The sequence below is a fragment of the Schistocerca gregaria genome, chromosome 5 (genome assembly GCF_023897955.1).
Source record: "Schistocerca gregaria isolate iqSchGreg1 chromosome 5, iqSchGreg1.2, whole genome shotgun sequence".
In the NCBI taxonomy this organism is placed as follows: domain Eukaryota; kingdom Metazoa; phylum Arthropoda; class Insecta; order Orthoptera; family Acrididae; genus Schistocerca; species Schistocerca gregaria.
Window position 1 is genome coordinate 168,245,857 of NC_064924.1, and position 288,358 is coordinate 168,534,214.

Below are 288,358 nucleotides of genomic sequence, written 5' to 3' on the forward strand. Positions count from 1 at the left end.
GTTAAATTGCCATATTTGTCATTTATTTTTAAATTTTGATGTCTGAATAGTATCCCCTGCAAAGAGAAAGAGAGAGAGAGAGAGAGAGAGAGAGAGAGAGAGAGAGACGTCAGACTGGCTAGGGTACAGCTGCCAGTCGAACAGGGTCGGTTGATTTCGTTGACGGATTGCTCTGCAATGTAGCCTCAGTTCTGGCTAAGTTCGAAAGGTTGTGAGTTGGCGAAGCCAACGAATGTAAATGCCAAATAAAAGTTGTGGTAACAGATTGACCTGTATAGTAGCCTAAAGATGGGTTTGCGCACATAACACAAGAGTCTACATAGTTAGTGGCATACTGAAGTTGTATGTGTGAACTCTCAGTTTTCAGTGGCGCAACATAAGAGATGCAAGAGACGCCACAAGAAGTTCAATTTGATTGTACTTTTTTACGCCACTTCCCTCCTTCCACTGCTCCCTGGTGGCTGTATTTCGAAGCACGAGCATTCTGACGCAGTTATTGTGGAGTAATAGTTGCTGCATTCAATACGATTTCTGTATGACAGGTGTGTGTGTGTGTGTGTGTGTGTGTGTGTGTGGCACAACAGAACACAAAATATTTTCAAACCAACGATGTAGGACTACGCCACAATGTTTATGGGTTTTTGGATGAATAAATAAATAAATGTATTATGTTGCCCAAAAGCGAGTCATACAGTATAAACTTCACAATTTGTGTGACTAAGCACTATAAATTGTGGGTTACTAACAGGAAATAGCCCCGAATGTTATGTGGCAGCTGTTGAACTAAATTTAATTACTCTAACTAAATATCTAGATCGATGAATAAAGTAAGGTTCTAAAATCTTGGAAGAGTGGTGTGTCTGCCTATGACTTTTACGTGGCAGCTGTTGAAAGATTGCCATAACAGACATCTATTGCGTCTTTGAGTGTTATTTGTTTCCCATGTAGGGTTTACTAGTCCCCCATCGAGTGCCTCCCCAGGTGGGAGACAGGGGAATGGCCTCTAGATATAGAGGGTACCGGGAAAATAAAACACTCATAGTGATCCAAAACTTGCATGGGCATGAGAGGCTCGGTCAGCTGCAGTGAAGGCAACCCTTCTAGGCCCAAGTACCCCCAAAATCAAGACTCCTGGTCCTCCAGGTTGGGGGTTGGTGTGTGGGGCTAAAAACCACACCACCACAAAACAGCATATTGTTCAGCAACCAGTTCACAGAGACAACTGAACTGTTTCAAACTTACGACAACCAAGGCACGTCAAACAGCAACGATTTTGGTATATCGGAATACGGAATGTAAGAAGTATCTTCCAGGTGGGAGCCAGCAGGAACCTCAAGGAGGAATTTCTGAGGTACCGAACTGACGTTGTGGCATTGTAAGAGATAAGATGGAAATAAACAGAGATGGTCGATCTTCAGCATTATACCATGATCAATAGTGGGAAAAAGAAAATAGACTAGGAACAGGTTTTATGGTAAAGAAGTCAATCACTCACACCATAATGGAATATGAAACAATGAATCCCAGATTGTGTCGATTGAGGATGAAGGGAAAATTCTCCAAGTTGTCGCTGTTTAGTGTGCATGCACCAACAGAGGATGCAGCTGAACAGGAGAAAAAAGAATTTAATGAAAAATTGGAGCAAGTATATGATAAGCTGCCAAAGTATGATGTCAAAATTATCCTGGGGGATTGTACTGGTAGGGTATGTAAAGATAAACAGAACCAACAGGTGGTAGGACTTCATAGTAAACAGCTGGAATCAAATAACAGTGGTTGGAAAGTGGCTGAATTTGCTTTTAGCAAAGGACTGATAATTAAAATTATGTGCTTCCCACACAAAGACATTCATAAGGAGACTTTGATATCATCAGATGGGCCGACAAGAAAACAAGAGATGCTTAAAGACCAGAGGAAAGAGGAAGAGTATAGGAACAAAGTGCAAGACAAGCTTCAAAAGATCAGCGCGATGGAGGGACAGGATATCAGCGTACTGTGGGAGAAAACTAAGTTAGCATTAAATACAACAGCCTAGGAGGTACTCAGAGAAACAGGAAAACAGAAAAGAAACGGATGGTTTGATGAGAAGATGCCAAAGGCGCTGGATGATAGAAATCAAGCTCGACAAAGAATCTTACAGAGACCACATGAGCTAATTTGGCTATGTTTAAAGAGAAGAGAAGGATAGCTAAGAATTCAGCATGGACTAAAAAGAGAGTAAAGGCAAAGGATGAATGAAATACAGAAGAACTTTGAAAATAAGCAGGGGCAGAAATTCTTTTATGGTGTGGCACAAACAGAGGATATTAGCTAAGGATGGACATGCTGGTAGTTGGAAAAGAGAAAATAATAGAAACATGAGCACAACATTTTGAAGTGTTGCTGTCAAACAGGCATATCGTAAGTGAAGAGAAAAATGAAAGGTCTAGAAAAGAAACTGAAGGAGAACAAGATGTGGATGGAGATGATGAGGTAGTAGACACAGAACCACCCTAGATAGAAGAGTTAAGAGAAATTATAAAGTAACTTAGGAATAACACAGTTCCTGGATCCAACCCCATAACAGCGGAAACGATAAAACACAGAGGTGAAATATTAGTAATGAGGATACATAAAATAATTACAATAGCCTAGGAAACAGAGAAAATGCCAGAGGACTGGACGTTAGTGACCATCTGCCCTATTCATAAGAAAGGATCACGCATGCAGTGTAAGAACTACCGAGTAATATCTCTGCTGAGCATCGTCTACAAAATCCTTTCTTCTGCTATAACAAAGAGAGTAAGTAGAAGAGCACAATGAATTCTAGGCGAGTACGAGGCAAGCTTCAGATCTAAGAGATCTACAGCTGGGCATATCTTTACAGCACGTATGATGTTGGAGAGGACCTACGTATATATTAGTGTATGATTAGAACATCTCTTTACAGATTTTAAGTCGGCCTATGACAGAGTTAAAAGACCAGAACTGTGGGAAGCAAGGCAGAAATTTCCTAAGAAGTTAATAAAATTAACTAAGATGACCCTGGAAAACAGCAGATGCCAAGTTAAAGTTCAGCCATGTCTGTCGATATTGTTTCTAATGAAAGAAGGCCTAAGACAGGAAACCCATTATCCCCAGTACTATTCAATATGGTATTAGAGAATGCAGTAAGATCAATAACCACAAACCCAGGAGGAAATATTTACAATAGGCTTCTTAAAATTTTAGCCTATGCAGATGTGTCTTAATAAGTGCTAGAAGTAAGGATGCGCTTACATCTGCTTTCAAAGAGACTGAAGCCGCTTGAAAGAACCTTGGTCTAGAAATTACTGAGACAAAATCTAAGTATATTGTAACTGAGAGAGTTAGAAGAAATATAGATGATCTCCAGTGAGAAGGGTACAGTTTCGAAAGAGTAGAAAGTTTTATATACCTTGATGCATGGGTACTGGCGGAGACTTTGGAGAAGAAATTAAATATCTGGGAAAGGAAAGTGCTGAGGAAGATTTTTGGTCCTGCAAAGGAAGGAGACGTATGAAGGATTAGGACTAATGAAGAAATAAGGTCTCTGTACAAAGAACCTGATTTGGTAACTTCAGTAAAAATGGGAAGGCTGAGGTGGTTAGGATATGTCCAGCAGATGACAGAAGAATGGCTCCCGAAGAAGCTGATGATGGAACATCCTGGTGTGGTAGAAGAAAGAAGGAACGACCACGTGTGAGATGGCTGGAAGATGTGGAAGCCGAGAGCAGTACCAGCACGTGTGCTGAAGACCGAGACGACTGGAAATCTGTGATTGAGGAGGCCAATGTCATAAGAGGACCGTAGTGCCATGGAGTAAGTAAGTGTTACTTCTCTTGTAAATGCGTTTGTGACCCCTGATTTATCCCTGTACGAAATATATTTTCGGTTCGAACATTTAGGTTTCATCTTCCTTATATTTAACTCTTGTCACACGTCTAGTATCATAACTTGCACTAATACGTAAATGCAACCCATATGATATCAGTTCACGCTATGTTGAAAGCTGTACTACTGCGCAGCAATTGTAGCGTCATGTGTGAACTCTAGCTCTCGGTACCAAAGCCACACGCTTTGACGTCTCAGTAAATGCGTGCATAGGTTGCGAGTGTGAATCCAGCGTCAAGTTCGGCGCTATATTTAATCTGTCGATTTCAGCCCAACGCCAGTTGTACCATACTCATTTTAGTTACGTCACTTACTTGATCCATAGATAAGTAAATTCAAAACAATCGAATAAATCGATGTTTGTAACTTGAGTTCGTAGGAAGCGTCTACCTGTGGCGTTGTGTGTAATAGTTTAAGTGAAAAGTGATTTGTTTCTCATAGGGATTCTTGTATTTTCAGCTAGTATTGTGTTTATATTTTCAGCTACTATTGTGTCAATAGGTTGCCGACGTCGTGCTTCGTATGAAGATTATATTAAAAATATAACATGTTTATGAATTTTCGTTTTGAACGTTTGTAGCTGCCAACTAGTGTACATCACTATTAAAGTGGAGGTAGATGACTCTACCTTTAAAGTACACTTTGTAGATATGAGCGTGTATAAGAGAGTGCAGGTTAGTTATTGTTTAACTGTTATTTCTAGTGATATACTGAAAGATATTGTAGCACTAGTAGCCTTTTTATGTCAACTTCTTCGAAAACAAAATCTATATGTAGGTATGACGGATAGTTCCGGTGGAATTCATGGTTACCTCTTGCAACAAAAGCCGATGTACAATGAGCCCTGAACAAAAACTATACAGTACGAAAGATAACTACGTTACAATAGTTGCTCTTATCTACACCAGTCATTTAATTTCTTCTACCTATCCTATGTTAAAAAGTTATCTGAGAATTCCACCACTATATAGTTGACCTTATCGTCTGCAAATAACGTGTGTGTGCCATCTATGAAGTTGTCTGTCAACCTTTGTGAACAAGGATGGTCTTGCTACAAGGCTCCAATGCTTAGTTAATGCTGAATCCCTTTCTGATGAGTTAACATTCTTCTCTTCACATACACGGTTGAATAATCTAACTCGAGCATGTAGTTCGCTAAATAAAAATTGAGAATGTGTTAAGCAGGCTTCCTTAAGATCAGAAATTGGGGGACAAACACGATTTTCTTTCCTTTTTTTAATTATCATTTTGGACTTCGTGAATCAATAGAGATTTCCAGTTGCCGTAAGAATTAGGTCTACTATTGACACCCAGGTGGATTAATCATGAGCATGTTTTATCATGTGTGCATTGCAGTTTTCAACTGGACACTTCAGCATTGTTTTATCCTGTTTCCAGTTGCCATCATTTCGTTTCCTTGTAATGCCCAACAAGGATTCCATCATCCATGGACTACTTATTAGTGGCTGCATGGCACACACATCTCCATTTCACTTTTATTGCTGTCAGAAACAAGTATTCCACTGCAATCTGTTCATAGATCATGTGTGTATCGATAGATTCACTCCACCTACGTAGCTGAAATTATGAAATGGCAATATTCACAGGTGTGAAAAAAACACAAAAGTTGATATTTATACAGACACTTAGCTTAAGTAGCTAAAATAAACACAACAAAGTTGTTAATATGAACATAGATGTGTTAACTTCAATTTGCTTATGAAGCTTAAATGAAATTCAAAATGCCCAGCAACACATGTCAGTTCACACGTTCAAAAAAAAAAAAAAAAAAAAAAAAAAAAAAAAAAAAAAAGAACTGGTCTCATCTTTGGAATTATGCTGTCATGTGTGTGACAGTTACACAGTATTTATTTATTTTGTTATGTGTTACTGACTGTTAGAAGTATCAAAACAATACTGCATATTCAATGCACAGAACATTTTTCTTGCAATAAATTGCCATCTTGTACTTTTACGTAGTTTGAATAAATGCTCTGTATAGATGTTACATGCAGGACATTTCATGAAATGCAAAATGCACATGTAAGGATTTAATGAAAAATTCTGCTCATCTTGTAATACAACATGTTTTGCGGAGAATGTGGAGTGTTTCACATATAAACAAAGTACTGCTATAATTTGTGAGTCCTGGGGGGGGGGGGAAGAAAAACAAATTCTCTCACTTATTGTACAGAGTTCTCACATGCAGGACTATGTACACATGTCTGGTAAGCCACAGCTATGTGACAGGATCAGTTTAATGAAATTAATATTAATGACGAGCTCAGACAGGCAGGTACTGGAGAAACTAAATAATGGTACTTTTTTAATTGTAGCCGTGTGTGGGTCCCCATTGGGAAATTTTCATCTATTTTTGGAAAACTTTCTTTTTTTGGTATCTGTCAGACAGAGGGAAGCAAATTATTGTTTGTGGGGATTTCAGTGTAGAATGAAAGAGTCCCATAGAAAGTTCGACCTTGAAGTATTGCTTGGTTCTTTCAATTTGATGTCAGTTATTGATTTTCCTACCTGGGTGGTACAGGAAAGAGGATCTAGATAAATTTAATCAAATAAATTCTTTTCCTGTTAAGAATGGTCTGTCTGATCCACATCTAGTTGCAGTATATGACATAGCTCCATACAATAATGCACAAAACAGTCCCCAAAAATAATGAATTCAACTAACAATTGCAAATTTTAGGGAAAGGTTGCATCAGTTAGACTGGGATGAGGTGTATAGGGAACCTCATGCTGATTTAAAATTTAACCTATTTCATGATACCTTTGTGAATATATCTGAAAACAGCTTTCCTAAGAAAACTGTGAAATATAATTGGAAAAAAAACCACACACCTAAAAAGCCATGGCTTACTAAAGGCATAAAAATACCTTGTAGGCAGAAAGGGGAAATGTATCTCCTAGCTAGGAGGAGTAATGATCCAGAAACAGTGAATCATTATAAAAGTTACTGCACTGTATTAAGAAAAGTTGTTAAAAAGTTCAGAAGTATGTGCATTATGTCTGAGTTTAGCACCTATGATAATAAAATGAAAACAATTTGGAATATTGCTAAAAGGGAAACAGGGTGGCTGAGAGCACGAGAAGATTGTATTTCTATCAAACTCAGTGAAAAGTTTGTTAACAAGGAGTCAGAAGCAGAAAACATTTTTAATAGGCCTAGTCATTTTTTAAGTGTTACAGAGAAAATAAGACCCAGAAATTTATTAGAAAATGTAAGGCTGTATATGGAAGAGGCAATACCTATGCAATTTGATTAAATTGAATTTGAACCCACCACTGCTACTGAATTTAGGAAAACAATCAGTTCGCTCAAAAGTAAAAGCTCGCATGGAATTGATGGCATTTCCAGTTGAGTACTAAAAACTTGTTCTCAACAAATAAGTAAGGCTCTGCCACATATGTAGTAGCTCATTGAAACAGGGCATTTTCCCAGAGAGACTGAAATATGCTATTGTTAACCTATTCCATAAAGAAAGGGAATAGGTCGATGCTAACAACTATTGCCCACTTTCAATTCTGACAGCTTTATCAAAAATTCTTGAAAAGGCAATGTATTCAAGAGTAGCAACACATATTTGTAAAAACGAAGTATTAAAAAAATATCAGTTTGGCCTTCAGAAAGGCTTAGAGACATCAAATATTAAATGCTCTGAATAACTGAACATCACCCATTGGGATATTTTGTGATCTGTCAAAGGCTTTTGACTGTGTGAATCACAAAATTCTTGTAGATAAGCTTAAGTATTGTGGTGTAAGTGGGGGAGTGCACAAATGTTTTAATTCATATTTAACTAGAAGAATGTAGAAGGGTGAAATCAATAGTACATATAGTCTGCAAAAATCAGCAGTCCTCTAACTGGGGAGGTATCAAGAATGGTGTCCCACAGGATTCACTCTTGGGTCCCTTTTTGTTCTTAACATATATTAATGATTTACTACTCTGTATTCATGAAGATGCAAAGCGAGTTTCTTTTTGCTGGCGATATAAGTATACGGTAGTAATCACACCCAATGAACAAAAATCAGTGGAGGAAATTGTCAATGATGTATTTAGGAATATTAACTGGTTCTCTGCAAATGGACTCTCACTAAATTTTGAGAAAACACAGTACTTGCAATTCTGTACAGTAAATGGCATAACACTATTGATAAGTATAGACTCAGAGCAGAAGTCTGTTGCTAAGGCAGAATATTCAAAATTTCTGGGTGTGTGCATTGATGAAAAATTGAATTGGAAAAAACACATTGATGATATGCTGAAATGGCTAAGTTCAGCTACGTATGCAATTAGGATTATTGCTAATTTTGGTGATAAACGTATTAGTAAATTAGTTAAATATGTCTGTTGTCATTCACTGCTTTCTTATGGCATCATATTTTGAGGTAATTCATCATTAAGAGAAAAAGTATTCATTACCCAAAAGTGTGTAATCAGAATAAAAGCTGAAGCCCATCCAAGATCACTTTGCAGACATTTATTTCAGGAACTTGGGATGTTCACACCTTTGCAACACACAAATCCAATTATGAAATTTATTATTAATAACCCAACCTAATTCAAAAATAATAGTAAAGTTTTTACTACAACACTAGAAGAAAGGATTATATTCACTATTATGGGTTACATCTGACTTTGGCACAGAAAGAGGTGAATTATGCTGCCACAAAAATCTTTGGTCATTTGCCAAATACCATTAAAAGTCTGAGTGATAGCCAACCAACATTTAAAAACAAATTAAGAGAATTTCTGACTGACAACTCCTACTCGAAGGACGAATTCTTAGAGGTGAAGTAGTAACTGATAAAAGGTATTTTGTAAAGAAAACTTACGTTAAACTGTCACGCACCACATCATTGCGAAATATCGTATTCATGATCTAAGGAACAAGTATTAATGTTATGAAATGTTAACTGTATTCCAAGACTACATATGTATTGCTTATGCAACTTGTGTGTGACATAGTGAGGAAGGAAGTTGTAGAATACAGTTTTGAAAACAATGTCACCTGTCTTAACAGATTTATTTAATAAAGATTCCAACATAAACAGAAGGCTACATTTAAAAGTAAAGTTTAATATGAAATGAAAGCAGATAATATAAAACAGTGGCAATTAAATGTATTCTGTACAACAGTAACGTCCATGGTTGTTTACAATTTGTAGCATTGTAATCTTCTTCAGAATTTCAATATCATTGTAATAAATGCTGTCAGGGAGAACTGGCCATTTGAAGGTACCTGGGCCAGCTTTGTGCATAACTGTTATCTTGATCACTCGGAGTCAGTTTTATGGATCTGTCCAAGATATTTTTGTCCATTGTATGACTCAATTACACAATCTCCAACAGACCAAGTGTCATATTGATTGTGCATGAAAGAGAAACTTGCATCATCATCTAAGGTACTATTTGTACAAAGTATTACTTCTTCATCTATTTCAGTCACATGAAACTGTGATTTTCCTGGAATTTTGGGAATGTTTCTCCAAGGTTTCTCTTGTTCAGTGTTTAGCTTAACATCTCCTGATCCATACAGAGTATGGTAGTATTTTTGAAAACTTCAGGTGCAAGTTTGTAGAAATTCTTGGCAGACTGAACAATGGTTACTTCCTCTCCTTGGGCCATGCTCTTCTGGCATACAAGATGCTTTGCATTTCCACCCACTCTATCTGCAACAGCTTCATACAAGATGCTTTGCATTGCTACCCACTCTATCTGCAACACCTTCTCCATGTGAAGTGGCAAAATATTTCCAAGTAAATTTCTTGGAATGCTTTGCAAACAAAAAATCAAGAAGTGTAACTGTGAATCAATTTTTTTAAATTCTGAGGATGGGCCCTCACCACCACCTCTTCAGAATCAGCTTCAAATTTATTTTGGCAAATTGTATTATACAGTATATTCAGAGAGACAAATATTGTTTCTTTGTCCTTCTGAGGAGTATTTGATCATACAGTAGCAAATAAGTTTTACATTTTCCCTTGTAGAATTTAACTGCAGTAATAAAAGAACATTTCTTCTAGATTACCGTGCACCTTGAATCTCATTTTGATACTCACAAGAGTATAACATAGCAGAACCTACCTTCTCACTTTGTATTCTTATATCTCTGTCAGAGTCTGTATGCTGAATGCCTTTGATGTTCACGTGCTGCAGAATTTTAGAGAATTGTTCTATGAACCATTAAGACAATTCTCCCAGATACCCATCGTTACAGAGGAGCTGAGACTTCCCAGTATCTTCTTTTCTCCTTTTTATTGCATTTCAGGCTCACTTGACGCCATAAGTTTACTCCAGAAACTGCATGTGGAAATTTGTTTTGCCTACAATTAGAATTTAAAGCAGTATCACTCAAGTGAAAATTCCAGGAGTCATCACTGAAGTGACATTGCTAACTCTTCAACTTCAAAATGAAATTCTCAGGAATCTTACACTTGCATTGGCCCAGATGAATAAACTTCAAAAGTTGAACATTCTATGATACCAAGAAGCAGAACTTGAAAAGCCTATATGTAAATCTATGTTATATTCTTCCATAAAGATCTGGAGGGCCTCTCATAAAAACATTATCAGATAATATTCCTGCAAAATTTGTTTCTTTCCAATCACACATACAGTCTATCATCCCTGGACACATGTATACAATATCATGGAGAAGAAGAACTTGGCAATTTGGAAATAATCTTTATTTTAATAAGTGGACATTTTCTTGTGCATTACATGTGCAAGAGCCTGGCCAGTTTTCTTAGCCAGTCCTTCAAGTACAGCTATCTTTTTCTAAGGGTTGTGGAAAGTGCCCGGGTAGGTTTTGGTAAAGCCTTGGCGAATGTCTGAGGACATCTGTATTCTTTTGAATGTTTTTTAACTTAATTTATGCTTTTATTTTTCTTCTTTCTAAATCTGTGGATTTTTTTCTTTGTTATGACTTCTCATTTTTCTCATTCTGGCTGCACTTGTGGACATTTGTTTTGGTTGAGATGCTGTTTCTGTCAAAACATAAACCAAATTAGACCTATGAACATCTTAAATTACATTATTTGCCTGTGGCGGAAGCTAAATATGGATAGAAAGTAGTAAATTCATACTCTTATAGCATTATTTAAGTAAAATTAGTATCCTTTCCATATGTTGATATGCATATGGTGTCACGTGTGGGACAAAAGTGAAATTAAGACTTATATAACTATAGTGAACACACAATTGAACCATATCAGTCATATGTCATTAGTTCCACTCCTATCTTATGAAAGAGAGCAACCCTCATTTTGAACATTTTTTCCGGGATGAAGATTGAACCGTAACATTATTTTTGTCAGTTGCAGGACAGCTGATTTTGTGTAATTGAACTCAAAATTATATGGTTATAAGCTATAAATGTGTTAATAAAATATGCATGCTGAGTATATTTATACTTGCTATTTTCAGAAACTAGAACCACTTTCTGTGTATCGCACCACAGGTATGCAGTTGTACTACTTGAAGATTTACTAATTCAGCATACACAAATTGAGTGATGGGTAGCCATCTTTAACCTATTGCTGCCAACTGATAAAATGGAAATTTCTGTGTAGGACACTGCTATTATATATTTCATTATGCTTTAACACAGTTTATAGCACACGCATATTTTTTTTATAAAATAAACGTATGGTTACTGCTTTTCATGGAATCACCCATCTTAATAGTACACTTAGGCTACTTAAAAAACTCAGTCATAAAAAAAGACCGTGTCTAGCAAAAAACAAAACAGGCAGTAGACAGACAGCAACATAAAAATTGAATAATCTCTGCCCCCTTAAAAACGATAAATTTTCAGACAGTGCCCAATATTCATTTTCCTACACCAAATACAAGGCAAACTGAAATTGTATAAAAAAAATTAGAAACACTCCTTTCCAAATAAACCACATCCGTTGGGAAGTACTTTGAAATATAAAATGTCCCACTCTTCCATAGCCAACCAATCAAGATGACATTTGTTTCATGGGCACAAAACAACTCAGATGTGCAATAAGAAAGAGAATAGTCAAATAAACAACATTGCTAGTACACCTGCCCTTATTTTTTCGAAGCAGATTCCCTACCGAAATGATCTTTCCAAGTTGTCCCCTTAACAGCCCCACATAAAACCATCACTGCTACGAGAAGGAGCCACTGTAGTTTTCGCATTTTTTACATTTAATATGTTCTTTCAATATACCACACTTTCCTTTGAAAGTTGCTGTGCTTAGCGTATTACGCATCTAGCCTGTCAAAATAAGGCTGTTAAACTGTAGTATTGGATCCATCATACAACTAACACAAGCAGCAACTTTTTACAAATAACAACAAGCCCAGTAACTTTCCTGATCTTGATATTTACTGCAAGAGTGTGCAACCGCAAGTGACACATCCTTCAGAGTGCTCTATACTTGCATGTCAATTTTCAAACACATCTCCAATATATGATGTCACACACCACATTGTTGTTATGTCACGGATTGAAGCATTGGTTGACCCCAAATGAAACAGTTTCTCACCACAGATCTCTTTGTGGAAGTGCATATCTAGCAACAGCTGTTTTTCATCAGTGTATGTTGATTTGAAAGAGTGACTCTTAATAATGGGGGGGCAGGGGGGGGGGGGATTGCGCAGATGATGAATACTGTGTATTGTGCTGATTAATTTGAGTTGGTTCAAAGAACGTTGTGTTATAGAAAAATTACATGGCATAACAAATCAGAAGACTTTTACTTTCAGTAGTTATGTGATGTTGGTTATAGTACAGATATTGTAATCTCCTTCTCAGCTTATAAATAAAAAGGCTTCAGACATTTTTCCATTGACATGTGTATTCGCAGTAGTTGGCATGGGTTATTCCTTTTCAGCCATGATGGATTTTTTATGTACTTCACTGGTGTTCTAAGAATACTAATATTTGATTCTCTCCCTATAGATATTTGAGAAAGATGATGTGTACAGTTTTCTTAGAAGCTGTATAACATAGTGTAATAGTAATGATAAAAGGTTTTTGTATAATGCAAGCTTTCATGGACAATGTTCACTTCTTTGTTGACTTCCAGTTTTTCGGATTTTTAACCACAGTCAAGGTGTTAACTTCTAAATTTCCTTTCCTGCTCCAGTACACATAATCAAAAGCCAATTATTAATTACCATTAACAGCTCTCTGTATCACTAACTGTAAAATGTTCAAAGTACTTATATTTTTCTAAACAGTAAATGTGGAAAATTTTAAACACATTTAAATGAACAGACTATGTAAATATCTGCCACTCCAGAGCACAGAACTTTAGGCATAACATTATTCCTTGATAATACAACCTAAATTTTAATAAGTCACCAGGGTAATGAAAACAGTACTTTTAAATACAGTCCAAATAGAAAATTAAAGGTGAATAAACTGTTTTTTTTTTCTTACATTTACAGCAGTGGGCCACATTCGCACGTGTGTGGCATGTTTTTGATGCTACATGGCAGAACCCATTTGAATCTGCCCAGATAATCAAAAAATATCTCTGTGGTCTGAATAAGCCAATATATCATCCTATGAGTAAGTAATTTTAGTGTTGTTTTGTAATGACAAGTTGTTATGTGGTACAGATATGTATACCAGAATGAAAGACCAAACTATGGGAACTACTGTTTTTGGTTTAATCTTTTATTTCATTACTTGCACACTACTCTGGATTAACGTATTCATTCAGTCACACATCATGTACTGTAAATATCATCATGAAAGAGTGCCCTCACAAGTGTGGAACAAGTGAAGTTATACATTAATCAGTTGAGGTAAAAGCTGCTGCTGAATCTCAGTCAAAATGTTTGTAAATGATATTGGGCTGCAATAGAGTTATGTGTAAGTGATAGATATAAAAATAACCAGAAGAAGGAAGCTTCCAGTTTTGCCTACTTGCTGTTGGTGTGTTGGAATGTTTGATTCTCGTAGAAAGGAACACAATGAAGGCAGAGTACAACAGTGATTTTTTTTTTTTTTTTTTTTTTTTTAAAAGGGGGTGGGGGGGTAACGGTCAGAGCTTGAAGAGCCTGGAGAGACTTGAGGGACAATGTAATCATAATGTATCAACAGTGTCTAACAAAGCAGTTAGTTCTGCTGGCTTCACATGCTTGAGGATCATGCAGATGTCAAGAACCACACAAATGTTATGTATTTTTGATGCACTATCGACTTATAACAAATTTGACTGTTAAGTCAAAACTGCTAAGAAATTTTGGTCCTCAAAGTCTGTCAGTGGATCAAAATAATCCACCAGTGAAGCAGAATATGACAGATAGAAGGCCAAAATAATGAAAGTTTCTCCAGGGAAGATGGTAATGGTTGCCTCCTTTCAATCATCTCATGAATGCCAAAATGGAAGATATTGAGATTCAAATAAAAAAGCAACTAAAATCGCTTGATAGTGGAAAGACATGTGGAGCAGGTATGTGCAGGATTCTACAGGGATCATGCAAAAGAACTTGGTTCCCTTCTAGCAGCAGTCTGTCATAGTTTCTGGAGCAACAGAGAGTGCCAAGTGGTTGGAGAGAAGTGTATGTCATTCCCATTTTGGAACAGGCCATTGGACAGATGCACTTAATTATGCAGGGTGTTTCTGAAAGAGCATGCAAAAATTTAACAGAACATAGATGATGTTCTACTGAACAGTTTGAGGTAGGAACCTGGGGTTAGAGAAGCCAGCTTAAGGAGATAATTTTAATAAAATCACATTACTGTGTACTTTTTTCTTTACATTAGTTACAGTTAAGTTCAAATAGTATCATTGACGCAATGAACATACCATGTGTACTGTATCTTACAAAATGTGCTGAAATTGGTGGCCATCAGCCTCAATGTAAGCATGACATCAGCAAACAAGATTCTGATGCACCCTGACAAATATCCCTGATGTGTTTAAAATTGCATCACAGACAGCTACAATTCTGGCAACTAATTCCATCTCCGTATCCACTGGGATCTTGTACACAAATGACTTAAGATATCCCTATAGGAAATAATTAAGAGGATTCAGTTCAGGTGACCTTGCAGGCTGTGGAATAGAGCCTCCCCTTCCAATCTAATGACGAAGAAATACAACATTGAGATGGGTGCGAACATCCACACGGAAGTGAGGCATTGCACTATTGTGTTGTATCCACATCATCGCATGCACAGTGAAGGATGCATTGTCCAACAACTCAGGTAGAACTCTTTTGAACAAACCTCAAGTACAGGTGGCCATTCAGATGGCCCAGTAGAAGATAAGGCCCAGTGAGATTGTTAACTACAATGCCAGCCCAGACGTTCACATCAAAATGTACTTGATGGTGTGGCTCTACTGCAGCATGAGGGTTTTCCTCATGCCAAACATAGCTATTCCTGCTGTTCGAAATACCACCACGATCAAATAATACCTCATCAGTAAACAGCACAATTTGGAGGAAATATGGTCGATCAGTCCATTGTTGGAGCAACCACTGCCACAATGTGACCCATGGTGCGAAGTCAGTCACATTGCATCGACTCGTTGTGGGTGATATGGGTATAATTATTGTTCTTAGAGTACTTGCCACAGGCAAGTATGTGCAGTGCCCATTTCACATGCAATACAACGAGTACTGTATGTTCCAGCACCTCCTCTTCAAAATCGAGTGTGGGTCAATCCATTTCAGATCATCCAATATAAATAAAATTTTTTGCTAACATTTTTTATTTTCCTGATTTTTTTTAAAATCATGTGTACCATATGTGTAGACAATCACAAAACACTGCTTGAAAAACTTTATAAGCCATAGTTTTTTTTCTGGCAGACATTTTATAATGGAAAATGAGGTTTGCGGAGAGTTTAATTGCTAAGTTAATTTTGAAAGATATCAGAATAATTCAAAAACCAGTGTGTTTAGCATGACATGAACTTTAGGCATACATTTTTCTAATTTTTCTATCATGTAAGAGAGTCAGGCAAACTCTTTCTGTAAAGACTCGGAAAAAATTTATTAGTTCTTACTTTTCAAGACCATAAATTTTTACGAAGGAAGAGAGACTCACTAATAATACATTGTTTCTTTGTTGATTGCTTACATAATAGCTCCAGTACAAGTTTTAGTCCTGAGAAAGCACTCCTGTTTTTCTAGAGCTTTTCAAAAATGTCCAAAAACCTTTTAACGTAAATTTTCACAGTTCAGTTTCTAAAAAGGGACTGAATGAAAACAAGTGGAAATTGTACAGAATGTTCTTTATACTAATAGGAAAATCTTGCAAAAACTTCTGTTCGAAGCACAATCAACTGGTTTTTAGCAGTTAAGGTGCGGTAAACATTAATGATAGGTTGTGTTAACCTGTCTATATGTTGTTGCTTAGTGATTAAACAGTTGTGGGAGAGGATAAGAAGAGGTAGAACAGTTTACGATATGTTTTTACAAAATTGTGTTGTGGAACAATGGCCACATCACCAAATACATCTGTCAACTTCCTTTGTACACAGATGTCTTGCAATAACATGCTGAAAGTTTTAGATATATATCATTATGGTCTACTTATGCAGTGTGTGAAATTTGGCTTGGATACTACTTGTCCCTTTTGTGCTACCACCCTTCGAAAATCCATGTTTTTCAGGTAATTTTTGAATTTTTTTTATTTTTGTGTGCATGTAACTCTGTTTGTGTAACTGACATGGGCATGATGAGTTCTGTGTGTGATTAGGCCACATTAAGCTTACCACAAAAAAATTTATACCCTTTTTGAGTGAATTATATTTGGCATAGAGGGCTCCTACAATATGTACCTTTCAACATATTACATTTTTTAAATCACATTTTGGAATTTTTTTATTTTCCCTCAGAATTATGTTGTTGGTGTTTTGATTCATGGAGTGTGTTCTCTAAATGGATGTTACTGGGTTGTAAAAATTTCACTGGACTTTGTAGAAAAGTTCCAAAGTTATTAAGACCAGACGTTGGGTCTAAAGATAGATTGCCAGATGCGAGTTGCAATTTCCGGGTCACACCACCTTCTTTCACAAATCATATTTCTGGAACTAATTGGCAGGGGAAACTAATACTGTGTACACGAGTGTTCCACACATGGTAGAATTAGTGTGCTGAATTTCAGTCAAATCTGAGACTATGAGCTGGAGCCCCTGGTTGAACTGACATGGAATGACCCAACTGACCTGTGAAAATTCAAGTTAAAAGGTTTTTGGCCATTTTTGAAAAGATCTAGAAAAACAGGAGTGCATTCTTAGGTCTAAAACTTATACTGCAGCTAATTAAGTAAGTAATATACACAGAAATAACATATTATTAGTGATCCTCTCTTCCTTCATAAAAATTTATGGTCTTAAAAAGTAACAATTAATCATTTTTTGCGAGTCTTTGCAGAAATAGGTTGACTGATTCTCGTGCAAGATGGAAATTTTTTAAAAAATGTATACCTGAAATTCATTTTGTACCAAACCCACTGGTTTTTTCAATTATTCAGATATCTTTTAAAATAACTTGTCAATTAAACTTTCTGCAAACTTCATTTTCCATTAAAATATGCCCAACTGCCAGTTTAAAAATGTCTGCCATAAAAAAAGTATGGCTTATGATTTTTTTCAAGCAGTATTTTGTGACAATCTATAGGAAACACCCGATAAAAAATTTCAGAAAAATAAAAAATGTTGAGCTACATTGTCTGGGTGATTTGAAATGCACTGACCCAAGTGCAAACGGTCCTCATGTTGTCAGGTCCCTCTTTTCTTCTTTTCAATGAACCAGTCTCACCATCGATCAAGAGAAATAAACACTTATCAAGATGAATAAACACTTATCAAGATGAATAATGCCTGTTAGGAAATCATTCCCTGTACAGCCTTTCAGCAGCAAGAGTGTTGCAACATACTTCCCCACGCGCAAGGTGCATGTCAGTGAGTTCTGTGAAACTGTACCGGTAATCCTCCATTGTACGGTATTGTATGTTTTCTGTGAGTAGCAAAGAGTAATGAATGGATCTGTCATTGAGTCATAGTTGTTCTGTCATGGAACAACATAAACATGATACAACAGAGTAAAGTAAAGTAAACAAAACCTGCCTCATGATTTCCTAGTAATTAGGCTCATCCTCATTGTCTCCTTGTAGGAACTAAAGAATGCACATGCAAATAAACAGCACAGTAGATGTAAACTTGTATGCATGTTAGTTGTAAATAAGCTGGAAAACAGTAATGCTAGACAAAATGGTAGACAAGTTTCCTTCCATATTTCCCTAACGTGGTTTCTCCAGTCCCACATTCCCTACCTTAAATTATTCAGCAGACCATTCTCTATATCCTGTTACATTTTTGCATGCTCTTACCGAAAGACCCTGTGTAGCTCTGTATGTGTCATAGCATTATGGAATATATTATGTGCTCTCACATTATGACATTTTTGACCAATGAGAAAATCTTCTCTATAAAAATAAACATCAATCCAACAAACGCAGGTCCTGGGAAACTCAGCTTAACAGATGTAATGAATTTAAGGAATACCCAAAACAAGCATGATAGTGTTCTTTTGGTTTACAATATACAGGTTCTTTCACAGTTAATGTTACACACTTCCAAGAGGTTGCAGAGGGGACTTAATAGATCAAGTTTCGCTTAGGAAACCATGTCTGGAAACAGTTAGTTTCCATGTTACAAGGAAAAAAAGATGTTTAGATTTCACTCCTATTCACTGTGATTCTACACCAGCTGTTTGATAGGACAACCGCCAGGTTCAGAGCGCACAGTGTATCTGCGCAATATGTTCACATAAACTCTGCCCAACATGCATAGTGTATGGTTAATCACTTCTGCCACAGCCATAATCTGTACAACCAGTTCTTCCTCAGATTAGACAGGGGTCGCATAAACAAAACTCTTCATGTGACCCCACAAGAAAAAGTACCGAGGGATTAAATCTGGGAGTCTTGGTGGCCAAACATATGGTCCACCTCAATCATTCCACCTGTCCCCGTGGAAAATGTTCAGGTGTTTTTGGATGTGAACCGAAAAATGTACTGCCATGCCCATCATGCAGGAACTACAGTTCATGCTGAAATGTCCAATAGAACGTCTTCCAAAAATTCTGCGAGCACTTTTTGCAGGAATATCAAGTACATGACACTTGTTAGGTTGGGAGGCCCAGTCACATGACCATTGCAGATACCTGCCCAGACATTGATGCTGAAGGTGTGCTGAAATCTTCATATACATGTGGGTATGGGTTTTTCTTAATCCCAAATGTGGCTATTTCGAGTGTTCAGAACACTTTCCCTGTTGAAATGTGCTTTATCGGTGTACAAACTTTGCCTTGGAAACTGAGGAAACTCCACACAGTAGTGTGAAAACCAAGTACAGAAAATGACATGTGGCACAAAATCCACTGGGAGCACGGCATGTACCTTGTAGAGATGATAAGTGTGGAGTTGCTGTTCTTGCAAAACATGCCAGCAGATGATTAAGACACATGCAAGTCACAAACAGTGGCTTAAGTGCTTGTTGATGGGTTCTCTTCCACTTGATGAAGCACTTCCTCTTCCATTACTACAGTGCACTGCTTTCTTGGAGCACCACAGTTCTTCTGTCGCTTGTTAAATTTCCACTTTCCTGCAGCCATTGTTATACTCTGGCTAACTTGGGATGAGATGGAGTCATACAATTTGGATTCTACTCATGGTACAGATGAGCTTATATTCCATTGCGGCAAGCTTCACCATAAATTAACAGCATATCAGTGTACTCTGCGAACATTTACTCAGGCATCCTGTTACTGCAGTGAAAGTCACCTAATGTCAGCTGAAACATCACCAGCAAGCATGAAAACAAGGCAGATGGAAAAGGTGGACATTGTGTCTTAATGCCATTTGTGAATGTGGGTATCCTACGATAACAGGCGAACTATGTAACAAACATCTAGTGTTCGACTGAGTAGCTCTTGTTTTTCTTGTATCATGGAAACGAACTGTTTCTGAACATGGGTTTCTGTGTAAAATGAGCTACTAAGTCCCATCTCGAACATCTAGAATTGTGTAACATGAATTGTGAAACACCCTGTATATATATATATATATATATATATATATATATATATATATATATATGAATGAGTAAATGGATAACATTAGAAACTCCATGATGCTAATCACAGACAGTGCAGGTGTTTGCAGGAAAGAAAAAATGCCAGAAGACTATAGTAAGTTACAGGAACACCTGCAGGGCGGCAGTTGACCCTGGACGTAAATGAAAATAACATGTTCAGCCTAAATAAGCAAAGAAATACAACTGTTGGTGACAAATCACTGAAAATAGTAACTGCTGTAAAGTATCTAGGAGTAACCTAAAATGGAATGACCACATCAGATTAATTTTAGGAAAAGCATACGCTTGGCTGAGATTGTTTGGAAGACTCTTGAGGAAATGTAATCCATCCAAAAACGTGGGGGTTTACAAAACACTTCTCTAATTGATTACTGAGTATTGCTCACCAGTCTGGGACCCTTACCAAGTTTTATTAATAGGAAGTGGGGAGAGAGAGAGAGAGAGAGAGAGAGAGAGAGAGAGAGAGAGAGAGAGAGAGAGAGAGAGAGAGCATATATCCACGAAGAGTGGTGTCTTTTGTCACGGTGTTGTATAGTTTGGATGAGAGTGTTATAGAAGCACTCCATGACCTCTATTGATTGATGTTACAGGAGAAACTTAATGCACCATAAAGTCATTTACTGTTGAAATTTCAAGACCATGTGTTCTGGGAAAAGTAGTGTTACACATTACTTTCTCCAACTTGCAGCTTGCAAAACGACTACAGAGATAAAATCATAGATGGAGGTTTACTGACAATCATTCATTGGATTGCAGAGTATTGTATTCTTCCCTCTTGGAGATGCTAATAGCGTGACATGCTCTACAAGCACTTACTTTCTCGCTGAATTGTAATAAACCTCTTTCTTAAAGAAGACAGTTAACTTTCAAACCCCTCCTGTCTCGAATGCACACTAGGGTGATTGTCCGCTTCCTTCTCTGCACTGTATCAACTGCAATGCTGATGATGCTGCCGCCTCTTGAGATTGTCCCATATATCTACACTCCTGGAAATGGAAAAAAGAACACATTGACACCGGTGTGTCAGACCCGCCATACTTGCTACGGACACTGCGAGAGGGCTGTATAAGCAATGATCACACGCACGGCACAGCGGACACACCAGGAACCGCGGTGTTGGCCGTCGAATGGCGCTAGCTGCGCAGCATTTGTGCACCGCCGCCGTCAGTGTCAGCCAGTTTGCCGTGGCATACGGAGCTCCACCGCAGTCTTTAACACTGGTAGCATGCCGCGACAGCGTGGACGTGAACCGTATGTGCAGCTGACGGACTTTGAGCGAGGGCGTATAGTGGGCATGCGGGAGGCCGGGTGTACGTACAGCCGAATTGCACAACACGTTGGGCGTGAGGTCTCCACAGTACATCGATGTTGTCGCCAGTGGTCGGTGAAAGGTGCACGTGCCCGTCGACCTGGGACCGGACCGCAGCGACGCACGGATGCACGCCAAGACCGTAGGATCCTACGCAGTGCCATAGGGGACCGCACCGCCACTTCCCAGCAAATTAGGGACACTATTGCTCCTGGGGTATCGGCGAGGACCATTCGCAACCGTCTCCATGAAGCTGGGCTACGGTCCCGCACACCGTTAGGCCGTCTTCCGCTCATGCCCCAACATCGTGCAGCCCGCCTCCAGTGGTGTCGCGACAGGCGTGAATGGAGGGACGAATGGAGGCGTGTCGTCTTCAGCGATGAGACTCGCTTCTGCCTTGGTGCCAATGATGGTCGTATGCGTGTTTGGCGCCGTGCAGGTGAGCGCCACAATCAGGACTGCATACGACCGAGGCACACATGGCCAACACCCGGCATCATGATGTGGGGAGCGATCTCCTACACTGGCCGTACACCTCTGGTGATCGTCGAGGGGACACTGAATAGTGCACGGTACATCCAAACCGTCATCGAACCCATCGTTCTACCATTCCTAGACCGGCGAGGGAACTTGCTGTTCCAACAGGACAATGCACGTCCGCATTTATCCCGTGCCACCCAACGTGCTCTAGAAGGTGTAAGTCAACTACCCTGGCCAGCAAGATCTCCAGATCTGTCCCCCATTGAGCATGTTTGGGACTGGATGAAAGCGCGTCTCACGCGGTCTGCACGTCCAGCACGAACGCTGGTCCAGCTGAGGCGCCAGGTGGAAATGGCATGGCAAGCCATTCCACAGGACTACATCCAGCATCTCTACGTTCGTCTCCATGGGAGAATAGCAGCCTGCATTGCTGCGAAAGGTGGATATACACTGTACCAGTGCCGACATAGTGCATGCACTGTTGCCTGTGTCTATGTGCCTGTGGTTCTGTCAGTGTGATCATGTGATGTATCTGACCCCAGGAATGTGTCAATAAAGTTTCCCCTTCCTGGGACAATGAATTCACGGTGTTCTTATTTCAATTTCCAGGAGTGTATATGAGCAAACTGTCCAGGAGATCTAGGTAAAGGAAAAAGTTCCTTACAGGGTCACTCGCTAGTTATTGGCTAGTCACAAACCTTGCATACTACCATTTGCACTTACAGTGCTGTTGTTGCTATGTATTGCTCCATGAAGCTTCGAGGTTGTGAAATCGTTCAGTGTCATGGTAGCATTGCCATCCCCTCGTCCAGCTGTGCAACAAGCCATCAAACTCTCGCCTCACCAGCTACACAACTGACAGGCCAGAAAGAACAGAAGGAATACTCCCGTGAAGACTTCCTGCGTCCCTCCAGCCAACCAACATGTGAGTCTTCCTCTGCTAACCAGAAAGGCTCAAAGAAGCCCAACAAAGGCAAACGGTCTTCTTCATAGACTCAAAGCTCCTCTTCGGTGGTGTCGCCACGTGATACCTTTGCCTGGCTGGCCTCCATGTCACCAGTGCACACCACCGACCATTTTTCTGCGTTGGGCTCCACAGGCCAACTGCACAAGAAAGTCGATGCTTTTGTGGACCTCATGGAGCAGGATCCTCCTGCCTCTGTGCCCTGTAGCAGTGAGTCTTTGCCGGCTGGCTCTCATCAGCTGCCGAGATGACACCCCTTCATTTTTTCCTCATCATGACTCTCCTCCAATATAATGTTTGTGGCCTTCGATCCAACAAATAGGATTTATGGTTGCTTTTAGAGTCAGTGTCCATTTGTATTGTACCTTCAGGAAACAAAATTGTGTCCTCATGAGCAATTTGGGCTTTTCCATTTCTTCCCGAACCATTTTGACCTTCCCCCCGAGGTCGGCATTCCATCTCGTGGGGGAATCATGCTGCTCATACGGGATTACATTCATAGTCAACCCATCTTCCTGACTACCCGTCTTGAAGCTGTTGCAGTTCGCTTTTTCCTTCCTCTCTTGACCTTTTCCCAGTGTACCATTTGTATCTCCCCATCATTTGATGTCACCAGGGTAGACTTCCTCCAGCTTACTAGGCAGCTACCTCCTCCATTTCTGCTGCTCATTGAGTTGAATATGCACCATCCCCTTTGGGGTTCTACCAGAGCCTGTCAGAACCTCTTGGCTGACTTCTTAATCAACTTAACGTGCTCTGCCTTAACGTAGGAGCACTCACTTTCCTTTCAGACTCTTTGTACACCAATTTCCTTTTGGACGTATCCTGCACTGCCCACCTTGACCATCGTCTCGCTTGCCCATCGTTTTGAGTGTTCCGTTCTTTCTGACACCTACTAAAGCGACCATTTCCCGTGTGCTATTCTTTTGTTGACTCCTACCCCACCTGTGTCCACACCCAAATGTCAGCTTACTAAGGCCAACTGGCAGTTTCACTCCTCTCCAGTTGTGATGACCAGGTGCAATATCTAACAAACGTTATCCTTACCCCTGCAGGATATTCTGTTCCTTGCACTTCCTTTTTACCACTCCGTATCCCGTCGCTCGGCGGACTGAGGCATGCTGTGATGCAATTCGTGCACGGAGATGTGCTCTCTACATTTTTAACCATCATCCTAGGATGACAAACTGCTTTCATTATAAAAAGATGCATGCACCATGTCATTGTGTTCCTCGGGATAGCAAAAAAGTTAGCTGGATTTCATTCACTAGTTCTTTTAACAGTTCCACCCCCTCCTCTGTAATGTGGGCCAAGCTCCAACGGCTCACTGGGACGAGGCTCAATTCCCCGATTTCTGGCCTAACAGTAGCAGACAATGTCATTGTGGACCCTATTGCTATCCCCAACACCTTGGGCTGCCATTTTGCGGAAATTTCGAGCTCTTCCCACTATCACCCTGCCTTCCTCCATCAGAAATAAGTGGAGGCGGCTCAGCCGATACCCTTGTTTTCTCAGAATCATGAGTGCTATAATGCTGCCTGTACTATGAGGGAGCTAGATTGTGCTCTCACTTCATCCTGATCCTCTACTTCAGGGCCAGATGCTGTTCACATTCAGATTTTGCAGCACCTTTCACTGGTGGGTGAGCACTTTCTGCTTAACACATACAACTGCATCTGGGCAGAGGGCACGTTTCCCAGATGCTGGCATGAAGCCACTGTCATACCCATACCTAAGCCCGGTAAGGACAAACAACTTCCCTCTAGCTACTGCCCCATTTCTTTTACCAACTGTGTTTGCAAGGTGATGAAAAGTATGATTCGTACCTGGCTGGTATGGTGGCTTGATTCTCGCAATTTACCAGCAACATTGTAAAGTGTGGCTTCAGGCGCACTGTTCTGCAGTTGACCATCTCGTAAGTTTTTCCACCCATATCATGAATGGTTTTCTGCGGATATCCCAGACGGTGGCTGTGTTTTCTGATTTGAAGAAAGTGTACAAGACATGTTGGAGGACTGGTATCCTCTGTACTCTCTACATTTGGGGCTTCCATGGCTACCTGCCTTGAGGAATTTTTAAAAGACAGTATTTTCAAGGTCCATGTGGGTTCTGCCTTGTTGGACACCAGGCAAAATGCTGTGCTTCAGGGTTCCACGCTGAGCGTCATCCTCTTTGCTATTGCCATTAACCATATAATGGCCTGTCTCCTGTTGGGCATCTCTGGCTCCCTTTTTGTTGATGATTTAGCCCTCTACTGCAGTTCTCGATGGACCTTTCTTATTGAGAAGTGTCTTCAGGAGCATTGACAGTGGCTTTCATTTTTCCATTGACAAAACCATTTGTTTTTTTGGGAGCGCAATTGGTTTCTCCCACCATCTTCACATCTTGAGCCTGTTGCTCTTCCGTTCATTGAAACTACGAAATTCCTGAGGCTCATGCTTGATAGGAAACTCACTCAGTCCTTCCACATGTCTTACCTGGCAGCTACTGTACACGTCCCTCAATGTTCTAAATGTCCTCAATGGTACTTCGTGGGGTGCAGATCGAACTACCCTCCTCCGTCTGTTTGAAACTAGGCTATGGGTGCTTTGTTTATGAATCTGCATGTCTGTCCCTCTTAAGCCATCTCAATTCTATCCATCATCGTGGCATCCTTTTGGCCACTGGCACCTTTTACACTAGCCCAGTTGAGAGTCTGTATGCAGAAGCTGCTGAACTACCATTGTCCTACCACCGTGACTTTCTCCTCAGCAGGTATGCATGCCATTTATTTGCCATGTGTGGCCACTCACTCTATGCCTCTTCCTTTGATGACTCCTCTGGTTGCCAGTATGGGGCACGTCCCTCTTCTCTGTTACTTCCTGGAGTTCGCTTTCAGCTCTTGCTCCAGCAGCTTAACTTCACGCTGCCTGCAACTTTCCTGGTGGGTGTGAACCCTGCACCACCTAGTCTTTGCGTGGCGGCCCGTGTTCACCTTGGCCTTCACTCACTTCCTAAGGACTCGCTCTGTCACCTTTGGTTTCACGATCTTCACATGGAACTTTGCTGTAGTACCTTCGTGTACACTGATGGCTCTCAGACTGACCATGGTGTGGCTTCATCATTGGCACTGACATTTTTCGGTATTAGCTTCTGGCACACTGCTCAGTATTTACAGCAGAGCTCTTTGCCCCGTATCAGGCCACGGATTACATCCGGCGACACAGGCTTTTCAGTTGTGTCCTCTGCTCAGAATCTCTTAGTGCCCTTCAAAGCCTCTGTACACTGTACACTGCCCAATCCTTAGTGCAACGTGTCCAGGAAAACTGTCACTTGTTCACTTGTGATGGAGCCACTGTGATGTTTATCTGAGTTTCTGGTCATGTTAGTCTGCCAGGAAACAAGGCTGCCGACACTGCTGCCAAGGTTGCAGTCTCGTACCTCAGCCCAGTAGTTCCTATTATCCCTCCGTTGATATCTGCATTGCCGTCTGTCAGGAGGTGGTGTCATCTTGGCATCACTGTTGGTCCTCCATTCATGGGAATAAGGTGCAGATTATTAATCCTCTCGCAATGATTTGGATGTGACCTCCTCTTGGCTTTGCCTCTGTGAGGAGATGATTTTAATTAGGTTGCATATTGGGCACTGCCGTTTTAGCCATCGCCATTTGTTAAGTGGTGCTCCCCCACCACTTTGTGCACGTTGCGCCCAACTTTTTCCTGAAGGAATGCCCATTTTTTAACTGTTTACGTTCCTGCTTGGGTTTGTCGTGTGGGCTGTCAACTGTGTTTTTCTTTTTATCCGTTGTAGCAATATGGTGAAAGCCATTTAATTTTTATTTCTGGACCTCTGTTTCTCTATGGTGTATTTTATAGACCTTTCTCGACGTTCCTGTTTTTAGCTGTCTTCTCCTTCGTCGATTGGCATTGACTTGTGGTCATTTTTAACTCCTGTCTGTCTTCATGCTCTATAGTTTTGATGTGGGCACATATGACCCTAGTTGTTTTTGCACCCCCCCCCCCCCCCCCCCCAAAAAAAAAATCACTTTCATTGGTTGATGTCCAACAAGAAGTTGTTAATGTCTACATTACTTTTTTGTGTGGATTTGTCATTTGCAAATAGAAATGGCCTTAAGAGGGTTCTTGGATGGATACATGTTTCATAAATTCTGTTACTCAATTCAAGTGGAAGCCAGAATAATTCTTTCAAAATGGTATGGTCAAAATCGTACTCATATTGACCAATATGAGCTTATTCTCTGTGTCTAAAGACATTGTTGTTAACACTTAATGTTCTTGGATAAGATTTTCTGATTTGTTTTAAAGAAATTCAGTTGTTATTAAGCCCCTCATCCGGGCAGTTAAAGTTTCTCTGTCCAATATGAGGTGTGTCCATGACGGAAGTTCAGCAGTCTGCAAATCTCATGTGAAATCCAAAAACAAACAGTTTTCTTAATCTATAGGGTATTGCGCACATAATAATAGCACACTTTTTTGAAATTTGACAAAATAAAATGTCAGACATTTGGAACAAAGATGTAGTTTTGTTGTGTTTTTTCTCTCTTTTGCAATAACTAAAAAATAAATTAAAATAAAAAATAGATCATCACTGCTTGTGGACATGCCTGAGGAATAATTCAGCCAAATTTCAGAAAGCCATCTTATTAGTGTGGCTGCAATCCATTTTATCAGCTTGAGATACAGTTTATCTCAAGCTGACAGAATGGACTACAGACACACTAATGAAGACAGCGTTCTGAAATTTGGCTGAATTACTCCTTAGGCATGTCCACAAGTAGTAATAGGCTGGTTTTTTTTATTTTAATTTATTCATTAGTTATTACAAGAAAATGCCCAAAAAACACAACGAAACATCTTTGTTTCAACATCCATTGTTTTATTATTTTGTCAAATTACAAAGAACTGTGCAATACCCTACAGATTAAGAAAATTGATTGTTTTTTTTTTTTCTCCCCCCCCCCCCCCCCAGAATGGATTTGCAGACCACAGGACTTCCATCACGGACATGCGTCGTTCTGAATAGAGCAACTTTAGCTCCCCAGGTAGGGGGCTTAGTGATGACTGATTTTTTTTTCTTTTTCTTTTTTTTTTAAGTTTCCCTGAATCAATATACAATATGCAAAGAGATTTACATTGATTGCTTCATTACTTTTTTCCAAAAAAAGATCACTTATATTATAGACTGACTGAGGAGAACAGACCCTTAATACAGTCACATTTATTCTTGAAACTTCCTGGCATGCAGAGTAAAAAGTTAATTCTGGATATTTACTCTTGATTGGGAAGTTATTGATTTTACCTAAATATTAGGAACAATTCAGAATGGTTAGGGATTCTTGTGTACTGCAAAGTTTGAACTGAAGGATCCAAATGTAGTAAAATTTCCAGCAAATCCACATCACAAATTGGCTTCTGTTAATACTTACATGTGTGTGCTTACTGTTGTTTCATGGCCAAGAGAGCCACACTAATTAATGCGCCCCAGGTAGCAAGAATAAATGAGCTTCAGTTATACTCAAAAACCAAATACAATAAAACAAGTCATTTGGACTTGCATATGCACCACTAAGTTCTGTTGCAACAATAGTCACTGAGATTGTATTGTGGGAGGTCTTGCAAATGCAATGTTGGTGTGACCGTATTTGTGGATAGCGGTATGGCTTGAGGATGGTCATGGAGAAGGTCCTAGTGAGGCGGAAGCTTGTAGCCGCTCGGAGGCAACATGGCTGCTGCGGACAGTCTGCAGAGGTGGCTCCTTTGGACAGGTCGTGACAATGTCTGGCATAATCCGAGAGTGACAGTGATTTGCACACAGCTGTGACTGGCTTTAGGTCCAGTGTGGAAAACTCAGACAAAAAATGCAGAGTGAAGACTTGTACATGGCCTGGAGTGACCCCAGATGCGAATCGGGTCCTATCGGCTGGGTGGCATCGTTAATAGTCACCCAGCAGAAGAGTTCTGCCACAGTGATCAGTGGGCATATGACCTATGTATAGATAATTGGTGTCCACAGTGGCAACACTAATTGCAGCAACTATCACACTGTTAGTGGTGAAGCTGGCACCATGTGTTACTGTGGTGGCTGCAGGAGGCCCAGTTGACAACATTGCGGTGTGCTTATGTTGTTATTGAATTGTTTGCCTGCATCTCCCGCATGATGTTACCAGTGTCCTGAAGAGGCAGCAGGCCACAATCAAACACCTGCCTTGCTTAACAGAGGATGCCAGACACTCATCAATGAACTGCAATGGTTAGGTTATCAATTTATTATGAAACTGTTTTGGAACCAAAACCTGCCTCCTCATGACGAATGAAATGAGGTGCAAAAAGTTATGTAAATTGAAGAGATGATTTTTTACCAGAAGTGGACAATTTACCTGAACTCTATGGAACCAAAAGCTGCTTTGGTACAAGAACTTAATTAATGTAACAATTTTAAGCTACAAAATTAAATTTTAATCAAATCCATTTCTGATCATAAGAGAAACATTGAATCAAATGTGAGTTTTAAAGAAACAGAATGTATCCACAAGCTGCAGTCGTATTCTAAATGTGAAATGGATTGGAGCTCTAGTTGCCGTGAGCTCACCTTTCACGTTTCTCATTTTTTAAAAGACATTTAGTGTGACAGTAATATGTCAGTGTAGGAATTGAAGAGGGAGGACGGAGGAGGAAATGAGGGCATCTTATGTAGACTATGTATGTAAGAATAAGTCCTCAGTCTGTTTAACACAAATAATTATGTCAGGGACACTATGCTATTATCATTTACAATAACAAACTCTATATTTGCATCTTCCCACCTGCGGAATGAGGGAAAAGGAGTGGGCAGGTTTTGATGCTTACCCACTAAACCCTGATTTGGTCAGTTTTATTATTAATAATTGTTCTTATATAATTACAATTTTGTTAGAATTAATGTTAAAGGAAGTATCTTCTTTTAAAGTTGATATGTACATAAATTAGATTCCACCTTCCACAGACTTTTCATTGGAACAGAATTTATGCTTGTGTCTTCCCTTTCAGATGACTGTGGTGATCATGTTGTTGTTATAAATAGCAAAGATATTGCACTGCCAGGAAATGAGTGGCAGAAGAGAGCTTATTTTCATCATACAGGGTATCCAGGTGGAGCTTCATGGACACTGGCATGGGAACTTCATAACAAGGATCCAACGATGGTAATTAACTTTGTGCTTTGTTTTTAGTGGATACATAATTTAAATTATGAGACTGGAAGAATGTGGCACATAGTTTTTCACAGTCCCTTTCGTTACGTTCTTGAATATGGAAAGAAGATTTCTGGGTTTTTCATCAGCATTTATAAACATAAAGTAGAGAAGTTTACAAGCTTAAGACGGTCATCTGTGCTCTAGTTTCGAATGTTTTGACATTACAGTTGTCTACTTATATGTTATTATCCAGAAGTATGACACTTTGCATTATGTATATTTTTGTGATGTCTAAAGTTATTTAGTTTTAGAATCTGAAGGTTGATGCCTGGGTCAGTGGTGCTTTTAGGATAGTTTCTCTCTCTTATTGTGGCTTGCACTTTAGCCTTTGGCAGTGCTTCAGGGACTGAAAAAATTGGAGGTGTGTTGTGATTTGGATTGTAGGTTGCATTGGTGGTCATCTTACAATTAGCTGGCTGAATTGCTGCTCAGATCAGAGGAAGGCAATGACATACCAGCTATTATAGGACAAAATAACAAATTGGTTGATCATTAATGAAGAGGCATACATCACCCAGGGTAGAAAATGGAATTATGCTCTATTGAAGAGGCAGTAGGTACATACAGAAATAAAAAAGGCAACAATTGTTGGCTTTCAAAATCATGCTCTCCTTTATCCAGCAAAAGAGATGGGAAGGTACAAGTAAGTGTGACTGCTGAAGGATTAAGGATGGATGCTCTCCAGGATCAAGAACATGGGGTCAGTGTTAAGGTGAGAGAAAGTAAACAGAATATTATAAACAATGTTTTGAAAATAGTAACATTTTTATAATTTTTTTATTAGATTGCATAGTCAGACTAAAAAAAAAAAATTAAGTTTATAAAACCGAACTGATCTTTAAAATCCCTGAAAATCATCATCCAAACTTTCCTCTTCCTCGCCATTGTTATCCTCTTCATATATGAGATGGTCTTCAGTGCCAGCTAGAGCATTACTTATGCTGCACTTCTTGAATGATTTAACAACAATATCTTATCTCACTCTAGACCATGACTGTTTTATCCACTGACACACTCGATTGATTGTAGGTCGTTTTAAAGCTCCCTTCAGAGTCAATTCATCACCCATTTGTTCCATTCCTCTCTCATATACACTTTAAATGATTTATTTATCGAGACATCAAGAGGTTGCAGTTGTGAAGTAAGTCCTCTTGGAATAACGGCAAAATCTATATTTCTCTGTTTCAGTTTCTCTTTCACAGGTCCCCCCCTCCCCCCCAAATGACTACTAAACTGATCTAACAGAAGAAGAGAACTCTTCTTCAATAAAGCACATTCACTTCTTTCCTACACTCTGTTAATCCGTACCTTTGTAACAGTCTCATCCATCCAACCCTTGTCATGTATGTGAACGACGACACTTGGCAGTATTTCAGAAGGTTTTGTCACTGTTTTGCGCTTGAAAATGAACATAGGATTAAGTTTAATGCCATCAGCACAACATGAAATGACAACAGTGTAGTGCATTTGTTCAGGTCCACTTGTTTTTATAGTTACAGTTTTAGCATCTTTCATGAGAACAATTATGTTACTCAGCACATCAAATGTCAAATGAGTTGCATCCATATTAGCGGTTTGGTTTAGTTCCACACTGATTTTGTTTCGATGTTGAATAATAAAGCGATGATAAGATAATATTTTCTCTTCGTACTCTTGTGGCATTTTCTGAGATATTTTAATTTTGGTTTGCGTGCTCCGTCCATGGCACTTCATAAACCTATAGCACCAACCAACCTCACCCTTAAAGTCTGTTATGTTCCACTGTAGCGCTGTTTTGCAAGTGTGTATTTGAATAATTTTGAATCCATTTCAGTACTTCATCTTCTAGTTTTAGCCATTTTGCATTCAGTCCTCTATTGGTTACTTACGTGCCCCATTGATCAATCTCACGGTAACCATTATGATGTGGAACGTGTTGAGTGCATGAGAAATGCACACATGAATGAAGGGTTCTTCTTCTTCTCCTTCTCCTTTTTTTTTTTTTTTTTAAAAAAGCTTAAAATTTTTGTTACCTATCCCAAGCCCTTAAATGGCATAAAATATTATACCTATAGATTTATACCTGTCTATCAGACTTTCTATTTCATCTGGTAATTTATCGAAAAGTTTTACAGCAGCATATTTTACTCCTTTCTGTGCCAAAGATAGGTTAAGTAGAGGATAGTGTAAGTCTTTCTTTCTTCTGGTGTTATAATCATGAATGTTTAAACTGATCCATGTTGTTGAGAACAAATTTCATTATTGATTAAATGTACTGTGGGGCTGTTGTAAGAATTCCTATCCTTTTAAAGAGATGCCTACAAGATGTGTGACTATGAGCCCCACACATTATTCTAACCACTGTCTTTTGAGCAGCGAATACTTTTTGCCCAAGTCTTGAGTTACCCCAAAATATTATTCCGTATGACTTCAAGTAATAATTTATAATATTCCGTATGACTTCAGAGCCCCCCCATGACCATGGGCCTTGCCGTTGGTGGGGAGGCTTGCGCGCCTCAGCGATACAGATGGCCGTACCGTAGGTGCAACCACAACGGAGGGGTATCTGTTGAGAGGCCAGACAAACGTGTGGTTCCTGAAGAGGGGCAGCAGCCTTTTCAGTAGCTGCAGGGGCAACAGTCTGGATGATTGACTGATCTGGCCTTGTAACAATAACCAAAACAGCCTTGCTGTGCTGGTACTGCAAACGGCTGAAAGCAAGGGGAAACTGCAGCCGTAATTTTTCCCGAGGGCATGCAGCTTTACTGTATGATTAAATGATGATGGCGTCCTCTTGGATAAAATATTTCGGTGGTAAAATAGTCCCCCATTCGGATCTCCGGGCGGGGACTACTCAAGAGGATGTCATTATCAGGAGAAAGAAAACTGGCATTCTATGGATCGGAGCGTGGAATGTCAGATCCCTTAATTGGGCAGGTAGGTTAGAAAATTTAAAAAGGGAAATGGATAGGTTAAAGTTAGATATAGTGGGAAATAGTGAAGTTTGGTGGCAGGAGGAACAAGACTTCTGGTCAGGTGACTACAGGGTTATAAACACAAAATCAAATAGGGGTAATGCAGGAGTAGGTTTAATAATGAATAAGAAAATTGGAATGCGGGTAAGCACGAAGCCCACACCTATTACAGTAGTACAAGTTTATATGCCAACTAGCTCTGCAGATGACGAAGAAATTGAAGAAATGTATGATCAAATAAAAGAAATTATTCAGATAGTGAAGGGTGATGAAAATTTAATAGTCATGGGTGACTGGAATTCGGTAGTAGGAAAAGGGAGAGAAGGAAACATAGTAGGTGAATATGGACTGGGGCAAAGAAATGAAAGAGGAAGCCGCCTGGTAAAATTTTGCACAGAGCAAAACTTAATCATAGCTAACACTTGGTTCAAGAATCATAAAAGAAGGCTGTGTACATGGAAGGAGCCTGGAGATACTGACAGGTTTCAGATAGATTATATAATGGTAAGACAGAGATTTAGGAACCAGGTTTTAAATTGTAAGACATTTCCAGGGGCAGATGTGGACTCTGACCACAATCTATTAGTTATGAACTGTAGATTAAAACTGAAGAAACTGCAAAAAGGTGGGAATTTAAGGAGATGGGACCTGGCTAAACTAAAAGAACCAGAGGTTGTACAGAGTTTCAAGGAGAGCATAAGGGAGCAATTGACAGGATTAGGGGAAAGAAATACAATAGAAGAAGAATGGGTAGCTTTGAGGGATGAAGTAGTGAAGGCAGCAGAGGATCAAGTTGGTAAAAAGACGAGGGCTAGTAGAAATCCTTAGGTAACAGAAGAAATATTGAATTTAATTGATGAAAGGAGAAAATATAAAAATGCAGTAAATGAAGCAGGCAAAAAGGAATACAAACGTCTCAAAAATGAGATCGACAGGAAGTGCAAAATGGCTAAGTAGGGATGGCTAGAGGACAAATGTAAGGATGTAGAGGCTTATCTCACTAGGGGTTAGATAGATATTGCCTAAAGGAAAATTAAAGAGACCTTTGGAGAAAAGAGGACCACATGTATGAGTATCAAGTGCTCAGATGGAAACCCAGTCCTAAGCAAAGAAGGGAAAGCAGAAAGGTGGAAGGAGTATATAAAGGGTCTATACAAGGGTGATGTACTTGAAGACAATATTATTGAAAGGGAAGAGGATGTAGATGAAGACAAAATGGGAGACAAGATACTGCGTGAAGAGTTTGACAGAGCACTGAAAGACCTGAGTCTAAACAAGGCCCCGGGAGTAGACAACATTCCATTAGAACTACTGACGGCCTTGGGAGAGCCAGTCATGACAAAACTCTACCAGCTGGTGAGCAAGATGTACGAGACAGGCGAAATACCCTCAGACTTCCAGAAGAATATAGTAATTCCAATCCTAAAGAAAGCAGGTGCGGACAGATGTGAAAATTACCGAACTATCAGTTTAATAAGTCACAGCTGCAAAATACTAACGCGAATTCTTTACAGACAAATGGAAAAACTAGTAGAAGCCGACCTCGGGGAAGATCAGTTTGGATCCCGTAGAAATGTTGGAACATGTGAGGCAATACTGACCTTGCGACTTATCTTAGAAGCTAGATTAAGGAAGGGCAAACCTACGTTTCTATAATTTGTAGACTTAGAGAAAGCTTTTGACATTGTTGACTGGAATACTCTGTTTCAAATTCTGAAGGTGGCAGGGGTAAAATACAGAGAGCGAAAGGCTATTTACAATTTGTACAGAAACCAGATGGCAGTTATAAGAGTCGAGGGGAATGAAAGGGAAGCAGTGGTTGGGAAAGGAGTGAGACAGGGTTGTAGCCTCTCCCCGATGTTATTCAATCTGTATATTGAGCAAGCAGTAAAGGAAACAAAAGAAAAATTCGGAGTAGGTTTTAAAGTCCATGGAGAAGAAATAAAAACTTTGAGGTTTCGCCGATGACATCGTAATTGTGTCAGAGACAGCAAAGGACTTGGAAGAGCAGTTGAACGGAATGGATAGAGTCTTGAAAGGAAGATATAAGATGATCATCAACGAAAGCAAAATGAGGATAATAGAATGTAGTCGAATTAACTCGGGTGATGCTGAGGGTATTAGATTAGGAAGTGAGACACTTAAAGTAGTAAGGGAGTTTTGCTATTTGGGGAGCAAAATAACTGATGATGGTCGAAGTAGAGAGGATATAAAATGTAGACTGGCAATGGGAAGGAAAGCGTTTCTGAAGAAGAGAAATTTGTTAACATCGGGTTTACATTTAAGTGTCAGGAAGTCATTTCTGAAAGTATTTGTATGGAGTGTAGCCATGTATGGAAGTGAATCATGGACGATAAATAGTTTGGACAAGAAGAGAATAGAAGCTTTCAAAATGTGGTGCTACAGAAGAATGCTGAAGATTAGATGGGTAGATCACATAACTAATGAGGAAGTATTGAATCGGATTGGGGATAAGAGAAGTTTGTGGCACAACTTGACCAGAAGAAGGGATCGGTTGGTAGGAAATGTTCTGAGGCACCAAGGGATCACCAATTTAGTATTGGAGGGCATTGTGGAGGGTAAAAATCGTAGAGGGAGACCTAGAGATCACTATACTAAGCAGATTCAGAAGGATGTAGGTTGCAGTAGGTACTGGGAGATGAAGAAGCACAGGATAGAGTAGCATGGAGAGCTGCATCAAACCAGTCTCAGGACTGAAGACCACAACAACAACAACAACAACAACAACAATGACTTCAGAGAATGAAAGTATGCAAAGTAAGTTAGCTTGCTAATTTCTATACCCTCAAAATTAGCAATTATTCTGATTGCAAAATTTGCTGAACCTAGTCACTTCAGGAGATCCAAAATATGAATTTTCCATTTAAGATAATTATCTACATGTACACCCGAAAACTTGGTATGCTGTATCCTGGCTACTGACTTCTGTTGATGTGTTATATTTATCGAAGGAACTGTACTCCTTGCAGTAGAAAATTGGATGTACTGAGTATTTTTAAAGTTCCGAGCAAGCCCATTTGCCCCTATTTGCACATTTAGCCTTCCTCATTTTATTCAGTTCTTTTTTACTAGCCTGCCACTTGTTAATGGTTTTTTTTCTGTTGGTGGAGGTTTGAAATGCCACTCAGCTTGCTTTGTTTCCATGTTCTTCTGCATATGCTGTTACTTTCAATTTATAGTCTGCATCATATGAATACCATTAATTTTTTTATATTACAAAACTAGCTACTAACAAAAATATTGTACTGTTACCAATAACACAAATCACTTTCAAATCAAGTTCACTGGCACTGTAGAATGGAATGATGAATCATAGGCTAGACAGTGTTCTGGGTTTTGGTGACGGGGTGGGAGGAAGACATGTTAGCAAGCTTGTGAATCCCTGCAACTCATGTTAGTTGCATCGGTGCACTGCTGCTGCCAGTTGAAGCCATTGTTGCCAGTTAGGTAGGTTTGCCATGGCATTGAACATATGACTATTTTTAAGACTGGCAGGAATTTTAAATCAAACCCTGGACTTTTTATATTAATTTCGAGTACAAGATGCACTTGAATTTTGAAGACAATTTTTCGTAGAAAAAAGTGCATTTTAATAGTCCATAAAATAGGTTAATTATGGTTCTCAGAATTATTCTGTATATGGATTTGCACCTTTGTACTTGTAGGGAACATGCATTTGTAAAATAAGATGGAGTATGTGATTTAAGTGAAGTTAGTGCTTCATAAATTAATATGTAATGTCTTGCAAGGGAGTGTATATTATGAGAGTTCTTGAAAACATGATTTAACCATTGAACCATTAGGTTGTAGTTATGGTGGCAGGTCCCAACTTTAGGATTGTCTCACAGCTGCACCACTGGGCTGCCATTATGGCATGATGGAAGCGTTCATTTTAAGGGAATAAAGAGTGTATAATTCAACAATGCTGAAGCTAGGGGTATGAGGATACATTTTAGAACATGTGACGAAATTACACTAGATGTCATAACATGTTGGAGCACCTTGTCACGGGCCAATGGGGCACTAGTGTGTGAAGTTGGCATCCTGACCAGAATTGTTGCTATTGGGTCCAACACTGTTGTATTTGTGGTTTTGAAAGCTTAACATTTGCCTTATCTCATGTTTGCGCCTGTATTCATTGCTGCCAGATAACTCTTCCTGTTATTTCATTGCAGTTGTAGGAAACTTAATTATTAATTGAGCAGTATTACCACAGATCTGATTAAATTACTTGCATTTTCCAATAAATTTCTTAAACATTGGCTATTTGGTTATGATTTTTGGTATTTGTTGAAGGGTCTGCTTTTGTTCGACTTGTTCATCAATTGTAACTTCCTTTTAATTTAAAGAAAGTTCCAATGAGAACTATAAATGTTATGTTCACATAATTCACTGATGGTGATGGTGATTTTGAAATATGCAATATTGGAGGAGAAGGAGTGAGTTAGAACAAAATTCAATGGCCAAAGAGTTAATAACTGCCCAAAACTTAAGCTGTTTTGTTGTGCACTGCAACAGCACTTCAGCAGGAGGATTGAGTAACACCAATAGTTTCTATTACATTTAATGTATTAAACACCAGTGTTGCATACAGTGAGCTTCATATTTCCTGGTCTCGTTTCTTTCTTTTGACTGTCTGGAGGAAGGTGTTTCATTCTGCAAAGGAGTGAATACCCACTGTAATCAGAAATGGTGTTAGGTTCATATACAGAGTGTCTGAGAGATGTCAGGTTGTCATGGTACCTTGGTTGCCTTATGGCAACCATCTTGTCTTCTCCAAAGGTAATCCAGTAGCTTCAAATGTATTTAATTCATTTCCCAAGTGATTATGGGTGTGTGGGCTATTAGGTCCACAGCCTATTCAAATCAATGCCCTGCATAATTTTACCATGGCTTATAGAGTGAGTACGGGTTCAGATATTCCAAATGGTTTATTTGGAACCTGTGAGATCCATGTCAGCAATATTAAGTTACTTTCTGTGTATCACACTGGAAAGGAGATTAAATATGGGGAAGATATTATAAAAATAATTTGGGACTGCAGTGTTTGCAAAGGGTATGGGAATAAAACTTCAAATGGTAGTAATACAGTGTATGAAATAGTAATAAAATAATAAATATACCTTGATGTTTATTTTTCCTTTGTAGATTCACACAAAATATATGTATATGCAGGGTGTAAAGCCTTTATACTATTAATTCTTGATTATGTTTGTAAGGATCACTTCTTCAATAAATTGCTATAATGGTGGCCTTCAACCTTTTGCTTAATGTTGGAACAGAACTCACATTATATGCTCGCTGTCCACTGACTGTGGCTAATTCATACTGTCTTCCCATACAGGAAGTGAGAAACATGAGAAAGTAGGTAGAGATGTACAGTCTACCTTATCTGTAATTTACTATTATCACAGGCCATTATTTGCTGAATTACTACATTGACCTTTTATTAAATACTTTACAAATGTACAAGAATGTGCTGAAAGTAATGCCTCCATTTTTTTTAACTCTTAAAGCTTTTTAAATAACACAAATTTTGTTAATGTTGTAAATCTTTATTCTTCCTGTCTATGTATTTGCAACTGTCTGTCACTAGAGGGCTCCAAATCATAGCATGTAACATGGTGGTGTGTAATGTAACTATGTTGATGTGTGAGAAACAGCATGCTGTGATTGAGTTTTGAATGTAGAAAGTTCCTCCACACACATCCTTCAGCATGAGAACATGAAACACTCCTGATTGAATTTCATTGATTGTTAATAAGTGAATAGTGGCCTAACGTTTAATTTTGATGTGATGTGACAGTGACTTAATAGATAAATGGTAATTGGGTTTAGTTGCTTTGAGAGTAATTTCTAATCAGAATACAGGTGCTCAGCGATGTTAAACACATTGTAGAGGGGTTTTTGCAATAATCTGTGCCAACTTTGCACTGTTTGATCAATGTATTCTGTTTACACACAGTTTGAGGCAGACACTAGTTTTGTCCTACAGTAGCGATTACTGTTGATCTCTACACAGGTCAATACTTAGACATTTCATCCCACACTGTAACACTAATTAGCGTGTAGAATGCTCACTGCAATCCAATGTGTGGTTAACTTGAAAATAGGTTTACAACACTCCATAAACCTTTTGAACGGTTGTCAGTAATATGACTTGTCACTATTCAGTATAATATTTCCCTGCAGCAGTGGGGACACTCTCAGCTGGTACTAAATCACGAGTTGCTCACTGGCTCATGGCTTCACCCACATTATCACATGCACTCACCTAGCGCTTGAGGGCTTGACAATTGATTCTGCCTACTGTTGACCTGTGTGATGACAAACTGTGTTTTGTCTGTGTGATGACAAACTGTGTTTTGTCTCTGAGTGAGGTTTGTGAACACCTTACAAATGTCAGACCACAAATTGGTGCTGTGACATTTGCTACAATACAATGCCTTGGTTCGCTGTCATTGACCATCGTCCATACAGTGATGACTTGGTCACATTAGATTTTCATCTGTTTCCAAAACTTAAAAGAACACCTTTGAGAACTTAACTTTGTTAGTGATAAAGTGACGAAAACAGAGATGCGGTTCTGGCTCCATCAACAGTCAAATGTTCTACAGTGATGGTATCAACGAACTGGTCCTTTGTTGGGAGAAATGTTTTTGTCGCAAGGATTACAATTAAGAAATAAATTAGTAGACATGACGAAGATTTTTCTTAATAACACTGATTGTATTTAAAAAGCTTTTAAGAGTTCTCACAATAATAATTCTGAGTCGATTACTTTTCAGCACACCCACGAAGGAATGTGGAAAGCATACAGGATTTTCTTGCCATGCACAAGTTAACCATGGGTTTAAGGTTGAGTACAAGGTCAGATATTGTAAATCGGTTATATGGAATCAAGATAATCATATGGACTATGTGACTGTACAACAATATTTAAATTTATCTCTCAGTAACATAGTCCTAACTTTATCTGGCAACAGTTTGAACAGAAATGTGAAGAAATTATTTGAGCCTGTTAGCCCAAACATCTTTAGTTTCAATTGCTATTCTTAGGTTCATGTTGGAATAGTCACACCTACATTGCTACACAAAGTCAGTTGCTAAGATTGAAACATGATTATAGTCATCTACAAATAATGTAATGTAGAAAAAAATGTTTTGAGGTTTGTTAAGTTCCCTATTGAGCAATGTGTGTTAAATATGCAAGACAAATATACACTCCTGGAAATTGAAATAAGAACACCGTGAATTCATTGTCCCAGGAAGGGGAAACTTTATTGACACATTCCTGGGGTCAGATACATCACATGATCACACTGACAGAATCACAGGCACATAGACACAGGCAACAGAGCATGCACAATGTCGGCACTAGTACAGTGTATATCCACCTTTCGCAGCAATGCAGGCTGCTATTCTCCCATGGAGAAGATCGTAGAGATGCTGGATGTAGTCCTGTGGAACGGCTTGCCATGCCATTTCCACCTGGCACCTCAGTTGGACCAGCGTTCGTGCTGGACGTGCAGACCGCGTGAGACGACGCTTCATCCAGTCCCAAACATGCTCAATGGGGGACAGATCCGGAGATCTTGCTGGCCAGGGTAGTTGACTTACACCTTCTAGAGCACGTTGGGTGGCACGGGATACATGCGGACGTGCATTGTCCTGTTGGAACACCAAGTTCCCTTGCCGGTCTAGGAATGGTAGAACGATTACGGTTTGGATGTACCGTGCACTATTCAGTGTCCCCTCGACGATCACCAGAGGTGTACGGCCAGTGTAGGAGATCGCTCCCCACACCTTGATGCCGGGTGTTGGCCTCGGTCGTATGCAGTCCTGATTGTGGCGCTCACCTGCACGGCGCCAAACACGCATACGACCATCATTGGCACCAAGGCAGAAGCGACTCTCATCGCTGAAGACGACACGTCTCCATTCGTCCCTCCATTCTCGCCTGTCGCGACACCACTGGAGGCGGGCTGCACGATGTTGGGGTGTGAGCGGAAGACGGCCTAACGGTGTGCGGGACCGTAGCCCAGCTTCATGGAGACGGTTGCGAATGGTCCTCGCCGATACCCCAGGAGCAACAGTGTCCCTAATTTGCTGGGAAGTGGCGGTGCGGTCCCCTACGGCACTGCGTAGGATCCTACGGTCTTGGCGTGCATCCGTGTGTCGCTGCGGTCCGGTCCCAGGTCGACAGGCACGTACACCTTCCGCCGACCACTGGCGACAACATCGATGTACTGTGGAGACCTCACGCCCCACGTGTTGAGCAATTCGGCGGTACGTCCACCCGGCCTCCCGCATGCCCACTATACGCCCTCGCTCAAAGTCCGTCAACTGCACATACGGTTCACGTCCATGCTGTCGCGGCATGCTACCAGTGTTAAAGACTGCGATGGAGCTCTGTGTGCCACGGCAAACTGGCTGACACTGACGGCGGCGGTGCACAAATGCTGCGCAGCTAGCGCCATTCGACGGCCAACACCGCGGTTCCTGGTGTGTCCGCTGTGCCGTGCGTGTGATCATTGCTTATACAGCCCACTCGCAGTGTCCGGAGCAAGTATGGTGGGTCTGACACACCGGTGTCAATGTGTTCTTTTTTCCATTTCCAGGAGTGTATAAGCCAGGTTTGTGAATTGTAATGCTTATCTCTGTTTCCCTAATTTCAGAATTGTTATCTATAATATTCAAATAGATTTATTGCTTATTTAATGGCATTTGGTCTTTTTCAGATAATGCATAAGGCTGTCTATCATAGTATGAGGGGAAACCTTCAGCGTAGATATACAATGCAGCGTTTACACATATTCCCAGATGACAATGTCCCAGATGAAATCATGGGAAATGTTACCAACCAGATAAGACAGATAAGGCCTGTACCAAAGCGTTTGGACAAGTATTCTGAAGAGGAAGTGCAGCAATTTCCAAAAGTAATGGACTGGCCAGAAGATCATGTTTTGAGATAACAAAGGCTACAGTCAATTAGTTCTATGTAATGTTTATATTTGGCAATGTGTGCATTATTGTACCAAAAGTTATAATACATACATTTTGTTACAGAAAATCTGTGTCATAATACTACTAGTGCCCTTTCCTGCAAAGGCTTTTTCCGGCAGTTAGGGTTTTCTTTTTAATGCAAGAGAATATTAGTTTCTTATAAGTGATTATACAAGAGTGCTGTCACAGCAGGTGGATTTTTTTCATATATGAAACTTATGTGTAATAATGTAGTATAGAGCAGGTGTCAGCAATTTATGCATATTTCCAGTATTTTAAAATTTAACAAGGGAAAGTGCAGAATGAGATAACAATATTACAAAGGGGATGGATTGCTACTCAGCATATAGAGAAGATGATGAGTCATTGCGTGACCACTATTGCTGGCTGTATGTGGGAGGTGGTAGATGACTGGAGGGACAAGGCACGGGAGGTCTATTTCTGTACAAGGTTATTTATTTTATTTATTTACGCATCAAGTTACGTAGGACCAAATTGAGGAGCAAATCTCCAAGGTCATGGAACGTGTCAGTACATGAAATTACAACATAAAAGTAATGAGAGATAAAAATAAAATGTTTATGAACCTAAAAAAGTCAACAATACAAGAAGAATAAGCTTAATTTTTCAAGGAACTACTCGACAGAATAGAAGGAATGACCCATGAGGAAACTGTTCAGTTTCAATTTGAAAGCATGTGGGTTGCTGCTAAGATTTTTGAATTCGATTGGTAGATTATTGAAGATGGCTGCAACAGTATACTGCACACCTTTTTGCCCAAGATTTAAGGAAGTCCGATCCAAGACGCAGGTTTGATTCCTGCCGAGTATTAACAGAGTGAAAGCTGCTTATTATTGAGAATAAGCTAATATTGCTACCAAGAAATGGCAGTAAGGAAAATATATAATAGAAAGAAACATTCCACATAGGAAAAATATATTAAAAAACAAAGATGCTGTGACTTACCAAACGAGAAAGTGCTGGTAGATAGACACAATAAAAAACACACACACACAAATTTCAAGCTTTCGCAACCCAAGGTTGCTTTATCAGGAAAAAGGGAAGGAGAGGGAAAGACGAAAGGATGTGGGTTTTAAGGGAGACACACACACACACACACACACACACACACACACACACACAGGCAGACATATCTGTGTCTGTGGGTGGTGGTTTGCCTCCTCATTGCCTCTTTTTTTTTTTTTTTTTTTTTTTTTTTAAAATGTCAAAATACCCAGACTCATGAACAGGGGTAGACAAGAGGTTCGTGAGCTTACACCATTTATTGCCCAAACTGCCCGTTTCTGAGCCAAAAATATCCTTTTAGAATGGGAAGAGTTATCCCAAAATATAATATCATACAACATAAGTGAATGGAAAATAAGCAAAGAAGACTAATTTTCGTGTTGAACACTCACTCACTTCAGACACCGTTCGAATAGTAAGAATTGCACCATTAAGTCTTTTAACAAGATACTGAATGTGGGCTTTCCACGACAGTTTACCATCTACCTGAACACCTAGAAATTTGAACTGTTCAGTTTCACTAATCATATGCCCGTTCTGTGAAATTAAAACATCAGGTTTTGTTGATTTTGTGTTAGAAACTGTAAAAGTGAGTCTTACTGTAATTTAGCGTTAGTTTATTTTCTATGAGCCATGAAGTTATGTCATGAACTGCACTATTTGAAGCCAAGCCAATGTTGCACACATCCTTTACTACCAAGCTAGTGTCATCAGCAAACAGAAATATTTGAGGGTTACTTGTAATACTAGAGGGCATATCATTTATATAAATAAGGAACAGGAATGTCCCAAACACTGATCCCTGGGGCACCCCCCACTTGACCATACCCCACTCAGACCCACATCATAGCCATTCTCAACATAGTGTATAACGACCTTTTGCCGTCTGTTGCTAAAGTAAGAGGTGAACCAAATGTAAGCTACTCCCCGTATTCTGTAATGGTCCAACTTCTGGAGCAATATTTTGTGATCAACACAATAAAATGCCTTAGTTAAATAAAAAAAATATGCCTATCGTTTGAAACCTTTTGTTTAATCCATTCAGTACCTCACAGAGAAAAGAGAATATAGCATTTTCAGTTGCTAAACAATTTCAAAAACGGAACTGTTCATTTGACAGCAAATCGTGTGGTATAAAATGATATTGTCCTTACATACACAGCCTTTTCAATAGCTTAAGCAAACACTGATGGCATAGAAATAGGTCTAAAATTATCTACATTATTCCTTTCTCCCTTTTTATAAAACAGCTTTACAAATGAGTACTTTAATCGTTCAGGAAACTGACCATTCCTAAAGGAAAAATTACAAATATGGCTAAATGCAGGGCTAACATGTGCAGCACAGTATTTTAATATTCTGGTAGGCACTCCATCGTATCCATGAAGTCCTTCAGTGATTTAATTATTGACTCAATCTCTCCCTTGTCTGTATCACAGAGGAATTTGCCAAGAAAGTTATATGATTCCCTGTAACATGTGCAGCACAGTATTTTAATATTCTGGTAGGCACTCCATCGTATCTATGAGAGTCCTTCAGTGATTTAATTATTGACTCAATCTCTCCCTTGTCTGTATCACAGAGGAATTTGCCAAGGAAGTTATATGATTCCCTGTAAAAAGTCAATTTTCATTTAATTCACCACAAATGCTCAGAAAATGATTGTTAAATACTGTTCATATATCTGATATATCAGTAACGTAAATACCACGACCTTGTGCTGCTGACTAGACACTTACTTCACAACTGGCCATATGGTTTTAATTTTATCCTGTGAATTAGCTATTCTATGTGCATACCGCATACTCTTTGCCTTATACCAAGTGAGGTGGCACAGTGGCACTCGCATTCAGGAGGACAGTAGTTCAATCCCACATCCACCCATCCTGATTTAGGTTTTCCGTGATTTCCCTAAATTGCTCCAGGCAAATGCTGGGACGGTTTCTTTGAAAGGGCATGGCCAACTTCCTTCTCCGTCCTTCCCTAATTCGATGAGACCGATGACCTCACTGTCTGGTCTCCTCCTCCAAACAACCCAACCCAAACCTTTGCCTTCCTAATAACATTTTAAAGCACCTTACAGTACTGTTTGTAATGGGCTACTGTAGCTTGATTGTGACTACTCCTAACATTTTGATATAATTCCCGCTTTGTTCTACATGACATTCTTATCCCATTAGTCATCCACCCGGGCTGCCTACTACTGCTAGTGCCCCTTTTCGAACGTTCCAATGGAAAGCAACTCTCAAAGAACATGAGAAATGTGTGAAGGAAAACATTATATTTATCATCTATGTCATTGGCACTACACACATTCTGCCACTCTTCTTCCTTGACAAGGTTTAAAAAACTCTCTATTGCTGTTGGATTAACTTTCCTACATAGTTTGTAATTATATGTGACATTTGTTTGACTACAAAAGCCTTTTAGTGTTAAAATTTGTGCATCATGGTCTGAAAGGCCATTCACCCTTTTACTAACAGAATGCCCATCTAGTAATGAAGAATGAATAAAAATGTTGTCTATGACTGTGCTACTGTTCCCCTGCACCCTAAATGGAATGTATATTGAAGTCGCCACATATAACTAATTTTTGGCACTTCCTACAAAGTGAATCAAGAACCCTCTCTTGCTTGAGCAGAAATGCTCTGAAGTCAGAGTTAGGGGACTCTTAAACAACAATTAGAAGTTTAGTTTCACTAAATTCAAGTGCCCCTGCACAATATTCAAATATCTGTTCAGTGTCTCCGGACTCAAATGGAATACTGTTTGTTTGTTACGTACATGGCCACTCCCCAACCCCACAAGGGACTCCTTGAAAAACAGCCACCTAATCTGTATCCTGGTAAAGGAAGTCTCGATTTGTCAAATTATTTAAGTGGTGCTCCAACATATCAATAATTTCCGAGTCAACATCTATAAGCAGTTCACTAACTTTATCTCTAATACCTCTTATATTTTGATGAAATATGCTAATTCCTTCTCTGCTTGGAAACATGACATCCTCTGAAGGTGAGCCCTTAGAGGGACTTCCTTTAAGCAGGTATACCTATCAACTGACTTCAATCTAAAAAATGTGCGGCTCTAAAACCAACTACTACAGAAATTTTTCCATGAGTGATCACACCACCACCCACCACACTGTCACCTATAAGCTTTGCCAGCCTCCCCTTTCCATACCTATTGAGGTGCAGGCCATCCCTATTGAAACCAGACCTACTGATAGACCCAACTGGCACCACTGAACTGTGTCCCATGTCCTCAGCCATCAGCACCTTCCCCAAACCCCATGTTAACGTGCCTAACAGCAGCATTAAGATGAGGCCGATCATGACGCTGAAACAGTTGCACGAAATGCACATTAGTGCCACCAGTTTGAGTAGCTATCTTTACTAGGTCACCACCTACATCATGTTCAGCATGCCTATCAAGACTGTTCCCTGGTGCACCCACTATCACTACCTGATCCTTCTTCGTGAAATTCCTACATAACTCCCCTGTGCTGTCAGTCACCTGAGCCAACCTTGCACTAGGCTTCACAATGCTTGTGGCCTGGTACTCACTCCCCAACACTTCCTGCAACTGCTGGCCCACACCTCTACCATGTGAATTACGTAGCAGCAGAACCTCCTTCTTTCTGTTAGACTTATCAACTGACCTAGGCCTCCTAACTGCTGAGGACTGGTGCATGTTACCTACATCTACAGCTACAAGAGGCTCCTCTCCACTCAACTCTTACAGTTGGTCAAATTTATTGCATATACATAAAGTATAACTGTCTGAATACCTCCTCCTCCTAGCTGCCTTCTTGCCAATTGCCAGTTTCCATTCCCCATCACCCTTCACGCTCCTCAACCTATCTAGTTCCTCCTTTGGGCATTGTAACTGCACCTGAAGGGCACAAATCTTATGCTCCTGCTCGCTCCTCTATCAACTTATTTCTACTACAGATTCTGCATTCCCAGGAGAGGATCTCGCTAGAATGCCCACTGGCTTCCCCACTGTATTCCCCCCCCCCCCCCCCCCCCCCCATGAAAAGATTTTGAACAAATCCCACACCGTAACCCATTACTTACAAACCTATGACAGAGCCCACACTTCCCACTCATGGTAAAATTTTACATTTACTTAAAAAAGCTCTACATCTATGTTACCTTCTACTACACCACAGCTAATACCAATACCAACAAAACTTCACAAAATTACTAGCTAAAACCAAAAATTCAAGCAGCCACTATAACACTCAATGAAGTTAAAACACTGAATGAAAATTTTACTGAAATATTTCACTAGAAACAATAAGAAACGTCAGCTGAAAACTAGTGCATGAAGTTTAATAAATGACTTCAATGCACAGAAAACTCAGGAAGATAACATTTCCAAAATTTTATTAAATAGTTATTTCACCACAAATAGCACGAAACACCGCTGAAAACTATTACATTTAATAACTGTATTATAGTGCGCAAATAACTTTGTCAGCTTTATAACCACTACAGCTGCAGCTTCATGCCGCAAAATGTAAACACACTACTGAGGCGTGAGGCTTGGACGAATGGCGTAAGCACAGTCACAAATTACAGACCACTCAAGTCCATAACACAGGAAGAAAGATTGAGATTAATGAAAATCCACTAATAAGTTACTTTTACAGCAAATATTAACACAAGTAAACTTTAAAATAAGTAACTGAAGACTAAAACTTTATAAAATATGGACTTGCAATTTGTTTGAGGTGGTCACATTGAGGAAAGTGGCCTGTTTAGTTGAGCAGGACCAGGTGAAACAAATGGTGAAGTTGTTCTGGTTCTGAAGGAATGCAGATAGGGTTTCCCCACCCTCGGTCAAGGTCACTAAGATTTCGTAAGTGAATTCTAGGATAAACTGTTCCAGGTGGAATTATTAAAAATCTTGTGGAATTGTAATAAGGTTTATCTGAACACTTCTATCATACATCATTATTTCACATTAACTGGACATATTATTAGTTGGAAATAAATTCACCCATGACAGATTGGGATTTTGGATTGTTAGGAAGGATTCCTCTAGATGGCCCATGAATAGTTTGGCATAGATTAGGGCTATTGCTGTACCATGGATTTGTTTGTAGTTTAAGCCTTCAAAGGTAAAGTAATTGTGGGTGAGAATGTACACTAATTGTGTGTGGGGAGGGGGGGGGGGGGGAGAGATCACAACACCAACAAGTAGTTGTTTGACATATACGACTTTTGGTAGGCATGTTCCTACATCTGAAAGACAATATGTCTTCAGATTTTGCACCAGTCAAATAAGATGGTGTTAGTAACGCCACTATTAGGAACTATTAGGGTGCAAATCAGGTTTGCTTTAAATACATATTATAACAGTCATAACCTTTGAGATTGGACATGGTGAGCTGACAGTGGTAGCGTGTGATCATTGCTTGTACAGCCCTCTCGCAGTGTCCGGAGCAAGTATGGTGGGTCTGACACACCGGTGTCAATGTGTTCTTTTTTCTATTTCCAGGAGTGTAGTTCACATCTGTTTTTTTGTTGTTTTCATTTCTTTGAGATGTCTGTGTGGTATTTCACCTGTTCTCGCTATTCATCACATTTACTTGTGGCAGTAATATGTTCTCACCACATGACTCACATTCTATAACCAATGTGCATTATGATGACTGCCAAGACTACAGAAAGAGAACAGACATTTCTATGACACGATGGACAGTTCACCATGTTGTGTAATAAGAGAGGATGGGGAGAAAAAAAAAAAAAAAAAAAACATGAGGGAGATCGAGATTTGAACCCAACTCGTCCACATTGTAGGTCAACACCGTGATCCCTTAACCATTCACCATCACTATTCCAGCTTCCTTAATGTTTCACTTGTTAAGCTTGGACCATTCACTGTTTCGATTTTGCTATTTTTTTCTCAGTTCAGTACACATTCTTCATGTTTTCATTCTTCATCTGTGTTCAGTTTTTGACAGGTTATCTGCTGGGTCATCTTACCACTAAATGTGACGGGAGTGCAATGGGAAGTTTCTCTTGAGCGCCTCCAATGGATTACTATATGATAAAATTCTTAACTTAATATACTATAACTCATTCAGAAACCCAAAAAATAGGTTTAGTGTCAATACAGCTTTAACATATACTGATGTCCGATCTAATTTTACTACAGTATATAATGAGTGAATTAGCATATTTTAGGAATGTGCTATCATCTAGCGGGATTTATGCCGAGCAAACAGGGATAAAAGTCCACCACAGTATGCTACCACCTGGTGGCACTGACGTAAACTTCTAGTTGAATGACAGGGACTAGCTATGCACATTGTGAACTGTGCACATTCCTTATCAAATCTGTATGTATTTGGCCAGTAAGGCAATTACGTCACACGAGTTGCAGAATGCGCAAAAGAACCTTAAAATAAAATAGAAAGAAACTTCCACATGGGAAAATATATTAAAAACAAAGATTCCAAGACTTACCAAGCGGGGAAAGCGCCGGTAGACAGGCACAATAAAATAACACACAAACACACACACAGAATTTCTAGCTTTCGCAACCGACGATTGCTTCTTCAGGAAAGAGGGAAGGAGAGGGAAAGACGAAAGGATGTGGGTTTTAAGGGAGAGGGTAAGGAGTCATTCCAATCCTGAGAGTGGAAAGACTTACCTTAGGGAGAAAAAAGGACAGGTGTGCACTCGCGCACACACACACATATCCATCCGCACATACACAGACACAAGCTTGCTTTGACATACAGTGTGGAGTGTTTCCTCTTTTATAGAATATTTATGGGTAGGGGATGTGCTTGGTGGGCACCTGCATGTTCTTTTGGAAAAAAAATGAAATTCATAGTACACACATACACAGTGAAAGAGAGTGCACTCAATAGATCTCCTGGATGCGGAGAGGGATCTGCGTGCATGGTGCAAGTACGAGAGAGAGAGAGAGACCTTCGACATATGGGAAAAATATATTAAAAAGTCTTGTGTCTGTGTATGTATGGATGTGTGTGTGTGTGTGTGTGTGTGTGTGTGTGTGTGTGTGTGTGTGTGTGTGTGTGTGTGTGTGTGTGTGTGCACGCGCGCGAGTATATACCTATCATTTTTTCCCCCTAAGGTAAGTCTTTCCTCTCCCGGGATTGGAATGACTCCTTACCCTCTCCCTTAAAACCCACATCCTTTCATCTTTCCTGACGAAGCAGCCGCCGGTTGCGAAACCTCGAAATTCTTTGTGTGTGTTTGTGTGTTTTCTTCATTGTGCCTATCTACCGGCGCTTTCCCGCTTGGTAAGTCTTGGAATCTTTAATATATTTTTCCCATGTGGAAGTTTCTTTCTATTTTATTTATATATATATACAAATCAGTTGGGTCTACTGAGAAATCTATCAATGGAGTAGATGGAGTTGGCCACCAATAAATCCTTTAGGCTTCTCTTAAACTGAATTTCACTTGTTGTTAAGCTTTTTATTGCTGCTGGCAAGTTATTGAATATGTGTGTTCCTGAATAATGTACACCTTTTTGTACAAGAGTAAATGACTTTAAATCCTACAGGGCTTATCTTTAGATGACAAGAAAATGGAGGGATGATATGTAACATGGTGCGAGACTAGTTGAAGATTGTTGGAAACAGAATACAGGCTTTTCACTTAACAAAAGGAAATATTGGTGCTGAATTCTTTCTGGGGCATCTCACACAGGTTCAGGATCTGACAGCAAAAAACACCACAAACCTGGTTACAATTCTTGTCGGCATGACTCACAACTTCGAGTAATGTTATGAATAAATCTTTTAAGGCTCATCAATGACAGCTTAACAGTGACAGCCTTCTTCGAAAAGGCCATTCCTATTCTCCAGGAAAAGGGGGGGGGGGGGAGTTACAGAATAGTCAGCAAGTCAGCATCCGAGCTTGGCCAGTGGATTAGTACTAACTGGGACAGAATCTCAAGTGAATCTGCCGGGTGGTAATAATTAAAGATGAGCTACATGTGGAGGTCCAGTATGGGCTATAATTCTCATATTGTTGTGGTCTTCAGTCCAAAGACTGGTTTGATGCAGCTCTCCGTGCTACTCTTATCTTGTGCAAGCTACTTCATCTCCAGGTAACTACTGCATCCTTCTTAATCTGCTTAGTGTATTCATATCTTGGTCTCCCTCTATGATTTTTACCCTCTACTCTGCCCTCCAATACTAACTTGGTGATCCCTTGATGCCTCAGAACATGCCATACCAACCGATCACTTCTTCTAGTCAAGTTGTGCCACAAATTCCTCTTCTCCCCAATTCTCTTGAGTATGTTCTCATTAGTTGCATGATCTACCCATCTAATTTTCAGCATGTTTCTCTAGCACCACATTTTGAAAGCTTCTATTAACTTCTTGTCTGAACTACTTATTGTCCATGTTTCACATCCGTACATGGCTACATTCCATCCAAATACTTTAAGATTTCCTGACTCTTAAATCTATACTCGATGTTAATAAATTTCTCTTCTTCAGTAACACTTTTCTTGCCCATTGCCAGACTACATTTTATATCCTCTCTACATGGACCATCATCAGTTATTTTGCCCCCTAAATAGCAAAACTAACCTACTACTTTGAGTGCCTCATTTAATAATCTAATTCCCTCAGCATCACCTGATTTAATTTGACTACATTCCATTAGTCTTGTTTTGCTTTTGTTGATGTTCATCTTATACCCTCTTTTGAAGACACTGTCCATTCCGTTCAACTGCTCCAGGTCCTTTGCTGTCTCTTGAGAGAATTACAATGTCGTCAGCAAAGCTCAAAGATTTTATTTATTCTCCATGCATTTTAATTCCTACTCCAAATTTTTCTTTTGCTTCCTTTACTGCTGCTTGCTCAATATATAGATTGAATAACATTGGGGATAGGCTACAACCCTGTCTCGCTCCCTTCCCAACCACTGCTTCACTTTCATGTCCCTCGACTCTTATAACTGCCATCTGGTTTCTGAACAAATTGTAAGTAGCCTTTTGCTCCCTGTATTTGACCCTTGCCACCCTTAGAATTTGAAAGAGAGTATTCCAGTCAACACTGTCAAAAGCTTTCTCTAAGTCTACTCAATACTGCTCATGTGTTCAAACATTTCTACGGAATCCAAACTGCTCTTCCCCAAGGTCGGCTTCTACCAGTTTTTCCATTCGTCTGTAAAGAATTCGTGTCAGTATATTGCAGCCATGAAACTTGATAGTTCGGTAATTTTCACACCTGTCAACACCTGCTTTCTTTGGGATTGGAATTATTATATTCTTCTTGAAGTCTAGGGGTATTTCGCCTGTCTCATACATCTTGCTCACCAGATGGTAGAGTTTTGTCAGGGCTGGCTCTCCCAAGGCTATCAGTAGTTCTAATGGAATGTTGTCTACTCCCAGGGACCTTGTTTTGACTTAGGTCTTTCAGTGCTCCGTCAAATTCTTCATGCAGTATCATATCTCCAATTTCATCTTCACCTACGTCCTCTTCCATGCCTAGAATATTGCCCTCGAGTACATCGCCCTTGTGCAGGCCCTCCATATACTGCTTCCACCTTTCTGCTTTCTGTTCTTTGCTTAGAACTGGTTTTCCATCTGAGCTCTTGATATTCATACAAGTGGTACTCTTTTCTCAAAAGGTCTCTTTAATTTTCCTGTAGGCAGTACCTATCTTACCCCTTGTAAAATATGCCTTTACATCCTTATATTCGTCCTCCAGCTATCCCTGCGTAGCCATTTTGCACTTCGTGTCAATGCCTGCTTCATTCACTGCATTTTTGTATTTTCTTCTTTCATCAGTTAAATTCATTACCTCTTCTGTTACCCAAGGAATTTTACTAGTCTTAGTTTTTTTACCTACTTGAACCTCCGTTGCCTTCACTATTTCATTTCTCAAAGCTGCACATTCTTCTTCTACTCTATTTCTTTCCCCCGTTCTCATCAATCGTTCCCTAATGCTCTCCCTGAAACTCTCTACAACCTGTGGTTCTTTCAGTTTATCCCAACCCCATCTTCTTAAATTCGCACCTTTTTGCAGTTTTAATCTACAGTTCATAACCAATATATTGTGGTCAGAGTCCACATCTGTCTGTGGAAATTTCGTACAATTTAAAACCTAGTTCCTAAATCTCTGCCTTACCATTATATAATCTATCTTAAACCTTCCAGTGTCTCCAGACCTTGTCCATATATATATCATAAAGCAGCGAATCTTGTTAGATATGCTAATGCATTAATGTCGAATTTGTTTATGCTGGGAAAAAAAAAATAATTCCAATTTTGGATACCAGATGCAAATGTGGCACTGTGAATGCAACAAAGGCATACAGAAATGTTTCTAGCGTAGTGGATTAGAAACAGGACTTGGGCAGAAAAGACCAAACAAGTAAGAAAGGCATAATGTTGATTTTATTATTAGCTATTGTTTACACGATTTGTTGAAAATGAATGCTGGAGACATTGACAATGTGCTGCAATCTTAAAACAATGATCAACAATTGCTCGCCACAGTTCTGGTGGAACCTGAGTAACCTGTTTATGTATACTGGCCATCAAATATGGTAGAGACCGAATGCGTCCTCAGTAAATGCATACATTTAGATACCACCAGAGTCAAGAGTTACTTGGATTCAGATCAGGTGATCTTGCAGGCGATGCATCTGGAAAACCTATAGAGAGAACACGTTCATGGAAGGGTGCATGCAAGCGGCATGAGGTGTTGCCCCATCTTTCATGAAAATAGTGGTTTTCCACATAGTTTGACTCTTTCAAAGCAGATATCACATGCCTTACAAGGAGGTCTCGATAAGATGCAGACGTTGTGGCACACCTGACTTGCTATATGGGTGTATTCTCTTTAAAGAAGAACACACCGAGAATAAAGGTACTTGTGAGTCCACATCACACAGGCGCACACGACGAGCACGGTCACTCTTCGTGCACAACACATGATTTAACAGTACACCGGATTCTGCAGTTCTGTGCATTCATTGCAGACTGTAGCGTAAAATGTTCCTTATCACTCCATAGAATATTTCTTGGTCCATGTCATCAACTTTGATCTGTGCCAGAAACCGAAGAGCAAATTCATAATGTTGCTGCAGATCGTGAGGTTTCAATTGCTGCACTGTCTGGATCTTCTATGTGTACCAGTGTAAAACAGACTCCAAAAGTTTTCATACCATGGGAAGACAATTCTCATGACACTGCAAGAGCACTAGCATTACCTGGTGCATATGCTGCATGACCAGTTACAGGAACAGCAACCTCGTCAATAACTACATCTGGTATAGGACACCTTCCTCTTCCAGGTGCCATATCAAGCTCATTGGTGTTTTTGAATTTCATTGTTATCTTCTTTAAACCATTTAATGACATTGGGTCTCTCCTCGAACTTTTCAGTTGGCGATACTCTTTTATTGGAACTCTTTAATTGCTGCCGTTCATATAAATCAGTTTCACTAATAGTGCATGGTCTCTCCTCTTGATAACCATACTTTTCACTCATGTCACGGCTTGTAAAATGACAGCGTGGGTGTCATACTGTCATAGAAACAGTGTACAGTGACAAAACTGAAACTAATTTGTGTGCGGCGTAAATTGGTTCCACATTAACACATTAGCATATCTACCAAGTTTCACTGCCATACGATAATTACATCCCACATTGGACCTCAATGAGTGGCTGCGCTTCAATTATAACCACCCAGTATTATGAAAGGATTCAAAGAGTGCTGCTTATCCCTTGGGAAATACATACTGTCAGAGGAGTGTCAGGAAGGAAGAAATGCCAGTAGGCTTACAAATGAAATAATGATACTGATGATGATGATGATGATGATTAAAAATAGTGATACCATAGATGACTGGCTTAGATAGTATGCAAGGATAAAAACTGAGGTAAACTATTTCTTTTTGTTTATTTTATTCATTCCTTTATTACCAAAAAGTAGACAATGGAATAAATTTGGAATAAGTATAATTAACTATTTCTAAGCAGACACTTTATACCAATAAAAAAAATTTAATTTTGACTGCCCAGAATATGTTAAAAATAAAAGTTTTACATGGAAAAAGTGGACTGACTTGTATTCAGAATCATCTTACACTTGGTTGAATTGGTATATCTGTCATCGTAGTGCAAAGCTCGTGATGAGAGTTGGTCCTCTGAACTCATTAAAACTCTGTTCCGGGAATAAAATACTTTGATCTTAGCCACCATTCCCATTTGTTATTGCATTATGTAGTCAAACTCTTGTTGGGAACGTTATCGAGGGGAACAAATGAAAGACATATCAGCAACTTTAGGTATCCTTCATAGTACTATCCAAAACAAAGTCAATACTGAAATAGCTACATACAATCACTTCACTGTTGCTTCAACTACTATTACTCCTGATTATTTGTGCATTAAAAAAAAAAAAGATGTGCAATAGTTTTCTCTGGCAAACAGCACTAAACAACCCACCACGTGACAATAATTGCCCTTTCCATTGTTTACACGACGGCCACATAATGACAGAGCACCATTTCCATGGTTATCAGCCAGCCTGTTCTGTGTAAATCGAAAACACGCTCAGTTTTCTGATGTTAATTGGAATGTGTCAACAAAGCAATTTAAAAGAAACATGTGTTGACATTAAAAATTGCAATTATTTGAAAGGTCTGAGAACGGGAAAACTACTGCAAAACTAAGTCCTGGTTTTGGTACAGGAATGCAGACTATTTGGGGCACTAAAAGTATAAGAAGAAAATACAGGATTTTGTTAGGAAATGCAATTCTAGTTCTGGACTACCTGCATAAAAATGCACGAAGAGATCTACATTTGATGAATTAGATGCCGTTCTCTGCAATGGCTTCAGGAATAATAAGCAGAAGGTGTCATTGATTCAGGCACAATGTTTGCCAAAAAAGTTAATTTTTTTCATGCCATTCAAGAGCTAGAAGGAGAATTTAATACCTCATCTGGACGGCTAATCAGATTCGCAAACTTACTGTGCAAGGACAGCAGCTTAGTTCAAATGTTGTGGCAGTTGATTCTGGAAAGAGTTCCACAAATTTCTAGAAGAAAATTCCACAGCAGACCAAACTTATAACAGAGACAAAAGTTGTTTGTATTGGAAATGTGCACCAACCAGAACACTCGCTTGCAAGAGCGAAGTTCTTGCTCCTGGATATAAGTCATTTAAAGAAAGCATTACAATTTTGTGCACCACCAATGCTACTGGGAACCAAAAAGTGAAACTACTAGTGATTGGAGAGTCAAGAAAACCAAGAGCATTCAAGGATATTATAGCTAAGAATCTGCCTGCGTATTACTACATCCAAAAAGGAGCATAAATGGATAGTGAAATTTTAAAAACTGGTTCCTCTCACATTTTGTATTACAAGTTCAGTTGTTTCCAGAAGAGAAAGGATTGCCACAGAGTGCTTTTCTATTGTTGATAATATCCCTTCACATCCCATTGAGAAGATTCTCATCTCTGATAATGGTCTCATCATAACTATGTTGTTACCTCCTAATGTGACTGCCATTATACAGCCAGTGGAACAAAGCACAATTGCATCACTAAACCACTACTGCCAGGCTCATTTAGAGAGAATGCTGGCTAATGAGGATGATTTAGTGGTATTCTGGAAAAAGTTGACAGTTCTAGATGTCATATTCAAGATTTCTGATGCCTGGCAGGAAGTCAACACTCGTTCAATCATGTAAAAAATTTCTTCCAGATATAGAAGAAAGTGATTTTTCAGGTTTCTGTGATGAAGAAATAACAGCTGCACGAACTATTAATCTGGCAAAGGTTCTGAATGATTTCGAAGATGAGTGGCTGAAGATTGACACGTGAACCTTCCCAGTACACGAGTGATGCCGAAATTGTGACTGCTGCTTCTTGACAAAACAAATAAGAAGACAGTGACCTTGTCAGTCATAAACTGCATTGCAATGTGTTGACACTCTTATAGATTATATGGCTCAGAGGGAGTTTCAGAACAGTGACATTATTGCTGCAAGCAAAATTAATGCTGTGCAAAATAAATGTTAACTTCTCTGAGAAGCAGACCAACATCACAGACTATCTTAAGAAATAAACCAGTCTGCAGTACCTATGTGCAAAACTTCATAAACTTTTGAACAAAGAATATACATGTAAGAAAATATCTTGACGATTTATGTTTATCAATTATTTGTGTATCTTCCGCCCTACATTACCCTGAATAATTGGTAGTATACTGTAAATCTTAATATTATGGTATCAAATCACCTGACTAGGTTTAAAACAATTCTTACTGGAAGTCTGTATACTTCTATCCTGTATGTTTCAAAGCTCATTACTGAAGTACAACACTTAAAGAATTGTTCAGTGCATTATGGTACTATTTTCGATTTAGGGTATACTACTTGTATCCATCTAGGTGAATCAGTGTAATTTCTGTGACTTCCAAATAATGTTCTATGATGGAATGAACATCCATAGAAATACCTTTATATTTTTCAGTTTCCTGTAACAATATCAGAAGCTTATCCTCCTCATTTAAAAGGTTTCTTATGTTTTAAGTCCAAATGCATCACAATTGTTACCTTTGTGCATTCCAAGCTGTTGTTTCTTTGTTTCTCCACTGAGTTTCTTCCATTGCATTATTGCTATGCAAAAGCTCTCTTTTTCTTAAGCTGTTAGGCTCAAGAAGTCTTGGAATCATTAGAAATGGCAGGAATTAAACACCTAGTGCTCTTATTATATGGAAATTACTTGTGCAAAAACCTCTTACTGCAAACACTGAGGTGCAGGTCTTGCCGTATGTGGTATGGTAACTCTTGAAGCTCTAGATTTACATGTTCAACAGAACACTTCATTTTAGGCTTGTCTTATTGTCCTAAGAGTGGTACAATTTCTTCACATACCAAGCAAGGTAGCACAGGGGTTAGCACACTAACCTCGAATTTGGGAGGACGACGGTTAAACCCATGTCCAGCCATCCAGATTTAAGTTTTCCATAATTCCCTAAATTGCTCTAGGCAAATCCCAGAATGGTTCCTTTGAAATGGCATGACCCAATTCATTCCCCATTCTTGACACAATCCGAGCTTGTGCTCCATTTCTAATGACCTCAATGGAGATGGGTCGTTAAACCCAGTCTTCCTTTCCTTTAATTTCTTCTCATTACTGTGAATAGCAATTCACAGTAATGTTAATACAATGTGAGCTTTCACGACTGGATGTCATGGTTCTGTGTGGCTTCTGGGTTGTACAGCTGTGGTTGAAAAAACTTTATGGTTCTTGATGTTTTGTCCAGGGCTGCACTGGACATCTTTGAAAGTGCTCCCTGTGACATTGAGTCTTGCTGAATGATTAAAAAAGCACCTCTTAGTGATGTGCTCCTTTTCCCTTTTCTTCTACAGATTACTACATGATCTTCTTAACTAAGGTCTTTTGCCAGAGAATCTAAATCATGGGAGACATTGCTGAGCCCTGCACTTCACTTAAGCATATGTGGTACTTCTTTACTAGTTCTGACATACCCCTCTATCGGCTTCTTGCTAGCAAGAAGACCTTCATTATCTTTTTAATGTTCTGACTACTATTAGCCTTGACTTGCACTTTTTTGTTTTGTTTCCTGAACTCCTTGTTGCCTACATAATTTTGGCAGTATCTCTAAACATCTTTCTGGATTTGACAGCCTTGACCCACAGTTCATTCACCTACCTTGTTCCTAAACTCACTGTCACATCTTGGTTATTTTAATTCTTTCTGTGCTGCTGCCAGATTAGCTTTGACTTTCAGGAAGGACAATAGGAAACTGTGCAGGCTCATTTCTGATTATTATAAGTTATGTACACATTTTCACTGAAAAAAGCTTTCTGAAATGGCATGTAATGATTATAAAGAATTTGAGCACAAAATTATGTTTATAGGTGGCCTATATCAAATATGTGAAACACTATAATGAAGAATCAGTATTCACTTGACTTACATTTATTAGAGATATATTCTTGCTCTGGGATGCTTGTAAATGCAAAGTGTGGCTGCAGCTCAAAACATTCAGTGCATTTTCTTCTGTCACATAAAAATATCTTCCCAGATTAATGCTCTTCTCCTTTTCATACTGTCAGAATACTGATGAGGTTCATTCTTTTCCAAAACTTGCCTTCAAAATTATTTTACTGGTCACAGATGCTGTGTCTGATGAATCAGTGCACCAGCTACTTTAGATCATCATCATTTTTAAAAATAATTTTATATCTCTCTAAGTGACAAACAACCTTATTTTGCTTTATAATGTGGACATGAAAGATTTTTGTTGTTACTTTTTTTAAATTTATTATATGTAATCAAATCCACTGGCAGAGTGGTTTACAGATTTTAATATACTGAACAGGTATTAAAATGCTCCAAAGTAGTACCCAAACATTTTGTTATTAGTTCAGTTGAGATGGAGATCTTTGCCAACTGTATAAGCAGACACATACATCATGCTGGAAGCATGTGCTTTATATGATGAGATGGCTGCTTCCCTGGCTTCATCCCATGCATATAACTCCCTGAAACAAATTTTTTACATTAGTCACTAAAAATTGCTGTTGAATAAGGGAAATATTACTACTTGCATTGTCATTCAATCAGTGGTGGATACAGAAAAACCTCAAGGAGTGGGCACTAAAGATATCTTGAGCTACCTGTACTTTTACTGTAATAAAAAATAATCAAGTAACATGCAAAGTTTAAGAAATTTTATTTAAAGTGACTATATACATATACAAGACAATGCCATCTTATGATATAAAAAAGTTGCAGTTGCGGTTCTCTTCCTTAAATGATGAGTTCTGTGTGCCTATTCTTCAGTCTTAATATTTCTGCTTCTGAATGTAAACTACCTTCCTATTCAGCGAATAGTCCGTATTTATAATGTTATGTATATAAGGTTCTCTGTACAAGAAAACGGTAGAATATTTGTGACTTTTCTCGAACAAATGCCACACACAATAACATATCGAGATCACTAGAATGGCTGTGACTTTTCCCAAAGATATTTGTTAGCTGTCTATGGGCCAGACACAAACATATAAAATACAATGACGCAAACGCGCATTGCTACATAGGGAAGTACAACTACTTGATAACTCGATTCAGTCAAGTCAACTGACAAAAGAAACGAACAAATAGCGTGCAGGCTGACTGGTCGAGGCGGCTTGTATGGCAATGTGGATCAGAAAAATAAGTGCAAGGAGGGATGACTTCTCAAACAAGCTCCTGCGCAGTTCTTTCGTCAAATCAGTAGAACGAGAGGCGTGATATCGTGCAGCAGCAACAGTTGATGCAATTTTCTTGGTAGTTTTTCTTAGACCATGACTGAAAGGCATCTCAGTTACTGGCAACAAATGCCAACTGCAATGAATAGCAATTCAGAGTACACAATATCCTTTTTGTGCCACTAGATGCAGCATATTTTCTGTTCGTACTGCCCTAAGCTTGAGGCGAGATCTTTTGTTAGGGCTCTGCTGTTAATTTCTCCTTATGAAGTTAACATAAAGGCATCACAAATTGTCATCAGCATCTGTTGCTATGAATTATACTATGCAGTACTCCTGCACCCAACTTCTGAATATTGTCCAATGAATAAAAATGTTGAACAAAGGTTAAATGATTGCAGTTCATCACATTTGTTTTATAGTGGGACTTCCTGAATGTGGAAAACCATTAACATCTGAACACTCGTCGCTGAAATGAGAAAATGATTTTCTGATGTGACATCTGTGATAACAATCAATCCAACTATGGCACACATTTTAACTACCTCTGCTGCCTTTATCCCTATATTACATCCAAAGTGCACACTGCATTATAAAATTTAGCCCTCTTGCACTTGAGACTCTATTTTATGATGCTTAAACAACATTCATAAGATTCAAATATGCAAAATTCAATATGTAACTGCAAGACAAGTACTAGACCTTCAAGTAAGAAATGACAATTTATAAATACACTCACGGTGAGCTATGAACTAACACGCCAAAAATAAAAATCACGAACTTATACATCAACCCAATTCTGTTTCAGGTAACTTTTAACGGTGATGGTAGTTTACAGACTTAAGTATTCTTCACAACATATGCTGCATGAGCAAACTCCACACCGATGTGCTGCTGCACAGTGTCCACTCTGTATATCAAAGTTACTTAGTGCAGAAAATCAAATAGCAATAATAAAAAAATTTAGTGCCCAAAGTGTGATGTGATGTGATGTGATAATATGGGTGGATGCTGGCTGGAGTCTGGTGGTCATTGGGCAGTGGTCTGTGATTGCTGCATTAAAAGGAAGTTCTTCAGCCTATTCAGTTCTGATCTCAAACTCTTTTGCAGAAATGTTTCTGGAAGCTTTTGCTATGCTGGTGGATTAAAAAGTGAAGCAAATTATGTTTGAGGTCCCATCGTCTAACAGACAACGAGTTAACACAGTTTAAAAACCAAAGGTTGAAGTGGACTCAAACTTGCAACTTTGCATAGTCTGTCAGTAAACTCATGAGCGAGGAGTGCTCTTGGTCAGGGAAGTGGCTTTCCTGGAAGAACCCTGCAAATGTGCTACAGACACACCCAAAATCAGTTGCTCATCTCTTGGCCAGAAGAGTAGTGCAGCTTGTGGTCATTTATGTTGTTCTGTTATCAGTGTTAATTCAGTTTGTATATTTTGTGATATACTTATTCAGAAATGATAGATAAGCATACTACATCATACGAAAATGGGCACAATACAAAGAAGAGGTATTTTCAGAGTAAAAAGCTTTCACTTGTCTCTATAATAAGAGCTTGTGCTAAAGAGTTAACACAAAAAGAACTATTGGCTAATATTAACAGTCTCAATCAGAAGGCTGCAATTCATACAAAAGTCAGTCTTGCCAAGATAGGACACATAAGAAACAAGCATGAAAATTATCCATATGGTTTAATGGCATTGCCAAGAACTAAGAATTTTGGAATTTTATAGTCACCTTAAGTGAATGACTCAGCCTCATCTCTGTGGTAGCTTGTCAGTAAGTTATGAATAAAAAAACTGTCCTTTCCTAATACTTGTTCCTTCAACAGCTAACCCAACATATGAAAAAGGTTTTGAGTTATTCAGAATGCTATCAAATTATACACATAATAGCAATACTAACTTAACAATGCTCAGGAGAAGGCACTAATTACTTTTGAGACAAAGCATTGAGTATGAAAGGTATGTAAATTATATATAACTATTTGCTTATATTATCAAACTGTGGCCTCTGAGAACTAGGTGGTCACACTGCAGAATGCAGTAACTAAATATTATACTGGTGTCCCTTCTAATGTAAATAACAAGTCAAGTCCTGGAGGAATGATTGGAGGGATGGACATCCTTGAGCAGTTAATAAGCATAACAGACAAAAAATTAGTAATTCTCAGGAAACATCATGCTAACACCACATAACACTGCCTTAGTCCAGCAAACAAGATTGTCTGCAAGTTTATTCAGGTACACAATATCCAGCTGAAGACACTGGTGATTAGATCCCACAGAGGTACTAAATTGTGAGGATGACTACTGTGTTCCACCTGCTATTCCAAATAGTCCCACACCTTTCTATGTGATTAAGAGTAGGTGATTAAATAGGCCACTCAAGCTCCGTTAGGCTGCCTGAGTGTCTGTCAAAGCAGAAATATATGAGTGTGGCCCTGTGAACATGGCTGTTGTCATCTTTGAATATGATAGTGTCCACAGCATACTCATCGTGGAGATGTAGAAGAAAGTGCAACACCTGATCACCAAGAATGTTGAAATAAGCAATCGGGTTCATGTTCACTTGAATGAGTAAAGCCAAGTCATAATACGAACAACAAATTCAAAACATCACATCACCACCTCTGGCCTAAACTACATGCTTCACACACTGCAAGTTAAATACCTCGCAGGGCCTTTGGTGCACTCATCCTTTCGTGAGGTACTCGATTCCAAATGACAGCTGCATGCAGCTCCTTTTTCAATGTTCCCTTGGACATTGATCGAGATGAACTTGTGTTCGCTAACAAGAGTAATTCATGTCGGGTTTGAAACTGATTGTCATTTAAGAGCCACGGCATTCATCTTCAACCATGTTGGTTAGCATCATTGTACAATCACTGTTGCCCTGCCACATTCCATTGCTGAGTTGTACAACATACATCATAGGCACATAGGACACCCTGTGTTGATACACCGACAAATTGGGCATGTTCATTCTCAATGTGGTATGGGAGGTCCAAAGGCAATAGCACTTCTCTATCATTCTGGGGTGCCTCCATGTCAGCCTAATTTGCTGTGCTGACTCTACACATCAGCTGGGACATACACACTACTTCACTGACATGACTTACATCAACAATGGAAGTCATGTGATTGCCCAACATATGATGACACATCCCTCTGTTTCTGCACATGCACAGTCTTACACATACCCACAATTTTAGAATTCTACACTTGGCATAATCAGGTGATCACTAAGGTCTTTAACCCATTCAAGATACAGTTAGCTGTGGATTTTCATGCTGACATGTGACATGCACCCACCCCAAGTACTCGATTTTGACCGGAAGGTTTTGCGTGTAATACAGTATAAAGCCGTGAAGGGTTGTCGGTATAGGAAGTGCCTGAATTGTTGCACATCACAGCAATTTCATTCAAGCATTCCAGCAATATCATGAGATTAAAAACATTGAATATCTTTCTCATAGTGGTCACCCCTAGCAAACAACAACAACAACAACAACAACAATCAATGACTGCTACATACAAATTAATCTTGATATATAGGCAGAGAATCCACCAGAATTGTGTGCTGTTGGCGTTGACAGGATATGCACACGTCTCCACACAATTAATATAGTCTGAAGAAGTCAATTACAAACATTATAGTAGGATGTGAATAAGGGCACAAAGGAACACCTCAAATGGAACCTGGGTTAATGGCAATGGGTTCTCTTCATTGAAGAGTACAGGATTTGTATGACACCTGACAATCATTATAGAAGATTGTGGAGGCAGCAGTGTATCAGTTCACATCTGAGGCATGCAATCCTGTGGATCCAGCAGAGGGAAGGGTGAATTCATCATCTTTTAAGACAATAATGCACAGTGCTCCCTGCCGCTGTTGAATAAGCAGCTGTCAGCAGAAAGTCGTATACTCCTAGCTCACTCATTTGTTACATAATTTAATTCTTAATTTCTTTGCGTGTTTTTGGTACTTGCAATGTTTAATTCATAAATTTCGGGCATATTATAGTATTTGAGAGTTGTAGCATCGAGCTTTAGTACCTGAATAGAGCAAAATCGCGTAGTCTCCTTCCGCTGCCAAGCAGTGTGTCAGCAGTGCGCAAGAAACAGCATTACTGCATTTACTAGGCAATCTTGTATTTTAATAACCGTTTAAATTTTGTGTCGATTTGTTTGTGCTCCCTGTAGATTAATTCAGACGTGCTTTGCACAACAGTTTTTAGCATGGATAGGGATTGCAACTGCTGTGTTCGGATGCAGGCTGAGTTGGCATCCCTTCGCTCCGAGCTTCAGGCAGACTTGGCTTTGGTCACACAACTTGAGACTGTTGCCAATGGACATCACTGTGGGGGGTCTGGATGGGGGTTTGTCGGGGATGGCCAGCTCATCCCACGCATCCCCCAATCGCCAGCTCATCCCACGCATCCCCCGATCGGACTACGACTGTGGCTGCCCGGGATACTGCCCACATTGAGGCTGATCCCTCACCTGTGGTAGAGTGGGAGGTCATCTCGAGGTGTGGCCGGGGGTGAAAGGCATTCCGGAGTGCTGAACGGAAGGCCTCGCCAGTTTGTCTGACGAACCGGTTTCAGGCTCTGTCTCCGGCTGATGCTGATCTTCGGCAGGAGATGGCTGCTTGTCCTGTTCCAGAGGTTTCCCCTCAGTCTGCAAGATCTGGGCAGTCGCAGAGAGTGGGCTTACTGGTAGCTGGGAGCTCCAATGTCAGGTGTGTAATGGGGCCCCTTAGGGATATGGCAGCAAGAGAGGGGAAGAAAACCAATGTGCACTCTGTGTGCATACCGGGGGGAGTCATTCCAGATGTGGAAAGGGTCCTCCCAGATGCCATGAAGGGTACAGGGTGCACCCATCTGCAGGTGGTTGCTCATGTCGGCACCAATGATGTGTGTCGCTATGGATTGGAGGAAATCCTCTCTGGCTTCCAGCGGCTATCTGATTTGGTGAAGAGTGCCAGTCTCGCTAGCGGGATGAAAGCAGAGCTCACCATCTGCAGCATCGTCGACATGACTGACTGCGGACCTTTGGTACACAGCCGAGGGGAGGGTCTGAATCAGAGGCTGAGACGGTTCTGTGACCGTGTGGGCTGCAGATTCCTCGACTTGCACCATAGGGTGGTGGAGTTTCGGGTTTCGCTGGATAGGTCAGGAGTCCACTACACGCAGCAAGCGGCTACACGGGTAGCAGGGGTTGTGTGGCATGGACTGGGTAGTTTTTTAGGTTAGATGGCCTCGGACAAGTACAGAAAGGGGAACAGCCTCAAAGGGTGCGGGGCAATGTCAGGACATGCGGGGACCAAGCAGCAATTGGTATTGTAATTGTAAACTGTCGCAGCTGCATTGGTAAAGTACCGGAACTTCAAGCGCTGATAGAAAATACCGAAGCTGAAATCGTTATAGGTACAGAAATCTGGCTGAAGTCAGAGATAAATTCAGCCGAAATTTTTACAAAAGCACAGACGGTGTTCAGAAAGGATAGACTGTATACAACCGGTGGTGGCGTGTTTGTCGCTGTTAGTAGTAGTTTATCCTGTAGTGAAGTAGAAGTGGATAGTTCCTGTGAAATATTATGGGTGGAGGTTACACTCAACAACCGAGCTAGGTTAATAATTGGCTCCTTTTACCGACCTCCCAACTCAGCAGCATGAGTGGCAGAACAACTGAGAGAAAATTTGGAATACATTTCACATCAATTTTCTCAGCATATTATAGTCTTAGGTGGAGATTTCAATTTACCAGATATAGACTGGGACACTCAGATGTTTAGGATGGGTGGTAGGGACAGAGGATCGAGTGACATTATACTGCGTGCACTATCCGAAAATTACCTCGAGCAATTAAACAGAGAACCGACTCGTGGAGATAACATCTTGGACCTACTGATAACAAACAGACCCGAACTTTTCGACTCCTTAAGTGCAGAACAGGGAATCAGTGATCATAAGGCTGTTGCAGCATCCCTGAATATGGAAGTTAATAGGAATATAAAAAAAAAGGGAGGAAGGTTCATCTGTTTAGCAAGAGTAATAGAAGGCAGATTTCAGACAACCTAACAGATCAAAACAAAAATTTCTGTTCCAACGCTGACAATGTTGAGTGTTTATGGAAAAAGTTTAACACAATTGTAAAATGTGTTTTAGACAGGTATGTGCCGAGTAAAACTGTGAGGGATGGGTTCAACAACAAAGTTAGGAAACTACTGTGAAAGCAAAGAGAGCTTAACTGCAAGTTTAAACGCAGCTAAAACCTCTCAGACAAACATAAGCTAAACAATGTCAAAGTTAGTGTAAGGAGGGCTATGTGTGAAGCGTTCAGTGAATTCGAAAGTAAAATTCTATGTACCGACTTGACAGAAAATCATTGAAACAGATGATGACACGCTTAAAGCTGAAATACTAAACACCTTTTTCCAAAGCTGTTTCACAGAGGAAGACCGCACTGCAGTTCCTTCTCTAAATCCTCGCACAAACGAAAAAATGGCTGATATCAAAATAAGTGTCCAAGGAATGGAAAAGCAACTGGAATCACTCAACAGAGGAAAGTTCACTGGACCTGATGGGATACCAATTTGTTTCTACACAGAGTACGCGAAAGAACTTGGCCCCCCTTCTAACAGCCGTGTACCTCAAGCCTCTAGAGGAACGGAAGGTTCCAAATGATTGGAAAAGAGCACAGGTAGCCCCAGTCTTCAAGAAGGGTCGTCGATCAGATGCGCAAAACTATAGACCTATATCTCTGACATCGATCTGTTGTAGAATTTTAGAACATGTTTTTTGCTCGCGTATCATGTCGTTTTTGGAAACCCAGAAACTACTCTGTAGGAATCAACATGGATTCCGGAAACAGTGATCGTGTGAGACCCAACTTGCTTTATTTGTTCATGAGACCCAGAAAATATTAGATACAGGCTCCCAGGTAGATGCTATTTTCCTTGACTTTTGGAAGGCGTTCGATACAGTTCCGCACTGTCGCCTGATAAACAAAGTAAGAGCCTACGGAATATCAGAACAGCTGTGTGGCTGGATATAAGAGTTTTTAGCAAACAGAACACAGCATGTTGTTATCAATGGAGAGACATCTACAGACGTTAAAGCAACCTCTGGCATGCCACAGGGGAGTGTTATGGGACCATTGCTTTTCACAATATATATAAATGACCTAGCAGATAGTGTCAGAAGTTCCATCCGGCTATTCGTGGATGATGCTGTTGTATACAGAGAAGTTGCAGCATTAGAAAATTGTAGCGAAATGCAGGAAGATCTGCAGCGGATAGGCACTTGGTGCAGGGAGTGGCAACTGACCCTTAACATAGACAAATGTAATGTAATGTATTGCGAATACATAGAAAGAAGGATCCTATATTGTATGATAGCGGAACAAACATTGGTAGCAGTTACTTCTGTAAAATATCTGGGAGTATGCGTGCGGAACAATTTGAAGTGGAATGATCATATAAAATTAATTGTTGGTAAGGTGGGTACCAGGTTGAAATTCATTGGGAGAGTCCTTAGGAAATGTAGTCCATCAACAAAGGAGGTGGCTTACAAAACACTCGTTCGACCTATACTTGAGTATTGCTCATCAGTGTGGGATCCGTACCAGGTTGGGTTGACAGACGAGATAGAGAAGATCCAAAGAAGAGCGGCGCGTTTTGTCACAGGGTTATTTGGTAACCGTGATAGCGTTACAGAGATGTTTAGCAAACTAAAGTGGCAGACTCTGCAAGAGAGGCGCTCTGCATCGTGGTGTAGCTTGCTCGCCAGGTTTCGAGAGGGTGCATTTCTGGATGAGGTATCGAATATATTGCTTCCCCCTACTTATACCTCCCAAGGAGATCACGAATGTAAAATGAGAGATGAGAGAGATTCGAGCGCGCACGGAGGCTTTCCGGCAGTCGTTCTTCCTGCGAACCATACGCGACTGGAACAGAAAAGGGAGGTAATGACAGTGGCACGTAAAGTGCCCTCCGCCACACACCGTTGGGTGACTTGCGGAGTATAAATGTAGATGTAGATGTAGTCCCACCAAGTGCACCTTCTGAACACCTTCCTTCAGGAGACAAGAATCAACTAAATGGAAAAGCCTGTGCAGTGTCTACTGAGGTGTAGTTGGTACAAAATGAAACTTGCTATTGCATTGTCACAGAAACTTTCCCCATACAGTGGCTGGCCACAGGGAGGCTTCCGTAGAAGAGTGCAATAGGGCTGAGCAGCATCTTAACCACCTTTTGGACAGTAAGCCATGAAGGATGCTTGAGATTGAAAAACACTGTACTGAATGTTACCCATCAGTAGATTTTGATTTCAGTCATTTGCATTTTCTACATGACTGGATTTGTGTGTGTGTTTGTGTGTTTTGTTCATGTGCCTGTCTGCCGGCGCTTTCCCGCTTGGTAAGTCTTGGAATCTTTGTTTTTAATAAAATTATTGTTTGTTTCATTCTATTTCCTTTGAATCCATGGCCAGGTGTCTTTGCAGATATGCAAGTGGTGCAAAATTAATCGAACAACTGTGGATCTCTTAACCTATTTATGCGAAATGTATTACATTTATTTATGTTCAAGGTCATCTGCCAATACCTGTTGCAATCATCAACAGCCTTCAAGTCTTCCTACAATTCACTAGAGTCTTCTGGTGTTTCTTCCTTCCTACAGACAAATGCATTGTCTGTGAACAGCCTTACGGAGTTTTTGTTGTTATCCACTAGATCATATAGACAGGGTGATTCAAAAAGAATACCACAACTTTGAAAATTGGAAAAGGAGAGCTATGCTCTTCCTGCTGTTGATTGAAGTAAGCTCTGAAGTTTCATTTGGTCACTAGGAGCACTGTTGACCACGTAACTTTAATATCTGCTGTCAGCACAAAGAGTATGGCAGAAGTGAATCGATGAGAGTTGTTCTGCGTGCATTTCGAACCAAGTACAGAGTTCAACCTCCCGATAAGTGGTGTACCACACATTGGTATAAACAATTCACAAAGAAAGGATGTTTGTGCAAAGGGAAAAGTTCCAGACGAATGTGCAAGAGTGAAGAAAATGTTGGCCGCACTCAGGAAGCATTTGTTCGCAGTCCAAGAAAATCAACCTGCTCAGCCAGCAGAGAGCTGCAAATTCTGCAACCGACTATTTGGAGAGTTCCAAGGAAAAGGTTAGTAAGAAACCTTATCAACCACAATTGGTTCAAGCCCTTTCCAAAGCTGATAAGTGAAAAGAATTGAGTTCCGCAAATTTGTACTTGAGCAAATGCAAACAGGTGACCAGTTTATTTCAAAGCTAGTGTTTAGCTATGAAGCAACATTTCACACAACAGAGAAAGTCAATCGGGACAGTGTCTGTATATATGGCACTGGCCATTTCAGCCAATAAAGCTTTTGCTCCTTCTTTTTTGAAGGTGCATCTGTAATTGGACAAACCTATCTGGAAATGTTGCAGAACTGGCTGTTCCTCAACTCGAAGAAGAAGCACGTCAATTAGTATTCCAGCAGGATGGGGCACCACCCCACTGGCACTTATCTGTCCATGCCTGTCTGAATGAAAGGTACCCACAGCCATGGATCAGCCACCAGCCACCAGGCAGCTTGTGACAGAGCATTCATCACTGGCCTCCAAGAAACCCTGACCTCATCCCCCATAACTTTTTGCTATGGGGGTACGTTAAAGATATGATGTTTCAACCATCTCTACCAGTTAACATTAAGAAACAGAAAGAAGGAATAACTGCAGCTATCCAAACTGTTACGCCGGGGTACAGAATGTGTGGAATGAGTTCGGGTATCGGGCTGATGTCACTAGAGTGTCTTGAGAGGGTCATACTAAACATTTATGAACTTGTTTTCTACTGAAAGAAACTCTGTTAAGTACTTATCATATTGGTTAGTTAGCCAAGATTTCATCATGTTTCTTTGATTAAATGCAGATTTTCAAAGTTTTGGTATTCTTTTTCAGTCAACCCAGTATAAATCCCTCAGGTTACTTCTGAAATTACCTTTATATTTGCTGACTGTCTTGTTAAGAGTGTGTACAGTTCCACCTGCTAGGAAGGCAAAAATCTAGCCACAAATCTGATCTGATCTGATAGTTGGTAAGCCCTTATTTTGTTCACTTAACAACAGTGTGAAAGTGCATAAAATGCTTCCCAGAAGTGAAGAAACATGACATCCACATGGAAGCTCTTGTCTAGTCTCTTGGGATTTCACGGATGAATTGAGTGAGCTGTGTACCACAAGATCTCTTTTTACAGCAACCATGTTGATTTCTATAGAGCAGCTTCCTATTCTTAAAAAATGTCACACTGTAAAAGTTAAACGTGTTCCATAATTCTACAACAGACTGACATCAGTGACAGACCTATAATTAAATGCATGTCTGAGAACCCTCCTTGGAAACAACAATGACCATCACTTTTTCCAATTGCTTGGTATCCTTCTTTGCTATGACAACATGCTGTTAGAAGGGGGGCAATGTCTTCCATGCCATCTCTGTAAAAATTTCACAGGTATCTCATCCAGTCCACTATTGAGCAAATTTAATTGATTTTCTATTCCGCAATCATTTACCTCAATATCTGCCACTTCGGCACTTGTAGGATGAGTGAGAGGTAAAATCATATTACTATCTTCAGAAGTGAAATAATTTTGGAAGTCTGAATTCAGTATTTTGGTCTTTTCTCTGTCATCTTCTGTTTTGGTACCTGTATGGCCACTGAGCAACAGAATAGATTTCAAACAGGTACTGACTTTACGTGCAAAGAAATCTTCTTGGGATATCTAGTTACATTGGTTTCAAAAATTTTACTTTCAAAGTCACCAAATGCTTCATAAATCGCTAATTTTAGACTTTACACTCATCTAGGCGTCTTTCATCTTTTGTCAACTAGACTTTGACTTTGATTAAATCTGTGATGAAGATCTCTTTGCTTACAGAGCAATTTTATAACCTGGCTATTGGATCTTGGTGTTTCTTTCCCACCCCTCACAACACTGGTTGGCACATATTGCTGTAAGGCACATTGTACAAGGTTTTTGAATTTTAGCCATTTATGCTCCAAATCTTCATATTAATCATATTTGATTGTGGCTATTTAGACACACTGCAGTTTGTTTCCTGTCACTCTTGCTAAACAAGCTTTTGATAAAACAGTACAAGGCGTTAAATTTCAGAGGGCATGATGGGTCAGTTGAAGGTAAGAAGTGGCAAGAACCCCTTGAGTACACACTTCAGCCAAGATAACTTTCCAATGGCTATGTACTGACTGCACTATTTGCTTTCAGCTAGAAACAGTTTCAAGTACTGCCAGGCTCCATTTTATCCTAAAATTGGCACATTTTTCTGTGTATCGACACTGTTGGAACGACAAAAACGTTAATGACAACAATAATTATATTATTTTCCCAACAAATAATAAGATATGTAGGTTGCTTGGGAAACATGACTAACATGAGAGGAGAATAAGAGCTCATACCTGTAAATTGGTCGCACAAATTTCATACGTCCTTGCTCCGTCACGAAGTCCAAGGCATGCTGAATTTGTTCCTTCCACTTTCCTCTAATGCACAAACGTAGCCATCTTTAAAACAAGAACACATGCAGATCAGATGCAATCTCTCTTTACTAATGACTTCTTGTTACAGAATACTGCACATTTAGTAAATATAACTGATCCTCAAAGTGTACTAATCATGCAAAATATATCATTTATAAATCTGTGTGTATTTTATTATGACAATGGAAATTATAGAATGGAAAAAAAAACTTACAAAAATGTTGCAAACAGTCACATAGTTCAGATGAATTGCAAGTAGCACAAAGGTACAAAGAAGAATCAGCAGACAGTTGTGTCGGTGGTTTTTTTTTATTTATTTTTTATACATTTATATTAAAAGAAAGAATATACAGTTACAATATCAAAATTAAATATCATGACATTTGTTTGTCTTTCAGTGATGTATGCTATTAGATGTCAATGGATGTACAGCATCACTTTGAAATGGCTAGAATGTAGCACAACAGAGTCAAAATAAAAAAAGATCTTTTGGTTTTCTGATAGTTTTTCATAGAGTATTGCCTCAGTGGCTAGCAGCAGCAGGGCAGAAATGGTCAAACAGAGTTACATTAGAAACTATCATTAGTAACATGCCAAAGAAACTCTATGTATGCTCAGTATAGAGGAAACTTTAATATTGCATTTAAGAGCACCTCCCCCCTCCTGAAAAGGGGGAGGAAAGTGAGAGTAAGTGAGTGGGATGGTGATGGTGGGAGGAAGGAGACAAAGGTGACATCATTATAGATGGAACTTGAGCTTTGGTTGAGGAAGGAAATAAGCCCATGTCACTTACAAAGGATCCACCCTACCATTTAGTTTAAACTTTAAGCACTTCAGGCAAACTACCAAAAACTTAAATGTAGATAGCTGGACTGGGCTTTGATTTGCTGTCATGCTGAATGTGAGTCCAATGTCTTATCATTGTGCTACCCCCATTATCCTCCTCTCTTCTCCTCATCCTGCGGTGAGAACTAAGAGCAAAGGAAAGCAATATATGTTAAGAGGAAATAAACTCACTGATAGCTGTTATGGGGCAGTATATTCTTTGTGCTTGAAAATCATTATAGTGAATCATGTCATATGACTGATACAATGCCAACAAAAGTGCTCTTAATAGGGATTGTGGAATGACAAATATCTTGCCACAAGTTGTCATAAATTGAAAAAGTTCTTGTTGTTTTGTTTTAGAAAATAATGAAAGTGAAACTGTCAATGAAGGTGTGAATCATTACATTAAATTTTTTAAGGAGGAGCAAGCAAAATTTAATAAAGTATCTCTTGCTTACTATAAAACAAACTTACTGACTTGCATTTAGAATGGAGGCAATCACAGAACAATGTTCTTGCATGATATGAGAAGGAGCTGACAAACAACATGAATAATTTATTTCAAATCACATAAGCCAATTCTCTACAAAATATCAAACATACAGGACAGTCTTCTTACTGTGACAAATAATATCAGGAAGAATAGGCTTTATTTTCCATGTGGATAGGAGGCTCAGCAAAAATAAGAATAATAAAGCAGAGAGAAGATATGAGAAATAATAAATGTGAGCATCTAGTTCTTCAGCTGCATTGCATAAGTCAAGTTGGTATCTAACAATCCAGACACAGGACTTTTCAGTTCAGATGAATGCAGTAGGATAGAACTTTTGTCTAAATTTGCTGATTCATGTCAGGTAGCTGGGAAACAAGGTATTGAAGATTTTATGACTGCGGAACTAGTATCTATGTTAGAGAGATAGCTGATTTACATTAGGCTCTGCTTATATCCTTTAGGCTGGGCAGAAGTGTAAGGTTACAAATTTGATCATCTCCTTTCAATAGCAGTATCATCAGATTTGAAAGAGGACATGAAATAAGCATGCTGAAACTATTAAATCAACTTTTAATAACAATACTCTTACCTTTTTGACCATTCATTGGTACAATTAATTATTGCATTACACATTAGGAAATCAAGGAAAAAAGTCTTTCCAATAATTGTTTCATTCAGAGACAGAAAGCAGCTCGCTGATGCTCAAAAATTTGCTTTTGTAAACAGCAAGCACAAGTTGTTTGGATTGCGTTTACAAGGTAGGGAAAGCAGAAAAAGGTAAGGAATTAATGAACACAGGTAAAAGTATGAGCATTCTTAATAGCATGAAAAATCAGTTATGAAGCAAAGAAATGCCCCTACAAAGTGAGAGGGTGATACACCAAACACATTGCATTGCAATATTGATGAATGAAGTATGAAGCAGAGAAGTGAGTAATGAAGAAAGGACAACAGTAAAATATAAGCGAGTTAAATGAAATTTCTGAGAAACAGCATAGAAATCGCAAACAGGGCAATAAGAAACACACAGATCATAGAAACATTAAACCTTTGCTGTAAAAGTTTAGTATGCAATACTGACATGTGACAGGAATGTTTAGACAATGGGCACACAAAGACTGCAGAACATAACATGTGAATTGACAATATAATACAGATAGCCTGAAGAAAGATAAAAAAAATAAGGGGCTGAAGTAAGAAAGATTAGGGGGTTAACACCCTGCTGATGACTATGTTATTGGAGAGGATTACAGGCTCAAAATTTGGGGAAGGATAGCAGATATTCCCTTTCCAATTTTGCCTTAAGGGATTTCAGAAAATTACAGAATACCTAAATCTGGACGACCAGACAGCTATTTGAGTTGATGTTCTCTTGAATGTATGTCCAGTTTTTTATCATTTACAAATTGGATTTACAAAGTGTATCTGAAAGCAAAATATTCCAGATCATTAATAGTCCTAACAGCTGAAAGAAATACAGAAAACAGTGCCAATGTTGTTCAGTGTAGAAGGAAGCACTAGGAAAAGCATTTTAATGCTTCTGAAATTGAAAACATGCTTGAATTTTATTTTAATGAACTATGAAAATAACTTTCATGAAGTCTGTTATATTTCTTGGACCAAAGATGAGAAAAAATTAAAAATTACATCTTGGTGCAAAGCATCAGAGGAAGCTAATGGCAAGAGCAACTTACTGCCTAAAAATAGTCTCTATTACAGATCCTTTATGAAAATAGGAATGACTGATCCAATTTCAAAGCAGGATTCACATTTCATTACAATGACATGTATTAAATATGGGGCAAATGGTGCCAACAAAAAATGTACACAACAGACTATGATATAAGTCAATCTGTTACCACAATCTTTATTTCATATGCACATTCATTGGCTCACAACCACACTGTCACCTTGTGCTAAGTCTGTCCCCAAAAACAAACATTTTAGTGTGGCAGGGGATTGTGTGGTGGAGTGGGGAAGATGAGAACATTAAGAAACAAGGTCTCTTGGGTAATGCAGCTATCAAAGCATGTAAGCAGGATCTGATGTTTTTAAAATTTTTGTTATTGTATGAAGTGAAAGATGTAGCGTTATGTACAACACTAGATTTGAATAACAAAATACACTATAAAGGAGCAAAAATAAATAACAGTTTAATGGCATTAACAGCAGCCTCGTACATTAAGAACTTCAGTTTTACAGGAGAGTGAAAAAAAATCCTCTTTATCTTGATATCAAACAAATGTAAAATTATTATTGTCTTAAAACACTTAATTAATAACATATTAGATGAAACAATGGGAAAATTAATTTCAAGCCAGACGTTAAATAAAAATTGCCATAAGATGTTGCTGTATGAACAAACTGACATACAAGGTTGCAGTTCAAGACTACTGACTTAATATTTAAATACTACACTGATGAGCACAGATCAGTGTTATCCAAACAGGATGAATTTTCATTTCAGAGTATTTATGACTTAATGCCTTTTTTCTGTTCAGTTTGCTCATATATTCCAAATTTCCAATACTGCAAGCACAGTCATTCGTAATTTATGCAAAATGTAGGACAGGTAGCTTCCTGGGTAAAGTGGGAATCTCTTGCAATGTTCAGCAGCCAACAAGCAGTTGTCGCCCTGTGTGTTTTGCTATGTACTGTGTTGTGGTTATGCTTTAAGATGACGTATGTGCAAATGATGTCTGTTGAGTCCAATGAAAATACAGTGAAATGCATAGATGATTACAGACAAAGAGGGGCACATGCCTCGCCTTCCCCTCCTACCCCTTGCATCTGAAGTACAGTGTTTTCATTAATATATTGAGTGGATAGCCCTCAGTTCTCTGGTATATAATAAGTTTTTTGTGTTATCTACAAAATTTAGTAGTTGCAGTGTAAGATTTCTTGAGACTGACCAACTCGTTTACATAAAAAATGGGGATTTTAAAATCTTGCAGCCTCCTGGAAAAAAATTCTGTGCACCCCCACAGGAGGCACTAAAAGTAAGATCAAAATTCTATACAGAATAAGATAATTTTTACACTGGTAAACAGAGAAGCAGGGGGGTTTGAGTAAAAAATTCCATGACAGGAGTGGGAGTATGACATGGGGTATCAACATGATGCAGCATCCACTTGTTTGGAATGTACCATTTCACTCGATTCAGCCTTTTCCTGAGCTTTTCAAGGACATCTTTGTAAAACACTTGCTTGACAGTTTGCCCTGGAGGAACAATTTTTTTTATGTGCAATACCGCTACTGTCAAAAAAGCAAATTGGCTTTGTTTTGATCTTTGCTCATTTGAGCTTTTTTCAGTTGAGTAGATGTCTCAGTGTGCCACTCCTCACTTTGCCACTTTGTCTCAGAATCATACTCAAAAATCCAGGGCTTATCACCAGTGATCACACAATTGAACCATTTGTGGTCACTGGCAGTCTTCTCAAGAAGATCAACACACGTTTCTTCAACTGTCATTCTGCTCAGTTGTGAGGTTTTTCGCCATTATTTTGGCACAAACGTTTCTCAAGTGCAAAACTTCAGTCATAATTTGATGTACAGTATAAGTATTTATGTTTAACAGGTCACCTGCCATCCTTATTGTTAAATGTTGGTCTGATCTCATAAGACCATGCACATGTTCGACACTTTCATTGGTTTTTGAAGTTGACTGCCTCCATGAGCAAGATTCATCTTCAACGCATTGTCAGCCTTCCAAAAATGATTTGTGCCAGAAAAAAATTGTGCCCTTGATAAGGAATGTTCCCACTGGGCTGTTTCCACTTTTCGAAAATCACACTCGTAGATTCCCCAAGTTTAGCACAAAATTTGGTGGCATAGTGTTGTTCTAAATCCTGCTGTTCCATTTCTGTACCACACAACAAAAACACAACTTCACTAACGGCACTCTCAAAAATCAAGTGATGGCTATACAGAGCTGACTCGGACTGAGCATCTGGAAGGCATGAACACACCGGTCTACACAAGTAGAACAACACAGCATTGCCCAGCTGCTCACAGTACTGCCAGTCTCATTACTTTTCTGTCATACCTTGTATTGCCAAGCAAAAATACAAAATCCTTCTAAAATTTGCAAACACAGTGCTTCTACCACTTTGTATTTGTAAAATATAATACCTTTAGGTGAGACTTGTAGACTCTGAGGAAGAGCAGCCACAAAATATTATATAATAAATTATGTTTATCAGTAATGGATTACAGAATTTAAATTTTCAGGATGCATTTTCAATACTTTGAAGCGGATTAAAATGACGACAGTCTGTTGATTGCACCTTGAAATACCACTTATAGTCGAGATAGTTTAAGAGGATCCCTAACAGCTCGCAGCACTGTTGCCAGTTTTCAGCTGTGAAGCAGTAATGGCTGCAGGCAGAAACAGTAGCCATCTTTAGAGCTGTGACAACAGAGAGACAATACCATAGAGATGTTTACAAAATTACATTATTCTATTGCTTGAGGTGGGCCTGCAAAGCTGCCACTCCCTGCCCATTGCTGCTGTCAGGGATCAATGTGTGTTGACTCAACTACAGCTCCACACAGCGGACGTTAGGAATCGTGGCTTCTGCAGGGTACAGACCTCTTATGGTTCTCCTGTAGGCAGTTCATTCAGCCTAAGAGTGCCTAAACAACCTTTTACATTTTGTTGTTTACAATGAAATGGAATCCACAGAGTGAGTGAACGTCAGTTATCTAATCCCTCGGTATCTCTATTATGCTTTCATGCTTCACTGAGTAATGTTTAATATTAATATTTAGATTGTGTGAAGACAGTTTTTCATTGCCAGCATTGGCAACTTTATCCACTTTAGGAATCGAATGCTAAGTTTGTAATTCTCTCGCTAGAGTGACTAGAACACAGTAACATAAGTGGGACTGTCTACCAAGAGTTTCACAGCTGATTAGAGGAAATAAGCATCTGAAACATTTCCCATTACCTTTAGATGCTAATAATTTCCTTGGTTGTTGATAACATTTGAGGGATAAAGTGTTTTATTTTTCCTTGTTTGTTGACAAGGTTTGAGAGGTAAAGTGTGTTATTTGCAAGGTTTTTTTTTGGTGTATTGTGCCTGAGTTCTTGCGTGTTGTATTTTATTTTCTTACAAATGCCTGTAGCATTCCACAAGTCTGGAAACAACACAACACGAATTCAGAGTGGAATTTATTAGGCAAAAATTCGGAACATGAACTTAAGGCGGAAGCGAAGGAACTTGGTGCACCGTGACCTGATCTGAACGTCAATCAAGAACAGACACAGTAAAAATACAGGGAAGAACAAGTACATAATTTCAACAGAGCAGTGTAGTTGTATGATAACACATTTAGGCATAGTTATCATGTTTCCTGACATTTTAATGCAACAAACCGTAATAAAAATGACTAGCTAGATGAGATCTTTAATGCAATGTAGCACTTGAGGTACTTAATTACATAATATACAAGTATGAATAAACCAAAAAACATGGCAGGTTAGCTTTGTAAATGCTTAAAACAGTTTGTCGGCTTCTGGGTTTGCTTCTGTCAGCCTATTAGAAAATCACTATCTCATTGCACAAACTAATAAATGCTATGGATTGAACTCACACAAAAAATATTAAATGTCTCAAGCACAGGATCAAAAACAGTAAAGATGGCTAAGAAATGCATAATTTTTTAGCACAGTTTGTTGTGATAAAGTGTTGGAAAATGTGACGTTGGCAGCTAAATGTGACATTGGCAGCTAAATATGTCACCTACAGATCTTACCTTGGAGATCACTTTTGGTGTTATTTGTAGCCGATTATGAAAAGGAAATGAGATATGGATTGTAAAATTTTTAGAAAGTCCTGGCACCATACTTCCAATCGAAAAATGGTACAGCCTTCTCCAGTACAGAAACTACAAGCTGCAACTGACCTCTGTTACTTAAATACTGTTTTACTTGTAGTAACCTTTGTTTTTTCTAATTGTCACCTTTCATCACACTAAACACAGCACAAATTGTCAAACAAAGAAGTGGATCCATAGCATTCTGCTTGAAGAATGAGGCAATTGATGTACACATGAGTGAGTATAAGTACAGTACACTCTTGGCCCAAAATTTGTACAGGCACTTTTATTTCCGAGCACCTAAGCTGGATACAAGGAAAGAGGCATCATGTGGACATACATAGATTTCATGGCTATGTAGTGTGTTCTGTCACGGACATGTTGTCTTCTTTTCTACATACAGCTGTTCTATTCCATGAATGAAATGTAATGCTTCTGATTCAATGCTATTTAAAAATTGTTATTGCTACATTTTTAGATTTCAGTGTGCATAAGAGTATTTCATACATAGTAAAAGTAAATAATAAAAAAATTAAAAATGTAAAACTACATTTAGAAGAAGTTGTTCTTAGTGTTGACAGATCCACAGAACACCATTTTGCAAACTGCTCATGTCTGATGACAATAGCATATAAGATGTCCATATACAATACAATACCTAAGCCCTGAAAACTGAAGAGAAACTGAAAAGCAGTCAACTGAGTAATGAGTCAAATAGATAAGACTTTAACTTGAAGTGTCATCTCTTTTCTCACACCTTACACCAGACAAGGAATCTTGTAAATTGCAGATAGAGAGAAGAAGAACATGAAAGTGGGGAATCAATGTAATGACTACAGTAACAGTAGTAACAAAACCCAACGTATGAAGAAAAATGAAATGAAATCAGAAAAGTGTGGTTCAAACCAATTTTTATGTGTACATCTTCACTGAAACTTACCTAAATCGAATCTCTGAATTTTTTACTGAATTAAGCTTATAAATTTTTTCCATAGTCTTCAGTTTTTCAAGAGATAATGGTTTCTCTTCTAACAGCTGAGCCAGAAATTCTTTCACCTGCAGGGAACTCAGATTTTTAAGGTCTGTAGCAGTGAATGGACAAGATTCAGTTTCTGACCACTTCACCCATTTCTTGCAAAGGTCAGTACATGTTTCCTCCAGTGAAGTTTTGTAACTGCAAAAACAGAAACACCAGAGTTGTGACTGGACTTAACATACCACCAGCTCGTGTAAAAAATAAACACCATTTATAAATAGAAAGTATATACATATTTTGTTTGGTACTTTCTCTGTACTTACTCGGGTATGACTGGAGGCATTCCTGGCTTCTTTAACCATGTGTCCCAATCAACTTTCTTCAGATCCTCATTTTGAGCAAAGTATTCATACAAAAATTCCTTGAAATCATCTGTTCCAATTGACTTGTATTTGAATTTCTCAAGGTATGCTCTTAGAAATGGATCAAATTTCTCTGTAACATGCAGTTGTTTGAAGATACTAATAGTACCCAATAAATCCACCATAACAGAAACATAAATATTGCAAGTTGCTGGCTTCTCAATATTTATATGCCAAAGGCCTCATTCTCAGGAAACAGAGGAAAAGAAAGGACTACTAATGCAAAACTCTGAACTGAGACAGCCCCAGTTCTTGATCCTACTTGTTATGACCATAACTTGGGTTCTTTGGTTGCTCTGGGAGATGGTTAATTGGAACTACAACATATGAGATATTAGTTCACTTTATTATATGAATGATAAAAAGATTTACTTAATTTGATGCAATCCTTTCCCTCACCTGACTCATATAATTACAATTCTCTTAAGTACAATTTTCATCATTTTACAAAATTACATTTCTTTCTGAGACTCGACTAACTCTTTAGTCCTACTTGATAACGTTGACTGCTTCAGCTGAGGTAATGAACTGGGACAGAGTGCTTCCAAGCTTGGCTCTTTATTGACTTTGAGGCATGGTGTCTTATATCGCTCCTGTGTATTGGGAAAATGACTCATACGTGCAGAGTGACAAGTGGTGCAAAGTGGGTTCAGTCAAGTACATAGTTCTAATTTTCATCTGCTAGAAGTCAGTAGTGGAGAGGACTAAACAGAAAGAACCAATGTATATGTAGTTAAGAATTTTGAACACCAGAGTCCAGGAGTGCACAGAGACATTCAAGAAACAGGTCAAGAGAATTTTTTTGTTAATTGTTCTGTTTATTTCTTGAAGGCTTTTTTGTTTATTTATGTTTGTACACTTTTGTATGTGCTTTTAGTAGTGTGAACGATGTGTGAATGTGGTCTAAAGTAAATATGTATATCATTGTTCTACTGATGAACACTGTACGAACTAGTGTGAGAAAGTTTTAAGATAGTGTGAATGCAGACGACAGGGAATTTTGTATTATAGTATGCTAAGTAAGTCTATGGTAAAAGGAAAGCTTATTCGAGTGCAAATGAAAATAGTTAACAATATAACAAAATATCAGAATGTTAAATACTTATTTCGGTAAAAAGTACAGTTCAAAACTGTGTTATTTGTTGATTTGTTAGGCATGAAAAGCACGGACAAACACTGGAGAATAATGTTTCTCTATTGGCCATAAAGAATACTGACCAAGAACGGAGTATTCTTTGTACATCTTTTCTCTTGGAGAAAGAGAATGCTTACAGCAGTCTAAGGGGGTTGGAGCTCAGCCTTTCAATGGTAGGGTTGTATGTAGTATTGAGCTCCAAAGAAAGTTATAATTTGCCGGTCTTAGTTGTGCAACATGTTTCAAAAGTGCTTTAAAGTGAAGGCATATTTATTCCAGTGTTTCTTTTTTTTAGACAGTACAGATATTTTTAAATAATTTTGTGTATGAGAAAAGACAGTAATTCTGCTTGGCGTATAGAGCAGATCGGTGACTACAAACTTGAGTGCGTTAGACACCGATGAATGTAATAGTATGGCAAGCATTTTCATTTAAGAACAATCTGTGCTTAGTAGCTGCTCAGATTTGGGAAATACGCTACCATAAACTTGCTAACATGAATGAAAGAGTTTGTGCATGACTGTGTTAAGATTAGCATGGGCTTGGCAGTGAACGTGTACATCTCTAGGTTCAGAATATACCAAAGTTTTGGAAGTATTTCCACCTTTCATTCAAAATTAAGACCTTTTCCCGATTCTTAGAATAGTTATGTTGTATGCAGCCTGGTGTGAGGTGCAGTATGGTAGGTTTGTGCTTGGCTTTCCTACCAGCGATCTGCTGCAACGAGTTCACAGGTAGGTGCAGGTAATGGACGAACGAAACCGCACAGCTGTTACCTTTGCATGAGGGTGCTGCAGCACTGAGAGAGAGGATAGCCTCTCCCATTTGTCACTATGGATTGCAGTGTGATATTGCTCATGTCTGTAGTATCAATGCGTGTTGCTGACTGTGGTGTGGCACCGCAATTTTTGGATGATACCACAATTACGGCCACTAGCATAATTGTTGTGCTTTGTTTCTCTGTACTGATATTTTACTTTTTGTTTGCCTTGACTGAGTACTTGATGCTATCAGTGGAAGGGAGCAATAAAGTGATCAAGTCACTACAATCTCGCAAAGCAAAATCTGCACTGCATTTTAATTGAAAAAGTGTGAACATGTTCAATACTGGATTGCACATCTGTCTGCATTGTAGCCATGAACCAACCTGATTACCATTTTCCACACCTAATTGACAATCATGTTTTTTTATTCTGAACCAGGTATAAGAAACTGAATCAGAATAATAGAGAGGGGTGAGGTTTTGTAAGGCAGGTGGAAGCTGTACACCAACTGCGTGAATTGTAGCAGAATCTCTGTCTGCTAAAACATTGCCTGCAAAAGACAAGATCTAGTTACATCTTTGAGTCCCACTTCAGAACACAGTTTCAACTTGTCAAAAGAGTTAATATTTTCCATATAGAAAGAGTCTCACATGGGAAGTGCATGCATTTTGCAAATTGATGCATACACTTACAAAAGGAACAGGTCAGAACAAATTGTAATTTGAGAACTGAAATCTGCAAGAAAATTCATGTAGAAACTAAGAAAAATTGCCTGGCAGTCAATAGTGACTGGATAAAAAGCTGGTTAAGATATCAGATTATGACAATGCCAAACTCTTCATCTCATTAAACAGAAACTTATGCTAGGCTGACATGCCTTTTCAAGAGCTAAGACAGCACAAGAACTATCAACACTGAGAATATCGTTCAGACACTATATGATCTCTTTAAATGTTTTTGTAATTCAAAAGATGAGTCAGAAATACAGGCATTTACTAATAAAAATGATCACTGCCCAGAAGTACTGCAAGATTATGTTCACCAGTATGTAGCCTTTCAAGATATGAAGAAATGAATGACACTTGGAGACTGTCTTTCTGTAGAAATGATTACAGCATGTTGAAAAGCAATACAAAAGAAACTTGCAAAACTGTTTGGAGAATGCCAGTGGAGGAAGACAGTTCACCATAACTGGAACAGTCCTACAATTATTCTTCCTCACAAGACAAGCAACATACAAGACACATACAACTGCAGACCTTTTTAATTCCTACTCTGTTCATCTTTCATGTCAGCTGCCTGTCCTATGTGCAAGTTGTACACATTTTCTGGCTGCTCAATTTTTGTTCTGTTGTATTAGTGTGTGTCTTACTACATTTCACCAAGCCTGAGGTACAAAACGTTGATCGGACTATAGGACACAATCAGAGGCATACTTTGCCACCTACAAAATAACAGCTATAGTGCACAATGCATACTTTTTATCCACCATGGTTCTTGACATGTATTACCTCTACGTCAAATTATGTGCCGAAATTGTTCCCTAGGAAGTCAAATACAGGGCGACAATTATTGAACTACACGGAAAAAAATGTTTATTATTTACAAACTACGGTGTGTACACACTTTATTCAACAAGTAAACATCACTACAGATATTCAGATATATTAAATGTTTGACATGGCTCCCATCATTGGCTATGATGTGGCATAGATGAATAGTGAAATTCTGCAGGACCCACCAAAGCACCGGAACATCGATGCCATAGATGAGCTCCTGAATGGCTGTTTTCAGCTCAGCAATGGTCTTGGGGTTATTGTTGTCTTTAATATAGCCCCTCAGAAAGGAGTCACATGTGTTCAGATCCAGAGAATATTGCGGCCAATTGAGGCCTGTACCAGTGGCCTCGGGGTACTCCAGAGTCAGAATGCGTCCCCAAAGGGATCTTCCAGGACATCAAACAATCTCCTGCCTCGATGGTGTTGAGATCCATCTCGTATGAAACACATCTTGTTGAACTCAGGGTCACTTTGGAAAATGAGGATGAAAGTATCTTCCACGCACCATTCGGTAGTCACTGTGGCATCACAGAATATCGCATTGATTATTCCATGACTGGACATTGCACACTACATTCATCCGTTGAGGGTGAAGAGACTTCTCGGACACAAAATGCAAATTCTCAGTCCTCCAAACACTCTCATTTTGCTTATTGACAAAACCATCCAAATGAAAGTGGGCTTCATTGCTAAACCAAACAATGCATGAGCATACCAATTCGCATCATGCCCCACAGCCAGCCGTGCAGTTTGAACATCCTAACACAAACTGTCCAGAAGATTTGATGATTTTATTTCATATAATTCAATAATTGTCACCCTGTACAATGACCTTGTGAAATTGCTGGACGATCATTTTGATAGTCAAATCCACGTAGCAGCTGAATGGTTTAAATTCTTTTGTCAGGAGTAGCATCCTCTTCAGTCAGTCAGTGGATAGCAGAACTGAGCAGTCTCAACAGGCTTTGTAAGTTTGATTGTTCATTTGGAATTAACTACAGTTAAGTCATGTTGTATGATGTTATCACTCAAGATGTATCAGATAAATGCATGCGTACTGCAATTCTAATATGGCCTGACCCCGATTTAAAGAAAGTTCTGCATACAGCAGAGTTTCAGACAGCTGTGGGCTAGACAGAGATTGATTTTGAGTCTCCATGTGTTTCTTTTGTTCGTAGTGCATCAGACACTCAGTATTGTGTACAGAATACCATTCAAATAATTAAATAGAGCTCAGACAAATAATAAGAACAGCAGACATAAAAACATTCAGTCTCATGGCACACAGTGTGTGTTACAACACTTTTTGAGGCCTGATCGGAAAGATTGTCCTTGTTGTAAAGGTAACTGCTTTCAGTGTCGATGTGAAGGTCACATTCAGTCATCGTGCTTATGCAGCAAGCAAGGGCAGGGCGATAGCCACTGTTGTGCTAGTGTACGATGACAGCAACAACACTGTTAAGAAGTGTACACAATATGGACCACCCCACTCACTCAGGTGCAAGCCAAACCAAGTACTTCCACATTTCGGAAATCTTCCATTGTGATACCCCAACAGTCGAATGAACTTTTTGTTCATTTAAGAGTGGAACAAAATAAAATTAACTTACAGCTGGACACTGGTGCTTCTGTTTCTATGATAAATAAAGACACTTATGACAGAATCGGCAGCCCATCGCTACAGCAGCCTACTTCAGTCCTTGGCATGTGAAGTTTGCCGGCAACTTTTCAAGGTGTGACGAAGTGTGTATCATTTCCTGCACTCAATTCTAAAAGCAAGCAAACATTTTTGCATCAGATTTATTTGATTTATTCAATTTGTGTATTCAAAACAATGTGTTTACAACCGAAGCACATGTAACTGTGAAGGACAACCCACAGCTGCAATTTTTTCGTGCACAACAGCCCCAATGAATTATGTGTGTAAGTTGCTCAGGAATTGTGAAGATGGCAAGATATCAGTGTTATCCAACCCATTCCTACAAGCCAATGGGCATCACCCTTGATCATTCTGAAGAAGCCTTCAGCTGTTTATGTTTGTGTGTTGACTTGAAGGCACCAGTAAAGCCACAAAGAGTAGTGGATTCTTTTCCTCTCTTATGTCCAGAGGAATTGATGTACAGACTGGGACAGGGCAGATAGTTTTCAAAAATAGAATTGTGAGAGGCATATGTACAATTACCACTGCACGAACAGCCCAAGCAATATATTGTGATAAACATTCACTTATGTTTGTTCCAGTATTAAAGACTACCGTTTGGAAGTCTTCACCTCCTGTAACTTTTCAATGCTTCCTAGAACAGTTAACACCAATCATTTGTTCTTGTGCTAACTATTTAGACAATATTATCATTTCAGGTCATGCACATGCTGAACATTTAGCAAATTTAGACAGCCTGTTTCAAGTCCTTTCTTATGCTTAAATGCAATACAGAATAAAGTGTCTTCTTCCAGGAATAATGGAACTACTTATGTTACGTAATAAATGTACAGGGTACATATCCTACTACTTTGCACTTGACTGTAACTAGAGATCTGCTGGCAACACTAGGGAGTTCCAATCAGTCATGGGAAGCCTACCTATTATATCAAATTTATTCCAAATGCCACACAAATTGCTGCTCCACTTAACCAAATACGCAGGAAAAAAGTTTCTTTTGTGTGGTCCAAAAAACACCAGTACGTATTTCAGCAACTGAATAATGCCTTGTTAAGTCATTGATGTTTGACTGATTTTGACACAGCTGTTGCTGTTGTGTTAGCTGTGGATGCATCTTCTTATAGGATCATGGCTGTGCTCTCCTATAGGATTGGTTCTTCTGACAGACCTATTGCTTTTGCCTTGAAAACTCTTAACAAAGCACAATGTAACTACAGTCAGCTTGAAAAAGAGGCTCTCACCATTATCTACGGCATTATCAAATTCTACCAGTATTTGTATGGTCGGAAGTTTTATTTGCTGACAGATCACTGGCCTATGACAGCCTTGTTCACTGCTGCCATCCTGTCCCACATCGGACAGTGCAACATTGGGCTCTGATATGTCTGATTATTGCTATGAGTTGTACAAGCCCATTGTCCTACATTTGAAAAATGACATGTTGTCTCGGTTGCAAGTCCATCCCAACACATTATTTGACTAATATAAGGAATCATGTTTTCAAATCAATTGGATTTTGAATGTCTTCAAAAATCTTCTCTCGATTTTCAGTGTGCTGCCACAGCAACTTCTGACAGCTTTGCAGGTTTTTGCAATATGAGGGCTGTGGGTGACCACACAGTTTGAAAGAATTTCCCACCCAGTAGCACAGCACTACTTTTCGCATTGACATGCACTTTCTGCATGATCAAGTGCTCTGCTGTCGCACACAGAGAACGATGATGTACATGTTGTGATTTGTCAATTCCTACAGCGGGAAGTCTTGTCTTCATTGCATCGGGGTCATTGAGGCACAGTTTGCGTAAAGCAACTCACCCACTATCACTGCACTTGGCAGGGAATGGATGGCCAGAATGAACATGACCTTTCGTTGCAAAGTTTGTGCAGAAAATCTTTCAGCTCCACTCCAACGATTTTTGAATGGCCACATCCTTCTGAACTATGGCTACACATTCATATAGACTTCACAGGTCCATGCTGGAACACATGAGTGTTGTTAGTGGTAGATGTTTACAGTAAGTTTCTTTTTGTTGTCCCATCACATCCATCACTACTGCAAGTACGGTACTGGCTTTTTATTCTATTTTTTGTCTTGGAGGTCTTCCTGAAGTCATTGTATCTGACAATAAACCACAATTCACATCAGCTGATTTCTAACAGTTTTGTGCCACCAGTGGTATATTCCATGAGAGCACAGCATCTTTTCACCCACAGTCAACTGAAGCTCAACAGTTCATTCGAATGTTCAAAAGTCACAGAAGAGTTGCTACATGGTCAAAGGCACCATACCCTGTTGCATCTGTGGCCGCCACAGAAACAAATCATTGCCCAAAGTCGGACAAAGTTTCAGCCGCAAGATGAAGTCTTTTGCAAAGTCTGTGGAAAGAAACAGCTCATCTTATATCATCCACGGTTTTGGTGGGCTACTGTCATGGCACTAAAACCAGCTGCACCACATATACAAATATGTCACTGCTTCTGCCGCAGAATGTCCACACACTCAGCATATCACTGAGGTCCTCATCTGCTGTTTCACTCATCCATTTGACAGAGCCTTCCACTGCAATGCCCAAGGAGATCGATGCCTCGTTGCCAACACAGTCCTGCCGATGACATCACTAGCACCGGCAGCCCCCCAGCTGCCCAAACCGATGTCTGTGGACAAGCCACCTCCAGAAGGTCTTCACACCACTCCAGAAGATCCTCTTGCTGTCAAGCCAAAGACAGCATCTGCATCTCCAGATGCAGGTAGGCACCCTGTGACATGTTTTTCGGCCAGTGTTTCCAGTCACTCATGCAGTAGATACTGGGGTGGAAGCAGAAAGGTGCCACTGACTGCAATTACCCTCCCTGTCTCCTCATCTGTGCCTGCATTAAGTCCTCCACCTGCAGTCATCACATGTGGATGCCCTACAAGATGACAATGCAGAGGTTTTCAAGGAAGAAATGTGGTATCATCCAAAAATGTGCCACAGCACTGTTGGCAATGTGCATCAACACCACAGACATTAACAATGTCTTCCTGCAATATCCAATGACAAATGGGAGAGGCTAACGAAGATACACCTCCTCTCTCACCACAGCAGCATCCTCTTGTGGAGGTCAATATAGGCAGAACTTGGATGCGGTATACCCCTGTTGATGACAGCTGAAGCAGTCAGCATCATGGAGTACGACTGAAGCATTATTCAAGTCCCAGATGTAAATGACTTTTGTGAATGTTGAATGTTGTACTTCAAGAGAGTAGTTGTAATTGTATGCATCAAGTGATGCTTTAATAATCCATAACAGTAGTAAATTATCAAACACACCTGTGGCAATAGATCTTATCAAGTTAAATAAATCATTTTATCCTTCATGTAATAAGTTACTTAGTTCTAATATTTCATATGTTGTAATTTTGATGAGCCATCTCCCACAGCAATCGAAGTATCTACAGTTACGGCCAGACAACTGTAGTTTCGTCGGATCATATCAGTAGCTCTCATCCAGAACTGCGTATGGTAGCCAGGATCTGAGGTAGCACTAAAATGACTAAGGTGAATGGAACAGAATGGGCAACCAAGCTCATTCCCTGGTTTGTTGTTGTAATTGTTGCTGCCCTATAAACAACTTCCTGTCAATCACTTTATTACTCTGAAACAAGTGTACCTCGGGATGCTGCACAAATAAGGAAAACAAATGAAACTTATTTCACACCAATGGGTAAGTTTTTTCCTTCATCTGAAATAGTTACATTTTTGCCAAAGCCAGGAATGATATGGAATGCTAATCCACAACTAATTATTTCTCAATGTGTGTTTGTGACTAACTTAAATTAGCATTTTTGGTGTGCTGAATAATACATAACAGATGCCTTCACAATACTTGCAATATTTAATGTCCAAAAAATTCAGAAACATTACCGTACAGTCATTTGATTTATACTTCGACTCACCAGGGCCACCAGCTAGTTCCTCCAAGTAGTATAAAAACGTATGACCTTTCTCATAAGGAACAACTGAGAATGAGTCATCAGGGCTCACAGATCTTAAATCTGGCACGAGACAAGTCATCGGGTCGTTCTGGCCTCGGGTATTTATCTGTTGGTTAATGAATGGTATTACAAATTTTAAACAGACAAGGTAGCCGTATAAATGCACATAATAGCAAGTGCTGCCAGCAGAGATAGAAGGATAAACCATTTAAAAAAATAGCAGACAACACTGTTGCTTAAATACGAGTGCCACATTTTAAGTTTTTACAAACAACCACTAGATGGTGCTATTGAGAAGACATCATTATTGTTTTAAAATTTGAGATTTGTTGTTATTAAAAATGGACGTTTGGAAATTAGCCAAGCAGTTTGTTTACAGCGAGTGTTTAAAGAAACAGTTTTATGAAAAATTCAGTTTTTATTTATACTTTCATTGGATGATCTTTTACAATTTTTGCACAGGCCTAACAAGACAACAATCCTCCATTCCTTTTGTTCAACGTTTTGTAATAAATTACGTCAGGAAAGAAAATTTTTTTTATTGGTTTGCATAATTTTGTCACCGTGGTGCCACCATAACCAATGAATTTCAAAAAGTTCGACCAAAACTGGTTATTAAAAAAGTACTTGTGTGTGTGTGTGTGTGTGTGTGTGTGTGTCCACACTGTAGATTTTTCTTGGAAATGTCAGGATAAAGTCATAACAAGTGTTTAGTATTACCATGTAATTTAATTATCAATCTCTTGAACATAGTGCTTACACAGAGTAATATTAAGGTTACAAAACAGATAAACCCCAAGTTTATCACATGTAGCAAGGGTTTGTGGTCACTAAGTAACACCTGTACACTTCACACTGCATCGAATACAAGTAACTGTCTAGTGAAAGTCATATTGATTTTGATTTGCTGAGTGGCGTAGGGGCAGGAATCACCATGGCCTCGCCGATGTGACTATGTGCCACTCTTCAATGATTATCTATCTATGTATCTCTGGTGGGTTGCTCAATAACATCACAGTCTTCCATAGAACCCTCCATCGATGTTGATGCACGATGTGTCAGCCGATGACAGGACAATATTAGGTGGTTACAATGCACACCTGTCTGGTGCTGTCATGTTGCCATCTACAACTGTAATACCATGATTTTTTGTTTTGTTTTCTAATGATTGCTTGTACATAATCTGTGGACTTTTGGATTTTCCACAGCCTCCTTATGCCTGATGGGCCAGCAATGTAATTGCTCTGTGCCATATTTTCATTTTCTTTTTTTTTGCCATAGCTGTCACACTCACTTGGCACTGCAATTCATAGGCCCTTCAGATTGCTTTTGATGCAAGTTTTCCTTTGACTTGGGTTTCCTATAACTGCTAGCATATTTATGATCATAAGGGATAACACATTTAATTATTTTATAATTTTTAATTTAATACCTATTTTCACCTATTTATAGTGAATATTTTTACTGCCCCACTTTGGGTTCTCATTGCACTCTGCAGCTCTTCACAATGACACCCCAAACAGTGCCCTAGTTAGGCGCATTTCCATACTACATCACTTTACAACTTTATACAAAGTTTGTTAACAATTGTATGCAAGTGCCTATGATATCACAGGCAATACAAATACTGCACAACAAAACTGGTACAGGCACATCCTATCCATTGCTGGCTCAATTACTGCTTATGCAGTATTCGTCCTGTTGTTATTAATAAATTTGAATCTAATGTTTTTTTTTGTCACACAAGAAAGTTTAACCGACGAACAGATGTTTTCGTGTCTAAACATGAGAAGAGGATTGTCACGGGACTTACTGTGAGACAGAGGCATCTTCGGCAAAGCAAAGACTGTAATACATTCAACATCACATGAACATTTAGCTGTGAAAAGGACCTGTCCCCGCTGGATTCTGGACAAATTGACCCAAGCTCTAAAGCAAACTCATGTCAATCACTGTAAGGAAACAATCAAAAAATTGGAGTGAGGAAATGCAAAATCTGTACATCAAACCACGGGACAAAATGGGACTATATCTGTACAAGTCAGAACCTGAGCAACAGTTAACTGGGCATTCCAAGACGAACTGAAATTGACCAAAGTGATTCATTTGCTAAGCACTGTTGAGAAAATGAGCAATCATTTCTTTGGTTAATCTGGGTAAGTCAGAACCATTGCTTTAGGAGATTTAAGAAGTTATTGTTGTTGTGGTCTTAAATCCTGAGACTGGTTTGACGCAGCTCTCCATGCTAATCTATCCTGTGCAAGCTCCTTCATCTCCCAGTACCTACTGCAACCTACATCCTTCTGAATCTGTTTAGTGTATTCATCTCTTGGTCTCCCTCTACGATTTTTACCCTCCACACTGCCCTCCAATGCTAAATTTGTGATCCCTTGATGCCTCAGGACATGTCTTACCAGCCGATCCCTTCTTCTAGTCAAGTTGTGCCACAAACTCCTCTTCTCCCCAACCCTATTCAATGCCTCCTCATTAGTTACGTGATCTAACCACCTAATCTTCAACATTCTTCTGTAGCACCACATTTCAAAAGCTTCTATTCTCTTCTTGTTCAAACTAGTTATCGTCCATGTTTCACTTCCATACATGGCTACATTCCAAACAAATACTTTCAGAAACGACTTCCTGATACATAAATCTATGTTCGATGTTAACAAATTTCTCTTCTTCAGAAACGCTTTCCTGGCCATTGCCAGTCTACATTTTATATCCTCTCTACTTCGACCATCATCAGTTATTTTACTTCCCAAATAGCAAAACTCCTTTACTACTTCAAGTGTCTCATTTCCTAATCTAATTCTCTCAGCATCACCCAACTTAATTCGACAACATTCCATTATCCTCGTTTTGCTTTTGTTGATGTTCATCTTATATCCTCCTTTCAAGACACTGTCTATTCCGTTCAACTGATCTTCCAGGTCCTTTGCTGTCTCTGACAGAATTACAATGTCTTCGGCGAACCTCAAAGTTTTTATTTCTTTTTCCTGGATTTTAATACCTACTCCAAATTTTTCTTTTGTTTCCTGCTTGCTCAATATACAGATTGAATAACATCGGGGAGAGGCTACAACCCTGTCTCACTCCCTTCCCAACCACTGCTTCCCTTTCATTCCCCTCGACTCTTATAACTGCCATCTGGTTTCTGTACAAATTGTAAATACCCTTTCGCTCCCTGTATTTTAGCCCTGCCACCTTTAAAATTTGAAAGAGAGTATTCCAGTCAACATTGTAAAAAGCTTTCTCTAAGTCTACAAATGCTAGAAACATTGGCTTGCCTTTCCTTAATCTTCCTTCTAAGATAAGTCTTAAGGTCAGTATTGCCTCACGTGTTCCAACATTTCTATGGAATCCAAACTGATCCTCCCCGAGGTCGACTTCTACCAGTTTTTCCAATCGTCTGTAAATAATTCGCGTTAGTATTTTGCAGCTGTGACTTATTAAACTGATAGTCCAGTAATTTTCACATCTGTCAACACCTGCTTTCTTTGGGATTGGAATTATTATATTCTTCTTGAAGTCTGAGGGTATTTCGCCTGTCTCGTACATCTTGCTCACCAGATGGTAGAGTTTTGTCAGGACTAGCTCTCCCAAGGCAGTCAGTAGTTCTAATGGAATGTTGTCTACTCCCGGGGTCTTGTTTTGACTCAGGTCTTTCAGTGCTGTGTCAAACCTTTCACGCAGTATCATATCTCCCATTTCATCATCATCTACATCCTCTTCCATTTCCATAATATTGTCCTCAAATACATCGCCTTTGTACAGACCATCTATATACTTCTTCCACCTTTCTGCTTTCTCCTCTTTGCTTAGAACTGGGTTTCCATCTGAGCTCTTGATATTCATACAAGTGATTCTCTTTTCTCTAAAGGTCTCTTTAATTTTCCTGTAGGCTGTATCTATCTTACCCCTAGTGAGATAACCCTCTACATCCTTACATTTGTCCTCTAGCCATGCCTGCTTAGCCATTTTGCACTTCCTGTCGATCTCATTTTTGAGACGCTTGTATTCCTTTTTGGCTGCTTCATTTACTGCAATTTTATATTTTCTCCTTTCATCAATTAAATTCAATATTTCTTCTGTTACCCAAGGATTTCTACTAGCCCTCGTCTTTTAACCTACTTGTTTGTCTGCTGCCTTCACTTCTTCATCCCTCAGAGCTACCCATTCTTCTTCTACTGTATTTCTTTCCGCCATTCCTGTCAATTTAAGAAGTGTTACTACTGAAAATTGGATACAATTTGTTTACTACAAATTCATCAGTGAAATAAGGGAAAACAACCAAAACTCTCACATCATTCCTCATTGTTAACACTGCCAACTGTCACATAGCATGTGCAACAATTGATAATTCAATAGAGAGAAACACTAAATTAATGTCTCACTGCCCAGATTCTCTGTATTTACTGCCTAACAAATTCATTTTTATTCTTTCCATAAAAAAAACATCTATGGAGTTTTTCCTCACCTCAAGAAATTGCTGAGTCCCAAAACCACACTTCTGAGGTACCACCACCACCACCGTGGAAAATGTGTTCCAAGGACAAGCTCAAATGAGTGCATAAGTGTATAAATTTTAAAGGTGAATATTTTGAGAAATAATAAAACTTTTTGTGCCAAAAACTTTTTTGTGAACTGGTTTTGTAAATGCTTAGATGGTGGTCCTCATACAAAGAATCAATGCCAAATTCTATTCACCTTATACAGAAGTCTTGGACTTCATTAATGGATAATAAAGTAGACAATAAACGTAAATTGGACAATGTAATATTGGACAATAAATGTAATTTTTTATGAGGTTATTTCTCAAAAATTCTGACACGAAATCAAAAAAAGTAGGGGCAGCTTTTTGAACAGTTACTTTCAGTGGAAGAAAGAACAACAGGTGGCTTTCTGCCCACAGTCAAGCATTTGGAAATGGCTAGAGAGGTTACACAGATTTAGAAGCCTTACCTTGGTAGGAATCACCACCCAAATTACAAAAACTTTGCATGCACTTGTGTGAATGTAAATCTTTTCAGAGAGATGAATAGCTTACACAAGTATGAGATATTCGTACACCAGCTCTGGAACAATAAGTTCTACACAATATTGAGACTGACCCCAATACCTTAGCACATGGCCTGCCAGAATGGAGTGAATCAAAGGATGAAAACTGATACTATCCCTGTGACTTGCACTACATTAGTGATTATCGACAATGGATTTTCCTCTATGGGATAGGTTTTGTTGCTGGTTGTTGCAACAGATCATTATCACTGTTGCAACAGGTCATTGTCATTATGGGACAACTGTTGACAGTACCCTTCCCTGATGTAACAGTCTCTGGTAAACATGGTGTAACAAAGTTACACAATAGCATATTTGGGCTACAGAAAATTCTCAGGAAATAAATGAAGCAATTAACAATGTGATTCGTGAATGTGTGCTTTGCAGCCTATGATGGCCACTTTGAACATCTTTTGTAACGTGGAACAAATTAATATCATATAATGTAATGTTACAATACTAAATGCTTTATTGGAGATACACCATCAATTTCTGGACATATGTTGATATGAATGGTTTTTGTTCATGTTCCTCCAGGAATCACCTCCTGAAGTTTGTTCCCTATGGTTGCCAGAAGAATGGAAACACCACAATGAATATGACCAATAGTGTATTGCACTATCTTCAGCATGTCATTCACTAGCATTTTATAGCACAACAAATGGATAAAGTTTGTGACCAGTTTTCTGAGGAATTTGATACCACTCATGATACAATCAGCTAATGAAGCAAAATGAATCTATACTGGATTCTCTGCCCTAAAATCAATCACGCTTGATATGCATCCTTACAATTAGTCAGGTGTTGAAATCATCTGCCATTCATCAAACCAAATGTTAAAAGAGCTACCAGTGTGAACTTGGGACTTGACAACTTGGAAGATAGTTTCTTTGTTAAGAAACATCATCAGTGCAGGAAGTCGCACTAGACTATCTAAAATGTGGCGTAAGTCCTAACTGCAGTTTACCCATTTAGAGTAAGAATAAATAAATGGAAAATCATAAAAAGTATCTAGGGATGCAAGTCCTGCTGATATGTGTTGTTCAGATCACAGTAAACAGTGTTGCAGTTGCCAGAACCCACTTCTGTCTGCGTGGTCATGCGTCCACATGACACTGACCTGTATCCGTTCATTGATGGGTACTTACGTCGCTGCTCAGCCCCTCGACGCCCAGTTCAGCACCAGGCTCCAGACCAACTGCCAGCTGCCCTTGAGCCAGCATTGTGAATCACAACGCTTGCTCCTTCGACTACCCATGAGACAGTGCGATCTCATACCTTCACCCGGATCACACCCACTGGACGCTTGTCAGTCATTCCGGAAGGCCCCACTCCACTGCACCTGCTCCTTGGCTGCTTATGGGTTGTGACCTCATTGGACTGTATTACTACACATCCCTAGCATCTCCCAGCTCATAATCACTACCAACAATTGCGGACTTCGTCATAGCGAGCACTTGCGCTTCATCATAACAGATGGACATTTCTGTTCTTATTGCAACATGTGCATATTAATCACAGCCTCGATACACCACTTGGTCAAGGTTACTTCAATAAAATGAACACTGACAAAAATAAAATACCGGTAATGGTACACAGTTAAATTAAATCAGGCAAAATTGCAGGAATTGGGTTCAGAAATGAGACACTACTATTAGTTGATGAGTTTCACTATTTGGACAACAAAATAACTGATGATGGCCAAAACAAAGAGAATATAAAATAATACGGGCTGGCTACAGTAAGAAAAGCATTTCTGAAAAAGAAATTTAAGTGTATGGAATGTAGCCTTGCATGAAAGTGAAATAAGGACAATAAGTATTTCAGATAAGAAGAGAATAGAAGCTTTTAAAATGTGGTGGTGCAGGAGAATGCTGGTGATTAAATGGGTACATCAAATAACTTATGAGGAGATATTGAAATGCATTGGGGAAAAAAGAAATTTATGGCAGATCTTGACTAAAAGCAGGGATCAGCTGATGGGACACATCCTTAGGCATTAAGCAATCACCAGTCTGGCAATGGTGCGGACTGCAGGGGGTAAAAATATTAAAGAATTACGATGGGATGAATATAGCTAGGAGTTATGGATGTAAGTTGCAGTAGATATTCAGAGACGAAGAGGCTTGCTCAGGATAGATTAGGATGAAGAACTGCATCAATGATCACGACAACTACAGTAATCTTAAGGCTGTGCGTTGAAATTCCAGTTAACTCCATGTAGGACAAGTTTGGGGTCACGGCTTCTACAGAATACAGCTCTCATGGGCTTGTAAGAGGCTCAGATAGTTGAGCCTAAGAGAAGTGTTCCAACCTCTACATGATTTTCACATTCCATTAATTACAAGGAAGAGAAATTGACAAAGTGGCCGAACCTACACTCTTGAAATCCTGTTTCCGTAGTTCTCTATTCTGCTTTGATGCGTCATTATCTCCACCTTTTGAAAATACTTCAATCCAGTCATGCACTTAATGTTTTAAAATTTTGAAAAAAATATTGTGTTTAATGAATTAGACTATGACATTTAATAACTGTTTTACATTTTTCAGTTAAACGTAACCCAAAAACTTAAGTCTTCACAACCCCTGTCCGCCACCTACCATCCCTTTCCTTACTCCCATAACAGCACTACAAACACCTTCTATCCCACCAACTCTCCTACCAGTCTTTTCCCCTTCCCCAGTTCTCTCCCCTTCCCCTCCATTTCCTCCCTTGCACCTCCCCCCCTTCTCACCCAGCAAAGCCTCCCAATACTGCACCTAGAAGCCCTATGCTGTTTTCACCAGGTTCCTGTATGCTCCCACTGGCAGTGCAGCATCATCCCCCACCAATACCCCACTATCCCTCCCCTTCCCTGCCCCATGCCTTCTTCTTACCCCCACCACCCATTGCTACTCACATCAGATGCAGTCCCAATTGAGCTCTAATTCACAGAGTCAGTGGCCATGTGTATGGTAGCTGTGTGTTTTCCCTATTTCGGAGAAAGCTTAAACGTTTAGCAGTCTCCTTCATTGTGCCTGTCTACGACTTACCTCCTCTACGTTCATTGTGCCTGTCTACGACTTACCTCCTCTACGTTGAGAGCAGCAATCTGTACTTCTCATACTGTTGTTTTCCATCTTGGACTCTCCAATTTTTTAATAAGCAAAGATAAGTTAGTTATATAGGTGCCCATACCATAGCAACTTGACTGAAAGAATGGATGACTGCACATCAGAAAGGGACTGGGTGACAATTTTGACGGAATGGAAGCCAGAATTGTGGGGTACTGGAGATTGTTTATGGTTGTGGTTGGGCTTGAATGGGAATGCTGCAACTGGGATGTTAAACAGAAGAGACAGAATATGTTTCCTCACTAGAAGACGTGGGGCTTGGGAGGGTTGTTGGGGCTACTGTTTTGGATCATTGTTGTGGAAGCAGATGAGAGGACTACGTTTGGAGGTATTCGAGCAATAGGTTGTTTGATGTATTTCATTCAAGTTTGCAGCTGTTTTCTAGAAAATTATTCAGTGTGCTAACAGATTTAAGAAAAGAAAGATGGAGGATTTTTGAATAGCGACATCTGCTGTTTGGCAGTGGTGGGTGGTAAAAGCAATGTATGTGGAAAGATAGATTGGTGCCAGAGATGGGAAGTCTTAAGACTTTTAGGACCAATACCACAGATTAAGCAAGTGTAAAGAAAAGTTTGTGGGACTGTTATATGGCTATGGCAATTACACATTAATAGAAATAATGTTAGTACTGAGATATCTGGTTAGGGAACATGAGATAAATGAGGGGGGGGGGGGGGGGGGGGGGGGGGAAGCAGTAACACTGTGAAGAGGCAAAGGAGTAGACCAAATTTAAGAGCAGTGCTGTACCTGAGCAAAACTCAAGAAGTTTGAGCAGTTGACTTATCAGCTTACAAAATCTAGCAACTTCTGTTGGTACTATTTCCAAGATAAGTCATAGCATTGTTAATATATTATGGATTCTAATAACAAAAATAACTGTGAAAGACTTAGTACAGTATCTCGTATTGTGTAGGTCATATGTAAACAATGCCACTAATAAATAATCACAATCATGATTCAACCTAATTCAAGGTTTAGCTCATTTTGCAATGTAGTGATGCTTGTTGATACTATATCCACAATGGGTCTTGCCACTGTTATTTTTTTCTCAGATCGCAGTTACTGTCTATGTAATATGATGTATTTTGTTTATTAGGAAGTTAATTTCCAATTAATTTTCTTCATTGTTTCATCTCAATGCTATCATCTTGTTTTAAAGCTCATTAAACACCGGTTTCTTTTTTTACTCATTACTCTAATATGTGAAATACTTGTCTGCAACTCATTTGATAAATTATTACAATTTCTAATAATCAAACAAAACACTGTACTGAGTTTAGTTTCAAGTAATATTTTTGCCTTTGACTGATAGCTTGCCATAAAAAATCACCACATATGATTACTTACAGTACCCGTAAATACTGTATGAGGACCCTTACTGTAAAATGGTTCAGACAGAACATTAGATTGTGTGGAGGGGAGAATTTATTGCCATTTCCACCTGTGTTTCACTAAACTGTCAAATTTCCAGCAGAGCTATAACTTGTTCTTGAGACAATTTTTTTAGTTTCTCACAATCATTTACTCTAGAAATGCAGGAGTCTAATTTCACTGATTGTTTGAGCAGTACTGAAGACTACTGAGATCCGTGACATATCGGGAAATCTCAAGCTCATTTGAACACAAGTGTCGTTTGCCTAGCACTGTGTAAGAGTCCCTGAACCTACGTGACTTGGTCACTGGGAGACATGAAAAACATAAAGGCCAGTAAAATAATTTCACAAAACATATAGTCATTGAATACCCTGTAACCTATCTTCCCCCCCAACCCATCCTTAAACTCTAAACTGATCACTCCTCAAGCCCTTACTGATCTTGTATTTGACCTATAAGTTGTCTCTACAAACCCCCATGCCTGACGTCTCCTGTCACTATTCAATATCCTGCCTCTTTCTTCTCCTGAATCTGCTAGTATGTTCAATGTTATTCTCTTTGAGAGAAATGATGACATCCAGCTTCTCCATTTCACAGAAGATATATAACGTATTTAATAGGATTGATGCTTCATATATAAATGAGTTTCATGCAAAGTAGCAGCACAAAACTTGTGCTGAGGCAATGATACTACTTCGGCATGTTGGCCACAATCACTTGTAATATTTTTACGCAAATCTGAAATTACACTTGGACAGACTGGAAACTTCACAAGAACATGCCGCCTATCACACGTAAACAAAATAGAAAAGCTAAAAAATACATCTGTGCAAAATAAATCAGTCATCTACAAGATGCTGAATACTCTAAGTAAGTGATTCCAGAACCACATTCCTATAGCATTCGCATGCTATGATCACTATTACTCATAATATCCTAACCCGAATTAAAAATTTAAATTGTGACTTTCAACAATAAGTGCATTATTACTTTATCACACATTAAAAATAAAATATGACAGGAAATTTTATAAAACTTGTAGAAATGGTGGGTACATTTCCAGACTTACCGCATCTCTGAGATCTTTAAGTCCACAGAAAGCAGAAAACTTCCGTTGGTCTGGATGAATCAAACGTGCAAGTATTTTGCGCTCAACAAACATAGTAAATCCTTCATTTAACCAAAAATGTTCAAAATTTTTGTTTGTGACAAGATTTCCTGTCCAGCTATGACTAATTTCATGTGCTACAACATCAGCTAGTGATCGATCTCCTGCCTGGGAACAAACAAGGTAACACATAAGAAATCTCAGTGCCCAAACATATAAATTACACATATTTCATAATAATGTTAGGCAGACTCTCAATCAGGAAAAGGTTCAAGGGACACTGAAGAAAGCCACAAGAAATATGGAAAACACCAAGTAAACCCTATCAACAGTAAAACATAAAAGACATCAACTGCAAAGAGTGATTTATAGAATCCATTACATTTCATCCCATCCTGGGTTTTTAATTAAATTGACAGGTTTCATAAGGATCTCCACGTAAATCTTGCTTGTCCGTTATTAATAATTTTGACAAATCTTTGATGCTATGTTCAGTACCTGTGAACGTTGCCCTTCTGAGACACACAAGAAAAAATGTAGAAAACCTACATACAACAGAATATGAAATACTGAAATCCACATAAAGAGTACCATTCTCGCGTCCACAATCATAATAGATTACACAGTGTTCCAAAATCTTTCACAGTAAAGAAATGCGTATTAAAATCATGATATCAGCCAATACATAATCAAGCACAGCTATTAGTAGAATTCAGATATTAAATATTCCCAACCTTGAATTGTTTGCTTATAGTGTAATTTCATCCGTCATTCCTTGCACTCTGTATGGGCCATGGAAAACAGTTCACTAATTGATATATTCATTCACACATCACGTTCCGCAAATCCCATCATGAAGGAAAGCCTTCAGGAAAACGCAATGAGTCAGTAATATGATGAAGCAACCATTGCTGGCTACTTTTGCAAACTACACCAACAACAAATTACGAAGAGTGTTAATCTAGTCACTGTGATAATTACAGAAACTATTTCTACATTATTTCATGTGTGTTTATGTACACTCAGAGAAAAGAACAGCTACTTCTTTTCCTCAAAAAAAGCACAGAGACAAACACAGTGCTGCTCCTCTTATAATGCTCCTCTCCTGCTTTTATCCAATACTTCACACAAACCATGTATGTTACTTTACACAAACCACTAGCAGATGACTGTATACTGCCACAGTGAAGATCCGCTTAACAGAAACATTTGAATTATGAGGAATTTATGTCCCTGAATCCAAAAATACTTATAAATTCTAGGACTTGCTAATGAGGTATTCTTTTGATTGGTTTCTGAATAACTATGGATTTTCAGTTTCCTATCGGATGTGTATCAGCTCCCCTTCTAGACTTTTGCACTGGATTTTTAAACTAAATTCTTAACCCTAGAACCTTAAGAATGATGTCACTTGTTCATCTCTGCTAATGTGAAACACATCTGATGATTCTAGGAATATACTACAATCCCCTACATACTGCTCACATAAGGATGGTGAGGATATGATTGTCGCAAGCACAGAGGCATTCAAACAATCATTCTTCCCAAGCTCCTTACGTGAATGGAACAGGAAGAAAGCCTAATGTTGCATGTTGGTTGAACTTATCAGTAACAAATGCCTATGTCTGAATTGTTTCGATGTGTTCCTTTAATCTGATCTGGTACAGATCCAAAACAATCAAGCAGTAGTCAAGAATAGGTCACACCAGCATCTTATATGCAGTCCAGATGAACCATACTTCCCTATAAATCTCCCAATAAACTGAAGATGACCATTCAGCTTTCCTATCACTATCCTCACATGCTCGTTCTATTTCATATCACTTTGCAATGTTATGCCCAGATATCTAAATGTTTCAAGCAGGACACTAGTAATGCTGCATCTGAACATTACAGGTTTGTTTTTCCTACTCATCTGCATTAACTTACATTTCTCTACATTTAGAGCTATCTGCCATTCATCACACCAACTAAAAATTTTTCTAAGTCATCTTGTTTTCTCCTGAAGTCACGCAACTTCGACACTTTACCGTACACCACAGGAACATCAGCAAACAACCGCAGATTGCTGCCCACCCTGTCCGCCAGATCATTTATGTATATACAGAACAACAGTGGTTCTATTACATTTCCCTGGAGCTCTCCAGACAATACCCTTTTCTCTGATGAACTCTCACTGGCCTCCCTTTCTTAAGGAGTCTTCAAGCCACTCACATGCTAGTGCTTGTATACTTTGAGCATAGATCTTTTCACAGATGTGTGAATTTCTACTAACCTTTGCTTGTCATCAATTGTGTGTTCTCTTTTGAACCGAGAGTGGAACTCCCTCTGCGTCCTCATCAGTTTCTGAATATTGTTATTAAACCATGGTGGGTCTTTTCTGTCCTTAATCCACTTACTAGGCACATAATTCTGCAGGCCATGATTTACAATCTGCTTAAACGATGCCCATAATTCCTCTATGTCCATCTTATTGGAACTAAGTGATGTCATTTCACTGTTTAAGTGAGATGTTAACAACTGTTTATCTGCTCTTTCCAGCAGAAACACTCTTAACTGATTTATTAACCTTTGTGTTGCAATCACAAAATCATGATCGCTAATCCCTGTTTCCATACTGGTGTTGTCAATAGGGTCCAGTCTGTTTGTAGCTACAAGGTCTAAGATATTTCCACTGCACGTAGGCTGTAGAACTAGCTCCTTAAGAATGTTTTCAAAAAATGTGTTCAAAAGCACTTCGTATGATTGTCTGTCCTACCCTCTGCAATGAATCCATAGACATCCCAGTCTATACTTGGTAGATTAAAGTTGCTTCCAACTAGTAATGCATCATCAAGATACACAATACTGATCATAGACATTCTTTGAATGATTCTAGAACTGTCATAGCAGAATTGGGTGGCTGGTGAAAGCATCCAACAAACTTGGTTTCATCTAGACCTGTTATACGCAACCAGATAGTTTTACTGTCACATTCAGCTTCATCCTCAACAGTGACAATATTTTTGTCCACTGCAGTGAACGCTCCCTCTCCTACAGCCTCTAACCTGTCTTTCTGATTATGTCCCATGGCTCACTAAATATCTCAGAGCTTTCCATTAATAACTGGTACAATGGAATGTACCCTCTGCCATGCACCTTAAGGTGGTTTGCAGAGTATAGATGTAGATGTAGATCTCTTCTACTGAACAAGTGCCCATAGCTCTTAAGATATGCATTTTAGAGTCCTTGTTCAATAGACATATTTTTCTTGTTTTGGTCCATACTACCACCTCTTGAAAGTTTGCAGGCATTTCTGGTTCACCCTTTATACCGGCACATAGCTTTTTGAGCCACTAGGTCCCCGAAGAGGCTTCTGCAAGGTGTTCAGTTACAAACATGTGAAGATTAAATGCATTTTAGAGCTGCATTGGCTCGACAGATGTTACCATGGTATTAAAGTATCAAGAATTGTGATTAGCAGTACATGATGAATATGGTAGACAACAGCATGACATAAACCACTTAGGATAAGTTTCTTTTATTTCTGTCAATGATCACAAAACTAATGGTCCTTGTCTACTAGCTTTGGTCAGCAATGACCATCTTCAGATCTGAGCAAAACATGGGAAATCAAATACAACTAGCACTCAGTTTATATCTTAAAGCAATAAAATATGCCATAATGATTAGATATGACAACATGTGCTTAAATTATGAGAATCAATGCCTGTTTCACAACATTTCCTCATATAATTAAGCCATAGTGACACCGTCATATTTAAAATATTGTGTGCACTACACCACAGAGCCAGCAGAATCATCCTGTTAACAATGCTCTAAACAAAGTAAGGTACAATTACCACAAAATATGTTTGTGTTAGAGGCGCACTATAAATTGCTATTCTAAGATTATTAAGATTCATTAATTTTATAATTTGCATAATGCAATAAAATGAAAAATACAACACGTGAAATATGTAGTGGATATGTACAGTGTATTATTACAGTGATAACATATAACAAATTAAAAGAGGAAGAAAATTAAATTTTAAAACTGTTAAAAAGGAAAAGTGACAATATGAGATGCTAACACACTTTTGTGGTGATTTTAGATGAAAAATATAACAACATAGACAAGAATAAACTTACGGAGCTCTTAATAATATGATTGATAAAGTAACTAGGGAAAGGAGCCAAATGGATGAAACAAAAGACTGAAGTAAGTAATTAGTACCCTCTGTTGGTGAGGCCACCAGAAAAAAGCATAGGCAAGAAACGGTCAGAGGAACTTAACCATCAGATGGCCTCTCATAACTCCCCAACATGCTGTGCCAAGATAAGGACAATAAAACATGGTACCTTACATAAACAGAGAAGGAACCATCAACGAAAGAGTAATGCGATCAGTGCAAGAAGACGAAACAATTTTTTGTGCATTCTATACTAGGTAATGGCGGGGCAAGGTACATATACTACAGGTGTTCAATAATTAATGTAAAACATTATCAAATAAAGCAAAGTAGGTGCTGGGTACAAAATCAGCTCAGCTTCATCGGACATATTTAAAATACAGAATACTGGGTTGCAGTGTCAGGAGAATCCTCCCAACTCCTGTACAAAAGGGCTCGATGGACAATGTGATTTTGTACCAATTGCCTACTTTGCTTTATTTGACAATGTTTTAGATAATGTTTTACATTAATTACTGAACACCTCTCATATGTATATTGTTGTGACAGTGCCACGACATTTAAAAGTGCCGCCACAACAGTACACACAAACAGCGATAGAGGTGCTCCACAACTCGGCTGAGCGCGGGAGCGCCACCTAGCTACGAACGGTGCCGGCCGTATGTCACAGAACGGAAGTCGAATACGAGATACTGAGTTGTTATCATGTAACCAGCTATTGTTTCTAAGTGAGAGTGTTTGAATATCCATGCAATTATTGGTGATGAAAGGTTATAACACTTTTAGGTGACAAGGTCAGATATTTTCACTGCATTGTGGATTTGTGTGTTCGTGACGGGGCAGACATGGAACAACTTATGCAAGCGCTCATTGAACAACAAACACAGCTGACGGCTGCTATTCAGGCACAACAAACACAGCTGACGGCTGCAATTCAGGCATTGTCGATGTCGCTTACTCATTGTCTGTCTTCCTCTTCTCTGCCTCCATTCCATCCTTAGGACGAGGCCGCTGAAGACTGGGAGGATTATGAGAAGCGTTTGCGGCAACACTTCTTGGCTTTCGACGTTGTCGACGCTCCTATGTATAAGTCGTTATTTCTATCTTCGATTTCCCCACGGATCTATCAGCTGCTATCTCAGTTAGCCCCTCTGCGGGAACCTGCCTCTCTGTCCTTCCAAGAAATGTGTGACTTATTGTCTAACTATTATCGAAAAAACACCCACGTCTTTGCCGCCCGCGTCGCGTTCTACCAGTGTCGTAAACAGCCCCATCAATCTTACCGGGCTTGGGCAGCGGAACTACACGGTCTGAGTAGGAAATGTCAGTTTGTCACAGACACTCATCATGAGTCTTATGCTGATTCAATGGTTAGGGATGCTATTCTATGGCTTGCTCCTGATAAAGAAGTTCGGCAACGTGCCCTACAACTGCCAAACCTGTCATTGTCGGAAGTTCTAAGCATCGCCCAATCCTTCGAGGTGTCTCATGCTGCTGATGCGCAAATAGACGCATGGTGTGATGTAGGTGCTGTACAGTCAACTTTCGACACGGACAATTTGCCTGTTTCACAGGAGAACGAAGATGTGGCGGTGGTTCACTCGCGTAAACAACGTCGCGTTGGGCCGCAACACTTGCAGCGAAAACAGAAACCACGGAAGCAGGTTCGTTCCGCACTTCCTTCTTGTCCACGTTGTTTCATACAGCATGACAGGGCCGTGTGTCTAAAACGTTGGGCCATGTGTAGGAAAAAAGGACACATTGCTTCTGTGTGTGTCAGTCCCCTAAAGTTCCTGTCAACGAGGACGAGGCATTGGACATGGATGTTCACTGTGTGCTTTCTCAAACAAATAAGTTGTTTGTTACTGTTCGGGTTCTGGATAAAAACACCCGCATGCAAGTGGACACTGGCTCTGCAGTAACTCTCATTAATTCTCGCACGTATTTGGAGTTGGGCTCCCCTCCTTTGTCTCCAGTTGCGCGAAATCTGAGAACTTATAATAAACAGAAAATTCCTATCATTGGCCAGTTTGATGATTCCACTGCCTACAAGTCTGTTGTTAGGCCCCTCACGTTTTATGTGGTGGATCATGCGGGCACTGAAAACCTGTTCAGTTATGATGCTTTCCAGTTGTTTGGGTTCTCCATTGATGATGATGTGCACCTCATATCTGAGGATATTCCGTATCAACAGCTGGATGGATTGTGTTCTGATTTACGTCCGTGTTCTCTGCTGGTCTGGGTCGTGCCAAGGATTTTGAAGCCTACATTACTCTTAAACCTACAGCTCGCCCTAAGTTTTTCCGGGCACGCCCTATTCCGGTGGCGTTGCGTGCACCTGTCAAGGCTGAGCTAGACAGGTTAACAGCTTCAGGGATTCTCCTTCCGGTGACCTCCAGCGAATGGGCATCACCAATCGTGGTGGTTTCTAAACCAAACGGGAGTCTGCGATTGTGTGGTGATTTTAAAGCCACTGTCAACGCTCAGAGCCTCATTGACACTTATCCTCTTCCCCGTCCTGAGGAGTTATTTACTAAGCTTGCTGGGGGCCAGTTCTTTTCCAAACCTGACTTATCGGAGGCGTACCATCAGTTGCCGTTGGATGCTTCTTCCAAGGAATTTCTCGTCATCAACACTCCTTGTGGGTTGTATCAGTACCAGCGGTTACCATTTGGCGTCGCTAGCGCGCCGGCCATTTTTCAGCGGTTTTTGGAACAGCTCACGGCTTCCATTCCCAGCTGCATAAACTATCTGGATGACATTGTTGTCACGGGGGCCTCCACTGAGGAGCACCTTCGCAATTTGCGTTCACTGTTTCGGGTTTTGCATTCGGCTGGGTTGAGGTGCAATCTGGACAAGTCACAGTTCTTCCAACCCTCCATTGTGTATCTTGGTTTCCACTTGTCCCGTGAGGGTATACGTCCTCTACGTCAGCACCTTGCAGCCATTAACGTTCTACCCCGGCCGTCTACGGTCAAAGAACTTCAGGCGTTTCTAGGCAAGATTGCTTATTATCACAAATTCATTCCATCCGCAGCGGTGGTAGCTCATCCTCTGCATCAGCTGTTACGCAAAAACGTCCCTTTCTGTTGGTCCAACGAGTGTGAGCAGTCTTTTGTCCGCCTGAAGGCTCATTTCCAGTTGGCGCTTTGTCTTGCCACATTCCATCCGGGTCAGCACTTGGTTCAAACGACTGACACGTCACAGTATGGCCTAGGAGCTGTTCTCGCCTATCGGTATGAGGATGGGTCAGAACGACCCCTCACCTATGCTTCCAAGACCCTCAACGATGCGCAACAGCGTTACTCTCAAATTGAAAAGGAGGCGTTCGCTATCATTTATGCTCTAAAAAAGTTCAGTGTTTTTTTGTATGGTTCTAAGTTTCACCTCATCACCGACCACAAGCCGCTGGTCTCTCTGTTCAGCCCATCGGCGTTGCTTCCGGATAAGGCAGCTCACCGCTTGCAACGTTGGGCCTTATACTTGTCTTGTTTTCACTATCGCCCCAAGCCCCAGCACACCAACGCTGATGCATTGTCGTGATTGCCGATGGCCCCTACCCGGTTTTCGATCATAATGAACTACTCTGTTTCCACATTGATGAGGAAGAACGTCGTGCGGTCGAGGGTTTTCCACTTACAGGTTCACAGGTCGCATTGGGTACTGCGCTCGACCCGGTCCTGCGTCGGGTGATCGGTTTTATTCAACGGGGTTGGCCGGACAGGACCAAGGGCCGGGCATCGGATCCCCTTCCCAACTACCATGCCTTGCGCCTTTGTCTGTTTGTTCGTGATGGTATCGTTCTTCTCGTCACGGATGGCGCAACTCCACGGGTTGTGGTGCCAGCCTCTCTTCGCAAAGATGTTCTCAAACTGTTGCATGAAGGTCATTGGGGTATTTCTCGGCTTAAGTCCCTGGCCCGCAGGCATGTTTAGTGGCCCGGTATTGATTCGGACGTCACCCACATAGTTGCTGGATGTGGTCAGTGTGCTCAACAACTGGCTGCACCTCGTACAATGCCCTCTCCGTGGCCTGATCCGGCGCAGCCATGGGAACGGGTGCACGCTGACTTTGCTGGCCCCTTCCTCGGTACTTATTGGCTACTGTTGATTGATGCCTTCTTGAAGTTTCCGTTTGTTGTTCGATGTCCGTCGCCCACCACTGCAGTGACGACGCTGGCTTTGTCCAAAATCTTTGCGCTAGAAGGTCTTCTATCCACGATCCGCACAGACAATGGCCCTCAGTTCTGTTCGCAGGCCTTCTGTGATTTTTGTACTGGACAAGGGATTCATCATGTTACAGCACCACCCTTCCATCCGCAATCGAATGGGGAGGTCGACCGTCTTGTCCGCACTTTCAAAAGCCAGATGAAAAAAATTCCTTTGTGATTTTTCCACAGATGACGCCCTGCAGCAATTTCTGAGTTCTTACCGCTTCATGCCTCTGGGCGATCGCAGCCCTGCTGAACTCTTGCATGGCCACCAACCACGCACTCTACTGCACCTGCTTCACCTTGTCAGGCCTTGTGCTGTGTCCCCTAGTGCGGGAAAATACTCCGTGGGTGCCGTCGTGTCGGCACGAGGGTATGGATCTCGCCCTAAATGCATTCCAGGGGTGGTCAAGGCTCTTCGCGGCCGCCGGCTTTGTGAAATACGTACGGACGACGGCATGGTTGTTCGCCATTATGACCAGATGCGCCCACGAGTGGTAGCCACGCCGGTGCCACCGCCCCTTCCTTCCCTTCCACCAGCCCGAGAAGCCAGTCCTGTTACTGCTGCCAATCTACCGTACGTGTTGATGCAGCCAACGTCGCTACCGCTTCTGAGTACGCCGGAACCGGCCCCAGTCGCAATGCCGCCTTCTCCGGGACCCATCTCGCTGGAACACACCCCCAGGTCCACGACACCTATGGATGCTGCTCTGCAGTTTTCACCAATCATCTCATCCAGGATGCAGGATGCACGTTCCACGCATGAGCTTCCGTCCTGGACATTTTTGACCATACTCTCGTGTCTCTCCGAGGGATCTTCTCGGGGCCTCACAAGAGGCCATGGATGTCTCCGCATTGTCCATGTCTCCAAGGAAGTGAGTGGTTTTTTTTTTTTTTTCAAGGGGGTGGAAAAGTGTTGTGACAGTGCCGCGCCATTTAACAGTGCCGCCACAACAGTACGCACAAATGGCGATAGAGGAGCTCCGCAACTCAGCTGAGCGCGGGAGCGCCAACTAGCTACGAACGGTGCCGGCCGCATGTCACGGCACGGCAGTCGAATACGAGATACTGAAGTGTTATCATGTAATCAGCTATTGTTTCTAAGTGAGAGTGTTTGAATATCCACGCAATTATTTGCGATTAAAGGTTATAACATATATCTTGTCCTGTTGTTACCTAGAATGCATCACATATTTGTTTCATCTTTTTGCGCTGATTGCATTACTCTCATGTCTGATGGTCCCTTTTCTGTTTATGTACTGTATTTTACTGACTATTTAATCTTATTAATTGACTGGTTCAATCTTTTTCTTGGTACGGCATGTCAGGGGGTACTAGAGACCCTCTGGCAGTTAACATCCTCTGATATTTCTTACATATACTGTAGTCTGGCAGCTATGCCAATGCCAATTACTTGCTTCAGTCTTTTGTTTCATCCATTTGGTGCCTTTCCCTAGTTATTGTATCAATCATATTATTATATTCGCTCCAAAAGCTAGTTCTTGTCTATGTTGTAATATTTTTTAGCAAACTCACTGCTAAAGTGTTTCAGAACCACATTTTGTCACTTTTCCCTTTTAACAGCTTTAAAATTTAACTTTATGCGTCTTTTAATTTGTTACATTTTATGCACCTTACAAACCCACTATATATTTAAAGTACTGTATTTTTCAGTTTATTGCATTTTGCACACTTATAAAATTAACAAATACAAATAAGCTTACAATAGAAACATCTAACATGGCTATGACACAAACATATTCTGTGGCTACTGTATCTCACTTTGTTCTGAACAGTAGCACTATTAACAGAATGACTATGCCAGCACTGTGGCCTACTTTACACCATAGTTTAAATATGTGCAATTAAGCTAAGCTGATTTTATGTATATTTATTGACAATGCCACTATGGCTTCATTATTTAGAATACTTTGTACAATAGGTATGCCTAATCATATTTTAAGCATGTCTCCACATCTATGAAAGTAGTACTTTTAATTATGGCATATTTTATTCCTTTAATGTGTAAACTAGTTGTATCTGATTTCCCATGTTTTGCACAGATCTGAATATGGTTATTGCTGACTGAAACCAGTAGTCTAAGAACCAAACATTTTAGGATGGAAATAAAAGAAATTTATTCTACATTTCCTGGATCACTGTTTTAAGCCATGACTATGTCGCAGCTTGTGAGACATGACATTTTTGGCATTGAGGCACAAACAGGGACTTACCGTGCACAGACAGTGGGAAATGGCATGTAGTTGGCAGATGTCGAGTCCTGAACTAACATTACACAGTATAACAGAGGTTTCCTGGAAGATGTTTCTCTTTACATTTGTTTAACTTAGAGTGATGACAATGCCCAATTGTATTCAAGAATTTATGAATTTGGGTAATCAGTTGGGAATTTACATGTGCAATTTGGGTTAGTTTTAAGTCTGATTTCAAGTCGATTAAATAACTTATGTAAAACTGGATAGGGACTAGAAGATTTTTTTTTCTTTATTTTCCAGCTTCACTGAATACTGATCACGCTAACTACATCTCAAAAGTATGCCACAATACAAAAACTAATAACTTAAATGAAATTTGTATATTTTAGACAGTTCTGAGGTAATATTGATTTATATTCTACTTTGTAGGTTTGGTGAAACCTATGTGGTAGTTAACAACAACAGTAGAACCCACATTACAAATGCCTAATACAAATATGCTAAAAAAAAGTTCTGGCATAATAATTTAGCAGTAAAGTAGACATCTCACCGAGTAGTGAAAACACTGATTTGTCAACATGCACACAAAAAAGGATGAAAAAATGAATGAAATGAATATGTTCAGCCAGCACTATGTAGCTGGACAAGTGTATACAAGGATGTGCGCATATGTATTGCGCCCTAGGTTGTTAAAGCATTATTAGTTCCAAAAGCTAGGAAGTATATCACTTTTATATTTGTCTATCAGCAGTACTACATACTTTACCTACCAAATGTAAGCACTGACCAGTAATACTGTCTCATAATTTATTAATTTCCTCAATTAAAATTTCCTTTGATACTATCATGAATAACAACATTTTAGCAGACATCATATGGGAAATTGCGGGGACTGAGAGTTTATATTAATGGAGGCAAGTTCAGGTGGGTGATTGGATGAAAGGGGAAGTTGTAAAGCAAGTTCCATCGCTGCAGTTTGGTACAACTCAGCACCAACTTCACACAGCTTCTAAGATTGTGCTATCAGTAACACTCAGAGTGGTGCCTACCAAAGGTAAAAAGTGTTGAGTACTTTCATTTCTCTGTAAGCTTTTTAATGCATTCTGATCAGCTGAGGAATTTATATGTCCTTTCTAATATCTGTATACTGATTTGCTCTATTTCTTATTCCATTCTCCTGACCATACTGTATCTCATCCAGTGGATGTCTCAGCACATTTGTGATTGTTAACTATGATTATGAATTTTGTTCAATCTTGGAAAGATTTCCTTTAGATCTTCAGAAATTTCTGTTGAGTCACTTCTTGTCAGATCTTCACTGATAAAGCTCAGTTCAAAATTTTCTTTCTACACAAGTGACCATAAAATTGTAATTCCTATTTCCTGATTTCATCAGTGATTTTTTCTTCAACTTGACTGAATTCCTTTGACACTTCTTAATTATTTTGGTCAAAGCATTTTCCTCAGAATTTTATTTTTTGATTTGAGATTTGCCACCTGTTATCATAGTTTCTGATGTTACAGTGCTATCGTTTTGCCAACTGCTATAACGTAAATCTGTCTTCTGTTGTACAGATGTTTTATTACATCTATTCCAAGAGGAATTGTATGCTCTTATTTTTTTCCATTCTTTCTTTGTAAGCTTCCCAATTTAGACCTGACAGTTCAATAATCTTAATTATAAGAGATTTTGTCAGCATTTCTTTTCATTTGTATGCTGATGCATTATTGAGCTCTAATGGTATCTAGCTGGTCGAAAGTCACATAGGTCAAGCGAAAAATTAATAACAATGATAAAGAGGCAGGGGTATTTGTGGAACATAGGCAAGATGATGATAATGATGATAATCAATGTTCTGGTAAATATAGTGGAGACAAAAAAGTGTAAAAAAATGACTTAACAGGAGCAAGGGTAAGCTAAAATAAGAGTAGTTTAATAATTCAAAGCTCATTTATTTTGTAACAAATACTATTACTCCCACAATGGCAATTTAAAACTGTCACTTTGGAGGCAACTAGCCTACCGCTGTGGCCAAGCAGTTCTAGGCGCTTCAGTATGGAACTGCGGTGCTACTGCAGTCGCAGGTTTGAATCCTGCCTCGGGCATGGATGTGTGTGATGTCCTTAGGTTAGTTAGGTTTAAGTAGTTCTAAGTCTTGGAGACTGATGATCTTAGATGTTAAGTCCCATAGTGCTTAAGAGCCATATGAACCATCTGGAGGCAACTAATTGTTGGCACTGTGTATAATCTGCTTGTACCAGGAAAAGGGAGTTTGCTATTATTTGAATTGATTATAAGAAGCTATATCACATGTCATCGATTGAGGTTACACTATAATCTGACAAATTCAGTTACCTCACTCATTGTAGTCATGATTCACTTCTACAAAACTGTTTTTACATTATGTAAGAGATAGGAAGTCTTTCATGACTAGTACCAGTGATCCGCTTTGAGGTACTTCTTTCTATTCATATTGTCAGCTTCACTTATTTCAGCTTGTGCATCATAGATCATACCCAGGTTATACTGCATCAGTCCTACTTTCAATGGTTTCAAGGTTAGGGCAGATACAGACTGTCCAGTAAAGGCATCCCTGATTTCACAATCTAATATCTGGAAAACTAAGGTCAAAAGAAAAGTACAATGAAAGGTACATTATTGTGAAAACTAAAAATGTTATACAGAAGTTTCAAAAAAGTTCAAAAAGCTGCCAAAAGATGGCACTGTACACTGTGCAGTTTGTACAGTATCGGCATGCATAATCAAACTCATCCTCTGCAAACAGTTTTTGCAGTAATTATCACAATCCTTTCTAAATGTCCACCATTCACAGTATGGAGATAGTGCAAACCAACAATGTAATTTGTCATCACATCCTATCGTATCTCAATGGAAATGGATTCAGATGCCACACAGATTGCTGATTCACACTCGTATGGCACTACAAGATGACTCCTATAGATAGTGCCTTCAAGGAGTCCCATTAAAAAAGACAGATCAGCCAACTACAGAGGGCACTCCATGCCTGCATCAGTAAATTTGCAATAATCCAATGCAATGATGATATTCTCCGAGTATTCATCAAGAAAATGAAACACCTGTACAGTGCAATGTGGTCTGGCCCATCTTCCATGAAACGCTCAGTGGGTTGTCAATCCTCCTACACTAGTTGTGAGGCAATAAACTGTTCCAAAACTGCGACATAATGTCCACTAGTGATTGCTTCTCATATGAAAAAATAGTCAATACTGCAGCCCAAACAGTAACTTTGGGAGGATGAAGTGGTTTTGCTTCAAATAAATGGGGATTTTTGGATCCCAAAATTGCCAGTTTTGTTCATTCATGACTCCATTCACGTGGAAGTATGCTTGATTCTTGACCGGATACAGACAACATCAAATCCTTCATTATAAATCGTTGTGACAATCTGGTTTGCAAAGTCCACCCTCTGTCACACAACTAGTGCTGATATGACCTGGTGGCTTAGTATTCTGAATGGAAATGTGTAGGCTGTGTCTCAGTTTTTTCTGCATGCTGGAATGCTTCAAACTAGTCTGCTGCAATTCTTCAGAAGAATTCCATAAATGGTGGTAACATTTTCAGGCTTAAGTACAGTTTGCCTGGAGCTAACATTTCCCACTAGATCATTAGCCACACTGCCTATCTATTGGAATTTGGTGAGGAGTTTGCAAATGGTTTTCACACTGAACACTTTTGGAATATTAAATTGTGTTTGAAAATTGTGCCTTCCTGTCATACGACTGTGTTCTAACATATGGTATTCCAGTACCAGAAAAGCACATTGTTCAATGGAATATATGATTTCAACCTCTTCCTTTGGTATGCTAACCTCCTTTGACATTCAACAGCGAAACTGATAGTTCTCAGCAGCTATCTGTAGACATTACAGACTTCAATTACAGTGCCATCTGTTACCAGCTTTTTGAACTATTTTGAAACTCCTGTATAAAATTTGTATAGCTTTCACAATAAACATACCATTGTTGAGCTCATCTTTTAATCTTAGTTTTAGAGATATTTAATTTTGAAACCAGGGACTCCTTCACTGGGCACCCTGTATATGACCCCTCAAGACAGCCCAGCATTGCACAGTTGCAGAAAAGAACTCATAATTTTTTTCACAAAACAAAGGAGTGAAGTTGAGTATTCTGACACCTTAACAGCAACATTCACACTTAGATTTAGGGAATGACTCCTAAGGGAACACAAAATGCTTCAGGATTTATATCTAAAATCTGATTTTGCATTGGAACTGTTATCGTAGTCTTGCCCTTAATGTACTCAAAAGGCACATTCATTTTTTCTAACTGTTTCAAGACAGCCTCTGTAAGCCCAGTACCAAATGTATCTCTTCCATACACAAAATATAGAAAATTATTATAGAAAATTTTTGTACCACAAATGACAGCAACAGTAGAGTTCATATGCTCAACACAGAGATATCTCATTTACAGTCCAAAATTATACTACAATATTTAGCACTTTTCAATAAAGGCAATATTTTGTTTTCAATTTTTTCCCCAGGTAATGATGAGATTTTTCACCACATGCCATTCTCCATATACGTTTGCCTAGAACCGAATCAAATTTTCTGACTAATTCGACCAACTTTAAGAAATTCCTATTGTTGTGAGCAAACAGTTTGTTCCTCTTAAAGGAAGACACAAATGTAGCTAAAAATGATAACTGACAAACGATGTTTAATTACACCTTTCCAAGGCTAGGTATCACATTCAATATCTGCAGAGTTCCTGCATAGACAGCATTGCAAGATTTTAATCTTCTGGAGAGCTCCACCCATTTTTGCCACAATTCTGGGTGCACTTGGGACCAACCCTGGCTAGCTAATGTCTCAGAAATATGCCAGCAGCTGCTGTAACCACCTGAATTAAGTACAGTAATAATTTAGTGTTTGAAAATAGCTTACAGTAGAAACAAAAAAGTCTGTACTTTTGTAATAAACTAACCATTTTCTCTGACAATTTCACCATTGCACAAACTGTAATTGTAATTTTTAGATTAGGTCAGCTGCCAAATTCAGTTATTTGTTCTGGAGGAGATCTTTTGACTAAAGTTGTTCTAATAAAATTGTCTACTTCTTTGGGCCATTGTGCGGGACCTGAATCAACTACTTCCTAGACTGAGCTGGAACAGTTTCTCATTCATTAGAGAGCTTGAACACATCTCATTTACCCTAAGACACTGAGGGTACATCTTCACCTACCAAATGATTATGCTGCATTCATGCATGGATCATCTTGGTCAGCACCTTTTTTAAAGTGAAAAAACTTATCTAATGAAAATATCATTTTTTTATCTTCTTTTCTCCTTCAGCTCATCTTTTCCTACACTGACAGCCTGAGGGGAGCTTCCTAACATCAAACATCGTAAGAATTTATGACATGCACAATATAGCCTAATGAAAACATGTCACGTCACAGTGAGAAAGGCTTTTCACATTAAAGCATTAACCCCTGACCACCTTCAGGTAAACTACAAGTATTAACTTTCAACACAATAATTTCTGTCATCTTTACCAAACAACATACAAGGGAATGATAAGACCAACAACAGAATCTTCTGCATGTACATCATAGTTGTTCAAAGTTAATACACAAAAATAAATTGTTTATGGTAAATGAAATATGTTTCTAACAGGCATAGCACATACAGACCTACATCAGCTACAAAACAACAGTTCAACCACTTTATCACACTTCACTAACTACTTAGCAAAAAAACTGAACACTGTACAAGGGAACTGCCAACCACAGAGCTTCATAACCACTGTCCACACAGCAATGTTAGGTTCTTTCTCACACGTACTGGATACCAATTTGCAGGCACCTTCGTGCGACAGAGCTACTACTATAAGTGTTTAAGTTTGCTATATGCTGGCATTTATCTTTATTTTAAAGTTTTTTGCTTCTGTGGGGGCTGTCAATCTGATGCAGGTGCATTTCAAGTGTTCTGCTGGCACATGCCAGAAACTGAGTTGGTAACACTGCTACTAGGAAGGTTTGCTATCTTGGAATACACATCCAAAGGGAACAGCTCCAGAACTTCATTTGTCATTTGTTTCACACTACTGTAGATAATTTCCAGAAAGACACTTGATTTTATGAATGATTTATATTTCCAACTCATTATCACCCTTCTTCATTTATGGAAAACATTCATTGTCTTGTTTACTTCATCCTTTTGGAATCATATTAAAATTAAAGATTTTGCTGCCCCCTCAAAACCTTGCCACCCTGGGTGACAGCACAGTCTTCACCCCAACCCCCCCCCCCCCCCCCCACTCGCCTCTTCCTGGAGCCAGCCCAGACAAAGGTGACAGCAATGTCCTCTCTCTCCAACATGGAAGCTACACATTATTCAACTACTGAACAATATACACATTTCATGTTGCTTGGCACTAGCCATTTCCAGATAGTGTTCTTATGCTTGTGATTTTTACTACATTTACATTTTTATTTCACTGCCTTTTTCATTTTCTTGTTCCAACCAGAAAGTAATTTTAAAGAATCTGCACTTGTCAGTCCTCCAATCAAAAGCAAAGTTACATACATAGTTTTTTACTGAAAACTTGAGATAAGCAGTTTCTTGTTACCACAAACAGTACCATTAAGAACTCATTGAATAGTGATAGTATGTTCCTATTATTATCTTACAATACGTTTTACCATTACAGTTAGACATAAAAATTGTTTCTACAAATTACCAGCACTGTTGGTGTTACAAATGTGAGGCAAGGGTTCTCCATACCTCCAAAGGGAAAGGATGGAGGTAGCACAAGAAGATCATAAACTCCCCATACATACTCCCCACAGATATCTTCTGCAATGGACAGCATTTTCTCAGTCTGAAAATAAAAACTAGGAATTATTTAAGAAAACAAAACTCTCTTAATCATAAGCAAGCATAGAATTAGCAAATATATTTGCATCTGATTTCCCTGATGATGTTGATAAATATGGTACGTACAAAAATGATCAAGAAGTAACACCAGATTGCATCCGTAACCTTAAATCTTTTGTAACATGAAAGTGAATGATTTTAATTCAGCTTTTGCTCCACATTCACAACTCCTCTTTTTGGAGCTAGTTTTTATGATGGTGCGCCCATGCAATCCACTACCGCAGCATTTGCATCTGGTGCCAGCAGCAGCTGGGAGAAGCAAGAGCACCACTGTCACTCTCAGCCAGTGTCCCAGCCGGTAAATACAAACAAGTCAGGCTGTTGCCAATGGGGCCTTGTCCGCTTGTACCTTCTCCACCGCTGTGCCAGTGCGCATTCAGTTGTCAGCGATAGTACTCTGTACACGGACAGTTAATAGTTGTATTAATTTTTTGCTAACTTTGTCATTATTCGGCGTGCAGTTACCAGGTGACATAATTTTTGGGTATGTGATGGTTGTCAGAAAAGAGCGTAGATTTAGCAGTTTTGGTGGCGAGGTAGCTCGTTCTGTGCATGTCTTTTGCAAGTGATATGGATCTGGTGTTGGTTCAGTTTCTACAACAGCAGCAACAACCTGAGAAACAACAGCAGCAGTTAGATTTGTTTTGTCAATAATTTACAAATTTTCTGGGAGCAACTGCCCCTGCCCCCACCCACTGCCACCTGCATGCTTCACCCCCCAACCTTCTGCACTGCTCCAAAAACCAAAGGAAGATTGGGACACATACATATGACGTCTGCAACTGCATTTCAGGTACAGGATCTATTTTTTTTTTTTTTTTTTTTTTTTTGAAACTTGCTCCATTGAAAGACTGACCCACAATGTGTGATTTACTTAGTGCTTATCACATAATGTAAATCCATGTGGTGGTTTCCCACATGGATTTCGACCAGTGGCAAAAGAAACCAGACCAGTCTAACTAAGCATGGGTTTCAGTCTCTGTGGGCTAAGTAGGAAATGTATGTTCTGATTGTTTCCGAGTACTCTCCTGGCACTGCTGCCCACATAGGTGCACCATTTGTGCTGCTTCCCATAAGCAAGGCCATGTCATCACAGTCTATCACCCTCCCTGTGTAGCCAGGCCTCAGATTTGGTTGTGCAGGTCACAGAAATGCAAAATGCATACTATTATGCCAGTCCATGGTTGCAAGCTCAACATCCCCAAAAACATTACGCAGTTGATTCAACAACAAATGTTACATTTCCAGATCAACAATGGGTCCTCTGTGTCCCTTGTGAACCTGGACACATATCATCATCTGGGTTGACCTGCTCTCTCCTTCACAAATTGTCATTTTGTTGGTTATGGAAACCAGCCTATCCCTGTTCAAGGAGAGTTCATGATCAACATCGAATATCACCTCGTGATGAGGGAGATCAAGTTTTTAGCAGTAGACAGTGTAAGGTCTTTGGGTTTCAGATTCAAAATAAGGTACATCTTGTTTTCAACTCTCTTCCACTCAAGGAATTCTAACTCCTCTGCCATGAGTTTGGTCCCATTTTTGTCAGGTTTGGAGACTGTAAAAGATTTTGAGGCACACATCATCCTCAAATTGAAAGCCATACGTAAATTTTGTTGTGCGTAGCCTCTTCCCTTCACCCTGAGATCGGCATTCAAGGAGGAGAGGAACTTGACAGGTTGCAGTGTCTGGGTATCATTGAACCGGTCACCTTTAGCCAATGGGAGACACCACTTGTCATTTGCAAACATTCAGGGGCACTTCATTTGTGTGGAGATTTCAAAGCCAACATTAACACTTAGTTGGTAGCAGATTCTTATACAATTCTGTGGCCTGATGAAGTTCTCACGAAATTGGAGGGTAGTGAATGTTTCTCAAAAATTGATTACATGGAGGTATATCTATAGCTTTGTCTGGATTGCACTTCTGAACAGATTATGTTTATTGACACCTGGTTCAGGTTATACTGTTGGATGCCCCCCCCCCCCCTTTTTTCAGAGGTTCTTAGAACAGTTAAAACACAATGTCTCCTGTTGTACAAACTATCTAGAGGACATCATCATCACAGGGTCCTCATGACAGGAACATCTCAACAACCTTTAGACTCTATTCACTAAATTGCAAGAAGCAAGCCTTAAGTGCATCCTGTGGAAGTCAAAGTTTTTCCAGACACAAGTAGAATATGTGGGCCATCTTATTTCAAAGGATAGCATCCATCTTACACTGCATCATCAAGCCGCTATTCCCAACCTTCCTAAGCTGCACAATCTGAAAGAACTCCAAACATTTTTGGGAAAAGTCAGTTACCATTCAAAATTTATTCCCATTGCAGCAAATGTCATTCATCCCTTAAACAACTTGCGGAAAACAAGGCGTTCCTTTTGTTTAGTCAGTGGACTGAGACAAGGCATTTGCCCATGTCCAATCTTTGCTAATGTCTTCCCCATGTCTTGGAATCTTTACACCACGCAAATAGCTGGTTCTTGCCACCGACGCTTCCCAGTATGGACGTGGGGCAGTTTCGTCACACAGGGAAGCTGATGGGTCTGAACAAACTCTGGCATATGCCTCAAAGACACTGACAGCTGCTCAGTGCAATTATTAACTAACAGAAAATGAAGTGACAATGATCGTCTAAGCAGCCCACAAGTTTCACATTTTCCTCTATGTAAATGAATTCTACCTCATTAGCAACCATAAACCACTTGTGGTGCTTTTTGGCCACTGTCCTCCAGACAGGCCAGCACAAAGAATTTTGATGTGAGCCTTATTTTTGAGTGCATATCAGTATAAGATTCATTATCATCCTACTGCTCATCACACCAATGGAGATGCGATCTTGCTTTTACCCATTGGTCCTGACCCAGAATTTCACAAAAGAGAAGGTGTGTGTTTCCAAATCAATGACCATGTGCAGTAGACACTGGACAGTCCCCCAGTCACAGTGTAAGGAAAGCCTCTCAGCAAGATCCATTTCTCTGTCAGATGTCTCATTTCGTGTCAAAAGTTGGCCCAAACAGCTACCTGCTAAGGAGTCAGGCCCACTGCATGACTGTTTCGTTCTTTGTAATTGGCTAGCAGTGATTTATGAAACACTCCTCCTTAGTATGGATTTGGATGAAGTCTGCATTGTCACCCTGTTGTTCCTCTGGTCTCAGTTTCTTGCACTTCTCCACTGAGGCCACTTGAGCATAACCAGCATGAAAATGCTAGCTAAGTGTTTTGCCCACTGGCTCTGCATTGATTCAGCAGCTGAGAAGCTTGTTTGCAGGTGCAGTGTGCTGAGGCAGCCCCTCTCCTCCCTCCCATGAACTTTTGCTGCAGGGCCCACCCCCCATCAGCTGTGGCACCATGTCCACATAAATTTTGTGTGTGCTTTCAGTTATTCAATGTGGTTAGTGATGGCGGATGCCCTGCCAAATGACCCACTTGTCATGCACATCCCATCAAAAGCTACTGCGCAGACTCTAAAGTGATTTTTACGATCGAAGGATTGCCACATATGATCATCTCCGATAAAGACCCACAGTTTGACTCAGTGTTGTTCTGCAGTTTCTGCATCCAGAACTGTATTACTCACCTTACGTCTGCACCATTTCACCCCAATCAAATGGTGAGGTTTAATGTATGGTGCTTACATTTAAGATGCAACTAGCAAAATGCTTGTCACACTTACCTTCAGATGTGGCAGTGCCTATGATTCTAGGCAGACACAGGACCACCCAGATGATAGTCCATAGCCCAGTGGAGCTCCTCCATGGCTGACAACCCCAGACACCCCTATATGTTCCCTGTCCTGCACCACAGCCTTACCCTTCACAATATATTGGGGGCAATCCAGTCTGGGCGTGCACCTTCAGTTGGTGGCCGGGATGGGCACTGGCTACCGTTTGGGAGAAGTAAGGCCAGTTGAATATTCACTGTGAATATCAGTGGGGCATCACACCCCTACTATCAGAATTAACTATGCCCTCAATGGGGCAATGACCTGCTGCAGCTGTAGCAGCAGCAGACCTGTCAGAGGGCCTCCTGCACACATTGCCCCCTTCCAGGGGCCAGACACCACGGAGGCCTCCCTCCTTCGCTGGATGTAGACCCTCAATCCATGTCAGACGGTGACTGCCTGGATGCCACCCACTCGTCAAAGCAACAGCCAGGCATCTCCCTGTTGTTACTACCTGTCTCTTGTGCCACAGGATCCACAGAGCCCCCACGTGCTGGGTCATCACTGCGGCCAGTCCACCATCCTCCAGTACACCCCACTCGGCCGGAGCCAGCTGACGACCAATCCATGTGAAGGTGACAGATCTTTGGATGCTGACGAGCCAATGGAAGCCAATGCTGTCAGTGTACAATAGCAAATGTGATGCTGCCACCATTGCTGTCAGGTCACCTGGGTGGATCGAGTGGCTTCCTCACCGATAATGACCTTCCACCTGCACAATCTGGCCGGCACGGTTGTCCTTTTTCACGCGCCATCGCCCCCCCCCCCCCCCCCCCCCATGAACCATGGACCTTGCCGTTGGTGGGAAGGCTTGCGTGCCTCAGAGATACAGATGGCCGTACCGTAGGTGCAACCACAACGGAGGGGTATCTGTTGAGAGGCCAGACAAACATGTGGTTCCTGAAGAGGGACAGCAGCCTTTTCAGTAGTTGCAGGGGCAACAGTCTGGATGATTGACTGATCTGGCCTTGCAACATTAACCAAAACGGCCTTGCTGTGCTGGTACTGCGAACGGCTGAAAGCAAGGGGAAACTAAAGCCGTAATTTTTCCCTAGGACATGCAGCTTTACTGTATGATTAAATGATGATGGCATCCTCTTGGGTAAAATATTCCGGAGGTAAAATAGTCCCCCATTCGGATCTCCGGGCGGGGACTACTCAGGAGGATGTCGTTATCAGGAGAAAGAAAACTGGCGTTCTACGGATCGGAGTGTGGAATGTCAGATCCCTTAATCGGGCAGGTAGCTTAGAAAATTTAAAAAGGGAAATGGATAGGTTAAAGTTAGATATAGTGGGAATTAGTGAAGTTCGGTGGCAGGAGGAACAAGGCTTCTGGTCAGGTGACTACAGGGTTATAAACACAAAATCAAATAGGGGTAATGCAGGAGTAGGTTTAATCATGAATAGGAAAATAGGAATGCGGGTAAGCTACTACAAACAGCATAGTGAACGCATTATTGTGGCCAAGATAGATACGAAGCCCACACCTACTACAGTAGTACAAGTTTATATGCCAACTAGCTCTGCAGATGATGAAGAAATTGAAGAAATGTACGATGAAATAAAAGAAATTATTCAGATAGTGAAGGGAGACGAAAATTTAATAGTAATGGGTGACTGGAATTCGAGTGTAGGAAAAGGGAGAGAAGGAAACATAGTAGGTGAATATGGATTGGGGCTAAGAAATGAAAGAGGAAGCCGCCTAGTAGAATTTTGTACAGAGCACAACTTAATCATAGCTAACACTTGGTTTAAGAATCATGAAAGAAGGTTGTATACGTGGAAGAACCCTGGAGATACTAAAAGGTATCAGATAGATTATATAATGGTAAGACAGAGATTTAGGAACCAGGTTTTAAGTTGTAAGACATTTCCAGGGGCAGATGTGGACTCTGACCACAATCTATTGGTTATGACCTGTAGATTAAAACTGAAGAAACTGCAAAAATGTGGGAAATTAAGGAGATGGGACCTGGATAAACTGAAAGAACCAGGGGTTGTACAGAGTTTCAGAGAGAGCATAAGGGAACAATTGACAGGAATAGGGGAAAGAAATACAGTAGAAGAAGAATGGGTAGCTCTGAGGGATGTAGTAGTGAAGGCAGCAGAGGATAAAGTAGGTACAAAGACGAGGGCTGCTAGAAATCCTTGGGTAACAGAAGAAATATTGAATTTAATTGATGAAAGGAGAAAATATAAAAATGCAGTAAATGAAGCAGACAAATGCTAGAGGACAAATGTAAGGATGTAGAAGCTTATCTCACTAGGGGTAAGATAGATACTGCCTACAGGAAAATTAAAGAGACCTTTGGAGAGAAGAGAACCACGTGTATGAATATCGAGAGCTCAGATGGCAGCCCAGTTCTAAGCAAAGAAGGGAAGGCAGAAAGGTGGAAGGAGTATATAGAAGGTTTATACAAGGGCGATGTACTTGAGGACAATATTATGGAAATAGAAGAGGATGTAGATGAAGACGAAATGGGAGATACGATACTGCGTGAAGAGTTTGACAGAGCACTGCAAGACCTGAGTCGAAACAAGGCCCCCGGAGTAGACAACATTCCATTAGAACTACTGACGGCCTTGGGAGAGCCAGTCATGACAAAACTCTACCAGCTGGTGAGCAAGATGCATGAGACAGGCGAAATACCCTCAGACTTCAAGAAGAATATAATAATTCCAATCCCAAAGAAAGCAGGTGCTGACAGATGTGAAAATTACCGAACTATCAGTTTAATAAGCCACGGCTGCAAAATACTAACGCGAATTCTTTACAGACGAATGGAAAAACTGGTAGATGCAGACCTCGGGGAAGATCAGTTTGGATTCCGTCGAAATGTTGGAACACGTGAGGCAATACTGACCTTACGACTTATCTTAGAAGAAAGATTAAGAAAAGGCAAACCTACGTTTCTAGCATTTGTAGACTTAGAGAAAGCTTTTGACAATGTTGACTGGAATACTCTTTTTCAAATTCTAAAGGTGGCAGGGGTAAAATACAGGGAGCGAAAGGCTATTTACAATTTGTACAGAAACCAGATGGCAGTAATAAGAGTCGAGGGGCATGAAAGGGAAGCAGTGGTTGGGAAAGGAGTGAGACAGGGTTGTAGCCTCTCCCCAATGTTATTCAATCTGTATATTGAGCAAGCAGTAAAGGAAACAAAAGAAAAATTTGGAGTAGGTATTAAAATTCATGGAGACGAAGTAAAAACTTTGAGGTTCGCCGATGACATTGTAATTCTGTCAGAGACGGCAAAGGACTTGGAAGAGCAGTTGAACGGAATGGACAGTGTCTTGAAAGGAGGATATAAGATGAACATTAACAAAAGCAAAACAAGGATAATGGAATGTAGTCAAATTAAATCGGGTGATGCTGAGAGAATTAGATTAGGAAATGAGACACTTAAAGTAGTAAAGGAGTTTTGCTATTTAGGAAGTAAAATAACTGATGATGGTCGAAGTAGAGAGGATATAAAATGTAGACTGGCAATGGCAAGGAAAGCGTTTCTGAAGAAGAGAAATTTGTTAACATCGAATATAGATTTATGTATCAGGAAGTCGTTTCTGAAAGTATTTGTTTGGAGTGTAGCCATGTATGGAAGTGAAACATGGACGATAACTAGTTTGGACAAGAAGAGAATAGAAGCTTTCGAAATGTGGTGCTACAGAAGAATACTGAAGATAAGGTGGATAGATCACGTAACTAATGAGGAGGTATTGAATAGGATTGGGGAGAAGATAAGTTTGTGGCACAACTTGACTAGAAGAAGGGATCGGTTGGTAGGACATGTTTTGAGGCATCAAGGGATCACAAATTTAGCATTGGAGGGCAGCATGAAGGGTAAAAATCGTAGAGGGAGACCGAGAGATGAGTACACTAAGCAGATTCAGAAGGATGTAGGTTGCAGTAGGTAATGGGAGATGAAGCAGCTTGCACAGGATAGAGTAGCATGGAGAGCTGCATCAAACCAGTCTCAGGACTGAAGACAACAACAACAACAACAACAACAACAACAACATCGCCAAAGGCACTGGCTCTGCAGAAGAGGTGAGGGACGTAGCAGCAAGCTGCATAATGCCACTGCAGCATTTGTATCTAGTGCCAGTGGTGGCCTAGCAAAGCAAGTGCGCTACAGTTGCCTGCAGCCAGCCCACCAGCTGGCAAATATAAATACATCATGCCGCTGCCAGCAGGGCCTCAACCACTTGCATCTTCTCCGATGTATGCAAGAATTCTTCAGTCAGGCCAGGTCTAGTCTATGCTGGTGTGCATTCAGCTGCCAGTGATAGGAGTCTGAACTTGGACAGTTAACAGTCATGTTAGTATTTTGCTAACATTGTCAACATCTGGCGTGCATTTATCATCTGTCATAATTTTTGTGTATGTAGTGATTGTCAACAATGAGTGTAGATATAACAGTGTTGTACACTAAATTGCAAATCACACACGTACACCCTACAGTATTTCTGTGCTGTGAATAAAGAATAACTCTGCAATTTCACAAATATACCTCAGCAAATTCGTAGGCTGCTTGGTCTACAAACTCTTTCTCACTCCACACTTGGCACCTGGGACTCAGTCGATGGGACGCCAGTGCTCCGACAGCAATAGCGAACAGGTATGAAGGTATAGGCACATTCTGACGAAATTTATGAAGTTTTAATCCTTTACCAACAAGAGATGGTTCACCTTCTCTCACAGCACTCATCAACACAACCAAGTCTTCAGGAGCACGTATCTGTGAAGTAAAGAATATATACATATATTGGCATGGAAAAATCACAGATGTTTTAAGGCATGTAACATTAATTTCAGAAGACTCTACAAATGAATATTGTGCCTTCAGTCAAAGCGTGAATGCAAACTTCACAAGGGTGCATTAGAACCTACTAAGTTTGCTGACAAGGAGGTCCCAATTGTAGTTTTCTACACATTATTATGGATATGAAAATTGCCCTCAATATTACAGTTGCAATACATGTCTGCAACAAAGTAGTCAAGCTTGAACTTATATTAACTTCAATCAGGAACTGTTATTGTTTGGTTCTGTGGACTAATGGATAATTTAATCTGTTGTTAGAGAATGCTAATTTTACGTTCAATAAATGTACGCTGTCGCTAAAGTGAGGGTCACAATATTTTAATTTTCCTCAATATCAATGATGATGGTATATTTAACTGAGTACACAACAGTCAGATCTTTAGAGCTCATACATTGATCGTTTGAAAGAAATGTGGTTAACAAAGACACAATGATGAAAATTTCAACAAAAATTAAAATACACCTCACTACAAAATAGAACATATATAGACACACACACACACACACACACACACACACACACACACACACACACACACACACACGAGAGAGAGAGAGAGAGAGAGAGAGAGAGAGAGAGAGTATTTTTACCTGAGCAGAATATGTAACTTTAACTGCTGGAGAGTCCTGGCATGGAATCACTGAACGGCAGTGAATTGCCTGAAATTTAAAGAAAAGTCAGTACTTTTAGCTGCTTCACAAAATACAGATTAAGACTGATTAGAGCAGAAGAGCTGATCAGTAGGAGAAAATGCTAACAGTATTTTCAAATGTACCTACTAAAGCATTAAAAGCTGGAGCTACTGCCTTTGAAACACACATTTTCAGTCCACTTTCAGTTAATATTTTACTAATATTACAACTTAATCTAATGTGAATTAATATACAGTGTGCTCAGAACAGTCTCAAAAGCTTGTAAGGGAGTTGCAGGGTAGATTGTGCTGAGAAATAATTGTTAAGAAAAAAATTCGATACATTGTACCATTTCCGTTTTAACTAGCATTAAAGTTAGGCAATCAGGTCACTGTATATACAAATTCAAGCAATTGCATGTGCTGAAATGGAGTAATGCACAGACAACTGTAAGTCCGTGAGTTACCATTTGTTGAGAGGCTTATTACCATTTAAAATGTGTCTTTTTCAGATGTGTCAAATTTAAGCTGGTTCAACGATACCAAACGAAGAACACAATTAGTGACACTTGTCTCTGGCAGCCTGCTTGAATTTGCACCTGCAATGATATGATTCGCTAACTTCAATGCTAATTAAATCACAAAAGGTGCAATGCATCAAATTTTTTTCTCAACAATTATTTCTCAGCACAACCCACCCCGCAACATCCTTATAAGCTTTTCAGACTGTTTTTACCACACTGTAGTTAAAAATTATCTATTTTTTAATACTGGACAGTATGTTTTGCATATACACGTTAATCAAAGGTTTACTTGTAAAACTAATTTCTTTGTACATAATTTATTTAATTTTGTGCTTTAAAATTATTATCTTATCCAGTCCTTTCTCACTATTTACCATGTTTGCTATACTGTTTATCACATCTGCATTTTAAGTTAAATCTTCACAAATTCACTCTGCCATATACTGTCCTTAATACTTTCTGTAACCCCAGATCACAATTCCATAGCAAAACATTGTACATCACCATTCACCATTCCATGTATTTCATTTTGCATCAGATTGGAAGTTTTCACCTCCACAGAACAAATCTCGTGAAGATGTGAAGTGGTTTTTTTCTTTAATCTAGGGTAATTTTTCTTTTGCTTCTGTTAAAGGATAATTATCTTACTTTAAGTACACAAAATTAATAAGATAAAAACTACATAATTTTTCTGGCTTTTTGAACACACTATCATGATGTGTGTGTTCATACTGGTGTTGTCATTACCTGGCACTGACTGAAAAGATATGGGTGCTTTCCACCTGCTGTCTGTTGAGGTGAGAGCCATTGGAGTGCACTAGCACTTGGAGATGTTTCATACTCTATTTTCACTATCACACTGAAACAGAAAAAGATAATCTCTGACCAGAACTAATGCAGCATTTTTCTCAAATGTGTGAAAATAATACAATAATAATACTGAAATTATTGAATAAAAAAATGCACTTTCAAGAAAATGCACAAATAATTCTTCTAAAATCATTAAATAACACATTCACAGTTGCAAATACCATTTACAGCTATTGAAATACACCAATGGTATAAAACAGCCTTAATTTTCCTGCAAACAAGCAAACATGCAACATGGTAAGTACAAACCAGTTAATTCTTCTACCCCCACCTCCTATTCAAACAAACTCAAACATAAATTTCACAAGAACCTCTTTGTATTGCATTGATTTGGTTTCGAGAAAAGCTGTGACTGTCCTGGGCAATGTACTGGATAATTTCAGGCTAGAATATAATATTATTTTCATATCATACTGTTCTATGACAAAATGGTGTCTTCATTCTGTTTATGGTACTATACCACAGTTTAATTTTTGCTGTGACCAGCTGTTCTACTAACCAACATAACTTTCAGAATACACACATATATAAAGGAACTCCCAGAGATTGGAACAAGTTTAGTATGATTGTATGGATTTAGATCCATAACTAATACAAGATGTTTGTAGTGCATACATTGATTAAAAGTCAATTTATTGGACAAGAAATAAAGAGATATATCACATTTCATATTGTCCTTAACTGAGATTTCCACAAATTTACAGTGTTTTCCTTTAACTCAAAATGAACAAACTTATTGCAGACTCAGGTTGCTGTTTCATTTGAGCTCTATTAATGCAGTTTTCTGGAAGTTCAATGGCATTCATTGATGCGCAGACTACAAGGACATTCTTAAAGATGTCTCACTTGCAAAACCACTTTTGTTAAGAGTGCAAAGAACAGTATTTTATGGCATTATCATGAATGAAAAAGACAAAAGGATCTTAAAACTCTATTCCCCCTGTTGCCAATTGCTTTATGCTGCTACTAGTATGTGTATGTGTGAAAAGTGCCAAGTGTAATGTTGCATACATGTGTACTCAAATTGCCCGCCAACAGTATCAGTGTGGACCAGCCAATAGAGACAACCAGTAGGAAGCATACACACAGCGCAGTCTTTTCTGCACTATCTACTAGCAGCACTATCTACTGCATGGAGCAGTGCTGACTGAATCTCTTGTTGTTATTCTAGTTTGTATCAAGCACATCAGTGCCCTGGGTCTCGTGAAGTCCCAGGAGGCTTATTGTTCAGACATTATGAATAAAGCCATACTTGTGTGACTTGGATCAGCTTTGAGTATTACATAGTTACTACACAATTGGCGACGAGGATGGGATGGTTTCTGCAAGTGCAATCTTTACATCTATATCTACATGGATACTCTGCAAATCACGTTTAAGTGCCTGGCAGAGGGTTCATCGAACCATCTTCACAATTCTCTATTATTCCAATCTCGCATAGCGCGTGGGAAGAGCAAACACCTATATCTTTCCATACGAGCTCTGATTTCCCTTATTTTATCATAGTGATGGTTTCTCCCTATGTGGGTCGGAATCAACAAAATATTTTCACATTCGGAGGAGAAAGTTGTTGATTGGAATTTTGTGAGAAGATTCCATTGCAACGAAAAATGCCTTTCTTTTAATGATATCCAGCCCAAATCCTGTATCATTTCAGTGACACTCTCTCCCATATACCACGATAATACAAAACGTGCTGCCCTTCTTTGAACTTTTTCTATGTACTCCATCAGTCCTATCTGGTAAGGATCCCACACCACACAGCAGTAGATCTGTTACATTTTCTAAATGTCCTGCCAATAAAACGCAGTCTTTGGTTTCATCAGATTTATTCATTACAGATGTGGTGCTGCTGGCCCTGATTGAACAGTTTACTTCGGCTGTGACCACTCTGTTGGCTTCCATAAACAAACAGGGTACCGCTCTACCAGTCCATCCACCCACTTTTTCTCCATATGAAGGTACAGTGAGAATTGAGAAGCTTGAGAAAAAAAGACTCAAGACAGCATTTATGGGCTTTCAGTGTAAGACTCGAATTTTTACCAAGCCTTCTTCCTCTCATGGATTCCACCTGAGGCTTATCAATTACTGTGTCAGCTTGCTCATTTTGTTAGAACCGCCAGCTCTTATTTTTGATCACGTGCACAGTTTATTGTCCAACTACTATCGCAAATGAACCCATGTCATAGTGGCATGAGCTGAATTCTACTGATGCTGCAAGAAACCAAACCGGTCATACAGGGGCTGGGCAGCTGAACTTCACAGCCTTAGCCATAAGTGCCAGGTCATTACTGATGCCCATAATGACTCTTATGGAGACTCTATGGCACGCAATGCAGTTATCATTTAGCTCCAGACAAGGAGGTGCACCAGCAGGATTTACTCCGTAAAAACACACTGTTAGCAGAAGTTTTGCAAATATCACAATCTTTTGAAGTTTCTCAGGCAGCAGGTGACCAAATTACAGTTTAGGACAATGTGGCAGTAGTGTCACAGGATGTGCCCCCTAGGATGATGGGTAGCTTACACAAGAAAGCAGCAGTGGTGGTGGTAAACTAGCTGGGCTGGCATCAAGATGACCAAGGCTGGGCCAAGCAACTGCAACTCCTGCAGTGCCAGTGTCAGCATTTTCTGTTTCTGTTTTGTCTTTTTATTTTGTCCACCATGAATGTTCGGCATGCCCTAAGCACTGGGCTACTTGTAATGCTTGCCAGAAGAAAGGCCACATGGCCTTCATGTGTCGTTCACCGATGTTTGCCAAGGGTTTGGACATGGATATAAATTGTGTGACTCCAATGTTTGCGACTTCTCCCAAGCTGTTTATTGAGTTAAATGTTTTACGCCATGTGCTCCAGCTATAGGTCAACACAGATGCTGCAGAGATGTTTTGAATTCTCAAACCTACATGAGTTTAGGCTCGCTGCTGTTGACACTGGTCAGTTATAATTAAAGAACATGGGGCTGTTGGGACAATTTATGGTAGCTGCCTCTTACAAGTCAGTGATTCATTCCATTACATTTTTGATGGTCTCTGATGCCAGTGTTGAGAACTTGTTCAGGATGGACGCATTTCCAGCACTGGGATTTTACATAACTCATGCAGTTCACCTTGTGTCTGATCAGGTACCATATTCTAAATTGGAAACAATGTGTGAGAAGTTTTCAGACTTGTTTTCGGAAGGTACAGTGTGTGCTATGAATTCTTCTGATCATATTTCTTTGAAATCCACAGCTTGGCCTCATTTTTGTCATGTGCATCCTACTCCTGTCGCCCTGAAAGGTCAAGTGAAACCAGAATTGGATTGACGTCAATCTCTAGGGGTGGTGCAACCTGTTATGACTAGTGAATGGTCCTCTCCACTGGTTGTAGTTCAAAAGCCATCAGGGGAACTTTGCCTCTGTGGCAGCTTCACTACTACTGTCAACAAGCAGTAGAGCGTGGATACCTATCCTCTCCCACACAAGAAGGAGCTGTTGGTGAAATTATCATGTGGCCAGAACTTTTCTAAAACTGATTTGTCTGAAGTGTACCTGCAGGTTTCTGTGGACAGAGTGTCTCGGCAAGTTCTGGTTCTGAATACTACTTTTGGTCCCTATCAATATTTGTGCCTTCCTTTTGGTGTGGATAGTGCCCCTCCTATTTGCCAAAAATTTTTAGAGCAACTGACTATGCACATCCCGCACTGCATTAATTATCTGGATGATAATGTCATGGGCGCCAAACACTGCTGATCCTTGAGAAGTTTGAACGCTTTTTTTCCATCTTACACTCCACAAGCTTACAGTATAACCTCATGAAATCTCAATATTTTGTAATCTTCTGTTGTTTATCTGTGGTTCGAGGTTTTGTAGGATGGGATTCATCCTCCGCCAGAACCACATCTCTGCTGTCACATCTATGCCTCGCACTCATCCACGAAGGCGCTTCAGGCCTTCCTACGGAAGATTGCCTATGCCATAAATTCTTGCTGGGGGTAGCAACATTGACCCACTATTTGTGTGTCTTGTTACGCAAGCATGTTCCTTTTTGCTGGAACCCAGATTGCTAATGTATTTTTCAAATGTTGAAATCCATACTACTCTCAGCACCTCGTTTAGCTATGTTCTGTCTGGACCAGCAAATAATTTTGGTGACTGATGCCTCACAGTATAGCCTTGGAGTGGTCCAAGCACATCAATATGCCGACAGCTCTGAACAACCTGTTGCTTTCGTCTCTAAATCTGTTTTTGACAGTGTTTTGCTGTTGTCCACAGAAGACCTATTTCCCAAAGTAGTCATTCCTTGCACTATATGGCACAAGGTTCTATGCCTTCTCCATTTTGTGTACTGAACTGCTAGCTAGGAGACATGTTTTCTGGCCAGGGATTGATGGCAAAATTGTCCTTTTTGTCACAGCTTGTGAGCAGTGTCTGACAACAGGCAGCTCCCATGGTGTCCGTGTCCCCCTGGCCTGCTTCACACCTGCCATGAGAATGCATTCACATAGATTTCGCAAGTCCCTTCTTGAATTCCCATTGGCTCTTGGTTGTGGATGCATTTTCCTGGTTTCCTTACATCTCTGGTGGGTGTTGACGTCAGCTGAGGCCACAATTCATACGCTTTTGAGGGTATTTTCTATTGGGGGTTGCCTTGTACCTTAGTTTCCAATAACCGGCCCCAATTCATTTCTCACACCTTCAAATCGTTTTGTTCCCGTCACGGCATTCATATTATGGCTCTGCCATTCCACCCACAATTAAATGGTGAGGTGGAACGAGTAGTGTGTATGTTCAAGCCCCAAATAAAAAAGTTTCTTGTGGATTCACCGCAAAACAATGTCCTCTGTTTTCTGAATGCCTATCACATCACGCCTATCGGGGAATGGAGCCTGGTGGATTTGCTTCACAGCTGGCAGCCACCCACTCTCCTCCACCTTTCGTAGCCAGTGCCGCACCTGCTGTGGTTGGGTTGGTCTGGCCACTTCATGTGATGACTGACAGCATTGGCACCAGGGTTTGGTCGCTGGCCAAAGTGAATACCAGCCACTGTCATCCGTCACCAGGGATGCTGTCTTTGTGACATCCATACAGCCGACAGGCTGGTACGCCACTTTGATCAGTTGTCTCTCCGCTCAATGCCAGAAGCTACTGGTTTGTAGGTGTGGCCTCTGTCCCCGCAGCCCACCCTGCTGCCCTCCACCTCGAGCTTTCCGTCACCTAATGTGGATGCGTTCCCATCTCATTGGCTGCCTCCTCCACTTGTGCCATCCTGGGGTTCCAGCTTCCCGCAGCCCACCCTGCTGCCCTCCACCTCAAGCTTTCCATCACCTGCTGTGGATGCGTTCCTATCCCATTGGCTGCCTCCTCCACTTGTGGCATCCTGGGGTTCCAGCTTCCCGGCACCTGGCACTGGTCCGCCTCCTGCCTCGGGTCCATTGCTGCAACCTGTTGTACCAGTCGGGCCAACTCCGCCAGCTCGCTCATTATCATCGGCTCGGCCACCATCGCCGGTGGATCCAGCCCCACCTCTTCTGCTGTGGGATCTGCCTGCTGATGATGATGAAGAAATGTCAATGGCACTCTCATCTCCGGTGATGCTGTCAGGCACTGCACGGGCCCATAATCCTCGAGCATGCCCACATTCCTGCGCATTCCAGCCCTACGCTCCAATGTCCACCTGGCGCATTGTCCCAACACCATTGTCGCTATCGGCTGTTGCTGCTCCATATTCAACTCTCATTGGGCTGCCAGGACCTCCTCCATCAGCCGGACGTCCACTTTGCATGAGGGAGAGGTGTACTGTACCCTGCCACTAGTGCGTGTGAGTGCGAAGTGCACCGAATGTAGTGTTGCCCCATGGGTGAACTCAAACCACCAGCCAACTGTATCAGCATGGACTGTCCACTAGAGTCCACTGGTGGGAAGCGTGCACACAGTATGGTCTCCACTGTGTCGTTTACATGCAGCCTGCATCTATAAATGCACAGAGCAGTGCTGACTGAATCTCTTGTTGTTATTCTAGTATGTATCACTCAGATCAGTATTCTGGGTCTTGTGGGGTCCCATGAGGCTTATTGTTAAGAGGTTATGAATAAAGCCACATTTGAATGACTTGGATCGGTTTTGTATATTACTTGGTTACTACACCCATGTATGATATTCTCAATCTGTAAATTCAACACTTTAAAAAAATAAAATAAAATAAAATCTGTGGACACATCAATAGTGTATTATAAAAATGGAAATTATAGCATGGAGAAATAAGTATATAGCAGAAATGCAATAACTTGTGTGTAATAGATATGTGGTGCACAAAAACACACAACAGCATTCATACTATCTTTTAAGCACTAGCTCTTTTTCTAGAAAAGTACACTTTCACACGGGCAACCACACAACACCCAAATGCACACTCCTGTGGCCACGGCAAGTAATCTATTACATTTTTTCAATTGCAGTTCTCATTAATGAAATCGGCTTTTTCTCGTTTTTCCTAGAAAATCTCACAAATGTAATGTTCTAAGGTGAACTGCCAGAACACGACAACAAATACCCACAATATGCTGACAAAAGACCACGTTATCATCAGACATGCTGATGGACTGATGCCAAGGGCTGGAGCAGTCTCACTTTATAGCTGATGGACTGATGCCAGGGGCTGGAGCAGTCTCACTTTATAGCTGAGTACATACAGAACCCCTGAATATTCCCACATCCATTTTGTTTACATTTGCTTTTCAATTCTCATATTCTGGTTTAGGTTTCCACTGAATTTTTAAGTATTTGCCAGCATCTTCATTTCATCAAAATTCATGGATTGTCCCACCACTATACAGTGTTTTGTGACTGACGACTTCATGATTATGCTAAATGTGTGTGTCAATGGTGTTTCATGCAATGTTCTTCAAGGCTCTGATCATTTGGCCCATGTAAGGGATCCAGTAATCTCCTGGTTTGTGGTAGCTCAAAGCATCTTTTACATTGCCCAGAACTGATCTAATTTTGTTGGGCAGGCAAAAAAAGCATCACAACTTCTGCTTCTCCATTTGCAAGAAAAGCAGTGGCTCATGAATTCTATGCCTCCTCATAGGTTGTGTCCCCAATAGCCAGATTGGAAAATTGCTTGTCTGTATAATCATTGCTGTAGAATACTGCTTAGAGGTGTTTTGTGCATCTGATGTGGTACGGGCCTTGTGTAATAGTGTCCTGAGAATATCATTTTTTGGGGTGACGTTCAGCATGCAGATGCAAGTCCTTATGAGTGGGTTTGTGGTAATACCATGTCCCAGAATGTTATTCACATTCCTCTGACTAATCAATCCAGAAGAGGCAGTTTCTCTCATTTTCACTTTTAGCATGAAAGCTATGTCGTAATGTCTTGAATTTAGCTGACATAAAAAATACCTTTTCTTGTCTTTCCCATTTTCCCCTGTGGCCAAATTGCAAACATTCCATCTCTGTAACGAAAAGAATACGTAGGCTTACATGTGGCAGATTTTGGTTTTTCGTCTTTGAAGTGCTCCATATATAGGTTTGCGAGCACATGAGAGTGGGGACTGGCCATCGCTACACCATCACACTGTTCATAGAAGTATCCACCAGAGAGAATATTCACAGAGGTAAGGATGTTCCTAAATAGGAAAGGAAACTATGTTGAGACAACATAAAATAAAAATCAGTTCTGGCTTTCAAAACTAAAATAGCGTTTCCTTAGTAATCTTAGCGAAAATGCATAAAACAAACTAATCTGTAGTTGCAGTTCAAAATATATGACCTTCCTTGAATGCAGAAGCTGCATAGCATTTTTAGCCCTTCCACAAAGTATTGCAGCGTCACTAATGTCACAAGCAAGGCAAACTAAACTAATATTTTTAATAAGCTGACAGACGATCCATCGCTTTCTGCAAATTTAGAATTTTTTTATACTTGAGAATGTGGTGAATGAGCATGTACACAAGACCTTGAACATACTAGCTCAGGTTAAAAACTTGAGTTGTTCCTCAGAACACACAAGAACAAACAAACACACAAGGTATATATCTGTACATCTGAAGAAGGGGGGAGGAGTTGATAAGCTGAGCTACCATGTTGTTCAATTTTTTACATATCTGTGTATCCCGGGATTTTTCAAAGCAAGATCAAAGAAGTTAGCACCCTGTAAACTAGACTGACAGAAGGGAGTTACTCCAAGTCAATGATTCAGGTCACCTGGCAAATTGAGCTTGCCAATTAAAAGACAACATGACAGGAAATTCTGCATCCAAAAGAAAAGAATGGGGGAAGAAGAACAACATAGAAACATTTCCCTGTTTTCATTAATTTGCATTTGCATTTAATTCCATCCCATCCCATATGCATGTCATATCCCAATTTCCAAGCATTTTACCACATTTTTGGTGTCCACTTTAAGTGCCAACAATGGCATAAACAGAATGAAATTTCCATGGAAATGGGATCGCATGACTTCATATGGGTGCCAAAATGTAATAAATTCAAATTTATAAAGCAAGGAAAAATTAGATTTATTATAACTATACACAAACCATCAATCAAAGTTTTCAGTGTTAATTTGGCTGGGCATAGATATGATTCGATAATTAGGCATGTAGGGTGGGGATTAACCACTTCATCTCACCACGTAATGGAATCACCAGCAAGTAAGTGTGGGTGACTAGTGTGATGTCAAAGTAACATTGCAGTCTCCAGGTGAGGCAGCATGACATTGTGTGACTTTTGATTGACAATCTGTAGCTGTCATCTCCATGTCTGTGGCATTGAGAGTGAATGACTTAGCAAGAAAATCCCTTGAAAGGATCTCCAGTGTGACTCTCAAAATCATCATAGAATAATCCAAAAGAATTCAACATGAACTCAGAATCATCTCCAAAACGCTCCAAGTGAACTTGGAAGACCAGAAGCAAAACAAACTCAGAATATAGGCTTAAATCACCACTCAATGAAGACTCAAAAACAACTCACAATGATTGAAAATTTTTGTGGGAACTCAGAATAACCAGAATCAGAATTAACAGAGGATGAAAGCTTAAATGAGCTAGCTGGAACTAAGAATCATCCTGGCTGCCCATCCTTGGCAGTTCTGTTCCTCTTCTGCCACTTTTGTCTTTCAGAGTGCTGAATTTCTTATCATATTGTCTTGTTACTGGTGATCTCAGGTTGCAATGTCACCCAATGAATGATTGCCACAGGGTAGTCCCTCACTGTCAGTTTTGGTCACAGGGTGCCAATTTTTCTGATCTTGCTTCAAAAAGTCGCTGGATGGCGGCTAATAGGGATTACAGGAATGCAGGCAGCATTCTCACACCATCGCTTGCTGTGGTGCCAGCCACTGTTTGTGGCCATTTCCCGGGTGACTTACAGGCCAGATTTTCTTGAGAAAATTGCTAAGAATGCCTCTGTGCTTTTCTCTTTATTGCTGAGGCCTAAGATGGCTGAGGCTTACCACCAGCCCTGTTTGTAAGAAGGTCTGGAAGCCCCTCTCTCGGGTGTCTCAGGTCCTCAGAACTCAGTGGTGTCCCTCAGACATGTGTCATACTTTAAATGGGACACCTTTTCTGAGTTAATAAAAAAAATGCAAAGCATGCCTGTCCATCTTCTGTAGTTTTTGGTAAAGTCACAATAACAGGGAGACGCTTAACTGAAATCCTTTTGTCCTGAGTGTCAGACTGCAAAGTATTACAGTATCCACACTCTGCAAACCACTTTGAAGTACATGGCCAAGAGTACTTCCCATTGTATAATATTTTAGGATTTCTTCCCATTCTATTAGTGTACTGTGTGCAGGAAAAATGATTGCTCAAATACCTCTGTACACAATGTTATTAGTCTAATCTTGCGTACATAATCTTCATGGGTGTGACACATAGTAGGCTTAGTATATTCCTAGGTTCCTTCAAACTTTGTAAGTAGCCTTTCAAGTAATAGTTCTCTACTGTTTTCAAGTGTCTGCCAATTCAGACATCATAATGTAATTGGATTGGTAAAAACTCTACTCACCAAGTAGTGGTGGAAGAACACATATATAGAAGGTATTGCATATGTAATACATTTTATATGTGTGTTCTGCCACAACTTGGTGAGTTGATTTTTTTACCTAACCAATTACATTATATTTTCAAAAACTGATTATTTCAGTTCAGTTATCATGTGTGTCAAAAGGCACTTAGTGACTCTTGGTTCTATCTTTCTTCGTACATGTTTAATATCCCCTGTTAGTCTTATTTATTAAGGACCTCACACACTTGAACAATATTCTAGGATGCATCACACCAGTGTTTTGTATGCGATCTTCTTTGCAGACTGGCATCATTTTCCCAGTATATTAGCAATGAACCACAGTCCACCACCTACATTACCTACAACTGAGCCAATGTAATCATTTTCTTCCGTATTGCCACAAACTGTTGCACCCTTGTACTTGTATGAATTGACTGATTACAGTTATGACACACTGATACTGTAGTCACAGAATACTACACTTTCACACAATGGAACATTTGGAATGGAATAACTATATGAATTAGGAAGGATTACAACTCATCACATAGGGGAGGCACTGGGCAACAAACAGGCATATTTAAAAGAAGACTGTTGGAAAATGTCAGCTTTCCGACAAAACCCTTCAACCACCTCTCCCCCTCCCCCTCCCCCCCTTACACACACACAGTGTTGTCTCCAGCACTGTGTTGAGAAGCAATTTCAGCTGGAGTTGGTAGTGGAGGAACAGAAGGTTGTTCCAACATATTTATTGTTCCCATAACCCCCTTGGCCTTGACCTCTGCTAGTTCTTGTCTCCCACGTACCTCTATCCCCTTTCCAACTTTCACTCCAGCCTCACACACACCTTCTGAACCCCCAGATCACTTGCACAGTCCTTCCCCCTTCTCTTCTACCCCCCCCCCCCCACTCCACTGCCCAGCTCTCTTGATGTTGAACTTAGCAGCCCACCATACTATCCCCGTCACATCTCTGCACACTCCTACAGACAATGTTACAGGACTTTCCCCCAACCCTTTTCTCTGCTATACCTCTCTCTCCCTTCTCCACACCCCTCCTGTGCCTCCCATTATCCACTCCAACTGAGATTGCTACTCAGTGCAGCAGCACCAAAGTGCCTGGGGACAACAGTGACTGGGTATGTGTGTGTGTGTGTGTGTGTGTGTGTGTGTGTGTGTGTGTGTGTGTGTGTGTGTGTGCGCGCTTCATATAATGAAGAACTTTTGCCAAAAGCTGACACATTTTCAACAGTCTTCTTTCAAATGTGCCTGAGTATCACTCAACATCTATGTGGTGTGGATCAATCTATCTATAACTTTGTGTTCTGGAAGAGCATATAGTTTTACATTGCAGAATATTTCAAACAAATCATCAATATTTGCTCCACTTTGAAAACTTATCAAGACCTGACTGGATATGTGCAAGACCTGACTGGATATGTGCGCAGCTTTCTTCAGCTAATACAGTACTTCATTATAGACAACTGCTTCAGCTGCAAAAGTTCTGGTATTTCTTTTAACATTGTCTGCCAGGTCATTAATATACACTACGAACAGTGGCAGAGTGACCGTAGAAGAATACAGGATGGATGACTTGACCGAATTTCTATTTGGTGTGATGAATGGTAGCTTGATCTAAATACAGGGAAATGTAAGTTAATTCAGATGATTGACAAAAACATCCTGTAATGTTCAAATTAGTGTGAGTGGTATGCTGCGTGACAGAATCATGTTAATTAAAAATCTACATATAAGGTTACAAAGCAACACGAAATGGGAAGAGCACATATGCTAGTTATAAGGAAGATAAATGGTTTACTTCAGCTTACTGGGAGGTTCTAGGAAAGTGTACCTCAGCTATACAAGAGAGTGGATACAGATCACTTGTGGGATGCATCCTTGAGGACCACTCGAGTGTTTGGGATCTCAACCAGACAAGATTAAACGAAGTCATTGAAGGAATTCAGAGGCACACTGCCAGATTTGTTAGCGGTAGGTTTGATCAACATGCTAGTATTATGGAAATCCTCCACGCACTCAAATGGGAATCTCTGATGTGTTGAGAAAGTTTTGAGAACCAGTATTTATGATAGACGGCATAACGATTTTCTTGACACTGACTCATACCTCACGTAAGGACCATGAAGACAAGATACGAAAAATCATGGCTCATACAGAATAACACAGGCAAATGTTTTTCTCTTGTTCCATTGGTGAATACAACAGTAAAGGGAATGACTAGCAGAGGTACAAGGTACACCCTGTCGTGCACCATATGGTGACACCCACAGTGTAAATGTAAAACTGCAAGGATCCCAACACACTTTCCTGCTGACCACCTAAAGTTACTTCTACTTTTGTCAACGACTCTCAATCCATAAATTTCAAATCATACCTCATATGATTGTACTTTTCTTAAAAAGCATTGCTGAGGTACTGAGTCACAAGTCAAGAAATATTGCAGCTCCCTGATTGCCTTGATCCATCACTTTCATGCTGTCATGTGAGAAAAGCACATGCTGGGTGTTGCATGACTGATGTTTTTAGAATCCATACTTGTTGGCACGGAGGAGATCATTACGTAGAGATTAATCATTACGTTTCAGCGCAGATTATTTTCTACAGTAATACAACAGATGGATGTCAGTGATACTGGTAGATAGTTTTATGGTTCACTGTGCTCTCTACCAAGCACTGAGCATTGTTTTTGTTTTTTTGTTTTAAGAGTTTAGAGCATATTATGGTTAGAGGAGGAGATGGGGAGAGGTGATTGCTAAATGAGATGAAAATTGTATATTGAGTCTGACAGGGATTCCTTTAGGCCCTTGATCTATGTTCTAGTTTAGTGATTTCTGCTGTTTCTCAACACCACTGACAGTACCATTCATCTCTGGAGTGATGTGAGAATTAAACTGGTGCAGTACACCTAAAGGAACATTTCAAAATGTAGCTTAGGCTTCGTTTTCTACTTACTGTGCAATAGTCAATCCCTGAAGAGACTAAAAGCACTTCATTATGCTGAACAGATAAGAAAAACTAGTAACATTAGCAAAACAGCCTGGCATATTGTAAACAAAGAATGTGAACATAGAGAAAAACAGGTTGCAGCAACATTGCATTAGAAGAAAATGGAATATTGTTGAATGAACCAAAGTCTGTATGTGAGGCCTTCATTAAACATTTTAGTAAGGCATACAGAGAAGAAAAAGATTAATCAGCCCTGAAAATAAACACAGTTAAAATGAGTAATTCATTTTTCCTAAGGATTGTAACAGAGTTTGATGTCATGAATATAACCTCAAAACTCGAAGTAAAATCATCTAGTGGCTGGAATGACATATCATCCATACTACTTAAAGAATGCAAAAATGAGTTAATAAAACCAATAACACATCTAATTAACAGTTCAATTGGCCATGGGACCTATCCAGAGCTTTTAAAAATCGCTGTAATACAACCAGTGTATAAAAAGGGGGCTATCACAGACATAAATAACTACCAGCCAATCTCTTTGACTTCAACACTTGGCAAGCTGCTTGAAAGAATAATTCTACATCAAATGGAATCCTCCTCCTGTAAATACAAACTATTAAATAAAACACAACATGAGTTTCGAAAAGGACTATCTACAATAACAGCATTAGCAACTACTGAACAGGCTGGATGAAGGAAACAAAGTTATAGGGACTTTCCTAGATCTGTCTAAAGCATTCGATTCTGTGAATCATGCAGTAGTGTTATCCAAGTTAGAAAATTACGGGATAAGAGGAGTAGCTCTAAAATTTCTAAGTTCGTACCTCCGTGATAGAAGACAGTGCACAAAACTAAACTATAAGAATGAAAGTAAGATCCAAACAGCAAAGTCAGCATTCACAACTCTCAATTGTGGAGTTCCCCAAGGAAGTATACTTGGACCATTCTTGTTTATAGTATATATTAATGATACAACACAGCCACAAAACTCCAAACTAGTGAACTATGCTGATGATACATCTTTTATTAGCTGGGACTACACAGAGGGGGCAGCATTCCAAAGCAACAAGGAGAACTTTGAAATGATCACATAATATCTAACAGTGAATAAGCTTACACTGAATAAGGACAAGACTGTAGTAATAAAGTTCTTGCTACATTTTAATAATACTCATACTCAATCACTTTCTACAGTTAAAACATCTGACAAACATAAGTTTTTAGGCATATTGATTGATGAACATCTCACTTGGAAAGAGCATATCAGCTCCACCTGTAAAAAGGTTTCTAGTAATATTTACTTACTAAAACGTCTTGCAAATATAGTAGCTCCCCTTGTCCTAAAACAAGTATATTATGGGTTAATACACTCACATCTGCAATATGGGATCAAGGTCTGGGGTGGGGCACCCACTGTCTATATGGATCGCATTTTCAGGCTTCAAAAGAGAGCAATTAAGATAATTGCTAATATAAGCAAATGCCAGTCCTGTATAGACTATTTCTAAAATTATAAATTACTGACTGTTTACTCATTGTATCTATTTAAGACCACAATGTTTGTACAAGAGAACGAGGAAAATAGTGTAAAGAACAGTGACACCCATAATTACAATACTCAAGCCAAAACTGACTATCATAGGATACGGACTAACAAGAAAGCTACAGACCACAGTCCATATGTAACTGGGAGACAATTCTATAAGAAGTTGCCAAAAAATATAAAGCAACTCCAAGGCAATCTTTTCAAGGGCAAGTTGAAAAATTTGTTAACAGAAAGATGTTTATACTCATTAAAAGAATTCTGAGCTGCAGTACTGTTAGTTTATTCTTTTACGTACTGCAGTATATTAGTGATGGTATTGTTATAATTGGCTAACTGATGTATATAATCATTATATGTATGGCGTGATATATAATGTGCTAATGTGTTTATAACATTATTGCATGGAATGATATACAATGTGCTACTTGATGTATATATTCATTCTTGGAATGACATGATATTGAAATAATTGTACAAAAAATGACGATGTCCAAGACTGTAAAGTTAACATGGACAAATAAACATCATCATTATTATTATTATTATTATTTCTTAAGAAGTTTCTTTACACAGGCTTTCCAATGTGGAGGACCTCTCCTATAGTGTTCGCTTCTACTAGGTGCATATCTATCCACTATATAGTCAATCATTTTTTTAAATCTGAGCCACAGTTCCTGTTCATGATCCTGCCTAGAGCTGAATTTTTCTCTTTGAGATATGACATTACGGCATTTTTATCTAATGAATTACACAGCAATTCTCCATATCTGTTCTACTTCTTCTCTCAATCAAATTTCATAAAGGTCCAAAATGAACATCACTCAAGGACTGGTATGACAAGCATTTTGTAATCGAACTCTTTCTTGGGCAAGTACACTACCATCACATTCTTTCAATAAATTTCAATCTGGCAGCTATCTTTTTCACAGCTAGAATTATGATGGTATTCTACTGTACATTGATCTGAACTGAAGTTGCTAGATATCTGACAGTTATGATCGATTTCAGTGACTGATCAAAAAAATGGTTTAGATGGCTCTGAGCACTATGGGACTTAACTTCTGAGGTCATCAGTCCCCTAGAACTTGGAACTACTTAAACCTAATTAACCTAAGGACATCACACACATCCATGCCCGAAGAAGGTTTCGAACCTGCGACTGTAGCAGTCGCGCGGTTCCTGACTGTAGCGCCTAATACCGCTTGGCCACCCTGGCCGGCAGTGACTGATCACTGATCGTGTAATCTGATGGTAACAGTTTCTACTGGCTACTTACATCCATTGCAATACATTCAGTTACTGCTCCAAGTACTGACAATATACATGTCTTCCTGTATTTTTAATGACATTCTTACAAAACTGTGTTTGCTACAAATGCTACCTGCAAACTCAATTATAATCCATTCATCATAAGAATAAACCTGATATAAACAAACACAAATGCGATGATTGGTCAAAAGCCATAGCACACACACACTGGTGTTGTTACAGTCTTGGAAGTAGCTCCTACTTACATATTAGATACCTTATTACTAAGTTATGTTAAATGAAACTTTAAGATATTCAAACATATTAACAGTCATCAACATTTTTCTTAATCACACTTTAGCTAAGCAGTTTTATTTAAAAAATCGTGGACAGCCACAGCATCTGTAGCGTTGTGTTCTAATTGTCGCACTGTTAATGTGCAGTATGAAAATGGCTGAGGCTGCTTTCTGCTTCATAGTGATACACGCATGTGAAATATGGTTAAAAAGTGTCGAGAAACACGCTGTTCTTAATATTTCTTATAACTTTACGGAGTTAATCGGCTATGAAGTTTTCCACTGTTATATATACTGCAGTTAAGATACAAATGTTCGTTAAACAAATAGCACAGTCGGTATCATAATGGAATGTGAACCACATGTGTGTATTCATGCCTTGGTTCATATCTCCCCCATAGCATTTTTTTTCTCATTCAATTTGAAATACTTACATCTCGTAATTATAAACCTCATTTTTATGAATAGTTCATGTCTTTTTGTTTCTAATTACACAATGGACTCTAAATCCCTGTTTCCATTCCAAATACAAATTCTTAATTATCAATGTTTTATGAAAGGCTGTTTATAAAAGTTGTTTAAATTAAGAAATCATAAGAATTTAATTTTGAAGGTAAAAATGAAAAACTAAATCCTCTATATTTGGACTGTGTCCATTGTTTTATACCACAGAGGTGGGTAAGTATCGTAGAAACATGAAAAAAATCGTTTTCACAGCATCAAGCACATCATACAAATGCTGCATTTTTACATTTGCTACTGTACCATTACATTATGAACCCAACAGAACTGATCTGAAGCCAAGCTGCGGGATTTGGCTCGAAAAGTAACAAAGACTGTTAAGCTGCCAGATGTACTGGAACTAACACATGCAGCTTTTTCGTACGTCACTGGCAGGATTTAGAACAGCTCATCATAAAAAAAAAGAGAAATTGCTGTGCCTGGTTGGCTTCGTAGATTCTGTTGTTGAAGGGCTCATTATCAATGTAGCAGGAGACACTTTCAGAACTGAAATGTATTTCTCAGATTCGAATAAGGAAGGAGCTAAGAGATCATCATTCTTGTTTTTAATTACAACAGTACGTAAGCTAAAAACGATAACGTGTAGTGATTTTCGCTTAGTCGTCAAAAGAGCATATTGTGGGAGATTTGCAGTCTATAATTTCATTCTGCTTAAAAATTAAATGACATTCGAAGTTGTATTGCTCCTCTGCTCGTCTCTTTTTACATGTGAACTGCAGCTGGTCACGTCACTGCAGGCTAGCTATACCAGCTGACCGGCCAGTGCTGTCCAAGTTAAATGTGCCGGTAAGGCTGTTGCCCTGTAATACCGCTAAGACAATGTGCATGTAATGCACAGCACAAAATTTATTCTTATTATTGTACTTGACAGTATTCCGAGACAGCTTGGCTGCAGTCCCACGTGAAACGGAAATCCAATGAGTTTCCAGGAAACTCGGAAGTGCAATGTTTACATCAGGTTTATTCTTATGATGAACAGATGATGATACATACATAGTGCAAAAGAAACAAGGGCACCCATGCAATATTTTGTATGGGCAAGGGAGGGCTAGATCTGGGAATATGGAGTATTATTTAATATTTTGGAAGATGAATGGCAACTTGTATGTAAAAGTTCAAAAGTTCCCTTGTAAAAACCTGCATAATACGGACATTTTAATTATTCTCTTGGGGTGCCCTTAGCAATAACAGTATTCCCCCACATTCTTGACATGCTCCAAATACTACTTTTCGCTCTGATGATGCCTTCATGCTGCATCAGTGCGGTGATGCAGCCCCCGAACCACAGGACACAGGAAAGCTAAGTATGTAACTTGCTGCTCTGCTGGTATGTTGCAGGTAGCAGCTGGAAACTGATTAGCCAGAGACAAACAAATAACAACTGCACTACAGGCTGTGTGACTCCACAATTTACGGTTACTTTTACACATAAGAAATTTAAGAACCGAACTAAGAAAAATGCAAACAAATGTAAATATGTAACTTTTTCCGATGCTGTCCCAAAGGCAGCAGCTGGGGCCTGACTAGGTTGAGAAGAACAGTCATTGACCATTCAAAACAAACAAATGACAACTGTACTAGAAACTGTGTGAATCTATACTTTACAGTTACTAAAATGTGAGGTTACACCATGTAAATACAAAAACACACAAGAAATTTCACAATTACACAAAGAAAAGAATCATATAAATATTAACTTGCTACTTTGCTGGTGCATCATATGTGGCAGCTGGAACCTGGCTGCCTTTTTCATTATCAAGAATGATTGAAAATACAAAGTGAGTTAACAGCAACTGTATATGTTTTTTGAATGCAACATTTGGAACCATCTGTAAAAATGGTGGTACAGTATTTAACCTCATATTATGCATGTTCAGTAGTGATTTACAGAACAGAGAGGAAGGCATAAGTTACTTATGAGATAGCACTGCAAAAATAACGGTTCCCACTTTTTTTCCCTTTACTCATACTGCTGAAAGTACAATGAAAAGTTTTTGTCTCAGTCGACAATACATGAATATCATTCAGTATTATCAATAATTGTAATGCTTTTGGTGTAACGATCGTATAAGAACAGTAAATATAGTTATTCTTACTGCTTGTACGATAGCCAAATCCACAACTTGTTAAATATACTTTCCTCAATAGCCCACAAAGTTAAAATAAAGATCAAAATCAGTGGCCTCACTCACAACAATTACGCAGTTCTCCAATAACCAAGTTCATAATCATCATCATTATTTAGGACTGATTATGTCTTTCAGCGTTCAGTCTGGAGCATAGCCCCCTTATAAAATTCCTCCACGATCCCCTATTCAGTGCTAACATTGGTGCCTCTTCTGATGTTAAACCTATTACTTCAAAATCATTCTTAACAAAATCCAGATACCTTCTCCTTGGTCTGCCCCGACTCCTCCTACCCTCTACTGCTGAACCCATGAGTCTTTTGGGTAACCTTGTTTCTCCCATGCGTGTAACATGACCCCACCATCTAAGCCTGTTTATATATATATATATATATAAAAAAAATACAATCCAATTACTTTTTGCCAAGTCTTGAAGGTAATTTTACTGTCAACTTGGATCCAAACACAGGGTCATCTTTGTCAATGGTGTAGTCGAGCTTAGTACCAGTGTCCTTATCTGATATGTCCTTTATTTTAAGTTCTCTTGTGTCAAGAACCTGAAACAAGAAATTACAATTTTTGTCTCAGTTGACAATATATGGATATCATTCGGTAGAATTGAATACTTTAACGACTTTTGTGTAATGATTGTATAAGAACAACAGTAAATACATTTATTCCAATTTTTTTTTCTTCACAAGTAGGTTTTAGTTGACAAAGCAATTACCAATTATTGCTACAGGACTACAGGAAGAAGCAACCAAATATCACACTACTTCTACTACCTGTAAGAAAGATTTACTCCGATTACCAAATCTCTAAATATCCACATTAAAAAGTTTCATGATGTGATGTTCTACAAACCCATTATAAATGCACGTCATTCTAAATGTATTCATTTTTATAAGTACTTTTACAATTCAGAGGTTCCTGACTTTGTACGATTTGAGAAGCTTGACTGAGTCTTCTCAGGTATGCTATTGTATCTCGTTTTGCAATTGGTCAAGGATTTAACTGTCAAAAACAACAGCTATGTAGATATAGAAGTGCATAATCAGAAAGTGCAAAACTAAATAAAATGCTTCCCACACACAAAACTGATAATTTTTTTTGTATTTGTAAGTGTCATCTTTTATTTAGCTCTTGTAATGGCTTTTACGTGGACATATTAGTGATCCAAATATCTGATTCCTAACTGAAAAGTCCTATGTTCAATCTTGGTCTCTCTACAAGCTACACTCCTGGAAATGGAAAAAAGAACACATTGACACCGGTGTGTCAGACGCACCATACTTGCTACGGACACTGCGAGAGGGCTGTACAAGCAATGATCACACGCAAGGCACACCGGACACACCAGGAACCGCGGTGTTGGCCGTCGAATGGCGCTAGCTGCGCAGCATTTGTGCACCGCCGCCGTCAGTGTCAGCCAGTTTGCCGTGGCATACGGAGCTCCATCGCAATCTTTAACACAGGTAGCATGCCGCGACAGCATGGACGTGAACCGTATGTGCAGTTGACGGACTTTGAGCGAGGGCGTATAGTGGGCATGCGGGAGGCCGGGTGGACGTACCGCCGAATTGCTCAACACGTGGGGCGTGAGGTCTCCACAGTACATCGATGTTGTCGCCAGTGGTCGGCGGAAGGTGCACGTGCCCGTCGACCTGGGACCAGGCTGCAGCGACGCACAGATGCACGCCAAGACCGTAGGATCCTACGCAGTGCCGTAGGGGACCGCACCGCCACTTCCTAGCAAATTAGGGACACTGTTGCTCCTGGGGTATCAGCGAGGACCATTCGCAACCGTCTCCATGAATCTGGGCTATGGTCCCGCACACCGTTAGGCCGTCTTCCGCTCACGCCCCAACATCGTGCAGCCCGCCTCCAGTGGTGCCGCGACAGGCGTGAATGGAGGGACGAATGGAGACGTGTCGTCTTCAGCGATGAGAGTCGCTTCCGCCTTGGTGCCAATGATGGTCGTATGCGTGTTTGGCGCCGTGCAGGTGAGCGCCACAATCAGGACTGCATACGACCGAGGCACACAGGGCCAACACCCGGCATCATGGTGTGGGGAGCGATCTCCTACACTGGCCGTACACCTCTGGTGATCGTCGAGGGGACACTGAATAGTGCAAGGTACATCCAAACCGTCATCGAACCCATCGTTCTACCACTCCTAGACCGGCAAGGGAACTTGCTGTTCCAACAGGACAATGCACGTCCGCATGTATCCCGTGCCACCCAACGTGCTCTAGAAGGTGTAAGTCAACTACCCTGGGCAGCAAGATGTCCGGGTCTGTCCCCCATTGAGCATGTTTGGGACTGGATGAAGCGTCGTCTCATGCAGTCTGCACGTCCAGCACGAACGCTGGTCCAACTGAGGCGCCGGTTGGAAATGGCATGGCAAGCCGTTCCACAGGACTACATCCAGCATCTCTACGATCGTCTCTATGGGAGAATAGCAGCCTGCATTGCTGCGAAAGGTGGATATACACTGTACTAGTGCCGACATTGTGCATGCTCTGTTGCCTGTGGTTCTGTCAGTGTGATCATGTGATGTATCTGACCCCAGGAATGTGTCAATAAAGTTTCCCCTTCCTGGGACAATGAATTTACGGTGTTCTTATTTCAATTTCCAGGAGTGTATTTTGAGCACCTATAGCTGCTACAGGGAAGGGTTCCATTCTCCAAACAGCAATGACAAAAAAAAAGAGGTGCAAGATGCCCTCTGTCCTATGGATACGGAACTGCCACTAAAAATGGAAGACCTCTCGAAGATCAATGACACGGGGGCTGAAGCAACACAAATTGGCGATAGTGACGCTAAGGTCTTTTTTCTGGGCAATAACAGGTTAAAAATTAATATTTTAATGTAGTCGCAATCTTTGTGTTTCATTATATTCATGTGAAGTGTTTTTGCTTTGTTCTGTGGAGCTGATGGGAATCATGACAATGTGGTATCATGTTTTTCCTTTGGAGATGGACCTTCACAGTTTTCAACAACTCTTTCCTTTAACCAACGACCAGCAACTATGAGAAGACAGCAACCACATGGTCAATACAACTGAAAGTCTTTATCAAACAATGGAAAGTCCAGACTGGAATAACAACAATGCTATGAAAAAGATAGATTGCTACTCAGCATATACAGATATAGTGGAGATGCTGATCACATACAGGACTGATACATACAGTCACATACAGGACTGAGTCACATGAAAGGACTGTTATACATTTTAGATTTTGGCCAAAGACATTCTTCCAAATCAGAGAAAACGCACACACATGACCACTGTGTCCAGTTGCTGTGGCCATAATAAATGTGTGTTTTCGTTTGGAAGAGGGCCTTTTCATTTTGCCGGCCTATGACTCAACATTATATCTATATGCTGAGTAGCAGCCTATCATTTTCATAATATTGTCATTTATCATAAGAATAAAATGAAAATAATACCTGATCTTTGTAAAACACTCCATAATTTGATGCAAAGAAAATGTTACTAGTCTGTTTGCTGAAAGATGCAGTTCATGATTCTACTGTACTGATACTAGTCAGTTACTGGCAGTAATTATCTACAAAGAGAACATGGAAAATAAACTGAGACACAAGATGAATCTGCCAAAAAACTGAAAACAGTCCTACTGAAGCTCAATAAAAAGCAGAAAGGATCTCTGGTTAAAATGTATTATCTGAAATTTATGACATTTGTCATCCAAATATAATGTGTTACATGCAACTTATTGCAAAAAGAAGTGGCAACAGTCTTAGCTGTTGAACAGTAATGCAGTATTTAACATGAAAATGAATAAACCCGCAGGAAAAGAAAGAATGCCAAATAACTTACATGGGCTTCAACAAAGGACTCCCCGGAAACAGCTACATATTATTTATTCAGATATGAGCTGTCATGGTACATGATGTCAAATTATGTCTGATTACGAAGAGCATGAGCACTGGGTAATGAGACTTATAACCTTGAAAGTAGTTGAGAGTAAATAAATAAATAAATAAATAAATAAATAAAGCATAGCTTTCAAAGCTTTCTTTCCTGAAAAATTATCACCTAGGGACTCACAAAATTTTCTGTGCAAATGGAGAAGACTGCAAAGTATTCAAGGCATTTTTTTTTTTTTTTTTTTACATCATGTTGTGATTCCCTGTGACTTATAACATTGTTGTTTCTAATAAAAATACTTATCTATTTTGCAGTGCATAAATGAACATAATAAGAACACACAAATAACTTTTTAATGGCAATGATAACCAAAAGACTAATTATTCCAACATGTATCTACAAATTTTATGCAGTTTACATTTCACTGTGTCCCTTACAACAACATATTACTCCCTCCCCAGAGAAAATGCTGAGATATTTCTTCAGGAAGTGCACTGCACATCCAGCACAACAGAACATATGGCTCATTGAGTTCACTGATGACACTCTGGAGTTTTGGTGGCTGGAACTGAATGTTTACTTAGAGCTGGCACAGATGATCTGGAATCCACATTCTTCAGTAGGAAGGCTGGCTTGAGTCTGCCAATGGAGGTGGTCTTCTGATCCTGAGACGTTTCAATATCAAGGTGTTTTTCAGCACGTGAATATACCAGATATGGTATATTGTAGATAGGTTGTAGAGGTTTTTTCCTCTGTGCACCATGTCTTACAAATAAACATGAAGAGATCATGAGTTCATGATGGATGAAGACAGACTTTGTAGCATGATGTCGAACATTAATCAGTTTAAGCGACACCATGTGGTATTTCATGTTCAAAATGAAAGTTGGAATGTCACACTCCACAGGTGTAGGATTCAAGAAATCAGATGGAAGTCTAGTTGTCATGCGGTAATCCATTTCTACAAAGGTAATGTTATGTTCTGGAATCACACTGGTGTCGAGACAATTTAAGTTGATAAGTTATCAACACAGTCACTGAAGAAATAAGTAAAAGTATTCCCCAATAAAGGCTGTTAACAAAATTTCAAGAACCAGCTTTAAATGATTACTCTAGGAATATACTACAACTCCCTGCTTATCACTCACATAGGGATTGTGAGGACAAGGTTAGAATAATTACTGCACGCACAACAGCATTCAAACACTCATTTATCCCACACTCTATACATGAATGGAATAAGAAGAAACCCTAATAACTGGTACAATGGGATGTACCCTCTGCCATGCATCTCACAGTGGTTTGCAGAGTATAGATGTAGATACAACCTTTTTACACAATGTATCTGAAAAAGAAACAAAAGTGATATCCAACATAAGGGGATGTTTACCATTTTCCACGAAAAACTGATGTCTAGCATATGCAAAGGGCAGCAGTAAATAGATTAATTTGTAAAATGAGCAGTAACACTTTTCCCTTTCTGGAATTACTCTGTTCTGCAGTCTGTGGGCTTGGCAAGTCTTTGCCAATCATGTAATAACCTATCCTTCCTAATCCCACCTCACCGCTTTAAATTAATGGAAGGAATGTTGTGCACCCAATGAAAATGTAAACTCTTGCGTGCAAAGTGGTGTTCTTTGAAAATAATTAAAAAACACAGGAAAGTTGGTGAATACTTAAACTCAGGAGGTGCATCTCCCAGTACTACCAACAGAAGCATACAGAAGTAGATCACACCACCCCTAGCTTCAGAAACAACAGACACCTTCTTATGGGGTGGAGTGGGGTAGGACTTGACATGTTATTGAAGCCAAGCCGAGAGAGTAGCAAGGGCAGCAATGACAATGCATGATCTAAGAATTCACTTGGAATTCACTAACACATCCAGACTATATGCTAATTAATGAGGTTGCAGATTAAATCTAATTATGGTTTATATACTGAAAGATACATTCACATATACGAAAATGTGTTACTGTGTTAAAACATTACACATAGTTGGGATAGCTGAAAAGCAGTGCACTATCCTCTGTACAGTACTTTTCTCTCTCACTGATGATTGGCTTGTGCTGCCACATTGTAATAATTTACCCCCACCATCCACCATAAGACTCTTGGATTTGTTTCATTCTTAGCAATAAACAAATTATTCCACATGTCTTTTCTATAATGCTGCACAGAACTGGAATGTTTTGCCTTTTGGCAAGTTGTAAGAATGCATTACTGTAAAGTGCTTGACAGTTGCCAACAAGTTCATTGATTTTTATGAATGTTGTCATATTTTAAGGACACAGTTCCAGATCTAAAAACAGTTATGCACTAACACATCATAACAAATAATTCATTTATTAGTAATGCAAACAGTTTCTTAATTCCATAATGAATATCCACTCTGCAGCAGAGTATGCACTGATTTGAAACTGAGAGTACAGGTTATGAGTCATACTGTTGTAGTTTACTTTCATCATGTAATGTAATTAATCCAGAAAAGGCACTATAGTTCCATTAGATATCTTCTCTGCTAAAACAAGTGACACAGACTGGGCAGAACTGACCCTACAATAAATTTCTGAGTGCCTCCATGCTTTTGATATTACTTTAAAGCCTAGAAATGCCATGTGGTCTTGCATCTTAATATTTTATAATTATTTTGTATATTAATGTTGCACTACAATCAGACTCAAGATTCTAATCTTACAGTTATTTAGGTTCTGCAATAGAATGTGGTGATCAATAACTGAAATATACCACAATATTTATTAATATTTCATTTCAAAAGGAAACAACTGCTGAATGTTGACTTGCCAGCTCTATGTGAATGCTGTGAATAATTAAGAAGGTCACAATCTCCTAAAATACTATTATAAAACACAGCAGTTAATAAAATTAATGAATAAATAAAGCAATTAATGACCAACCAGGAGGTGAGCATCATCTTTCTTCTTCTCAGTGGTCAAGTTCACTTCTCCTATCAAGACTTTGCGTTCAAAATCAATATTTAGTGAGACATCTAGATGAGAGACGGCAACTTCATCTGAAAAAAGGGGAAGTGAATAAATAAATAAATAAATATAGAAATACATAAATAAAAACTGACTTGACTGAGATCTTGTTGAAGCATTATAAATAAGTTTTTAACAAGCAAAAAAGTGAATTTTACTGTGTAATAAACATAACCTAATTGAGTGATACCTAAGTCACTACAAGAAAGAATTATACGATAATGTCACGGCAATGTTCAAGGATGTTGTAATAGTGAGCTTGTGATTTATATTACCTAGTAACTACTTTATCAAGATACAGGGTGATTTGTGTAATTATGTGTGACTTATTCCAAAGATGCACAATATAACAGTGTTTTCAAATATAGATTAAAATTGCTTCTTCTTCAAAACTCCATTCACATAGAACTAAATTTGTATTTTATAGCTCTCTGTGAGATTGTTCAATTGACACATTCCACTTCATAACAGTTACTATCAATATGATCTACCGAACAACTAACTAAACTTTCAAAGCAAACAGAAACACCACTTATCGATTAGGCACCAGGCCTGTTTCAACTAGCCAACAGTTGCCTACAAGGCAGTGGCAGTATGAGGAAGCGATCTATGATCATGGGGCATGGGCAGTTTGCCAATCCCTCCAGCCATGACTGCCAGTAAATGAATCTTGATGGTGCAACTGCTGCTTTATTCAAACAGTGTCCGATTCCATCAGTCTGTTTTGACACATGACATCATCAATACGGCTATTCTAAGCATCTCCAATATGACTACATACACAGGGCAACAAACCAGAAAATACATGTAAATAAGACAATAACATCTCCCTCCTATAAACACAATCAAGTTAAAATGACAACTGCAGGAAAATGGGAGTTTTTGGGAGGGGATAAGTTACTATAACAGTAAAAAAACACACCATGATCTCAAAAAACACAAAATGATGGAAAAAAATAATTACAAAATCTACAGGAATCTGATGATACCTTAACACCAATACGTAAAGGAAAAACTACGGAAATTGGAATTAGACACTTCCCTTGACCACAGCTGACATTACCAAAACACCAATACCTATGCAGAAAACTACAAAAATAGAATCGGTCATTTTCCTTTATCTATATAGGATAACCATTGCAACTGATACGAAAAAACCAACACCTACAACTACGAAAAATCAAAACCAAAACACCTCTCTCTCTCTCTCTCTCTCTCTCTCTCTCTCTCTCTCACACACACACACACACACACACACACACACACACACACACACACACACACACACACACACCACATGCGCGCACACAGAGGGCGCCATCAAACACAACAAGACGACATCTACGAACACAACCAACTCATAAACACACAAAACCCTTATGCCATGTGTCAAAGCAGACAGGTGGAATCAGACACTTCCATTAACCCAATTGGTCTCACAAGGCTGAGTTGATTCCATTCCAGAACTCCTTACCTCAGAAAAAAATCTGACGGGGCACCACAAAATCAACCCCGGTCTTACCACACCAAAGGCTACAACACTAATCATTCATCTGCAATTTAATTCTACGATTATAATAGTCACTTGTGACTTCTTTCATCTCCAGCCATGATTTATTAATGTGATAAATTCCAAGTTGCACCATGTTTTGCAGTGCACGTAAAACTATAGATCCTCCTACATATTGCTGGGTACATTATTCTTTGCAAGTAACATGAAAAGCATGAAGCTGCAATTTTTTGTCATGGAAGTGCTCCCAGGTATTCTACTGGAGTTAACTAAATTATTCACCAGGAAGACCACAAATAACACAAAGTGTTTTAGTAAATGCCAATCAACATACCATTAGCAATCAACTGATCAAGATCACCTGTTCATTAGTAATATTGTCTTTTTTGACTTAGGAGAAAGGGATATCTACACTCTTGTTGGTCTTCATGTTCACACTAAGCAGGTTTTTAATGTTAGCTTTATATAGAGCACTGATAGTGCTGTAAGTTACAGAAATATTTAGTATGAAATACAGTCAGCACTAGATAAAAATAGCAGCTGAGTAATGTGGAATGTGATGTATTCATCTCATATATACAAATATAGGAAGCATATCAAGATTTATAACAAAAAATTTATTTAATTTGCATACAAATAGTTTACATTTTATATACATTCCTGGGGTTACAAACAAATCACCAAAAAAAAACTCCATCAGCTAAAATGGACCTTTAATAGAACTTACATAAATCTGACGCAATACCAGTTTGAAAACTTGTACATAATGCCAATGACTCTTCCCAAGCAGTCTGTTTCACGGCACCTAATAAAGACTCATGTTGATGTTCACAGTGCATCTGTCGGAATATTGTATGTGTGATACACAACTAGTTCTAGAAAAGTTGTGTTTGTGAGAAAAGTGTTTGAAGCACTCTAGACAAAATGAAAAGTCTACCGTTGCTATAACATTGCTGGTATAATACCCAATGGACGAAGCAATACAGTTATACGATTTTAACATTACGTCTACACTGCATGAGGCATTGAATTTAAATCTGAGGTTGTGCTAAGTGATGCTGCACTGTAGACACGTTAAACTAACAATACTTCGTATAAAAATAATGTCATGGTTCCAGTTAAACAAAAAAAGAAAAAAATTGGCCGACCTAATATTTACGTGTAAAAATATACTTCACATCAACAAACTCGAAATATTTAGTGCTAAAAACATAGGCATGAACGTGTCATTTTATTTATATAATGAAGCAGTTTTTAAAATGTTGCTGTTGTACAGTTCTCTTCAGAGTATGGCTTATAGTAGTTCATATTAAGGATGATATTCAAACCTACCGGGATTGGAGTAGGAATTAGGATCTCCCAAACTAAGTCCTTCCTTCGTCATTCTGGTTAAGCTGACGTTAAGTGTCAAATGGTATTTTCCTTTCTTCGTACAGCAACACCTATCATCAGCAGCCACAATTTAAGCCCCTTATCACATTTAAAGGTAACAACAGGTGTTGGCAACTACTGATACGCGCCTCGTATCTCATAGATTCCGTGATAAGAAACTTGTTTATTTCTCCTGCAGTTTCCCACAGTCAACGGGCATGTGAGTTGCGATTATGTTCAAAAATCAAAGGGCTTTCACAGCCACGGACGCATAGACGTGGTCTATGCAACAATGTCACTGCGCAGATATCTGCGTAAAAGTCTGTGCATGCAATAGATCGCAGCAAATGTGATATGTCAACACATGAACACACGTTGCAACTACTGCTCGCCCGCCATCTGTAGGTATAGAAACGAAATTCCAGATTCCAGTGGTAGGTGCCTACGCTCAAAGTAACCTCAAAGTTTATGCCATTTATTCAGAAGTGGAGGCACTTATATAACGGCTTGTGTTCGTAACCTGTGTTGCAAAAATTATTATTGCCGAGTCAGAAACACCCAAATTTACAGTAGCCACACACACACACACACACACACACACACACACATATATATATATATATATATATATATATATATATATATATATATATATAACCTCCAAGGCACCTGGCGTGGCTTGCAGGAGATAATTCTTCGTGCAAGATGTAAGGCACAAAGGTAAGGCACAAAGGGCCCTGAAGCATGTGGCTTGTGGTTTGTCCTTGTCCACAATCACAGGAGGTGTCTGCTGTTATGAAGCCCCATCTCTTCAGGTTCTCTGGATCATCCAACTCCTGATTGTAATCTGTTTAAAGATTTCCACAACAGCCAGCTTTCATAGTGTCTAGTCGGTAGTTCTTCAGCTTCTGTCATCCGTCCGCGCAGATGAGGCGTCGACTTCTTCCATAACTCCACCTTTCCCTTCTCTGGTAAAACGGTGAGCTTCTTGGACGTCCTTCTGCGAATTCAGCCATTGCTCTAGTGGATTATGTCCATTCTGTGGGTGGGCACTGTTCTATTCCACTTTCAGTCTCTCCTTGTTGGCAGCCACTGCTCTGTGTACACGTGGTGGCGCTATTCAAGCCAGGTAGTAGAGCTTGTCGGTTAGGGTAGGTCTCAGCAACCTGTGATCAACCTGAACGTTTCGTTAAGAGCAGTGTCTACCTGACTGGCATGTGATCACCTGTACCAGACTGGGAAAGCATATTCGGCAGTAGAAAAGCACAGTGCCATTGTAGAAGAGTCCCATTGTGTCCCCGCTAGTTTGCGAATTAGGTGGTTTCAAGTGGAGATTTTCAATTTGGTGTTCTTGCAGTGAGTTTTGAATGTAGAGTTCTATCGAGAGTGACTCCCAAGTATTTAGGGGCGTGATGATGCTGTGGTTGGATGCCTGACCATTCAACATGTAGCTCATGATTAGTTTCCCTGTTCCTTAGGTGAAAGGTACACACTTGTGTCTTCGAAGGGTTTGGTCTGAGTTGGTTCCGACTGTAGTAGCTTGACAGTGTTCTAAGAGCACTTGTCAGGTTTCTTTCCACTGTTTCAGAGCATGAGCTCTGCGTAGCAAGAACTAGGTCATGTGCATATAAGAATCTCCTCATGCCTAGGGTCAGTGGCTGGTCATTGATATAAATGTTGAAGAGAAGTGGAGCCAAGACGCTTCCCTGAAGTTGGCCCTTTTTTCTGCGCTGTCCAGAGACTGCGTTTTGAAGGAGGGTGCTGATTAGTCTAACTAGATGGGTGGTCTTGATCATATTGTATAATTCTGCATAGGGTAACCGATGATGGACAGTATCATATATTGCTGTGAGGTCCACGAAGACCACGCCCATTATTTGTTGGGTTTCAAAGTCATCATCTATAAATTGAGTGAGATTCAAATGTTGCCCTTTGCAGCTTCTGTTTGGTCGAAATCCTGCTTGTTTGGGTATGAGAATAGGCTCAATTAGCGGTAGGATTTCATTCAGAATCATACATTCGAACAGCTTATAAAGATGACTCAAAAAGATAAATGGTCTGAAATTCTTGTGATGATTTGCTTCCTTTCCAGGTTTCAGAAGAACCATCACCCTGCTCTTTCGCTAGATCTTTGTTGTTTGGCACTGGTTCATGCAGTTGTTGAAAAGCTGCAGGATCCATTTTCTTGTTGCTGGGCTGAAATTCTTAAGTTCCTCCATGCGGATGTCATCTGAACTGGATGCTTTACAGATTTTGCTCTCCTTAATAGCCTTGTTTAATTCAGATACCTCGAATGGGTGAGTCAGATCCCTCATTTGTCCTTGGGCCTCTTGGTGTATTTTTGGCACTTTGATTCTATGGCTTCCTTTCCCATCTGATCTGCAGTGGTGTTGCAGTGTGCTGTGTATATGGTTGGGTCGTTATTGAGGCGTCTCAATAATCTCCATGGTTTGTGGCTGTCTCTGGTTAGGTCAAGTTCTTCTATATTTTTAACTGAAGAATTCCGTTTGGATTCTTTCAGAGATGTACTAAGTTTATTCCCGGCCGCCAGCGTTGTCTCGCCCACTGGATCTTCTTCGAAAAGTACCTTACACTCAGTTAATTGAACAATGAGTTCTGGAGTTAGACTAGGAATGTATGATGTTCGACAACCCTGAGGAATGCCAATTCATGAGCATCTCTTTACAGCCCCCACAAAAGTGTCATATGAGCCAGGTGAAGGTTCAATATTGGGAACTGCAGCGCCCAGCGTTTCTGTAAACTTTACCCACTTGGATTTCCTAAAGTTAAACCTCTTCCTAAGCGAAACTGTCTGTGATCTAAGTGTTGTGCATTTGGAAAAGGGTTGCAGACTCTTTTTATGCCCTGTTGTGAGATGTTCTCGCTGCAAATTATCAGATTGGTGTTGTATCCGCGTTTCCATCTGCCACTGTTGAAAGATGCAGGTTCTTAAGGGTCATGTATAAGGCTCAGATGAATGCCTTCCGCCTGTTTATGTAACGCTGTTCCATTTTCATCATCATGATCAAAGCCCCACGTGGTGCTGTAACAGTTAAAGTCACCAGTCACTATTTGTGTGTGTTGATTATAAAAGTTATCAGGTATATTGATTTTGAGATCAACATCCAGTGGCTTGTATACAGGCATGATTGTACAGCCTTTGATTTCCAAAGTTAAGACTTCAAGATCATTTGCTTCAGAAAATGCTGTTAATATTACCTATATATGTTGTTGGACAAATATAGCTCTTCTGTATTTTGGGTGAGATCTTTCTGTAGCCAGTCGCATCCCATTTATTTTTGGTCTGCACATTTCACAGCTTCTGAGGGTCTCATGTATGCAGAGTACATCGCACTTAGTTTGTCTGCACAGCTCTTGTAGCAGGTCTTCTCTTGGTGATGGTATAGCTTATATATTCACCGATATGATGGCCAACTGTGGTCCTGAAAAGTACCAAGATGATGTTTCTGCTGTGAAAGGATCAGCTGTCAGAGACATCTGACGTCCAGGGTACGCCCAATTGCAAGTTTTACCTTGGTCGGAAATCATTGAAATCTTCGTGGAGGCTCCTTTCATGTGCCCCATTGCAAAAATAAAAAGCAAACAAAATGCGAGAAACACAGACAGACCGCAGTGGCAATGGTCTACAAACTGCCTGCTTCAGTAAAGGCAGTATTCGCAAACAAATTTACTTCACAAGTTCAGGACGAACTCAAACGACTGGGATAATTATTTACGGATGGGTTTAGAAACGTATAATTATCTTTTGACACTCATAACACCTAGTATAATACAGAAAAAACTTGTAGAAGTAGAGCTGTTCCTCCACGTGACTGACTGTCGGTAATGTCAAGATTCCTGGCAATAGGAGCTACAAGGCTCTAGAGTTTCTTACTGCAATATCAAAACTAGCATTGAGTGAAGTCATACCCACCACACTTGAGCTATTTACGCCATCCTGAAGGATAATTTCATGATGGCAAGTAAAGTATTGTACCTCAATTCTGAAGAGCTACATCTACATATATATCTGTATTCTGCAAACCACTGTAAAGTGCATGGCAGAGGATAAGTCGTATTGTACCAGTTATTAGAGTTTCTTCCTGTACCACTTACGTTTGGAGCACGGGAAGAATGATTGTTTCAATGCCTCTGCAGGTCCAGCAATTATACTAATCTTATCCTCACTATCCCAATGTCAGCAATACGTACATGGTTGTAATATGTCCCTTGAATAATCGTTTAAACCCGGTTCTTGAAAATTTATTAATAGATTCCCTTGAGATAGTTTAGGTCTATCTTCAAGAGTCTGCCAGTTCAGTTCCTCCAGTATCTCTATGACACTCTCCCACTGATTAAACAAACCTGTGACAATTCGTACTGCCCTCCCCTGTTAGTCCTATCTGGTATGAGGCCCACAGCAGTATTTAGAACTGGTCGCGTGAGTGGTGGTTTGTAAGCAAATCTCCTGATTAGGCTGACTGCACTTCTCCAGTATTCTAGCAATTAACCAAAGTCTACCACATGTTTTACCCATAACCGAACAGACATGATCATTCCATTTCATGTCCCTACAAAGTGTTAAGTCCAGGTATTTGTGTGAGTTCGCCATTTCAACAGTGATACACTAATATTGCGGCAGTGGGATACTACATATTTTCATTTTGTGAAGTGCAAAATTTTACATTTCTGAACAATTAGAGCAAGTTGTCAATCTCTACAGCACATTGAACTCTCATCAAGATCTGTCTGAAAATTTATGCAGCTTCTGATAACTGCATCATGTGGGAAAACCCTGGTTTTACTATTAATGTTGCCTGCAAAGTCATTAATATATAATATGAATAGCAATGGTCCCAACACAGTTCCCTGAGACTCATTCGATGTCACTTCTACAGCTCACTATGACTGTCTATCCTAGATCACATGCTGTGTCCTTACAACAAAAAAGTCCTCAATCCAATCACAAATTTCACTTGACACTCCACATGATCGTACTTTTGAGAAGCATAGGTGCAGTACTGAGGTAAATGATTGTCATAAATCAAAGTATACAGCATCTACCGGATTGCCTTGATCCAAAGGTTTTAGTATGTCATATGAGAAAAGTGCGAATGGTGTTTCACATGACTGATGTTTTCGAAATTCATTGAGGAGGTCATTCTGTTTAAGATACCTGATTAATCTTTGAGCTAAGAATATGGTTTAAGATTCCACAACAAACTGGTGTCAAGGATATCGGACGATAGTTTAGTGGAGCACTTTTACTACCCTTCTTGTGGACGGGTTTGACTTCAGCGTTTTTCCAAGAATTGAGCACGAGTTTTTGTTTGAGTGATCTATGATAGATTATAGTTATAGGAGGGGCTAATCAGTCGCAAAGTCAGTGTAGAATCTGACAGGGATTCCATTGGGGCTTACGACTTAGTTCAGTTTTAGCGATTTCAGCTATTTGTCAACAACACTGACACTAATACTTTTCCTTTCATGTTTGTAGTAGTAGGAGGACTATATTGGGGCAGTTCCCCTTGGTATTCCTTTGTAAAGGAACATTTTAAAACAGAATTAAGCATTTTTGCATTTTGCTTTGCTACCCTCAATTATAGTTCCTGTCTCTTTCAGTGGGGGCTGGACACTAACTTTGGTGCCACTAACAGCCTTTACATACCACCAAAATTGCTTTGGATTTTATAAAATCCCATTTGACGATATTCTGCTGTGTTAGTCATTGAAGGTCTCATGCATTGTTCTCTTGACCGCTAAACACGTTTCATTCAGCAAGTCTGACAATATTTTTACAGATTTTTGTCTACCTACATTTACACCTATACTTTGCAAACCATCATGAGATGCATTTCAGAGGGTATGTCCCAATGTACCAGTTACTAGGGTTTCTTTCTGTTCCATTCACATATGACGTGCGGGAATAATGATTGTTTGAATACCTTTGTGAGTGCAGTAATTTTTCTGATCTTGTTCTTCTGACCACTATGTGAGTGATATTTAGGGGATTGTAGTATTTTCCTAGAGTAATCATTTAAAGTTGATTCTTGAAACTTTGTTAATAGATTTTCTTGAGATAGTTTATGTCTATCTTCTCTTCCAGCTCAGTTCCTTCAGTTATATCTGTGACAATCTGCCTCAGATTAAACAAACCTGTGGCCATTAGTGCTGCCCTTCTCTGTATATGTTAGCTATATCTAGTATGGGTCCTACACACTTGAACAGTATTCTACAACCGATCACATGAGTGATGATTTGTAAGCAATATCCTTTGTAGATTGATTGCATTTCCCCAGTATTCTGCCAATAAACCAAAGTGTACCACATGCTTTTTCCATAACTGAAATGATGTGATCATTCCATTTCATATCCCTACAAAGTGCTGCAACCAGGTATTTGTATGAGTAGACTGATTCCTCATTGTTATTATAGTCATAGGATACTACTTTTTTTCATTTTTATGAAGTGCCTCCTTTTCACATTTAAAACCAATTGCCAATCTTTGTATCACTCTGAAATTTTATCAAGCTCTGACTGAATATTAATGTAGTTTCTTTCAGACAGTACTTCATTATAGATAACTGCATCACATGCAAAAAGTCCACTATAAACATTGTCTGCAAGGTCATTAATATACAACATGAACAGCAAGGGCCCCAACACACTTTCCTGGTGCACACCCAAAGTTACTTCTACATCTGACGATGACTCTCCATCTGGGATGACATGATGTGTCCTCCCTATCAAAAAGTCCCCAATCCAGTCATAAATTTCACTTGATAACCCATAGTAATAACAATAATAATAATAATAAAATTTTATTGTCATTCTGCTCTTAGAGCAATAGACAAAACCAAAATCATACGTTTCTGCATTAACTAATGTATCAATGTAATTTAGTTTACATGAAACAGGTACATTATAAACTACATGTTAGAATGCAGTATTGTCAGCTTCAAAAAATTCGTCAGTTGTTTGCTAGTAGCTGATACAATTTAGCTTTTAAAATATGTAGAGCCATGTTTTTAAATTCTATTCTTAGCCCATTAAACATCCTTAGTGCAAGGACTAGGTAGGAGTTATGTGATTTAGATCATCTGTGATATAGCACATGTACACATGTTCTATTTCTAACATTATAACTACGTACATAACTTCTCAATACAAAATTAGAAACATTATTTCAGACATACAATAAAACGTTATAGGTGAATAACTTTAGTACTGTCAGACATTCCAGTTTAATGAATGGAGGTTTAGAACGTTGTGCATTGTCAAAATAAATTATTATTCTTATTACTTACTTCTGCAAGAGTAAAATGTCATTTACATGACCACCCACAATAAAATTCCATGTGATATAATACTTGGGAAGAAAGCAAAATATGCTGATCTTACCTAGTTATTTAGGACATATCTTTTTAAATTTCTAATTAAATAAATAACTCTTGAAAGTGTAGGAGATACGTCTTTAATGTGTGGTTCACAGTTCAATTTATTGTTAATAAGAACAACACTTTCTAATCAAAGATGGTTAGGAATATTTCTGAACCTAAAGTTAAGTGCCTGTGTTTTACTTTCATTTAGAAGCAAATTATTCGTTCTAAACCATAATTAAGGTTGAGCAACGATATCTGAACAGTGACTCATTTTCAAAGAGTTCTTAAGAATTTATTTTATTTACTAGCGATTCATCAAGAACATTGGTGGGACGACCCCAAAGCAAATCATCTGGTGACCTCACCAAGAAAACAATGAGAATTTACCAAGAGTGAATCAAACAACACATCACCAATCACTTAACTTCTAATAAACTGCGATTTCTTGAAAAGACCTGGCGCAGCCCCCCCAAATCGCTCTCGCAGACCGTCCGCTGCCAGCCGCTTCAACAGACGCAGGAAGGCGCGCCGATCTCCCGTTTCACGACGTCGCAGCCCGCACTGGCCAGACTAATGTCGTGGGTTGACTCCTGTTGCTCTCGTGTCGACCGCGAAGTCACTACCCCTCGCTATACGCCGCGGACCACTGGACTCACGTGCCGATCTCACATGCGCCGACGCTCAAGACGGACAAGTCATCTTGTGTCTCAGTGCGCGACCGACCAACCGATCTATCCTACCGCCAATGGCCATTTTATGAGCAAACTCGAGCAGACTGGCGGCCTAACGTGCAGACTATGATGCAGGAACTAAGGCCCAACTAGGCACACAAAAGCAGGGGCATTATCACTAACCAAGCTCTTAGGAGGCCCAAAATCGAAAGGATGTCAATAAGGTGAGAAATATTTACATTGGTAGTACTACTTCTATTGGGAATAAGCCAAGTAAAGCGAGAAAAGGTATCAATTACCACCAAAATATACATATTTCCTCTACTGGAACGTGGCAACAGACTCACATAATCAATATAAAGACGATCCATTGGATAATTTTCACGTTCTGAAGACAACAGAACTTGCTGTAGGGCATTACTAGGTTTCGTGCCCTACACAGATGACAACCAGCTACTAACTTCTTATGTCGCGCTCCAGATGAGGCCAAGTCAGACACTGCTTAATTTTGTGAATCGTGTTATATGTCCCTAAGTGACCTCCCACCGAAGAGTAATGAAGATAGTGAAATATTGGCTGGATTAGTGTTTGTGGCAGGCAAATTCGAGGGTGGCGCTCTCGGCCCATTTCTTTACATTGGATACCTTTCCTCAAGCTGTAATTTCCAATAACCTCACCTGACCTAATACAATGCTTGATGGGACCCAATTGCTCATCCTGTTTTATTCAAGATTACTAAACAACTGAGGTACCTCCCTCAAAACCAAAAGTTGACCCTGAAGTGGATCCTGATGCTGTTTCTCCGAACCATCAGATGGTGCGTCAAACATACGTCTGAGAGCATTAGCCACCACATTCTCAGAACCTCTGATATGCTTAACCCTAAATTTAAAGGGTGAGATTCTCATACCCCAATGGACGATTCGACTGGTCTTGTGTGGCCTAGCCAAAACCCAACTTAAGGCTTGGTTATCCGTTTCCAGCAAAAAAGGTTTGCGCTCAAGGTAAAATCGGAATTTTTCTAATGCAAATAGGACCGCCAAGGCCACACATTCGTAAACTGAGTATTTTGCCTCAGCATCATTCAAACGGCGTTAGGCACAGGCCAAAGATTGCCGCTGACCTTGGCATTCTTGTAATAAGACGGCTGATACACCCGCACTGATGCGTCCGTCTGATCTATAAAAAAAGGCTTATCAAAATCAGGCACCCCAAGCACCAGTGGATTAGCTATGGCGGTTTTGATCTGTTCGAAGGCCGCCTGCTGGTTGGGACTCCAAGTAAATTTAACTCCTTTTTTATGAAGCTGATTCAAAGGGGCAGCTAAGGCCGCAACATTTGGAACGAACCTATTGAAATAATTTGCCATACCAATAAACTTAGCGACTCCCAGCTTCTCAGTAGGAGGTGGGAGTGCACACAAGGCTTTAGTGCGCTCTTGATCGATCCGAACCTCATCGCCTGAAACAATATGGCCTAGAAAGGAAATCCGAGGCCTCGCAAGTGTAACCTTCGAGAGTTTAACCGTTAAACCAGCCTGCTGAAGCTTAGTAAATACTTGATATAAATGACTCAAATGCTCTTCAAACGATTTACTATATATCACAAGGACATCCAAATAGTTACAAACAAAACGCAATTTAAATTCACCTAGTATACAATCTAATAAACGAGTCAACACAGCAGCTCCGGTAGCCAGCCCAAATGGGACCTGGTTAAATTCGAATAGATTCCAATCGGTGCAAAACGCTGTAACACGTTTACACTCCCCAGTCAACGGAATCTGATAATAAGCTTGATTTAAACAAGAACGGTGAACCAAGACGCGCCTGAAAACCAAGTAAAGGAATTGTGTAGATTAGGCAATGGAACTGATTCCAACATCACCTTCTCATTCAAACGACGGTAATCAACCACCGCCCTGAAATCGCTACCCTGACCCTTTGGTACCAAGAATATCGGAGAGGCATATGGAGAAGTCGAGGGACAGATAACCCCTTGATTTAACATCTTCTGTACATTCTCCCGCAATACTTTCATCTTAGGCGGTGAGAGACGATATGAGGACTGCCTAACCGGAATATTGTCAGTCAAACGAATATGATATTCTAATTTATTCGTTACTCCAAGTTTATCGCAAAATAAGTCAGGAAAAGCCTCCAGTAACTGATGGACCCATTGAACCTGACTCGGGGTAAGATGATCAAGATTGAGATTATAGATAGTAGTGACCGACAAGGAAGAAGGCATGGATGACACTGGCGCTCAACATTCACAAAATCCGAACTTCTGGAGTGGCGCAAATTTAAAAAAAAAACTTACCCCCTGAATAATCCAGAACAAGTTGAGTTTTAGAAATGAAATTACAACCCAGCACCATATTTACCGGCAAGTTAGCAACGATATCAAATGTCATTGGCCAGGAGAACTGTCCTACCGAGAAACTACCCTTAACCCACCCCTCCAGAGGCAAAATCTGACCATTGGCCATATGACATCTCTGAAGCGAGATCTTTACAGGTTTGAGCCTCGTAAGATTGCTCCAGAAACCAAGCCTCATTCAGCAAGGAATAAGTGCTACCCATATCCAATAAGGTGCGGAGTGGTTCCTGATTCAAACTTAGACAAACATAAGGTCGACGTAACCGGGAATCAACAACTACGGCACGCCCCTCACTAAACAATAAGTTACTCCTGGAAACGTGCTGCCTGCCCTTATGTCACTTAGTACTTCTTGCTCCACATAAAACTGGTACCAGTAATGAACTGTGATTTATTTTCAAAGAATATTCTTAAGAATTTATTTGATTTTCTAGCGATTCATCAAGAACATTAACACATTTAATCATACTATGTAAGCATGGAAGTAGTTGCCAGGGAGCAACTGATGAAATAATAACCAAATTCCTTTTAACAAATGGGAATTTTATTCACTTTAATAGTGCCTAAAAGCTTTTTTTAAAAGAAACAGATTTAAAATTATAATCAGAAAACACCCTCTAAATATCAAAGTTACAATTTATTCAGAGGCAGAAAAAAACAAGTTTTGACTGTATGAGCTTTCAGGCAGAGAACCTTGCTGCTCCCTTTTGACACATCCGTAATTACAACCACTTAAACAGCCTCTGAAAGACTACATTGGTGCAAATGTGCAACACACCAGATAACTTTAAACTAAGAGTTTTAACAAAAATGGTTCAAATGGCTCTGAGCACTATGGGACTCAACTGCTGTGGTCATTAGTCCCCTAGAACTTATAACTACTTAAATCTAACTAACCTAAGGACATCACACACATTCATGCCTGAGGCAGGATTCGAACCTGCGACCGTAGCAGTCGCATGAATCCGGACTGCGCGCCTAGATCCGCGAGACCACTGTGGCCGGCAGAGTTTTAACAATTTACACAAACACACAAACTATGCACTTCCCATAGGAGGGATAGAAATGGTACAAAACACTAACAATTAAAATATTAAAATTGCCACTGAAGGTGCAACTTGATTTTAACTTGCAACAAAAGTCTTACGGTGAAAGGGTGGCAACTTTATATACTGCAATGATCATTTAAATAAAAGTCCACGAAATGCGATCTTCTACAATTCTACATGTTTGGCCAAACAGTAGTTAAGATGCTCTACAATACACAGATACCGCCTCTCAAGACCATAGGCAATAATATCAAAGTTTCCAAAGATCAAAACATATTTCAGGTATTAGGCCATTACACACCAAGCAATAAATTCGTTAACACACCAAATCTGACAAACATGACAGAGGCAACTACTAACGTACGGTAGTTTGATAGGGAGATTACCAAACAACCTGAACCGCAAGTTGCTCTAACCCGCCCCTACTACACAAGGGAAAAACGGACCACCCAATTTATAAACAAGCACTTTCCAACGGGTGGACAAACGGAGAAGAATGGTGGGACGACCCCAAAGCAAATCGGCTGGTAACCTCACCAAGAAAACAATGAGAATTTAACAAGAGTGAATAAAACAACATATCACCAATCACTTAACTTCTAATAAACTGCGATTTCTTGAAAAGACCTGGCGCAGATCCCCCAAATCGCTCTCCCAAACCGTCCACTGACGGATAAGTTATCTTGTGTCTCAGTGCGCGACCGACCAATCGATCGGTCCAACCGCCAATGACCATTGCCTGAGCAAACTCGAGCAGACTGGCGGCGTAACGCGCAGACTCAGATGCAGGAACCAAGCCCTGACAGGGTAACCTCTCGCTGAGTTCTCTTTCTGGTGGAGTGGAATGACTCTTATTTTGTTGGGTTTAAAGGTTGATCCGAACGACAGCCGTACTAGCACGCCAAACGACAGACAGACACTAACTGCCTAACAAATGCGGACGAAAGACAGACTAGCGAGCTGGGGACGAGAGACTGACCCAGACTGATCGATTGGCGAGCTCATAGCGCCCCTTAAATGCACGTGAACAGGCAACCTTTCCCCATTCCCATCAGAAGGAGACACCAAAGCTGCGATTGCCACAACAGCCCCACCGCCAGAAACGGAGGACGACTGCTTCACACTGCGGGCTGTGGCGCGCTCTTCAAAACAGCAATTTTTGCCACAGCTCAGTATCTTTGGTAAGTGTTTTCAATGTGCTTAATTCTGAGCTTTTATTTAGAAAACTTTGTTGTCGGCATACAATATTGTTTGAAAATTTATGGATAAAGGCAGATCATTAATCATTAATAAAAACAATAAAGATCCAAGCACCTACCTTTGTGATAATCCAGACCTAACACAAACCAAATTTGACTTCTTGCTCCCAATGCACAAATCCTTTTGGCGGTTCTCTAGGAAAGATTTAAACATATTTATGCTGTTGACATCAACAGCTTAACAGAATAGCTTATTCATCAAAGTATCATGCTTTACACAGCCAAAAGCTATTCTCAGGTCACAGAATGTAGTCTGGGCATAGTCAAGGACAAATTTTACTTTACTATTGCATTAGTTGTTGATTTACCTTTCCTAAATCCAAACTGTTCATCACAAATTATATTTAATTTATCTGAGTAAACACCAATGTGACCATAAATAATTGTTTCAGAAATTTAAGATGTTAACGGGGTTATGGATATAGGCCTGTTAACTTGTGGGACTCTTCTTTTTCATTTTTTCTATACACAGGCACAATTTTAGAAATTTTTAGCATATCAGCAAACCTACTATCAACTACTTATTTGCACAATAAGTTAAAGAATAAATCACACAGTCAAAAACGTCTTTAACAAATTTCATAGCGGATCATAGTAATCAACACTAACTGGGCTTTTCAAATTCTTTCACTATTTTTGGGATGGTTTTTGACATACGTACGTGAAAGTAAAAGTGCGCAGGGAAGATTTTTCAAAGCATTTATCCATGATACTAAGTGCATTTTCTGGAGGTTTATTTGTAGTAGTACTAATCTCTTCAATAGATTCAATATAAAATTAATAAATTCTTCTGGAGTTATTGCAATATCACATTTTTGTTTAGTGTGTGCAACAGTGTTAATTACACTCCAGGCTTTTCTACATTTGCTTTTGGACTTTTCAATGTCAGCCATATTGTTTAGCTTCTTTGCTTCTTTGATTGCCTGCCTATACTTACACTTAGCTTTAGCACAAAGTTCTTTATACAATTCAGAATCATTTTTTTTGTGCAGCCAGGACACAGCCATGACAGTATTTTTGAATTGCCCTAACTCTGGAACATACCATTCCCGTTTTCTTTGTAGTTACTACTAATATTCACTGCACATTTTTTTCAGAAAGGTGTCGCTTTCAAACATATTATAAATTCAGAGAAAACTCAGTGAAAACAATGTCAGAGAAACAACATTAAAGCCTACTAAAAAGGGGGTCCAAATTGTAACAAGTGAGGGCTATCTAAACCTATCCATATTCTCTTTGCTAATCGGTCCACTAGTCACAGTTTTAGAGTTATGTTTGGAGCAGTCTGAAGTTACTTTACTGTTGCTGTTGTTGTTGTGGTCTTCAGTCATGAGACTGGTTTGATGCAGCTCTCCATGTTACTCTATCCTGTGCAAGCTACTGCACCTTCCTGTACCTACTGTAACGGCTTAGTGTATAAATCTCTTGGCCTCCCTCTATGATTTTTACCCTCCACGATTATCTCCAATACTAAATTGGTGATCCCTTGATGCCTCAGAACATGTCCTACCAACCGATCCATTTTTCTAGTCAAGTTGTGCCACAAATTTTTCTTCTCCCTTTTTACCCTTTCAATACCTCCTCATTTGTTCTGTGATCTACCCATCTAATCTTCAGCATTCTTCTGTAGCACCACATTTCGAAAGTTTCTACTCTCTTCTTGTCCAAACTATTTATCGTCCATGTTTCACTTCCATACATGGCTACACTCCATACAAATACTTTCAGATACGGCTTCCTGACACTTCAATCTATACTCGATGTTAACAAATTTCTCTTCTTCAGAAACGCTTTCCTTGCCATTGTCAGTGTACATTTTATATCCTCTCTACTTCGACCATCATCTGTTATTTTGCTCCCCAAATAGCAAAACTCCTTTACTACTTTAAGTGTCTCATTTCCTAATCTAATTCCCTTAGCATCACCCGACTTAATTCGACTACATTCCATTATTCTCGTTTTGCTTTTGTTGATGTTCATCTTATATCCTCCTTTCAAGACACTATCCATTCCGTTCAACTGCTCTTCCAAGTCCTTTGCCGTCTCTGACAGAATTACAATGTCATCAGCGAACTGCAAAGTTTTTATTTCTTCTCCATGGATTTCAATACCTACTCCAAATTTTTCTTTTGTTTCCTTTACTGCTTGCTCAATATACAGATTGAATAATATTGGGGATAGGCTACAACCCTATCTCACTCCCTTCCCAACCACTGCTTCCCTTTCATTCCCCTCGACTCTTATAACTGCCATCTGGTTTCTGTACAAATTGTAAATAGCCTTTCGCTCCCTGTATTTTACCCCTGCCACCTTCAGAATTTTAAAGAGGGTATTCCAGTCAACATTGTCAAAAGCTTTCTCTAAGTCTACAAATGCTATAAACGTAGGTTTGCTTTTCCTTAATCTATCTTCTAAGATAAGTCATAGGATCAGTATTGCCTCACGTGTTCCTATATTTATATGGAATCCAAACTGATCTTCCCTGAGGTCAGCTTCTACCAGTTTTTCCATTCGTCTGTAAAGATTTCACATTAGTATTTTGCACCTGTGACTTATTAAACTGATAGTTCGGTAATTTTCACATCTGTCAACACCTGCTTTCTTTGGGATTGGAATTATTATATTCTTCTTGCAGTCTGAGATTATTTCACCTGTCCCATACATCTTGCACACCAGATGATCGAGTTTTGTCAGGACTGGCTCTCCCAAGGCTGCCAGTAGTTCTAATGGAATGTTGTCTACTCCCGGGGCCTTGTTTCGACTTAGGTGTTTCAGTGCTCTGTCAAACTCTTCACGCAGTATCGTATCTCCCATTTCATCTTTATCTACATCCTCTTCCATTTTCATAATATTGTCCTCAAGTTCATCGCCCTTGTATAGACCCTCTATATATTCCTTCCACGTTTCAGTATCTATCTTAACCCTAGTGAGATAAGCCTCTACATCCTTACATTTGTCCTCTAGCCATCCCTTTTTAGCCATTTTGCACTTCCTATCGATCTCATTTTTGAGACGTCTGTATTCCTTTTTGCCTGCTTCATTTACTGCATTTTTATATTTTCTCCTTTCATCAATTAAATTCAATATTTCTTCAGTTACCCAAGGATTTCTACTAGCCCTCGTCTTTTTACCTACTTACTTACTTACCACGACAATAACATCCCTGTAATGGACTGGCCTGCACATAGTCCTAACCTGAATCCTATAGAACACTTTTGGGATGTTTTAGAACGCCGCCTTTGTGCCAGGCCTCACCGACCGACATCGATACCTGTCCTCAGTGCAGCACTCTGTGCAGAATGTGCTGCCATCCCACAGGAAACCTTCCCACATCTGGCTGAACTTTTGCCTGCGAGAATGGAAGCTGACATTAAGGCTAAGGGTGGGCCAACACCATATTCAGTTCCAGCATTACCGTTTGAGGGTGCCACGAATTTGTAAGTAATTTACAGCAAGGTGTCCAGACACTTTTGATCACATAGTGTACTATCAAGATATGCAGGCCCTCTTGTAGGGTTATGGTTAACAGACTAAAGGTTAAATTGTCAAACCACATTTTTGAGCTCAGTCACTGTTTTTTGCCCTGCAGTACATCAAAACTTGAACTGTTGACAATATTATATTTACCACATTTTGGTATAGTACAAATGTGCATTAGGAGGTCATCAGGTCTCTGAAGAAAGATACGGGGGTCACCATTAGGTGGTCTGTACACTACTACTACAACTAGCTGACAACTCTCAATTACTAGCCTGATATTTCAGAACGGATTTAAGCACAAAAATTGTTGAGAACTAATTTACCACAATTTGGCGCAAGAGGTGTTTTTACGTATATTGCTATCCACACATGCAAGTGATGTCCTTTACTATAGCAACTAAGTAATGTGTAATCACTCAGTACTTTGTACCCAAGTTCTTCTTCTTTACACCAACGTTCACTGAAACATAAAATGTCCAACAAATTTTTGTTTGAAAATTCGTTACCTATTAGGTTTTAATCCAACATTCCCTGAATGCTGAGGAAGCATATTTAAACTCTAATTTAGGCATTACTTAATTTGCTTATTTACTTAGTTGATCTGTTTTAATGTTACTATATAAACGTTAACCGTGTTTTGTCCTTGTAGTACATGAACATCTAACTGGGTCTAATCCTGTAAGTTTTTTGTCATGTCAGTTGAAACATAATCCAAACAGAGCGCTGACTTTCTTCTTCCTCCTTAAGTTTATCCAATACTATTCTGGAAAATGTATCAATTAAAACACGTTTAACTACTTTGTTGAGGTGTTGGCCATGCTTGGTATGCGACTCGCTGTTATAACTACTGGTGTTAACTAAGCAAACATTATCAAAGTGCTCACAGATTGCTTTATACTCCTTGTTGGTTTGCTCTACCTCCTTACTCACACATGACCACTGAGGCAGATCATGCTGATGAGGCACACTGGTGCCAATCACACTGATTTTGAACATCTTTTAAATCAGCTACTGATGTAACGATTCCTTCTGTTTCAAACTCGTCCATCACAGAAGGTCCATTTTCTGTTAACATAACTGATAATCTTTGTGCGTAACTGTCTGTGTAAATCTTGATTTTTGTCTCTTCTTGTATATTAGTTTGCCATTTACTAAGTTTTGAGTCTCTTTCACTGCCATATCAGATAAGTATGGTGATTCTGTTTCCATGTCATCTGTGTTTTGCAATGAATTATATTTGTTATTAATTGATATAACAAAATCCTGCCGATATTTATTGTTGATTCGTTTGTAAGAGCTCCCATTCGTTTTTGCTGTTTCCCATCCTCTGGTGGACCTGTTATTGTGAGGCATTAAAGTCCATACCTTGCTTTCTGGCACTCCGTCTGGCTTAGAAATATTGAGACATGCCTGATGATCGCTTTCTTCTAAGGTATGCTTGAGTTTTCTGTTTTCATCACTAAGTATTTTTAAGTCCTCTTGTAGCTCAGCAATAATTGATAATAAAGAATTTTTATCTTCATTATATCCTGTGGTTGTTTTTACGATGTTGCCTGATATGAAATATCAGCACACCCTGGACAAATCCACTGTGCACTTTCTTCAGATAGGTCATTTTTGATAACTTTCACACAAGCAAAGTGATTCCAATGATCGCAAAAATCACACAAAATACCATTTGTTATGTTTCTGTTACATTTTACATATTTAATATTACAGATCAACTTGTTTTTTTATAGAAGCTGAGTCACTACCTACTACTCTGACTGGCACCATAATCGCCTTTTTGACAATATTGACTGCCTTGAGCCAAAGCTTTCAGTAGGTCATGTGAGGAAAGTGCGAGTTTGGTTTCACATGATCGATGTTTTCGAAATCCGTCCTGGTTGGCATTGAGGACTTCATTCTGTTCAAGAAACACCATTATATTTGAGCTCAGAACATGTTCTAAGATTCTACATCAAATAGATGTGTTTGAGACACTGTATATTTTTAGAAGATGCCTATGTGGCCAATAAGCTATAGATCAGTTTGTTTCTAAATAGTTACTTTCAGTTCCATGTCTGTAGTCCACCAGCAGCTTTTTCAACAAAGTACACTATTCCAATCTGAACTTTACACTTGGATTCATTTTATATCGGGAAAGTCTTACTTGTAATATTGTGGTAGTTAGTTCTACAGTTTACCTCTAAATTATTCTTGATATGAAACACATATTATTTTAAGAAATAAAAGAAATTTAATAATAACTAAGTTATATACTCGTATTACAGACATTCTGATCAGAGGTTGACAGCAGATAATAATATTTGAAGAAATACTTCAGAGCGAGATCGCACTTAAATGTTTATTTTGAATTCATGGCCAGTTTCAACAGTACCATCCTGTCATCTTTGAACATCATATTTTTCAAAATTATAAAATTTGTTTTGAAAATATTGAAAATTTCTAAACTATTATGTTTTCAACTTTTTCAAGATACATGGCTTAACTTTGATAAAGATGAGACCCAAAGATGGCAACAAAGATTGTTGAAAGTGGTCAACAATACAAAATAAATTTTTAAATGCGATCTTGGTTCTGAAGTATTTTGTCAAATATTGTGGTAACTATGTTCCTAAAGGCACTGTTAGAGGATATCCCTTTATCAGCTTAACACAATATTCTGACTGCACTCTTCTTTATAGCAAATATAGTCTCAATCGTTTTTGCTATGCTGTCACAACTGTCATTAGATTATGGATTAGGACAGTACATAGTAAAAGTCATTACCAATCACCCGGCACCAGACTGAATAGATTCTGTTACGTTTCTTAGCTCTTCATAGTAAACATCCCATAAAGATTTTTTTTGTTATGCGCTGTTTCCTTATTTGCCGTAGGGTCAATCACTCGTAATTTCTGTGTTAATGAATTATAAGCAGCCACAGAAGTTATTTGAACCCACGTACTTGAGCAATTTCGCTCAAACCTCCAACTCGAAGCTCCTCATTTGTGCACATCTGATATCTGTGTACAACTCCTGTGCACACAGAATGGTCTGCCTGTGCAGAAGCAATGTGTACATACATTTGTGCATACAGATCGTTGCATGAGGATGGGCCTTTAACTTTCTAAGTGCATTACAAACTTACCCATGTATTCCCCCACCACTTTCTAAGGCCAGGCTTCCACATTCATGAATGAGAATGAGAATGCACCCACTGCCAACCGAACAAGTTAACTTACACATGGAAACACCCTACTTGCAGATTGTCTTGCCAGCTTACGCTTAAGTCGATTCAGCAACTACCACTAGATGAATCTGCTCTCATTCTGTACTCACTCGTTGGTCAGTATGTGTCTTGAATCGTTTGTTATTGTATATAAATAGTTGGTGTTATGACCATAGAAGGGGCTTAGTTTTGAACAAAATAAGTACTGTAAATACTTTGTAAGGAGACAAAAAGTTCTTAAACCCTATGATAGGGCTCTCACCCCAGCAATCACAAATTCTTATTAATAACTTATTTTTAATAATTTAACACTGCATTATAATAAGTGATGTATGGATTCAAAAAATATTGTTGCTGAGAGTATAGACGTGCTGATTCATATTACTGCAACACAGCATGTTGTGACATTAGTTTCAGGGCAAGTAGCTGATGCAAGAGACACAGCAATCATTGTTTTGTCAGAGAGCATTTATTGTTGGTAGAGATTTTTGTTAGATATTCTTTGTATTTCTTGGTTTGTTACTACTTAGTGTGTGTGCAATAAAAAAGAACATTCTGAGTAATTGCTGTGTCTGCAGTTTTTGTATAGGAATTGTTTCTTGTTAGCAAACTACCTATAGTGGTGACACCGATATGACTCCTCGAAGAGTAGATTCAGAACTGAGTACCTCCCTTCCACTCTCCTTCCCACCCTCTCTCTCTCTCTCTCTCTCTCTCTCTCTCTCTCTCTCTCTCTCCATGTTGTCCCTCTCTTTTTTTTGACAAACATTAATGGGACATCAGAGACCAAATTTAAAACCTTGTCTCCAGCTAAGCCATTACATGTATCCATGGTCATAAATTGCAGCATCTGTATTCCATGACCCATTTTGATCATATCCAACTTCGTCCATTCTGGCCTAATCACCCACTGATATGCTTCATCCAAGTAAACAGTATCGTTAAGCAACAGAGAGTGCACACCAACAATGACAAGTGCATAATCACAGTTGCAAATTTAGAAGGAGCAGTGATAGAAGAAAGGAAATATGTTGCACGGGAACATTGCTATGCATTGTTACAGAAGGTGCTCATACAATGTTACACACTGTCGTCGGAGCTTCGTCTGCAAAAAGCTTTTAACAACAAATTCTAGGCGACAGTTCCCCACTAAAATGTGCGAGCTTCAAGAGCTTTAGCTGCCCCTGATCTGATGTCCGAACAGTTGCTGTGCATGCTATGGCTTCGTATATTACTAATTTGTGTTTGTGTTGCAACAACACATCATGATTTGTCATTGCAAGCGTGCACAAAATTGAAAGCACCACTGAAATCGATCACAGAAAGCACTTTGAAGCAACAAGTCCGACCATTAGCACCAAAACACATACGACGAGCAGAGATGTGCCAATGCTAGAGCAAAGAGTGGTCCAGTTACAGGGTAAAATCGCACACCTGGGCTAGAAGTCATCAGCACAAATTGCGACACTGCTATGAACATACTCCTGAGAAGTAGACAGGGCACTGGAAAGATGACCTGGCATAGATTTTATACAACCACTGGCTAATAGTGTTGGTAGCACAGGCATTTTGGAGATAACCTCGTCATGCACCAGCCCATGCTGTTGCCCAAGTTCCATAGATGGGCGTTAGAGGACGCGTACATTCATCATCACCAACGTGTGTGTGCGCAACTGAAGTATGAAAATCAGTGTGCAAACATAGCACTCTCACCATTGGACCATTTGCGGAGGCTATTTCTGTACAAACCAACTTCTTGTAGATTGTCGGGCTTTGGTGAGTGTTCATCTCAAATGGCCGATTGTTGTATCTGCCTCACTGGTGCAGCACATACTCACTGCAGTGAACAATTCGTGAATTGAAACACATGGTGAACAGTCAACGATATTGAATTTGGTTCTTCAATATAACCTTACTTGGACGTTTATTACCTCCGATTTTTCTGGCCCTAAACTTGTTGCAGATTTTTTGTCTTACTTTCATATGCTACTGTATTTAGTGTACCATTATTTAATTACAGTGAGCCAGAGTACCTATCCATTAACTGTGCCATCTCTACTGGTACATGAGGAGATCTTTCGACAAGAGCGTGTAACTGTTTTTTATTTAGTTAAGGATATTTTTTTATTTTACGTTTTACAATGTTACATATATTTGTTAAAGATACGTTATTAAATTTGCTGTGTTACCATTGTTATTAATATTGACAATAGGTTTTACAATAAGATTGAGTACTTTTTCTTTATTAAATTGGCAATAATTCTTTAAATGTTTTGTTTGACAAACCCATAAAAGTTTTTTTATATTTTTATATTTTAGTTCACTCGTCTTCATTTCTTTCTATATCATTATAAGTTAATCCATATTTTCCTTGACTATAATTTTCTAAGTTTTGAAATAGCTCATCTTTGGAGTACATTTTGTATCGCTTTTATTTGCATAGAAAAAAATTTTAATTTTCAATTTTTTTAAAAATTTAAGTTTGAATCGGTTATATATATAGGCAAGATGTGGTAGGTCTTATTTGTGAAAAATGTATTAGATTTTTGTTTTTTTAAATAAATGAGAATCTCAATTGTGATTATAGATAAGATTTGATGGCTCTTGTTTATAAAGAAAAAATTATTACATTTTAAATTTTTAAAAAGTCATTTTATTGGTATATATAGTTGAGGTTTGGTGGCTCTTATTTATAAAGAAAGAAATGATTAGATTATTGAATTTTCAATGAAAATTTCGTTTTGTGGGTATGGATAAATTTTAGCTGGGAGATATGGTGAAACTAAAATCTTACTTTATATCCTGGAATTGTTAATAAATATGCTCTTTGCACTCAGAAAGGCCAATGCTTGTACCCTTTTGAATGTCAGATAAGTCACTACATTTCTGCATTTCTGATTATAGATAAGATTTGATGGCTCTTGTTTATAAAGAAAAAATTATTACATTTTAAATTTTTAAAAAGTCATTTTATTGGTATATATAGTTGAGGTTTGGTGGCTCTTATTTATAAAGAAAGAAATGATTAGATTATTGAATTTTCAATGAAAATTTCGTTTTGTGGGTATGGATAAATTTTAGCTGGGAGATATGGTGAAACTAAAATCTTACTTTATATCCTGGAATTGTTAATAAATATGCTCTTTGCACTCAGAAAGGCCAATGCTTGTACCCTTTTGAATGCCAGATAAGTCACTACATTTCTGCATTATAACAACTTCACTGTTTTCCATATCCCACCAACATACTTTACACACTCTGCACCGATAGTGCTGCCACTGTGTCTGTGTGTGGTTATTGCATGATAATATCTAACATAGACAGCGCTCACATTAATGTGACTGGACTGTATAATACCTATTTTCCTACCTCCTAAGAATATAAAGGACAGTCTGAGCCTCAGAATCCATGGGATTTATAACATCTCTTATGAGTGTGGAAGCATTTACATCAACCAGTCCATTTCTGCTATTCCTCACCACTGTACAGAACATCAATTGCATATTAAAAATCGAGAACTGGAGAAATTTGGAAACAAACCGATACTGTTTGAAGCACCAAAAGTTTAGTCCCAGGCATTTTTATACTAGGATTTAATAAATATAGAGGCTGTAGAAATAAGTATGTGCAAGAAAAACTTCAGACATGAGAGTTGATATAATCTTAGTGGTGAATGTAAGTGAGGTCTCAATGCAGAGAAGAAGCAGAGATATCTGTCGAAAAGTATATAGTGCCACAAGAGCAGTGGCACCACTGATGCAGATGTCGACAGCATCTGTGAGAGCTTAACGTAATTGCCGACCAATCAGTAGCCCTCTATGGATTGTATAAGACCCCAATAGTAGCAGTGTAGACAGTGTTTTGCTCCTGAACAAGACGTTGGAGGCAATGGTTAAAAGGTCGCAGTTTTATCCTGAATTGGCAACGCAAGAACTCCGAGAATATTTTACACAACAGTACCATCACCAAAGTATTTTCTCTCAAAGAATGGTTATACTGCATGAAAACATTTTTTAAGAAACATCCCAAATTGATGAGGACATGGAATAGCCCTGAAAGCACAATTAAGAATGAAATAGGCTACACACTCATATAAAACAATTAAATATGTTCAAATATGACAGACATATCACTTCACCACAGGGAGACAAGGGATGTAAGCGGATTCCATGGAGGCACATGGATGTAATTTCTAACTAGATTACTGATGAAGTCGTTACTATATTCTGAGTTAATTCACTGGTATCGTAAGTACAGATTCACTAATAACAACTTCATATGTGGATATGGTAGGCAGTATAACAAATGAAAGTTGTATTTTCAATTTGATACAATTTCTGAACCTAATTTTCTCAGAATCGTGATTTAATCACTTACACCTTTGCTTTTAACTGTCTCAGTTAAGATTTCGACGATTTTACAAAACCAGTTACGGAAGTAAGCTTTAAAGAAAACTTCAATGTTTCTTAAACAATTATCATGCCGAAATATTACAATCCTCACATCAAAATGACCTGTTCCTGCTTACAAATCCGTGTGTGAACTACAAAATTTAAATGTATTGTAAGTATATTGCTCGTATTCAACATTATTTCATTATTTTTGTTCCCATCCGTTTCTCATACTCTCGCATGTAATGAAGGCCACTAAAATTTTCATCGACTTTAGTTGAAATGTGTACTTGTAGTATCTGTTAAAAACCTGTGAAAACATTGTCGTAACTACTGTTGCATTTTTACCGTATGCAAAGAAGACTGCTCTAGTTGCCTAGCCTACAAAGCATACTCATACACATCTACCCCCATGCCCTCTAAGCCACTACGAAATGCATGGCAAACTGCAACATTGTTCAAAGCAGAATTTCATGCTCATTCCTCGACAACATGTAATAAATTGAACACCAGTAATGTCAAAACCTGCTAACATGTAGTTCTCCAATAAACGCGAGAAAGCACGAAAAACGGATGTAGACAAAAATTGAGTGGAATAAAAGCAATATACTTAACATTCATTTAAATCGAGCATTCCACACACAAATTCGTAAGCGGTAGCCAGCACACTAAAGTTCACAGAAGGCCATTTGACAAAACGGGCTTCTGTTTTGTATAAAACAAAACCAAATACGGAATTATTTTCTCCACTTAACATTATGGATGCGAGCACAACTCAATCAAAACACGAGCAACATATTTGCAATGAGTGAAATGGACATAAGAAGTAATCAGAACCACAATGTGCTGAAACTAGCTATTTTTAGCTACGAAACGTAAACGAACAGTTAAGACAAAAAATGGGACAATAAGAAAGTCATCTGACGGGCTGATAAACTTTACAGGTCGTGTTAGCGGGAGCCCGTATATGTCGATGGCAGGCACTGAAAACCTGCAACTCAATTTTGTTAAATTTTACAGGTGAAGCGACAATGGGTTCTTAAAAAATAATAGAAAGCGATACAGAAATTTGTTAAATGTGTAATAGTAAAATACAAGCCTAGTTATTGACAGATGAGAGAAATCCATGCACTTGCAAATCTCTCTTTGATTATGGTGTTACTGGTTGTAGGAATTACGAGTTTTCACAGACAGATGGATTTAGAGGTTTTTATTGCCTACCATCGATATGACTTTCATCCTCATGGTTGACAGCTCGTTTGTTCACTGCTAAAGAGGATGAATTCATCTCCAAAGAAAAGATGATTGAGACGTTCTCAGTACCTTTCTGTCAACAGGATAGACATTAACACATCTTACAAAGCCAAGACGCATAACTTACTTGAGATTGTGCTCCCTATCTCACTCTTCTTTTCACAAGAACCTTTTCTGTGATCCAGTCTCCCTTTATTTTCACATGTGGAGTGGCATCCTCGTAAATATAGCGTATTAATTTTGTATATCTACTGCCAATGTAGACTCTGGTTATCGTCCTCAGTACTGTCCATGTTTCCATCGTGTCAAAAACCTTCTGGTAGTTTATGAAGGCCATGTGACGTGGGACATTATACTCTGTACATTTCTCTATCAGTGTGCATACTGCTTGGGTATGGTCAGTAGTACTGAATCCTTCTCTGAATCCCACCAGTTCGATTAGCTGTTAAAAGTCAAAGTTCTGACTCAGGCTGTTCGTAATGATTTTTGTTATCATTTTGTCAAATATAGATATAAGAGTAATAGGACTGTAATTCTTTATATTTGTGTTGTCACAGTTTTTGAAGAGGAGGATGACGTCTGCATTTTCCAGAACTCTGGCATCTACCCTTCTGTGAAACAATTATGTAACAGAATAGCGAGTACTTTTTTCTTGTGTCCTCCAACTTTAAGCATCTTGCCCATGATGTGATCTCCTCGCATCGCTGTTTTTCCTATCCCACATTCATAACACATCTTCGTGATTCATCATACTGCTTTTGGCTAGTCACTGAACAACTGTAGAGCATCCAATGAAAGTCCTCCATAGTTTTTATAGTGTTGTCTCTTGCACTAACAATTTCTGCTCATGCACAGCCATTACAAATCTTGTGGATGATAAACTACCGTTTTGACTGATTGGAATGAAGGACTCCTATGTTCACACTGATTTTGATGGTCTTCTTGATCAGTCTTCTTCAGATTTTTCTTCTAGAATATGTTCATGCAGTATAAATGAAAAATAATCGTCATTTGTACTTTTTGGTTTCGTGTTGAAATTCAGAATTCCCAATGAAGGGATGGTTTTCTGTGGACTTCTCTTCTGTTTTGATATAAGACTTGCCAAGTATTGAGGAAATTATGATGGTTTCTCTTTTTTTTTGCTATTGACAGGTCTTCATTGAACTGTTCTAGTTTTTCATCAGTTGAGATCGAAGTAGGTGAGTAGGCACAGATGATTTGGAGGCTAAATTTAACATTCAGCTCAAGGGTCATGTAGGGCACTATGCCTAAAACCTACATGGTCTTTGTGATAAGATGTTCCCTCCTGTTGTGGATTACCAGAGTTACACCATCAATATGCGAATTTACGTCCGAGTTATTATGAAATAGAAGGTGCCCAGTCTTGAGCGTAGTAGCCAGTTCATCTTTGAGTCACGTCTTACTGATTATAAGTATGTTCCATTTGAATTTCTCCAGTTCGTATTATAAACAGCTGATATGTTCAAGTTATGGTGCAAATATTATAAGCTGCAACATACAAAATTTTGTTAAAGTTTTTTATATTTCCATTGTGGAAATTTTGTGGTTTAATTTGATTAGTCGAATCTTTGACCCTCTCACCCCCACTGCTTTGCAAGAATGCATGTGACACACTTACATTACAGAGCAAGATTCTGAATGTCTAGCTCTAATTGCCTGTTTGAATGTTCGAAATTTCCTTCAGGAAAGGTCTGGAACATATCTTTGCATGCTGGTCCATTGCGAGTTGAGAAGAGATGAAAGGCTGTAGAGGAATTAAGAGAGATATGGATGGATAAAGGTTTTAGGACATGTTACCACCAGGATATGAAGTAGAGGAAGAATAAGTCCATGTAGATGCCAGGGTCGCCGCTCACTGAGATGATCCTGCTTCCACTGGGACTGCGAGAGATAACAAGCTGCTACTACAGCCATCACATTACAACTCTACAATTTTCATATAAATTTTTAGTAGCCTGGGGACATCATTCATATGTAATATAGGGACTACATTAATAACACACTGCACAGAGTGACGTGCAGCATAGAAAATCAGCACCACACTCAGGTTCGTTCTGTCTGTCTTAAGCATACTACAAGCTGAATAGTCGTTGAGCATTGATGTTTTACAATTTTATTGGCAAACCATCAGAAGTGGTATTGTTGAAATTGTTACGAGTATATGATTTTTATTGCTCTTTTGGTGCAGTAGATTCTTGACTGTCTGGCTCATGTCTACCTGGGCTACTTCATTAACATCATAATAAAACTTCTAGGTTTACGTGTCTTTTGGCTTCTAGCTATTGCAGATAAATCACTACCTGTATGAGGAATACTGTACTCATATGCCCGGTAAATTTGTCTAAATATCAACGCACATTTTTCGGCCAATGACCTTGTTAAGGAGTCACAGTGAAAACCTGGTATTCTTTGTTTTATTTGTTATAACATCAGGATTTTAACGTGCAACCATGAACACTATGCAATTACATGCTGTGTGTTTTATAAATCTGGGCATTAGTCTTCTCCAAACAACACTTCCACCAAGTGTAGTACAGAATAGTGTTCACTTATTGGATCACAAAGAGAACTTAAGAAAGAACTTCAATATTAGTAATGTGTAATCTAGTGAACAAGTCGTCTATGCTGTAAGTCGCATTTCACCACATATAATTACTGGTAGCTCGTGTTGCACCTTGGATTACTCGTGCCACTTCACCCATGCGAGTAAACCAGTGTTAGTCACAGTGGATAGAGCTCTACAAGATGTTGTGTAGAGATAAAATGGTTCTGTTCCATGATTTTGTTAATTGAGGTAGCTGGGATCACATAATGCTGCACTTGAGTACCATCTGTGCCAATATAATATGTAGTACAAGCTCATACTATTTCCATAAGAGTTCAAAATGGCTCTGAGCACTATGGGACTCAACTGCTGCGGTCATCAGTCCCCTAGAACTTAGAACTACTTAAACCTAACTAACCTAAGGACATCACACACATCCATGCCCGAGGCAGGATTCGAACCTGCAACCGTAGCAGTCGCACGGCTCCGGACTGCGCGCCTAGAACCGCGAGACCACCGCGGCCGGCTCCATAAGAGTGAAATGCTAATACTGTACTACATGCTTTTCTGTTAGAAGATCACTGGACTGTGTGATGTGATTACTCATGCAGTCCAGCTATTTCAGTGAACATGGTTACTTTGGGTAGCTTTTTCCATGCATAACTTTCGAGATTAAATAAGTGCTTATAGTGCTTCAACACAAGCACAGTTTGTCTAATGACTTCGTAAAAGTATTCAGCAATAATAGCATATGAGTGAAAAGTTAATCTGCTCATAACTACCCTTATTACTTATGACCAAACTGCTATTCAGAATACTGCTCGTGTAATTATATCTTCCAAACAAATGAAATAACAGTTTGACAATAACCTACTGTTAATGTAACTTTCTGTAATTAATATGATACGTGGGGCATTCAGTAATTTTTTTCTGAAAGTGGGTTGGTTTTATTCAGGGTTCCAATATGTCATACTATCCCCGACTCTGTTGGCTACAGAACTTTGTTTTTCAACGTAATCTCTGTTCAATGCGACTGCCTTACGCCACCTTACTGGGAGCGTCTGTATACCTACATGGTACCACTCTAATGGTTGAGGTCATAACTATTGTCTTGTTGCATCAGTAAGCTCCATATCATCCATGTAGTGCTTCCTGTGGAGTGCATCCTTTATTGGGTCAAACTAATGGAAGTCAGAAGGTGTGAGATTCGAGCTCTTGGGTGATGAGTTCTGTGAGCTCCTCTCAGGAGCACAGATCTGTGTGAGTACTTGTACTGTCATGGAGAAGGAGAAGTTCATTTGCATTTTCTGTGGCAACAAACATGCTGAAGTCGTTCTTTCACTATACTCTTCAGTCTTTCACTATACTTTTCCGCTTTAATTGTTGCACCATGATGGAGGGCATCAAATAGAATAACTCCTTCAGTATCCCAGAAGGCTTTTGCCATGACTGCCTGAGGGTGCACTTTGATTTTTTGCCCTGGAGGAGAGATGGTGTGCTGCCACTCCACAGGTTGCCATTTTACTTCCAGTTTGAAATGATGTTTCATCGCCTGTGATGATGTTTGACAAATTGTCATGATCAGCTTCGTAATATGCCAATAGTTCTGCACAGGTGGTCCTTCATTGTTCTTTATGGTTTCCTGTTCGGCAGCGAGGAGTGCAGTGGGCACACACATATGAGTACTCCAACTGCTGGATGAGTGTGCCAGCACCACCAACAGAGACATCCTGTTGTGCAGTGAGTGTCTGCATTTTCCAACACTGGAGGAGTCACAGCTGTGTGCACGTGACCAGAAAGCAGGAGAATGAACAGGTTTGCACGACCTTGTTCCAATTATAACAGATGCCTCGCCCAACAACTCACCATGCTTTTATTCACTCACAGGTCTTTGTAGACATTCTGCAAGCAACTATGAATGTCTGTGATGCTCTGATTTTCTGCCAAAAGAAGCTCAATGACATCTCTCTGCTTGGAATGCCCCTCCATTACAGACGCCATTTTGAAGGCCAAGTATAGTGTTGCCATGTATTGGAACTTCATAAAATTATGGGGCAGAAACTACAAAATTCCATGATGTCCCACAACAAATTCTGTGTTTCTTCAGTAGTTTCCAACATAAAGCCTGTCTTGGGTCTTATATGTGAATAGCTAGTAATTCTTTCCTTTCATAATTAAATATATGTCAATCTTAATGGTGGTCAGCCATGTATTTTTAAACCTTGCAGGATTGCATCACTGTTGATTCACTTCATAAATATTACTGACTCATAGGTTAAATACTCACAAATTCCTGTACTGTTAAAGCAATACTCTTCAAATAAGCAAGCCTGATATTTTTATACCAGTTTTTGTACTGCATTTCAAAAGTAAATATTCTTATTTAAGAGTACAAGTATTTTCTCTGAAGTCAGTGATGAATGAAATTGACAGACAGATTATTGATAATCTCGTTCCATGCTATCACTACAGAATGTTTCATAACATCAATTGCTCAAAATCTTATTTCCTTTTCATAATACTCAAATGATTCCTGTTCCTATTTGTAAATTATTTCTTCTCATAGATAACAACCACTTCTTAGTATCTTTGTTTCTTACACATGGACTAAAGCTTCCTGAATTATTTTTGTAATATTTCCATTCTTAACATTATTACTTTGTTTATACATTTATTTTTCTTTCTTTGCACCAATGGAAAGTCGATGGGTTTCGAATTCATAGTAAATTAGGACCTACTTCTTTTTTGAAACAATATTATCTTATTTCTCTTTCGCAGCACAGTAGTACATTAGCATGTGAGGAGAGCTGTTATCTCCCTGATGAACAGAATAAATACCAATAAAATAAATAAAAATAAACCTGTAAGTTCCACCGCCACTTAAACTCCAACATTTAACAGGTTAGGCTACAAAGTCAGTTTAGGCATTGGAACAGTGTATCACACAAACTAAATACATTAATTTAAGCCACTCTTAACATTTTGTGTGGAGTAAATGGGATAGCTGTGTTTTCTCAGTCAAATGGTTCTGTGGATACATGCTCAATTCCACATTGAGTACAAAGTTAAACCTAAAGACCTGTGTCACAAAATTAAATCAATCACCAGCTGCTGTCATCATATAATGTTCCATCCATGTGTACATAGTGTCTGTCAAAAATCACATAACAGTGTACTGGAGCTACAATCTCACACATTGGCTGCAAATCAACAACAGTACCACACTATATCCAGTTGCAATACGCCAACTCATATAAATAATTAGATGTAACAATTTGTAACAATATTGCCTCAAGCTATGCTCGTTGTAATGTGGGTAGCAGTCTGCATTGTTGACTGGCATGCTGCAGGCCACCAGTTCAAACATGATCACTAGCAAATATTTTTTATTTAGTTTTTATCATTTCTAGAAGGTTCTCAAAGTGTCTTATGTTTGTATATTCTGGAATACTCAGTGAGCGTATCAATAGCAGCATTCTCTGTCCGTTAGGTAGTTCTGTTCCACCTACAATAAAAGTGCTTTCTGTGATAAGTGTTGTACTTCACTGGGTGCCCCTGCATCGGATATGAACTTGATTGTGGATATTGCCTGAGAATATAGAACTGACTGAGAAAAATAGAATGCTTACAAAAGAAACTGTTGTCTCATCCTAGACCATTGAACAAGTGTGTGGGAAGCATAACACATAGTTGTAACAGAATAAGTGCCCATATACAGAGTACAAAAGCACAAATGATCAAGTCCTACAAATAAGCATCACAGAAATGCTGAAAAACTTAGACCGACAGGCACTTGAAGACAGACACCAACTAATCTATGAAGGTTACAAGAACCAGTACAAAGAGAAGAATTCAGTAAACTACTGGAGACCCCATACATTGCTCTCATAAGAACTACAAAGCCAAGGTACAACTTTACTGCCCAAATTAAATGTGGACAGGAACGACAGACCTCTGTGACCCAGAATCATTATTGAAATTACTATAGTGAGAAATGGAGTGCTGAGGTATCTGATAATTGAGGACAAATGTGCTCTTACATCCTAAGCCACTACATCATAAGGCATAGGCTCAGCCAGTTCAACAGAGAAGCTTTCAGATGACATTTTGTTGTGGTGTCATTCTGTCCACGTTGCTAGAACCAGAGAGAATCAGAGCCTATTGAGTTTCAGTAAAACCATGACTCAGTGATCGATGATGGCCAGCCTGCAACTTGCTTGCTGAATCCAAAGCTGAGAGGGAGCCAACCAGAGTATGCCACAGACATGATCTTCCACTGCTGCCTCCTGGGTGATTGAGGATGAGCAGCCACCCCCGTCCACTACTGGGTCATCAGGAATGACCTGCAAGCTACCATTTTCACACCGACCAGGTGAAGCACATACACAACTCATGGCCAACTCGTGAGCATCTTCTGCAGTCATGGTTGATGGGTAACCTGGGCCTAGTCAGCTGTCTCCACCTGAGTGAACGATTGGCAGTCTTTGAGAGTGCTGAAGTGGTAGCTGTACTGGGTTATCGCAAAATGCCTGGGTGGCCAGCACCTTTCTTGCCCCACCACTAATGGCAGCTCAGCACGTGGCGTGCCACTGATCTCCAGTTTCAACGTTACAACTCCAATAAATGTTACCACGGATATTGCTGTATCACTGATGCTTCAGGGTGTGCACTGGACCACTCACCCTCACTCTACAATCGACCTCCTGATCACAACACGAACTCAGCACTTTAGGTGCTGCAACAAGGTGTCAGGAGAGGCCGGTTCACAACAGTATGCTTGTCAATCACAGTGACATCTGTACTCTCCAGTTTTAGGTCAAATAGCAATAAAGCAACAGCATTACAGAATGAGATTTTCACTCTGCAGCTGAGTGTGCGGTGATATGAAACTTCCTGAAAGATTAAAATTTTGTGTAGGACCCAGACTCGAACGCGGGACCTTTGCCTTTCGCAGGCAAGTGCTCTACCAAATGAGCTACCTAAGCACGACTCAAGACCCATCCTAACAGTTTCAATACTGCCAGTACGTCGTCTCCTACCTTCACAAAAGCTCTTCTGCGAACCTTGCAGAACTAGCACTCCTGGAAGAAAGGATATTGAGGTGACATGGCTTAGCCGTAGCCTAGAGGATGTTTACAGAATGAGATTTTCACTCTGCAGCGGTCCAGCACACAGTTTTAATCGGTCAGGAAGTTTCATATCAGCGCACACTCCGCTGCATAGTGAAAATCTCAGTCTGGAATCATCCCCTAGGCTGCGACTAAGCCATGTCTCCGCAATATCCTTTCTTCCAGGAGTGCTATTTCTGCAAGTTTCGCAGAAGAACTTCTAGGAAGTTGGGAAGGTAGGAGACGAGATACTGGCAGAATTGAAGCTGTGAGGACGGATCGTGAGTCGTGCTTGGGTAGCTCAGTTGGTAAAGGACATGCCCACGAAAGGCAAAGGTCCCGAGTTCGAGTCTCGGTATGGCACACAGTTTTAATCTGTCAGGAAGTTTCTTAACAGCATTATACACTGAAGAGCCAAAGAAACTGGTACACCTGCCTAATATCATGTAGCGCCACAACACGACATGGCATGGACTCAAATAACATCTGAAATAGTACTGGAGGGAATTGACACCATGAATCCTTTAGGGCTGTCCATAAATCCGTAAGACTACAAGGGGGTGGAGATCTCTTCTGAACAGCACATTGCAAGACATCCCAGACATGCTCAATAATGTTCATGTTTGGGGAATTTGGTGGCCAGCAAAAGTATTTTAAACTCAGAAGACTGTTTCTGGAGCTGCTCTGTAGCAGTTCTGAACGTGTGGGGTGTCACGTTGTTCCACTGGAATTGCCAAAGTCTGTCAGAATGCACAATGGACATGAATGGATACAGGTGTTCAGACAGGATGACTACGTACGTGTCAATTGTCAGAGTCGTATCTAGACGTATCAAGAGTCACATATCACTCCAACTGCACACACCCCACACCATTACAGAGCCTCCACCATCTTGAACAGTTCACTGCTGATATGCAGGATCCGTGGATTCATGAGGTTGTGTCAACACCTGTACACGTCATCCACTTGATACGATTTGAAACGAGACTCGTTCGACCAGGCAACATGTTTCCAGTCAACAACAGTCCACTGTTGGTGTTGACAGGCCCAGGCGAGGCATAAAGCTTTGTGTCGTGCAGTCTTCAGGGCTATGAGAATGGGCCTTTGGCTCCAAAAGCCCACATCGATGATGTTCTGCTGAATGGTTCGCACACTGACACTTGTTGGTGAAATATGCGGCAAATAGCGTTGAACGATTTCCTTCAGTCGTCGTTGGTCCGGCTCTTGCAAGATTTTTTTTCCGGCCACAGCGATGTCGGGGGTGTGATGTTTTATCAGATTCCTGATATTCTCAGTACACTTATGTAAAGCTCATACAAGAAAATCCCCACTTCACTCCTACTTCGGAGATGTTGTGCCCAATAACTCGTGAACCGACTATAACACCACTTTCAAACTCACTTAAATCTTGATGGCCTGCCATTGTAGCAGCAGAAATCGATCTAACAACTGTGCCACACACCTGTTGTCTTATATATGCATTGCCGAACGCAGCGCCGTATTCTGCCTGTTTACACATCTCTGATTTTGAATACGCATACCTATACCAGTTTCTTTGGCCCTTCATTGTATAATACAGTCACAAGACCTGCTAACATCTGCATCATTTCCCTGCAATTCACACTTTGCATTTTGTCAGAGGCTTCATAGACTTACTTTCAGACTATTTTTCTACTGTTTCACTCTAGAATAGATAGCCGGAAAAAATAAGCACTTAAACATTTTTGTGTGAGCTCCAATTTCTCTTACTTTACATGAGCGTCATTTCTCTCTACAGGGTGATTCACGAAGATAGGCTAGTATTTTAATATGTTATCCTACAAGTAAAACTAAAGAAAAAAGTTAATATAAACACAGGTCTGCAAATGTTTGGTTATGGAGTTTTGGCTAATAAAAGATTTTGTCTAAAATTTAGCAAGTTCGCAAATTTGAAGCCATCACAAAACTCTATGAGGTTAAAGTAATGCATGATTGCCATTTATTTTGTTGTTGTTGGTCTGGTGAATCTAATAAAATATGTCCCGTGCTTGCGTCTGCAGTAGATTTCCAGAACATCCAGAGAAGCAAAGGTTATTATACAAGTAAATTTGTTTACTTTCCATTAAGAATGTAGAAACGTCTATGTCATTATTGGCAACCATTAGTGGTTTGTTTCAGTCTTTTGCTAACCTTTAAACGATTTAGTTTTCTATATTCCTCAGTGAAATAACATAATAACAATAGTGTATTTAAGTAAAACCACACAGTAATTGCTGTAGTTTGCAGATTATTTACGAAATAGGGATGTCTTTCAAATTTACGACAGAGGAATATACCGATATAGTGTTTATTTATGGGAAATGTGATGGTAATGCTATGGCTGCAGTTAACGAATATCGCGTACATTATCCAACTCTGAAGATTCTGAATGTTTTCTATAGTTTAAAATTAATTCACGGGTGCTATGGTAATAATGAAAGCAGATTATCTGACACATTCATACAGTTTCAGTTAATGTTATTACCCTATAACTTGTGTTCATAAATTGGTCCAATTGTCTGAAATTTAAAAAACAAATTGGGCCAAGCAGTCAATAAATTACAAATTTTATGAAATTACTTCTTTTCTTTTGTGGATGTTCTGGAAAACTACTACAGATACACGTCTGGGACATGTTTTATTAGATTCCCCAGATGAATAACAACAAAATAAATGGAAAATGTGCTTTACTTTTGCCTCGTATGCTTTTCCTATGGCTTCATATTAGTGAAGTTGCTAAATTTCAGGCAAAATCTTTCATTAGCCGCAACTATGTAACTAAAAATTTGTGGACATATGTTTAAATGAGCTTTTTTCTTTAGTTTTGCTTGTAGAATAAAGTATTAATATATTTGCATATCCCTGTATAAATATTTGGGCATTCAGAGGATAAAATCGCTGATTGATATTGCAGGGGAAGACCTCAGGGCAATGAAAAACAGTTTTGTTTTAGTGATTGTCCACCAACTCACTTGTGGTATCGATGACATTCTCTCCCCAATTTTTCAATAACATAACTAAGCTGTACTGTTTTTAACTTTTTACGGTCCTCTGTCAATGCTATCTGTTAAGTATTTAATTTTTCGGTCTCCATGAGAGCTCTCAGTGTCTTAAAAACAGAGCTGGAAGTATAAGAAAATAGTAATCACTATACTCCAACGAAATCTTCAGGAAGGACATACTATTTATGTGGACAGCAGTGTTAATGTCCACTTTCATCTGGTTTCAGGATGGAGATACAAATTTTAGTACCACTGTCCCACAAATAAATGTGGTACAACTATGCAAGAACAACTAAATTAAAAAATGACTAAGTGCAAAGTATGAATTGCAGGGAAATGATGTAGATGTTAGCAGATTTTATAATTGTATTATACAATGAAGCGCCAGAGAAACTGGTATAGGCATGAGTAGAGGGACAAAGCAGTGGTCACCCATCATTCCATTGTTGCCAGATGTATCCAAGATGGCAGTGATGACGTCATCTAAGATGGTAACATGTAGACTTGGCAATAGTGCATGACGTCATCCAAGAAGGCGGTCATGACTTCATTAAATATGGCGGATTTTGACAGGAAAGTCAATTGCCTTACCTCCAGTAACCTAACCTCCTCTTCCCTGTATAATGACGGGAAGTTCAAATTTCAACAGGACAATGCAACACACCTCTACTAACCTAACAAAATGGTGGGAAAAAGGTTACTTGAGCAACCTCCACTAACCTAAGTGATCCGACCGCCACCTCGTCCTAGGAATTGCTGGGGAAAGGAGTCAGCCTGTGCTGGGCTTCCGGAGAGAGGAAGGAGTGTACTTTATTCTTTTTGGAACAATTTATTTAGGGATTGAGTATATTTATCACAGTGACACAGAACACATGCTCTGACATGGCACACAGAATACAGACTAGCAAACTACTCTTAAATAGCTCATGTATAATGCTCTACACACATGGCTGCTAATTGTAAACTGTCAAAATAACGCATTGCACAGCCTAGAGACATGCAAACCACTCGTAAATAATACAATACATTTATGTCCAGAGAGCCAAACAACACGTAAATTGTCAAAATAATAATCCATTTAAAAGACTCTGCAAACATGCTTGCTAATCGCCAGCTGTCAAAATCATGGACCAGTCTTTATTTAAACAATTAGAGACATCACCACCATCCAGTGTGTTCGCCAGGAGGTCTTCACTCCAACTGACCTAGTACACAGTACCACCATCACAAGAGGGCGCTGCCATCCATTCTGTGATGTAATCCAAGATTGCAGCCAAGACATCAGCTGATGACGCAAGAACCGTTATCCAAGATGGCGGCAAACTGTGTGCTCACCACGAGATTTGACCCAAGGAAACAGTACCACCACCAAAGAGTGCTGTCGTCCGATTCGTGAAGTAATCCAAGATGGTAGGGGGAAATGGTGGGAAAACGACTCTACCTGTGCTCAACATAAACTTTTATTTTGCAGGCAATGTCTCCACCATGAGATATAGACTCCAACTGACCTAGTACACAGTACTGCCACCAGAGAGTGCTGTCATCTCCCCTGTGATGTAATCCAAGATGGTGGAATGGAGGGGGAAAATGGCGTGAAAATGACTCAGCCTGCGTTGGGTTGCTGGACAGAGTAAAGAAGGAGTGTACTTTACTTATTTTGGAACAATTTTTTTAGGGGTGGAGTAAGTTTATCACACTGATACAAAACACATACTTGTAGTCACGCCACACAGCCCACTACTCCTAAATAACGCTCTGCAGACATGCAAACAGCTCCTAATTTACCAAAATAATTTCAGTACAGACACATCAGACTCCACCTAAATAATGCAGTACACAGATATGCAGACACAAAATCAACTCGTAAACTGCCCCAATAATGCATAGTACAGCCTTCAGACCTGCTCGCAAAATAATGCAACAGACACACAGTCAACGTACATAGACACTGTCTGCCATACCCTGTCCAGTAAACCACACAGAATGCTACCTGCAGCCCACCAAAGTGACGCGGTCGTCAGCTGTCAAACCATGCACAGATGCCCACACGCATGAGATGGCGACATCTCTTTTATACTTGATACCTGAGAAATTCCTCTCAAAATACGTGTTCACCTAGGCACTGTTATTGATGCATCTGGGTGGCAGCGCATACACCCAGGGACACGCACGCCTTCACAGCCCCACGAGCATCCGCCAGATGCAAGTGAAAGTTGGCTCTATTATCAGGGTATACAGTCAGTGTTATAAAAAACTCCAAGGCGCGTTCACGCATCTCCCATATGCGAGACACCTCTGGGCAGCAAGTGTTTTTACCTTGGTGACAGAGTAGCACAGGGCGCATTGTTTCTAGAGAGATATGAGAGATGCGTCTAATCGTGCTTAACTGCAAATAGCACAGAATAACATCGAATGCACTTTTCCCAGCGGTCCTAACGTGATACCCCAGTCCATCATGTGTTACCCTTCCTGCTTTCAACACACACAAACGTTCCCACCGCTATGTGGAGGCTCCTATATCCCAGCACAAGGATGTGAATGAATTGAGCATTATGATTGGCTCTTATCGAATTTACCTGCCGAATTACTGATGCCATTGGTATCGAAGCACTATTCACCTTTTCTTTCTTTCCGCAAATGGGACTTTAGCAGTAAAATTATTTTACACAGATCGCTTAACTGCATTGACAGTTAAACCCACAAAGTTGTCTACAGATTATCAAATACATACGAAACCTACAAGAATATTAGAAGCCAGGCGCTACAGTCTGGAACTGCGCGACCACTACGGTCGCAGGTTCGAATCCTGCGTCAGGCATAGATGTTTGTGATGTCCTTAGGTTAGATAGGTTTAAGTAGTTCTACGTTCTATGGGACTGATGTCCTCAGAAGTTAAGTACCATAGTGCTCAGAGCCATTTGAACCATTTTTTGGAAGCCAGGAACATGTTTACCAGTGTAGCTACAATTAAATATTATGATTGCTACTACAGTGTGACATCGATCGATGTACAGGTAAAGTCTCCTCTTGATGGCTGTGCTTCTGGAATGAATATCAGTATCTACAGCACACATAATTTGCCACGTAAAAAGTCTCTCTCATACCCCTGCGGTTATTGATGTGCTGAATCTATATATCCCTCATGTTAGAACACACAGTCACCCTCTCTAGTCATGCCAGAACATAAACCACAGTAACTTTACAATGCAATATATACACATATTATACAACATAATCCACAGTAACTTTGCAATGCAATACATACACATTTGACACAAACAGTGCGGTTATCTTTTACATCTGTACGGCACCCAAAAATTTATGGTATGCCCACACTCACACTCGCTATATGTCACGATGCTCCTCAGTCCTAGGGAAGCACTATCCATATTTTCTTTTTCTCTACAAACGTGAAATTCAGCGGCAATAAACTATTTTACACTGATCGTCATATTGCACCGACAACTAAACCTCGCAAAGTGCCACACAAATCGTCAAATACGAAAGACCCTAACTCAATTACACTGCTCTCCCACTAAGGACAGGGGCTTCAATATGAGAACGTGAAACCGATCTCGAACCCAGCAATATATCATGGCGTACCGTGTCGATGTAGTAAACTTACAATGCACATCCTCTGCTATACAAAATTATCCCTTTTACAACAGAAGGCCGTCAGCGGATAGTCACTCTCGTAACTCTTGTGCAAAGACTAGCTTTTTAATATGGTGATTGCAGTACAGCCGCGGCCGGCCACACCAAAGCTGTGTGCCTGGTCTGCCCTGACAGTGAAACTCTCATCACTATGAATGCAGCAGTCAATGTGTTAAGTCATGGATACTTGGGATTCCTCACAATGTACACTGACGTGACACTATACCTTCTAATATAGCGCCAGACTTCCTTTTGCTAGGTATAGGCTTGGAATCGATAAGCCGTTGAACGTCCACTGCAGAAGTGTTGAGCTATGCTGCCTCTACAGCCAGCTATAATTGCCAAAATTTTATAAGTGCAGGATTTTGTGAACGAGCTGACCTTTCAATTCTGTCCCATAAATGATCAATGAGATTCATGGTGGGCTATCCATATGTCCATATCGTTCACTAGAATGTCCAAACAATACTTCAAACCAGTTGTGAACAATTGTCGCCCAAGTGACATGGCACATTGTCATCCATAACAGTGCCATTGTCGTTTGGGAACATGGAGCCCATGAATGGCTGCAAATGGTCTCCAAGTAACTGAACAGAACCATTTTCAGTTAATGATTGGTTCAGTTGCACCAGAGAACCCAATCCATTCCATGTAAACACAGTCCACACTAGCTTGCACACTGACGTGTTGACAACTTGGGTCCATGGCTTCTTGGGGTCTGCAGCACACTCAAACCCTACCATCAGCTCTTACTAACTAATATCATCACTCATCTGACCAGGCCACTGTCTTCCAGTCGTTTAGGGTCCAGCTGATACGATGATGAGCCCAGAGGAGGCACTGCAGATGATGCCAAGGCACTAGCGGTGGTCGTCTGCTGCCATAGCCTTATAACACCAAATTTAGCCGCACTGTTCTAACAGATACATTTGTTGTACGTCCCACTTTGATTTCTGCTGTTATTTCACAGTGTTTCTCATCTATTAGCACTGATTTTGCTTTGTTTCAGGGCGCAAAAACAACTAAGGTCATAAGCGCCCATCTCAAAAGCTTAGAACACTTTTATGAAAAAGAAATTAAGTCCAATCGATGGAAAGAAAGAGAGCTAAGAAAAAGACCATTCTCTTGGAGAAAGGTCCACAAAAATACCCTGGAGAGGCAACGGAGGTTCCGAACTAAAGATTAAATGTCCTTCCTCATATTGCTACTATGGATAAAAAGTGAAACACGGGGTACAAGTTGAGCATCGTTTGCTAAAATGACCGATAACTCAGATGGAAAAATTACATTAGAACATATGTGGTTAGAAACGTTAGAAGTGGGCATTCAGTCAAGAAATGCTAACTGTCAAAGGTTGATGACAAGAAACACAAAGTGGTGGGGGATCACCGTTTAACAAATGGCAATGGCTAAAATGACAGTGTCCAATAAGCAACCTAGCCAAAATGATCTACTTGTGGCAAGAGGACAGAGAGGAGGTTGGCCAAGTAGCTGGGAGAGGTTTAATTCCCTGCAGCTTGTTCCCAAGAAGGGAAGACCAGCGGTGAACAGTTAACATTGACAACTCTATGCAAACACCAATACTTTCTGTCTTTAAAAGAAGGCTGTCGGCGACTGTGTTGTCCCTTGTGAGAGGCAATGCCTGAAATGTGGTACTCTCAGCATGGCCTTGACACTGTGGATTGTGGGATATTTAATTCGCTGAAGGTTTCTGAAATGGAGAGCCCCATTTTTCTAGGTCCAACCACCGTTCCACATTCAAAGTCTGTAAATTTCCGTTGTGTGGTCATAATCATGTTGGGAACCTTTTCACATGAATCAACTGAATAGAAATGGCAGCTCTACCAATGTACTAACTTTTATGCCTTGTGTGCATGATACCACCGCCATCTAGGTATATGCATATCGCTATCCAGTGACTTCTGTCACTTCAATTTATGCTGCTACCAAACCTGCACAAAATTAACAAAACTGGAGTAACTAATGTTCCTATAAAATAATATGACATTACAGTTCTGAATTCATTTATATTTCTTCAAATGTTAAAGTGCCAAAACTTTGCTCCGGACAAATCTGGTCTGTAAAATGTGTGTCTCCATCAGCAGTCTAAAAAAATTTTAAAAAGCAGGCGGTGTGCTTATCGAACTGATGGCCCTAAGACCATTAGCACTCTTACAAGACACTGTCAGCTAGCATCCACATACTTTACTCTGTTCAGGACAGCATATCTTGATATGGTGTATCTTTAATATCATGACTGTCAGATGTGGTTTCTTATTGACATACACAGAATGTCATGTATCTGTAAATGGAATCTTATGAAGTGTAATTGTGTGTGTATGAAATTGTCCTTTAAACAGATAATGGTTCATTATTTTATCACAGAGCATCTTACAGCCTTTGAAAACTACAAAATGTTAACATTGATCTGTTACACTTGAGATTTTAGTGTGCCAAATAATTGATTATAATTATTATCTTTTATTGAGGTTACGTTATTGTGCAGGTACTTTATTGCACACCAGAGCAAAAACAACGTATGAACATGATCATATTTGGTTTCAGGGGCTGAAACTTCAAGCTTCATATGTATGCGTACTTACTAGTAGCTCTCTGGTTTCTTTATTTTAACTGCATAAAGCATATTTAGTTATAGCATTCTCTGTAACATCGCCTACATTAAAAATAACATACTCAACATTCGTGACCCAGTATGGCAAAATTTGCATCATAAAATGAAAATAATGACCAAGATACTTTAATATTTTTATAAATGCATAAACTGAATATGTTATCTTAATATCCGGCTATAAGAGACATAATTACCAAAAATAGTTGTACTGACTCTAATGGAGGGCAGTAATAGGGTAATATTGTATCTAATAAAACTTTTAATAACTGCAGGAAAGGGCACAATTCTTCTATAAATAAAAGATGGTTTCATTTTCAACAAAAAAATATTTTCTATTCTAAAAATGATTTAGGTAAATTAATAATTATTACACTTATTACAGACTTCTTAATATGGAACATAGGAAGAGTGCATCTTGCTAGGTCAGTAGTACAATGTAGTCTCTTATCATACAAATGAAAATTGTCTTTTTTAATCATTGGCTTCACAGATAATAATTCGTGGATATTATCTTTGTCCTTTTCAGTGGATGCATTTCACATGAAAGTTCAATGTTTCACATATTACTGAAAGATGTGGAGTCTTTTCTTCAAGTATATTCATAGGGATCAATATGCCAGGGGACAACACATAGCTCCCTGGACTGTTTATGACATTTATATGAAATGTTATGGTTTAACAGGCGATGTATCTCGAACTGGTACAAGTTCATCTCATATGCTACATATGATTGCATCAGTTTTCGTATGTGAGTATGTTGAATTGTAGTTGCAGGTTATACATTACTTGAGGTTACAAGGTTACATACATTTTATATTTCATTTAGTGTAAAACAGATTTTTGATCACTGCAGGAGATATTTGTATTATTGCTGTGTTTACTAGTGATGCATTGTAATATAATGTGTTGTCAGAGTAGATGTAGTCTGGAAAATTCTTTGTACACTTCCCCACACAATATTAGTCTTTGCTTCCCGATTTGGGTTATGGGTGTGTGGAAAATCCATGATTAAAACCGCCCCAGAGCCTTCAGACTACATCACCTGGCATGTGTTGAGGAAACTAAATTCGTATGTTGCTGTATCCTTTCACAAACATCAACAGGATGTGAACATATCAATCCTTTAATGAAGTTTACAAAATTAATTGAAAATGATATATTCAGTACAAGTTTTTGTGTAAATGTTGTCATACATTTGGAAAATAATATACTTGTGGTTAAAAATCTGTTCATGTTTGTTTATAATCTTCTGGATAAACTTTAAGTTTGACCGAAAATAAATGTCAAGTTTGAAAAGCAAATTAGGAATGCTTTCGTCGAACTGACAGTCTGCATTCTTGCTTTACACTATTACGCGATTTCAGTGGTAGACAGGTAGACAGCTCACGCCACACCCCGATCGGGAACGCGCCGTTCACGGTTGCAGATGTGATCCAGCTGCTAGAAAGGGAGCCAGGAAGACATACCACTCTCCACGCTACGAAGTCCAGCTGCAGCTTCCTCTGCAGCTCGTATCATCAATGAACAAGCGTAATCAGTTCATACAGCTAATACTTTGCTAGGCAGCAAGGAAGGGAAGTAATATTTGTTCCAATTCACACTTGTTTGTGGTCTGCACTATTTTTAAATTTGCTCCGATTCACACTTGACTTGCTCATAGTCTTTAGTATTTTAATGTTTGCTTGTCACTACATAGTCCAGCTTAATTCCAGCAACAGTACTGTAATTGATAAGGCAAGTGGCATCACAGTTCACTGTTTATCGTGTCTATAAGAGATGCACATGATTGCATTTCACTAGGTCACAGAAGCAATCGCATTACTGCGCGCCACTACGGCGCGAAAATGCAAAACATTGACTGTTGGCCGCTGCACCTATACAGTCCATGCTATAAGGTTTGAGACTGCACACGCTTCCTTACAGAGTTTCATTCCTACATAATTTTTGGTTCCTATTTCACTTAGTTCTAAAGTTATTCAGTAATTGAATGTCTTTTCATTCACGTAAAGAGTTTGAAAGGCACTCACAGAGTGTCTCTATTCTTCACTGATCACATTTATATGAAATGTTTTATCAGTCCACATACGAGGTAAACATCGATTATATACAGATCATGTTTATCTTAAATCAAGTAAACGCTCCCCTTTTCTAAGCACTTTGACATAGACACTATCACACATTAGTACAGTCTTTGAACAATTTCATTAGCCACATTAAGTTTGTGAATGGAATATATTTTTTTCAAAATATACAGCTGAAGCAAATATTGGGTAAGGCTAGTTGCACCCCAAAGTACCGTAATCAGAGATGGTGCCGATGACGTCATCCAAAATGACGGATGTGACGTCATCGGATGACGGCATCCAAGAAGGCGGTTTTCGGAGGGAAAATTGAATTTTGGCAGGAAGATAGGTCAACTATGCTACCTCAACTAACCTAATTCGCCTCCCCTCCCCTCCCCCAGAAAATGGTGGGAAGATCAAATTCCATCAGGACAATGCAGCATCTACTAACCAAAGAAAATTGTGGGATGATAGGTCACTTGGACTACCTCAACTAACCTAAGTCATCCAACTGCAACCTCATCCTAGGGATTGGCGGGAAGTCCAAATTCCAATAGGATAATGCAATACATGACGGTTATCTCTATCAACTTAAGAAAATGGTGGGATAAAAGATCAATTGGGCTGCCTACACTAACCTAAATCACCCAACCACAACCTCCTCCTAAGAACTGGCGGGAATTTTGAATATTGGACGGAAGACAGGACAAGTCACGGATCTCTCCTAATCTAAGAAAATGGCGGGAGAGAAAGGGCAGTTGAGCTACCTCCACTAACATCAGTTATCCGACCACCACCTCATCCTGGGGACTGAAGGGAGGGGACTCAACCTGTGCTGGACATAAGTCTTCATTATTTTGCAAGTGCTATTTAGATAACAATTAGAGGCATTAACACCATCCAGTGTAGTCACCGTGTGGTCCAGAGTCCAACTGGCCTAGTACACAGTATTCGCACCAGAGAGTACTGTCTCCGCTTCCAGCACGTAATCCAAGATGGCGGTCATGACGTCAACTGATGACGTAAGTACCGTTATCCAAGATGGCGGAAAACAATGTGTTCACCACGAGCTCTGGACCTAGTACACAGTACCACCAGCAGAGACAACTGTCGTCCATTCCGTGATGTAATCCAAGATGGTTGGGGGAAAATGGCGGGAAACAGTGTGTTTGCCATGAGGTCCAGAGTCCAACTGACCTAGTACTCAGTACCGCCACCTGAGGGCGCTGTCATCCATGCTATGACGTAACCTACGATGGCAGTCTGGGGTGGGGTATAATGGCGGGAAAACGACTCTGCCTGTGCTGAATTTAAGTCTTTATTTTGCACGAAATCTTGACTCCAACTGACCCAGTACTGCCACCAGAGGATGCTGTCATCCCTCCTGTGATGTTATCCAAGATGGTGGCCTGGAGGGGGAAAATGACGCGAAAATGACTAAGCCTGCGCTGGGCTGCTAAAGAGAGTAAGGAAGGAGTGTAATTTATTTATTTTGCAACAATTTATTTAGGGAAGGATTTTGAGAGATAGTATATTTATCACACTGATACAAAACACATGCTCTGACATACTGGGGATCACGCCACACAGCCCACAGACCTGTAAACTATTCCTAAATAACGCTCTAGAGGCAAGCAGACAACTCCTAAGTTACTGAAATAATTTCAGTACAGACATGCAAACTCCTTGTAAATGTTGCAGTCACTGATGTGTACACATGCTCAGTACTTGTAAACTGTTCTATTAGTACATAGCACAGCTTACAGACCTGCTCGCAAAATAATGCAACAGACACATGCAGGCACCGCCTGCCATCCCCAGTCCACTGGACCTCACACGCTCCCTGAAGTCGAGATGCACTGACAGCCCCATGGAGTGACGAGTTCTCACGTAATGGTCTTTGTAGATGGGTTAAGTTTCTAGTTACTCAATGGTCTAGAGCATGCTCTGCCTAGCTAAAGTTTCAGGTTTGTTGAAAAATAATTCCCAGTCTGGATCTTCAGAATTATGTAGAAAGAGTGATTGGTAGGATACTGTTGTGTGCAAACCATGCGAAAATATTTGTTCTTGTTGTTCCAGAGTCTGAAGATGGCTGTAAAAAGCAATCAGGGAAGCAGGTCCACATTAGAAACAGTAACTCGTTTGTGTCGAGGGGGAAAGAAACAGAATTTGTAGAGCAGTTCTGAGAGTGACTTCGGCCTCCTAAGGGTGATCTGGTCACCTATCGGGAGTGGATGACCGCCGACCTCATAGGGAAATATTTAATGCCACGAGTATATCTATGGTGCTGTCTGCCTTTGCTATATATGTATGAATGATGTAAAAGGGGCGATTCTTGTATGGCGTAGGATACGGATTATATGTTTACTACATCGACACGGTACGTTGTGATATACACTCCTGGAAATTGAAATAAGAACACCGTGAATTCATTGTCCCAGGAAGGGACAACTTTATTGACACATTCCTGGGGTCAGATACATCACATGATCACACTGACAGAACCACAGGCACATAGACACAGGCAACAGAGCATGCACAATGTCGGCACTAGTACAGTGTATATCCACCTTTCACAGCAATGCAGGCTGCTATTCTCCCATGGAGACGATCGTAGAGATGCTGAATGTAGTCCTGTGGAACGGCTTGCCATGCCATTTCCACCTGGCGCCTCAGTTGGACCAGCGTTCGTGCTGGTCGTGCAGACCGCGTGAGACGACGCTTCATCCAGTCCCAAACATGCTCAATGGGGGACAGATCCGGAGATCTTGCTGGCCAGGGTAGTTGACTTACACCTTCTAGAGCACGTTGGGTGGCACGGGATACATGCGGACGTGCATTGTCCTGTTGGAACAGCAAGTTCCCTTGCCGGTCTAGGAATGGTAGAACGATGGGTTCGATGACGGTTTGGATGTACCGCGCACTATTCAGTGTTCCCTCGACGATCACCAGAGGTGTATGGCTAGTGTAGGAGATCGCTCCCCACACCATGATGCCGGGTGTTGGCCCTGTGTGCCTCGGTCGTATGCAGTCCTGATTGTGGCGCTCACCTGCACGGCGCCAAACACGCATACAACCATCATTGGCACCAAGGCAGAAGCGACTCTCATCGCTGAAGACGACACGTCTCCATTCGTCCCTCCATTCACGCCTGTCGCGACACAATTGGAGGTGGGCTGCATGATGTTGGGGCGTGAGCGGAAGACGGCCTAACGGTGTGCGGGACCATAGCCCAGCTTCATGGAGACGGTTGCGAATGGTCCTCGCCGATACCCCAGGAGCAACAGTGTCCCTAATTTGCTGGGAAGTGGCGGTGCGGTCCCCTACGGCACTGCGTAGGATCCTACGGTCTTGGCGTGCATCCGTGCGTCGCTGCAGCCCGGTCCCAGGTCGACGGGCACGTGCACCTTCCGCCGACCACTGGCGACAACATCGATGAACTGTGGAGACCTCACGCCCCACGTGTTGAGCAATTCGGCGGTACGTCCACCCGGCCTCCCGCATGCCCACTATACGCCCTCGCTCGAAGTCCGTCAACTGCACATACGGTTCACGTCCACGCTGTCGCGGCATGCTACCAGTGTTAAAGACTGCGATGGAGCTCCGTATGCCACGGCAAACTGGCTGACACTGACGGCGGCGGTGCACAAATGTTGCGCAGCTAGCGCCATTCGACGGCCAACACCGCGGTTCCTGCTGTGTCCGCTGTGCCGTGAGCGTGATCATTGCTTGTACAGCCCTCTCGCAGTGTCCGTAGCAAGTATGGTGGGTCTGACACACCGGTGTCAATGTGTTCTTTTTTCCATTTCCAGGAGTGTATATTGTTGGGTCGGATGTTGGTTTCAAGCTCTAATATTCGAACTCTTGCATCAGTGGGAGAGCAGTGTAATTGAGTAAGTGTCTTTCCGTATTTGACGCTATGTAGGGCACATTGCGAAGTTTAGTTGTCGGTGCAATATGGCGATCAGTGCAAAATAGTTTTTTGCCGCTGAAATTCTCGACTGCAGAAAGAAACAGAAAAGGCGGATATTTCTTCCACACAGACGGCATATGTAATTCGGTGGTTAAAGTCGATAAGAGCCAATCATAACCCCCCATTCATTCACAAGACATCCCTTGTGCTGGGATATAGGAGATTCTATATAGTGGTGAGAACGTTTACGTATGTTGAAAGCAGGAACGGTAACACGTTAAGTACGGGGTGCAACGTTAGGACCGCGAGGAAGAAGGAATTCGAATTTTCCTTGTTGCCCTTCTGACAGTGATGATTACAGTACACCAACCTGCGTCGATGATGTCTTTCCAAGCAATACGTCTGCAAGTGCAGTATCCATTATCACACATAGTGCCTGATGACTGTCCTTCATAACACTTGTTTGAGAGAACCTTGGCAGGATGTAGCACCTTCCAGAAGTGCTGATTGTAAGACTTCGGCACATAATTTCCTAGGACAGAGGAGAATCGAGACATATAGCCCGTATGAGTGTAGGCATACCATAATTTTTTTTGGGTGCTGTACAGGTGTCAAAGATAGTTCACTGTTTGTGTAAAATGTGTATATATTGAGTTGTAAAGTTACTGTGGCTTATGTTGCGGCATGACCAGAAAAGATGAGTGTGTGTCCTATTGTGAGGGACGTAAAGATTCAGTACATCGATAACCGCGAGAGTATGAGAGAGATTTTTGACGTGGAATATTATGTGCCTTGTAGATAAAGAGATTCGTTCCAAAACCACAGCCATCAAGAGTAGACATTACCTGTACATCGATCGGTGTCAGACTGTAGCAGTAATCGTAATATTTAATGTGGTTACACTGCTAAATATGTTCCTGGATTCCTATACTCTTGTGAGTCTTGTATGTATTTGATGACCCATAGACAACTTTTGCTGGTTTAACTCTCAATGCAATTTAGCGATCTGTGCAAAATAATTTTACTGCCGAAAGTCTCGTCTGCAAAAAACTATGGCAAACGGTGCTGCCACTGGACCCGCACAGCAGCTACTCATCACCGCACCAACAACAGTAAACTTTCATACGCTGTTGGCAGCAGACTAAGACTGATGACTGTGCTGTCTTGCCACCGGCATTGACACATTCTGCAAATAAGTCTTCGCTCTCGTCCAGTCACGTCAGCAATGGTGCCTTGGTGAACATGAATATTGAGATGACTCACGTACCAAGTATGAAACGGATGTCGCTGCCTCATGCTTGAGGGACCTGAATGGGCGCCTGTGCGTGGCTCGGCAGCTGGTGGCTGCGTCACTTCATGGGGCTGTCAGTGCGACTCGACTTAAGGGAGCGTGTGAGGTCCAGTGGACTGGGGATGGCAGGCGGTGTCTGTTGCATTATTTTGCGAGCAGGTCTGTAAGCTCTGCTATGTGCTAATCAGACAGTTTACAAGTACTGAACATGTGTACACATCAGTGTACTGCTATATTTACGAGGGGTTTGCATGTCTGTACTGAAATTATTTCAGTAATTTAGGAGTTGTTTGCTTGCCTGTAGAGCGTTATTTAGGAATAGTTTACAGGTCTGTGGGCTGTGTGGCGTGACCCCCAGTATGTCAGAGCATGTGTTTTGTATCAGTGTGATAAATATACTATCTCTTAAAATCCTTCCCTAAATAAATTGTTGCAAAATAAATAAATTACACTCCTTCCTTACTCTCTCTAGCAGCCCAGCGCAGGCTTAGTCATTTTCGTTCATCCCCCCCCCCCCCCCCCAAGACCACCATCTTGGATAACATCACAGGAGGGATGACGGCACCCTTTGATGGCAGTACTGTGTACTGGGTCAGTTGGAGTCATGATCTCGTGGTGGAGACACTGCCTGCAAAATAAAGACTTACGTCCAGCACAGGCAGAGTCGTATTATGGCAAGTTTACCCCACCCCAGACCGCCATCGTGGGTTACGTCACAGCATGGACGATAGCGCCCTCAGGTGGCGGTACTGAATGCTAGGTCAGTTGGACTCCGAACCCCATGGCAACCACACTGTTTCCTGCCTCCCCCCCCCCCCCCCTACCACCTTGGATTTAGTCACGGAACAGATGACAGTGGTCTCTGGTGGTGGGATTGTGTATTAGGTCCAGACCTCATGGTGACACATTGTTTTCCGCCATCTTGGATAATGTTAGTTACGTCATCAGCTAACGTCATGACCGCCATCTTGGATTACTTCCCGGATGGATGACAGTGCCCTTTAGTGGCAGTACTGTGTACTAGGTCAGTTGGACTCTGGGCCTCATTGCGACTACACTAGATGGTGGTAGTCCCTCCAATTGCTTAACTAAATAGTGCATCCAAAGTAATAAAGACTTACGTCCAGCACAGGTTGAGTCATCCGCCACCAATCCCTAGGATGAGATGGCGGTCGGTTGACTTAGGTCAGTGGAGGTAGTTCAACTGCCCTTTCATTCTTGCCATTTTTTGAGGTTAGTAGACATACATGAATTGACCTATCTTCGGGCCAAATTTCATACTTTCCACCAATTCATAGGAGGGGGTTGTGGTTGGGTGATTAGGTTAGTGGAGGTAGCCCAATTGATATATTTTCCTAAGTGACCTATCTTTCTGCCATTTTCTTAAGTTACTAGAGGCTGCATTGTTCTGATGGAATTTGAACTTCCCGCCATTTTCTGGGGGAGCAAGTTAGGTTAGTAGAGGTAGCACAATTGACCTATCTTCCAGCCAGAATTCAAACTTCCGGCATCTTGGATAACGTCATCGGCGCCATCTTGAATAAAGGGACTTTAGGGTTGAATCGGCCTTGCCCTATTACTGATGCATTCTTACATTGCTGTTAATTACAATCCTAATTTGCATCAACAGAAAGTGTTCTCTGCAGAAAGTAAGACCACTTGAGCGCACTGGACTACAAATGTTGAGTATATTGCAATACAACATTGGTTTTATTCATACAGATTCATACCTTTGGCCACTTTACCATGGACATCAGTTGTTTTTACAAGATCCAGTACTATCTTATCTCATGGTATGTTTTGCAAATAAGCCAATGTGAGAGGTCAATTTTTGCAGCCCCCTCACGCATAAAGTCCCATCCCAGGGTAACGGGTTTAATCACTTGGCTTTTAGTACTAATAGACCCACAACCTTAGAATTTTGTGCGGGGAATATAAGCAAACGCTTGACCTGATTGATACGTTTGAAGAAGCTGTAATCCATAACTGAAATAGGTTTCCTGTGTCTGTTAGGTTAGATTAGATTCAGTTTTAGTTCCATAGGCCCAAAAAATGATATGATTCTCGATGGTGTGGAACATGTCAGAAAGTATAAAATAAAAACATAAAACATTTGAATATAATACTTATTACCCTGTTCACTTATCAGGAGATTGTCGAAATAGGTGAATACAATGTGGTACACTTGAACAGCTAATATTTACAGAATTAACAACCTTGCAGAATGAGACACTGTTATGCATTGTTAATAAATTTATCATACACAAAATACCTAATCTTGTTTCTTGTGGCCAAGTGCTGTCAAAACTGAAATCTAACAGATATTTTTACTTAAAGTGGCTTAACAGTCACTGTTAAGATATTCATCTATGGAGTAGAGTCTTTCAAATTCTGTTTAAATCCATGCTTTATCTGAAACCAAGTTTTTAATGGTTATTGGAAATTTATTGAAAATGTGTGTTACTGAATATCGGACGCCTTTTGGGACCAAGGTAAGTGATTTCAGGTCTTCATGTAGATTGTTCTTATTCCTAGTATTGATACTATCTATTGAGCTATCAGTTGGAAATAGAGATTATTATTTGCAATAAATTTCATTAAGGAATAAATATACTGAGATGCAGTGTTTAGAATATAAAGTTCCTTGAACAGGTTTCTACATGATGTTCTTGAATTTACACCACAAATGATTCTTATCACGCGCTTTTGCGCCCTAAAAACTTCTTGTTTGATGAGTAGCCCCAGAATACGATCCCATATGACATACTAGAATGAAAGTAAGCAAAATATGCAAATTTTTCATATTTATATCTCCTACATCTGACATCATCCTCACTGCAAATACAGACTTGTTTAGATCCTTGAGCAATTCTGTGGTATTCCCTTCCCAAGTGAATTTACTATAGAGTTGTAATCCTAGAAATCTGACACTGTCGACCTCTTCAATCTGCATGTCTTCATATGTTATACACATGCTGGAAGGAAATCTCTTACAGGTCCGGAACTGTATATAGTGGTCTTCTCAAAGTTTAATGACAGTGAATTGGCTTTAAACCATTAATTAATGTCAGTGAAAATTACATGATCAGCTATTTCTAAATCTGAACTCGACTTGCAACTTATTGCAATGTAATAGATGAGAGTTCATTAATGTACACAAGAAAAGCAATGGACCCAGGATGGAACCTTGAGGAATACCACATGTAATTAATTCCCAGTCAGATGAAGACAGACTGCTTACTGCACAGGTATTTCACGACACCCTTTGTTTTCATTTAGATAGATAAGACTCAAACCATTTCATAGCATTGCCAATGACACCATAATATTCTAATTTACTTAAGAGAATACTGTGGTTCACACAGTCAAAGGCTTTGACAGGTCACAGAAAATGCCAGTAGCCACTAATTTATTATCTAATGAATGAAGTACATTCTCACTGTAAGTGTAAATAGCTTTCTCAATATCAGAACCCTTAAGAAATCCAGAATGTGACTTGGAAAATATACTGTTTGTATACAGATGCTTAAGGAGATGCTTGAACACAACCTATCAGAAATTTTTGAGAAATCCAGGAAAATTGAAATTGGTCGATAGTTTGATGGTATCTCTTTATCCCCTTTCTTATAAAGACACGTAACTTCAGCATATTTTAGCCAGTCTGGAAATGTTCCACTGATAATAGATTGATTACACAAATAACTTAAGACAGAACTCAACTGGTATGAGCACACTTTTATTAACTTTGTTGATACATTATCATACCCAATGGAATACTTACATTTTAAGGATTTTATGATGGATGCTACTTCTTTGGGAGACGTGAGTGTCATTTCCATTTTACTGAAGTTATTTTTAAAGACTAGTCTGAAATACTCCATTGCACTGTTCACCAAACCTGATAATCCCAAGCTGTCAGTGACAGAAATGAAGTACTTGTTTAAGAGGTTTGCAATACTACATGTACTTGTTACCAAAGTCTCATTTATTTTTAGAGCTATCTGTTCCTCTTCCTTTTTGGCCCCACCTGTCTTTGTCTTCGCTATATTCCATACAATTTTAAGTTTGTTGCTGATGTAATTATCTTTTTCTCATAATAAAGCTTGCTTCAATATTTTGCTGTATTCTTTGTAATGCATTACAATTCTAACATCAGAGCCGTTACTAGATAGTAAATAAGCCTCCCTTTTGTCCCATGTGATTTCTTTATTCCTTGTGTAATCCACACACTAATTGCACATCAACATCGTTGATGGAACTGTTAACAGCAGCTTGTACCATTTTCACGTGGTCTTTCATGCAATTACAGGTGTCCTGAGACAACTTCTGCTACAGTTCATCTCCATCACTGTATCGCAACATGGCTAACTATTGTTTGCTGTGCCTTCATTCTATGAATAGACCGACTGACAAAGGCCTATAGAGGTCACCCACAGTTTGTTGGCTGCGAATGTGAACTTTGCTCAATTTGCAGCGACTGGCAATGTTGCTGTTGACTACTGTCTGGCATTTGTATCACCGACATATGATTAATGTGCATGTTTTGTGGCTGCAGTGGTGCGGCAGCGCTGTATTTTGCGTCCAACTACTGGTTCAGGAATTCTGACTTGATCTGTTTGCATTCCTCGTATTTTTGTCAGTTGTTGTTATCAAAATTGTTATTAGTTCGTCTTTTTTCTATTATAGTAGTTGTTGCTTCTGTACTGGCAGTTTCCATTGTTGTTATTGGCAGCTTGGTAGTTAGTACCATTGCCCTTAGGCTGCGGCCTACTGTTATTGTTCTGACAATTGTTCCTGGTGTTATTTTACCTGAAACCACCATTACTGCAGTTATCATCATTACGTTGATTGTCATTGTTCCAGTTGTCGTTCAGTTTTTTAGCGTCTTCCTATGTAAGGTCCAAGAATCGATTACTGACAGGAAATACTTCAGAGCAGTGTCAGGTACACTAACTTCTCTTGTATATTTATGGGAAAATGAGCCTTTAATATTCTGAGAACATCTCTATTAGAAATCGGTTCATACCAGTATATGGTCATGTTAATATATATCTCGACGTATTTTCTGAGATTTCCCACTTTGGGATTATATAATTCTGGACTGTGTTTCCTACGACATTCTTGCACAGATGCAGACCAGAACTGTCCTAAAAAGTATCTGAAAATCCGGATATATGTTACATATCTATGCAACTTGGAGTGCCCATTGTGATGCATTTCCAGTTATACAAGGCAACAAACCGAATTTTTTGCCTTTATGTCCATAATCTTGGCAGAACACTTCGGAAATTCTTTATGAATACCACAGAGTGGGTATTCTTTTTGTCGTCAAGGAAAGTTGGAACTGCTGATATCCGATCAAACTTTCCTCTTGCATTACGTTTGTCAAAGTTAGTATGCCTGGTTCTGTGTAATACATACTTCAGTTTGTCTCATAGCTGGTGTTTTTCACCCTCGTCAAATGGTTCATACATAGGGGGTGCTATTGGTGTATTATCATACTGAGGATCAGTGCGCCTCACATGATTTTGCTCTGCATTGTTTTTATTATGCATTTGCTTGTCAGGTTCTCCAACCTGCGCTTGTCGATTACCTTGTCACATGGGGATTTATTAGAAAAAGAGCATGAAGTCAAATGGGCTGCATTAGAAAAAGAGCAAGATGCTAAGCAGGTGCTCCTGTTACCGAGAGCAAAGAAAATTGCAGGTGTACGACAAACAACCAGCCCCCTGCGCACAAATATCGATAACACCTTCACTACTGGACTTTGTCTACCACGTCCTGTGCTGAATCAAGAATACTTTTCTCTATACTTTGCGTTTCTGCTTACCATGTGGGAATTGCAGTTGTTGATAAAGTCTGAATCATTGTCGTATCTGTTTTTTGGAGAGATCAGCAGTACCAGGATTGGACGTGATGGCCCAGGAAATCTGCTTTGTGGGGTAATTGCTTGCAGTGAAAGCTGAAGCGAAAATGGTGGAGTACTGCTGTAAAGAGTCTGCATCCAAACAAATACGTTTGCCTCGGATGCCAAGGCCATATGGGAGGGAAAAGAATGGCAACTATAAAAATGCAGACAAAAGGGTGTAGATGTCCATCGGTGAGGACTAGATCAACTTCAAGGAAAGTGGCATGGGATTCGGAATAGGACTATGTGAAATTTAATTAGGAGAAGGTATTCAGAGATTCCAGGAACTTTAGCGGGTTAGCCTCACCTCGAGTCCATATGGTAAAGATGTCATCAATGTATCTAAACCAAACCAGGTTGGAAACTTATGGATCCTGGAAAGACCCCTCCAAACTACCCTTGAAAAGGTTGGCATAGGAAGGAGCCATCCTGGTTCCCATGGCTGTATCCCTGATCTGTTTGTAATCCTGCCCTCCACAACACAGCTTTGAAGCACATCATTGGTAAATCAGTATTATCCTGGCCTGGAATGTGTTAATCAGCTGCTTTGACAGGGCCATAACTTCCTAAAATCATGCCCTGAAATGTGATCCATTCTGTCTGAAATTTTGCCCACCACACCTAGAATAGCTTTCTGTCGCCCTCCTAATCTCCGCAATAATCTTGTCAGACCATGTGCTCCTTTTGCACCCATCTCCCTATTCTATGGCTTCTACACCTGCGACCATCCCCACTGCAAGACTTGCCCTATGCACCCTTCTATCACCAGATATAATAGCCCTGCAAATGGCAAAACATATACTCACAACATCCTGTTGCAGAGCATGCTCTATAACATGACGTTGGCACCTGTTTCACCACACATGCCATCTGGATTCTTGCCCCAAACACTTGTTCCTCAAAACACTGCAGGTAGAAACTAGCACTACGAAATGTCTTTGGTTCTCACCACCCACCTGGCCTAAATTTACGTTAATTTCTTCTGTCTCAGCATTTCTTAGTATTGGGACAAAGGTCTTTCTGGCCCACTCTCCATTGTTGCCAGATGTATCCAAGATGGTGGCGATGACACCATCCAAGATGGCGGCGTGTAGACTTGGCAACAGCACATGACATCACCCAAGCTGGAGGCCATGACGTCATTCAAGATGGCAGATTTTGGGAGGAAGTTTGAATTTTTGCAGGAAGATAGGTCAATTGTGCTACATCCACTAATGTAACCACCTTCGCCCAGAAAATTGCAGGAAGTCCCAATCCTATCAGGATAGTGCAACACACCTCTACTAACCTAAGAAAATGGTGAGAAGGAAAGGACAGTTGGGCTACCTCCACTAATCCAAGTCATCTGACCACCACCTCATCCTGGGATCTGGCACAAAGTTTGAATTTTGGTGGAAGATAGGTCAATCAGGCTATCTCTACTATCCTAAGAGAATGGCGGGAAATAAAGGGCACTTGGGCCACATTCACTAACCTAAGTCACCTGACCGCCATGTCTTCCTAGGGATTGGTGCAAAGTTTGAATTTTGGCTGTAAAGATAGATAACTTGGGCTATCTTCCCTAACCTAAGAAAATGGCTGGAAGGAAAAGGCACTTGGGCTAATTCAAGTAATCTAAGCCACCTGATAGCCACATCATTATAGAGATTGGTGGGAAAAGGACCCAGCCTGCACTGGGCTGCTGGAGAGAAGAAGAAGCGTACTTCATTTATTTTGGAACAATTTATTTGCGGATGGATTTCGAGAGACAGTATATTTATCACAGTGATACAGAACACATGCTCTGACATGCTTGGAGTCACACCACACAGCCCACAGACCTGTAAACTACTCCTAAATATCACTCTGCAGACATGCAAACAACTTCTAAATTACCCAAATATTTTCAGTACAGACATACAAACTCCTCCTAAATAATGCAGTACACTGATGTGCAGACACGAAATCAACTCATAAGCTGTCTAAATAAAGCATAGTACAGCCTATGGACCAGCTAGAAAATAATGCAACTGTCACGCAATGAACGTGCACAAGCACTCATCACCACCCCCTGTCCACAAGACCACACAGGAGACTACCGGCAGCAGCCGCAAAGTGAAGCGGCCGTCAGCTGTCAAACCACGCACAGGTGCCCTCAAGCATGAGGCAGCGACATCCATTTCATACTTGACACCTGAGAAATTCCTCTCGAAAATACGTGATCACCTAGACACTGTTGCTGACGCAACCGGACAGGAGCGAAGACCTGCTTGCAGAGGCCAGCCCGAGACGCAAGCCAACACGAGCCATCGCTCTCACGCCACTCCTACCTACATTGAGCAGGTGAAAGTTGCTTCTACTTTCGGGTAGACAGTTGTAGTTCTCCGAGTGTTATATTGACGTCACAGAACTCCAACACTTGCTACCGCTGGTCCCATAAACGAGACACCTCTGGGGAACTCATGTTTTTTACCATTGATGATGCATTACGTGGGGATACTGACGTCACCGAACATCACAGGGCGCATTGCTCCTAGCGTGACATGCGAGACACGTCTAACTGTGCTTAACTGAACAGAATGATTGACGCAATGCCGTGAAGCGAGTGCGCGTACCTACAAACAATAGCAAGTGCATCTAACAAGGTTCTCAATCTTATAGTGATGTCAGATGGCTATGTAAAATAAGAACTGAGTCGAACTCTCGTAAATTGTATAGTGTTCCAGAAATAGTTAACGTCCGCTTTCTTGATGTCTCAGCTTGCGCGCACGGAAATTCTTGCCCTAACACAACCTCTTTACGAAAATAGCGCAGAATAACGTCGAATGCAGTCTTCCTCGCCGTCCTAACGTGGTACCCTGTATATCAAGTGTTATCCGCCCTGCTTTCAACCCACACAAAAGTGAAAGTTCCTGGCAGATTAAAACTGTGTTCCCGACCGAGACTCGAACTCGGGACCTTCGCCTTTCGCGGGCAAGTGCTCTACCATCTGAGCTAGCGAAGCACGACTCACGCCCGGTCCTCACAGCTTTATTTCTGCCAGTATCTCGTCTCCTACCTTCCAAACTTTCCAGAAGCTCTTCTGCGAACCTTGCAGAACTAGCACTCCTGAAAGAAAGGATATTGCGGAGACATGGCTTAGCCAGAGCCTGGGAGATGTTTCCAGAATGAGATTTTCACTCCGCTGCAGAGTGAAAATCTCATTCTGGAAACACACAAAAGTCCCCATCGCTATGTAGAGACACCTGTATCCCATCACAAAGGATGTCTTGTGAATGAAATTAGTATTATAATTGGGTCTTCTCGAACTTACCCTCCGAATTACTGATGCCGCCGGTATCGAAGCACCATCCACCTCTTTTTTTTCTTTCTGCAGATGAGACTTTCAATGGGGAAAAACTATTTTACACAGATCACCATATTGCACTGACAATTAAACCCTGCAAAGTGCCCCTGCATATCGTCAAATATGGAAAAACTAATATTCAGCTACACTGCTCTCCAACTGAGGATGGGAGTTTGAATATTAGAGCATGAAAACGATCTCCAACCCAGCAATGTGTACTGTTCGATGTAATAAACATAAAACTCCTATCCTGCGCCATACAAAATCATTCCGTTTACATCATTCGCTTATATACCACGAAGACAGACAGAACCGTGTATACCCTTCGCAGGACTAGATATTTCCCTGCGAGGTCAGTGGACATCCATGACCGATGGTTGACCACAGCACCCTCAGTGAACCGAAGGCACTCTCAGAACTTTTCTACAAATTTGGGCTCACTTCCCTCGGCACAAACGCGTTACTGTTTCTGGTCTGGACCAGCTTGCTTGCTTGCTTACTCCAGACTCTGGGATTACAAGAACACATGTATTTTCCCGTGGTTTGTCATAACATTATAACATTTTTGCGTTACTTCCCGATATCAAGCACAAAGCAGTAGCCTACCGATCGCTCATACGACATAATTCTGAAGATACACACTCGAAATTATTTCTCTACAAATCCGAAACTTCAGCACTTATCCCATCTGCGAAGACCTTTCTTTACATTAGAACTCGAAACAAACAGAGGAAATTGATATTTCCGCACGTGAATACTGATGTCTGTGATGTAACAGATTCCAAATCATCCCTATGACTTACAAAGTCAAAAAAGGTGTTTCTCATATCTAGAGAACTGGCAAACACGTCTTTCACCTGCTAGATGCACACCCCACAATCGATATTCTCTCAACTAAATAAAGGCGGGGAATGTGAAGAAACAGTCAAAATGGTTCAAATGGCTCTGAGCACTATGGGACTCAACTGCTGTGGTCATTAGTCCCCTAGAACTTAGAACTACTTAAACCTAACTAACCTAAGGACACCACACACATCCATGCCCGAGGCAGGATTCGAACCTGCGACCGTAGCAGTCGCACGGTTCCGGACTGCGCGCCTAGAACCGCGAGACCACCGCGGCCGGCAAGAAACAGTCAATCTGACAATTTACATGGAAGGGAATAACAATCCAGTGCAAACACTCGTCCATTTTCACTCTTCTCAAATTTCCATTTGATCACAAAAGCTGCCTAGCACATACTAAGTATTTGTTCGCTATTTGGTCGTCTAGAGGACAACACGGTTAAGTTATCTACATTCCTACAGTCCAACAGCTCTCTCCATTCGGACGGCCGCCGTCGTGAGCTGGAAACATGAATCATTCCCACCACAGGCCATGCATACACGGAATAATGCTACGAAATCGGTCACATACGTATTTGATCACTTTACTTACAATTAAATGTTACGATTGTGGTTTCAGTTGAATGACATTTGATAATGAGCGAAGTATCGGAAATACATTCTGCTGATGGCCGTGGCTCTGGAAATAGAAATATCTGTACCATTCTTATGACTCGACATATTCTTCCCTCTGTTATCAAAGTATTCCACAGTCATCTCCTTTGCACATGTCGGAACATAAACACTTACTTTATAAGCCTGATGCTCACTTAGGTACGAAAATAGGGTCACTATACTTTCGACTACATAGTTTCAACTATTTTTCCAGGTCACCTAACTAGCAGTTTTTGCTATTTTACACTATAAATATGTAAAAGACGTGAATGGATTATCATAAATAGGAGATTGTCTATCGACTTTGGCAGGATGAGGTGTTCTTGCAAAGCAGCGGGTAGTTGGGTGACCTGGAAACGTAGTTGAAACTAGGCAGTCGAAAGTGTATCGATCCCGTTTTCATATCTATATGAGGCTGTTTTTACGGACAAATACGATGATCTTAGAGTGCGTATTATCAGACCAGCAACCTGGTTACATGTAGCCCACGATGCAAGCTCGTGATAAAATCGCTGAATTTCGAACGTGATTAGGTAAAAGCATGTGGAATGGAAGTGGTACTTGCGACTCCCTCACGCTGTCTCAGCTAGATATTTCTATAGTATTTGAAACGTATTCTGTCTGGATACCATATCAGAGGTTGTGCGATATCCACTGAGTTATAGGCGTTGACTGATTGAGAGGGATCACAGACAGTAGTAGATGGTGTGCTGATTGAGGTCATAAGAAAATGTACACTAGCATTTCAGATCTCTAGCGTTACGCTACCCGCTGGAAATAATGTCTATGATTTGGAATCAGGTCTTTCCATTCAAGCACATACCTGCATTGGATCCTATTGACAAGTACTTTAATGATTACAACCACTGCTCAATCATATTTCTGGCACTCTCATATCTCGAAACGAGTCACCTTTCTCGAACCTGGCGTGTTATGGTAACCATAGTAACAATATGATTTACACTGTGCGATGTCTAGTTTTCTACGAGAGGCCGATGATCAGAACATCTTAATGTCAGTTTAAAACCTGACACATACCTCGAAGTCGTGGCAGAAAACAAAATGTACAGCAGTGTACATAGTGTGCTATAGCAGAAAAAACTAACTTTTCAAACAATAAGACATAGCCACAGGGAGCGTCTCTTGTAATTCACAGTATAGTCTGCAGTATACGGTCATCCTCCTATAGTAAAGGTGATGAAACTTTAAACTGGCCTCTGCAGTGGATCAATACCTGAGTATGTAATAGGATCGCCCCACACGGGCAGCAGCAGCAACAGTTTGACAGGTGAATTCAGTGACAGATGGGCTGTTCCGTTAGGAATGTTAGGAGGAATGCACCCTATGCTGTTCTGGGGAGCTTTGGGACATCTCGCTCTCTGCACTGGACCACCGCCTCAGCTATGCGTCATCGCTCTGGCAATGGTGTCTAGATGAGTTCTATATCAGATAAAGTTAGTGGAGCTTTTATAGTTTGTACTTTTTCTCTGATGTGTCGTACAGAACAATGATGATAGCATGTTGGGCTGATACATGTGAATGGATGTGGGTCTGCTGTGGACTGTAGTATCTGTATCTGGTTTGGAGATGCACCAACATTCCACACATTTCCACCGAATGGTCAAAACACGGTCCTGTTGCACTAACTCAAGTCGTTCTGTTTCTTATGGGTTGCAGAAGGTGGTGGTTATGGCTTTCTCTGACTTCTACTCAGTTCCGACTTAAATTGGAATGATCATATGCGCAAATCTGTAGAAATGGGAGCAGTTGCAACATGCAGAGGGGCTGACTAAAACCAGGTTATAATTTTACTGTTGCAGACAGGTTCGAGAAAGGTGACTCGATCCGAGATGTGAGAGTGCCAGAAATATGATTGAGTAGTGGTTGTAAGCATTAAAGAACTTGTCATTAGGATCCAGCGCAAGTATGTGATTGAATGGAAAGACCAAATCATAGACATCATTTCTAGCAGACAGTGTAACACTAGAGATCTGAAAAGCTAGTGTACATTTTCTTACGACCTCAAACAGCACACCATCTATTACTGTTTGTGATCCTTCTCAGTCAGTCATCTCCTATAATACAGTGGATATATCGCAGAACCTCTGACATGGTATCAAGACAGAATACGTTACTAAGACTATAGAAATATCTAGCTGGGGCGGCGTGAGGGAGTCGCAAAAATACCACTTACATTTCATGTTCCTTAGCCGAATCACGTTCAAAATTCAGCGACTTTATCACGTGGTTGCATCGTGGGCTACATGTAACCAGACTGCTGGTGTGACACTCCTACGATCACCATCTCGGTATTTGTCCGGAAAAACCACGCCATTCAGAGGTAATGTCGTACCTCGATTTATAAAGCCAGTATAGGTTTTAACATGGATACTTGTGTGCGCCTGTAGAATGAAAGGCACTTGTGAAAGTAACATACGGTACAGTTTTTGTTGCAATCAGGTTTTTTAACACCTGGCCGATTACGCCTCTCTTCCTGAGACACAATGGTAACACCCCCAAGGAAAACTTATGAAACATCCACCCATGGCTGATTTTCTCTCAGTATTATTTCGTATCTAGTCAATCAGTTATTGACGAAGTATTATACTTTTTAGTAGTAGTAGTAGTAGTAGTAGTAGTAGTAGTAGGGGATGCTTGATAGGTTCACCTTGAGCATCTGGCTTATAAAGTATGTATTTGTGTTCCGACATGTGCGAAGAAGATAACTGTGGAATATTGTGATAGCAGAGGGAAGAATATGTCAAGTCATGAGAATGGTACAGATAGTTCTCTTTCCAAAGCCACAGCCATCAGCAGGGTGTATTTCTGGTACCCAACAGTGAGAAGTCTGGTTTCTTTGGCACTTCTTTAAGTGTGTGTACAGTGCAGACGTGACATGAGCTAATGGCTAGTTCTTACAAACAATGTGCGGCAGTAAAGTTTTGTTTCTTGCTCGCCAAGAACGCAGCAGAAACTTGCTATGATTCAGACAGCCTACAAAGACCATGCTCTTAACAAAACGCAAGTGTACCAATGATTTTCTCAGTTTAAAAAGGGAGATAGGGTGGGTGAATATGAGCCCCGTTCCGGTCGACCTTCAACTGCTCAAAGTGAAGACAACATCAACAAAATCCGTGGTCTCATCAGTGAAGATCGACGGAGGACAATCGACAAACTCGAGTACTTGTTCGGGTTGTCCTGGATCTCGATTCAGCACATCTTGACCATCGCTTTGGGGATGCGAAGAGTGGCAGCAAAATTCGTGCCAAAGCTTCTTGCCGGAGATCAAAGGGATCGTCACATTCAAGCCTGTCTCGAAATGAAGGACGCGTTCAAAAATGATCCACATTTTTTCAACAAAATAATTACAGGTGATGAGTCATGGTGCTATGGGTATGATCCAGAAAGTAAACAACAGTCATGACGATGGAAGTCACCTGGCTCACCTCGACCAAAAAAAGCTCGACAAGTGAAATCGAATGTGAAAACGGTGTTTTGCATCAAAGGGATTGTACACTCTGAATTTGTCCCTGAAGACCAGATAGTAAACCAACAATTCTATTTGGAGGTCATGAAATGGCTTCGCAGAAGTTTGTCGCGAAAACGTCCGGCTTTGTGGGATTCTGGTGTGTGGTCCCTGCATCACGACAACGCTCCCGCGCACACGGCTCTCAGCGTTCGCCAGTTTTTAGCCTCAACGAAGACGATTACCTTGACCCACGCACCCTATTCACCGGATTTAGCACCCTCGGACTTCTTCCTACTCCCGAGTATGAAAAGAGACTTGAGAGGGAAGAGTTTGGCGGATGTGGAAGACGTGAAACGCAATGTCATGAAAGTGCTAGCAGGTATCAAAGAAGACGAATTTAAAAGGTGCTTCGAACACCGGAATGAACGTTTGGACAAGTGTATTAATGCTAATGGAGAGAACTTCGAAGCAGATTAAGGTTGTATTTGAAAACAATAAAGTATATGCTTTCTAGAAATAAATTCCGGTTATTTTTGGGTTCCCCCTCGTATTTGCCCAAATTCGAAGGATTATTCCGTGTATGCATTGCCTATGGTAGGAATGATTCACGTTTCCAGCTCATGACAGAGGCCGTCCAAATGGAGAGGGCTGTTGGACTGTAGGAATGTAGATGACTTAACCGTGTTGTCCTCTAGACGATCAAATAGCGAACTAATACTTAGTATGTGCTAGGCGGCTGCCGTGATCAAGTGGAAATTTGAGAATAGTGAAAATGGACGAGTGTTTGCACTGGACTGTTATTCCCTCCCATGTAAATTGTCAGATTGACTATTTCTTCACATTCCCCGCCTTTATTTAGTTGAGAGAATATCGATTGTGGTGCGTGCACCTGGCAGGTGGAAGACGGGTTTGACGGTTCTTTAGATGTGAGAAACACCTTATTTGACTTTGTAAATTACGGGGATGATTTGGAATCTGTTACATCATGGACATCAGTATTCACATGTGGAAATATCAGTTTCATCTATTTGTTTCGAGTTCTCATGTAAAGGTCTTCGCAGACGGGATAAGTGCTAAAGTTTCGGGTTTGTAGAGAAATAATTTCGAGTGTGTATCTTCAGAATTATGTTGCATGAGCGATCGGTAGGCTACTGCTTTGGGCTTGATAATGAGAAGTACTGCGAAAATGGTATAACATTATGGCAAACAATAGGAAAATACATGTGTTCTTGTAATCCCAGAGTCTGGAGATGGGTGCAGAAAAGCAAACAAGTAAGCTGGTCCAGACCCGAAACAGCAACGCATTTGTGCCAAGGGGAAGTGGGCCCGAATTTTTAGAACAGTTCTGAGAGTGCTTTCGTTCTGCTGAGGGTGTTCTGGTCACACAGGCATGGATGACTGCCAACCTCGCATGGAAATATCTAGTGCTGTGGAGGGTATATACAATGCTGTCTGTCTTCATGGTATATATATGAATGATGTAAAGGGGATGATTTTGTTTGGCCCAGGATAGGAATTGTACGGTTACTACATCAACATGGTACACGTTGGTATATTACTGGATTGGAGATCAGTTTTGCGCTCTAATATACAAGTTCCTGTCCTCAGTGAGAGAGCAGTGTAACTGAGTAAGTCTTTCCTTATTTGATGATGCATAGGGGCACCTTGCAGGGTTTAATTGTCTGGTGTAATATGGCTATCTGTCTAAAATAGTTTTTTTCCCGCTGAAAGTCTCATCTGCAGAAAAAAAGACAGACGGTACTTCGAAACAGGTGTCTCTACATAGCAGTGGGAACGTTTGTGTGTGTTGAAAGCAGGAAGGGTAACACGTGAGGGACGGGGCACCACTTTAGGACCACAAGGAAGACTGTGTTCGATGTTATTCTCCGCTATTTTCGTAAACATGTTCTGTTAGGGCAAGAATTTCCGTGCATACAAGCTGAGACATCAAGAAAGCGAGCATTAACTGTTTCTAGGACACTATACAATTCCTGAGAGGTGGACTCGGTTCTTACACTACTGGCCATTAAAACTGCTACACCAAGAAGAAATGCAAATGATAAATGGGTATTCATTGGACAAGTATATGATACTAGAACTGACATGTGATTACATTTTCACACAATTTGGGTGCATAGATCCTGAGAAATCCGTACCCAGAACAACTACATCTGGCCTTAATAATTGCCTTGATACGCTTGGGCATTGAGGCAAACACAGCTTGGATGGCGTGTACAGGCACAGCCGCCCCGATACCACAGTTCTTCAAGAGTAGTGACTGGTGTATTGTGATGAGCCAGTTGCTCGGCCACCATTGACCAGACGTTTTCAGTTGGTGAGAGATGTGAAGTATGTGCTCGCCAGTGCAGCAGTGAAACATTTTCTGTATCCATAAAGGCCCGTACAGGACCTGCAACATGTGGTCGTGCATTATCCAGCTGAAATGTAGGGTTTCGCAGGGATCGAATGAAGGGTAGAGCCACGGGTCGTAACACATCCGAAATGTAACGTACACTGTTCAAAGTGCCGTCAATGCAAACGAGAGGTGACCGAGATGTGTAACCAATGGCACGCCATACCATCAAGCTGGGTGATGACGAATACATGGTTCCAACGTGTGTTCACCTTGATGTCACCAAACATGGATGCGACCATCATGATGCTGTAAACAGAAGCTGGATTCATCTGAAAAAATGACGTTTTGCCATTCGTGTACGCAGGTTGAGTACACCATTGCATGTGCTCCTGTCTGTGATAGAGTGTCAAGGGTAACCGCAGCCATGGTTCCGAGCTGATAGTCCATGCTTCTGCAAACGTCGTCAAACTGTTCGTGCAGATGACTGTTGTCTTGCAAACATTGCGGGAGAAGCAATCCATTACAGCCATGCAGATAAGATGCCTGTCATCTCGAATGCTAATGATACGAGGCCATTGGGATCCAGCACGGCGTTCTGTATTACCCTCCTGAACCCCCCAATTCCATATTCTGCTAACAGTCATTGGTTCTCAAACAGCGCGAGCAGCAATGTTGCGATACGATAAACCGCAATCGCAATAGTCTACAATTCGACCTTCATCAATGTCGGAAACGTGATGGTGCACATTCCTCCTCCTTACATAAGGCATCACAACAACGTTTCACCAGGGAAACTGCTGTTTGTGTATGAGAAATCGTTTGGAAACTTTTCTCATGTCAGCACGTTGTAGGTGTCGCCACCGGCGCCAACTTTGTGTGAATGCTCTGAAAAGCTAATCATTTGCATATCACAGCATCTTCTTCCTGTCGGTTAAATTTCGCGTCTGTAGCTCGTCATTTTCGTGGTGTAGCAATTTTAATGGCCAGTAGTGTATTTTACATAGCCATATGACATCAGTAAAAGATTGGGAACCTTGTTAGATGCACTTGCTATGGTTTGTAGCTACGCGCTCACACTTCGTGGTGTTCCGTCAGTCACGCTGGGCAGTTAAGCACAGTTAGACGCATCTCGCATGTTGCGCTAAGAACAATGCACCCTGTGGTATTTTGTGACGTCATTATCCCCAAGTATCGCATCAGCAATGGTGAAACACACGTGCTGCTCAGAGGTGCCTCGCATATGAGACCAGCGTGAGTGCGCATTAGAGTTCTGTGACGTTAGTATAACACTAGAAGGACGGTAACTGTATGCCCAAATATAGAATCAAGTCTCACGTGCTCGCTGCAGGCAGCAGCGGTAGTCACAGCTAATTGCTTGGGGACGACGGGCGGGCTGTACTGTGGTGGGGGCAGTTGTTGCGGCAGCGATTGCCGGTAGCCTCCTGTGCTTTTGCACGTTGTTTGTGCGTCTGTTGCATTATTTTGTGAGCAGGTCTGTAGGGTGCGCTATGCATTATTTAGACTGTTTATGAGTTGATTTCATGTCCGCACATCAGTGTACTGCAATATTTAGGAGGAGTTTGTATGTCTGTACCGAAATTATTTCTGTAATTTAGGAGTTGTTTGCATGTGTGCAGAGCGTTATTTAGGAGTAGTTTACTGGTCTGTGAGCTGTGTGGCATGATCCCAAGATGTCAGTGCGTGTGTTTTGTATCAGTGTGGTAAATATACTACCTTTCAAAATCCATCCCTAAATAAATTGTTCCAAAATAAATAAAGTGTATTCCTTACTTACTCTCTCCAGCAGTCCAGCACAGGCTGAGTTATTTTCCCCTCCAGAAAGTCATCTTGGGTTATGTCACGAAATGGACAACAGCTCCCTCTGGTGACAGTATTATGTCCATACCTCTTGGAGACCCCCCTACCGACTTGGGTTACGTCACAGAACAGACAGCATTGCTCTCTGGTGGCAGTACTGTGTACTAGGTTCAGACCTTGTGGAGAACACAGTTTCACGCCAAAATCTGACATCTTGTATAATGCTACTTGCGTCATCAGCTGACGTTATGGCCGCCAATTTGGATTATGTTACAGAAAGGATGACAGTGTCCTTTGATGGTGGTACTGCGTACTAGGTCATTTAGACTCCTGACTCCATGGTGACCCCACTGTTTCCCGCCATTTCTCCCCCCCCCCCCACCCTAGACCGCCATCTTGGATTGTGTCACAGAACGGACTACAGCACCCTCTGGTGGCAGTACTGTGTCCTAGGTCATTTGGAGTCCGGACCTCATGGCAAACACACTGGAAGGTGGTGCTGCCTCTAACTGTTTAAATGAAGACTGGTGCATGCAAAGTAATAAAGACTTATGTCCAGCACAGGACGATTCGTCTCTTCGCCAATCCCTAGGAAGAGTTGGCAGTCGGGTGACTTAGGTTAGCGGAGGTAGCCCAAGTGACCTATTTTCACGCCATATTCTTTCGTTGTTAGAGACAGTTCAAGTGACCTTTCTTTACCACCAAAATTCAAACTTCGCACCAGTTCCTTGGATGAGGTGGCGGTCAGATGACTTGGGTTAGTGGAGTAGCTCTACTGCCCTTTCTTTACAACCATTTTATTAGGTTAGTAGAGGTGTGTTGCATTATGCTGATGGAATTTGAGCTTCCTGCCATTTTCTGGGTGAAGGGGGTTAGGTTAGTGGAGATAGCCCAGTTGATCGATCTTCCCGCCAAAATTCAAACTTCCCTGTACTGTAACTACTATTTGTTCACTCCGTTTTAGTTTTCTACATCTTTCATTGTCCTTCCCAACTTGTTTTCATGCCTCCCCTCCGAGCTCTGTTACATACAATGTGCTTAGCTTTTCACTCTCATTAATTCATGCGTAATATTTAAGGAATAATCTCTGTCTTCATATTACCCTGTCTTCCACCATTAAGCTCTCAGTTTCCAAACCTCATCCGATGCAGTCCTCAATAATGTCCTTCCTTCTCACCCTGTATGGTAAGTCTTCCTTGACCCGCGGCTCTGGGTGACTTTCCCTGAAACCTACCCCTTTTCCTAGACCCTTCTAGTCCTTTACCTTCACCCTTCTTCCTGCCCTTTCAGCCTTTCTGCCTGAAGAAGGAGCCACTGTCTACAAAAGCCTACCAATTACAACTGTCCTTCGTGTGTGTGTCCTGCTGCCACTTGCTGAATAGATTTTTTTATCTATCCAATTATATTCATTAGTATGATACAACCTATGACTATATACATACAAAATTCAATTGTCTTTTAAACAGATAATGATTAATTATTTTTCCCACAGATCTTCTCCATACAATCTTTTAAACTGTAAAACTGTTAACTCAGATTTATTATACCCAACACTTCGGTATCCTAAATAATTGAATCTACTTGGCAGATTAAGACTGTGTGTCGGACTGAGACTCGAACTTGGGATTTTTGCCTTTCGTGGGCAAGTGCTCTACCACCTGAGTTACCCAAGTGCAACTCACTACCCATCCTCACACCCTCAGTTCCACCAGTACCTCATCGCCTACCTTCCAAACTTCACAGAAGCTCTTCTGCAAAACTTTGAGAACTAGGACTCCTGGAAGAAAGGATATTGTGGAGACATGGCCCTTGCTCTTGAAAGGCAAAGGTCCCAAGTTCATGTCTCGGATCAGCACACAGTTTTAATCTGCCAGGAAGTTTTGTATCAGCGTACATTCTGCTGCAGAGTGAAGATTTCATTCTGCTAAATAACTGATTATAATTATTTCCGTTCACTGAAGTTATGTTATCATACATATACATTATTGCACACCCAAGCAAAAATAACATATGAACATGATCTCATTTCATCTCAAACTTATGGGTCTGTGTATATGTATATCCATTGGTAGCACACAGGTTTGTTAATTTTAACTGCATAAAACATTTTCAGTGGTAGCTTCCCACCGATATGGACCTGACCACAACATGCTCTCTGTTGGTGGTGGTCATGGGATGGAGTGAGAGCAATTATGATGACATACTAACTGGTGTGAACATGTTGAGGTATAACGAAGGAGTCAATATGGAGCAAGAATTCCCTGCTGAATCGAATAAACAAAAACCATGAGAGTCTACAAGCGATAATTGAAGCAAAAATCTATGATATTCCGTTGAACCTAGTTATTGACACAGGTGCTTCTGTTGTGTCCTCAGTTTAGAATTGTTTAAGGCTATGGGGAAAGTACGGAAGGTTACAACCTTTCCAGTTAACAATTTTAAGGTGTCTGGAGCGTGCACAGTCACAATTAATTAAGCAACAGGTGCAGATTTATATAGGAAATGAAGCAACAATTAGCTCGTTCCTAGTTGTAAAGGGATTAAGAGTGGTCTATGTCCTGGGTGTTAATTTCCTCAGAGAGAGGAATGCAAATATCCACCTCTCTTCTGGGAAATTCAGCAATGTAAACAGATGTAGATGAATCGAACTACTTATGTTTTGGACCGAGGAAGTAATTGTGCCTTGTTATAATAGACTAAGCATAAAATGTAGGAACCAGGGGGTACTACATTTACATGACGATTCACTGGAACAAGAGTTATATTATCCAGATTATCAGAGTAGTGATTATTAAGTAAAACTAGATGCAATTCAGGTTAAGGTACAGGAGTCATAAGGTATAAGCACTGGACAAAAACAAGCTCTTACTCAGTTACTGTTCAGCCACGCAAATGTGTTCTCAGAAAAGCCAGAAATAATACATGGGTACACCTACTACATAGAAATTGTATCACATCAAACTTACTGTAAAGCAACTTACTCCATCCCATGGACAAAAAAGAAGGCAGTGGATAGTGAAATAAGAAAGATGGTAGAATGGGGCATAATATAACCCTCGATATCACCATACAGCAGCTCACTTCTGGCTGTGGCAAAATCTAATCTCGTATTTGACACATGAAACATAAATAGGATAATAGTGCCCATCAGGACACAAACAGAAAATTTAGAAGAACAAATACAAAATTCCTTGGGGGGCAGCACTTGACCTCCATCGATTTGAGTGCATCATACTGGCAGAGTCTGTAAATGCAGGTATCACAAAAGTTCACAGCATTCATTTTCAGAGATAGGGGCTACCAATTTAAAGTATCTCTCTTCGGGCTGAACGTCAACACCGGAGTATTTATTACAGTGTTCATCACAGTCCCAGGACAGGACTTACTTGAAAGGGTTACTGTGTATGTGGATGACTTAGTTACTGCCGCATCCACATGGGAAGAACATGTAGAACAGATACAGAGTGTGTTAGAGAAATTTGAACAAGCAGGTGTAACAGCAAATCTGGAGAAATCCAAATTTGGACAAGATAAGATAAAGTTCTTAGGTCATATTGCTACACCACAGAGGATCCGTCTCGATGCAAACAAGGTGTAATCTATACAGAAATTCTCTAGGCCAAGGACAGAGTAACAATTAAAATCCTTTATTGGGTTAATGTCATTTTTCAGGTGGTTCGTACCTGAACAATTGCTTAACAATGAGGCGCTGCTTAACCTACTCAGAAAAAAACATATAACTTGTGTGGTCTCGGGAATGCCAGCTAGCCTTCAAAGCAATAAAGACAGCATTAGTAAATTCTAATATACTCCAGCACCCTGATATGACGAAAGACTTCTGTCTAGCAATGGATGCTTCCTCTTATGGGCTGGGGGCATGTTTCTTTCAATTAGAAGAAGGCAGCAATCCAGCTTAAATTAGAATTACTGGATACCAAAGCCGAACATTAACCAGCTGCGAGAGAACATACTCCGCCGCGGAGCTAGAAGTGCTTGCGGTAGTGTGGGCAATAAAGAAATTCCATTATTATGTGTATACAGCAAAGAAATTTGCATATATAACGACCATCAAGCCTTAAGCTTTTAATGTCTACAAGCTGTTCCACACCAGATTGAAAAGTTGTATGCTGACGTTACAAGAATACCACATCAAAATTATGTATATCAAAGAAAAGGACAATATAGTAGCCAATGCATTATTGCAACTACCAACTACCTGTAGAGTTACCTGAATTCCTGAATTATTGGAGCTCCTGGAGAAATCCACAGAATGTAAAGTACTGTTGTCAGAGATCAAGGGCACAGAAAAAAATTTTCTGTATTTGAATAAAAACATACAACATTTACAAGTGTGGACCCCGTATGGGGAGGAATTATACAGGATATCAGAGCTGACAACAGTAAATATCAGCAGAACTATAAGGTAGGTGATGGGGTGCTGTTTGACAGAAGGGAAGTATCTGAAGACGAGTGGTGTGTGTGTGTGTGTGTGTGTGTGTGTGTGTGTGTGTGTGTGTGTGTGCCCAGCCAGTCTATAACAGGCATAGTGTGGCATACACACTTGACATGGGTTATGTAGGCATTGGGAGGTTTTGCAGACTTCCTTGGGAGGTACTGTTACTTCCCATGGATGAAAAAACAAATCCATGCGACAATCAGAACTTGTGTGGTTTGTCAGAAGGCAAAGCACAACAATGTGCCTACGCAGTTTCAATTACACCCCATCATACCAGAAAAACCACTTCAATTGGTATCGCTGGATGTAGCAGGTCCTTACCCAGAGGCCAGAGAAGGGCTAATTTATGTATTAGCTGTATACGACATCATCACAAAATATCTCCAGATTTACTCTATGAGAACATTCACAGCAAGGGGTATCGTTCAAAAAATAGGGACAGAATACCTACCAAACGAAGGGAAGCCAGAAACCATTGAGACAGATAATACAATGTATTTCACTGAGCACATGTGGAAAAATTACTGCAGGAAACAGGGAATACAACATGTCTTGGTATCAAAATTCCATCTGGAAGCAAGTTTCATTGAACGAAGCTTTAAAGAGATGAACAAATTTATATGGATGTATATACCTGCACAACATTTAAAGGGGGCAGATTTAATACCATGTTATGAAGAAATTCACAATATGATGACACATTCAGCTACAGGATATGCAGCTGTGGAAGTAATTAAACGTAAAGATTGTGTAAAAAACGAGTGTCTTACACCACTGGCACACTTACCAAGAAAGGAAACGATGAAGGAAGAAAGAGTTAAAGATGTGCTGGGCAACCTGACTAGGTATATCCAGAAGAGAAAACAAAAATATGATCCATCTGTAAGAAATAACAAAAAACATAGCATAGGGGATTTGGTATTGGTGAGACATGATCCAAAATTGTCCACTGCACAGAAACAAAATAGCAAATGACAGCTCACATATTCAAGGCCATTTGAAGTGGTAAAACTACCGTATGGGTGCAGTTATTTACTAGCACACCCACAAAAAAGAAGAGTAAAGGGTCTATACCCACTCACAGGGCAGTAATAAGGTGTAAATAGTAGTATTACAAAACTAGTATCTTTGTGTTAGAATGTAAGCATAGCTAGCCATAAGTTGAGACATCTGTTAAATGATACACCATGTGATCAAAAGTACCCGGACACCTGGCTGAAAATGACTTACAAGTTTGTGGCGCTCTCCATCAGTAATGCAGGAATTCAGTGTGATATTAGCCCACCCTTAGCCTTGATGACAGCTTCCACTCTCGCAAGGCATATGTTCGATCAGGTGCTGGAAGCTTTCTTGGCAAACGGCAGCCTATTCTTGATGCAGTGCTGCACTGAGGAAGGGTATCTATGTCTATCGGTGAGAGCTGGCATGAAGTCAGCGTACCAAAACACGCCAGTGGTGTTCTATAGGATTCAGGTCAGGACTCTGTGCAGGCCAGTCCATTACAGGGATTGTTGTGTGACCACTCTGCCAGAGTCTGCGCATTATGAACAGGTGCTCGATGGTGTTGATAGATGCAATCACCATCCCCGAATTGCTCTTCAACAATGGGAAGTAAAGAAAGTGCTTAAAACATCAATGTAGGTTTTTGCTGTGATAGTGCCACACAAAACAACAAGAGGTGCAAGCCCCCTTCAAGAAAAATGTGACCACACCAAAACACCACCACCTCTGAATTTTACTGTTGGCACTACACATGCTGGAACATTATGTTCACCGGGCATCTCCCAAACCCACACCCTGGTATTGGATCGCCACATTGTGCGCCATGATTCTTCACTTCACACAATGTTTTTCCACTGTTCAATCATCCAATGTTTACACTCCTTACACCAAGCGAGGCATTGTTCAGCTTTTATTGGTGTGATATGTGGCTTATGAGCAGCTGCTTGACCATGAAATCCAAGTTTTCTCACCTCCCACCCAATTGTCATAGTACTTGGAGTGGGTCCTGATGCAGTTTGGAATTCCAGTGTGATGGTCTGGGTAGATGTCTGCCTATTACAAATTATGACCCTCTTCAACTGTTGGTGGTCTCTGTCAATTAATGGATGAAGTCGGCCTGTACGCTTTTGTGCTGTACGTGTCCCTTCACATTTCCACCTCACTATCACATCAGAAACAGTGGACGTAGGAGTGTTTATGAGAGTGGAAATCTCACATACAGATGTATGACAAGTGACACCGAAGTACCTGACCACATTCGAAGTCCGTGAGTTCCGCGGAGTGCCCCATTCTGCTTTCTCACGATGTCTAATGACTACTGAGGTCGCTGATATGGAGTACCTGGCAGTAGGTGACAGCACAATGCACCTAATATGAAAAACTTATGTTTTTGGGGGTGTCTGGATACTTTTGATCGCATAGTGTATTTAATAGAAAATAATTATTAAATATGATTGTTTCAAAGTTGAAGACTTGCTTCAAGCATGAACTGTGTGCAAGATGTAAAAACTTGTGTCAAACTGACAGTGTAGCTTAAATATTTTTTTTTTTTTTTTTTTTTTTTTTTTGAGAACCAGTGAAAGACCGAATAATTTTATTGTATTTTTCACAGTAATAGTAGTAAAGAGGATAATTTGTGCAAGGGGAATAGAACCTTGAATACAGGCTTTATTTTTCACATTGCTTGGTATATAACATGTACTTCTAATCAAAGAGTTAGAACCCTGAGAGAATCTCAGAGAAAAATTGTAATATTTTAAAAATAATGAGCAAATACGCGAGTGCCAACATCATGAGTGACTTAGATATCGGCACTAAAATGTGCTTAAATGAATTCTTAACCCGCTAAAACATACGTTTTTGTATGTAAACTTAGCTTCTCTTTAAGCATGAAAAACAGTCACAATTTTTTTTACTTGGATATGCAAAACACGAAATATTGTTTACTACGAGGAAACTACACTGTAGTCCCATAGGAGTGAATTTTATATGACAGCTATTTGAAAAGTAAAAGTATTTATTGGAGAGTATGCCAACATCTAGCTAATGCCCAATATAAGATCAATTGATCGGGTAGCAATGGCTTGGCAAGCAAGGCAATAAATCAAAATCAGTTTTTATACACACACACACACACACACACACACACACACAAGTTGAAGGAACAGAACAGAATATGTGCTGTGCAATGGATTTTTATAATATAAAGAATGTAAATGAATAATGTAAAATTTCTAAAGGATTGATGTGTCATATTTAAAAAAAAAAGAAATAAATAAAGAGAGAGAAGCCTGATTATTGCAGATAAGAGGTAGAAAAGAACGGAATATTGTGTGATTGTACGATACAGAAAAATGACCGTTCAGACAACACCAATTGAACATTATGTAAAAATACAGCAGGACAGAATGTGCAAGTAAAATGCTTTTGATTAACAATAAATACGCAGTAGGTCACATAATGTGTATTCCTTCCATTCGGAGAACTTGCACACCACCAGGTGTGTCTAACAGTTTCAACATGAACTACATAACAGAGTCCAAAAGGGACGAACATTCAGTATTTGTGACCAACATTTATGTAATTTAATTATGTCTAATTTTCATTATTTGTGACATGTTTATCTGTTGGACAAATATGATAGTATGGCAATGTTAAGCCAGTGATATGACCAAGGACTCTGGCACAGTTTTCCTGGGTTTCCTGTTGCACATTGCCCATGTGGGGGAACCATGTAAAGCAAATGTTACCAGGACTAGGTGATTTCAGGCGTCTCAAGATACAAATGAAAAATATACATTCATCCATTACAAAACTGAATTAAGACCAGCAGACAAATCATGTGAAAAACAATTAAGTAACTGCACAACTTAACAGTGATAAATCTTGTGAAATATGTATATAGTTCAGTGAGTGTGTCACATTAGTGACTCCGCAGTAACAAACATTTCCATGTGTCTCACTACAAAGCCAGGGGGCAGTATAATGTCTCCTGGATAAACAAAACATGAAATCATGATAAATTGTAGATATTCATCTGAAATTCTTATTATTTACTCCCATAAGACACAATGTAATGTAATTTGCAATGTAACATAATAAACAAAATTAAAATCAAAGAAAAGGGGAGACAGAATATTACTTAGCACTGACATGCAACTAACCTTTTCACATTTAAGTTTAGTTTACAGAAAAGCATTGTTCCGGCTGCAGCAACACTAAGATGGCACTGAACAACATTTTTTAATATATCTGAGGACTGCTACCTTGCAACTAAGAAACAACAGTATCTTCCACAAATTACTAAAATTAGCATAAAAAGGGTGAACTGATACTGAAGAGTTGTCTGGTGGCATTGTTGGAAAATACAATAACAAAAGGAAAGTGTGTGAACAGACCATATGTTCAATGCGGTACCATCCTGGAAATGAAAATCTAAAACAAGCAATTGTCCTTTAATACAACAAAGGAGAACCTGTAGACATTTCAAATTGAATGGCTATTTATGTCTCACCCTTAAAACAGAATATTCACTAGTACCACAAAAACATCTGAGCTGCTCTTTAAAGTCAGAGTAAATGAATCAATATTGTGTAAGAAATTAACTGGAAATACAAACCAAATAACTGAAAGGTAGAAATTTTAATATTTAGTGGGAGTGTCAACTGAGCAAAAATTTCCACAAGGTTTCAGCAAACAATGAAGATTGCTACAATTTCTCGGTCCAATAACAGGAAATACACAATGCCACATCCTGACAGTTGCCTAAGAAACAAATGGGAAAGTGTGAGAAACCATAATTTCTGTGATTCTTGAGCTCCAAAGTTTTAGAACATGTGAAGGAGGTAGTCATGCACTGTAAAAGCTGCAGCAAATGGCTCTGTGCACCTCATTATTCAAAATTGCTGTATATTTGCATTCATAACTTTACTACTATGTATATGTTATATATGATGATATTCTTAACTTACATTCTCCATAGTTTCTTTTTATTTCTCACTCTCAAGCCGCTGTCTAGGCACAATACATTTAAATGTTACAAAGACACACCATGTCTGTTAGCATCTTTGAATTTCTTATTCCAAATAGTGAAACTAATGAGCCGGTTTCTTTTTCTTTTTTTTTTTCCTTAGGGCGCAAAACATCTAAGGTCATAAGAGCCCATTATAGAACCATAGAATGCTGGGATCGCAAGAGTTAAAAAGCATTTCGAGGTCCAATACAGAAAGGAAGAAAAGACAAATGTAAAATGTCAACACGTTACGGAAGAGTATCTAAAATACATCAACAAGACACTGAGTCACCAGGTAGAAATCAAATCTCTTTTGTCATATTACTGCTTTTTTTAAAAAAACTTAAAACACAAGCCACAGCTCGCACGTCATCCACTAAAATGTCCGGCAAAGCAGGCGGCAGCGCGACCCTGAGCTGTAAGTGGCTAAAATAGGCACAGAGGATCAGGAAATGTCTGACTTAATGGCTGACTACAGAAAGGACAGCTGGCTGCAGGGTTGCCACTCAACAAGTGGTGGTGACTAAAGCAGCAGAGACCTATTCGAAACTGAGCTAACATTACTTCCTAACGGCGAGACAGCTGGGAGGAATTCAACCAGGCTTTTGAGAGAGGTTTGACTTCCCTGAGATTGTTACCATGAAGGGAAAAGCAATGGTCATGCCAAAGTGTCTGATACGCCAATAGAAAAAAATACGAATATCTTGCGAGGGAACAGAGTAAGAGGCGGGCCAACAGAGATGGACTGCAGCCTTGGCTGCAGCATCATTTTCAGGCACACCAAGATGGCCAGGAACCCACACGAACATCAATTGGGCTCCCCCATCCGGTAACAAATGGAGGCAGTCCTGGATCCTTCGAACGGTGGGGTGGACTGGATCTGGATCATCCAGACTGAAGGGCACTGAGGAAGTCAGAGCAGATCACACAGCAAGTGAGCTGGTGCTTCCAGACGTAGGGAACAACCTGATAGAAGGCAAAATGCTCTGCAGTAAAAATTGTGCCCTGGTCGAGAAGCCAGTGTTGAAACTTATCATCCCTGATGACAAAAGCACAGCCAACACCGAGGGTGGACTTGGAGCCATCAGTGTACAAAACTATGCTATCGGCAAGTTGTGAGTGAAGTTTGAGAAATTTGCAGCGATGGGTCAGCTCGGGAGTTGAATCCTTTGGGAATGAGCTGAGGTCAAAATGAACACAAACGTGTGCCTGAAGCCAAGGTGGTAAGGGGCTCTCACCCATTCGGAAGGTGGCAGGTAGTGTGAACTGCAGCTGCTGAAGCAGGTGATGAAAGAGGACGCCGGGAGGCCGCAGAGAAGAAATGTACATCTCATATTGGCAGTCAAGAATGTCATTAAAAAAAAGGGTCAAAAGTTGGGTGGGCTGGGATGGAAGAAAGCCGACATGCATACCTACTGAGTATGATGTCGCGCTGATATGAGAGTTGTAGTTCACTGCCTTCTGCGTATGGACTGGGCTAGTATGGAAGGCATCAGTGATGAGATGGATCCCCAAATGGTGGATTGTATTTAGACAGCATAAGACAGACAGACGGCCATGCAGAGGAGAAGACACTGCATCCATAATCCAACCTGAAGCAGGCAAGAGATTGATAGAGGTGCGGGAGAACAGCCCAGTCAGCTCCCTAAGAGGTACAACTCAATACACGAAGGACATTGAGGGACTGGGTGCAGTGTAGGACATGTGGGAGACCAACTGAGTTTCCTATTGAATGTAAGCCCTAAGAACTTCGTTGCATTCATGAACAGGGGAGCATTTTGGTCCAGTCTTAAGGGTGATGAAAGAAACGCCTTTTACCACCAGAAGTTGACGCAAACTGATTGGTAGCAGAAAAGAGGAAACCACTTATTACATTCCATGAATAGAGATGGTCCAGACGACGGTGAAGACAGCGTTGCAGGAAACACATCCACTGGTAGCTACAATAAATAGCAGAGTCGCCAACAGAAAGAGAGGCGGAAATGCCTGCTGGAAGGCAGTCCATAATTGGGTTGATGGTTATGGTGAAGAGGACGACACTCAATACGGAGTCCTGAGGCATCCCGTTCTCCTGCAAAAACATGTGGGATAAGGAGGAACCCACACATACCCATAAAACTCTGTCTGTTAAAAATTCACAGATTAAAGTGGGAAGATGACTGCGAAGGCCCCATGTGCGTGCAGTACGTAGAATGCCTGTCTGCCAGCAGGTATCATAGGCTTTCTCCAAATCAAAGAACACGGACACCGTTTGACGGTTCTGCAGAAAATTATTCATGACGAACACCGACAGGGTGACGAGATGATCAACTGCTGAGCAGCACTTTTGGAACCCACAATGAGTGTTAGTGAGAAGATGGTGTGACTTCAGCCACCACACTAATCAACCATTGATCATGTGTTCCATCACATTACAAACGCAGATGGTAAGGGAAATTGGATGATAGCTGGAAGGAAGATATTTATCTCTACCAGGTTTACTTAGACGAATGATAGTAGCTTCATGCCAAAGAGTGGGAAATACACTGTCAGTCCATACACGGTTGTAGGTATTGAGGAGAAAGCGTTTTCCCACAGCAGGAAGATTCTGCAGCATGAGGACATGGATTGTATCAGGCCCAGGAGCAGAAGACCTGGATGAGGAGAGAGCATGCTTGAGCTCCCTCATAGTAAAGGGAGTATTGTAGCATTCTCGATTCAAAGAGATTGTGCAAGCCGCCTCTGCCTGTTTCCAAGAAAGGAAGGCAGGATGGTAGTGGGTGGAGCTTTAAACTTCTGCAAAGTACCAGCCCAAAGCATTGGAAACATCAACAGGGTCAACTATGATGTTTCCCGCCACAGTCAGCCCGGGGATTAGGGAGTGGGCAGTAGTCCCGGAAAGCTGGTGCAGGCCACCCCAAATGAGAGAGGCTGGAGTAAAACTGTTGAACGAGCTGGTGAAGGAAAAACAGCATGCTTTCTTGGTTTCCTTGATAGTGCAATGGCACCACGCACGTAGTTGCTTGTAGTGGATGCAGTTCATTAACTGTGAAAGACACAAAGCACATGTCGTCGGGCATGAATCGCATTGCTGTACTCCACAGTCCACCAAGGGACCACGACCCAACGGGGAGGAGTAAGAGTAGGAGTAGGAGTAGGAGTAGGAGTAGGGCGGACAGAGGATTCAACAGCCAAGAGAATAATGTCCACGAGGTGCTTGACCTGATCATCACAGCTGGGAAATGGCCATTCGTCAAAGTCTACCAAGGAGGAATAGAGCCTCCAGTCAGCAAGAGAGAATTTCCAATGAGCAGGCCACTGTGGCAGAGTACGACTGTACCGGCGAGTCACACAAGAGAAGTGGTCACTCGAGTAAGTATCGGAAAGAGCACAAAAGCCAAAAAGAGAACCTCTCGGGCAGGCGAAAGGAGCGTCAAAGAGGATGATGGGCTTTTGTGTCACTGAGGAGCAGAAAGGGTGGAGAAAGCTGAGCAACAAGCTGCATCAGGTCTGCCCTAGTGACAGCAGAAGATGAAGGGATATAAATGGTGCAGAGGGAAAAGATAAATTCGGGAAGGAAAACACGGGCAGCAACAGCTTGCAGGCGGGTGTGCAAGGGGATAGGACAATGACAAAACATCATCTCATATAAGCAGCATGACCCCACCATGAGCAGGAATCCCTGCTGTAAGGGGAAGGTTCACCTGCAGCGAAGTGAAATGGAAAAGAGCAACATGGTCTTGAGGACATAGCTTGGTTTCTTGGGGACAGACTACAAGTGGGCATTGTGATCGCAGGAGCAGCTGGAGGTCCGCCCTGTTAGACCAAAGGCGATGGATATTCCATTGTAAGAGGTCCATAAAAATTTAGGAACGCTGGTGAAGGAATAAGAAACACTCACCTCGATGGTCACATAGGGCGAGCCATCGAGGGAGGACGGCCACTGGAAACCACAGGTGGAGGATCTTCGTCCATTAACTCAGAGGGGTCAATGGAGCTTCCCCGGTGTCAGTCAGTTGAAATGGACTGACGGGTCTAAGAGAACTGACAAGTCGAGAGAGCCAACGAGTCGAGAGGGCCGACGAGTTGAGAGGGAGAAGACTGTTTGCCTTTGGATGACAGCTGCAAACTCGTGGTATGCAAGAAATCATTTCGGGAATAATCCTTTTTGAATTGACGGTTCGCTGGCTGCGTTGCAACAGTCTTCACCAGTGAGGGTGAAGAGCAGGTAGAAGAATCTACAACCCAGGAAGTGGGAGAGAGTGTCAGCTTTAAGGCGAGGTGACTGTCACCATCAAACTGAACTCTAACTCACAAGTTAGCATAGCTATGTTTTTTGTGCGACAGGAAGAGGCTAACATGGTGCTGTCGCTTCCTGATGAAGGGACATTCGGTTTACAGCTCACCAACAGTTTCCGGGCTACAGGAAAAGCTACCTTTTCCTTCACCCTTATCTCCTGAACAGCCCGCTTGTCCTGACTGACGGGACAAGAATGAGGAGAAGCAGCAGCAGCAGCATGTCCTCGATTACAATTGATGCAGCAGGGGAAAGGTGTGTTTTTACATGACGTGCTGGTATGATTAAACTAGTGGCAGATATAACACTGCAATGGATTGGGAATGTAAGAAATGACTTCATAGCCTGGCTTTATCTTGGTAGGAAGCATTAACTGATCGAAAGTCAGGAACAACGTACGAGTGAGCACCAAATTGGCAGCTTCCTTCTTCATAACTCAAACAGCAGAAATGCCCTGATCCAATAGATAATTAATTACTTCGTCCTCCATTAAACCATCCAACAGCCACGTATAGACAATCCCACAGGACAAGTTAAGTGTCCTGTAAGCCTCCACTTTTATAGGATATTGTGGAGGATTTGGGCCTTAACTAGTTTCTGGGCCTGAAGAGCACTATCAATTTCCAAAAGCAGAGTTCCATTGCGGAGACAAGAGCATGACTTCACAGGGTCGGTGATGCAATCCACACCTTCCTGTATAACAAAGGGGTTAACAGTAGCAAAAGTCTGGTTTTTGTTTAAATGTGAGACGACTAGATATCGAGGCGCAACAGGAAGAGACATTGAGGCAGGAGCCTCATTCCACTTTCTTTTATGTGAAGCACTGAGAAAGAGATGGAAAAATCAGTCATTGGGAAGAAGTCCCCCACAATTGCCAGTGTCCCCAATGGCACACTCCTTCCAGCCAGGGGCCCTCCAAAGGGGAGCCCCCTGCCTTAGGTGATTGTCCTCACCTTAGGTCACGCCTCCCAAACGACAGACAGAGAGACCAATGGGCAGGGGAGAAAGGTAACAGTGCAGGCAATCACCCCTCCCTGGGCCTGGTCAGTACCAGGAGGTACATACGGGCCCTACATGTCATTCTGGGGCCCATTACCCAGTCTCCTGCTACGCATAAAACGCATGGGTGGCAGTCAGGCACACGCAGGGAGGTGAAGGAAAGGAAGAGACAGAGAGAGAGTGGCACAGGGAGAGAGCAGCACAAACCAACGCAAATGAGCTTCAGGATCCCATGGAGGCACGAGACATATCCTCAAGAGAGGGGAAAAGAACAGTAGAAGAGGAGACAAGCAGCACAGAAAGAGAAGCAGTGCTGCAAGGGCTTGAGCCCCGTGGTCGCCGAGCACATTCTCACTGAAGAGCGGTGAGTCCCTGGAGGAGGGGAGGGGAGGGGTGGTGGTGAAAATGGTGAGCTGAAAGATGACCACTTGTTTGAAATGTTTGTCCACTTTTTGAACAAAATACAACAGGAATTCTGCAATACATAGATTTGCCTGGATGACTGTATGCACTGCAGTCTTAATTGGGTGTCATTGAGTCTACATGGGAATACACAGGGGTCAGCTGCTGCATAGCCCCATGTTCAACAACATGCACTGACCAGTTTACTCAGGATCACTGGTGCCTGGACCAACAGTCTACTCTCATCATATCTGCCATAGATCACCACCTATTCCATTCTGAGGAGCAGGCAAGCTTCTGAAGCCCACATACTGTGATGAGGATTGGACACCCATCATCATCTTGGCTTATCCTCACCATCCTTCAATCACTTACAGAAATTTCACGTAGATGATAACAACAGAACATCAACAACCAATCAGCTTCACAGTTACCAAGATACTTGTTCCAGACACTAGCCCATAACAATCTGTCCTTCATCAATGTTGTTTATATTAGTGAATTTCCCCTTTTGCTGCCCATACTGTCACTATAATGATTCCCATTCATCTATGCTCCACCTATATAATTTCCTTACCATACCACATGCCTACTATTATTATTATTATTTCTTTCCTTTCTCAGACGTTACGTCTGGTTAAAAATGGAAAGTGACACAGACCTTGATCAAGTGTGACTTCCTTTTAACTGTACGGTATATGTTACATTGCATTTAGGAACTTTCGGGTAATTGCACATGCATAAATAATTACAGATTTCTGTAGTTGTATATATACGTTTGGATGTAGCTGTATTGCGTTGATGTACTGGTGGATATTGTGTGGTATGACTCCTGTAGTTGATAGTATAATTGGTATAATGTCAACTTTATCCTGATGCCACATGTGCTTGACTTCCTCAGCCAGTTGAATGTATTTTTCAATTTTTTCTCCTGTTTTCTTCTGTATATTTGTTGTATTGGGTATGGATATTTCAATTAGTTGTGTTAATCTCTTCTTTTTATTGGTGAGTATGATGTCAGGTTTGTTATGTGGTGTTGTTTTATCTGTTATAATGGTTCTGTTCCAGTATAATTTGTATTCATCATTCTCCAGTACATTTTGTGATGCATACTTGTATGTGAGAACGTATTTTATTAGTTTATGTTGTATGGCAAGTTGTTGTTGTATTATTTTTGCTACATTGTCATGTCTTCTGCGGTATTCTGTATTTGCTAGTATTGTACATCCACTTGTGATGTGATCTACTGTTTCTATTTGTCGTTTGCAAAGTCTGCATTTATCTGTTGTGGTATTGGGATCTTTAATAATATGCTTGCTGTAATATCTGGTGTTTATTGTTTGATCCTGTATTGCAATTATGAATCCTTCCGTCTCACTGTATATATTGCCTTTTCTTAGCCATGTGTTGGGTGCATCTTGATTTATGTGTGGCTGTGTTAGATGATACGGGTGCTTGCCATGTAGTGTTTTCTTTTTCCAATTTGCTTTCTTTGTATCTGTTGATGTCATGTGATCTAAAGGGTTGTAGAAGTCGTTATGAAATTGCAATGGTGTAGCCGATGTACTTATATTAGTGATTGCTTTGTGTATTTTGCTAGTTTCTGCTCGTTTTAGAAAGAATTTTCTTAAATTGTCTACCTGTCCATAATATAGGTTTTTTTTGTCGATAAATCCCTTTCCTCCTTCCTTTCTGCTTAATGTGAATCTTTCTGTTGCTGAATGTATGTGATGTATTCTATATTTGTGGCATTGTGATCATGTAAGTGTATTGAGTGCTTCTAGGTCTGTGTTACTCCATTTTACCATTCCAAATGAGTAGGCCAATATTGGTATAGCATAAGTATTTATAGCTTTTGTTTTGTTTCTTGCTGTCAATTCTGTTTTCAGTATTTTTGTTAGTCTTTGTCTATATTTTTCTTTAGTTCTTCTTTAATATTTGTATTATCTATTCCTATTTTTTGTCTGTATCCTAGATATTTATAGGCATCTGTTTTTTCCATCGCTTCTATGCAGTCGCTGTGGTTATCCAATATGTAATCTTCTTGTTTGGTGTGTTTTCCTTGACTATGCTATTTTTCTTACATTTGTCTGTTCCAAAAGCCATATTTATATCATTGCTGAATACTTCTGTTATCTTTAGTAATTGGTTGAGTTGTTGCTGCCAGTAGTTTTATATCATTCATGTATAGCAAATGTGTGATTTTGTGTGGGTATGTTCCAGTAATATTATATCCATAATTTGTATTATTTAGCATGTTGGATTGTGGGTTCAGAGCAAGGCAGAACCAGAAAGGACTTAATGAGTCTCCTTGGTATATTCCATACTTAATCTGTATTGGCTGTGATGTGATATTATTTAAATTTGTTTGGATATTAAGTGTGGTTTTCCAATTTTTCATTACTATGTTTAGAAACTGTATCAATTTAGGATCTATTTTGTATATTTCCAATATTTGTAGTAACCATGAGTGGGGTACACTATCAAAAGCTTTTCGGTAATCAATGTATACATAGTGTAGCGACCTTTGTTTAGTTTTAGCTTGATATGTCACCTCTGCATCCATTATCAGTTGCTCTTTACATCCTCGTGCTCCTTTGTAACAGCCTTTTTGTTCTTCATTTATAATTTTGTTGTGTGTTGTATGTGTCATTAATTTCTGTGTAATGACTGAAGTTAATATTTTGTATATTGTTGGTAGGCATGTTATGGGGTGGTATTTAGCTGGGTTTGCTGTGTCTGCTTGATCTTTAGGTTTCATGTAAGATTTGTGTATCAGGGAATGTGTATGGGTCTGCAATGTAACTGTTAAATAATTTAGTTGGATGTGAATGTGTTGAGGTGAACTTCTTTAGCCAGAAATTTGCTATTTTATCTTTTCCAGGGGCTTTCCAATTGTGAGTGGAATTAATTGCTTTGGTGACTTCATGTTGCAAAATTATCACTTCAGGCATTTTTGGTATCATCTTGTATGTGTCTGTTTCTGCTTCTATCCACCGTGCATGCCTGTTATGTTGTACCGGGTTTGCCCATATGTTGCTCCAGAAGTGTTCCATGTCTGTTATGTTTGGTGGATTGTCTATTTTAATTTGTGTGTTATCTATTGTCTGGTAAAATTTCTTCTGGTTTGTGTTGAATGTTTGGTTTTGTTTCCTTCTATTTTCACTTTTTTTTGTATCTTCTAAGTCTTTTTGCCAATGCTTGTAATTTCTGCTCCTTTTCATGTAATTGCTGTATCGCTTCTTGTTGCGAGATTTTACCTAACCTTTTTAGTTTGTTTTCTGACATTTGAAGTCTTATAAATTGTGTTAGCTGTCCAATGTCTTCTCAGTTTTTCTATTCTGATCTGTAGCCTGTGTTGCCATGCTGGTTTTGTGGGTTTCTTCTGTGTGTTGGTTGGTTCTGATCTCTGCCTAGTGTGTATATTTAGTGTAGTGAGTGCTCCTATATAAACCAGTAGTTGTAACTCTTCCATAGTTGTGTTTTCATTTATTTTGTTGTGTATGATTGTGTTGACAGTTTTTATTGTTGTTGTTTCGACTTTTGGGTTATTTGGCGGTCTATGCAAGAATGGTCTAATGTCTGTGTTTGTGTCTTTGTATTCAATATATGTCAGCTGAAATTTTTCTTCTATATCTAACATGTGTCACTTCGTGTTCTATTTGTACTTGTTCTGGTCTTAAGATTTCGTTTTCCTCTGACTGTTTAATTGATGCGTGTTGTTCTTTGTTTGCTCTGGGATGTGTGAGTCCATTACTGTATTTTCTTCTTCTTCTGATTTCACATTATTTTGTTCCAGTATTTGCTGTACTTGTTGTTTGATGTTTTCTAATTCTGACTGGGGTATCCTGTTATTTTTTATTATTACACGGATATGTGAATATCAAGAGCTCAGATGGAAACCCAGTTCTAAGCAAAGAGGGGAGAGCAGAAAGGTGGAAGGAATATATAGAGGGTTTATACAAGGGCGATGTACTTGAGGACAATATTACGGAAATGGAAGAGGATGTAGATGAAGACGAAATGGGAGACAAGATACTACGTGAAGAGTTTGACAGAGCACTGAAAGACCTGAGTCGAAACAAGGCACCGGGAGTAGACAACATTCCTTTAGAACTACTGACAGCCTTGGGAGAGCCAGTCCTGACAAAACTCTACCATCTGGTGAGCAAGGTGTATGAGACAGTCCAAATACCCTCAGACTTCAAGAAGAATATAATAATTCCAATCCCAAAGAAAGCAGGTGTTGACAGATGTGAAAATTACCAGACTATTAGTTTAATAAGTCACAGCTGCAAAATACTAATGCAAATTCTTTACAGACGAATGGAAAAACTGGTAGAAGCGGACCTCGGGGAAGATCAGTTTGGCTTCCGTAGAAATGTTGGGACATGTGAGGCAATACTAACCTTACGACTTATCTTACAAGAAAGATTAAGAAAAGGCAAACCTATGTTTCTAGCATTTGTAGACTTAGAGAAAGATTTTGACAATGTTGACTGGAATACTCTCTTTCAAATTCTGAAGGTGGCAGGGGTAAAATACAGGGAGCGAAAGGCTATTTACAATTTGTACAGAAACCAGATGGCAGTTATAAGAGTCGAGGGACATGAAAGGGAAGCAGTGGTTGAGAAGGGAGTGAGACAGGGTTGTAGCCTCTCCCCGATGTTATTCAATCTGTATATTGAGCAAGCAGTAAAGGAAACAAAAGAAAAATTCGGAGTAGGTATTAAAATCCATGGAGAAGAAATGAAAACTTTGAGGTTCGCCGATGACATTGTCATTCTGTCAGAGACAGCAAGGGACTTGGAAGAGCAGTTGAATGGAATGGACAGTGTCTTGAAAGGAGGATGTAAGATGAACATCAACAAAAGCAAAACGAGGATAATGGAATGTAGTCGAACTAAGTCGGGTGATGCTGAGGGAATTAGATTAGGAAATGAGACACTTAAAGTAGTAAAGGAGTTTTGCTATTTGGGGAGCAAAATAACTGATGATAGTCGAAGTAGAGATGATATAAAATGTAGACTGGCAATGGCAAGGAAAGAGTTTCTGAAGAAGAGAAATTGTTAACATCGAGTACAGATTTAAGTGTCAGGAAGTCGTTTCTGAAAGTATTTGTATGGAGTGTAGCTATGTACGGAAGTGAAACATGGACGACAAAATAGTTTGGGCAAGAAGAGAATAGAAGCTTTCTAAATGTGGTGCTACAGAAGAATGCTGAAGATTAGATGGATAGATCACGTAACTAATGAGGAGGTATTGAATAGAATTGGGGAGAAGAGGAGTTTGTGACACAACTTGACAAAAAGAAGGGACCGGTCGGTAGGACATGTTCCAAGGCATCAAGGGATCACAAATTTAGCATTGGAGGGCAACGTGGAGGGTAAAAATCTTAGAGGGAGACCAAGAGATAAATACACTAAACAGATTCATGAAGATGTAGCTTGTAGTATGTACTGGGAGATGAAGAAACTTGCACAGGATAGAGTAGCATGGAGAGCTGCATCAAACCAGTCTCAGGACTGAAGACGACCACCACCACCACCACCACCACCACCACCACCACCACCACCACCACCACCACCACCACCAATCTGATCAGCTAGTCGTCGTTCTGTTAAAAATTTTAATTCTGGGCATCTGGTAATAAATGTTGTGTATACTTGTGATCTGTATCCAGTTGTGTTGGTTCCTAGGTTTGTTGCTTGGTAATAACAGAACATGAGGTGTCTTAACTCCATCTTACCATCTCATCCTCTGTCTTTGTTTTCCTTCTAGGGTGGTTGTAGGAAGCATATCCTGCAAAACACCTCTATTTGGATTTAAATCATTTTCCAGTTGGCTAGCAGTGTCGTTACCATTGTGGGCGGACATAGGGTTCAAGCGTCGTTCCTGTCCATGATGGCGCTTGTCCAAGGCTTATTTAGTTGTGTCCTGAACCAACTGATCACACTAAAAGGGGGGGGGGGGGTTAGCCCTATTAGTGGTTTTTTCCTTTTCGTTGCCTTTTACGACTGGCAGAACATACCGGAGGCCTATTCTTTTCCCGGGCCTCCATGGGAGTTATTAAATTTTAAGGAAGAGGTCTTCTGGCTACTAGAAATAATACTGAGATTTTAGATTATAGTATTGTTCAGTCTATGATCAAATAGCAAAAATAAGTTTCTTTCAATACCAAAGCTATATTTCCTCCGTTACTGACCGGAACACTGCCAATAAGCAGTGTTGGTGGGAGAAAAATTTACAGTTAATAATGATCTATGAATATTTTCTGGAACTCAGACTCATTTCCATGAACTTTCTCACTGGCCTTTGTTCAAGTTTAAGATTTTTCAGTTCCTTTTGTCAGAGCTGGGATGAAAGTATTTAATGCCAATTCTCTAGTTCGTACTTTATTTATTACAGACTGTACAGTAAAATAAGGTCACAAATACACTGGGCTGAGACAAAGTAGTTTTCTAAAATTATAAAACTACACTGTTAGAAAGTTCACATTACCACACACACGCTATTCCAAATATTACATTTACACATTTACACGCAGTACAAAGTTGACAGAAATTTGTTTCATCATTTCGGAGTCAATCATATAAAATGTTCATTATGTTACTTCATACAAAATCATAGAAACTATGGATTAAAGCAGAGTAGTGCCTTAAAACTAAATCACAGAAGTTTAGTCATCCTCTTCAGGTTAACAGGTGATACCTCAGGAAGGGTGCTCACTTTCAGGTACTTGCTTCTGGAGTACTTTTGGTACAATGCCTGAAAATTAAGAGAAATATAGCAGTGTTAATGGCACACAAGGCATGATGCATTAACTGAAGATTACACATAGTTCTAAAAGCTCCCAAGCTTTTATGCATTAGTGTGTCCTGCGTTCTGGTTCATTACAGAGTTGCTAGTTGCCCGTGCATGGTCACTTTGAGGCCACTAACTCCCTGAATTGTTCTATTACTGCAGAGTGATTCAGTATGTTCTGCAAATACTAGCACCAGCAACACTATCACTTATTCCTAAGCATTTTAATTACAACAAAACCAAAATGTTGCTCAAAATTTTTTCAATACTTCTTACCAGTTCATGTATATCAAGTTATGCAGGTATTGCTCAATTAATATTACCAACATTTTATTGAGCCCATCAATTTATAATGCCTTTTTTAAAACAGTCCTGACATTTAAGTGAAATTATAATCTCAGGAGAGAGATAGCTGTCAACCTCCCTTGAAAATGCTGCACCCAGTTTTTTCTAGTAACTACCACACTTAATCCTGACACAATGTGTCAACTTTATCTTGTACTACACCAAACCACTGTACTTACAACCCCTTCCGGAGTTTGCATCTATTATTCTTGCCTTGTTCTCATCCCCCTCTCTTTCCCTTTTCCAAAAAATGCTTTAAATTTAGCAATTGCCGTGTGGTTAAATAGCTTAATATACTACAATAAATTATAAAATAAAACATTCTTTACCAGGGCTCAGATAACTACCAATGCTATGAGAACACTATTTACATACCAAAATATGGAACAGTAACATACCTGATATTTAGAACTTTCAATGTTCATGACTGCAAATGCAATTTTTTTCGCAATATCTGCAATGTCTTTTAGTTTGTATTGTGAGTAGTAGATTAGCGTTTCTGACCACACATTGGAAGTATCAGTCTTGCTCCTCAACCTGGAAGAAAGGAGGTTAATGACTAACATTTTAATCATTCTATATACACTCATCTGAGCAACTGACAATCATACATCTGCTTTACATGAACACTTAAATATTTATAAATGAAGTAATATGAAATACACCAGCACTATTTTAATTAAGAGACAAAAATGGAAATTTAATTGGGTTTATAAAATAATGAAGGCATAAGATCTACATTTCACAATGCATGGACCAGTAATCAAGAATTTGAGTACAATTCTAACAGCAAAACATCTCTTACAGTTTCACAAACACTGCACATCCACAAAATGGAAAACCAGCCATTTACTGACAAAAATCTTGTCCAAGTATGTGCTTGACAATGAGCACAGCACTGTGTTGCGTTTCATCACAGAGGGAATGGAACAATTACTAGAAGTTCTGGCCACTAGTGTCATTAAGGAACTGTCAATACTCTGTATTAAAGTTAACTGAACTAGACTTTCCTTACCCATTCCACTTCTACAGTAGAACATGTTATGGAATTAGTAGAGTGAAATTTATACTGACTATGCAATTGGACAAGTTAAATATCACCCAATACTGATTTTTGAAAGAGACTACATCCACTGAAATAAATATGAAGTAGCTGAGACTGAATTTGGAAGATGTGTAGAATAAGACACTGAAGAACATGAAAACAGACATAAGAAGACAGCTAAAAACTGGGACGTGGAGAAAGGGCTACGAAAAACACCATACAGAAGCGGAGGGCCAAAACAAACAAATGGCTTTGATGGATAAAAATTAGAACACAGTCGACAGCCTGCATGTCATTTGCTAAAACTGGGACCATAAACGTTTAAAAAAAAATAATAAAAAAATTAAATAAAAGGGGCATTCCATCAAGAAGTGACGGACACTTAAAACTCGGCTTAATGTGTACAAAGTGGTGAGCAGTGCCACTTACCAATTGACGATGGCTAAAAAGGTAGTGCCCAATATGCAACCTAGTTAAAATGCCATCCTGGAGGGAGGGCTGAAAGCAGGTCATCCAAGCCACTGAGAGAGGCTTAATAATCCCGAGTTTAATCCCATGAATGGAGGATCAATGGCGATGCCAAAGGGACACCACCACCTGACAAGATGGCAACACAGATCATTAGAGCAAATACAGAAACTAGTGGGCTGAGGTACGAGGACTGCAACCTTTGCAGCAGCAGAGCAACATGACAAGGAACCCACGAACATTACAGTGGCTCCATCAGGAGTGAGCAAGTGATAGTTTTCCTGGGTTTGTTGCACTTTAAGAGTACTGGGAGTGTGAGCAGAGGGCAGAATTGAAAAATCTGTGTCGCTGGATGTACTAAGTGGCCTGATACAGGGCGAAGAGCTCAGCTGTAAAAACTGAGCAGTGTGCTGGAAGCACATATCGGAAGACATGGGCGCCAATGACAAAAGGCACACCTAACACCATGGCCAGCCCAAGAACCATCAGTGTACCCAAACATGCTACTGTGAAGTACCATACGAACACTTAAACTGAAGGCGATATAGCAAGGCTGGAGGAGTGTCCTTAGGAAGCAAATGAAAGCCAAGGTCAACAAGGTCTGCTTCGTGGAGCCAAGGTGGTGAAGGGTTCACACCCACCAGGAAAGTTGCAGGTAGTGTGAAGTTAAGCTCCTGGAGCAAGTGCCGAAAGTGGATTCCACCAGGTAACAGAAGATGGACGCACCCCATACTGGTGAGCAAAGGAATCATCGAAGGAGGCATAGGATTGGTGGCCATGCATGGCAGACTAACGGCACACATACCTGCTGAGGAGAAAGCTTCCACATATACATACATACATACATACATACTCTACAAACCACTGTACGGTGTGCAGTGGAGGACACCCTGTGCCATTACTGGACACTACATGCTCCAGTCGCAAATAGATCAAGGGGGGGGGGGGGGGGGGGGAGAGAGAAAAAAATAAAAAATAAAAAAACTGTCTATATGCCTAAGTTCTAATTTATCATATCTTATATCAGTGATCCTTATGCAAAAGTTGTGTTGGTAGCAGCAGACTCTTTCTGCAGTCCACTTCAAACGCCAGTTCTTCAAATTTTCTGAACAGTGTTTACTTGAAAAGAATGTTGCCTACCCTCCAGGGACCCCCCCCATTTGAGTTCCTTTACCATCTCTGTAATACCTACATGTTTGAACCTACCGGTGTCTAATTTAGCAATCCACTTATGAACTGCTGCCATGTTTGCCTTTAATCTGCTCTGGTGTGAATACCAAACATTAGCAGTATCAAAGAATAGGTGGCAGTAGCATCATATATGCTGTCTTCTTTACAGATGAACCACACTTTCCCAATAAACTGAATTTGACTATTCACCTTATCTACCACAATCCTCACATGCTCCTTGCAGTTCTTATAGCTTTGCAATGACACACCCAGACATTTAAAAAAACATGAATTAAGGAGGACATGTGCTAATGCTGTATGCAAACATGGGTTTGTTTTTCCTATTCATCCACATTCATGTTTTTCCTATATTTAGGGTTACCTGCCATTCATCACACGAACTAGAAATTTTGTTTTAGTCATCTTGTATCCTCTTAGTCACTCAACTTCCTATACACCACAGCATCATCAGCAAACAACTGCAGACTGTTGTCTACCCTCCATCACACAGGACATAACATCAAGGAAAGTTCTGGTCAATAGTAAGAAATTATGTAGGGGGGAAAAAAGTTGTGATCACTGGACTGAGCCCAATGTAGGGGAGCAGGCAAGCACGTGTGCTTCTCCACAACACAGCACTTCAACCTTTAGTCGAGTAGTCTTCTTTATTCCTAAATACTTCAATAATAATAGCATTCTTATCACAAATCCCTTGAGCAGTCCTCTCAATACCCTTATGTGATTACAGGACATGACCTAATATCATGTCTAATCTCCTTTTGCCCTGCATAGTGCAGCAAATCGAGATGGCTCTTCCTTGAAGAAATAAGGAGTCATGTTGTCCATGCTGCCCCTATAGCTAACAATAATTCCGAAAGTTCAGCTGGTGCAAGATTTTGTGCACAAACTGACCTCCCTGTCACGTCCCATAAATATTCGATGGGATTCATGGACAAATTATGTGGCCAAATCGTTCACTGCAATTGTTCAGAATATCCTTAAAATCAATCATGAACAATTGTCACCTGGTGACATGGTGCGCTATCATCCATAAAAATTCCACTGTTTAGCAACATTAGTCCATGAATGGTTGTAAATGGTCTCCAAGAAGCTGAACTTAATCATTTCCACTCAACAATCACTTCAGTTGGATCAGAGGATCCAGTCCATTCCATGTAAACATAGCTCACACCATTTGAAGTAACCACCAGCTTGCACACTGGTTTGTTGACAACTTGAGTCATGGTTCAAGAAGAAAATGTGTGCATGCGAGCTTTCTTGGGATTCAGCAAGGAAGCATTGTGCCATTCTGAGCTTTGATGCTTCGACTTAGGATCGGACTTTTAGACCCCAGGTCTCATCACTAGTAGCCACTTTCCCAATAAGGTTCGAATCAACATCCAACCGTTGGTGCATTTCCTGGCAAAGAGTTGTGTGCTGTTTCTTCTGATCCACCGACAACTTTTGGCAGCAGTTTGGCACACACTTCGCATAATCAAATTCTCCATCATAATCCTCCACACCATACTCTGCCGATGCGCTGGGACTCAGTCAGTTAATCTAGTACCAAGACGACGGTCATTGTTTGAAAGTTCCCACACACTCCACATTTTGATCTGGTAGGCTTGATGATGGCCTCTGTCTTCAACATTCCCGCGTCCATCTTTGAAACATTTGTGCCACATGAAAACCATTGCACAGGACATAGCTGATTCCTTAAAGGCCTCTTGAATCACACCGTGAGTCTCCGTGGTGGTTTTGTTCAGTCACACGCATAAGTTAATCGCATAATGCTGCTCCCAGTGCTCCTCCATTTTCGCCTCTCCCACTTTTCGACCGAGGCCAATGACACGCACTCACACTGCAAGTGATGCACACTCTCCAGGGTTCCTGAGACAACTGCTGCAGCAACAGTTCATTTCCTGAGACCCCCCCATCCCCAATAGGCTGAACTGGTCCATGCTCACTCCCCTACTCATAAATTAATCAGCCTTGATTCAGGTGTTTCACACTTTGTACAATGTCCATAAATAATTATTGCAAGCAGTGTATTTCACTAGAAACAGACTCAAGTAATCATGTCCTGAGGGGTCATCTGACACTAATGCATAACACAAGCAATAGATGGCTAATTATTTTAGTTCTCGCCTATACTGAAATTGACTATCAATCCATGCGATACGACCACAGGTACCACCTGCATCTGAACAGATTTAACATACTGTACATTGGTAGACTTTCTCGTAATTCTTTTGAGCTGTATATTTTTCACATAAGCCTATCTGGCAGAGTATAAGCACAATTTAAACGTGCACACTGAAGAAACATATGCTCTGACCGTGTAACAATTCACTTAGATACTTGTTTTGTCTAGACACTAAATACAATTGGGACTTATCATTTGGTGTAGTTATAGGACTCTTCTAAGGTGATTAAGGAAGACATGATAAAATCCCATGGTTAAATAAAAGACACCAGAAGACAAGAAAATATTAAAATATTTGGGAAAAACAGTCTACAGTCTTATAAAAAGAAGTCTTGTTGGAACATCATATGGATAAGCTAGAATGTTTAAGGTTCAGCATGTGAATGGGTAGTCCTCTGGTAAATTCAAGGAAGAGATACTTAGCCTACCAGTTTATGTAGTTATCATGCTGACATAGTAAACCTCCCCTTAAAGGCAATTTTTATTGCAGATTTTACTATCTTTGGCTCAAAAGAAGCATGTTCTTTGAGAATTTTTCCCCGTGTTGTGTTATGAGTATCTATGTCAAATTTGGTCAAAATGTTTAATGACATTTCCTCTACAAACTGGAATTTTTTCGACAAGATGTGGTATGTCACAGGTCGGCCAGCTCGTCTGGAATCAAAATTGAGTTGACATGAGCGAAGTATACAAGATTCTTTAAGAGTTGTACCTCACTTGAGTTATTTGGACCATAGTAAACAAAATGGCGGCCAAGTAAAAATATTTATAGTTTATGGATCGGACTAAAAGTGGTACAACTCTTGGACAATTTAGTTAGCTTTATCAGAAACAAAGAATCATGCCAATCAGTTCACTAGATTTGAAGTTACCATACCAGGCGATTTTTAAAAGAAGTCATTTGAAGAAAAAGGCATTTGAAGTTTTCACTACATATAAATGTAATATTATGCAACTTATTTTCAATCTGTTATTCTGGATCCATAAACTAGTCCTTCCTCTTCCTCATAGAGGGCACTCTGCTCAATCTGGGCAGTCCTGCACTGCTCCACAGCCGCTCTTTACAGCCGGTGACAAGCCGTTTTGGCCGCTTGAATCTGGTGGTCATCCGAATGCTTGGTGAACTGTGTCGAATAGAGCCCCAGGGTAATTTCTATTGTCATGGCCTTCAGAATTTCTGAATACCCTTCATTGAAGCTGCTCACTGCCAGGAAAGTTGCACTCTCCACAGTCTTTGCACTGTAACGCAAATGCTTGTGGGTTAACTTCCGAACACACACACACACACACACACACACACACACACACACACACACACACACACACACACACACACACATATTCAAACTTTCATTTGAATTTTTTGTGTTTCCTTCAAAACCACAGCACAATAACTCTTCCTCCGAAAGGGCCTCTTAGACCGGATGAATCACTTTTTGAACCTCTTGAGAGTGCCTGGTCGTGTTGATATTCTTCCAGATGTCCAGTAGCCTGTGCAATGTGCCACTTGCACCAACTAGTTTCCCCAGCACTTGTGGAAATACGTTGCCCAAATTGCCGCTCTATCTGTTCCACCGAAATGGAATGCCGTCTGATTGTCAAGCTATAGTACGTCATAAGCTTCTTGATCACTATCAGTTTTAGTCATGGGCAAGCACATAGAACAATTTTTCATGGCTACAAAGTCTAAATTCCCAGGAAAAAAAACTGGTGCGTGAAAAGGCAAATTTCAGGCAGGTGCATTTTGTTCAAGTGCAAATAACAAACATTCCGTTCCGTATTCAGAAAAATGGTTTCAGGGTTGGATTGTAGACACTTCTGGATCCAGAACTGTAATTACAAAAATAAAAAAAGTTTTTTTAAACAATAGATAGTAACCGAGACTTATATAGTTTCATACAGATTTGAGCAAAAAGGTTCACGATCAGATCCTACGACATCTAATGATTACTAGACATTTTGAACTAATATCTCCTAAAGATGAGCATCTCAGCAAAAAAATTTACAGTAATGCTGAGTGGGCCGAGGGCATCAATAACAAAAACCAGGCACGTTTCTTTCTGTCACAAGGTGCAGCAAATTCATGGAACAGCTAAATACAGTCTGCAGGAACATTCTGTAACACAAGCAGGGTATAATGCATTAACTTCTGCCTGTCACAAAGCGCTCTGGGTGCAATGACTAAAAAGGCTTGCTTCAGCTATTTTAGGAGTACAAATATGAACACATTTTGCACCCCAATAAGCAGATTTCATTTGGAAGAGGGAAACCATTATTAAAAGAATTCAAACTGACATTTCCAGAATATTTTATATCTTACCTCAGTGCAAGATACAAAGCTGCTGCTGCCAGGCGAGATGGAGCTAGGTAACACAGCTCATATTCCATTAAGCACATTTCTTGGAAGTACTTTGCTAGAGTGTACGTTACCTCATCTGGCTGAAAGTTACAATACCAAGTGAATATATATATAAATAAATAAAACAGCAGGAATAAGGAATGAAGCACAGAAGAACTAATACTATAGTATCTGTAGGAACACAGAAAATTTGTGTCTAATCAAAGTCCAGCAGTTCCTATTTTGTATGAGAAGAAAGACACCAACAAGCTCTTTATAAGTAAGTTACTTAAATTTATTATGGCCAAGAAAACAACCGAATTAAAAATCTGAAGGAAAACTGAATTGATACAAATTTCAGAAGCATTTCTGAATGTAAATGACTACCAGGTGTAGATGGAATTTAAAACTTATTGTCTTAGCAAGCACATTTCTTTAAAAACGCTGCAAAATTAAACAGCATTTCATTGTTAGTCTCCATTTGCATTCTCCCCCCCCCCCCCCCCCCCCCCCCCAGCCCTCCAGCACATTCTACATCTAAATACAACAGGATATTAACCAAGTCAATAGACATAAGCTACTTAAGACATCAAGTGTACTTCCTAGAGGTTGAACTCCCAACACAAGACAGGAATTAAAAATTATGTGCGTTAGACAATTATACAGCATAAGCATAAATTAAAGGAGCAATTTGAGGACAGATTCCTCAATACAACATATGCAGAAGTGTGGTTGTGCCAATGTTACAAATACTTTAATGTCTGTGGCTACATTTATTTCAAAACACTGCAAGTGAAGCATAAATTATGAAGTGATAAATGAAATTAAGTACCGGTAAATAGCATTTCAACAAGTGTATCACTCATGGCTAACCAGTACCATGCCCTCCTACATTCTCCAACTTGAACCCATTTGATACTTCGCGTGGGGAGATTTGGTGTAATGCAGCCCTGTCACTAATTTAACTCTGAAAACACATTGTGGATGCTTCTTAATAACTCAGGACACGCATGACATTTTTGAATATGTCCAGACACCATTGAGAAGCCCTGTTGAAATCTGCCTTCAGATGAGTGGTGGTTATATTGATGTTTAACATTAGCAATCTTTTGTCCTCAAGTATATGTATCTGCAATTTGGATCCTTTGGGACAATTTTACAGTGTTTTTGTACTCAGCCTTATGTTGTGCTAGTGAAACCACTGGTTTCCAGAGTCAGGATCATCTCATTTCATTGTCCTCCACATCCATTTCATTTGTACTTACAAAACCTGCAGATATTCATGTTTACTGTATCTGACAGATAACAGAGAAACAGTTTGGTGGGGGGGGGGGGGGGGGGGGGGGAAGAGAGAGAGAGAGAGAGAGAGAGAGAGAGAGAGAGAGAGAGAGAGAGTGTAGTGGTGGTGGTTAAAACAACATGGAAACTAAAAGGAATGCAATGTCGAAAACTGTACCACATGGAAGCATGAAACATCATGCCCATTTTAATACAATGAAACTGAAGGAAGGGGATCAAGGAGTTAGAACAATGTATCAGATGGACATGGCTGGCTGACCACAAGAATAAAAGGATGACCCAGCCACTCTTCAACATACTAAAACTGCCAACCTAAAAGCTTAGACCGGAGTCTAGACATCATAACACTTTAGTCACTCTGCCCTTGCATCACGGTATAAAAGTGCATTCTGTTAAAATACAGCATACTGTGATTTATATGCCACAAGCGCCACAAAACGGGGGATTTTTTCGCTATAGTAAGAAGCCACGTATAAGAGGATAGCGCCCGATGTGAAGACATGTAAGGGTCACTTCATCCTGCCTTATCCACTGGCAGGAGAAATGACACGGATGGATTGTTAATTTCACCAACCACAGATTATCGCCATTCACTGCCAGCCATTCTTCACCCCATACCTGCATGAGCTTCCTACATAATGCAGAAATGACAGCCTGGAAGGGAATAGGACAATTTGCGACATCTTATCCTCTGCAGGCCTCCTTGGCAGCCCAATCAGCCTGTTCATTTCCCAGTATCCCTAAATTCCCTGGTACACAGCAGAATGACACCCGTTTTCCCTGCCGGAGCAAGCATAGTTGGTTATATATCAGCTAGGTCAACAAGTCAGCCGATTACAGAATCTGGAAAGGTAAGGCACTGAGGGAACCGGAACAGATGAGAAACTGTTTGCCTTTAATATGATGCATCTGCTCCAGTGCCTTCAGGATCATGTGGAGCTCCACTGTGAAAAAAATGGTATACATTAGGAAAGGGAATTCCCTTGTTTGGAGCCATCAGTGAACATGACTGTTTCTTGACATTTTAGATATGCATCACTGTTTCAGATTGAAATGTAAGATCTGACTATCTTTCTTAAAATTGGTCAAATCTAAAATAAGCCTACGACTACAGAACTCTAGGTGGAAAACCGCTCCAACCATGACGTAAAACATCAAGGCTGGCCACACCCTTCTCTAGAAGGCAATCCTGTGCACAAATCTCTGAAGTTCTGTTGCCAGTTACATACAAGCCTTTTCCAGGGGAGACTGAGCAATGGTATGATAGGTGGGTGGGTGTGTATGGTGTGGACAGTGTTTTTATACACCTAGCACACCATAAGCAGCTGTCACCTGATGTGAAGTGAAGGTTCCCTAGCCTCTGCACAGAGGCTTGGTATGGGGCTTGTTCTGAATGCCCCAGTGGCCAACTGAATCCCTTCATGGTGCACCACAACCAACATCTTTAAATAAGAGGGTCTTGCAGACCCATACACCATGCACCCGTAATCTAGCCGAGATCACACAAATTCCTGTAAAAATCACAGCAAAAGAAAGTCCTGTCTGCTTCCTGTGTACTGAGGCTAAGATATTTTAAAATACATAGAGCCTTAAGAGACCATTTTTCAGGTCTAAGATGTGGCAACTATTTAAGTTTAAAATCCAATATAAGGCCCAGAAACATCACTGTGTCCCTTGTCCTCAACTTAGGAAAGTTTCTAATGGAACAAAAATGGTTAAAATGAACACAGACTTCTCAGTTGAAAATTTAAACCACTCTTCTGTACCCATTCTTCTAAACGTTGAAGAGTTAGTTGCACCTGATGTGTTGTCATTGCAAGGCTTGAAGAAAAGTAAAACACAAATCACCCACAAACAAAGAACACTGGACAAGACGTTTTCTACGGATGTAATACTATTCACAGCTATGGCAAAGAGACACACTTAAAACACTAACTTGAGGACACTGTTCTGCTCCGAGTGATCAGACAGAGCGTCACCGACTCGGCATTGAAAATGCCACGGCGAGAGAAAGGACCAGATTAAAACGGGAAGATATCTGTGGAAGCCCCATTCGTGAAGCTGCTCGAGGATAAGATGCCTTCAAGTACTATCTTAGACCTTCTCAATGTCAAAAATATACCTAAAAGGTGATGCTGGCATAGAAACACGTGTTGTATAGCTGCCTCCAGCAGGGCCACGTCATCAAAGAGAGCAATACCTCCTGAGCCCACACTGACAGCAACTATAGAGTTGTCTGGATTCCAAGATCCAGACGAAGTGACAGTTGACTATTCACTCTGAGGTCTTCCCCATGCAGCTAGTGAGGGCAACACTATGCTAACTACTTGGGCACGTATGGTCTTTCCCAGGATTTGAAAAAGAATTAAAATTGTCTCACACCACGAGTTGGGAAAGTGACCTGACGCCCAAATGGCATTAAAAAGTCTGAGGAGGATATCTTATTATGCCTTGTGAGCTGCCACAGCAAACTATAATGGATTCTGTCATAACCAGGGTACGTGTTACAAGCTGGAAAATGAGGAGTTGTCATTTTCAGCGGTGGACCGGTAGTGCAAACTACACCTCTCAGCAACTGCTCTACGGCACTGGAAACTTTGACCCTGACTGGCTGTTTCAGTAACTGTGGCAAAATAGGGCACCATAGTCTGGGCAATGTCTTGCCAAGTGGTTTGAAGAGTGCCGTTCCCATTACAGCAGCCATGGGGCACCTCACTCCTCTTCCACAAATCTTCCTCATGGTCTCCCATACAACTGAACTCTTGGTGGGACAATTAATGGTGTTCAGAAACTGTTGCTATCTCTTCTTGCTCTCTCAAACAATTCTACTACACTTTGCCCTCACCACCTGAAAGACTTCCAAGATTCTCTGCAGTTGGCCGACACTAACCTATGCAGAGCTGCATGCCTAGTCCTGATCGCAGAGTGGCATTTGTCACTCCACCAAGGGACAGTGACTCTTCTTGTGTCCCATGGACTGGAATGGATGCTGCTGTGGTGAGGTGGATCATTTTGGTAATCAACACATGCCTCGACATTGGCACAATGACCAAACTGGCTATAAAGTGTCCAGTCGCCTCTACCGAGCACCCATCAGGGTGGTTTCCTTTCGGGTTCCACTCCATCTGGCAGGAGAATCCAGATTGGGAAGTGATCACTTCCATGCAGATCACTGATCACTTCCCATTGACCAGTGTGAGCAAGAGCTGGAGAGCAAAGTGAGAGATCAATGGCGGATAATCCAGTTGCTGTGCAGAAACGTGTGCTCTGTCTTCTATTTAGCAAGCATGTGCGTGATGACATGAGAAGCCTCTCAACCGCTCTACCCCTGGGGTAGGTAGTTTCAGAGCCCCAAAGCACATTGTGTGCATTAAAATAATCAGAGGATGAAGGGGTGTGGGAGGGGGGAGCGAGCTGTGTAATAAGGCCAGTTAGGGCCTTATCATTGATTGAGCACATGTGGGGGCAAGTAACGGGAATGTACGGTCAATGGATGACGCACACACACATATGGCAACTGCTTACAAAATCTTTAAGGGAGAGAGGTGAGGAGTGCTACTTAGTATTGACAAAAATACCTATGCCTCCTCTTCTCTCCACTCAGGTCATCCTCTTGTGTAGGACAGACTTGTAGCTCAGGGGTGTACAACTGATAGAAATTAACCTCCTGGAGACACAGTGGTATACCCTGAAAAAAGATAGTTCCTCCAGATGCGTCCTGAACCCCTGCAAGTTACACTGTAGGGTGGGAGCCATTTCATCAGTGTGGTTTTAGTTTACCCCTACCTTTGCACTGCAGAGGTGAAGCACTTTTAGAGCGAGGGGGAGTGGAGGGGCTGCCTGGATCTGATGCTTATAGCTCCATGATGTTCTCATCAGACATGAAAGAATGATGTCTGACTGCTCAGGACAGCTTCTGAACCAAAGGTCGTGAACCTTTCCCTGCACCCAATCCCTTTGAGGATAACGGAACAGATGCATTGAGAGGTACTTTGCTTTTTCATGTGCCTTCACTGAACTTGCTGTTGCTGGTTATTTTCTGTCGCAGCTGCTTGCATTGCTTCATCACTTACTTTGCCTTCACATGTACACATGCAAGTACAGATGCTGGTGGTGGATGGTTGTACACTGGACAACATATGCATCGAAGCATTGACCTTAATAACATGTTTATGTGCCTTGGAAGCATAAAAAGTGGTAAAGGCAGGAGGTTTTGTCACTTATATTCCTTTTTGATTTCAGCATAGGTGATCCGCTTGGTGATTGAGTTCCTGAGGGCAGTCTCTGCTCCAGACTGGGTGGCTCCCAGAGCAGTCCACACAGACTGCTGGAAATGGACAGTCAATCCCAGCTTCATAGGCACAGCATGTGACCACACCCTTGTCAGAGTTGAGCAGTTCAACACTTACATCATATTAACCCAATTTTTCAGACTTCTTAAGTAGTTCCATCTGCTTTGCCCTGTTAGTCTACCAGGGAACCATTCCTCAGCTACTTTATAGAAAGCTTCTAGCAAGTCTTTCCAAGCCTTTATGGATATAGAAGGGAGTCACTTTTTCAAATGTCCTGTCCTTCCTCTTATCACTTAAAACTTACTCCAATTTATGACTCCTTGAGCCCTGTTACTCCCTCATTCATTTGGAGGATTAGGTACGGATACTCTGTTCCTGCTGGGAGGAGGAGATTGCAATGTACTACTTACTACCTCCAGAGCATCACTTAATTCCTCATCAGTTGCTCAGCTATCCAGATTTAAGTTTTTCATAGTTTTCTGGACGAATCAAGCTGAATTCTGACATCGTTCCTTGGAAACTATGAACTATTTCCTTTTTTAAAAAAACTATTGAAACATGCAATTGGCACCAAATTATGTCTACAGACAACCCAGATTTCACATTGAGCAGAAGGCTAGACTCATTCAAAGGCAATAGTGCCAATGAAAACAATAATCTGACATTATGATAAAAGATATTAAACATTAAAGTACCTTGTGCATCTTTGAGCAATTTGAGCCCATGAAAGATAATTTGTAACTTGGTATGCAGTGTAAATTACATAACATTTGCATTAATAAAAAATCCACAGAAATAGTTAATACTAATGGAAAGTTGGTTGGTTGATTTGATGTAAGGGACCAAACAGCAAGGTCATCCAGCATTTGTCTGAAGCAATTTAAGGAAATCACGGAAAATGTACATCAGGATAGTTGCATGCAGGTTTGAATCTTTGTCCACCTATATGCGAATCCAGTGGACTAACCACTGCACCACTTCACTCTGTAATGGAAAATTGCAAAGGAAACAATGGTGAGCAGTGAATCACGTCATTAATTTATTAAATGATATTTGTTGTAGATTTTATTGAACTTACAAAAAATCAAATTAATAGTTATTCGATTTATGGGTGTATTATGGAAGGAACCATGGGAAGACAAACCATTCTACAGTTTAAGTTCCTAATAATTTGGAAATAGTTTAATGCAATGTCCTGGGGAAAGTGTCAAAGCACAGCACTCTTTGGGACTTTAAGCTCTTGAAATTCAGAGCATAAAAGTTGCCATACTTACTGAACATGCTTTGCTGTACCGACGAAGGAAGTGGACACTCAATGGATAACCAATAAAGAAGTCCAGGGTCCTCAAGATTTGATTTTCCATTTTTAATATTTCATTTTTTGTATAAAGATTACTGCAAATATATACAAAATTGCTTATCTCTGGTGGGTATGTTTCTTCATATTTGCTGGCTGTTAACATTGATGCTGCACCAAGTAACTGTATCTTCTTTTTGTCTATTATATGTACTTTCTGAAAACAAAAAACTGGCTAAACACCCCATTTTGCAGATACATGCACTAATTAATATTTGTCGAGAAACATGTACATCACATCATGAGCATTGCGAGACTAACAATTGCATTATGTTAAGAAATAGAAGTTTGTGTTTGAGCTAATTTGAACTTCTGCAAGGGTGAGGTGGATACTTCCTTTGATAAAAGGGGTAATTGATGGCCATTTTACCTACAAGGTCACAGCAGCCGTGTTCTTTTACCAAGTTCCTCACAATGTTTTCTAATATTGTTGGACAGGGAATCAGTTTAAACACCTAAAAACAAACAGACTGGTTTTCAAGGCTCTGTGCACAACCTAAATTAACTCAAAGTTTTGGTGAATGGTGTGGCAAACAGGTATCCTTGGCATGAAAAGAACAACTGCAGTTAAACACAGTATTTCGGTTATTTGCAAGTTTTTTCAAAGGTCAAAACCAATTTTAGAACATATTTTACAAGATTTATCCATAATAAACAATGAACAATGTTACAAAAAACTTACAACTTGTCATAGCTTTAGAGTAACAGCATAATCTGTAAGAATTAAGATATTTCTGCCAGTTGAATACTGAACTAAACCCATGACGACAGGGGACGGCAACAAGAAAATCCTGAGAACACATTACCTGAGAAGCTCTATTGGGGGAGGGGAGGGGGAAAATAGAGCACTTTTGTTTTCTTATTTCTTTTCTTCGCAACTGTTAATTGTATTCCCAAATCACATTATGCTCATGGAAGTTTAATATTTAGTTCTGTTCTCAAGAATTCAATGCCTCTAAATACCAACTGCTTCCAATTTGGTTAACTGTATGCAAGCAGTATTTCTATTAACTTAGAAATTACAGTTAATTAACAACCTATTAATTGCAAAACTGTTCACATGTAAAGGAAACCACAAAATTTAGTGCCACATGAAAGTACTATTTCCAAAACTATAAATGTATAAGATACAAATATTTTTCTTACCTGTAAGTATCTATCTATGATAGCTACTGTCAAAAACATTGTCTCTGAGAGCAAAGAAAATTGAAGCTGTACATCGAACAACCAGTCCACGAGGACTAACCGCATCCGTGGAGTGACTGTGCCACACAGGAAGTTTGGTCTCAAAGGATATTTTACCTGTAAGATGATTAATAAAAATAAAATAAAAGTATGTTTCTAATGTTCAAAGAATGCCATAGATTCAATAAACTCCAAATTACCTTCTAAAACTCAGGTTGTTTCACAATTAATGTAAAATGAGAACAAACAGTGCATGCAGTAGTCAAGAACACCAAAGAAATTTATGTTTCTTGAATTGTTAAATTGTGCCCATATTCTATGTGTGCCTATTTACAACTCAGCATTTAACTCTATTTTTAAGTCAGTGTGTAGTTGGTAACTGTTGACCTTAAGCTATTTATACCTACACTGCACAAGTCCTATCTCAACTGTGCTGAGGCAGGGACAGGAAAAAGATACAGGACTGGTCCTTGGCAAAATGTGCTACAGAAAAGCTGACAGCCATAGTTGGTCATTTATAGCTGAAATCTAATGCAGGTATTAATATTATAATGGTACTATAATTTTGCTGCACAGTGCATCATACCTACTTCCCTGATCAAATAGAACTGGAAGACGAACTATCAGTTGCAAACGAAGATTTTCACCTTCATTTGATTCTACATATATAAATTTACAATATTTTTTTATTGTATTATCAGAAATCAGCTTTTACCCCTCCGCCACACACCGTCAGGTGGCTTGCGGAGTATGGATGTAGATGTAGATGACCTACCCTTTGTTCTTTACATAATGGGCATTAACATCATTGAATATAATACAGATCTGACACACAATTAGGACAAGCAAAACTGTCATTTAAGGTTGGATCTAAGGAGCAACATAACTCTCAGCTTTCTGCACCAAATCTTAAGACAAATTAACAAAACTTTAGATTTAATATGAAGTATATACACCACAATCCATTATTAAAATTCTCCCTCATTACTATTTATGCTTGGAGCAGCACCTCTTATTTAACAGCATTAGTATTACAGTTGCTATGATATTTTATATTAAAAAAAGCACACTTAAGCTAATTTCTTTTAGATAAAATTAAACTATTCATATATGCAACCGAAGATTATGCATAAACTCTAGTCATACTGATAAAAGTACAGGCAAAATGCATCTCATTCCACTGTCCAATTAACTAACTTCTTGCTCATGTCTCAAAAGTGTAGCTTTTTGTTAAAAGTAGAGGAAGTAAAAATTAGTGGCATAAAATAGTTTTCTTCTAATACCAGAGCTATCAATATCTAAATATTCAGTAAGGGAGTATTTACAGGTTAGCTCTGTTTGGTTGAAAGTATCCTTTTGAAGGAAAGGATAAATAATTTTCAGCAGTGGCAAAATTTACTAGAATTTCTGATTAGATAACATTAGTTGCAAAGTTCAAATTTTGAAAAGTAATGGAACTTTATACTTAATAAATTTCAGCACATTTTTGTGAGACTACCTTTATATAATCTGTATACAAATTATTCTTTAACAGAAGTGTTGTTTTATTTGCATAGTAATCATATCATTTATTTTAACAACTTTATGCCGAAACATTTTGGCAAAATTTTACTATTTTCAAAAATTTGTGGAATGAAATATTGCTCCCTTTCACAGCTTTTTTATACACCCAAATGTTGTGAAAGCCCAGCACAAAAGCAGGACTATATATTTAAAAAAACCAACCCACAAACTGCTTGCAACCAATATCCATCAATTGCCCGACATTTTTGTTCGCCTATTATGATTTGTTACTTGGTGGTCAAGAGACCAATCAAGGTGGTCATCAGTCCCTCAGTTCAGGGGTAGTTTAGCTGCACTCATTGATGTCTGCCAGGAATGTATTTGGATTAAAAAGGTACATAGAAGCAGTAAAATCAAGGTACTGAAGGTACTCATGCCCAAGATGAGAAACAAGTTACAAAGATGCTTATAGATTGCAATGGGACGTAGGTCAGATCACACGAGTGGCATCTCGAAAGGCTCATTCACAGAGAGGAACTACACCAGTATCCAATCCCCACCAACATGATTAGGCAAAGAGTTACAGAGAGTAATGGACATCAGGTGGTCGCCAATAACAAAAAGATAAGAAGCAGGCATAGCAGTAGATAAGTGCAACTGGGCACTGCATATGACTAGAGCCTTCCCACCTCTGATCCATAATAGTCAAGGCATTAAATAGTGCACACTATTCAACAGTGCATTATCCTCAAAATGGAAAATAGGGTGCAACAGAAAGAGACAAACCACTTCTAGACACAGGGGGAGGAAAAAAAAAGGGGGGGGGGAATGAAAGAGCCAATGAGCAATGTAGGTAGACTGAAGCGGTGAATGAAAATTTGTACGAAGGTCAAAATACAAACCCAGGTCGCCTGCTCACTTAATCAGATGCACTAACCACTCTGCCACCTGACAATGGCTTTGCACAACCACATGGACTACCCTAGCTCATCATCCTCTCCCTCTCCCCCCAATCACTGTTCCTGCCAATTTCAGTCTGCACATACACACTATGTGAAGTACCCAGACACCTGGCTGAAAATGACATACAAGTTCATGGTGCCCTTCATCGGTAATGCTGGAATTCAATATGGCATTGAGTCACCTTTAGCCTTGATGACAGCTTCCACTCTCACAGACATACATTCAATCAGGTGCTGGAAGCTTGCTCTGTCAAGGAGCACAGGATTACTACATCCATCCATCTTCCACAGAGTGCTGCACTGAGGAGAGGTATCTAGGTCTTTCGGTGAGGCCCGACATGATATTGGCGTTCCAAAACATCCCAAAGGAATACAGCAGGGTTCTGGTCAGGACTGTGCAGGCCAGTCCGTTACAGGGAGGTTATTGATGTGTAACCACTCTGCCACAGGCTGTGCATTATTACAGGTGCTTGATCATGTTGAAAGATGCAATTGCCATCGCTAAATTACTCTTCAACATTGGCAAGCAAGAAGGTACTTAAATCATCAGTGTAGGCCTGTGCTGTGATATTGCCAAGCAAAACAAAGGGTGCAAGCCCCCCTCCAAGAAAAACCACGACCACACCATACCACCACCTCCGAATTTTACTGTTGACACTACACACGCTGGTAGATGTTCAGCAGGCATTTGCCATACCCAAACCCTGTCATCAGATCACCATATTGTGTACCATGATTCGTCACTCTCCACAATATTTTTCCACTCTTTAATCATTGTCCTTACACTGAGCGAGGTGTTATTTGGCATTTACTGGATTGATATGTGTCTTATGAGCAGCCGCTCAACCACGAAATTCCAGTTCTCTCAATTCTCACCCAACTGCCATAGTACTTTCAGTGGATTCAGATGCAGTTTGGAATTCCTTTGTAGCTGCCTGTACAGATATCTGCCTATCACACACTATTATCATCTTCAACCGTCAGCAGTCTCCGTCAGTCAACAGACGGCGTCTGCCTGTATGTTTTTGTGCTGTACATGTCCCTCCACGTTTCGACTTTACTATCACATCGGAAACAGTGGACCTACAGATGTTTAGCAGTGGGGAAATCTCGTGTACAGACATATGACAAGTGACACCCAATCACCTGACCATGCTCTAAGACAGTTCCACGGAGCACCCATTCTGCTCTCTCAAGATGCCTAATGACTGCTGAGGTCACTGATACGGAGTTTTATCACAGACTGTACATCATAGATGTTTGAGACTTGAAAAGGTTTCTTTAACCATGTAGTTTTATATATATATATATATATATATATATATATATATATATATATCCCCGAATCCACCATAATCTGCAAGCAATCATTTCAAGCAGTTTGCAGAGCACATGGGTGAGGCATTCTGTCTGTAGCTATCAACAGACACCTTCGAGCCAAATTTAGTTTTTGACCCTGAGTAGACGTAGCCTTCGAGTAACATTCACATGTTTGAGCATCTGAGGACATGTTTGTTAGATGCTCCATAGCTCATTGGAATAATTTTTGTTATCAGAATTATACAAAACAGATTAGCTTACAGGATATGTATGCATGATTAGTGGTAATATTAATGTAGAAATTTCTAGTCCTACTCGTGCAACTACACTTTACTGGCTGTTAGTTTTTAAGAAGAAATTTGTCAGAGTAGAAGGAGCTGTTCAGAAGAAATAATTTAAATTACATTTAAAACTTTCTTTGCTATCTGTAAGACATTTTATGTTAACGAGAAAATGATCAAAAATTTTTGTTGCTGTATAATTAACTCATCAGCTCTAACAATGGGTAATTAAGGTAATTTTCCCCCTCTAGTGTTGTAGATAAGTGCATCACTGTTCTCATAAATTGTAACAAACTGTTACTAACAGATTTAATTTCATATGTATTACGAGACAAGAGCCTGAAGCAGTTCGCAGTCTGTGGGCGGTGTTGACATAGAGTGATGTCTAACTTGTTTCTGTGTTGGAAATGTAGCCGGGTATGAAGAGGACTTATGAAGTGAGTTACAAGTTGTTTAGCAACAACCTATGCATTAATACAAAAACCACCCTGAAGAATGAGACCATAAACAGTTAATCTTCAGTGACTAGACCACAAACATTGGCTCACACCCAGGAGGGAAAGCTATATATTCCGAAGAAGGAAATGTCCTTCCATCATTCCATTTTGCTGCACGTTATTAGGAACCCTTAGAATGGAGAAGGAATGGGGATAATTTAGGTAAGAGTATCGTGCAGGGAAAAATCTAAGGCAGAAGACCACATGGGAGAGCAGACAGACAGATGGTTGGATCAAGTGAAGAAGATTACCAGCCTACCTCTTCACACCATATTAAGAAAGGCCGAAGACTGCTGTGGATGGAGACATCTGTCTGATGTTTCAACTACGTAAGAATGAATGAGGAAATGAGGTCATGGCACTCAGCAATGAGTAAAACGACTAGTGAGAGGATGGAGTCACTTAAGTTAAGGAAGGTGACTTGTAAAGGATGCCACTTGAGATGTTGCAAGGCCCTATGAGAATCCTGAATAGCAGCTGGTATGCCTGTGGCCCACCATGGGACTAGCTGGTGACAAAGTGTGCTTGTAGAAAGAGGAATAGCCGTTCCAGCAGCTCAGGTCTTTTGTGGGTCACGTCTCCCACGATCTCATGGATGCAGCCTTACAGAGGGGGGTCGAGGTGAGAGGTATATAACTGCCAGCTGGCTCTTCGAAGAGTCCAACATGGTAAGTTATCTATCAGATGGTGACAAGGAACTGACTAGATCACCAGGAAGTGGTCAGTCACAGAGATGACCACAGAGTGACCAAAGTAGTGTAGGCACAAGACATGAGGAGGAGGGGGGCGGGGGTGGTGTCCTTATATCAATAGCTAAAAGGTGTCATGAGCAGCTCAAATGGGTAGAAGGATTGTTCACCAACTGCATCATAATTACATTTTGAATCTTGTTGCCAAAGTTATCTCTATTTGCACTTGTGGCAAAATTTTGAGAACTTTATTTTCCTGTGTTTCCCACTTAATTTCCATATCCTTTTCTTGTTATGGGAAATTACGGGTCCTTGTTTACAAGGACTCTCCTGACCATCACAGAATTTTATCGTGGATAAAACCAACATACTGATACTATTCATTACACACATAATTGGAGCTCTATTCATTATTGGAAAAAAATTAAATTAAAAGAAATATACAAAATTGTGTCATTAACTGAAGGACCACGCACATCACCAATTTAAAACAATGTATTATTTGGAATGATAACTCCCTCTTTACACAGTGCTTAATAATCCAAACACATTCACAATTTTTTTTTTTATTATTTGTCTACAATGTATGAAATGAAGGATTGCTACTTACTGTAAAGAAGACGCGTAAGTTGCCAACGGTCACAATTTAGAGACATTTTTGGCCACAACCTCTGCCAGTAAAAGAGATACAGGCACACACGAGGGGGGGGGGGGGGGTACATCTCATTCACACACAGCTACCAACTCCAGCATCTCTGACAGGAATCCTGGGGGTGTGTGTGTGGGTGTATTACTGATAAAGGCTGTGGCCAAACACTAGGAGTGTCTTAATTGTGCCTTCTTTATGCTAAGTAGCAATCTGCCTTTTCCTACATTATTGATATTCCTATCTGGATTTTCCATTGTCTGGTTTATTATTTGTCTTGTTTCTAAATATAGAAATTTTATTCTTATTTTAGTTTCTTTCCTTTATATGCTATCACCTTTCTTCAGTTGTTGAGGTTTGAGAAAAACTCTTACTATTAATTGCACTGGTTTCAGTCACTTTAGGACCTTAACAATGTCCTGTGTTCAACCCCATACCACTATGTTAACATTTTATCTCCTTGTTTCAAAACACGGAATGACAGGCTAATGATATGTTACTTAGTAATTGAAACTGAATAAAAACCACTAACTATGTTCCTAAAATTTATAAAGATAAATACTAATATTAAATAACATCAATCTACCTAAGATATATTCCATGTCATATCACAAATTGTAATTTCACATTACACATCATTAAATATTTCTTAATTACCTCAAGTGCTCTGAGATATTCAAAAATATCTTTTGCATATTCCCCAATAAAAAGTACATCATTTGCAGATTCTTTGTCTATGTCCTGTATATTATACAGAGTTGACGAATATGAAGTCTGTTCTTTATTAACCACCTTTTTTTCTTCTACAGGAGGTGGATCTGCATCATTTATGGCAACACACTTTAATGTTTCTGTCAAGCACACAACTTCATTTTCCACACTGAAAGCAAGCAATGATAAGCATCTTAATTCAATGCATACCATGAAAAACTTTTCCTACAACTTAGAAATGCATGTACAGCCCACAGGAACACACAGTATGTGCACTGATTATTACAGAAAGTTTTTTCATAACAGTTGTAGACTCAGAAGCAACACTAGGATAATTTTAGTATCTATATAAATACTTAATGACACATTCAGAAAGCATTGGTTGGAATTCAGTTTAGAGTTAACTCTTGTTGAGACTGCAATCAGTATCTTTTGAAAAACAGACCACCACTTACCACAGGACTTGGTAAAGAAATGAACATGACAAAGAACTATAAGTAATTAGTCTATAGAAACACAGAAGGTCAGAGTGCACCTAAAATCTATCAATTTTGATTATTTTTTTAAACAATGTCTCAGATTTCCGATTTTCTGTTTGACAGTACTTACATGGCCAATTATGTGAGTTTACTAGGGTAGAAAAGAACACTCATATGCCCAGAGTTCGTCCAGACTACAGTCTATTAATAAGACTTATGTACTAAAGACCCAGTAAACAGAATCAGAATAAAGAGTAAAATACGCAAGTGTCAGGAACACCTGGGGGCTTATGATTGGAAACCCAATGTTTAGGCCTCGTGACTCATGATATAAAACAAATCACTCCAACATTGAGTGAAATACTCCCATTTTATAATCAAAGTAAAAGGAAAATGAAAATGAAAAGCTAAATAGTAAATAAAAGGGTTATAAGCGGATTACACTCTTCCTGCTACCATCTCGAACATACAATATCTTTTAAAATAAGTGAGAGACAATGAACATACCACACAACACATTTGTTGTTTGCAGGCAGGAAAGGAGTCACGAGTACAAGGTAGATGCGATGGTCGAACGGCATTGACAAGTGTTTGCAGCTCTTGCCACAGAAGTTGTATTGGAACACGGGGTGTTTATGTATCTTATGGTGTTTTGTATCCATTATTGTAACGAGAAAAAAGAACAGCTGAGAAATTGTTAACATTCGAATATTTATGTGAGAAGTGCTGAATTTGTTCTTTGTGGAAGTTGAAATATACCTAGACTAAACAAAGTATTCTGTGAGTGGCGGGGGAGGGGGGGGGAGGGAATTCCATTAACCAGCAGTATTCTTCAGAGATCTACTTAGCTGGCTATCCAGAGAGGAAAATCGACTGTGCACACCGTGTAAGTAAACTAATGTGAGAGAGGTGTGAATTTGCATGCAATTTAATTTCACACCACACTCCAGATCACCTAAAGCATTAGAACTCAAACATCTACATTATATTATGTTTCTGGCTGCTTAGAACACGAAACAGCAGCACTTAAGAAGTTCTCCCATTAAAGCTGATATCAGAAATATTTCCAAAGTTAGCAATTTTTGCTTTGGTAGTATTTTTCTGGTGGCTGTTACACACAATGTAAAAGACAAAAATCTTTGGAGACCCTCACAAGATTGATTACAATATCGATGCAGAATGGCACTATTCTGCCACAACACTTGGTGAAAATGTTTGCAGTGGACTTAGCTTTAAAATCAAAAAACTGCTACAGCAAGTTTATAATGGCCACTTAAAAGGCCCGACATCCAAGTAGTAGTACAACTTTGATCAAAAGACTTTTCCTGGCACCTTTATGGATTATGTACAGTAGAGGAATACAAACAAAATGGAATAAGTTTACAGTTCTGATTCAGTAATTAAAATCATTAAAACACTAACTGGTAAACTAAGTACGCAAAATATTTCTGAACTGCAAAGTTCCTCAGAAGATTTGAGCATTGTTTATTACAACTGCCGTAACCATTACTGCTAATCCTGTAGTAGTATGCTGTGTGCATTTTGGCAAGTATCATTAACCTAAAATATTCAAAATTAATGTTCAGAGAGTTTTTTTCTGAAGAAAGGTATACAACTAAGTCATCATGTAATATCATCGAACTGAGTGCTTTGTGCAGCTTTTATTTTATTTTACTTATTTTTATCCTATGTCAGAAATTTAAGTTTTTGTAACAAAAATGCAGATGTTTAATAAAGTCATTCTTATAAAATTGTGTGTCTACAGAACGCCGTTTTTTTCTGTCCAACTCCGCACATTCACTACATATCTTTAACACCACAAGTATGTATGTGCATTTGTGCATGTGTAACTTTTTGAAATCTAAGCCAAGTGTCCTAACACCACTTACCATATATGGTAGAACTAATCTAGTGCAATGTTTAACAAAAAGGCAGTCTTTATCAGTTAGTGCATGTGTGTAGTGTACTGTACTGCTTTGCAGTTACACTCAGAAGCAACCTACGTCCAACGATATCCTGACTTTTTTTTAAGCTGGCATCATATGCACCCCAAGTCAGTCAAAACTAGAGAACATGAACATTGGAGATAAATGACTATGCATCAGTCCCAATGGACAGAATAGGGGACAGCTAAAAATGTGGAGGGAGAGAGGGGGGAAGGAAAAAAAAAGAGGTACAAAACTAAAAATTAAATGGCCTTCACCACATTGCTGCAGCAAACAGTCAACAGCCCATGTCATTCACCATAACTGCTAATAAATATATGCTGCAGGTAGTGTGAAGTTAAGCCGCCGTAGCAAGTGGCAAAAGTGGACTCCAGGATGTAACAGAACAGGAACGAGTACCATACTGATGATCAAAGGAATAATCGAAGGAGGAGGCACATGATGGGTGACCATGCATGGCAGACAAACGGCATGCATACCTGCTGAGGAGGAAGTCATGACGGTAGGACAGCTGTCGTTCAGCAGCTTCAGCATACAAACTCTCAACCGAACTGGTGTAAAAGGTGCCCATGACCAAACAGATGCCACGATAGTGGACAGTGTCGAGACTGCACAAGAGGGATGGGCGTGGAGGCACATAAAGCACCCGTAGTCAAGTTTCAAACTGACAAGGGACCAGTACAAATGGAGGAGGTTGGTTTGATCGGTGCCCCAGGAAGTACCAGTGAGGACGCTTAAGAGATTGATGGACCACGTACAGCAGGCTGTCAGGTAAGACACATGGGAGGACCAAGAGTTTCCTATTGAGGATGAGCCTGAGAAAAGTTGTATCAAAGGAAGGGCAACAGGCCCAAGATGTAGAGATGGTTTCTCTCGCCATTTGCACTGCCAGAAATTTATACTGAACATTTTGTCAGTGGAAAAGCGAAAGCCATTGTCGATGCTCCAGGAATAAAGATGATCAAGACAGTGCTGAAGACACAGCTCAGTGGAAAACTGCAACAGATGGCAAAATCAGTCAACAAAAAGAGCCGGATATGCCCTGCAGGAGACATGCCATTATAGGGTTAATGGAGATAGCAAAGAGGATGATCACGACGGAACCTTGAGGCACCCCATTTGCCAGGATAAAGATGTCTGACAAGGCAGAACCCGTATGCACCTTGAAAACTATTGTAAAAAAGCCAGAAGAAAACAGGGCAGGTGCCCACAGAAGCCCCAAGAGTAAAGAGTATGGAGGATACCACTTCTGAGGCAGGTGGCAGGTGTCATAACTCTTCACCAAATCATAAAACATGGCCAGTCTGCGATTTCAGCAGAAAACCATTCATGACCTGGGTGGACAAAGTAACGAGATGGTCAACTGTATAACGCCACGCATAAAATCCACACTGTGCAGTTGTTAGTAAATGGCAAGACTCTAGCCACCACACCAGCCAGGCATGAATCATACCCTCCATACGTCATAGTTAATAGGTGTGCGAGGAGTTTGAAAGGAATGTGGGCGCTCCAGTGTAAAGGCATAAGTGGTTGAGTTGTTTAAGGTCAGCCAATAGGACACCTCTCAGACAGGGCCTGGGAGAACCCCAAATGGGATCATGTGCATTAAAGTCACCGAGAAGCAAAAACAGTGGAGGTAGCTGCCCAATAAGCTGAGGGAAGTCTGCCCTCGTGACAATGAATGACAAAGGTACATAAATGGTACAGAAGGAAAAAGTCAGGTAGGGAAGGAAAAGGCGAACTCAACAGCATGAAGACAGTCAGGGAAATGGGTTGACTATGTAGGTAATCCCATATGAGCAGCACAACACCCCCACGAGATGGAATGCTGACCTCAGATGGAAGGTGAAAACGAATTGCTAAGTAATGTGAAAGCTCAAAGCCATCATGAAGGTGCAATATTGTTTCCTGAAGGCAGAGTAAAAGGGAATGCTAATAGCAACAAGACAATCATGAGGAGGAAGAGATGTAGGGGTGTCAACTCGGCAGCTGCCCTGAGTGACAGCCAGTGAGGAGTCACTACTACAGGGCACAGAGGCAGGAGGATATCCTGCTCCATGGGGTCCACAGAAGCATTGGCTTGCTTGTGCAGTCGGTCTATGGCGTCTAACACAAATACGGTTAGTGGTGTGCACCGGCGAAACGGTGCGTCAGCTGGGCTAAGGTACCACACAGTGATACCGTCGAACATGATCTTTGAGTTGGCAAAGGAGAAGACTGTTTGCCTTTAGTAGACTTCTTCGAGCCTTTCTGGTCAGAGGAAGACTCAGGTGGTGTTGGGCTGGAGGGACGGAGGAAGTCTTCACGGGTTTACTCGTCTGTCCTTTCCTGCCTACTGGTTGTGTAGTTTGTGGCTTCGACCTTGAGGTGAGAGTTTGACGGTTTGTTGCACAGTGGGACGAGGGGATGGCAACACTACCTTAACATTGGGCAACTTCACAACCTCAAAGCTGTATTCCATGTCACATATCTGCGTGGCCATGTCCTTCATGGAGCAAGGGGTAACAAGAACACAACTATAGGTGCCACACAGGAGAACACAGATATCTGACTAGCCAGTAACTTTCAAGTGACTGGGTAAGGTACTTTTTCCTTTAGCTGAATCCCTTGGACAGCCCGCTCGTCTAGGTACACGGGACAATCCTGAGGAGGCAGCGTGGCCACCATTGATTGCAGTTAATACAGGGGGGAGGAGGCAGGCTATCGCCCTCATGTGCATCTCTACACATTTGGCTGGGTGTTGACAAGACATTCTAGTGTGCTTGAAACTATGACACTGGTAGCAACACATCGGGTTCGGAAGGTACAGTCCGACTGATAATTTCATAGCCTGCTTTGATCTTGGATAGAAGCACCACACTATCAAAGGTGGAAAAAAAAAAAAAAAAAAAAAAAAAAAAAAAAAAAAAAAAAAAAAAAAAAAAAAAAAAAACAGTGAATGGGCAGTAAGGATGAATCTACCTTTTTCCTTTACCTGATGGATGGCAATGACACTCTGAGCAAAGAGGTAAGACTGGATTTCGGCCTCTGTTGGACTGTCAAGCAAGCTGGTGTAAATGACCCCACGGGAAGAATTCAAAGTGCAATGGGCCTCCACACAAACAGGGTAGCCATGGAGAAGTGAGGCAGCAAACAATTGTTGCATTATGAATCATAAGCCACCTCCAAAAGCAAAGTCTCATTCCATAAACAAGAGCAGTATTTCACAGGGTCAGCAATTGAATTAACGCCTTTCTGAATAATAAACGGATTTACTGTGGCAAAGGACTGACCGTCTTCAGTATGCAAGACCACAAGAAGCCATAGTGCAGCAGGAAGGGTCTTTAAATCCATAGCCTAATTACATTTATGTTTGGTAGACGTTGAATGGGGGAGATGATTGACTCATCGTGCGGAAATCCCCACAATTGCTAGCGTCTCTGAGGGGATGCTCCTTCCAACTGAGGGCGCCCTTCACATGGGGGCGCACCCGCCATAGGTGACTGTTCACACCCAAGGTCACACCTCCCGGACATCTGACAGAGGGACAAATCGGCAATTTGGGAAGGTTGCAGCTCAGGCAACCACCCCTCCCTGGACCTGGCCTGTACCAGGGGTATGTACGAACCCTATCTGTCTATCTGGGGCTGGGAATTATGCATTACCCAGTCACCTGTCATGCGTCAGACACAAGGGCCGGTCTTCAGTAGCGCACAGGGAGGAAGGAGGGGGGGGGGGGGGGGGGGGGGGAAGAAGAGGATCCTGAAACACTGAAGTGGAGGAACAAGAGGAGAAGGGAAATAAAGGAAATGGGAGCCAAAAAACACAGGCAAGACTGTTCATACGTCGGTGACAATACAGAACATTCCCAAAAATTCCCCAGGCACGTTTCCCAAGAGAGGGGGAAAAAAATAGCAAGAGGATAGACATTCAGTGCGGAAGGGAAAAATGCTGCAGAGGCTGGGGCCCCGTGGTAGCTAAGCAGGAACCCGCCAAAGAGTGGCGAGCCCCATGGTGGGAGACCTCTATGGAGTAGAAACATGCTTGTTCCCCACTATGAAAGAATTTGAAGTGCTTGTGACAGTGTTCTGGGATATTCATGGTGTGTTATTGGTGAATTTACTGAACAATGGACCACTGTTAATGCTGCAGCCAACATTAAAACTTTTGTCATGCCTTTTGTGACAATCCACAACATTAATGGTGATCGTGTCTAACTGTACAAAACTGTTTGCCCCTATGTTGCAGCCAAATCTGGGTAGGAGATGTTCCAGCATCTACCACTGTTTGGATCTCGTACATCAAACTTTCATCTGTTTTGTTTGATAAAAGCAGATTCCAGACAAAGAATGATAAGAAGACATAAGATCAAATAAAGTCAAAACAAAAAAGTGCCAAATTACTGGAAATAAAATTATATTAACACCAATTAATTGAATAAAAATGAAATCTTGATTATATTTAGAAAAATTAAAATTTTGAAGTATTTTACGAGAGTCAAACCTACAACTTTCTGTACATACTGTAACCACTGCACTATGACATTACATTGCTGATAACTAGCTTGGTTGCAGCTTCCTGTATTTGTGCCACAGGGTTAATAAGTGTAGGGTCTCCCTAATTGGGTCAGGTGTGCACCTCATATCTGAGGTTGCTACTGACTAGAGTGCACACAAGGATTATTTTTTTTCTTTCTCTTCTCTTTTTCTTTACAACAGTCCAATCCAGATAACAGCTGTAGTAAACACAGAAGTATCAGTGTACAACAAAGCAATGCCTACCACAGGTAAGAGTATTAAAATCCTGGTCAACTGCCAAGACATTCACAACCAAGTGAAAGTTTGAAGTCCTCCTGAAAAGCAGTGAAGTTCACATTAATATTAGGTACAGAAAGCTGGTTGAAACCTGAAAATGATAGATTTTTGGGGAAATATCTAAAGGACAGGCAAATGGGAAATGCAGGTGGTATATTTTTCACAGACAAGAAACTCAAATCCAGCAAGATAGAAAATGACGCTGCATGTAAAACTGTTTGGGCAAGACTTATCATGGTGGGCATAAAATAATTAGTCCATCACAAACCAGACTTTTCTCCTAATGTAACCGAAATGTTTAGAGAAAAATCAGTTCACTTGTACGCAAGTTCGCAATCGTATTGGAGACTTCAATCATCCAACAGTTAATTGGCAACATTACAGTTTTGTTACTGGTGGGAATGAGAAAACATCCTGTGAAACATTATTAAATGCCTTTTTAGAAAAACACTACTTAGAACAGATAGTTAGGAACCCTACTCATGATTAAATTATATTGGATCTAATGGCAACTAACAGATGTGATCTTTTTTCAAGATGTCCATATCTAAACTAGTATCAGTGATCAAGACGCAGTTGTGGCAATGATTACTGAAGTATTGGGGAGGGGGAGACAAATATGTATGTTCAGCAAATGAGATTTTTAAATAAAAATATCAGTACTGTTGTATCTCAATGAGGAACTTTAAACTTTCAGTAAAGGGCAAGAGCACAGAGGAACTATGGCTCAAGTTTAAAAAAGAATAATAACCAGTAGAACAATTCATAATGGGAGGGAACCATTGTGGTATATGATCACTAAAAATACTTCCACAGAAACAAACATTACTGCATAATAGGTGGAAAGCTAAGCATACGGCTATACATATAGAGATGATGCATGAAATGCATTTGACTATCAAGACAGCAATGCCCGAAGCCTTCAATGACTACCATAGCAGAATATTGTCAAGTGACCTTTCACAGAACCCAAAGAAATTCTGGTTGTATGTAATGGCTGTTAACAGCACCAAAAATGTCCAGCCCCTAATGAATGAGACAGGAATGGATATTGAGGGTAGCAAATCTAATGCCGAAATGCTTAGCTCTGTTTCCAAATGTTCCTTTATGAAGGAAAACTCGGGAGAATTGTCCTAACTTAATCCTCATACCACTAAAGAGGAATGAAATAAGCATCGGTGTCAGTGTTGTTGAAAAACAGTGAACTGTTAAAATCTGACAGAGCTCCAGGCCCATTGGAATCCCTGTCAGATTCTATACTGAATTTGTGGCCGAGTTGGCCCCTTTTCTAACTATAAACTACTGTTGATTACTCAAAAAAAAAAAAGTGCCCAGGTCAAATCTGTCTACAAGGAGGACAGTAAATATCCACAGAACAATCATCAAATACTTTGACATTTGTTATAGGATCTTAGAAAATATTCTGAAATCAAACATGAGGCATCTAACAGAATGAGCTCCTCCATGCCAACCAGTATCAGCATGGATGTCAAAAATATTTATCGCGAGAAACCCAACTCCCACTTTTCTCACATGACATACTGAAAGTTTTGGATCAAAGCAATCAGGTAGAGGCAGTACTTCTTGATTTCTGAAAAGCATCCAACTCCATACCACACCTACGCTTATTGTCGAAAGTACAATCTTGTGGGTTATCAAGTGGAAATTGTGACTAGGTTGAGGCCTTTTTTTGGTAGGGAAGAGATAGCATGTTATCTTTGATGGATACTTATCACCAGACCTGTATGTCAATAGATGTATTATAATATGTCTTTCTATTTAATCTTTCTTTTCACTAGTAATAAAGGGTGTTGGAACTGTGTTCGTGTTGTATATCAATGACCTTGAAGACAATAATAACCTCAGTTTTTTTCCCCCCAGATGATGCAGTTATCAATGATAAAGTACCATCTGAAAGAAGCTGCATAAATTTTCAGTCAGACCTCAATAAGATTTTGAAGTCGTGCAAAGATTGGCAAATTGCTTTAAATGTCCAGAAATTTAAAATTTTGCAAAAAAAAAAAAAAAAAAAAAAAAAAAAAAAAAAAAAAAAAAAAAGCTGTATCCTATGACTAATAGTGAGTCACTGGTGGAATCTGTTAACTCATACAAAAACACCTGGGTCCAACACTGCCAGGAAGTGTCATATCAGCGCACACTCCGCTGCAGAGTGAAAATCTCATTCTGGGAACATCCCCCAGGCTGTGGCTAAGCTATGTCTGCACAGTGTCCTTTCTTTCAGGAGTTCTAGTTCTACAAGGTTCGCAGGAGAGCTTCTGTAAAGTTTGGAAGGTAGGAGACGAGATACTAGCAGAAGTATAGCTGTGAGGACCGGGCGCGAGTCTTGCTTCGGTAGCTCAGATGGTAGAGCACTTGCCCGCGAAAGGCAAAGGTCCCGAGTGAGTCTCGGTCAGGCACACAGTTTTAATTGACTACAGGTTTGTTTGAACCAAGGCAGAGTGTCACAGAGACACTGAACTAAACTAGAAGACTTCTGAAGATAAAGAAAAGAGCAAGATCGAAACAACAGGTATCATTTGTGTCAGATATAAGCCACAGCTCTAAGATGACTGCAGCCAGCACCCTCACTAGCGGCAAGCAGTGCCACCTCCTACTAGATTTGTAACTGCTGTTCAATCGATATTCAGCTATTACGGAAACTGTTCTAACTCAACTGGCAATCACTGGAGAGGTGACCTTTCCACGAAACACTAAATACTGCCACTTCCAGCTGGCTGCAGAACAATTCTACTACCACCAACAAATGTAATGCATGAGGACTGCAAAGACAATAAACAGAATCTGAGCTCAGAGGCAGACAGTGATTTTTCCCTTGCTCCATTTGTGAGTGGAACAAGAAAGGGAAAGAATAGTATTGGTACAAGGTACCCTCCTTTCTGCACCATATGGTGATTTGCACAGTATGTATCTAGATGCAGAAAAAGCTCACAAAAATCTATGTAGTGCCACAAATAATCAGTAGATACCAGTGTATCCAGTCACTAACACCTTAATCAACTGAAAATGAAAATTTACAGAATATATATTAAGACATAAAAAAATCTACAATAAAGTGGTTAAAAAGACAAAATCGGTTATAGGAACAGCAAACAAAAATAAAATGAGTAAAAAAGAAAATTCTTAAAATAAAGACAATTTTAAAAATCAGTGTTATGCAGTAATTATAGTAGATTACATAAATTACAACTACATTTTTACTCCAGTCAACATGACTGGTTACTGCTTTAAGGATTGTAGATCCTCAGATTCAAGATAAAGTGTTAATCCAATGCTATTAGCCCCTACAGCTAACTTAGAATTTCTTAAAATGAAAATAATTACATAACTTACAGTAATACAGCCGGGTGATGTTGACAACTGAATACTTTCAACAGATGCAGACCCTGCAATTTTCAAGGGCAAACTGCAGCAAGTAAGTGTTGTACAAGGAAATTTAACTAGCTTTTGAAAGCTGTTGCTTCTGTTTCGCATCATAAATGGCAGGGTATGCACCCGACAAAATACTGGCACTTGTCTGTGTCATCCAACCGCATCCCCCCCCCCCCCAAGTTATTTGAACACTATATACAGTAGATGAAACTAATCTTGATGAAGAATGAAATAACTTCCGGCTCAACAGAGTAACAAATTCAGTCAAACGTGTAAGGGTCACAACAAAATAATTCCCACATTTATCAGATTTTAGATGCATCTGGCACTGATCTAGAGTATCAAAATCTCAACTGTGCATCCCTAGAAGTAATTGAATTGAATTTTACATGTCAATTCAATAGTCAGTCATTAAGAACAGACAGGAAACTGGAAATACCCAGACATTCAGAAACAAAGAATACCTCATCCACTCCAACATGGAAGAAAATTTGGGTCAAATGACACATGACTAATGTTGGCATTCAGAAGGACCTGACCACATACATGGCATGGGTAGTGGTGTGTGCGCGGTTACATGAATGCTTTGTTTTAAGTAAAACCAGCAGCTTAACAGCTTAAATCTAGAGCACTAGTTGTTAGTATACCTCACATAAATTTTTAGACAACATAGTTGTATGGAGATAAACAGTGATTAATTTACCTATAATCAACTATTCAGAATGACAGTCTGAATCTTATTTTTTATTTTGCTGCCAACTGGTTTCAACCCACGATGTGGTTGTCTTCAGGGCAATTTACACCATTTGGTCACTTGCTAGAGTCGTCACCAACCATGCACAGGCAGGGTGATGACTCCAGCGAGTTACCAAATGGTGTAAAATAATGCAACTGTGACAATCGTTTTGAATAATTGACTACCTCACATAAGTAGCCTTCGGTTGCTACTTCTGCCACCAAATTACAAATCTGGATATTTTACATGCCTGAAACTGCTTCAGGATGGGATTTACAGAATCTTATGTTCGACAATGAATCATTAGGTCTTTTACAAGAAAATTTTTCAGACTAATGAACAGAAGAAGGAGGGGGGGGGGGGGGGGGGGGAGAAAAGAAATTATACATTCGGAATACTAATCTCACAGAATCTGTAGACGTTACAAGATAATTTTAAACACCCAAAATCATTTCTGAAAATGAACTGACATTACGATCACACTTTGTAATTAGTTAAGTTGTAATTTATAATAGTAATTTTGTGACACGTCTAGAAGTCTACATTTAAAGTCGTAAGTATAGGAAGCTACAGAAGCCTAAAAAAATTAGGACTACACGAAACACTGAATACCTAACATGAATTTAACAAAGACAGACGCAAAATATCCTTCCATTACTCTTTACCCAAACTACAAAAGCAATAGTACAATTCTCACTACCGCAAAATTTTGTTTCCTCACAGATTCCTTACAATCCCAATTACTTACCCTTTTAAAGGTTTCCTTATTACGTTGGAGACATTGGTTGGCTTCAGTGGACGCCTCGGATCTTCTTCCACATTATGTGAGCGTAATTTATTGCCAATTTCTGCTAGCACAGACGTCTTTTGCGTGCCATGCAATGGAGGCCTTGCTTTCACTTGGGCTCCTGCTACATTTAGCTAAAAATCAAGCATCACATACTGAAACTGGAAAACGTGCCGTAAAATCCTAAATTATTCAACTGCTGACTCCTCTCGTTAACACCAACTAGCTGATTATAAAAGACGCTTTTGACAAGATATGATATCGTCCAAAAGCTGTTGAAAGTCACTACAATTATCTTGGGTATCCAACCCGAACTGTCAGGACCTGAACTTAGTAATAGTTACTGAAGTAGTACAGGTATGAATAGGACAACCACTGACATATCCCGCCAATTAGGAAAATACGTCATAAAATTAATAAAACATCACAAAAAATTACATCTCTATGTTTACTTACATGATGCGTACGGAATGCCATTCTGTATTACACACAAATACTGATTGCATGAACAACACCAATGCAAGCGAGCTGCACACAATTTTAAATAGTCCACATTATTTTGAACTCAGCCATAGACATTAGTCCGTTAGCCACCGTAGCCAACAGCGCATCGCGGCAGCCACTACCAACCTTACAAAAGCACAGACCGAAAAAAAGGTAGATATTGCGTATCCGAGTATTTGCCTGTGGTATTCACAGGCAATGTAAACTAGCACATGGACCTGGGAAAACAGTTTTATATTCACAAATACTAACGGAACGAATACAAGACGAGTTAACCAAACTCAAGAACACGATCGACACTGAATCCATAATAGAATACTTACAAGATTATAAACTAAGACGGCCCTTTCGGGCCAACGGCATCTTGCACGAGATATGTTTCCAGATCGTAAGGCGTTGTGAATACTGGGATGAAAAAGATACTTTAAATCTCATAACTTACCAAAAAAATCAAATCACCAAAAATGATACAAAATAGTGTAAACTGAACGAGTGTATTTCTTTTTGTTACGTTACGATCTGATTTACTCTCATACTTTGAAAAATAATCGGGATTACAAAATAAAGTATGTTGTGTTGGCATTATTACAACATTTAAAATCCATTGATTGGAACACTGATTATTTCTCATATTAGTTTGTTTGTTGTGAAGCATTAACTATTGAATTTGGAGCAGTGAGAAATTTAATCTTGTCTTGTGGGGCATGGCGAAGCAACGAACCCATTTAAGGTGATATTACGTCTGTGGCTACATAAAGAATTATTTTGGTTTTCGCAATGAAGGTTTAAGATTAAATATGTGGAGCAGTACTTCGCAAAATTTGTCTAGAACATGCATAAAGCCAAGAATGCGTATATTCTGGCCACTCACATGACACTACGGAAATTCTGAGGAATGAAAGGAAGGAATGTTTCACCTGGTGACAATGGCAGAATTGGAATGACACCACACAACTTCATTTTCGCCTGATAGTAACATCAACCATCATATAATCACTGGCTGCAAGCATCGAACGTCGGCTGCACATTTTAAAAGTCACAGTTAGATATATGCTACAGTTTATCACAACACAGTACGAACAATCTGAGTGCTGGTGGTTAGTTTTGTACTTGTCTCAGCTGATTTTCTCGTTGGTGCTCCTGACTGCTGGAATCTGTGCGAATGGTTTATGATACTTCTAAATAAGTTATGGAGAGATTTTATGTATATCAGTTTCTTTAGACTTCGGGAAGGAGTGAAACAAGGGAAACAGCGGAAAGCTAATAAGTATTCAGAAAAAAGAAATGGAGGAACCAGAATAGAAGAAAGAAATTTTGGAACCATTTGGTTTCTGATGCTTCAGATACTGTGGCAGATTCCGGATAATATGCTGAATGTTTCATGTAGCGTAAAATGGAAAAGTATAGGAGAACTAGACTATATTTTCAATGAAACGGTGAACAGCTTGAAAATTAAATGTATGAAAGGAAATAGGAGCCAAGTACAATCTAAACTGTCTTCTGCAAGGACCAGTGAGGATTTAAAAGAAAGTGCAAGAGTGGGGTACTTACATGAAAAAATCTGAGGTTATGAGACAAGAGCAGACGACACTATTTACAAGTATATTATACAAAAACGTGTGGGAAGATCTGTTATGTAGTATGCTATATGAAACCATGTGAAGAAGGCCTACTATCAAAGCACGAGTTTCTAGAAAATTCATTAGTGAGATCATGTAGCAAAAGAGTGTAGAACAGGAAGCTGGCAGATGAATAAAATAAACCTGGAGAGACTAAATCTGATTATAAAACTGTTGTAGCACAATCTGTGGTTCCTTAAGCTCCACCATGCCTTATAACGAGCAACTGTCGAAGATAAGGCCTTTTTCAATGAGAGTGCTGAAACAAGTACATTCAGGATCATAAATCGAAAAGATGTATGTGTTTCAAAAAAATATAATATCTTCCAAGATATTAAGATGAGTAATAATGAGTTATTGATGAACGAAATGGAAATAGTCTTGCACCTAACATCAATGATTACTCATTTGGTAACTGGAGAAGAGAGAGATTCACCTGAACCAGGAGATACATCAAAAGCTATTAATGAAGAAAAATTATTCAGTTGTTAAGGGCTAAAAGTGTTGATGTAAGCCTTAAAAGATATACGACAGTCAGTGTAGGGATAAAACGGATTCGAGGATTTTTAGTGAACAGAGAAGACAAAGAATGGCAAAATAAAAATTTTAAATCAGCCCAATTTTAGCGGTGCAGAGCTACTGACAATGTATGACAACACTTTTAGTCGCACTTACCTGCATAACTTGTTCTGTTTTGGTGCACTGTAAGGCATCATTGCTGGGTAGGAATGAAAATGAAACATTCAGTTACTGTATCATTCAGTAAGTTAGGAATTTGCAGTAATTAATTCTTCAAACACATAATTACACCAGAAAACTTTTTATTAGTAAGAACCTTTTCTTCATCACTCACATAAATATAGCACCAACGCAAACCAGTACAAAGATAAAAACATACAATATCTTAAACACAACCCAATCCACTCATATGATTCCATGTCCCCCGATTTCTTTTAACGTCGCAATGTACGAGAAACATCACAATAGGTAAATCATAAAACCAACAACTACATACATTAACCATCGATTATTTAATGATTCAGCTTTACGCTATGTCATTACTTAACTTGCGTTTCTTGTTTGAATCATTCACTGGAAGAAAAAGAGAAGGAAAAATGTGCAGTGCATAGAGTACACCCTTCTTGCGCACTCCCACTCACAAACTAAAACATTTTCATTAGACACATAGCTGCCAATCCACTCACCGTTTGTCATGGTACAGCCAGTGCACCTCCGCTTACCCATGTGTCACCATATATTACACAATGAACTATCGACATGGTGTGAACAGCCGCAAGGCCGTTGCTGATGCTCTGCCATCAGTGTAGATCTCACTGATGCAGAGAATTATGTCTAGCAATCCCACAATGGTTGCTGTGTTGGATGGACACACTCTCCCTACACCTGCACAGTCTCGATATTTGGACTGGATCCAGTTCAGTGCTCAGTGGGAGGAAGCAGTCCAATCCTCTCATCTGCACAATACTAACGTCTGTCCATGCAGATGCATTAAACATCCCCTGTGGTATAAACTGGAAGAAAAACAAATACCACCTAAGAACCCATTCACAGAAAACATTACAACATTGGGAAAATAACTTACACTCAAAAAGTTGGTATTGAACACCTATGTGCCCTTGCTGTCACTATACAATAACGAGGCTTGCAGTCTGTCTTCTTTCTTCCTCTTTCTATTGTTCTACCTCATGCTGTAAAGTAAGTTCTTCTTCTGTGGTACACATGTGACATTACGAGTCACCTGTCTCATTAGGCTTTTTAGTCCCATCCATGCTTCCCTCTTGTTTCTTTGCTGCGAATTTTTCTTATTCAGTTTGCTTTTATGGTACTTTGATCTGTCATCATCCATTTTGGTAACATTCTCTTCAATTTTCTGGCTAATTTTCCGTCATTCAATGGTGTTTTCTTCCTCTTCTACTTGCTGTTTCAAAATACTATATTTTATGTGACACATTTGTGCCCTCTTCCTACAGTCTTCATTTAACATAGTGCAATATACAGTACATTTACGTCCAAAGTCAAAGGATGGGGATACGCACATTTACCGATGGCGGTAGTGTAGCTTATACAAGTTATAAAAGATTGTGTATTTGGCGGAGCAAGCATTTGTACTCAGGTGATTTATGTGAAAAAGTTTCCAACGTGATTATGGGCACACAATGAGAATTAACAAACTCTGAACGCGGAATAGCTGCTGGAGCTAGACATTCAATTTCGAAAATCGTTAGGGTATTCAATATATCGAGATCCAAATGTCAAGAGTGTGCTAAGACTGTCAAATTTCAGAATTTATCTCTCACCACAGACAATGCTGTGGCCAATGGTTTCCACTTAATAACCGATAGTAGTAGCTTTTGCATAGGGCTCCAGTGCTAAAGGACTAGCAAACATTGTATGAAATAACCACAGAAATCAATGTGGGACATATGACGAATATATCTGTTAGGACAGTGTGGTGAAATTTTGTGTTAATGGGCTACGGCAGTAGATGAGCAACACGATTGTCTTTGCTCACAGCATGACATCAACTGCAGCACGTCTCCTGGTCTTGTGACCATATCTGTTGGACTCTAGATGACTGGAAAACCATGGCCTGGTCAGACGAGTTCCTATTTTAGTTGGTCAGAGCTGATGGTAGGTTTCGAGTGTGGAGCACTCCCCACAAATTCATGGACACAAGTTGTCCACAAGCACAATTCAAGCTGGTGGTGGCTCCATAATGGTGTGGCCTATTAACAAGGAATGGGCTGGGTCCTCTGGTACATGTGAACAGATCATTGTCTGAGAATTGTTATGTTTGGCAACTTGGAAATCATCTGCAGCCATTCATGGACTTCATATTCCCAAAAAAATGTTTTTTTTTCTATGGATGACAATGCCCCATGTCACCCAGCCACAAATGATCATGATTAGTTTGAAGAATATGCTGGACAATTCGGGTGAGTGATTATGCCACCCAGATTGCCCAATATGACTCCTGTCGAATATTTATGGAACATAATCAGGAGGCCAGTTCATGTACAATACCCTGCAATGCAACACTTTTGCAATTACAGATGGCTATAGAGGCAGCATAGCTCAATATATCTGCAGAGGGGGTTCGAACAACTTGTTGAGCGCATGCTACTTCCATTTCCTGAACTATGCCGGCAAAAGGTAGCCCAACACCATTTTAAGAGGTATCCGATGACTTCCATCACCTCAGTGCACTGTTACAAATACTTCTGTATTCTCTACGGTTTTCTTCCCTTTAGACATAATCATTCGCTCTCTCTTTCCCTCTTCCAAATCTTCATTTTCGTCAAAATTAACCTCCTCCTGTCATTCAATCGTTCAGTCTTCTCCTAAAGTACCATCCACATACAAAGTTGGTACCACTAAAGTCTCCATGGCATAAATTTCTCCCTCTATTTCGGTTACATTGCTATCCACTAATAGTGTATCACTAGTTTCTTTTGAACTGTCTTCTTGATCTAAATATGCATTCATTAGATTTTTTTCTCATGTGTTTGGGGATGTTTCAGTTTGGCCATGGTTTTGTAAGTCGGCGTCCATTTCAGAAATATTAATTGATTTTTTTCTACACGCTCATATCTGGCCATATCTTTTCCTAGCTAACTAGATGATGACAACAAAATTTCTTCAGATTATTTTGTTGTTTTTGTCCAAAATTCTTCTCATATCTTTCTAAATCGTTCTTCATATTCTTGCTCCCTTTTATTCACTCGTTCTTCATGTTTTCTCAATCACTCTTCCATGTATGGCTTTAACATTTTCTCCTGTTTTTACATTGTGCCTCAAACACCTTTATTATTTCTGATTCAGTAATAACTGTTTCCTTCAGTTGTTGCCCTTCACATATCCCTCAACAAGGTGTGCTATTGCTTATAAAAATGATTTCCACCTACAGCCATTCCGAAAAATTTTGTTATATTTCATGCTTAATAATTTGGCCATCCGCATAAAGTGCAGACTTAATGCAGTTCACTTTCAGTCACCATCAATTACTCACACTCCAACTGTATGACAGTTTCAATCAGTTGTCTATTACAGCACTTCTTGCAGATGCAAACTTACTGTTTGCTGTCTTGAACTGTTGTTGTTTTCTGTTGTGTGCTCTTGAATGCTGAATGCTACTCCATGATGTTTTAAAATTTCTTCTGCCATTTCAATTTTGTGAATATATCCCATTTACTTGAACCACTGTCTGAAAATTCCTCTTCATTGTGTCATTCACTATGCTGTTCATCGACTCGATAATGGGTACCATCCCATCTATTGTGAACATTTGCCTCTGATTCTTTTATTATCATGACTTAATTTTAATAGTTCACACAGCTTGTCCCCCCTGTGTAATTTTTGGCCAAAGGTTGTACAGTTAATGCGCACCAAACATAAGGCATTGGTGAAAGCCAAACAGTTAATTACAATGTGACCCATTATGTCAGTTATTTATGCTAATTAATTATCTAAACACACAATTAAACTAGATACCTGTTTATTGCACATAACTTAACTTCATCACTCACATATTTACAAACATATACTCTTTGCCTCTTAACTGCACTTAGGCTATTTTCAAGTTCCTCTAACAATAAAATTAATTATCTGGCACTCCAGCCTCAACAACAAATCACTCTCCTTAATCTGAACAAAAATTTATCTACACATTGTTGCTTTTTTGATAGCTTTTAATATTAATAACTGTGTTCTCAGCCTATTTCTATTGTTTCACTATCTGTGTGATTATGCTTATCAGGCAGCCATGATAAACTGTCCACACTCCAGCCACTGCTCAACTCTCCCAAAGATAACTGCAAGGCAAAGATGCCTTACAGCAACTGCAACATAGTAAATACGTGAGATGGAATTCCTGGCTGATAGTGATCGTGATGCACAGACCAAGTTATAGGTAGTTAAAATTCACATCTATGCTGGATGAAACAATGATACTATATGATAAATATGTGAAACCTATGTGAAGGCCTTCACCCTTCTGATCCACTTCTGCAATTGTACAAAGTGTTTGGTAAGTACACTGAATACACAGTTGTGAGAGTAAAGCACAGACATTAAAGACAGCTGTGTTTCTGTCAGTGACCAGTTTATCAACACACGTTTCAAAAAAGGGACATAACTCATATATGTTTGCTTAGTGAAAGATGCATGATTCAAAATACTGCATCTGTGGTTTTGTTGACCTATTGATGGCTACATGTTTATACTGATCATGTGCCTAATTAATGGTATTCCTGATGAGAAAAATCTTTCTTTCTGTCTAGCTCATACATTCATTTCCTTTACATGCGTTTACATTAGTAGCACCTATTTGGACGAATATGTAAATTTGGTTTTTAATTTTGTATGGATTAGAGACAGTATTTCAAAGAATTTTACATACTGGTTTCACTGATTC

General features: G+C 40.0%; 3 protein-coding genes across 3 annotated transcripts; 1 reads left to right on the forward strand and 2 right to left on the reverse strand.

Annotated features, from left to right (window-relative positions):
- The first annotated feature begins 4,069 nt into the window (after window positions 1-4,069).
- LOC126273373 (39S ribosomal protein L13, mitochondrial) lies at window positions 4,070-42,042 on the forward strand. Its single transcript, XM_049976925.1, has 4 exons — window positions 4,070-4,565; window positions 13,337-13,460; window positions 29,789-29,943; window positions 41,711-42,042. The coding sequence occupies exons 1-4, from the start codon at window positions 4,542-4,544 to the stop codon at window positions 41,942-41,944; spliced, it is 537 nt and encodes a 178-aa protein (XP_049832882.1). The 5' UTR covers window positions 4,070-4,541; the 3' UTR covers window positions 41,945-42,042.
- A 16,911-nt stretch (window positions 42,043-58,953) lies between these two features.
- Window positions 58,954-157,203, reverse strand: LOC126273372 (leukotriene A-4 hydrolase). The gene is made up of 13 exons (XM_049976923.1): window positions 156,663-157,203; window positions 153,737-153,852; window positions 147,340-147,479; window positions 128,097-128,208; window positions 126,785-126,853; window positions 125,882-126,109; window positions 117,450-117,590; window positions 100,067-100,273; window positions 89,410-89,554; window positions 80,256-80,427; window positions 79,897-80,130; window positions 71,735-71,839; window positions 58,954-59,535 (listed from the first exon to the last, which is right to left on the reverse strand). Exons 1-13 carry the CDS (start codon window positions 156,712-156,714, stop codon window positions 59,418-59,420), a joined length of 1,839 nt encoding a protein of 612 aa, XP_049832880.1. The 5' UTR covers window positions 156,715-157,203; the 3' UTR covers window positions 58,954-59,417.
- Window positions 157,204-245,931: 88,728 nt separating this feature from the next.
- LOC126272743 (G2/mitotic-specific cyclin-B-like) lies at window positions 245,932-281,523 on the reverse strand. Its single transcript, XM_049975801.1, has 8 exons — window positions 281,258-281,523; window positions 280,763-280,935; window positions 268,617-268,839; window positions 262,023-262,178; window positions 260,794-261,033; window positions 253,911-254,029; window positions 247,100-247,238; window positions 245,932-246,320 (listed from the first exon to the last, which is right to left on the reverse strand). Exons 1-8 carry the CDS (start codon window positions 281,276-281,278, stop codon window positions 246,222-246,224), a joined length of 1,170 nt encoding a protein of 389 aa, XP_049831758.1. The 5' UTR covers window positions 281,279-281,523; the 3' UTR covers window positions 245,932-246,221.
- Between the last annotated feature and the right edge of the window lie 6,835 nt (window positions 281,524-288,358).

What these genes read in the sequence shown, in the direction of transcription:
- LOC126273373 (XM_049976925.1), top strand. Translation starts at nt 4,542, where the DNA reads ATGAGCGTGTATAAGAGAGTGCAG. An exon ending in GCGTGTATAAGAGAGTGCAG is followed by an intron (nt 4,566 to 13,336) that starts GTTAGTTATTGT and finishes TTACATTTACAG; the next exon opens with CAGTGGGCCACATTCGCACG. An exon ending in GCCAATATATCATCCTATGA is followed by an intron (nt 13,461 to 29,788) that starts GTAAGTAATTTT and finishes CTTCCCTTTCAG; the next exon opens with ATGACTGTGGTGATCATGTT.
- LOC126272743 (XM_049975801.1), bottom strand. Translation starts at nt 281,278, where the DNA reads ATGGCATTCCGTACGCATCAT. An exon ending in ATAAGGAAACCTTTAAAAGG is followed by an intron (nt 268,840 to 280,762) that starts GTAAGTAATTGG and finishes GCTTGCTTTCAG; the next exon opens with TGTGGAAAATGAAGTTGTGT. An exon ending in TCATAGATAGATACTTACAG is followed by an intron (nt 261,034 to 262,022) that starts GTAAGAAAAATA and finishes TTTTGTTTTCAG; the next exon opens with AAAGTACATATAATAGACAA.
- LOC126273372 (XM_049976923.1), bottom strand. Translation starts at nt 156,714, where the DNA reads ATGACGAAGGAAGGACTTAGTTTGGGAGATCCTAATTCCTACTCCAAT. An exon ending in CCTTCAAGACTTGGCAAAAA is followed by an intron (nt 128,209 to 147,339) that starts GTAATTGGATTG and finishes TTTCTGTTTCAG; the next exon opens with TGTGATAGTGAAAATAGAGT. An exon ending in TTAAAGATCTCAGAGATGCG is followed by an intron (nt 89,555 to 100,066) that starts GTAAGTCTGGAA and finishes ATTAACCAACAG; the next exon opens with ATAAATACCCGAGGCCAGAA.